The sequence below is a fragment of the Eretmochelys imbricata genome, chromosome 5 (assembly GCF_965152235.1).
Source record: "Eretmochelys imbricata isolate rEreImb1 chromosome 5, rEreImb1.hap1, whole genome shotgun sequence".
NCBI classification, from domain to species: domain Eukaryota; kingdom Metazoa; phylum Chordata; order Testudines; family Cheloniidae; genus Eretmochelys; species Eretmochelys imbricata.
Window position 1 is genome coordinate 123,917,679 of NC_135576.1, and position 288,358 is coordinate 124,206,036.

General features: G+C 48.6%; 1 protein-coding gene across 1 annotated transcript; it reads right to left on the bottom strand.

Annotated features, from left to right (window-relative positions):
• Positions 1-26,667: 26,667 nt before the first annotated feature.
• Positions 26,668-171,503, bottom strand: SHB (SH2 domain containing adaptor protein B). The gene is made up of 6 exons (XM_077817821.1): positions 170,961-171,503; positions 134,818-134,935; positions 83,407-83,622; positions 70,376-70,547; positions 65,116-65,235; positions 26,668-30,612 (listed from the first exon to the last, which is right to left on the bottom strand). Exons 1-6 carry the CDS (start codon positions 171,501-171,503, stop codon positions 30,429-30,431), a joined length of 1,353 nt encoding a protein of 450 aa, XP_077673947.1. The 3' UTR covers positions 26,668-30,428.
• Between the last annotated feature and the right edge of the window lie 116,855 nt (positions 171,504-288,358).

Sequence of the window (288,358 nt, forward strand, 5' to 3'; positions counted from 1 at the left end):
GATTTTGTCCTCTTAATAGCCTTGCATTGTTGAGGTATAGAGGCTGGTCTCATGCTCCTCCCCTGACAAAATCCAGTGTCTGCCCCTAGAAAGACCCCCCCCCCCCCGCCCCTCCCTGTGGCTGACTTAAGCGTGGAACACAATGTAAAACTATTGGCTCTTCCACAATAAATACTCATCTGCATACAGATAAGGGTCCTTGACTCATGTTTGGTTATTAATGAAACTGAGTGAGTGGCAGGCATTTCTCCTGCCAGAGAAGTATTGACTGAAGCAGGAAGTGGAACTTCAGCTGTCAAGTTCTGTAGTAAGGGGGTTATGGCTTCTCCCCTACCCAGGTGCTCGGCAGGGCATGCCCCTGGCATACACAGAGCAGAGATGGAGGCAGAACCACCATGCTGTTTAAAACCTCTCTCCTCTCATCTGCTTGCAGACTTCATTTCTGCTGCAGCACTGGTGGGAGAATTCATTCTGTGATCTGGGGGAAGCAGGTGGGTGGCAAGAATCTCTTCCCTCCAAGTAGAGAAGGAAGGCTATTGTAACCATCTTTTCTCTCTCTCTTCCCCCCCCCCAACTTCCATGGCTTGTGCCCCCTAAAAAGGGGGGAGCTGACTCAGCCAGAGCATGCAAAGTCAAATATACCCTCATATGAATATTCAAACCTGCATCTGGCTGCTGCCTTGAGGCTCTTAGTAGGCGGTACTGGGCTAGAGGCTGAGTTGCAATGAGGCTTGCCTGTAAGTGGGATGTTACAGGAATTGTTCCCATGGGTCAGCTGAACTAAAACTCTGCACTGCAGACTCTCCTACCTTAGGTACAGTGGGATACACTTCCTACACAAGCTGATGGTGTCTCTTAGAGGCACAGCTCACCAGTGTGCTGGTGAGGGCCCCAGGAACCACAGAAGCTGGAGGGACATGTGGCAGGGAGAGTGGGTCTGCAGGGGCTAGATGCTAAGACATGGGGGCGGGGGGGGTTTGCTGGCTGTAGAGGCATCTTGCATATATTTAAGGCTTGATTGCAGGAGGTACTGTTAGTGCATCAGGCCCCGCTCAGACAAGCTGCCGCAGAATCCTGCCCCCTCTAAGTCTCTTCCCAACAAACGCTTGCTACAGCTTCTGGGGCCGTTCCCTGGTGAGAAGGGCCATGCAGAGGGCCATGGGGAAGGGGCCAGCCCTCCAGCTGCTTTCAGCCCAGTAAGACTTCTGGCACACCACCCTCTTCCTCTGATCCATCAGCTGTCAATCCTTCAGTGTGAAGTGCCCAGCTCCTGCCCTTCACTGGGTCTGGCTGAGCCCTTGTGCTGCCCGGAGATGGGCTATTTACCCATACCTTCGGGCCTCAGGCAAGCTTGCTGATCATTTTCCTACCCCTGCGGTTGGAGCTTGCCCCTGGGGCAGAGTCCAAGAGACAGAAGTCAGGGTCTAGGCTGCCAAGGCAATTCAAGTTTGCAGTGTGGCTGAGCGCTGTCTCTCTCTCCCAGGGGCGTAGAGAGACCAGGTGGGTGAGGTAACATCTCTTCTTGCACCAGCTGCCGTGGGGGGTGGAGAGAGCGAGCTTGCTGCTGCTCCAAAGCTTGTTTTCAGGTGTGGGAAAGACCTGGACAGTCACTGAGTGCCTTTCCCAGCCCTGGGGAGCAAGAAGGCCTGCCTCTAACTAACGGAAGTTGGGCCAATAGGCAATGTAAGGGAACTGTTGCCCCTTACTAACATTCAATGGGGGTGTTTTGGTTGCTAGTTCTCAGTACTAAAACGGGAAGGGTTGATAGTCCCCAGGTACAAGGTGGGGGAGGCCAATGCTCCAGGTCAGCCTGAATGGCAGGCTAATCAGGGAGTCAGCAGGCCAGGGAGGTTTTGTCCTCTGCGTGAGCTGGGTTTGCCTGGGTCAGACAGAGTGGGGCCGAGCTAAAGAGAAAGCAGGGGCCCAAGCTGAGCTGTGCCAGATCCAGAGAGAGCAGACCCTGGGCTGGGAACAGAGCTGCAGCCCCCAAGCCAGAGGCACAGCCCAGAGAGAGCAGACTTGCCCTGGGAGCAGAGCTGAAGCAGCCCAGGAAGCAGGTCAGTGCTGGGAGCAGAGTCACAGGAGTAGCCTGCAGAGCAGACCTGTCCTGGGAGCAGAGCTGCAGCAACCAGAGGCAGAGGGGCCAGAGAAGCAGCCCAGGGAGCTGGAGGCAGAGCAGCGGCAGCAGCTGTGCAGAGACCGAGTGGTGGAGCTGGATGCGGTGAGCAGCTGGGGAGAGCGAGGGGGACCCTGGGCAGCAACCCAGCACAGGGAGACGCCTCAGCCAAGGGGCTCTGCAGGCCAGGCTTGGATCATAACCCCAACAGGGCGGGGTTGACACTGGGAAGAAGGGTCCTACCACTTAGAGCCTGGGAGCGTGTGGCCACCACCAGAGCGAGTGTCCAACCCACAGCATCCCTGCAGCCCAGCCAGGGCCTGAGAAGGAGGCCTGGGACTCATAAGTAACAGACTGTGAACTGCCCGGACATTCCAGAGACGCTGTTTGTGATGTTCCCTGCTCCGAGTGGGGTGATGCGTTTCCTTTAACCTTTCCCATTTTTCCTTTTTTTTTTAAATTAATTGTTGATTAAACAACTTGCATTTGCTTTAAATTGTATGTAATGAGCAGTGAGTCCAGGAAGTGCCCAGTGCAGGGAGAGTACCCTGGAGCGGGGACACCCTAGCCCCTGTCCTAGGTGACCACAGCAGGGTTGGGGGTCGAGCCCCCCCAGGAATCCTGGGCCCAGCCTTGTTGGGGTTACGAGGACTCTGCCAGACAGGAGAGTGGAAGGGGAGTCCTCAAGGGCAGGGAGGCCACTGGGTAAAGGAAGTCGGAGCGGGGACTCAGATCCTTTCGCTAGCTCACTTCACAGGGGTAGTACAGAAGTCAGGAAAGTTCCCCACGATAGCAGGACTATTCCCCCTTACAGAAAGACTAAGTTACAGTATATGCCACGTAGGAGGTCTGTGTTAGGGGTTCAAATACACAGGTCCCTGTCCACACTAAGAGGTGACTGCAGGTTAGCAATGTTCCTTTCCCAAGGTAGCCCTGCCCCTTAAAAACAAATGGTGTGAGGCATCTTTGCCTTCAAACCACCTGTCTCCTCCCTGCTTACGGGTAGAGGGCAGCATCTGCACTGGCCCTGGATGAAGAACTACATGTCACAATCATGTTAGGTGTTAGCAGGGAAAGCGCTGGGGCAGTGCATTCTCTGAACTATAACCCTGGAGGGTCTCCTGGCCTGGTGGGCAGCTTTGCCACATAGGTAACTCTCTGCCATTGCACTTTGTAGAGACAAGGCAGGCCTTGGGGCCCTCTCCCAGAGCAAAGCCCTACCATGCTAGGAGCTATGCAGACAGAAGAAAGTAGGTCCTTGCTCCAAAGCATATAGGATCTATGTATGAGACAAGTATCTGCCCACTTTCCATCCTGCCTCCTTGCTTAGTGCCCACTCCCAGCCCCTCCTGCCCTGGAATGGGAATGGGGGGACCCCCTCCAGCAAACCACCCAGCCTCTCAAAGACCAGTCACTTTTGTGGCCTGGTGTTTGCTTCCTGGCAGCACCTCCAGCTTGTGAGGCCTATGGTGTGTGGAGCTAGGTAAAGTAGAAGCAAAGAGCAGCTGGGATCTGGAGGAGGTGCCCTTTGACTGGGCACGCCCGGTACTACTAAGGCTCAGTCTGTTTAGGCCTCGCCCCTGGGCTGTGAGCACTGTGGGGCAGGGCTGGTGTCTGGCTTTTGTTTTTTTTTTTATAGAGGGTGAGGCCCGTGGGCTGTGCTGAGCAAATGATGAGCTGAGTACAGAGCTTAATTCATGCCAGGGCAGAGCTGCAGCACCTCTGGATTTCTCACAGCTGTTACAAAAGTAAAAAACTTGCCTCTTTCATTACAAATTAGGCCCTGTCGGAGCACCTGTGAGCCCCTAGTGCCACAGCTGGGGTAGGGAGGGCGCATTGCTGTGAGACAGCTCCGGGATCCTGCTAGCAAAGTGGCCAGGGATGTTTGCATCTAGCTGATCCCACAATTAGGGGCGAGGGGAAAAGCTGTGCAGAGAGCATTCTGAGTGGGGAAACCCTGGGGGCCTATTCACGGTGTGTCCCCAGCACCCCCGGGAGGAGGCTGGGCACCTCGCCCCCACCAGGGACATGCCTCAGTAACCTGCATGCCCCAAGCAGCCCAGCGAGTCTGTCAAACACACTCACTGGCCGGCTGCTTCGGGGTGGGTGAGGTTTCAAGCAAGGAAGTGAGCCGCAATGCACAGGTGAACCGAGCCCCACCAAGGCTGCTTCCTCACCTGCTGGAAACCGCTGGGCCTCGCCCGGGCAGTGAAACAAAACCATGCAGTTAGCCCTGCCCAAGCAAACCAGGGCATGCCCGGCCCATGCACAGCTACCACGAGGTGGCTCGACCTCTCGGCTGCTGTAAAGGGGCTCAGCGCCATTGGAGCCACACTGATTTACCCCACCCAGGGGCTTGGCCCAGTGCTGTTTGGCACTTCCCCGATGAGGGTCATTGGCACCTTGGAGGGGATAAGCTGCACCCTCTGGTCACCCATGCCCGCTGGGGCAGCCAGGCATGCTTGGGGGAGCCATTTGCTGGCACAGGCCCAGGCTTGGCAAGAATGGGACACCACAAGCATATGGGGTTGCGTGGGTGGGTGGGTGTTTTTTCCCCCCCCGCCAGCTGCCTCTATGGAACTTCTCGGAGCCCCCCTTTGCTGTGTGCTTACAGCCATCCTGCTGCCACGCCGATGGCTCCTGTAAACAACCCAAAGCAATGGGAGCCCTGAGGAAGTGTCACCTACTGGCCAGAGCCCGAGACCAGGACTCAGGGGACCTGGGCTCTATCCCCTGCTGCTGCCAGCTGGGTGACCTTGGCTGACTCACTTCCCCGCCCTGTGTCGCTGAGAAGGCATTATCGGGGCTGGTCTGTCTGTTTCTTTTTCCCTGTAGCTTTTGGTGGGTAGAGCTCAGGGCTCCCGCCTGGGCGTCACGGAAGGGAGCTATTTGTGTTCTGACTTTGTGTCTGTCCAGGGGCCCTGCCCCTCTTCTCCGCTCACCCCGCTCTTTCTGGCCAGACAGGAGAGCAACTCTCTCTGGGGTGCCCTGCCATCAGCAGGGGCTGAGCAACACTCCCCAGACCTAGGGTTCCTATGCCCCATTTTTGGAAGTGACTGGCTCTAACGTTTGAGCAAGCAGAGTTTTCCAGCCCTGAAAGAGAGTGGCTGGTTTAACTGAGCTGAGCAGGACCCTAGTTCTGATGCCAATTGACAGTAGCAACGCAGGAGATATGAGTCTTGCACAAGGGAAAACACCTGATTCTGTCTCGGAAGAGCTGCCCTAGGGGGTGGTCTCCTGGTGGCCAGCTGGTGCTGCTGCTAAGCTTGTCCTGCTGAACTGATGCTCCCCCTTCTCTCCCACCCCGCATCCACTCACTACCTTGTCAAGTCACACCGCTTTGGAGTTGGTGTCAAAGAACCAGCCCCAACCTCTTCCTGTGGGTGGTTTCTGGCTTCAAGGAGCTCGTGCCTGCCAGCCACCAAAGATGGACTTAGCAGCAAACCATCAGCATAGCAAAGGATGCAGCGACTGGCAAAGTGATTGGAATAGGGAGGCTGCCCCAACCAGACCAACCTGCCAGTGAGCAAAGGCTAAGCTAAATGCCTGTCACAAATCCTCCCAGTGCCACTCACTCTCTCTACTCAGATACCATCCCCACTCTTCCTCATGCTTAACGTGCTCCTGGGCCCAGGGCAAACTAGTCTCCCCTCTGTACCAGAGACGTTACAGCGCTTCTTGTTACATCTGTCACATTTCAAATGATTTTGTCATTTTCTTTCCAGGGCAGGACAGCTGCATCCCTGAGTGACTATGGGCTACAGGGGACTCATGGAACTGCTTGCAGGAGGGTTAGGTCATCAGTTCTAATTTGATGGCCTTGGAATAAAATGCTTGGCAGACTACAGAGATGAGCTTTTGTGTCTTCAGCAGAGGGCGCTGAATCATGCCCAGAACAACAACACAGTTGTTTGGTTTTCAAAGCTGCATCCTTACCAAGTCAGTATTTATACCTCCCTAGCTATGGGTGCGTGAAACTAACCTGACACAGCTGTACATGCAGAATATTTGCACACACACATTCGGCATGCAGACCTAGGCAGACAATCGCTGGGAAGACTTCATTTACCATGTATGATGCAGAAGCCTTGAAAACTCTCAACTAAGGTGGTGCCTTATAGTAGATGACAGGCCCTGCCCCAAAGGGCTTAGCCCCAAATCCTCAAAACTACTTGGGGGCCTCCCTCTAGTGCTGAAACACCGCTCAGGAGCTGGGCCTTACAGGTTTAAGAAAGACGCCCTTAACTTTATTTGGTTTAACTGACGGCCATCTGGCCCTAGTCGTTACAAGAAAATCTTGGCTCATGACTGGCTGAAAAGCGCCACGGGAATCATTGTGTTATTGTTACAACAGCGTGATACTGGTCCATGGGAACGCAGAGCAGCATCTGGCCCAGCAGCTGGGACACAGAGCAGCATTAGCTTCTATTCCGTCTCGCATCACGATGAAGAGAAAGGGGCCAAGAAGTACTGTCAACCTCAGCCTACCGGCTAAAAGGGAACGCAGTGCAGAAATCACTATTCTCAGCCAAAGTACAAACTGAAGCCTGAATCATAGAATCATAGACTATCAGGGTTGGAAGGGACCTCAGGAGGTCATCCAGTCCAACCCCCTGCTCAAAGCAGGACCGATCCCCAGTTAAATCATCCCAGCCAGGGCGTTGTCAAGCCTGACCTTAAAAACTTCTAAGGAAGGAGATTCCACCACCTCCCTAGGTAACGCATTCCAGTGTTTCAGCACCCTCCTAGTGAAAAAGTTTTTCCTAATATCCAACCTAAATCTCCCCCACTGCAACTTGAGACCATTACTCCTTGTTCTGTCATCTGCTACCACTGAGAACAGTCTAGAGCCATCCTCTTTGGAACCCCCTTTCAGGTAGTTGAAAGCAGCTATCAAATCGCCCCTCGTTCTTCTCTTCCGTAGACTAAACATCCCCAGTTCCCTCAGCCTCTCCTCATAACTCATGTGTTCTAGTCCCCTAATCATTTTTGTTGCCCTCCGCTGGACTCTGTCCAGTTTTTCCACATCCTTCTTGTAGTGTGGGGCCCAAAACTGGACACAGTACTCCAGATGAGGCCTGCCCTATAGAACGGGGGCGGGCCAGTCTTTGTGTTCTGTTTGTACAGCACCTGGCACAATGGAGGGCACAGCGAGGGCTCCTCGGTGCTACAAATAATAACGTAATAAACATGTATGGCACAAACTCATCCTATTCCGGAGAGAGCCAGCTGTGATGGAAAACAAAAACAAAACAAACTGGTGATGTTTTCAATAAACAATTAGACCCTAATTTCCCGCACCTGAGTATGGGTCCAGTTCACATACTTTCACGTGACTCAGCATGAACATTTATAGCTATAGACACCCTGGGTTAACCTTGACCAACTACTTCAAGGTTAAAAGCTACAGAGTCTTGTCTCCATTAGGATTTTACATTCGAGATCATTATTGTGCCTTATCAATCTCAGTGCAGAACCACAGCGCCCTCTGCAGTGACCAGTGAGCTGTAGCTCACGAAAGCTCATGCTCAAATAAATTGGTTAGTCTCTAAGGTGCCACAAGTACTCCTTTTCTTTTTGCGAATACAGACTAACACGGCTGTTACTCTGAAACCACAAAACCAATGTGATCAAACAGCAGGGAAAAGGCCTCGGCCGGCAAGACAGATGGGCTGGGCAAGGGCCAGAAAAAGAAAGGGGAAAGCGTGTGGGTGCAAGGGGACACCCAGGGAGAGAAGTGGATGAAAGTAAGTCAACAGCAAGGGAGTGAATGGGGTAGGCGGAGCGAAACAGAGATTCAGACACAGAAAATCAAGGAGCAACATAACAATGAAGGGCGCAGAGCAGCGGCTGTTTATCATTCGGGACCGAGGGATTTCCCCACGCCTCATTACCCCTCATAATGGTGCACTTGGGCAATGTGATCATCACACAGCTGACTGCCTCTGGAATAATAATGACCAGCGAGGCTAGTTTATGGGGGGAAAGCAGAGTATGGGCAGGCCGCCACTCACACAGGTCACTGCACCCAATTATCGCTGTGTACACAGCTAATAAAGAGAAAAGCACTGTCACCAGGCACGTGGGCTTTGACAGCAAACACTGTGTGTGACAGAGACAGCGGGAGGGCAGGAGAACAAGGATGGGGAGCTCAGCCTGATACGGACCTGTAGGAATTTAGAGTTTGAAGGGCTAAAATCACACTTAGGAACAGAGGAACTGCCAAATGGGCTCAGCCCGCCGGCCCTCTTGATGTGACAATGGCTCGCACCAGCCGCTTCAAAGCAAGGTGCAGAAAATCCTGCAGTATGTAGCTCTGGGCTAATCTATCACAGGGCGAGCCTCTTCCTAACCCTGCGTAGGTCGGCTCATGCCCTGAAGCGGGGGGCGGGAAGAGCAGTTAGGTCCCTGCTAAAGCTCTTGGTTATTTTTCAGTATGGCTATTGTAACTCCGGATAGTTTTGTCCAATCATTTTATGAAATTCGCTCAGGTCTTGGCCTCAATGACCTCCTAGAATCATAGAAGATGAGGGTTGGAAGGGTCCTCAGGAGGTCATCTAGTCCAACCCCCTGCTTAAAGCAGGACCAATCCCCAATTAAATCATCCCTGCCAGGGCTTTGTCAAGCAGGGCCTTAAAAACCTCTAAGGATGGAGATTCCACCACTTCCCTAGGGAACCCATTCCAGTGCTTCACCACCCTCCTCGTGAAACAAGAAAAAGACGCTGTGTAGCTGAGGGCTATAACAACTCATGCCCTCTGTACTGATCCACAGAGGAGAACCTCAAGTGACAATGAGTTCCACTGGTCAATTGTGAGTTGCATGGGAAAGTTTTGCCTGGTATCAGCTGTATATTGGCTGCCAAGCCATGTCACTGAATGTCCCCTTGCTTGCAAATTGTGCCAGAGGGCAAATAGAAATGCCCCTTCTACTCTCTCTAAACCATTCGGATGGAGCCTGTAAAATGCTGGAATTGTACCTGTCTGTTGCTGAGGCAGGATAGTTGATAGCAAAAACCTCACTGGGCCTTTGGTTTCGCTGCTGTGTTAAACAACATGCTCATGTAGCACATACCGTCCTGTGATCAAAGCCCTGCGTCCATGTCACCCTTCCCTGCCCTCTCCAGGCTCAGAGCTGGAATTCAATTCTCTTAATAGCCAAGGAACCAAAGTGCTCTGATGGCTTACCGACCAGACACCGGGGCCTGGCTCTCCTCACCCTCCAACGCCCCAGGATGAACTCAAGTCCGTGAGTCACGGTGTCATTCCTGTCCTGCTGTGTGCAGAGCTGGGGGCTGACGACATGGCACGTGACATCACTTGCAAATAACGTCAGCTCCATGGCAATGGCACTCAGTCAAAGCCTTCAGTCTCCCCAGGAGAAATTCGGAGCATGGTGCTGGCTCGTCTGCGGGTAGGAAAGGTGCTTGCTTTTATCCCTCATTCCTAGCTGTCCAGTCTTCTTCTGCCTTGCACTCTGCCTGCCTCTTTTGCTTTCCCTGGGACATGCAATGTCTCTCTCTCTCTCCTGACTCAGCCCACCTCTGCCCTAACACATCCCACGTGCTTCTCACTCCAGTCCTCCCTTCCCTGCAAAGGACCCGGGGAGCAGCTGCCTCTGTTGGGCCTTACAGCAGCTACCCCATGGCCTGCTCCAGCCTCCTCTGCCCATGGCTGCTAGGCTTGCTGTGAGCCTGAATGGCTGTTTGTGCTCAAAAAGAAAAGGAGTACTTATGGCACCTTAGAGACTAACCAATTTATTTCAGCATAAGCTTTCGTGAGCGACAGCTCACTTCATCAAATGCATACTGTGGAAACTGCAGAAGACATTATATACACAGAGACCATGAAACAATACCTCCTCCCATCCCACTCTCCTGCTGGTAATAGCTTATCTAAAGTGACCACTCTCTTTACAATGTGTATGATAATCAAGGTGGGCCATTTCCAGCACAAATCCAGGTTTTCTCACCACCACCCCACACACAAACTCACTCTCCTGCTGGCAATAGCTCATCCAAATTGACCACTCTCCTTACAATGTGTATGATTATCAAGGTGGGCCATTTCCAGCATAAATACAAGTTTAACCAGAACGTCGGGGGGCGGGGCGGGGTGTAGGAAAAAACAAGGGGAAATAGGCTACCTTGCATGATGACTTGTGCTCAGTGCATCCGCCCTGCCCTGTCCTCCTTGGGGGGGTCACTGGCCAAAGCACTCTGTGTTTTAAGCGGAGCAGGAACAGGACCTTTGTCTCACCGGGTTTGCATCTCTTATGCACCCGACACCCCACCAGTGCATTTTGCCGGGCTCTCTGGGGCAACGGCTGTGTGAGCACTGCCCCAGCTCAGTGCTGGGCACATCGTCACCTGGCATTTTCTGTGTGGGACGGATGATTTTAACAGACAAGGGGGCCTTGTGCTCCCCTGTTTATTCCCTGGTGTGCACCCAGCTCCAAAGCTAATGCCAGTGGCCCCCCCTCCTCAGGGAGGGTTAACTGGTGGACTCCTGATCCCACTAAGCCAAACCTTTGTGAGCCTCCATGGGCTGAAGCTGCCAAGTAGGATCCCATCAGCAACAAAACAGGGCAAGTCCCCATCCTCCAGCATAACTCAGTTCGAGGGAAGGGGCAGAAGACTCTGGCTGGCAGAGTCAGTTTCAAGGGGATGGAACAGCTGGATTCTTGCACTTATACTAAGGCTGAGAGCGGGTTTTTGCCATCTGTTTGCAGGAGAGGGCAGTGCTGCATTCATCAGTGAAATAAAGCGAGCCTGGAGTGGGATGAAGCGGCAGACTGCAGTTTTCTAAAAGTGCAGCACTCCACTCATTGCTCCACTCATTGCTCACACTGGGCTTTGCCTGGGACAGCCAGGTTAATGCCCTCGCCACACCTCACTGCAGCCATGGGGTCACTTTTAGAGCTAGGTCCAGCCCTAGTTAGTGCCTAAGATTGGCATCCCCTGCCCTTCCTCCACCAGGGATAAGAAATCACCTCTCACCAGGCACCTGGTGAGAGGTGATGACCCTCACGTGCTCCTCCCCAGCTCACGTGGACTTTTCCTTTTCTTTGGCATGTTGCATGTTACAAATCCCTGCAGTCTCTAGCCCAGGCTGAAAGCTCAGTGCCATCAATCGCTGCACTGGCCACGGGCAGATCTGCAATGCTTCAGTGCTGCACCCAATCCTCTTCCTGGCTGATTGCTTTCCAGGGCTGCTGAGGCATGTCCAGCCACTGTTAAGCAGAGCAGAGTTTAATTAGTGGTTCTAGATTGGATTTCAGACCCTCTCCAATGCAGACTGACAGGCAGATACCTGCACTGCACTGCTCCCCGATGCACCCTTTCCACCCTGCCTGCTCTTGCCGGGCGGCAGTCGTGGTATTCGCCCCAGTAGTCTTTCTCCCACAACTGGTGGCCCTCTGGTCATGTGTGGGATATGCCTGTGCATACCATGTAAAATGGTCAGTCACGACTAAAATGTTCCCAACATTCCTCCTGTCCACTTCTAAAGACAAGAAATCAATGCCTAGCAGCTCCAGAGGTTTCCTGCTGGTGATATTCTTCAGATGTGCAGCTCTAGTGGGCAGAGTTTTTCTTTGAACACACCGAGCACATTTCTTGCATACATCGTTGGCCATCCGGGGCCAGCAGAACCTACTATGCATAAGTTCCAGGGTTCTCTCAATTCCCAAATGTCCAAAGCCATCCTGCAGGGCCCTCATGGCCAGGGCTCTGTACTCTTTTGGTAGCACGCGTTGTGTTTGTTGCTTTTGAAAAGGATCTAATGTGATCTGGTGCAGCACTCCCTGTATCAGTTTTAGCTTGCTTCATTCTCTCAATAGTAGTCTACCCTCGGGGGTACATGGAATAATTGCAGCAGGGTTTCGCCCCTCTCTTTTTGCAAGTCGTGTGTCACGAATGTCAGTATCTTGCAGTTGGGCTTTTTCACAGTCAGGAGCATTGAGCACGGACAAGGGAGATTGGTCCAACACAATATAGTTCACGGAGGCAGATGACATGCTTTCAGGGGGCAGACCCAGAGTTCCTGCAACACAACCATGAAGACTCTCGCGGGCCTCTGACTCTTGATCACTCCCATTGCAAATAACTCTCACTCCATCCATAAGAATCACAGCAATTTCCAATGGCTGCAGATGCCGGGTCAGTGCATCTGCATCTACATTGCTTCTCCTTGATCGGTACTGAATGCTGAACTCATAGCTCACCAAGGTGGCCACCCATCTCTGCCCTGTAGCATCCAGCTTAGCACTTGTCAACACTGTAAGTCAGCGGATTGCTGTCTGTCCACACTTGAAACCTAGCACCATACAAGTAGTCACAAAACTTCTCAGTGATGGCCCATTTCAAGGCCAAGAAAAGACAGTTACCTTTTCCGTAACTGGTGTTCTTCGAGTTGTCCATTCCACAATAGGTGTGCGTGCTCGCCATGTTCACCAGTGCCGGAAGTTTTTCCCCTAGCAGTACCCAAAGGGGGGTGTGCCCCAGCGATCCCTGGAGTGGTGCCTGCATGGCGTGGTATAAGGGGAGCTGTGCGCTCCCCCCACCCTCAGTTCCTTCTTGCTGGACAACTCCGACAGAGGAGAAGGAGGGCAGGGTGTGGAGTAGACATGAGCAACACATCTCGAAGAACACCAGTTATGGAAAAGGGAACGGTCTTTTCTTCTTCGAGGGATTGCTCATGTGCATTCCACAATAGGTGATTCCAAGCTATATCCGTTGGAGGTGGGTAGGAGTCCACAGACACTCGGGACAGAGTACAGCCCTGCCAAATCTGGCATCCTCCCTGGTTTGGGAGACGATCACATAATGTGAGGTGAACATGTGAACCGATGACTATGTGGCAGGCCTACAGATGTCCGGAGTAGGGACATGGGCCAGAAAGGCAGCCGACGAGGTTTGTGCCCTGGTTGAGTGTGCCCTCACAATTGACGGCAGGGGGACTCCCGCCAGGTCGTAACAAGTACGGATACACGAGGTGGTCCAGTTGGAGAGCTGCTGAGTGGAGATCGGCTGACCTCTCATGCATTCGGCCGAGGCGATGAACAGCTGCAAGGACTTCCTGAATGGCTTTGTACATTTCAGGTAAACAGCCAGAGCCCGTCTCACATCCAGCATATGGAGGCAGCACTCCTCACTGGACTTGTGGGGTTTGGGACAGAGCAATGGCAGGAAAATGTCCTGACCCATATGGTAGGCAGAGACCACCTTGGGAAGGAATGAAGGATGTGGTCAGAGCTGGACTTTATCCTTATGGCACACCATGTACGGGGGTTCGGAGGTCAGGGCCCGGCCCGCCGAGACCCGTCTAGCAGACGTGATCACCACCAGGAAGGCTACCTTCCACAAGAGGTGCGACCAGGAGCATGTAGCTAGCGGTTCAAATGGAGGTCCAGTTAACCTAGCCAGCACCAAGTTCAAGTCCCACTGTGGGACCGGGGGCCTAACACACGGGAAGAGGCATCCAAGCCCTTAAGGAATCGGCCAGTCATGGCATGAGAGAATATCGTGTGACCCTGCACTGGTGGGTGGAAGGCCGATATGGCGCCAAGTGCACCTTGACGGACGAGGGAGCTAGGCCCTGGGCTCTAAGATGAAGGAGGTAGTCTAATATAAGCTGGATCGGAGCAGCCACAGGCGAGACGCCCTGACTAGCAGCCTACCGGGAAAACCAAGACCATTTTGCCAGGTAGGCCTGACGCGCGGAGGGTCCCTTGCTCTCAGGAGGAAGCACTGAACCCCTTCCCAGGAAGTCCTCTCCTCCCGACCTAACGATTGAGCAGCCACGCTGTGAGGTGAAGTGCCGCTAGGTTGGGGTGGAGGAGACGACCTTGGTCCTGGGAGAGCAGGTCTGGGCGGGACGGCAACAGCCACGGTGGGGTGACTGCCAAGCTCGTGAAAGTCCCGTACCAATGTTGCCTGGGCCATGCTGGGGCGATCAGGAGGACCCAGGCCCTGTCTGTTTTTATCTTTTCCAAGACCTTGCCGATCAGTGGAATCGGGGGAAAGGCATAGAGAAGTTGGCCTGACCAGGGCAGAAGGAAGGCGTCGGAGATCACGCCCATGCCCAGCCCTCCCCTTGAGCAGAAGCGGGGACACCGGCAGTTCTGCCGGGTCACGAACAGGTCCACTTGGGGAGTGCCCCAGGTTTGGAAAATCCTGTGCACCACCTCTGGGTGCAGTGACCACTCGTGCTGAGAGGAGAAGTCCCGGCTCAGCCGGTCCGCCCAAGAGTTCTGGATGCCCAGTAAGTGAAGGGCTTCCAGGTAAATGTTGTGGGCTATGCAGGGCTTCCTGGCAGAGGACTGAGGAATGGGCCCCGCCTTGCCTGTTGATGTAGAACATCGAGGCCATGTTGTCCATGAGAACCCTGCCTGCCAGGTGCGAGCGGAAGGCCCTGCATGCCAGACTGACCTCCCTGAGCTACTTGACATTTATGTGCAGGGCAAAGTCCTGTGCAGACCACAGACTTTGGGTCTGGAGGTTTCCCACATGGCCTACCCACCACGCGTCCAATGCATCGGACACCAATTCCACAGACGGGGGTCAGCCCCTGAATGGGACCCCTTGGAGCATGTTTCCCAGGGAGGACCACCATTGTAGAGAGGCAATCACTGGTTCGGGCACAGTGAGGACTTTGTCCATCCTGTCTCTGGACTGGGAGAACACCGAGGCCTACCAGAGCTGGAGGGACCACATCCTGAGTCTGACGTGACGAACCACACATGTGCACGCTGACATAGGACCCAGGAGTTGGAGACACGCTCTGGCTGTGGTCACGGGGAACCTCGTGACTGAGCTGCTGAGCTCCTTTAGGGTTTCGAATCTGTCCGGTAGGAGGGAGGCTCTGGCTGATGTCGCGTCCAGAATCGCCCCAAAGAACTCTATGCACTGCACCGGAACTAATGTGGACTTGGTGTCGTTTACCAACAGGCCCCGTGTGGTGCGTGTGGACAGGAGGAGTGATACGTGATCCTGTATCTGCGACCTGGACCTTGACCAGCCAGTCATCGAGGTAGGGAAAGATCTGGACCCCCTTACGTCTGAGGTAGGCCGCCACCACAGACATACACTTTGTGAATACCCTGGGAGCCGTGGACAAGCCAAATGGGGGGACAGTGCTCCTGCCCAACTGTGAAATGGAGGAAACGTTTGTGTCCCTCAAATATATGAAGGTGGAAGTACGCGTCCTGCAGATCGAGGGCGGCATACCAGTCCCCAGGATCCAGGGAGGGGATGATGGAGACCAGAGAGACCATGCGAAACTTGAGCTTTGCCATGTACTGGTTCAGGTCTTGTGGGTCCAGGATGGGCCTGAGCCCCCCTTTGGCCTTCGGGATAAGGAAATATCGGGAGTAGAACCCCTTGTATCTGAACTTGGCCAGCACCACCTCCACTGCTCCTAAGCCACCGCCTCACCTCCTGCTCGAGCCGGCTCTCGTGAGAGGGGTCCCTGAAGAGGGACGGGATGGAGGGTAGGTGGGTGGGGTAGAGGTAAACTGGCGGGTGTAGCCCTGGGAGACGGTGTTGAGGACCCATCGATCCAAGGTCAGCCACGACCACTACGCGAGAAAAGCACACAACCAGTTGGAGAAGGGAAGTTTTATTGTGGGTGGAACTGGTAAGTCGCCCCCGGGCATCCTGTCAAAACTGGCGCTTTCCCACCTGTTTGCCCTTAGAGGGCCCAGGCTGGGCCGCAGGCTGGGATTGCCTCTGCAGGCGCTTTTGATACTCCCTTGACTTTTTATAAGGGGGCTCGTATCTGGAGTGGGTGGCCTGACTGGGAGCCTGGTACGGTTTGAACTTGGTCCTGGCCGGGACATAGAGGCCAAGGGTCTTTAAAGTCGTGCAGGAGTCCTTCAGACAGTGTAACTTCACATCCATTTGTTCCACAAACAGGGCCTTGCCGTCAAATGGAAGGTCCTGTCAGGAGGTCTGTACTTCGCTGGACAACCCAGACAGCAGGAGCCATGACGCTCTCCTCATGAACACCACGGAGGCCATAGACCTTGCAGCAGTACTCACGGCATCCAAGGCTGCCTGCAGGGCCGCCCTGGTGGCAGCCATGCTCTCCTCAACCAGAGCCTTGAACTCTTTCTTATCACACTCCTGGAGAGAGTCTGCAAATTTGGGCAGGGAGCCCCAAAAATTGCAATCCTATCTGCCCAGCAGGACTTGGTGATTCACCATCTTCAGATGGAAGCTTGAGGATGAATAAACCTTTCTCCCAAATAGATCTAGTCTCCTTGAGTCCTTATTCTTAGGAGTAGGAGCTGGTTGGCCTTGCCTCTCCCTGTGGTTGACCAACTCGACCACTAGGGAGTTGGGGGCAGGGTGGGTGTACAGGTATTCATGCCCCTTGGCAGGCATGAAATACTTCTGTTCAGCCCTCTTAGAGATGAGGGCAGGGAAACCAGGGTTTGCCACAAGGCATTCGGGATCTTTGCCACCCCTTCATGGAGTGGGAGAGCCACCCTGGCCAGTGCCAAAGCCGAGAGGACATTGAAGAGGGAGTCCAAGGGTTCCTCCACCTCCTTGGCTTGTAGGTTGAGGCTTGATGCCACCCTTTTCAACAGCTCTTGGTGGGCGTTCATGTCCTCTTGCGGGACAGAAGGAGGAGGGGCTGTGAGGATGGGGGTGGGGTACTCTGCGTTCCCACCAGAGCTGCAGGCCCCACCACTTGATCCCCTTCTGAGCGCGGGACCGGAGACGAATTCTCCACTGACTCCTTTCTGGGAGGCCAAGAAAGGGAGGCCAGCGGTCTCTCCAAGGCTCCGGCCACCGAGCGAGCCACCACTGGGGGCTGCTTCGGGGGCCACGGGGCCCATTGGTACCCTGGTGCCAGCCAAGGGGTCCAGTGCCACTGTGCCTGCTGTGACACCCGCGAAGCGAGCTGTCCAGCCTGACTTGCCTGGCCCATCGACTGGCGACTTCGAAGGGAGGCCGGGCTGGCATACAATCAGCCGCCATCCCGGGACTGGGATGGATGGCGGTGTTAGGAGCAGTGCCGACCGCGAGACCGTGGTCCCGGGGCGGAGGAGCGGGAGTACCGCCGGAGGCGGCTGCTCCACAACCGGCTCCGACGGGCGGATCCGCGACGGTGGGGTGCCGGCGATCGACGCCTGGGGCTGCGGAAGCGGTGCCATGGCAGGGACCTTGAGCGAGACGAAGAAGAACGGGAACGGCGTCGATGCCCGTACTGCAAGGGGCTACGGTAGCTTCTCGGAGACAACAACCTCCGGTGCCATCCGTCCTGGTCTCGACAGGACACGCTCTCCTCGCGAGGTCTACGGTCCCTGGAGGCGGAGCAGTGCCTGGAACCCCTGCCAGTCTGTACTCAGCCAGACAACCTGGTGGGGTCGACGGGGACTGGCGTGGACTGCTCACGGGGTGGTTGCTGAGCGGGGAACGGTGTTGGGAACCTTCTCTCGACCGGGAGCGGTACCGTCCAGGCGGCGACTGCAGGGGTCCAAGCTTGTCTCTGGACTGGGGAGCTGACGACGGCCGTGCTACTGGTCCTGGCAGAGACATAACGTCTCAAGCCGCCTGCAGAGTCTCCAGTGTGGAGGGCACCCAAATGTGGCCACTGGCGTCCGGGGAGGCTGGCTCGGAGCGGGCCGGGCTACTCCGCTCAACTTGAGTCAGAGGCCGCGAGGCCGATGGGGACCGAGAGCTGCCCAACACGGGTCTAGACTCTCCCCCAGTCTTGCTCCAGTGCCTTGGCAGAGAAGACCTCTTCTTCGCCTTTCTGGAGTGTCCTGTGGACGGGGAGCGGTGCCGACTGGGGGAGGACACCGTTGGGTCGCCGCGCACTGATGCTCCGGTGCTCGGTGCCGACTCGCAGCAGTGAAGTGGCGTCGGGGTTAGGGCCGACTCCATCAAAATGGCTCGGAGCCAAATGTCCCACTCCTCCTCGGTCTGAGGTGTGCAGGGTCTGGAAATCTTGCAGTGATCGCTGAGATGGGTTTCCCCTCAGACAGCATAAACAGTCCGCGTGCGGATCACTCATGGGCATAGGCCATTTGCAAGTGTCGCATGTCTTAAAGCCCGGGGCATGCCCTGACCCGGGCGCACTTAACTAAATCTAACTAAAGCTACTTTTTACTTCTTCTCTCCCCACCCCCCCTGCTTTTTTTGTAGACTACAAGCACTGCTAACTGTGAACTAACAGAGTCCAAGAGGGAAGCTACAGCAGGGCTGGAGCAGAGCCGTCCCGAAGCACCTTCACTGGCGGCAAGAAGAAACTGGGGGGGGGGAAGGGGGAGCGTGCAGCGCCCCTTATACTGCGTGCAGCGCCCCTTATACTGCAGCAATCCCTTCTGGGTACTGCTAAGGGGAAAACCTCCAGCACCAGTGCACGTGGCGAGCACGCACCCCTATTGTGGAATGCACACGAGCAATCACTCGCAGAAGAACTCCAGCTTGTGGATGGGGTCGGGAGTTTCCCTAGCAGACAGCCCTTGGCTGGCAAAGGCCATAGGTTTACATTTGCCTTCAACCTCCTGGCATAGGACCGCTCCTAAACCCTCCAAACTGGCATCTGTATGCAGGGATGAGCTGCCAAAATCTGAAGAACTGGTTCCTTCAGTTGCTCCGGGTCTTTAGCGGCACGTTCTTCACTCGCTCTGGGTCTTCGGCGGCACTGAGGGACTGGCTGCCGAAGTGCTGCCGAAGACCCGGAGCGAGTGAAGGACGTGCCGCCGAAGACCCAGAGCGCCGCCGGGTGAGTAAAAAGGGATTCTCAAGGGAAGCCTCCCCAGCCGGGAGCTCAATGGTCCTGCGGGCCAGATGTGGCTCGCGGGCCGGAGTTTGCCCAACCCTTCAACAGCCGGTTCTAAACCGGCTTCTGAATTTAACAACCGGTTCACGCGAACCGGTGCGAACCAGCTCCAGCTCACCACTGTCTGTATGTAGGATCAATGGCACCTGGTAGCTTGGGGGTTTGGGTTCAGCACACAGCTTCAGGCCAGCGCAGAGGAAAAGCAAATAGCAGGGATTTCTGTGCACAGTTTGGCCTCAGCCTCGGGCTGCAGAGACCCTTTGCTGTGATCTGGAATTCCCCCACGTGGTGGCAGCAATGGCCCACCATTGCTCGCCTGCCACCTCCAATGGCAGCTGACCCTTGGCTCTCCCTTGTGCTTCTCACCCATCCCCAGGAGCGGTTCTGGCTGAACTCAGGGGCATTTTTGCTGCCCCTAGCCCTCCTGCTCACTGCTGACCGTTCTCTTAGGAGCCAACACTCCACAGCCGTGCACAGGGCTGGGCCACGCATCAGGGCTCCTTGCCCAGATCACACAGCAGCAGGGTGAGGCCTGGGGCAGAGCCGAGGGTTAAAGGCATCCCAGGGGATTTGGGAGCCCAGTTCCCAGGGAAGCTGCGTTGGCTGTGACTACCCGGGACTGGCCAGACCGGCCGCGGATCTCCGGTATAAATCTGGACCATCTCCACTGGGCTCAAGGGGGTTAGCTGAGTGGAAACCGGTGACGGATCATCTGGCCTCACAGCGGGGAGAGGTACGGGTACGCGGGGGGCAGAGCTTGAAATGTCTGAGACCTGAGAGCGGCCGCCGTCTCCCCCTTCAGGAACGCTTCCATGAAATCAGCCAGACACAGACCTCAGTGTGGGGTGGTACCTGCAGCTCCGAGACAGCGCCCGGGAACTGCAGTGCTCATTGCGAGACCCCCTGAGCCTACCCCAACTTGGGGTGCAAGCAGAGAGACCTTGGGGGGACAGGGAGTGCCCCCAGCTCCCTTCAGCTCCACCTGGGGAGATCGGTACTGCGGCTGCTCAGCCCTGGGCCCTTTGGGAGTGTACTAGCCAGCGAGTTAGCATTAGCAACGTGCCCAATCCCAAACAGGCAGCTGGGTGGCGTCCTTAAAAGAGCTGGAAGAAAACACCACAGCAAGCTCCATGGGAGGGCAGGAGACCCTGGCAGAGCGGTGTAGACTTGTTCCTGGACAGAACAGCAGCAGATGCTTTAATAACTCCTATGACAATGAGTTACTGTCAGGAATGCCTTGGGCGTGGGTGTCAGCTGTTGTCCACCCAGGCACGTGGCTTGTGATTCTGGATGGTTATTTCCCCATGACAGGAACAGCTGACAAATTCTCCAGTCCTAGTTCCTGCCCACCTAGGAGTGCTACCCGGTAGGACTGCCCAAGCGGCCCCCAGGAGAAACTTGACCCTTAATTTCTGGGTCCGTAACTAATAATGCCGGGGTTGAGAAATTGATCCTGGAGTGAAAGTCAGTACAGACAATATCACTGACCCACCCCTTCAGCAACAGGGTTAACTTCCAACCCACGAGCCGCAAGGCACATCAGCTGTTGGACACATCAGTGCACCTTGGGAAGCCGCTGGGCAGAGCCCTGTGCCAGGGAGAGCAGCGCTGCGTTCACACCCCGTTTATAGAGTAACCAGCCTGGGGCGTGACACCTGTTCCTGAACACAGCCCTCCAGTGAGCACCCTGCAACTGTGGGCGTGACATGGGCAGGGGGTGCAGATGGGGATACAGGAGAACTGAAGGGTTATGGCCCAGATCCTCAAAGGTATATAGGCACCTAACCCCCAGGGGGCCTATCTGCCTCCCATTTCTTGTGTTCAGGGGAAGGTGACCGAACAGATCCCAAACCACTCCCCATCCGGGGAATTTAGATTATTTCCTTGTTACAAGGGATCATAACACTGCAGTGAGTAAGTTTCATTTCCAATCTCCTCAGCTGACCGCAGATGCTGTAAGTCAGTGGTTCTCAAGGTGGGGCCCAGGGCCCCTTCGTGGGGTGGCGAGCAGGTTTCAGAGGATCCGCCAAAATCCACTAGCTGTGCAGAAAACCAGTTGTTGGGGCACAGATGGGCCGTAGAGTTTTTATAGCATGGGGTGAGGGGGAAGAGAAGGGAGGCTAAGAAAGAAGAAGGTTGAGAACCTCTGTGGTAAGCGACACAAGTACAAATTAAACACCGGAAATTTCATATCATGAATATTACTAGTTTCAGGTAACACGCATCACAGCCCTGCACTGGGTCTCTCGGGTGTGACTCCAGGAGAACGTTCCATGTGTGAAAAACAATGTTCTCTAAATCCAGCAGAAGATAAACCAGCGCATCTGATTTAACTCTGCGAGGGCAGCACGTGCTGGGACCCAGTCACCAGTGGGGTAAGGCTGGCCCACTCCATTGCAATCAATAGCATTGCGTCTACGTAGGACAGCTATGAAATTGGCCCCTTCCGCCACCTGTGTATATGTCATGTGACTCTGATCCCAGTTTGTGAAGAGCCCAGAGGGCCTCCACCGATCCTGATAGGCTGCGCTAATTGAAAAGCTAGCAGTGTTTAACCCTGTGTTTTGGGGCTGTACTAAAAGCCGAAGGAAGAGCCCCAGGTGTGGACACACACATGGATTGATTTGGGTATGCAGACACAGAAGCCAGCATCTGAAAATCTGCGGTTATATGTACAGAGACCAGGCACTTAAAATAATCTCTGTCTTTCTATTGGTAACTAGAACTCAAAGGCTTTGTCTAAACAATGGGTCCAATTAAACCCAGGCAAACAGGTGCATCTTTGGTGTGTGGATCTCTGTTGGTTTAAGGCTGGTCATAGCTGTTTCGCTTGTGCCTGTGAGCTTGGAGGTAAGTTAAACCAGAATAACCTGCTTTAAACCGATCAGACCTTCAGTGACAGGACCTTCAGGCCACTCTGTGGGCAGACGAGGCCTTAATAAAATGTTCGTGGATTGTCAGTTGTCTTAATAGACTTTTAAGGCCAGAAGGGACCATTGCGATCATCTGTCTCACCTCCTGTACAGCAGAGGCCAGGGACCTCACCCAGGGATTCCTGCTTCCGGCCCAGAACGTCTGGGTGCGCTACAGCTGATCCCTTAGAAAGAAAGAACCAATCTGGAGTTCAAATGATGATTCTTCCACTGGCCCCTTCCCTTCCCTCTTACAAATCTGCCCCCATCTCCAGTCCAAATGAGAACTGTGCTCTCCTTTGCTTTTTCATCTCCCCCCCGCCTCCCAAACTCATTGCAAACATTTCACTTTCAATAGACAGCAGCCCCCAGCCGAACCCTCAGGACCCGCTTTCCTTCTAGCCGGTGTCCAGCCCTGCATGCTCATGCTTCGGGAAGGCTCCCAGCTGAAAAGCAGGTGCACTAAGCAGAGGTGTTTCCCCACACTCGGGGCGGTGAGTGGGCCAGCTCTGGGTATACCAGCCGCAGGGCTCACGGAGCGCAGGTGCTAAAGATCTCCAGCGCCGGGTAGATTTCACAGCCATTTCCAGGGTGAATCAGCCTGCCAAGGGCAGTCGACACACATGTTGCTCAGGATCGTCACACAGTACCGCCCGGACCTCTCCCCTTTTCCGCAGGTGTGGCAGGCCCGCTCCATGGCTGATCTGCTCGGGGATGTGCCCGCTCCAGACAGCAGGGCACCACTCCACAGGGGCAGGAAAGGTCCGTGCTGGGCCAGCGTCTGAGCTGTGCCCACACCGTGCAGCATGGGAGAGTTGGGGTGGTTTTCAGGCACTTTTGCCCTCCCCCAGTTCTGGGGCTCCCCTAGGCTTCCCCGCATCAGGAGATACCGGAGCCTTTGGGATTCAGACAGCATTAACCATTAACCCCCCCCATCCTTTTCCACATCCCACACCAGCGTCTCATGAGGGGGTTACCTGCCCGCAGGTTGGCGCAGTAGTCGCAATGCTGGTACAATGTAGGGCTCCTAACTCTAGGTTGTCTGCCCTTTAAAATACAAACCGTGCAGGACAACACGAGCTCGGTGGCTGTATGGCCCTGGGAGGCTGGCTCCAATTCAGGCTGGAAGAAGTTGTTTCCATTAAAAGGTGGGTTTGAGTCCAAAAAAAAAAAAAAGTTTAATCAAAAGCAAAAGTTTGTGGGGGGGTTTTAAATAATTGGCAGCAAAGAATTTCTAATAAATTCAAAATACTTCATTTTTTAAATAGGAGAATTTGCACTTCCTCGCCGATTTTTTACTGTTCTCCCTTTCATCCTTACTAGAAAAAGATTCCCCTTCCCGCTCACTGCTCCCGCTTTACCAATGGAAACAACCAATGGTTTAAAAAACACACTTTTCTAGTGCAAGACAAAAAAGCAAGAGGGCGGGGGAGGGGGAAGTGAACAATTTTGAATGAAAACAAAACTCTTAGTCGTTCTTCTGAAAACGTTCCCACCTCCACCTCCCCAAATAATGGTCAGCCAGCCCTTGTTGCGTGAGGTCTCTCGGTCAGTTACAGACAGTGCATCATCACCGTGGTCCAGGTGTGTGTGTTATACCTGCCGCCCGGAAGAGAGGAGTGGTGCTCAGAATCCCCAGCCCTTGAACTAGTCCTGGGCCGGGAGGAGCATCCCCTGCCGGGACACCAACTGGCAAACCCGCAGCGTATCTGCCAGTCACTGATGGCCCGAGGCTGTGCACTTCCTCCAGCTCCACCCCCGACTGCCATTGCTGGGCTGATCCGCAGCGCAGGGCTCACCTGTCACTGAGCAGGGGCAGCTCCGTGGCCAAAGCAGAAGGGTGCGATCGCCGTGCGGAGAAGGCAAAGACAGGTACACACACAGCAGAGCCCAGAGCCAGGCACACACTGAGGCTCCAGTAACCCATGCTGGAGCCATGGGGTGAGGCAATGGAACCCCGCCGCTCCCCAACCCAGTGGTTAGTCGCATGCCAAGGGGCTCAGAGCTGGTGGCACTGGGTAGCCTCCTGCTGTCCATCACCAGCTGGCTGAGAACTGCCAGCTGCTGGGCGCCCTCGGGTGAGGTACCAGAGCCCCATTCCCTGCCCTAAGAGCTCCAGGCCGCCTGCGAGAAGCAAAGCGGGGATGGCCCAAGAGACAGGAGAAGGAGGAGGAGGGTAGCGAAGGTCAGGCACTCTTGTCATGTGCCCAAGGAGACTCCAGTGCCCACTGTCCCCTCCTTCCCCGTCCTGTCCCAATCCGATTGGCAGCCACAGCTCTTCCACTCAGCTCCGGGAGCTTGTCTGGGTCCTTCTCCCGCCGTTTGGTAGATGTCTTAAGCCACTAAAATCCCATACCCACCAAACTGCCTCTGCCCGCCCCAGCTGCCAGCTTGGGGGGCACTTCGCAGGCCATTCCTTCTCTCCCTCTCATTGCAGCCAAGTCCCTCCTCCTGATTTACACCCCTGTGCGAGAGAGAATGCTGGGAGTGTGAAGAACTGCCTAACCCGCACCATCGTATGCTTTAACCAGCCAATGGTGGCCTCTTTTTCTATCCTCAATCCAGAACACTCCCCTACAAGGAGCAATTCCCATCCACAGACCAGGCTCCTGACAGCGTATTCACCTATAGGAAAAAAAGTGAATTTTTAAAAGTGAAGGTGTGATATGTTAATTAGTGATAATTATGGGTGAAATCCTGGCCCGACTGAAGTCAATGGCAGAACTCCCACAGACTGTAACGCTGCCAAGAGTTTACCCCATCATCAAGCCTCATGTCCGGGATTTGATTTAGAACGTGCTAAGAAAGTTACAATTCACCGTTCTCTAATGGGACTTGCTGCCGTCAGGCCCACTCATTCTCCTCGCTGCATTAACTCCAGTTCAGACGGTGCAGACAGCCGGGATGGGCCATTTCACTTCAAGCCCATTTTCACGGTGGGTTCCCGTGCACGAAAGGAAGCTACAGTGAGGAAATGGCAGCCTGCATTAAGAACCCCTAAGATCTGCATCTTGTTTGGTGGGGCCGCGTTCCTGGCAGCAACATTGGGGCCCATGAAAGGCATCATGGGCAGCACAGAAGGGGACGACCTGATTCTCCCCCACTAGAGCCATTGTTTGTGCCTGCGTGCAGGGTCAGTCACACACCACCCACTGTGCGCTCCCTTTGCTCAGCAGTGGGCATCTGCTCCAGCCCCCGGGAAGTCAATGGAGTGGCCATTGGACCAGTCTCCAAGGCAGTAGGAATCTCTCAGTTAGCCCCTGTGAGCTTGCAGGCTGCTCGCACGGCCCTGCCATAAGCCTTGCCCCTTATTCTGCTGAGAAAGAGAAGTCGAGGTGCCGAAGCCCCGTTTCGGAACTGCTCTCTTATTTTGGGTGGCCCACTTTAAAGCATTGCCGAGTTCCCGCAGTCCCAACCACAGTCGCTGGGAGCTGGTGTGCTCAGCACCTCTGAAAGCAGCCACTCGTGGTCCAGATTGGGCAGCCAAAGTCGCAGACAATTGCTGGGAACTTGGGCCCATTCACTTTCACCTGCACCTTCTGGGACTGATTTCAGCAAAGGGGCCACGGGTACTGAGGTTCTTGGCATGGCTGGGCGGAGCCACAGTGAAAGCACCACCTCATGGGACACAAAGTCCCACTAGCCGCCAGATGGCAAGAACCTGCCTGAGTTCAGATTGAAATGAAGAACAACAAACAAGTAGGAATATTAATTGACTGAATTCAATGCAGTTTCTTTTCTTTATATCAATGCCAAAGCAGACCCCTGCTGGGTAACTGATTCTGCTTTTGGTTCCTTCCAGAGGAACAAGCCTATCCATCCTTTCGCCCCAGAGGTATCTGATAATCATTTATTTTCATTTTAATCAGCTGCAAACTAAGGCAAACGCTGCACAATGTGGAAAAACCCTCCAGGAGCAACAGACAGTGCAGGTTCTACAACCATCAACTCCATGCTAGCTGCACGACGGTCTGGAGTTCGATCACTTTTACCCTTCTGCTTTATACACCGGAGAGTAACAGTGCTGAAGGGCAGTAACACAGGGAAGACAGTGTAACGAGAGAGAAGATCGGGTCTCCCAACCACACACACACTTACAGGGCACGGGTCTCCTTGCACGTACACCACGGGGTTAAAGTGATGCCTTGAGGAATCGAAATGATGCCCTAGACTGGTGGTCCCCAAACCGTGGGGCGCAACCTCCTGGGGGGGCACGGAGGAATGTTGGAGGGGTGCATGGCAGGATCTGGGCCAGCCCCCACAGGGGGCAAGGAGGGAGCCCCAACCAGCCCCGCTTTGACTCCAGCTGCAGCTCCACTCTGCCCCCTGCTCCACCCTCCTTTCCTCTAGCCCCAGCTCGTCCCCTGCCCCAGTTCTGCTCCCAGCTCAAGCTCCTCTGCTGAGCCAACTGTGTAGTAATGGGGGAAGGGGGTCACGGGCAGATTCCACTACTGGTAAGGGGATGGGGGAGTGCACCATGAAAAGTTTGGGCACCACTACCCTAGACCTTGTGCTGTACCCTCTGCAGAGGGGGGAATTTCTGGGGGCAATGAAAGAACTGAAGGTAGTTGGCAAGGCAGAATATTGAATAGGGCTGAGATGCCTGGCAGAATGTGGACTAAATAGAATATGGCATAATAATTATTTTCACTGCACGCTGCGGCCACGCCAGCCTTACAAAACCCAAGAAACCTGAATGCAAGTGGCTTTCCAAGAGAAGAATAGCTTCCATTGTTCGCTGTTCATGAAAACCTGAATACATGCTGACAAAGAGGAAACCTCCACAATTAGAGGAAGAAAAGGGAGAGGTTTATAATTTTTTAAAATAAACTTTTAATGGACTTTACAGGCATGATTGCTACTTGTTCTCTCAGCCATAAGCAATATCACAAACTGCAACAGACCACATTTTCACTGTACGTTACAAAGGGTTTCTTTCTTTCTTTCTTTTTTTTTTTTAAACTGGAAAAATATCACACAATCACTTAAATAAACAAAGACAACATTACAGTGCAAACAAACTCCTGGTTTTATTTATGCCGCGGTTACTGAGCAATTTATTTTTTTCAAAAGTTCCCCCCCACCCCCGCCATTAGAAATCACTGGTTGGAGAGACTCTTTCCTTTCCCAAACTCAGGGCTTGTCTACACCTACATGCTCCAGGAGCACTTCAGGACAGCAATACCTATGCCAGCAGGAGGGGCTCTCCCAGCAGCGTAGGTGACCCACCTCTCAGGGCTGGCAGCGAGGTCAACCTAGCACTGCCTACATGGGGGCTAAGGTCAGCCTAACCATGCCGCTCTGGGGGGTGGTTTACTCACACCCCGGGCTGATGTAGTTAAACCGACCTAATTTTCTATGGTAGCCCAGGCCTCAGGTTGTTCCTCAGAGTTGTATTACGTGCTACACACATGGCTGTAGGGGTTTGATCTGACTGCCTTAATCACGTCGGCCCAGACCCACAGGTCATGGACGTCACTCCCACCGACGTCAATGGCATTTGGATCCGGCCCTTGTACAAAACCCTACTTGACAATTCCTCTCCCCCCACCCCCCCGGCTCACAAAAGCCTGGCTAGGCTCTCCGTTAATTGACTCCTGGTCTTTGCACTTCATTGTGGTGAAGACATAGGGATCTAAAATGATTATTCCACCGCAAAACCACAGAGAGACAAGTTACAGAATAAAAACAAAATGCACTTGAAGATGCAAAAAGGGCAGCTTGGAAGTTTGGATCACTGGGGAAGGCTAGGCTAAGGTTATGCCTTGGGGCTGGGGCAAGTGGGACTCAGACACACCCTTCCCAGGGTTCCTCCTTGCTCTGGAGGAACAGGGAGTGGGGGTTAAGAATTCACCTCTGGCCTGCTCCAGGGAGGAAGGAAGTGTCCTTATTTATATGCGCTGGGACCCATGTAGCCCAAGTCACAAACTCTCTCCACTCCTATCTGCCCCAATGTTAAACCAAAAGTGGCCCCCACATCCCCGTATCTGAGAAGTAACATCTGGAATCCCACTGCCTGCCTATGTCCTGGGGGAGTCACTGAGGAGCAGATAAACAGGGAACCTGTAGGGTAAGTTCAGCCATTTGTAAAGACCACCACACAACCCTCACTTCAAGGGTAAGGAAACCATAGCCACCCTCCTGCAATGCAGATTCAGTTGGAACGTCCATGAGCTGACCACGGTATTATACAGAGCTATCCTTGGTATTAACAACCAGCTCACAGACTTGTTCGAACTAATGCTGGAATTCCCTATACCCAATTCACATCTGGAACAGACAGGGTTAAAAAAAACCAGGCAGCGAAATGCATACTATCAATCTGGAAACATCATTATGGAACATCCTGGAGGTTCTTTTCACATTATACAGTACAATGAAGCAGTATTTTACAGGCATTAGAGTAATGATTATCCCATTACTCTTCTCAATCAGCACTTATTTCAAAGCATGTATGAGGGGGAGAGAGGTGGAGAGAAAGGTGAATTAAATAACAGACATTTTCACAGCCTTATTGCAGTCTGTAAAGTCTGTAAACTGCAAGTAACCAAATCTCTGCTCCAGTCACTGACGTATAAATACACAGTGTTCTAGACGGCGAGGTGATGACAGACCAGGATCAGGACTACCTGGCTACTGGATTTCACCAGTTCCAGCATTCACGTGCAAACACAGTTTGTCAGTTATCCTATTCAGCAGGCGTACAAAGAGCGTGCCAGCCATCTCTTGAGTTGGGGAGGCCGCTGCGTTTGCACTGTGGAGGTAGTACATCTTCTGCATCTGACAGTAATGAGATACAGCTACGCACAGATGGGGTAGGACAGTGTTGCTTGTGATGGCAGAGGTCAGGGCTCAACAGCCCTTGGGCTCACTTCCATCTTATGTCCCTAAAGCTCATGCTTCAGGGCTTCAGCTGGCCACCTGCAGCGGTCAGGAAGGGATTCCTCCCCCCACAGTGTATTCGGGATTGGGGAAGGTTTTTGGATCTCCTTCCTCTGAAGCATCAAGGATGGCCACGGCTGGAGATGGGACACTGGGCGGGGTGGACCAGGCTTGGAGGTGGCATCGAGCAATCTCTCTCTCAGGAGCTCAGCTGGCTGGTTCTTGCCCATGTGCTCAAGGTCTAACTGATCACCATGTGGGAACTCAGGCAGGAATTTCCCCCAGGTCAGATTGGCAGTGACCTTGGGGGGATTTTGCTTTCCTCTGCAGCGCGTGGGTGGGGGTCATGCGCCAGGCTTGTTTGGGTATCTCTCACTTAATAATTTCCCTGCCAGGAAACCGGTGCCCCTTGGTCCCTCCTGCACTGTGCCTGCAGCATGTAATAGTCTCATTTCCGGGGGGGCTGCAAGACCTTGGTCTCATTTCCATCTCTGGGTTTAGGGTGTAGGCGACCTGTGATGTACAGAAGCTTAGACAGGATGATCTGGTGGTCGCTTCTGGCCTCATACTCCATGACTCTGGATATTCTGCTGGGGGAGGAAATACCAGTGACCATAATATTTTCAGATGCAGGGGCACCAGGCTCTTCGCATGAAAGTTTCGAGAATTCCCTGTAACATGCAGTGCCGCATTCTCCTACCCTGTGCTTCTCTCTTGGAGAGCTGGAAAATCCATTTATCACATGCTCTTCCATGCCGGAGGTGGAAAGGATGTTGGATGCCGTGGGTCAGTTGCCCCAGTGGGACTATTATTTGCCCAGATAAAATGGACACAAGAAGCGTGGCCTCTGACAGCCTTTTAAGGTCTGAAACCCAGCACATGGGCACATTCAGATGACGTTCTCCCACGGCTGATACATCACCGCACGCTGCACTGGCAGAGCGGACAATGCGGATCAACTGCCTGCCTTGATCTCGGAATGACACTTGCAAAATGAACACAGTAACCCTCAGAGATTTATTAATGTACCAAAAAAGGATAAAAAATATATATTAAACCACTATTTTAATTACATACCCTATTCATAAATAATCAAGCACATTTTGCTATTGTAAAATTACTCATTAAGATCTCCTAGTCACACTGTGCGAGACAAAAGACTCCTGTGTTTGGATCATCCTGACAGACAGTGCATGAAGAGAGACACTAACATGGGGTGAGTGGGCAGAGCTATAAGGACTTGCATGTTAAGCCAGTCATGTGCTGATTTCTCCTTGAGCCCGGAAACAATCTGCATCCATTTCAGTGTCTGTTAAGGACAGCATGTCACCAGTGGAAGATTATTTGATCATACACCGGTATTAAGTCAGGAGAGTGAAAGAACAAATATCCTTGGAGTTTCCTGATCGAAGGAAGAGGTTTGCTTTATTTACCCTTGACAGCAGTTCTTTGGATTTGGAAACAATTTTTCATTCACAGAAACATCCCCCAGGAAGGCTCTCTGTTCTCCTCACATGGAAATAGAAACACAGTAGTGCAAGAGTACCATACACACAGGACTGTCTAACAGTTTTCAGACAGCCAGCACACATCAGAAATGAAAGGCAGGACATCTCCATTTCAACCTCGAGTTTCTGAGTTCTGGTCATCGACGCAGCAGTAATTCCTGCTTCGTTGCTTGCCCGTCACCTCCCATCCACAGGAAGGAGTGAGATTGGAGTGTTATAGGGTCCGGACAGCTACAGGGTAAAGCAGGGACAAGTGTTCTGCGCCCTTGATGGGCAGTTTTTTGGTGGTATAGTAGTGGATGACTTCCGGAACGCTGTCAAACGGGGGGCTGTTCTGACCCAGGATGTATTTCTCTTTGGTTTTTGTCAGTTTCATGTGCATAAAGCCTTGACTGCTCCTGTGAAGGAAGCAAAGGAGAGGGTGTTAGTACCTGCACACGCCCCCTGCCCCCCCCCCAGACACAATTAAAGGGTCGGCATCCAAATGCGGCTCCTCTTCGCTGGCGACATGCCGCTGGCTGCGTAAGAACAGCGAGACAAAAGCCCACCCGCGCAGACCGCTCAGGCCAGCCTTTTGTCCTGAGCTAGCAGCTCACGGCGGCGAGCGAGGTCTTCCCTGCACCAGCACAGACAGCCGGTCCATGCCAGCGGGGACCCCTAGCTCTGGGCTGACGCTCGCCCACATGGAGCAGTGCCCGGCAGGCCCCAGAGATAACGGGCCCTTTCAATGGCTTTGAGCCTTCGTTCCCAGAAACTTCTGGGGTTTCAGCCCTATCCTTCCCCAGGGATCCCAGCAAGGCCATGGTCTGGTCTTTGGGGTGCCAAAGCTGCACTGGGGTGGGGCAGCCCGAGAACAGCTGGTGGCCCCTTCCAGGACAGCTAAACATTGCCAGCTCCCTGCTGCGACTAGCTAGGGACTCAGGCCGGGAAAAGCCAAGGGCCCTGGCCTGGAGAAGTGACACATTTCAGCCTTTTAAATGAACGCGAGGCCCTGCTCAGTCAGCCCCTGCAAGAGGGCTGGGGAGGTCGCTGAACTCTCCCTGGGGCAGTACCCGGGGGTCTCAGGTGCTGCAGAGGAGTCGGGCTGCAGCTTTCCGGCTCCCAACCCCATGCAGCCCCCACCCCCACCAGCAGGTAACAGGCACCTGTGCAAAACCCCTTCCCAGAGGGGTCCAGCAATATCCTTCGAATCAGCAGGCGGCTGGATTCCTGCTGCCGAGGGCCCCAAGCCCCGCGGAGTCCAACCCTCGGAGCACCCGCACAGAGAGCAAGCCCCTCCGCTCCTGAGCCCAGCCGGATCCTCCCAGCACAGCAGGGCCCCGCCTTTCCCTCAGCCTTGACAAGGACAGAGGCGAGTTACGGGCTGGACCAGGGCTTTCCGGCCACAGCCCTGCAGAGCGGGTGGTGTGGGACTGCCCTACCCCACCAGGCGACTGTGTCTCCGGCAGCTAATGTGGCGAGCGGGGTAGGACAAGGAGCCAGAATTCTGCCAGTGCAGCCCCTTGGGCGCGGTCGAGGGATGGGAACAGCACCCCCACTCGTGTGCCAGCCAGGATAGGGCGGTGCCGCTGTGGCCCTCCCTCTCCTGGCCCTCTCTTCACAGCTGGCTCCTGGGAGGGGCAGCAGCGAGTCCTGGCAGCGGTGCATGGGCAGGCCGCTTCTCCTGTGCCCCCCGCGCTCCTGCCCAAAGCCATCTCGCCGCCCGGCCCTGAGCGAGCCCAAGGAGTGCAGGGATTTGCTTTGGAGATGCCGTATAAAGTGTTTTCTGGCCCTGGGTTCCTGCTCGGGCTCCCAGCTGTATCGATGAGCCTTAATTTCCCCTTCTTGAGGGGATGGGCACAGTGGGGGGAGGAATCAAACTGCAACATCCCCTCTGGTGAATAGCGAGGGGGGCACATCTCAGAGCTGCCCTGGCTAGTCTGCCTGGCGCATTGTCCCAGAAGGGCAGGCGTGGCCTAACTGCACAGGACACAGTGGCTGTATGTAGTGAGCCGCGTCCCTCGTTTCCACGGGCATCAAACTACAGGCAAATGCAATGACCCGGAGGCTGTCCATGCAAGAGGCAAGTCAGTTCCACAGCAACTGCTCGAGCTGCTAAGCATCAAGAGCAGCCGCCCGCCCATACCCCACCCGCCTGGCGCAGAGCTGCCGTGCTAGGGACACAAAACCTAGAGGGGCCACCCCTGGACTCCAGGCCCTGGGCACCACAGGGCTCTGTTCTGCTCTGTACAGCAGCAAGGGCAGGACAGGGCCACAGGCCTCACCACCTGGCACACAGGGCAGCGGCTGTCATCACCACCTGTGGACTCCAGGACTGAGAACGAAGCACGGCACACGCCCACTCAGCGAATCTTGGATCCCTGCGGGGAGTGGGGGTCGGGGACGACATAAAAACAACAGGCCCTGGCTGCTAGACGTGGTGCAAAAGGAATCAAGGGGTGGCGTGGCTAGCATTGCTTCCTTGGGACCATCTTGCCACAGCGGCTTCCACTAGGATGCAGCATCACTTTACCAGCAAGCTCAATGTTTAATTTATAGCAAAAAACAACCTGTCACCCTTCTGTGAAAACAGCGTTTGGAAAAGCTCTCTCCTTCCATGTGCTAGAAACAGCATCTCCTAGGGAAGAGACGAAAGCTCAGCTTTTCCAGATTTGTTGAGGCAATTCTCTGATTAAATGACCCTTCTCTGTTGAGCAGAAATCACTGCAGGCCCTGTAATTACAGCTTTGCAAGCTTTAAATCTTGATTTAAATTTCAATTTCTTATAGGAATGATTCTCTTTTGAAACTTAATTGCTCTCTAAATGATTTCCTGCAAGCCAAGGGTAACATCTCTAAATACGTTCTTATGAGGAGATATATTGTTCCCATCCCTTCAGCTCATTGTGGATTTCCTTTGCTGGTAAATGGCTTACGAGTCCGCCATTAAATTAGCAGGATCAGAGAAATTGGTGCATATGAATTTAAAGAATCTGGCCTGAACTGGAGAGCAGGCTGTTAAAGGTCTTCAGGTCTATTGCTCAGGTAAGAAGAGTGGAGTGATGTGCTACTTTTAATAATATTAAGGAAGAAAGAGGTGTTAACATTATTCTTCTTCATGTTCCCAGCAGAATGCTCAATACTATGAAGTCACCCCAGAACAGTTAGTGTCTTCAAAGCAACCAACTGACCCTATTCACAAGACAATTTGCTTCTGCCCTAGGACAACACATTACCGCATTTTCAAAATCCCAGGCTGGGACACTTCTGGGGGACCTTTTTCAGATTAGCAGGGTACTGCTAAGACAGCCAATAATTGTTCTCTTTCCCAGCGTGCTGGTGTCTGCAGCCGGCATCTGGCTCACAGGGACATGGCTGGACTGCTTGGAGCGAAGGGTTTATCCAGTCCCTTAGCGCCTGCATGAGTCGATGGTGACACACTGAACAAGCGTCCTTAACATTTGCTCAGAGCAAAGGAGCGGCCCAACAGCGACACTCCTTTCCTCTCCACGCCCTGCCCAGTGCTCACTCCACGGGACGCTGAGCAAGTGCCATGCCACACAGCAATGCACTGGGGATAAGGCAGATAAACAGGCAGAGAGCTCTCCACACCCACCCCACGGGAGAGGGAGCAGCGGGGAAAGCGCTGTCCTCCCTCCCCATTTTCTTGACATTTCACCTTGAATGAACACGGTCGTTATAACGGACCCAATGCTGCGACTGGTGAAACAAAGCCAGGTCCTTTCAGAGAGCCCGAGAGATGGGAGACGCCGAGGCTGTACGGAACACGCTGGCTAGACAATTCACTGCCCAGCTCCAAGCACCCAGCCACGCATTTGGCATGACGGAGCCTGCTCTCTGGCGCGTATACACTCTTCTCCGTGCCCTGCTCCAGCGGCACGAGCCTGCCCGAGCCAGTTCAGACCAGGGGCCAGAAAGTCACAAAGGGAGTGTAATGAACCAAGGAGCTCAATGGAGCTGGCTGCCAGATTGCTAACTGGCAGCACTAGCCTCCATTAAACCGGAACCTGCATACCTGCACCCAGCTCCGGCACCACACGCAGCGACGGGAGGGCAATGGCCCTGCAGATCCATTCAGGGAGGGCGACGCTGGGCAGGGGGCAGCGCAGGGACCTCTGCAGGTTGAGGGTCTGGGGCGCGTGTCCCCGGTGAACTGGAGATGGGGGTTATGCAATGGGATACTGTGGCAGGAGCAGAGCTGGGAAAGCCTTAAAAGCCAGAACAAAGACTGGGTGTGAGGTACTGAGCTAATGGAGGGCTTCCAAGAGGAGCTTACGTGGTCAGAGCATCCCTAAGAGTGGCATTTAAAGTGGAGCGGAGAGGGGGCCTGCCATGGCAGAGGGGGTACGAACCGGCCAGCAGTAAATACAGGCTGGAAACGAGAAGCAGGTGTCTAACCACCAGAGCGGCGAAGCTCCGGAACGATGGAGGGCAGGCAATCTCTCTAGCTTTAAGGTGGAGCTGGATATATTTGTTGTGGGGATTATATGAGGGGCTGCCTGCGATAGCAGGGATTGGACCGATGACCCAGGAGATCTTGTCCAGTCCTATGTCCCTATAGAGTCGGTGGGAGATGGGAAGACCCTGGATGCATGTGAACTCTCGCATTGTGGGGAGGCAGCAGCAGTGGGTTTGAGTTGTGTGGGTTGAGGGAGGAGACAGGCCCCAGCCTGTGCATGTCCGTGACAGGGCGGCTCTGGAGGAGGACGGAGAACAGAAAGGGCTGGGCCAAGCACACATGACAGGTGTCGGCCAAGTGGCCATGCGATAGCCACAGGGGTCAGGAAATACAGGACTCAGATTGACAACTTCCCTTACTGCTTCCACATCCAGCAGGGTCTGGCTGGCTGGGGAACATGACAGAAAGCTGGGAGAGGGCTACCAGGCAGACGGCAGCAGAGGTGAGCTGTGCCTCGGGCTATGGCGTCAGAAAGATTTACTTCTGACTGGCACCTGCTGCCAATCTTTTGTTCAGAAGGAGACCAATTGCGGTATAATGGTGGCATTCTCCGGTACCACCCTACATACCAGGGACCCTCACTTGAGGGCAAAGTCAGATTTCTGCAGCTGGTTTTTCCCTTGATTACAAACCCACGGAAACGTAGCTTCAGTTAACAGCACTGTAATGACACCATCAGTTTACAACAATGCTAAAGAAGCCAGAAACAGCAACCCTGTTTCTCCAAAAGAGCAGAGTGCTTAGGTCATTTTCTTCTTCTTTGATAAAACAAGCTGAGGGAGCAAGCCACAAATACACAGCCCTCCCAGCAGGTGACTTGCCTAATTAATGCACCAAAGCTTTCAAATAATACAGAACGCCATTCATATCTATGCTAACACTGTTCATTAGCATAACAAAAAGCAATTTCGGATCTAGAGGATTATTAAATACTATTGCCTAGACAGACCCTAATAATAGGAACAGTCCCCCTCCTAATAATCAAGGTATTTAATAATACATTACACGTCTTTGCAGCTGCTGGGACACATTGCCTGCAGCAAGTATGCCTGCCCTATCCCTCTTCCTTTCAGCTGTAATTGCTTAATGCATATTTCATGAAGAATGCAGAGTAACTTATGTTAAATCGCTTCTCTTCAGGATAAAATGACTTAAAAACACTTGCATACGGTACGTGTGTGATTGCAGGCGGAGCGGCTGCCCGCGTGTGCTGGTGATTGTGACCCTATTACGGGAATCCCGGCACTGTCAGCCTCTGCTCCTCTGACCGGGAGAACACGGAGAATCAGCACCACCCCAAGCCAAGTGGAATAGAACAGATTTCCGCATCAAATCATGGCTCCAGGCCTCTGCTGAACATACGCCTTTCCTCAGTTTGTACCGTAATTCTGAGCAGCCTGGTCCTGCACTCAGTGACAGACCTTACCGACAGCAGGATCGGGCCCTGAAGGCTCAATCATTGCCATCATCACATCCTCACTGGATGGCCCCTCCTCCTTGCAACAGGTAGCATGGACAAATCCGTTCTAGTGGGAGGGAAACGCAGCCCATGCTCACCACTGGCTCCATCAAACTGCCCACAGACGGCTGCTTGCGTGAGACTAATGCACAGTTTGTGAATGCTTGACTCCACCATGCCTAGCAAATTACAACCAGTCCTGAAATTCCTAACAGCATTGTCCACAGAGCACCCCATGTTACTAGGCAGAGAGCCAGAACCAAAAGACTTTCATTACCAACAGGCTACCCAGGTGAGAAATTGCTTCCGGGCCACCTTTGCTCTCACTGGTATCAGCGTGATTGTTCTGAGACACCCCATCACCAGAACATCTGGCTACCTTCACAATAGACAATAGACTTCAAAACAATAGACTTCCATCTTGGGAAAAGTGCTGGAAATCAGCAACTCTCCTAACCCATTTCCCACTTATCTCCACGTTGACACTTCCATCTCCTCAATCCATTTATTACCCTGAATTTACATTTCTTCAGCAACGCTGTGCTTAGCATAAGGACACAGCGAAGGCCCTGAAAAGAACGGCCTTCAATTAGCTGAAAGAAGAGAGACAGTCCTGACTTTAAATGTGCTATCATTTGTTTTACCGCTGGTTTATGAAGAGTATCGGAGCAGAGTGGTGGGAGATACACTTCATCACACAGCTCCGCCAGTGACCCTCAACCCTGGTCTGCAACCCCCCCGCCCCCCCCGCCATGTCTGTCCCCAGTCTCCTGTGAAGATCCTGCCACGCGTACAAAGCTGCATGGTGATATACAACATGGAGACAAAAAGAAAAGGAGTACTTGTGGCACCTTAGAGACTAACCAATTTATTTGAGCATGAGCTTTCGTGAGCTACAGCTCAAGTGAGCTGTAGCTCACGAAAGCTCATGCTCAAATAAATTGGTTAGTCTCTAAGGTGCCACAAGTACTCCTTTTCTTTTTGCGAATACAGACTAACACGGCTGTAACTCTGAAACATGGAGACAGATTCACTAGGAACTCTGATGAAATTGCTAAACACCCACTCCACCTGAGAGCCCAAGTTGTAACTTAAATCCAGGTCTTTGTAGCTGGAAGGCGACTACATTAACTCATTGCGCCACTGAGCAACTGCTGGGGAATATTTAAAATTAAGAGCGGGCATCACTTTGTTAGTTCCATTTCACTGCCTATTTGTAGCCAAGTGCAGTGACCGCATCCTTACGGCTGGGTTCAACATTCCATTCCAGCCCACTTTTTTCACTTGTTCATAATTCTCTCCAATTTTTTGGGTCTGGACGTTGTTCTGGGCTGAAATGCAGCCGCAAGGCAAAAGGTTTTGGAAAGCGGGAGATAAGCTGGCTGAAGCATTTTTTCCCTGTAACGTCAGCACGAGAGCCTGACTCCTCCCCCACCCCTTCCCACTTTGCCTGTGCTCCAGTCACAATAACGGTGCTCACGCTGGCTGCAGCTAGAAATACGGGATGACGTTTTTCACCATCCTGCATAAGGGTGAGAAAACAATCAATCAGTGTGGTACAGGGAATGGCGATCTTTGGCACGCGGCCCGCCAGGGTAAGCCCCCTGGCGGGCCGGGCCACTTTGTTTACCTGCTGTGTCCGCAGGTTCGGCTGATCGCAGCTCCCACTGGCTGCGGTTTGCCGCTCCAGGCCAATGGGGGCTGCAGGAAGCGGCGCGGGCCGAGGGACGTGCTGACTGCCGGGGGGCTTACCCTGGTAGGCAGCGTGCCAAAGATTGCCAATCCCTGGTATAGTACTTCGAAAGCTATGGCTGTTTAAATGCAGCACCCTCAAACATGTTTGATGGGAGTTTGTTCCCCTTCCCAGCCCCATAATGTTCAGGGCCTCGACACATTTGTTACCGAGGTCTTTGCTAAGTAGCTACAGATCCCGAGCCTGCTCCTGCCAGGCCACGTGGTTTTACAGTCACTTTTTAAGTTTCTCTCCCCCATGTTGCTGTGCCCAAAAATCAAAGAGGGGCAAGTGACTAAGACCCAGATCCTCAACAGGTTTTCAGGCACTTAGCTCCCAACGAAATCAGTGACAATTAGGCAGATAACAACAGAGGTGGGCAGAATGCATGTAGTCAATTGTGCACAGTGCTGTTATCCGTTGCCAGCAGATCGAGGGACGTGATCATTCCCCTCTATTCAGCATTGGCGAGGCCTCATCTGGAGTATTATGTTCAGTTTTGGGTCCCACACCATAGGAAGGATGTGGAAAAATTGGAGAGAGTCCAGCAGAGGCAACAAAAATGATTAGGGGCTGGAGCACATGACTTATGAGGAGAGGCTGAGGGAACTGGGATTATTTAGTCTGCAGAAGAGAAGAGTGAGTGGGGATTTGATAGCAGCCTTCGACTACCTGAAATGGGGTTCCAAAGAGGATGGATCTTGACTGTTCTCAGTGGTGGCAGATGACAGAACAAGGAGCAATGGTCTCAAGTTGCAGTGGGGGAGGTCTAGATGTATTTCACGAGGAGGGTGGTGAAGCACTGGAATGGGTTACCTAGGGAGGTGGTGGAATCTCCATCCTTAGAGGTTTTTAAAGCCCGGCTTGACCAAGCCCTGGCTGGGATGATTTAGTTGGGGTTGGTCCTGCTCTGAGCAGGGGGTTGGACTAGATGACCTGGGGGGGGGGGAAGGGGCAGCATGCCCAGAGTAGAGCGCGGGGTGCAGCCCACGCAACCCCACCACGGCTGCTGCTTCAGGAGCAGCTACAGCTCACAGCGGCACAGCTCACAGCCAGTGGATCGTATGCTACGGTTCACAGTGTGTATGTGCATGGCCTCTCTGCCCCATGCCCACCCGCCACAGCAATGGTATCATTACATAGGCGTCCTCATGCTGGTCTTGCACTCATGGAGCATTCGTAGAGTACATACAGGCTACATAATGTGGCTGCAATAACCTGGGCCCCACGTCCTGCTTTGGGTTACTCAGATGCCATTGGACCAAACAGGAATTCATAGATGACAAGGCCAGAAGGGACTATTGTGACCATCTAGTTTGATCTCCTGCATTGCACAGGCCAGAGACCTGCCCCAATAACTCCTAGAGCAGAGCTTTTAGAAAAACATCCCACCTTGATTTAAAAACCGTCAGGGATGGAGAATCTGCCACAACCCTTGGTAAATTGTTCCAGTGGTTAATTACCCTCATTCCTAAAAAATGATGCCTTATTTCCATTCTGAATTTGTCAAGCTTCAACTTCCAGCCATTGGTTCGTGTTAGACCTTTCTCTGCCAGATTGAAGAGTCCAGCTTGATGATGATTCCCCTTTTACAGTTACATTTCAAGACCTATCAGCTAGCCAGTTTTTAATCCATTTAATGTGTGCCATGGTAATTTTACATTGTTCTAGCTTTTTTTTTTAAATTCAAAATGTTGTGCAGTACCAAATCAAATGCCTTCCACAAGTCTAAGTATATTACAGAGGTGGCCAAACTTACTGACCCTCTGAGCTGCATACAATAATCTTAAGAAGTTTGAGAGCCACAAGACACAAACAACCTTTACACATGCATCTTTAAAAATATTAACATCCTACTTACTGTATCATGGCTAATTACTGCTAGAGCTAGAGGCTTTGCGGGTCTCCATCCTGGTCATAAATCTTTGGAAATCTGGTTGATATGTTGTCAAGGCAGTATGGAGGAGTTCAGTCAGATATTGATTTGAAAGGACTGCACGATGTTTCGATTTTACAAATTTTATCATGGACTACAGTGATTCACAGCAGTATGTTGTGCCAAAAATTGAAATGAGTCGCATGCTAGTCTTTTTGAGTTGAGGATACTTCATTCCTGGCATTTGCTTCCAGAACTCGCTTATAGACTGATTTATGCATCATCTTTAGAGCCTGATCCTCCTGGAGTTCCAATAGTTCCATTTCTACAGTAGAAGTTTCTGTACCCACAGTTTTGGGAATTGGACAGCCATCACTGGTCACATCAACTATGAATGGGTTTACAAGAAAGTGAAGGAGGATCTCAGCTTCTACAAGTCTTCAAACCTGGCCTGAAAGTCATCCATCAGTCCTTATAATTTACCTCTGTATTCTTCAAGTTAGTGATCTTCTACTTAGATTTCAGGGAAATGTGTTTACCCTACTCTTGAGATAAAAGTGGCTGAAGTCTCTTGACACAATGCCTCTTTGCAGAAGCTTTAACTTGTTCTGGAAGCTGAAGGCTATCTGAGTAAGGTCAGAAATAATCTTACCTTGGAGTGCCAAGTTGAGAGTTTGCAGACGCTGCATAAGATCAGTGAAAAACGTCAGATCCAGCATCCATTGCTCATTTTTCAGTTGTGGATAGGACTTTTCCTTTTCTTCAAGGAAAGCATTGATAGGCTCCAACAGTTCCACAAACCTACTTAAGACATTGCTGGTTGAGAACTGCCTCACAATACAATAGAAAGAGATGTTGTTACATTTGGCTTCAAGATCCAGCTCTTCAATGAAACTTCTGAACTATTGATGAGTCTTCCTATTCAAGCGGATGAAATTAACAATTTCCAGGACTGTTTTCGTATCATTTTCCATACTTGAAGTATCTGCCTGTGAGATACTCACGATGGATGATGCAGTGAACAGGGAGAAACTCCAGAAATTTGGGATCGCTTTTCAAAAATTCGATAAGGCCTACTTTCCCCCTCACCATTGCAGGTGCTCCATCCGTTGCAACACTGACAAGTTTATCCATTGATACATCGGCATTTGTCAATGCTTTGTCAAGTGTGTTCTTCATGTCAACATCGCGGGTTGTTTTTTTTAGTGCCACTAAGTCCAACATTTCTTCTTTCACAATTACAGCCACAGACACATAGCAAACAAATATTGCTAGTTGTGGCTTATCTTGTATATCTGTGGATTTGTTGACAGCTTAAGCTGAAAGCTAGAGAATTCTCTAGATAATTTTGCATCTTTCTTGCAACATCAGCACTGATCAGCCAAATCTGACTCGCTGTAGTGTGGCGTGAAATTAGAATTTTCTATATTAGTTTTTGAAATTTTGTGTTATTTGGATCTAAAATGGCAACCACTTCTGCAATATTCTTCTTAACAAATTCACCATCACAATATGGACATTTTGCATGAGCGATATTCCATGCCATAAAAAACTAGCTTCAGTTGTTGTATCAGCTTCCTTACTGAACACCAAAAGTACTGTCTGTTGACTGTTGAGGTGTAATTTTAATGTGGTTAGCTTGCTTTTCCTTAATTCTGATGCAGGAGGGTACTGTAGCAGGGCAATGCCAGATGGCTTTAGTAAAGTAATGGGAGACAGATATATTAGCCACAGGCTAAACAAATCCCTGTTACCAGAATAAGCAAATGGCAGCTGCTCCAGGTCAATTAAGACTTTTGGGCCAAGTAAGATCTTTCCAGAAGGCAGGGAGGATGCTAGGTTGATTGGAACACCTGAAGCCAATCAGGGGCTGGCTGAAACTAGTTAAAAGCCTCCCAGTTAGTCAGGTGGGTGCGCGCATGTCAGGAGCTGTAGGAGGAAGCTGTGCTGTTGGAGAGACTGAGCAGTACACACCATATTAGGCACAAGGAAAGAGGCCCTGAGGTAAGGGTAAAGTGGAGGGCTGCTGTGGGGAAGTAGCCCAGGGAATTGTACACATCCTGTTTCTAAAAAGTCAGCTACCATAGCTGATACTATTAGGGTCCCTGGGCTGGAGCCCAGACTAGAGGGTGGGCCTGGGCTCCTCCCTCCCCCCCGATTAATCACTGAGACTGGGAGACAACAGAGACTGTGCAAGGGAGGATAGCTTTTCCTCACCTCCCTCGCTGTCTTAAGATGAAAATGGTTCAGTAGGCGGTGACCCTTGCCTCTAGAGAGAGAAGGGCTACGTGGAGGATCACAGTGAGCCTCTGAGGCTAGCAAAATCTGCCAGGAAATGCGGAACCCACGGAGACAAGGACAGGGCTTTGTCACAGTATGTAGAGGAAAAGTTACTGTGATTCGTTTTGTAGTGACGTTTCAAGTTGCTTGCTTTGTAGTGAGAGTGTGATGCATTGCAGATAAGGCACAGGGGTTTGCCATCTTTACTAGTGAATGTAAAATCTTCCTCCCATTCTGGCTGAAAACTTCAAGAAGATGTAAGAAACGCAAGTATGAAGAAGAAAACTGAAGATGTCACTGTCATCCACAAAATTAATGTAGGGTTAACATTTAAATCTAAAACTATTCAAGGGTGACTTATGAACAGTAAACACCACCTGTAGTGTGCAGCATGCAAGGAGATCACAGCACTAAAGTGACTCAATTTCCTATTATAACGAGGATGTGCCGCTGAAGCCCCAAGCACTGGCTCACCCTCTCCTGTGGGGGTGAAGCAGTGAGCCATGGCGCCCCTCTGTGGGGCTGGAGCCGTGACTGCCAGCTCACTTCCTCTCTCCCACCCCCGGGGTGAAATCCCAAGCTCCGCAAGCAGCAATTGACCCCTTGAAGAGCCGCATGTGACTCGCAAGCTGCAGCTCGGCCCCGCCTGGTATATTACATCAATACTATTACCTTTATCAACCAACCTTGCAATCACATAAAAAAAAATTATCGAGTTAGTTTGACTTGCAAAAGCAAGAGCAGAATTTATCCCTAAGTTTTAGTATGTTTTTAGTATTTTTAATATTTCTGGATTTTTCGTTCCCAGTATTGCTACTTGCCAAGTTGACATCCGCTATACCTAAGAAATTCAAAAACAGGGCCAGGGTCTAGGCATAACCTCTTAAAACCACACTTTTGAAAATCAGACCATCTGCCTAAGTGTTGAACACCCAGCAATGCCTACTGATAACCACAGAAGTTGCTGGGTCTTTGTGAAAATCTTAGCCTATGTACAATAAGGGACTTCTAAAAATACAATCACATTTTGCTGACTGTCTATTAGCACAATTATTCTTCGCCAAGGTCCTGTTTTACTGAAGCAAACCAAAAGCTTCACTGAATACAGCATTTACCTCTTTTTCCTTTTCTTACTTCATTCGTCTCCCTGGGCTTTGAATGCAGAGCGTGAATATTTGTAGACACTAACCATTGCCGTAAATGCCTTTTAAACACTTTCAGACCCAAACTGTTTACATTGATGTAATGGTTTTTGTGACACAGTTACGCTGCACTGAGGGAAATATGTTGCAGCAAAACTACTGTCATGAAACTGAACCTTTGAATTAAAAAAGTTTCCTAGGCATTTTTCTTAGACTGAGTTAACTAATTGTGGCGAGAGGATGCCTGTGTGTGTGGCAGTGGTTGGGGGGAGGATTCTTTATAGGCAACTTCTCAAACTACACTTCATCTTACTTTGCTTTGGCATTGCTCAAAGTGGCAGCACGTGACAGATGTCAGAGTTGTTTTTCTCTCTCTCTTTTTCTCTCTTATTTTTTTTAAAAAAAGGAAAAAATAATTTAAAAAATTCTGATTCAAGTTATGGTGACTGGTCAAAAGAGCTGGTCAAAAATTCTGTCCATTTATTTTTAAATCAGAAGATACCATTTAATCAAAATTGGAACTTTCCATGGGATGTGCTGATTTTGATGAAGTCTCGTTTAAAAAATGAAGTGTTCAATTATGTCAAAACATTCCATTTCAGCATTTAAGGACTACTTCCATTTTTCATTTTGAAAAAAACTTTCTGCATATTATACAGACAACTGAAACAAAACTTTTTTTTTTTTTAACCACTTTGTTTCACGGGAAATTTCAAAATTGCAGAATTTCCTGAGAAACTGAAATTCCAGTCCACGGATGGTTCTAGCAACTGATGTGCCGAATCCTCAAATAGAAGCGTATAGAAATCAACCTTCTGGTATGTGGGGTGTTTTTTTTTTTTTTTGTTTTTGGCTCAGCTGTATTCTCCAAGAAGAGACGACACAGTGATAGATCATTCTGTACCTGACAGTGACTATCTCCACAGAGCAATTAACAGCATCTCTTCTAGCACTGGCTGATAACATGTCCCTCAGCAACATTATCGAACAGGTGGGAAAGCTATAGCAGTGTCAGCCTCGGTTCTCCATAAAGGATTTCCATTAGCTGCTTTGAAAGAGGGGCCAGATTGTTAGCCTGTTGGATAACTTCAAATGACAGGGTACTCTGAGGAAAGCCAGTCTGCAAACAGCAGGGGCCCTGTCACTTCTGTTTAGATCGTAAGTGGAGTAGGAACACATTAAGAAACCACTTTGGATAAAATGTTTATTTGAAGAACCATAAAAAATGCCCTAGCTCTTCCCAAAATGTACAGGGAAAAGGAACTAAGATTTTCTTTTGCTATCCGAGTTACATTGCAAGGGCTTAGGAAATGTTTTAACAAGATTTAAGATTTCCAAAACCCAGCTCTGGTCTCACTGCTTTCACAGATACACATAAGGTTTCTGGATTCCAAAAATCTGGGCTCTTCTATCCTACAAGCCGAGTCCTGAAAACCCTTAAGCATGTGTGTAACTCAGATCACATTGATCGTCTCAGCCTACTCGCGCCCGGGGAGTTACATGCATGCTTCTGAGAGTGCACGATCAGGCCCTCAGTAAATATTTTTCTGCATGTTGGTAGAAGATGCCAGAGGTATCTTCTGTTCTCACCCAGACTTACACGGATGTGACTCATGACTTCAAGTGGAATTACTCCCTGTGTACACCAGTCAGAGCAGTCTGGCCCTGGTTTGACACATTTTTGCAATGTTTAGACGACTTGTAAACTAATCTCCAGCTAAAATAAGCGCATTGCTATAAGCTTGAAATCCAAACGAGCCAGGAAGCTTGGGGCAAAGGCTGACTTCTCCATGCTTGTCCGAGACCAGTGTAGTGTCTCAGGGAGGGTGGGAGGTGGGGAGGCTCCAACTGCAACTGCTTGAAAGGCATATCAGCCTAAACCCTGAATAACCTGGCTTCTGACAGGTTATCAAAGCTTATACTGACTCCATGGTGAATATAGATTAAGGGCTGGGTGTTACCAAGGGACTCCCACTCCCAAGACTGTCAGAAACAGACCACCGAGCAAGCAAGGAATATAGATACAATAGTTATGGATCTGAATATGGACTTTTAGATCAAGCTGAAGATTGGAGAAGCAAGTGCGCAGACGAGGTTAAGACCTGGTTGGGCTGCCACTCTCTTCTGGGCGTCAGGCTGGAAACCTGTAGAACGCTAGATGAGCATATGTTCTGGCATGGTACTAATTCTGAAAATACCTCCCATCCACCCCAGGGACGTGGAGCCATCTATCAAGCAAGCATATACTTTAGGCACTTGCACAAGAGATTTTCTTTTTTACAGACTTACTGAGCATCTTGATATGTGAGTCTGAGTTCATGAATTAGCACCCCGCTAGATGGTAGTTGCTCCCATCATGTAAACCTGACTGCTGCTCACACACACACTAAATTCCACGGGCTGAAGGACTTTGCATTAGAGTCTGTACATATGGACAGATAACTGTGGCTCTTACTAAAATAGAACTTGTACGCTGGTTGTTAAGAGATCTCCTATGCCCTCCGAATAGTCACTTCTCATCTGTATTGTGGACTAAACCGCCTGAACGGATTTCTTTGAAGTTCATACCCGTTGCGGGCCAGGTCCTCTCTTGGAAATCGTACTTAAGTGTTACCACCACGCTACCAAAACATAACAGTATTCAACAGAGTTTTAAAGGCTTATTCTCTAATGAGAGGTGTGGTATTGCTCTCCTCCTTCAGCCACAACTTTATGACTTGGCTCAAATGTAAATATAGATCATTCATCGAGATGCTGTTCTGCTACTGGATTCGGGAGATGGACCCCAGATGAGCCAGATGCATAAAGAAGGCAAACCTAAGCAACTTCACCCCCTATTATCTCGATATATTTCATAAACCTGTGTGTTAATAAATGAAAGACCCTGTCACAAGGGGCTTACAATCGAGCTGTATGTACAGCACCTTGCATGGTGCGGCCCTAGCCTGGTAGGTGCTATCACAGTGTAACGAACTGGAGCGTGGGTCCCCCCTGACCTCATGGAGTCTGCAATCTGTGCTTCAGGAGGGAGTGCAACAGGTGTTCTCCCTGCATTATTCCCTCCCACCACCCTACCAGGAGCCTGCTGCCGAGTGCCAAGCGCTGGAGGTGTTACCAACCGGGGAGTGGAGCCCCCTTTCACTGCTGGCCCCAGCAGCATCAGTGGGGCCAGAGCTGGACGAGTGGGCCCTGGGGCTGCTTGAGAAGCGCTGACAGCTCTGGCAGATCCCCTGAGATGTCTGTCCTGGGGGGTGGTTCCTTTGAATTCCTCCCCCCTCCAAACACTGGTGAGAGCTTCAAAGGGATTCCTCGGCTTTGCTACCCCCCTGGCCCCTGCGTGCCAGCAGGACCGGCCCATCTAGCCTTGTGCATTTGTCACTGACCAGACCAGTTCTTGTTCCAAATGGGTCAGTCAATAAATATCAAAGCGCTTGCATGAGAGCGGAGACCCTTGCTCAAGCGTCAGCCTACAGTGAACTGAAAGTGCAAATCATGCTGGAGATCACAGGGCTGACCTGATTATGTGTAGCTGCCTTGCCATGTCCTTGCACCTGGAGAAGGTGAGCTTTACGGTGCTGCCCTGTGCAAGGGCCCTAGTCCTGTCTGTGTCTGAATGAGTGTTCTTGGCTGCCCTGTCGAGCTTCACTTGATGCTGTAGATGTGGAGAGAAGGAAGCCAGGACAGCGACACGATTCTGCTTTATTTCACTCTGCTGAGGAAAACCCAGAAGGGCGGGTTCTCTGCTGTATCCCCGGGGGTAAGGACAGATGTTGGGGAGCTGGTGTCTAGGGAGCTCTAATGCACACCCGCTGGCTATGGCTCCCAAAGAGCCAACCACCATTCAGGGACCTGCAGTGCATTCCAGGCCCAGCCCCCACTGGGCTGGGAGCTGCTGGCAGCATGGTGAAGGAGCTGGCTCAAAACTTGCTACGGACTCCTCCCCCAAGAGGGAGGACAATAAAAAGTCCAAATCCCCCCCAACACTGGCTAAATATCCTCCCCCACTGCAAACCGATTGGACATGGACGGCTTTCCTGTGGCACAAAAGAGAGACACTGGGGGTGGGGGGGCAGTTTATGGTGTCATTACTCAATGACATTTGAGTGAAGTTAGGATGACAAGACTGGTTTTCATCACATTTCATGTTCACTTGGCAACGACAGGGAGAGTAGTTTGCAGATTGTTCTTGCCAAATATGGAAACATTATTGGAACTTGTAGGCATAGAGCCAGAGTCTCCCGGTACAGTGCACCCAATGCAATTTTAAAATTCAATAAATAAAAACGAGATGTTGTGAAATAAACAAAATCACCAAGCGATGCCACACACAACTCACCACACACAACTAGCTTCAGAACCCCGTGTCAATGTTTAATTAAAAAACCCAACCCGACATTAGCCCTTTAAAAAAGCAGCCACGTGACATTAAAGAATAGACCTTTCAATCCTAGACACCTAATCTTGATGTATAATCTGGGTGTCATTTTTCCTTTCTCCTGGAATCTGAACACAGTGCACCAAACAGAGAAAATAAATGCAAGCACATTGGGGAAGGTCTCAGAATGGCACAAACGCACAATTTAAAACCCCGCCAAGCCTCACAGACAGTGGTGCATGTTTCATTGAATAGGAAATGCTCAGGAATCTACGCAACATTCAGATGAAAATGAACACCGGTTTTAAATGCATACGGTTGCGCAATTACTAACTGTTATTTCACCTTCAGAATTCCCCTTGCCCCTTTGAGAGTTCCAACTCCAGGATGACCTAAAGTTCAGCATTTCTCCCTTCCGTAACTATGTATGAGACATTTGTGCCAAAGCAATATAAATGCTAGTCACAAACAGTGTGATGTAACAGCTGGGGACAAAAGCAACTCATTACACTTCAATCCCAATTGAAACAGACAGAAGAAGCACCATTTTAATGAACAAAAATGGGAAAGGTAGCACTCCTAAATGTATTAATATGCAAAGCACCTTCAGCTTCAACAACACTTAAGAAGACTTGGAAATGCAATTTAGAAAGGTCAGTTTCATCTCTTTGTAATTTGGACTTTGGATAGCAAATCCACTCCTGGCTGGTATTCTATCAATTTCTTGACAACCTATTTCCACAGGGTGAAAAATTTTCTCTAAATTAAATCTCCATCTCTGTGCCCTCTAATGCAATTGATTTATGCACTGATACACAACAAAGATTTGGTTTTATTCTTTGGCCCAGAATGTGCCTATGTTAATTACAGGGTTTTGCAGCATGACTGCTAGTAATACAGTTCCAAAAATTTACTTAATCTCAGAGCTGATTGCCTTTTTTTTTTTTTTAATTCAACACACACATACATCAACACAAATCATCAACATTTATAGAGAGAGTTCATTCACTAGAGTGCATTTGTGAGGAGCTGAATTTTTTAAACTGTGCAATACCTATGAAACTGGAGGGGGAGGGATACGGTGGGGTAAAATCCAATTTTATGAAGATTATCTGCCTTTGGATGCCACGGCTTTCCCAGTATCTCCTCTACAGGTTTTGTACCACAATGCAGTCACATCCATAACTACAACAATGTACTGCTGGAACCCTTCAAATCAGCCATTAGCTGACAACTGCCCCTGGAAGAGCTGAAGGAAACAGCTGCTCCTAGGAGTTCTGGGCAGGAGGCCTGCCAAGTCAGTGGGCAACAGTCTCCTGCTCTTAAGACACTCACTGGGTCCGCCCCCCACCCTCAGGTCCTGCAAACATTATGCTCTTTGGAGCCACTAGTATGGATCTCAGGTGTTCCTCACTGCCCCTAAGCCCCCCTCCCACTGGCTTTAGCAGACTTCTCAGCCCCTGATCAGCCAGAACAGGCAGCTGGAGGCCAACAAGCCTTCTACGGTTGCAGGAGGTCATGGGTGACCCTTAATGAGCCTTTCTGGCTCAGGGGCTGTCAATTTCTGTAGTGGCCAGAGTGTAGTCTAGCGTCCAGGACACGAGATTGCAGGTCAGAACGCCTGGATTCTATTCCTGACCCACTGTGTGACCTCCCGCAGCTCACGTGCGTAAAAAGCCATCTCCTTTGTACAGAGCTCCGGGATGGCTGCAGGAAAGCGCTGAGCATTAGGATGGCTACCACATCAGACGGACAGATCAAAAGGAGCCATGGGAAATCCACTACTGAGTTTGGAAAAGGGACACTTCTAAAAAATCCTCCTTCCATTAATAAATAAAAGATGAACCCTCCTAGTGAGGAGTGTGTCCATTAATGGCCTGAAAAGTGTAAATATTAATTACAGTCCAAACTGGCTATAATTACACAAGTGAATTAAATATGTATATTATGGCAATACCCAGGGGCGTAGAGCAGGTTTTCGGACACACCGGGTGAGCGTAAGATAACCCGCATCAGGCGTTTGCCAGACTCCTCTATGTTCAACGGGATCACGGTAGGAGGAAAATGCTACCGATAAACAGCTTAGTGCTGTACAGAGCATAGTAATTAAAAAATGAAAAGGAATTGCAGTAATTTAAAAGCCGTTTCGTTAACAGCATCTCCATACAGCTGCGTTTATTACGGATATTTCTATCTGGAGAAGTAATCACGTCTCAAATCTATTACACTTAGAAGAAATAACAGCGAAGTGTGACACGCAATTAGATAACAGAGAAGAAATTCAATAACTGCCCCCTTGAGAGCTTATTCTAACGCACTGACAGAGAGAGCCTGTCTGGGCTGTGACTGTAGCCTGGCCTCAAGGGACTTCAGCCCTGGGTTACTTTTAGAATCACAAGGATACTCTGAAGTTGCATCAAAGGCGTGCAGTCACTGATCTTAGGGCATACAAATCTGAAAAGAGATGGCAGAACGCTGCTAATGACTCAGCGTTAGCATCAAGAGGATAATTAACCAAAGAGGAAACGGAATAACCACAAATGTCGGCTCTGGAAGAGACGTTCTTGTTAGCTTGGAGCCAAACTGCAACTGGGCCTTGGGGAGTGCGCAGGGGGGATGCTAGTAGCCTTTCAGAGCCCGCTGTGCTTTGGGGAGCTGTAATCTCTTTTGGGGGCTGGCTTACTGCTTCACGCCCTCCCAAGCACGCAAGGCACTATCTAAAGAGAGGCCGAGCTACCTCCTCAGCTTGCCTGGAAATTCGGCTGCGGCACCCAGAACCAGGGCTCCGCTCTCAGGGCGACGATCCAGCCTGTTTGTTTTAATCTCAGGCTGACCTAGCAGCCTGTATGTGACCACACCGTCTACATTCTTATGGACAGATTCCATCACTTGTGCATGGACTATTAGCAGAAACCACCACTTAGTGATGCTGCACCTGGCTGTTTATGCACATCAGTGGCCCTTGGTGCTTCCCATCTTTATAGTTTCAGTACTGACTACTAGTTGCAGACTTTGTCTAAAAATAATGGAGGAACAAGAAAGAACAAGCTATATACAGCAGCTAAAGCTGCTACCTTAGAACAAAGGCCTATGAAGATGAGATGTAAGGCCAGAAATATTCGTGGGATGTTATGTTACAAAGACTGAGCGGATCTTTCCATCTCAGCTCTCACCTTGGAAAATATTCACTTGTGCATTCTCTTATTCCATTGCAGGAATGCGGTGAGGAACCGTACGCCTACTCATCGAGGGTGATTTACGAGTCATGGAGGTTTCCTTGCCTCGAGAGCCTGGACGGGCCGTCTTACCTCAAGGCTGCAGTGGAACAGCAGCAGCACTAAATCACAGCCATTTCCTCCTGCTTTAAATGGAAGTTGGCAAAAGACTCTGGATCTGCAGGGTTTTTTATTTTACTTTTAACTATTAAAATCTCAAGCCGTGGCTGAACATGCACGGTTCAGTATCCATTACCATCTTAGTTACCTTCACCAGGGGCTCCCGGCACCCTGATAAATGGCCCGGCAGACTGATGGCCTGGACTGGTGTCTCTGCCAGTGCCTTTGGGGAAGTGTTGTTTTGTAACTCTGTATAGCAAACCTGGGGAGGAATAAATATCCCTCTGCTTCTCCCGGCCTGCTGGGTTCTAGAGCAGTGGGCGTAGGTCTCTGCATTCCCCATTCACCCGCTCCTCTTCTCTGAGCTGGCTCCCCCTGGGCCAGGCGGGGAAACGGGCTAGAGAGAGCGGCTGGGCTCCCGCTCTCAGACGCGGCAAGTGGGTGTATGCACCAGCTGTTACTGCCGATGACCCCATGTCCACGTTACACACCCTTGTCAATGCGACACAGCCCTTTGTGCTAACTGCTCCAGGGCTTGGCGTGCCCACGGCCACCAAGCCAGGTCGGTGGCTAGTGCCGTGGTGCTGCAGTTCACAGACAGCAGCTTCCGGAGGCGTTTTGCCTGCAGGACCCCTCAGGCAGACAAAGGCAGCACGACGCCTGCTAACCCCCAGCCCCGGAGAGAGCGCAGAACAGGGCCAGTCTGATGGCTGGCGTGGAGGGGGAGCATGGAACACCCCTTCCTAAGGGGGTGCTAGTGATCATAGATGGCAGGCGTGGCTGGCCCCGGCGTGAGGGAAGCCGATTTCGCACCCTGACCCTGCAGTGAGAATGAGCTGTGCTGACTCAGAGCTCCCTTTCTAACGAAGATCACACAACACAGCAACTTCACCACGTTGGCGGGGTCTATTCTGTAAAGCAAAACGTTGCATTCTCCATGTCCTGGAAATGGGACTCGACACTAGCCGTGGGACAGCAATCTGCACCTGAGAGCCAACATTCCCCAAGAGGTGCTCTGACCATCTGAAGCTGGGATGGGACGACAGGAGATGGATCACTCAGTAATTGCCCTGTTCTGTTCATTCCCTCTGAAGCACCTGGCATTGGCCACTGTCGGCAGATAGGACACTAGGCTGGATGGACCATTAGTCTGACGCAGTGTGGCTGTTCTTATGTTATGTGCTTGGTCTGTAAGAAGAATCAATACCTTATGCAGTGGGGCACAGTTCCCAGAGTGTCTGTGTGCACTGTAAGTTACCAAAAGGGTTTCTGTTGCTGCCCAACTGGAGCATGGGAGGGAAGCACACTCCCCGCTGTGAAAGTACACGGGAATCAGCCAGCACAGAATTACAGCCACTCTGACGCTAGCTACCCCGTCTCCAGGAGAGGAGAGGACATGTTTCTGCAGCCGACCCCGTTTTCTGACATGAACACCAGTGCCTGGCAGGGAACATTGTGGCCCGACACAGTGCTGGAGTCTCTCACCGGTCTGTGATTGCCTATCAACTTTGCTGCCCCATATTCATGCAGCTGGGACACTCACTCAGAGCGTGTTGGCACTGGACAGCTTCCCTGGCCTCTCTCCCCCAGCTGACAAACACAGGCTATTTGCATCATAGAAACAAACCCAGAGGCGTTCAACACGGCCTGCTGCTGTGGCAATCAGGCAGAGCAGCTCTCCGCACAGCTCCTCCCCCATCTTCACTGTGCCCCACTCATTGGGGACAGTGATCATAAGCCCCACTGTTTATGCTCAGGCCAGCACCTAGAGGTTCTGTCCCGACACCCCTGGACAAGTCAGCCAACAGTGATTAGCCTCAAGCCAAGCTGTCCGTCATGGAAGCAGGTCTGAGTGACAAATCACAGCACTAAGACAAGAACTGATGAAACACCCATTCTCTGGGTCAAGTCGGAGAGCCAGCTTTGCTAGGGAAGCCTAAGTATTAATAATATTCCTCAGAGCTCTTACATGACAGGAAAAAGCCCTTCCCTCCCCCAGCCTGTCAGCCACGCAGCCCTCCCAGAGGCATCCGGGTTAGGCCCTAGAGAGCACCCCCTTCCCCGAGGTGTGGAGAGAAGGCTTCGCAGCTCACTGCACCGAAGTGGGATGACACCATAGAGTGACCTAGGAACAATGATACCATGCGTTTCTTTCTGGCACACAGCTACCTGGCTGAGATTGGCTTTCCTAGCTCTATGGAAATGGATTTTCTTCCTTACCGCTTATTGGTTTAACGTCAAATTCTCACCACTCTTTGTTTTAGGTGTTAAATACCCAAAATCCCATTGGTTTCATTGCTCAGCGCCTCTGACAATCAGGTCCTACCCCTTTCCATGCTATTAGTGAATTCTGGATTGCATTTAAATGCATAGAAGTGTTTCCCTGACTTTCAGCATATCGTTTGATCACAGGATGCGTTCATTTGCAGGATGTTTGCATTTACTCATTAGCCCTGTCAACAGCTTCGGAGACATTACCATGCTAACTGGTTTCAGAGTAACAGCCGTGTTAGTCTGTATCAGCAAAAAGAAAAGGAGGACTTGTGGCACCTTAGAGATTAACAAATTTGAGCATAAGCTTTCGTGGGCTAAAACCCACTTCATCGGATGCATGCAGTGGAAAATACAGTAGGAAAATTATATATATATATATACACACACACACATATACACACACACACACACACACACAGAGAGAACACATGAAAAAATGGGTGTTGCCATACACAGTATAACGAGAGTGACCAATTTAAGGTGAGCGATCATCAGCAGGAGAAAAAAACCTTTTTTTCTAACTGAGAAATTGCCTTCACGGGTAGCCTCCAGCAACATCCGTTCCACGAAGCCCATCCGGGGAGCACCACGGTGAAGGTGGCCCGTATCATCACAGCAGGTACAAACCCGGTCAGACCGGCTGGTGACACTGTCACAGATGCAGTACGATACATCAGTGATACAGTGTTAACATCATACTAACGATGGAGCATATTTATGAATCAGCACTTGACTTAGCTGCTCTCATGGCTCATGCTTTACTGGAAAGGGCGAACACCCAACCAACCCGCAGGCTGCAACAGGAGGATGTTCTGGAACACCCCAGCCAGTGGAACAGCTGTTGCCCCCCTCAGCACTGGGGGAAGGAAACCCCAGCACTGGGCTGCTGAGAGCGGAAGAGCTCAGGGTCTGCTCTCCTACTGCAGTCACTGGTAGGTAAAAGGAGGAAACAGAGGGCGGGGAGCAGAGCACCTAGCGGCAAGGAGGCAGACAGTATGCTGTGGGAAAGGGAGCTGGGGGAACAAGAACCTGCAGTTGAGGCAGGGAGAGAGCCCCCAGGGGAACAAGGAACTGCACCGAGAAGAGGTGAAAGCTGGGAATGATCACAGGAAGTTCGTACCACGGTATCCCATCTCCTTTCTTATAGCAACTGCTGTGTGCATGCGTAGACTGAGCTACTGCGGAGCTGCCTATGGGGAAGGCAGAAAGTGTCATCCTGCTCCCACAGGAATCGGGGGCAGAATCATCTGTGCCACCAGCTCGCTGAATGAGACATTGCGACAGGTGCAAACACCCCACCCCACCCGAGAACATAAATACAGCCACATTCCCAGCACCAGGGTAGCGGGCGCAGGCATGCGGTCTGGCTGGAAACAGTTTTCCCCTAACTTTCACAACTTCGGACAATGCTCTGGAATCAGCCAGTGTGGACGTGTCGCACGCTAGCATCCTGAGCTGCATATCTCAGCAAATACTTGGTAACACCATCGAAGGACGCTGTCATCTGCATTGCTCTTTTCATTCTGTTTAGAAGAGTTAATCCTTTCAGCCTTGGAGATGTATACACATTTTCAAGCTAATCTTTGTGGTTATGTACTGAATTATGGCTTATTTCCAAATCTACTGTGAACATGTTCCCCCTCCGCACGCTGAACAAAACAGCAGAGAGTCTTAACAGAGCCATCTTTGTATCAACACCCAAACTGAACTGTTTCAGCAAGCAAGCGTGCTAGAATAAGGGAGGGCTCTTCACACGCACAGCAAAGGCACCATTTTTGTCTTCACGACTCCGTGTAAAATGGCGTTGGTCTAACACTGAATTTGGTTTCACCCCCATTGCACGCCTATGTCAGACTGCAAAGAGAGAAGTCCCAGTGGAAGCACTGTCTCCCACTGTGAACTCTAGAAGATGTTTTAAAACCCTGCCACTAAGCCACAGACAACAGATCCTCGGGGGGATTTCCTGCCCCTGGGATTCCAAAGACACCACCATGTGCCTGTTCCCACTAAGGGACCCCTAGAGCAAGTAATGGGGAGACCGGGCCTGGTATGCTGCCCTGGCCGAGGAGCGCACCGTTCCTTCCCCGCTCATAGGCTGACTACCAACAGCCCAGTGTAACAGCTAGTGAACAGCAGAGGGCAGAGAAGCCTTGGGCATGACCCCTCTCCCCTCCTGTGCCCCCTGCTGGCAGCAGAAAGAGGTGCACATGTGGAGTTCCATGGTACTTCCTTTGATCACTCCACATTTAGGTGACCCTCCTGCGCCTGGATACAGGGGTGCAGAGCAGTGGCAAATGATACCAGCTGTAATATTAATTCTCAGGCGCTGTTCCAAGGGGACCTCTTGCTCTGGGTGCTCCTCCTTGTGCCCGCCTGACTTTCAGAAGGGCTGCCCGCCTGCCCCTCCCCCCCCCCGCAGCTCCTCCTGAAGTAAGTGGGAGCTTTGGGACTGGGGTGCCCCAAGTTATGCAACAATTAAAGCACCGAAGCCAATGGCCACTTCTGCAAACACTGACCAGAGCCCTTGGATCCAGGCGTCCCCCAATCGCTACAACAGGATATTGCATTTCTACAGGGTCACGGCGGGAAGATTTAGAAATCCCCATATGGAGACTGGGTAAATAACAGCAACCTGACATGAGTCAAGTGCTTTTCCCAAGTTGCGAGCAGCTCTGGGGGCATTTAGGGAAGGGTACCATGCTGACTTGCTATATAGCCTCCAGCTTCACACTAGCACTAGACTGGTTCACCCGGAGACCGTTTAAAACCACGATTTACCCCCCTCCCCCATTTTATGAGACGAGACCCGTGCCAGGTTTTCTCAAAGCATCAGATACCACCTTGTAATACCTGGTACTTGCACAGCACCTTCCGTCAGACGGTCTCAAAGCACTTTGCCAACATTAACGGAGTAAGCCTCACAGTAGCTCCAGGAGATAGCAATGTATCAATGTCCCATTTTACAGATGGGGAAACTGAAGCAAGAAGAAGTTATGTGCGTTGCCCAAGGTCACACAAAAGTTTGTAGCAGAACCAGAAATAAACATTTATCACCTGATTCCCAGTCGTGTAGTTGGAAATACAAGACTGTCATTGTCCTCTTAACAAAAGTGTCCATTTTTCCACAATCTCACAGAACCCTGTCAAACACTCTCCCTAGTTGGGCACAGCTGCCTTCTCAAGTCGTTTTCCAACAATTTACTCTTATTCCTGACCACCACCTAGCCACTGGCTCTCACTGCACGTGAGTAAGACAAGCGATGCAGACGGGCAGAGGGAAGCACTTGGAAGAGTTCGCAGCCACGGTGCAGTCTCCTGTCACACCCACTATTGGTCAATTCAGGCCCCTGGCTCAGGAGAGCTGCTCATGGATTCGTCACTGACCCTGCGCTCTCACATAGCAGCATCTGTGAGCAACGCTTTCTATCATCTCTGCTTGGCCAGGAGAGATTGTCCCATCCTGGCACACAACGACCTGGCCTGTTATTCTTGGCTGGATTACAGCAATGGGCACGAAGCTTTCAGAGGAAACTCCACCTAGTACAGAATGCGGCACTGCATCTCCTCAGCAGCATAGACTACCACGAGCACATCCTCCCCTACACACTGACCTCCCAATCTAGCTCCAAGCCTCAGTCCTTATCTAAAAGGCGCGCCAGGGCCTGGGCCCAGGGCACGTCAAACAGCTTAAGGCTCTGGGATGAAGACCATGGTCAACAACTCTGGTCTCATGGCACAACGGCACTCTCGCTAATAGGGGCAAAGCTCATCTGTGCAGGATATGGGACTTTCTCAGGGCTGGTCTGAGACTCTGGAACGAATCCCCCAGAAGGAACGACCATCACAAATCTCCCCATGTTTCCACTCCAAGGGGTGGACACATTTCTTTGATCTGCCTTCTTTAATATAAATACAGAGCTAAATACGTATTAAAAACCACACTCCAAAAGCAAGACACTCAACTGCACCTACTTCTCTTCTGTGGGAGAGGAGGAGAGAATTAATACCACGTGGCAGATGTTACTTATATTGCTTAATGCACTACTGGAAGGAGCTCAGATATTACAGCAATGAGCACAGAAAAAGAACCTAGAGAGAATAGACTTGAAGAATAAAACAACTCATGCTTCCTCAGATCCCTAGGTCTGTCCAAAACAAAACAGAAGAACATTTTTCTGCCTTGCTCCAGCCGTAGTTATATACAGACCAACATCCATCGTTAGCCTCTATGCGCAAACCTTTCGATACAAAACCAACTACACACTGCAGTTGTTCAAGTTCACATGCTATCTAAAGGGGTGTCAGAAAACTGAAAGCATCTATTTAATATAGCGCAAAAGAAGTGAGACCTGGAAATGGCTCTCTGATCCCACGTTTATTAACAAGGACAAGGTTTATTCTGTAAAACAAATAAAGGGCTACCGGGTTTTTACCAAGAAACTCTTGTTTCTTGCGCTCAAGAGGCCAGTAGCTACAAACCAAGAGTTATAGCTGACTGTCCATAACTGAATGGAACATGCCTACTGTACCCCTTGGAAAATTGTCTGGTCACCGCATAAATCAATGAGGAAGCCATTGCTGGACTACCTTTGAATTCCTGTTGTTGCTCCTTTCTCCCTGAAGCCATACAGCAAATTAGTGAACAGTAGTTTGGGTAGGGATGGGTGGGAAAGGTATCCGAAGATGTCCTTCTAGCATTCCATTGCAATTAAATTGTGAGGTATCAGTAATGAAAAGCACACCTAAGACTGACCAGTCTGAAAACCGTTGTGCCTTGAAAGAGATTTTTTTTTTTTTAAATCTTATTTGAAAGGAGTCAGGCCATATTCTTTGTCAAAGTGGAGTATTTCTTGGGGCCAGTATTTTAAGCCAATAACACCAAAGGCAAAACTAGCTCCTTGAGATTAAAGAGATATGTGACTAATTGGCAATGAAACTATGATGGAGATGTTTGTTTACTGTCAGTTTCACAGTTTGTTACCAATTTAGTACAAAATGAAGCTCAGGACTGACAGATGCACACCAAGTCTGCTTTCTTTGATCCTTCCAGGCCAGTAAAATCACTCCCCCTGTAATTCCTGTTCTTTCGCAGTGAGAATCAGACTCTTACTAGCTATTCTGTGAACTAACAGACAAGAACTTCACTCCACCTCTGAAAGCAGATGGGTGGCCAAGTGTGAATCTGTAACGGTCTACTCTCTGAAGGCAAAAAAAAACCCCAAAAAACCCCAACAACACGGGCTCCAGACAGCTCAAAGGAGGTCTTTGTAAAATAACGTTTAAATTCACCAACCAATACTTTGCAAGCAGAGCTATGACGTGTCTCAGGAGACCTTCCCAAGGACATCCTGATAAGAATTACATGTGCAACATGTGCCAAAGCAGTGGGCAGGGATGGGTCTCAATTTAGCTGGAAGGCAGAATACAGTCTTAAAACAGAGACTCTGAGCGCAGGTACACTCTAATTACTCTGACAGTAAGCTGCTCCCTGATCAGAGTCTCTCTCTTTCCCAGCTAACTATGACCTACTGCAGAGTTGGGCAAACTACGGCCCGCAGGCCACATCCGGCCCACAGGACCGTCCTACCCGGCCCTTGAGCTCCGTGCCAGGGAGGTTAGACCCTGGATCCTCCCCTGAAGTCCCCCCTCCCTCGCAGCCTCACCTCGCTGCTCCTCCCGGGCAGCGCGGCAGGCTCCGGCTGGGCGGCAGGGCTGTGAGCTCCTGCTGTTCTGAGCAGCATGGTAAGGGGGCGGGGAGCGAGGGGTTGGATAAGGAGCAGGGAGTCCCGGGAGGCAGTCGGGGACAGGAAGCAGGGGGCAGTTGGATGGGGCGGATGGATAGGCATGGGAGTCCTGCGGGGGCCTGTCAGGGAGCGGGGGTGTGGGGCGGGCAGTCAGGGGACAGGAAGCAGGGGAGGTTGGATATCGGGTGGAGTCCGGGGGTGGGGTGGAAGGGCACAAGGAGCGGGGAGGGGGGGGAAGGGGCGGTTGGATGGATTGGGGTTCTGAGGGGGCAGAGGCCAGGCTGTTTGGGGAGGCACAGCCTTCAGTACCCACCCCTCCATACAGTTTCAAACCCCGATGTGGCCCTCGGGCCAAAAAGTTTGCCCACCCCTGACCTACCAGGTCAACAAACACGGAGCAAGGGCTACACTCGGATGCAACTGATGTACAGAAGAGCTTTTTATTATTAATTATTAATAATAATAATAACAACAACTATTTTGGAGGGAACATCTCACTAATGACAGCAATAAACTAGGCATGTCTTTCGGAAACTAATAATGTACACTGAAGTTGTTTTTCATAAATGGAATATCATCACTAATTACCATGTTTGTTTATACTAGGCTACCAAATGCACTAAAACAAACACGGTAGTAGCTGACAGTTCCTAATTTACATCTTTATAATTGCAACATTAAAATAATGTACGAAGTGGAGAGGCTCAGCACTGAATCTTATTTGTATATTGTACACATTTAACATTTATTTTACAGTAGCATTCAAGAGCCTCGAACACTATATTCTGTTTTATCTTATTTTACAACCCCCCACCCCACACACCTCCAAGAATGCCTGTGTCTGTCTAGCAGGGGGAAACTGAGCATCCTTCTGAATCCAGGGCTGGTTTCTGCAACGGTTGTCCTTACGCTGTAACTGTTGATTGCTCTCCTGTGGGTCAGCGGGGTGTTGAAGTTGTGCAGTGAAGCACTCTGAAACTTTCGGTTTGTATGTGTGGGGTGGGGTGGAGGGGAATGAGCAGCAGGCTGAACTTTATGAAGAAAGGTCTGGCTCAGCTGGGGTCAGGGAATGTCCATACGGAGGGTCACTGTGACCACCATCCAGGAGCCAGATGGCTGCACTTCATTTACTTGTCTTAGAAAAGGAAGGGGAGAGAAAACTCTGATATGATCTTGGTCTTTTATGGTCTCTGACTGAGAAAACAGCTTGTTGATGGTGCTAAGGGCGGTCCCTTCCAGACCAGCTGTCAATTAGTTCTGAACTCACCGCAGGCCCCAATCTACAAATATTTCTACATGTGACTAACTTTACTCACAGGAGTAACCCTCCTTGGGACCATAACTGCGAATTACAGTACTTGCATGTGTAAGGATATGCAGGATTGGGGCCCACACCGTTCAAGGGAGAAGGTGGCTGGCACTGGGTTTTAGCAGCCTAGCTCTTTCACCCTTCTTTGAACACCCCGGTATAAAATGTTAGAACCTATAAAAGAGATAACAAGGGAGGAAAATCAATGGGGTCTAGTATTTCATCTTCTTTACATCAGTCTCAGGATCCAGATAATTGCACTAAGAGCCACACAGGTGGGCCCCTGCACTCATGCAGTGCCCCACTGAAGTCAAAGGGGCTCTAGGTGAGTGCATGGGTGGGGTCATGTGGTTCGCAATACTGGATCAGGGTCTAAGAGTAACAGCAGAAGTCTACTGGCGGGCATTGGAAAAGGAAGGCAAGGCAGTTACGCTAGATGCATGCTACACATCAAACCCATGTGAAAAACAACAACCTACGCCAGGAACACAGAGCAACAAAGTCGTCAGGACTCTCACTCCCCAGGGATTCTAAACTACTCAGATATTTATTGGAAAGTAGGAACTGGAAGGCACACAGGACAGCCACACCAAGATTACACAACCAGAACTACAATAGATGAGCGTGCAATTGCAGTGAAGCCTGGTAGGAGTAAAACTGAAAGAAAGCTGCCAAATGAAGCTAAAAATGACCAAACTAAAAGCACAGAATTAGTGTGAGGTTTTAAAACCTGCATCAGGGACAGCAACAAATACTAAAGGGAAATACAGAGCTACTACCAAATACAGAGGAAGTTCAATAATACAGATGGAAAAGGGCAAAATACTCAGAACACATGCACTTTGTTTCATTCTCCAACAAAAAGAATGAAGGAAGTAGGCGGCACCACAAGATAAACGGTAATGAGGATCTGGGAAGGAGCAGCAGTGAAGTCAATGAGGCAGGTCGGAGATTACTCACTGAACTTGAAACGAGTGGGCTGCCGAGGTGTAAGCGATCATGATGACCTGGTTACATTTGTTTCGGGCACGCAGAATTAAACCAAACAGCCATATATGTTTGGCCCCTGAAAAGGGCCAATTTCCAAAAGCTAAAAATAATTATGGGAAAAAACTCAATGGGAGGAAATAATTCAACAGAGACAGGTAACTAATGCCTGGGAACGGTCCAGAAGAACATCTTACTTCAGGCCCAAAGAGAGACAGTTCCTCAGCAGCCAAAGGGCTATTAGGGAGGTAGGGATAGCTCAGTGGTTTGAGCATTAGCCTGCTAAACCCAGGGTTGTGAGTTCAATCCTTGAGGGGGCCATTTAGGGATCTGGGGCAAAAATTGGGGATCGATCCTGCTTTGAGCAGGGGGTTGGACTAGATGACCTCCTGAGGTCCCTTCCAACCCTGATATTCTATGAGTCTATGATTTTGTTAAACAGCCCTCTTCATTAGGAGGGGATATGAAAGCAGCAATGCAATGCAATGAAAGAACACATTAATACATGGAAAACCAGGGAGGCAGCTGGCAGCGAATAGGAATCCGATGTTAAAGAAATGCAGGCGATTTATTTCAGAAGCTAAAAGGTATCAAACTTTTCCATGGCTAACAGGGCTAAGGACAAAAAGAAGGAATGTTTCTAAATACAGTATGTCAGGAACAAAAGGAACCCATTCAAACGTATAGGTCCCCTCCTCGATGGAGATGTGAAAAGTGACAACAATGAGGATAAGGCAGAAGCAGCGTTCAATAAGGATTTCTGTTCTGTATTTGGGAAGAAGCTGGATGATGCAGTCTCACCATATAACGATGATGAAATACTTTCCAGTCCAACAGTAGCCAAGGAGGATGTTAAAACCTTGTTTGCTAATGACAAACATTTTTAAAACCAGTTTTTTGCACCCAAGAATTTTAAAGGAGCATTCCAGAGCACTGATGTTAATCTTGGAGAACTGGAGATATTCCAAAGGCCTGGAAGAACGTTGGTGCTTTGCCAATATTTAGAAAGGGCAATTGGTATGAACCAGGTAACCTCTGGTATGCTTACGTTGCATTTAGACACCCGCGGCTGGCCCCTGGCAGCTGACTGGGGCTCACAGGGCTGTTTAATTGCAGTGTAGACATTTGGGCTTGGGGCAGCACAAGCTCTGGGACCCTCCTACCTTGCAGGATCATAGAGCCAGCGCTCCAGCCCGAGCCTGAATGTCTATACTGCAATTAAACAGCCCCTTAGCCTGAGCCCTGCCAGCCACGGGTTTTCAATTGCTGTGTAGACATAACCTAAAGGCCTGTTTGCCCAGGATCCAATATCAGGCTAAGTCATGGAATGGCAGCTACAGGATCACCATGGAAGAGTTGAAAGGATGATAATACAATTAACCACCACCAATGTGGGTTCCTGGAAAAAACAGTTCTGTGAAAGAATGTTATTATTCTCTGACATGAGTACAAGTGTGGCTGACAACAGGACCCGTGCTGAGGGAATATCCTGGGACAGCTGACTTAGCACCACGCAACATTCTCCTTGAAAAGGGAGAACTATCTAAAAATCAGCGCAACTCAGATTAAAGGGATTTACAAGGGTTAACGGATCAGCCTCAAACCGCAGTTGTTAATGGGGAACTATGTCTAGAGGGGGCCAATTCTCAGCCTAACGCTATTGTGAAGGACTAGGGAGGTGGTATTACCTTGCTAAAGTGTATATTGCGCTAGTGAGACCATTGCTGTATTCCCATGTTGGGAAGGGTTTGGAGAATAGCTACAAAAATGACCCATGGTCTGGAAAACTTACTTTATCATGACAGATTAAAGGAACTCGAGCTATTTAGTTTATCAAAGAGTAGGTTACGGGGTGATTTAAAACACAGACTAAATACCCACACAGGGAGTTACTCATAGCAGACAGCTCACTAATGTAGCAAACGAAGGCATAACAAGATCCAACGACTGGAAGTTCAGTCAGCAAAATTCAAACTGGAAATAAAAATGCAAAATTTAACAGCGAGGGTAATTAATCTGTGCAACAGTTTCCCAGTGGACATGGTGGATTCTCCATCATCTGGAGGCTACCACGGGATTAGTTGTCTTTCTAAAAGCTATGCTCTAGTTTGACCACAAATCGTTGGGCTGAAATTCTCTGTCCTGTGTCATACAGAAAAACAGACTAGATGATCCTGGTGTTCCCTTCTAGCCTTAAAATCTATTAAATGTATAATTTAAACATACTTAAATCAGCAGAGCCAGGTGTCATTCATTCCAAGGTTCTCAGAGAACCAGAGGAATCGTTATAGCTGACAACCCACAGAAGACAAGTGAGGATCAGAGAAGGACATCATCTACACAGAAACTGCATTCCAGCTATTCTGGGTGGGTCTCTGCACACGACAGCACGAAGCCACAGTGGAAGCCTGTGTGTGACAGGAGTGTTGACACACATACAAAGAGGAATTTGGATTTTAATATTCTTGTACAGCATATTTTTAACCTGTAGGGCAGACCCTCAGCCTGTGCACATTGGCACACATCTGCTGAAGGCAACGGAAGTATAAACCCAAATCTAAGAACATGAAGTCAATGGACTTTGCTGAGTATTTGGCCTGTAGCTTTAAGGGTAGGAGGTTTGAAACGGGCTAACTGCTAGAGTTATGTATAAGTGTGGAGTCCTTGTGACACTTTAGGTGCCCCTCCCCCCCAATGGAGTAGGAATGGGCCTACTGCACCATCCCAGAACTTGCCCTAGGAAGCATCACAAATCGGGGTATGCCTACACTACAGTTAAACCCCTGAGGCTGACACGGGCTTGTGGAGCTCGGGCTAAGGGACTGTTTGAGGCTAGAGACTGGGTCGGGCTAAAGCCTGGGCTCTGGGACTTTGCAAGGTGGGAGAATCCCAAAGCCCAGGCTGCAGCCAGAACCTGAACACCTAGAGCACAGTCAAACAGCCCCTCGCCCGAGCGCCGTGAGCCTGAGTCAGTTGGCACAGGCCAACCGCGGGGGTCCCACTGCAGTGCTGACGTATCCTCCGACAGAGGCATAGCCGTTTACAACCTGCCCATATCACAGACCTGTTTCCCACCGCACCCGTCCCAGGGAGGGTGTAAATAAGCCTCCTTACGCCTGCGTGCCCAGACCCAAGGGCTGAGTAGCCCATGCAGGGGCTTCTTCCTGCCGTACGCAGGCAAAGAGGGTTTGGTTGTGACTTTGGTTAACACAGCATTTCCTTAGCTGCTGGAACAGTGACATGAACACTCAAACCAGTTGAGCCTATGATGAGTGGATACGCACAACGTGAGCATGCTCTGAAGGAGCCAAGCCAGGAAGGGAAGAATTGTTAAGTGGAAGCATGGAAGAGACCAGCACAAAAGATAATTACTTAATCTGGGAGTTCCATGGGCCTTAAGTGTGACCCTTTAGCTGTTAGGAATCTCCTCCCATCTCTCACTCAGCACTGCAATCTACACACCAGCTTCCCCCAACTGTACATTTCACAAGAACATAAGACTGGCCCTACTAGGTCAGGCCAAAGGTCCATCTAGCCCAGTATCCTGTCTGCCAACTGTGGCCAGTGTCCTTCCATCCAGAAAGACAGTCTTTGTGAAAACGGAAAACAAGCAAGAAATGGGTGTCTATTAAAAAGCTGAAACAAAACAGAAAGACCATGAATGTTTTAATCAGAAGCTGGAAAAGATCAAGTGTATTTTGTTAAGAGCACGCCAAGCAAAGACTAAAAATCCCTTAACACCCCAGAAGCGCAATGCCAAATCTAGGAACTGTCACCAGACACAACACAAGCTGACAGTCAGCATTCTACAGTGCCTTTGGGTACATTATCCAGCCTCACTAGCGCCACAAAAGTGACTGAATTCTGTCGTACCAAAGGAAGCCCTGTTTATAAGTTTGTGCCCACCACGTTTTACGGAACTGTACTTACTTTAAGGAAAGAGAATAGTCATGCTTGCTTGTTTGACTATTCCTTACAAGGTAGCTACATTCTTTACACAATCGTAACAGGTTTTCTGCATCTGTCCGACTGATTGCGCCATGATACCATCTAGGAAAAAGGAAAAGCAATGAAGACATAAGTAAACAAATATTCAACTAACAGAACATTTAGCCACATAAGTGCTTTAATTTGAATCAGTGGTTAACAGCTTGAGGATCACTCCAATAAAATACATTGGTTATGTTCTAGAAGGCTGTCATTACAATTTGAGAGAGACAGGGGGAGTGAAGTCATATCTTTTATTGGACCAGCTTCTGTCGGTGAAAAGGACAGAGTTCCCTGTCAGCCTGAAAGCCGGTCTCTCACCAACAGAAGTTGGTCCAATAAAAGGTGTTACCTTACCCACCCTGTCTCTCCATTATTCTGGGATCAAGCTGGCCAAAACAACACTGCAAGTTACAATTTAAGATGATGATTCCTGGGAGCGTCCGAGAAGGCTGAAACGTAAATCAGGATGTATATACCAACAGAGTCTATATGAACCTTTTCATGCAATGTTTGGTAACAATCTGAGGACATTGTAAGAAAATGATGGCACAATCTGAGGACATGGTAAGAAAATGATGGCCACAATCCTAGGATAGGAGAGAAGTGAAAATCTCTGGTCTCCAACCCACACAAGCTTCCTGCCGCCCACAGAAGGGAGCATATCGGTAGTTTAAATAATTGAAATTATCCAATTGTATAAATCTAACTGGGGGGTAAAAACTGAACAAAAACGGAACATCAGGATTGCTATATAATAGAAATGCTATATATGAAATATGAGAAAACATGAAAGAGAAATGAGAAATAGGTGTGCCCGTTTCCTTAACAGACGCGCTAAACCAAAGGTACTCTTTCTAAATGCACCTGTGAACAATGCGGAATGTTTTTATTCAACCCCCTGGATAAGTCTATTGGGCTAGTTCGTTTAAGGAGAGATTGAATAGTCAGGCATTCTGAAAGTTCGTTAATTACATCATGAAGGCGGGGGAGGGAGAAATTAACCCTTCCTCATCTGCAAGCATGTCTGCAAACTAAAGGTTGTGGGGGCATGGTTTCCCTAGGATTTGCCATAGAGGATCAGGTTGCACTAGTCCCATAATGCACAAGCTAAGGCGTTAGAGGAAAGCAGACCTCCCCGCTTGCACCAGACACATGATATGCCTGGTCAGTGGTTCAATGATGTGCATGCGCGGGGAGAATCTCTTCCTTACTTCTGCAGTGCGCAGCTGACACCCTGATGCAGAAAATTTGATCCCTCCCTCCCTCCCTCCCCCCACCTTATCAAGCATAACTACAAAATATTACTGGCCTTGAACACCATGAATTGCTGCGTGCTGTGTGAAAAAGCATTTCCTCTTATTTGTTTTAAATTTACTACCCCAATAACTTCCTCGGAGAAGGGAGCGGCACTCACTACCACTGAACAAAGTCATTGCCGGAGAGATTCCCTGGAGGGCAATCCGTTATGCTCCTCAACATCTGTGTGGTAACGTTAGCCCTATGAAAAATCCTGCTAGCGAAATCTGGTGTAAGGCACTAAACTGAGCTTGGTGCTAGTATTAAATAGTCATCACGTCACCCTCTCTTGTTACACCCAGAGTCTCCACCAGAAATGAAATATCTCAACCGATGGAGGGATTAGGACAGAGAGCAGAGTAAAGACCCTGAATAGCCTATACTAACCATGAAATGAAGTCACAAGAAGTATTGAGAAAGGAGGATGAAAATGAGCAGAAAAGGCTTTTCCCCATCAGATATTTACATGTAGGGGATATTTCTCAGTAAGAATTTTAGAGGTTATCCTGATAGGGTTCTGAGAACTGAAATTGAAAGAAGTGTTATCAAATGGATGAGGTGATCTGAGCCCAGAAGAAAACACAAACATTATCAGATTTCACAAAGCGACAGAACAATGGAATTGGGAAGGGTGCTCTGAAAAAATATCATTGCTATTCATCAAAAAAAATTAATAATCCTCAAACAAAACAAAACAAAACAAAACAAAACATCTAAGCCAACAACAGGACAATGCCCATTAAGATGAGATTGAAATCTACACACTTCAGCTATAGCCATAGGGCTTAATGCATACCTCCCGGCCCAGGGCAGCTGCATTAGACGTGTGTGAATGTGCAAGCCAGAGTGTGCACGCAAGCGAGCAAGGTTTGTGCAACGGCTTCATGTGTGGGTTGCAACAGAGAATTTGGGCTTTATAATGTGATGGGAGAAAACAGCAGCCTGATCCGACATGGGGCAACTGCTGATGGCGATTATGTTTCTGTATCAGAGATAAATATTGCTAATGGGGCTTTGGGGAGTCAGTGTATTACTTTGCATAGCATAGCCATATAAACTAGACACCCAATACCGCAGAGATTTCCAAAGCCAACTACAGGTTAGGCTTTAGCATGGCAGTGTGTCCTTAGGCAGCATTAGAATCTCAATGGATAGGTTTATTTTGTTTGCACTGGGGTTGTCTATTCTTCAAATGTCTAAAACACCCCGTCCCCCAACCCCCTCACACATGTCAAGACTCAGCTGCTAATGACATGACCAAGAAGCAGTGAAATAGCCCCAGCAAGTATGCTTGCATCAACACCTAAAACAGAAGAAGCTCTAGAGTTCCAAGTCTCATAAGGATGCGAATAAGAGACCCAGCAAAAAAGTATGGCAAAAACACTAAAACTTGTCCGCATCATTCAAATGTGATCATGTATTTCTACCCGAGTAGGGCCTGTTCCGGCTCCCAGTGAAGTCAATAGAGAGACTCCCGTTGATTGCAAAGTGTAGTAGATCAGGCCTTTAATGCTGTGCCTTTTCACTTTGCACAATTGAATCTTCATGTCATTGAATGGCATGGTTCCGGATTAACGTAGCTAAACGGCTATTAGCTAAACAGGATCAAGGAACTCTAGATCTGGAATAACAGCATCCAGCCATGGAGTTAATCGGGAACACCACCATATGTAAACATGCCCATAGAGTGAGGGCCAAATTCAGTCCTGGTGTAAGCAGCTATAACACCACTGAAGCCCAGGTAGTTGCATCACTTACTCATCCTGCCATGCCCACGTATTGCAGCTCACCTGCTATGCAGCATTACATTCCTCACAGTTCTGAGCTGGGCACTGGAGGACTAGAGTAGCCGCAATGGACCTTATTTACGGGGTGGGGAGGGAGGAAGGAAGGAAGATCTCATCTCCAGTGAGAGGCAGGAAGTACAGAAGAGACATCATCATCTTCACTGTCTCGTTTTTTGCCTCGTATATGGGAGAAGCGGAGCAGTTCCACTCAATTTCTTCAGGTCTCTGACTTGCCAGGTACATGTGCTTAGAGGTTTGTTTTTCCCTTAACCCCAGGCATCTAAAAGTAATTTCCTGATTCTTAGCTGGATCGGACATTTGTGTCTTGCCAACATACCCTGCACTAATCCACTCACTTTATAATCTGCGTGTGCGTGCACACACACCCCCGTCTCTCTCCACTTCTCAGCAAAGATTTAGTAGCAGATGCTGCAGAAAGGTGTCATATTTACTAAGACTCAATTTAAACCAATCATTTACGCTTGCATTTCAAGATGTACTGCAGCATATTTTGTAAAAACAAAAAACAAAAAAAAACAAACTACCTGCTCACCTATTTTGTGATACGTTACTGTAGCTTTTAAAAAATGATTTGTTCATTTCAGGCTTGATCCTGGAGATGCAGTTATGGGAACTGAGGTTTCTCAGCATCTCACAGCTTCAGTCCTTTACATTTGCCAATTCACAAAATCCAGAAAGTTGCAAAGGGTCTCCCAGTTATTGGTGCAAATTAGCAAGGTGCTAATATATATATATTCCCAAAGTCAGAAGCTGCTCCTTTGCAGGGATTCAATCTTGGATTTCACGTCAAGCTGATGAACCAGGAGTCTGGTGTAAATATCTGGCCATCACCCAATGAACTGAAGACAGAAGTACAGCCAGATCTCTGGTTTTTACTTTCTATTTTAACACAGTTGTTGCATTTCAGATTATCCACTAAATCTTGACCTCAAATCATGTCCTGTTTTACTCGCCCACCAAATGTTCCAAGTTACACTACCATCCCCACCCTACTAAACTTCGTGTTCTTTAAAGAGTCCAAACTACTTAACTGATTCTTATCTAACTTTGTCATATGAAATTGATGGTAGTTTCTTGGCTAAAACCATTTAGATCCCAGAGGGAATTTTTATAGCCAAAGTTATAGTCCTGTAAAAGCCAGGGGTTTATAGCAGAGGTGTTGACTGACCATTGACGGTTGCAGTTTCCTAGATTAGAGATTTCTGCATTTTCAATGTGTAGCCACTTGAAAGCTTTGGGTGATGCCAAAGGGGTAACACAACTGTGCGGATGGGTTGGAGAACCTGAGATGCAAATCCCACTTGCAGAACGTGCTGCCACATGGCTGAGCAGTATCTGGAGCAATACGTATGGTACCAGATCACTCTACCACTCATAACCACACATGCAGCTCTGCTCAGTCATCCGCTGGGTGACATGGAAGCACAGGGAACACAAGAGGCACCCCTGTAGTGGGAAGAGAGAGAGAGAGAGATTCTGGAGACTCTTCCCAGAGTGCCTTAGGAGCAGGTGTGGAGTTAATAAACCCATAGCTGATTATCACCATTGCTCTGATGACCTCTCCTTATCCTGGTATTGTAACAGGTCCAGCCAGGTTAACCCAGAGACTGCTCTCACCGATAGGTGGAAGGGGACGAATATCGGAAACAGTATGACTACTTTCTATATAAACAAGATCTTCTATTAGAGAGACTTTAAAGCAGGGCTTTTATTATTGTATTTCAAGCCTATCAGTATGATTGATACGGATAAAAATTTAAACACAAAAATGAGCCACTCACAATTCACACAGGTCATGAAGATTACAGCTCCAGAGCATCATTCAGACAGACTTCTATTGTTTCCCCCCTGGCACCTATCAGCATAATATATACACATTGTATAACAATTAGAGATAACCTGAAGTGAACCCTCAGTGGTGGTGACATTCTTGTTCCTTGTGTGCATGCTTAGGGGTTTGTAACAGCATGAAACACCGGGAAGTACAGGGGACAACAGGACCGGAATGCTAACAGGCCTCATTCCCTCCAGCCACCTGCCACTCACTTAGGCAGATACAGAGCTGTGTACACACAGTGTTTTCCATGTTAACTCACATTTGTTTTTCCAGTGGCACAGCTGGATCTACTCTCTCTCCCAGGATCCCACAGAATTCTGGGCTGCCATGCTTGATGGGTTTGAAGCCACCTCCTGGAGCTCGGAGCTGTCGACGCCTGTCACTTGAAGGTGAAGGAGAAGACTGCCTTTTCTCATTCCCGTTAAACTGGGCTGCAAGAGATTTGTAAGAGACAACAGTTACCTCTCCAGAATCTACTGACAAAAGAATTCTAACAATGGAGACCAGAACTGCAGCATTTTAGAGGGCTTTATGCTTTAGAAGGAGGATAAATATACATCTCTGACATGGGACTTAGTGGTTTACCCAAGATGCTTAACTTAATATGGAGCCTTTCTGATAGTTCACATTACATTCCTAAAATACTGCATCAGATAACTTAGTGCAGTTGTTAGACAACCATCAACAGTGCTTGTTTTCAACATTTGACTTGCACCTCCATCACAACATTGAACTGCTCAGCGTCGAGCAATTTGCATTATACTGAAGAGACTTAATTTTGCTTGTTTTAGGGATGTGATTCAAACAGAAATCAGGTTAGAGAAGATGCAAGAACCCAGTTCCTCTGAAGGTATATGGAATTCCTTGGACAATGATCCAGGCGAAAACATGGACAGTACATAGTTATATGAATATATCAAATGCATTGACCGATCAGCAATTATTTAAAAACGCAGCCAGCCAGGCAATGTTTGGCAAGACTGTCTTGAAATAATGGGGTAAAATGAGTGACAAAACCAAAAACGTTATCTGCCAGTCTCTCCAGCCAAAGCAGAGCGTCAGTTCTGGAAACCTGTGATTTCTCACGGCACTGGAACATCAGTAACAGAAACCAAACTGAAATAAGTGCTCATAAAAATGACACTTAAGAGGCTTATTAGGGAGCACCATACCGTCATAATTTTTATCCAACCCCATGTCTTGATAGCTGTGGTCCTCCAAGGAAGAGGGCACAGATGTGGTCACAGAGGTTTTAATATCTACATTCCCTGCTCTAAGTTCCTGGGTCACTTTCCCTGGGTCATTCATCTTCCCCATAAAAAAGGAGAGCGCGGACTCTGCTGCTCCAGAGAGATTTCTCGAACAGCAGCAGCAGCCGCATGAAGCTGACATGTTTCACTGCCGCCAACAGCTTTCTGAATAGCAGCTGCAAAATGGTCCAGTCTTGACAGGCTCATGCTGCTGTTGCTGGACAACAGGCTGAGCAGCAGCAGAGGCACTGGAGCTGCCTGGCTCCAGATTCAGGATGACCGCACTGCACTGGTTTACAAGTCAGCTCACATTTTTTGATTTTCTCCTGGCAACAAAATGGGTTAAAAAGCTTAGTTAAAAAGCACACCTCAAGTGCAATAGAAATTGATGTCATAGGGCCCCATGTTTGCCAGAGAGCTGCCCACTCACCTCTGGAAGAGGATTTTTCCTTCTCTACTGAAGATCATGAATTATTGATTCTCAGCAGATCTGTGGATCCAGTGCAACACAAACCAGTCTTTCCAAGGGTTTGGAATAGGCAACCATTGTAAATTAAGAGGCAAGGATTGCAAACGAAGATCAATGGTTACCTGCTGAGAATTTCAACAGCAACCATAGGGAAACCGTCATATCAAGAATGTTCCTGGACATGCTTGGTCAGTGCCAGATGCTAAACACCCATCTAGTGCTCCAGGGCAATGGTATTACCATGGCATAAGTTTGCAGTGACTAACAGAGAGTTTGGAATGGTTTGTACACACCCTGCAGCTTTGCATCCAGGACACTTTGTTAAAGCCAGCCTGGATGACCAGCCTAGTCACCATTTAATTGACAGGACAGGAATCAGCATGACCCAGCACAGCCAGAATTCAGCTCACTAGGATACACAGCATGCCAGACATATATTTGGTACAAATCACAATTGCTGATCTGAGCCAAACTATTTACATATTCCGTGCTTAGGGGCTCTAGCCAAAGCGTCCTAGGTGTTATGCAAATCCCAAAAGATTGCACTTAACGAAACACAGTGAATGTGGGGAAAGGGAAACGACATTTTTTTTTTCATTTAATTTGCAATTTTAAAAGGTTTGTCTTAAGGTTTACAGTTGTAAGATCAATTCCCAAGTGCCCCTCTACCTCAGCATTATAAATTAGGGGCAGAAGTGGGTCAAACATAGCCATACATATTCCATGACCTATACAACAGGAAGATCTATTTCCTTCTCACACTGGAAAACGTACCATAGTTACTGAAGAATGAGTTACTCTCCAAATCAAGATGAAATAGCGTGTGTGCATATGCCACAGAGCGCCAACACATAATCAGTTATTATTTCCACTAGGAAAGAAACAAAACACACGAAGCTGCGGTAAAATGGATATTTTCTCTCTACTGGGACTCTGTGAATGATAACGAACAAGTTTTATGCCTCCAGCCAACGAGAAATATCCTTAAATAAATATTTTATTTATCCTAGCCAAAAAGAGAGACAACCTACCACTAAACGGTAATATTGTTATAGCAATGCGGTATTTAAAATCAGTGTCTAACATTCCTTGTGCAAAAATTCCGTTTAAATTTCAGAGGAACTTGCAGATTCTGTTTCTGGCTGGAGGCCTTAGGCATCTGATTCGGGCACCTGGCCAGCGTGTGTCTGTGTGCATGGAGGCAGTACAAGCTTCCCAGCTAGCGGGGCTTGAAAGTTTTAATTTCTGTTTCGCAGGAAATTTGGGGGGTGGAGGGGAAGGAGAGCTTTAATGGATGTGTTATTAATAAGTAAGAATATTCTAACCTATACAGTATGTGTAGATTCATAGATATTAAGGTCAGAAGGGACCATTATGATCATCTAGTCTGACCTCCTGCACAACGCAGGCCGCAGAATCTCACCCACCCACTCCTGCGAAAAACCTCTCACCCATGTCTGAGCTATTGAAGTCCTCAAATCGTGGTTTAAAAAGACTTCAAGGAGCAGAGAATCCTCCAGCAAGTGACCCGTGCCCCATGCTACAGAGGAAGGCGAAAAACCTCCAGGGCCTCTTCCAATCTGCCCTGGAGGAAAAGACGTATCTGGATGAGGAAATAAGATTTGCGCATGGAAGTTTGGGCACCGATATAAATACTCAGGATAGTGCCATGACCCTATAAGAGGGCGAACCACCATGTGGAGAGGATTCTTTTTCCTTTTCTTTACCCTTAAGGACTCTCTTGTTTTGGCGATCAGCTCAGCTTTTGCAATACAGTTTAACGACTAAACACCCACCCTGATCGCCACCATCTCAGGAGTGGAGGAACCTGGACCATCAAACGCATTGGGCATGCCAGAGACCAGGCTGGTCCTGTCTCCCACTACCAGGTCCCCAAGGAAGGGCGTGAGTATACTAGTTTAAGTGGCTTTGTAAAGGGATGATATCACAAGGATCGATAGTACTTTACTACTACTATGTGGCTCTGTGGTTTGGGGTGTTGATAACTCTTTCCTTTATTTTCATAAAAATCTCTAAAGCCCTGGCTTTGGCCACAGTCTGATGTCTTTGCCACATACCCCGATGTCTTTGCCACTTACCCCGAGGGTCCGGACAAAGTATTGAACTCTTCACATTCTCTCATTCTGTATCATGATTTTGGGACAAGAACCTAAGTCTTCTGGTCAGATCATTGGCAAGCCTATAATAAATCAGTCCTACAAAAAATCAGGTAAACAACGGATAGCTAGGCTTCTAGGCTCCTCGCTTTCTGCTAAGGCTGATGGGGCGCAGGACCAGAGATTGAGCCGGGAGCCTCGGAGCTTGGACTTCCAGGCTCAAGTTCATTTTAAATGTTAAAAGTGAAACATTTTGATTATTTCAAACTATTTTCTCCCTCGTCTCTGCTGGGGTAGGGAACAAGAGAGGAGGCTGGATGGTTTTGCTTCCTAGTAGCTCCTTCTCCCCTCTCCTTCACAAATAGAAGGGAGACAACAGAGGTCAGTTTAAAGTGAGCTGCACAGGAAGACGAGTTGAGCTTGAAACCTTTTTGCAGTTTTTCGAAGTATCAGGCTAGTAAACCAAACATTTCCTTAAAAACACATCTGGCTTCGTTTTCAAATTTCAAAATGTTGTTGATGTTTTGAAAGTTTCAGCCAGTTCTGTTGCTGACACTTAAGATGAAGAGAATACTCACCTAAGCATTCTTTGTGCAGCAGAGGGCAGCAATAAAAGGGCAGCAATATATTTTTAAAAAATCATTTGCAAGTCACTGTCCCAGGCTCGCTGCACCTGTCGCCTCTCTGGTTTGTCTGAGCACACCCTCGGGTACTGGGGCTCACGCTCCCCCCTCTTCTATAGATTGTGTGTGTGTGTGTGTGTGTGTGTGTGAATTCTCCACTCTTAGAGCTCTATTTACCGCTTAGGAAACTAACCACTGCTTAAAATGAAACAAAATCCCACGTACCATTCAATAACCGCGCAGGCTTCGGTTACTGACAAAGTGCTCTAGTTCAAACAGGAATTCATTGGGGCGAGTCCTATCGTCTGCGTTCTGCAGGAGGGCAGACTATTTGTATTATTTATACGATCATAGAGCCTAGACACCCCAAACATGGACCGGGCCCCAACAGTGCTGGGTGCTGCCCCCCTGCGGAACAAAAAGATGGACCCCAGCCCCAAAGGGCCACAGTCTAAGCAGATGATCACAATGCCCCCTCTGGGCTTACCCTCTATGAATGAGTGCTTGAAGGAGATTTTCTATCCCAGGGAAGTGGACAAAACAGTTGCCCCATGGGCCATCTCTACAGAGTTACGGTTGAGAGCTCCCGTTTTTAGTTCACCGATATAAATATTTATTCTTCACAGGAACTAAATGTGGTACACTATAAGGAAAGCCTGTTAGACAACAGCTTGACGCTACGCTCAATGACAATACTGACATGTTCACTTGCAACAAATAATCATACCCATATATTTTAAAGACAGCAAGTGGCAGGGACTGACAAGTATAATCACAGAAATCTCAACCACCTAAATAAAAGAACTGCCATTCATAACACTATAATCCAGAAGTAAAAATGCTGATAGGGACCAACAAAAAATTCAAATGTATTGTAATACTTTTTAATTAAATTCCTTTTTTGTAGTATGTAATTTTAAGCTGGCAATATTTTTAATTTAGTGGGTCTTCATAAAAGATAACTGCTGTAATCCCTTAAAAGAATATTTACATTTAGACAAATCGTAAAACCAAACAGTAGTGACTGAATGTAATTAATTTACAGCCACATGCAGCAAATTAAAAATTAATCTTAATCTAACACATTACAGAACAAAGAAATAATTGGTGCAAAATAAAAGCTGTGGTTTTTTAAAAAAAAAATTTATTCAAGGTTCAAACAGTTAATACAATATCAGAGAGCACTAAAGAGTGCATTAAAAACATCAATATTACTCAAGAACCAGTCTTCCCATGAGTGTGCGAGGGGCCTGAGGGGAAAGAGGTAATATGTTAAAGAGACCAACTATTTGTTGTTTTTGGTCAAATACAAGTCATTCATTTTATACTATATGCATAGAATATAAAGAGCATTGTCTAGTTTGACACACACGTGCACAAACACACGTAAACTCAAGATTAGTTTTGAATAAAGCCAGGAAGATTGTATTTTCTAGGTATTTTGTAGTCCTAGTTCAAAAAGGTTTCAGTTTGTCCAAGTGTACTCAGGTGTGACCTCACTTTACGTGGAAGTGGTGCGGTACTGTACACTCACACAGTAAGTATTTGATTTGCATTCTCAGTGTTGGACAAACAATGAAGTCTCTGTTTTAACATTTCACAGACTGCCTCAAAGGAAAACCGTGTTTGGACAGCACACAAACAGCACCCTAGTGGGGGAAGCTCACAATAACTGAGATTATTCTTTGTGGTTGGAAAATGATCAAAACTACTATGCGAGGAATGACAAGAACTTAACTCCCAATGAGAAACGTGTGCACTACGCTGCACAAGGACTACAGAAAAGCTGGAAAGGGATAAGTGTCCCCAAAGAATCCAGTCTTTAAACATTTGTTATGTAAGTGTATCTGTCATTGACTTGACACTAACACCATCTTTTCACACCGTCATAGCATTTCCTTTGTTTAGAAAGGACTTTAGCACAAACAACACATCACGCAGGCAGAGGGGCATGTCCAGCCCTGCCTATGGCTTGGGTACAGCAGAAGGTCTGACCGGATGATTACATTTGGCCTTAAAAATTTATGTCCATGGAATTTTGCGACGCAGCTCTCATCTCTGCTAAGCTCCTGTGTGGCCCTGCAGAACTTCATCCGAAGTCTCCTAGCTAAATGAACGCTAACGCTCGAAAATGGGTCACCCTCGTGATCCTCGCTCAGCTGACTCCTCTATACTCCAGTTCTTGCTCACCCCTGGATTAACTGCCACTGATGTAACCCAGGGCACAAGCGGGTCAAGTCTGCCAAGAGAAGGGCTGCAGCAGCTCCAGGCTCCTGGAACACTTTCTCCACTTTCCCTACACAGCAGGCCAGCACCGACCCAAGCGTGGGCATGGCTGGAATGGCTGGGCAATATGCCAAGGCATGGCCCTCCAGGAGCACTGAGGAGAGACTCCCAAATGAGAATTAGAACTGCCCTCGCTACGCAGCCAGACCCCTACGGTTGGGGTCTATGGTGCAAATGCCACCAACCTTTTGCACCAGCAGGAGTGGATCAAACCCCACTAGTGCTGGCAGTGTTGGGTGAACTGACCCACAAGCTCAGTGGGGCAATACTGCTCCAACTCCCTGACACTCCCCCACGGAGGGGGTATGTCTGGGTAACTGGTTGGAACTAACTGAGGGCTTGTCTACACTTACATTTTATAGCGCTCTAACTTGCTGGCTCGGGGGGGTGAAAAATCACACACACACACACCCCCGAGCACAGCAAGTCTGAGCGCTTTAAAGCGCTAGTGTGGACAGGCTCAAGTCTTTGGAAGGTGGCGGATGCATTCTGCAGCCCAAAAGGGAGCACATTAAATTCATACAGCCCAACATGGGTGGTGAAGGCTGACCTTTCCTTGGCGGATTCATCTAGTGGTACCTGCCAGTACCCCTTGGTTAAGTCCAAGGTAGAGATGAACTGGGGGGGCCCGTCCCACTTTCTCCAATAGTTCGTCTGTGCGTGGCATCGGATAGTTGTCTGGGCGAGTTACAGCATTTAGCTGACGGTAGTCCACACAAAAACGTATCTCCCCATCTGGTTTGGGAACTAGAACCACTGGAGATGCCCATGCACTGCCAGAGGGGCGGATTACACCCATCTGTAGCATATCCTGGATCTCCTGCTCTATAGCAGTTTTAGCTTGAGGAGACACCCGGTAAGGTTGGGCTCCAATTGGGTGAGCATTCCCTGTGTCAGTGGAGTGGTATGTGGAGGTGGATTACCAGGAGCGCTGGGAGAGCTCTCTCCCCGCGCTCACACGTGACCACACTCACACTTCAAAGGGCTGCCGTGGGAGCATTCCCGCGGCAGTGCTGTGAAGTTTCTAGGGTAGACGTAGCCTTACTGCTCACAACGTGCACAGGAGTAACAGCAGAACAATGAGTCTCTAGAGCGTCAGGAAGCTGCATGATTTACTGGTTTGCGGTCTCCTTCTTCCTAGTTAATCTTTAACACCTCTTAAGTCTGTTATGGAAATGTGCCACCTTGCCTACAGTGCAATAAAACCAATAAACCTGCCATTCAGTAATGCATGGCAGAGAGTCCAGATCCCAGCAAGGATCCTGAAGCCAGCCGCTCTGTTGGCATCACAAAATCCTGCAACTGTTCTATCAGGCCAAGGGAAAACAACCCTTCTGATCTTCTAGCATGAACGACAGCCTGCTTAAAACATTAGCAAAGCAAAACCAGTACCTAGGTCCCGCCTAATCAAAGACCTGCTGAAGCAGACACTGTAAATTACAGCCATTTGGTAGACTCTACGTAAGCCTGTTTGTTGCGTTCGATATTTTAATCCATATATTATCTTAGAACGAGACTGTAAGCTCCTGGGGCAGGGACCATCTGTGTGTTCTTTGTTCATACAGCGCCTGGCAGAAACGGGTCCATTACCTGGGCTCTACACGCTACCGCAATACAAATAAATGACAAAAGTAGAGTTCAATGAAACCAGGGTAGGGTGACCAGATGTCCCGATTTTATAGGGACAGTCCCGATATTCGGGGCTTTTTCTTATATAGGCACCTATTACCCACCACACACTGTCCCGATTTTTCATACTTGCTGTCTGGTCACCCTAAACCAGGGCCTAAGCCACATCCCACTGAAGTCAATGGAAAGACTCCTCGAGATTTCAAAGGGCTTTGGATCAGGCCCTAAATAAAAAGCTTGCCCTAGTCCAGGACGTTCCTTAAAGTGGAATAATGAAGAAGCCACTATAAACAACCAGGCAACTCCCTGGCTACTTATTTATTTGCTCTCAATGACTCCGATCTAATTTAGTCTATTGACAAGTTAAAAAATTCCCAATCCCACCCCAGCAACGCACAATCTGGCCTGTACAAATCAGGAGCTGTTCATGCCTCTTATCTCACCCCTGAGATAGAGCCTGCCGTCAGAACTGTTCTGACAGTTCTATTAATAGCATACGCACCAGAACACAACCCGGCTTGCTCTCCAACAGCCACGCTGACTCCACACTGCTAACGAGGGGGAAACAGTAGTTCCTCTCCTCCCCGCTCTGTGCGGCAGAAGAACAAATGCACTGGAGGAGCAGCTTGGTTTTTAAAGCCATCTTTGTGTTTGTGCGAGCCAGACAGACGGATACACACACGTTTCCGAGGTTGTACACTACCACTGAGGGTGTACATTACAGCCAGTCATTAGGCTTGAAAAACACAGATCAGACAGAAAAACAACTAAGTACAGAAAAGCGGCAAAGAGGCAGAAGCGCGGTGTCTGCTCACCGAACCTGGCGCTGACAGTCCCAGACAGCCAAACAGCACCATGCTATGGCGCAGGACAGCTCATGCCGTGTGCTTCTCCACGTATTCATTACAATGCAAGTGTGACGTCTGACGTACTCTTCCACCATCCTGTTACATGCAGAAGAGGGGCAGTCATGATCTTTTTAGGGAAAGGTACTGAAGTAACAGCCCCTGGAGGCTGAATGTCTATTAAGCCACAGAAAAACTTCCCCAAGATTGAGACACTTGGTGGAGGTGATGTGGGGGATTGTCAGTTGCTTCTTTAAAATTCATCTAGCCTTTACTAGTGCCCAGCCGAATGGTCTTCCTCCTCCTCCAGAGCACAGGATGGTTCTCACAGGTCGAACTGCATTCCACGCCTTGGCTGGCTCTGCAATGTGAATAGCAAGCACATTGCAGAACTCACCTGGTGATGCAAGTCTGGACAGACCGTACCTTTCACTACCTCGACTTTGTGAGTTTTACAGTCTGGTAGGAATGGATGTGGAAATGGCTGACATGCAAGACCCCTGCTGATTGGAGCCAAGGTGGCCCGTAAGGCTGATTAAACCCACAACAGCCTTCTGTTCCTATTGCGATGCTATGTCATTTCACTTCACAAACGGCGCAGGCTGCAGCTCTGTGAAATCAGACCCTTAGGGTCTCTCTCTGTTCCTGATACTCGCCAAAAGCCAAATGCTCCTAATCTTTTATGGCATCCTGGGAATTTAAACAAGTGACTGCACTCGCATAGCCATCCAGGGAATTACACTGATGGCCAAGGTTACTGGAGAGACTGGAGAGCCTGTTCACAAACCCAACACCCTCCTGCTCAGCCGCCAAATGAACAGCATGTCAAAAGAAAAGGAGTGAGTCAGCACACCAAGCGTACCACTGAGCAGCCACACAAAGTGACATAAATAGCACAGATTGCAGGGAATGTCAATTATATGTTTAGATCCTGAAAGCACCTATTGCCACGTACTGTGCAACTGAAGATAACGGAGCTACACCTGGTCAGAAGCATTAACCCCTAGAGCGTTGGCAGAATATTGCCCTTAATTTGGAAAGCTATGTCAATGTATTCTTAACGAAGCAGGTCATATAAAGCGAAGATTCCCTTACAGAGGCCAGAAGGTTCATTCCGGAGCCTTAGTACAGTGTTACTCTAGCAATGCATCTGATTAACAAGGAACTTTCTGGATGAACTCCTGTTGCCAGGTACTTCGAAAGCTTTCCCAAAGTAGAGCTCTTTGGTCTTCCCCCTCTCAGGATTGTTCCCAGCTCAGAGGGAACTTTGATTTGGGAAGCTGAATAAAGTTCCCCTTGGGATGTGTTACTCAAACATGAAATAAAAATGGAGACACTTGCACCCTGGTAACACCAATGCTTGATCATGTGAGTTTGCATTCACACGTATGCGTCAGTTTGACACAAGAGGGAAGCTGAACGCAAACTTTCTTGTATGTTTAAGTGTCAACAGAGCCAGAGAACAAGTCGTCATTTCCCCACTAGCTTTTACATTTTTCAGCTCCTAGTATACAATAGACATGGTCTAGGAAGAGCATGCGCAGAGCTGACGCGCAATCCCAGAGCGATCATCATACATGATACAGATAAAAACTACACTTTAAAGAGCTGAAACACAGCGTCCGCTAGTCAACAGTGGTCTCTGGTTTGGCAGAGCAGCTGTCACTCCTACACTCCTGCCACTGCGATGCCTAGCGCAATCTGACCTGCGAGTACATAACTCACATAACTACACTTACAAAAACTGACCTGCCGGGCAGTCTCTAGGGCCCCCAACAGACTCTTTCCAGGTACATATAAAGGGGACTCCAAGCGACCATCCAAACACACTTCTTTGAACTTCAGACTTGTCCTGGCTTAAAACCCCAGTGGGGGCCAGCAGTGCCTTTGACAGCTTGGACAATATTGGGCTGGGAAATAACGAGGTGACGGTCCTTTGCCAATGAAGATAAGCTGCTCCCGTATTGGGCAGTGCGCTCACTGCCCATCTCCTTCATGCTTTGCCCGCTTTGTAATGGCCTGAAAAGAAAAAGGTCATCAAGAGCTCTCTCCCATCCCTGAGGGCTGGCTAGAAGCTACACAGTGATGATGCACTGAACCCTATGGAAGGATTCAAAGACCCTGGCTGTGGGGGACACCTCCATAGATAAACAGGTATGCCAGATGCCAATATTTCAAATGCCCCATTGGGCAAAGCACCAAGTCTCTCGTTGATGGTCCCTCAGTGCATTTTCAGTTCCATTTCAGAAAGATGGAAAACCTTTGGGACAGGTCACAACCATGGGGCTAAGTGAGTAAATTCACCGCTAGAAAGGAAGAGAGGACGGAGCCGTGCGTGTGTGTACTAGGTCTTGATCTGCTCACCCGCCTTTCCAAATGGCTGATGCAAGGATCATGGGACTGAAGTAGTGAATTGTACACAGTCACAGAAAGAGGGAACCAATGCTCCTTGCGCCTCCTTTGTTTTAAAAAAATCATATTTGTTTATGTATAAGATGTGTGAGAAGTGGTTCTCTCTTTTCGTACATTAAAGCAACTATTAACAAATTTAGCTCAATATCACCTCCTCCCGCCCCATATGCTGCTATTAGCTTAGTTAAATAGCAGAACAATAGTTTTCTCACTGCATATTTCAACTCCTACCCTAAGCTAGAATATTGTTGCCACTCTGCTGAGCAGAGTTTGGTGTTTTGCAGGGGTGTTTCCCATCGGAGGAAAAGTCACTGATGGGGAGGAGGTTTTTTTAAGTGTAACTTGTTTTATTTTCACCCCTCTTCTCAAAGAGAGGTAGTCACAAACAGCAAGCAGGCAAGTCCCTCTTCTCAGAAATCTCAGCCCCAGCACCAATGGTGAGTCCTCAGGAAGCCGCTCTGTCTCAAGAATGGGCACTCATTAGAGGGATTAAAGCAAAGAGCAAAAATTCTCCATGTTTGCAACAGCTCTCCCAAAAAGAAACAACATCACAAAACACACAGCATTTATTCAAAGACTGTACCCTGCCTACACGAGAAAAGAGATGAATGACTAAGTAGCAGAGTCACCTGATAATCTCACTACAGTACGTACAGCCGTAAAAAATCACTACCTTGTCAACCCCCAATTCCTATTCCAGCTCCACTGTGGCCATTTAACCTCAACAGAAAACATTGGATTTTTGTGGCTATATATTATTCTAGAGAATCAGCAAGGCTATAGCCGGTATTACAATACTCAAAACGGGTGCTGGAAACTCACCTTACTCCAGAACAGTAAGAGCTTCCTTCAATGAGTCAGATCTTTGAGCGTTAATTTCTCCCCGACTCAGAACCCTCCACCACCTTTCCGTTTGGATGTGGAGGCTCAAGAGACCTCAGCATAGAGGATTAAAGCATCATTGTGGCCCATCCCCGACCCTGTGAGCAGTGAGACGGGGGCAGTTAGCCTGTCTGAAGCAGAATACTGCCACTGGCTCTGGGTGGACACCAAGCCTGGAGCACTGGAAATGGATGTACAGGCATGACTGTCTGGATACAACGTTTTAGTGAACAGTGAGTTTTGAGGTGGGCTAATTTAATAGTGCAAGGGGGTGAATTTAAGACCAACTATGCAGGTTACTCATGTGTGTATCAACAGGCTTGACTCAAATAAACACATTTATTCACTGTAACAACTACTGAAAAGTTGTTTTAATACAATGTATTAGGGAAGGCATGAGCTTTTCCGCTTGTCATGCACATCTAAGTAGCTACCTTTATGGAGCTATCCGAAGGGTATCTTAAGGAACGCTATTTCTCAGCAGTTCTAGTGCTGCAACATGTTATTCACCTCAAGCATCTGAGATGATTAGTATACCAGAGACTGGACCCATCGTGCAGTTTCTTTGCAAGATCTACGCTGGAATACTGACAAGTCAGATATTGTTTCTTATACTGATGGAAGGAAAAATCTCAAAATGACTTAATTTTTTCTTTAAAAAGCCCTCAAAAATGGACAAAGCTCAGGGCACTGAGCCCTCCTCACTCTGGGCATGAGCGCTGGTGTGGACCAGACCAATGGTGCACCAATGGTGTGGACCAGACCCAGGATTCCTACCTGCCAAGGCTGGGATTGTGACTTTGTTCCACTCCCAGGGCTGATCGTATTCATCTGCGGGCCTGTCGTCATCCTGTGGCAGCTTGCTCTCTCGCAAGCGCTGGCTCACCAAGCTGTCAGTGTCTGATTCCACACCATTGCCTTCTGGTTCATAGGGAGTGTCATAGAGCTGAATGCCTTTCTGCTGGGACTTCACGCTTTCTTGCCTTTGAAATTCTGTAGCAAAGAGAGAAAATAATTGTGTTAGGCTGACCACTGACTATACCTATATATTGAACAATTCTATAGCATTAAACACAGGTGAAAACGTGGCTGCAGACAGCAAGCTGTTTAAAAGCTTCCAAATTTATTTCTCTATTAGGTAACTGACATGAAACAGACTCAGGTCTCTGTCAATAATATTTTGCAGGAACTAAAGATAGCCACAATGTGAATGATTTCTCCTATTGCCCAGATGATGATAAAAATACTGGAGGGGAGAGAAGTGGCGACTAGATCACAGGAACCGTGCAGCACTTTGATGAGTAGCACTTCAAATGGGTCTGGTTGTATCAGCACATTTGAGCTCGCCATTATTCCCCATGTCATTTTGATACATGGCAGCACCCATAAGCAGTCACAGAAACAGAGAGAGGTCTTCATGATCACAGAAAGATGTACAGAGAGGCATTTGGGAGGCTACGTCGGATGGATGCTAATGTGTCTGTTTTATTCGTTGGATCACTACCAAAAAAAGAAACATGCTGATACTACACAGAAAAATAGTCATGCTGATATAAATAGTGGGCCTGGGTCTCTACTGCGCCAGTCCAGTTTCAGCAGGGTATAATCCAGGCGTTAACACCGCGATGGACCTGGAGTAACAGTGGTGAATCACACCCCTAATGTTATAATACCTCGCTCCCACCTTGCACTTTCCATCAGTAGGTCTCCAAGCACTCTACAAAGGAGATCACGTATCATTAACTCCATTTTACAGCTGGGGAAATGGAAGGCCAGGAAAGGAAAGTGTCTTGTCCTGGGCCCCTCCGCAGCAGCAGAGCCAGGGTCAGAACCCAGTCCAGGTTCTCTCCGTTGGGCCACATTGCCAAGATACGGCCTACAAGTTACAGACATTACTACTTAGCAGCAGCATTACAATAGTATTTCTTTAAAGGAGGAAACATCAATTGAAGGACTCAAATACACAAGGCCCATCCCTGCCTATTACTCTATAGAACATTCCCAGACGAAATTGATGGCTGCTGTTTTCCATCAGTGCCTCCACTATAGTCAAGAGATGAAATCCGGGACAGACCAGGATGGCTACACTATTTCCGCTCTCTGAGGAAAAAGCATATCAACCCCATGCAGCAGTGGTTCAAAGGGAGAGCTTTGAAGGCTCCAATGGGAATTTGGCACCTTACTCCCCTGGAAAGCCAATGAGAGTTGGACACATGACACCCATTTCTGCCTGTCAATGTCTCTCCCGAAGTCCTTCTGTGAGATTCATTTTAGAGGGAAAAAAACCTCTCCAGAGAAGTCTGACTAGGGCAAACAGCGCTGTCAATTACAGTGCATGGCTTACAGCAGAAAGCAGCGCGGGCGGAGGGACGTGCTGGCTGCCCTTCCCGCAGCCCCCACTGGCCTGGAGCGGCGATCTGCGGGCAGCGGGAGCCGCAATCGGCCGCACCTGCGGACATGGCAGGTAAACAAACCGGCCCAGCCCGCCAGGGGCTTTCCCTGCCCAAGCGGCGCAGAACCCACTGGCTCGGCTTCTTGCAAAGGGCACCCCTGGGCCACCTGAGCATTCTCAGTATGGGCTGTGGGAGCATGCAGTGTGCCTCAGATCTTCCAAATGTAAGATAACTGACAGTCTTTACATTTGGCTTTTCCTGTAGTACACGGACAACAACAGTCAGCTCTACTGCAGTGAAAAGAAAGGGCACATTGGGAAACAGTTTTTGGAAATGGAAAGACCAATCTCACACCGAAATCCTCTCCTGCCTGAGTACAAAGACGGCTCGTAGGGGAAGTATTCTGATCTGGGTATTTTATTGCACATACCCTTTAAAATGTCCATATGGCCACCAACACATCTGGCTCCCAGCTTGCCAAGGCTCTGATCTAAAGCTATGTGTACTGCAGGGAGAGCAGGGTCCTGCACCGAGGCAAGGAGGGGTCTCCTCTGCCCTGCCTGGGATTCAAGAGTTTAACTGCAGCTGTGGGCCCCATCTCTGCTGGGCCAGACATCATTGAAAAAGGGAAAGGTCAGACCGGAGGCCCCAAGAAGCTCTGCAGAGCCAGCTCCTGTACAGCAGCAGTAGCCATCAGGTTCAAAGCCGGACATTCACTTTCCTACTAGACCACACAGACCTAAAGTACTTGGTAAAGGCCACAATACCCTGAGCAGGAATCACAACGAGCAAACACGGCAACTAACAGAAGAGCCCTGTAGAGTTACTCATTTGGAAAAGGTTACTCTGGCCTCTCCAAGAGAGCCTAACAGTGAGAGGAATTAACTGCTGAAACAATTTACCCAAGGTGATGGTAAATTCTCCATGACTGGCAAGTTGTAAATCGCGGTGGGATGTTTTTCTAAGAGCTCTGTGCTGGGAACGATTGTGGGGCAGGTCTCTGGCCTGTGCTATACAGGAGGTCAGGCTAACTCAGGGGCTCTTAACCTTTTACTTTGAGGGTCCCTCTCCCCCCCCCCCCCCGCAACACGCTACAACTCCTCCACGGCCCACCCGTGCCACAACAACTGGTTTTCTGCATATAAAAGCCAGGGCCGGCATTAGGGGGTAGCAAGCAGGGCATTTGCCTGGGGCCCCATACCACAGGGGTCTCCACAAAGCTAAGTCGCTTAGGCTTCGACTTCAGTCTCAGGTGGCAGGGTTCGGAGCCCCGGGCTTCAGCTTTCTGCCCTGGGCCCCAGTGAGTCCAACACTGGCCCTGCTTGGCAGACCCGCGAAACCTGCTTGTGGCCTCCCAGGGGCCCTGGACCCCTGGTTGAGAACCACTGAACTAGCTGATCACAATGGTGCCTTCTGGCCTTGGAATCCAGGGACATGTAAAACACAATCATGAGCCCACATTAATCACAATCCGGCGTCACAGAATTCCATTTTTATTTATTATCTGTAAAAATCTACATATAATGGATGCTTATTTCAAAGCATTTTTCTCAGTTGCAGAACAACACAGGGGCAGGGCTGGTCAGACAATTATTTAATGACAGGGGATGCTGAGATTCAAAAAAGTTAAAGCTTTCTAATTGTAAAACACAAGTTATTAACATTGGCTCAAAATAGAGAGCATAAATATCCTTACATCAAACTCCCAAACAGCAGTTTTCTGACTTTGCCTATCTGTAAATTATAATGGTTATTCATGGCAGTGTGTGCACGCGTGCGGTGAAATCAATGCTTATCAACATTAACTGATAAAAATTTCCTCCTCCAAGGCCCCGTCATAATTTTGGACTTCACTACTGAAAAGTGATTATTTTTAATAGATCAACAAAGACTTGCAAATATCACCACCCCAACTGCATAATCCAACTTTCCAACATACAAAAAGAAAACTGATTAAGAGTTTATTGTTAAAAACAATACTTCAAAATAAATCATCACAACTACTTATGGAAGAACAACTTCACTGCTGGGCAGAAGCATTTCCAATGTTAACTCATACAGTCAAGATGCAAATAAGCGTGAAGGAAATCATACTGAAACCCAGTGATGCATCTAAACTACACAGCTCCAGATAATGCACAGCCGTGGATTTCAGACTACACTCCCACCTTTGTAACAGTAACAAAGCCGAGAAAACAGTTATCTGACTAGTTCTTCTACAGCATCTTAAGTGTATGAGAAAAGTGTCGTTCCACATCATTAGCACTTTTACATAGTGAAATACAGTGACTCTTCAGTGCCTATATTGAAAGTGTGTCTTTGTAAAAGACTTTTGCTCAAGGGCAGAATTCTACATTAAGAAAACTCTCCCTGTCAAAGATCACATAGGCTGCACTCAGCTATACACTATTAATACACTCCTGACCCTTGCTGGATCAGAACCACAAGCGTCTCACCCCCTTTAAAATCACAGCCATATTTAGCGTCTCTGGCAGTTTACTAAAATGTGAAATGTGTTTTGTATTCAAAGACTACAAAGGACAATCTTCCTAAAACCAAGAGTCCAGAGAGAACAATGATCTGTACCTGCATTTGTGCTGCAGACACCATTAACCCCATAGGAACCCATGAAAGGCAGTAGCCAGCAGTCATATGTTTTAAGTCAAAAGTTATTTTTACAAAGCACCAGCAAATTCATAGAAAAATGACCTTATTAAAGGATTTGGCAGGTTGCTATTTCATGCCTTCTACTCAGAGAACACGAGTATTAAACAGACATGTGTCTGAACCCTGACGCAGAAAGTTTTTCCACTTGAAGCCAGGCACTAATGCAAGCAGAGAAATATTAAGACCCCTTTAATTTGTTTGAATTTCAGTCTTCATTAACATGTCAAATGACTATTTACACAAGAATGTGATTTGTCCCAAAGTTAAATCACACGCACTTTCCCTGTCAGCAGCAAGCTGAACGGAGAAGCTGCTGCAAAAGCAGTGACAGTGTGATGCACGCTGACAGCGCAGCCAGGACTGGAATACTTAAGTATTCGCTATTTGTAGGAGGCAGAACATTTGTGCTGGGGCACTTTTTATGGATTTTCATGAAAGCTGTAATCACTACAGCTCTAAGCACTAAAATAATTCTTGGAATGACCAAGGAATCTGAAAGTGTGTTAATTCCGCTTTTTCGAAGTCTGGCTTTGAGGATTACAAGGCCACGGATCTTTTCATTCAAATAGAAGCAAGAGCAATCAAGAATGCATTGAACAAAAGGCTGTTAAAGCTCTATATAGATTATTTTCTGCTTTCTTTGAAGAACAAATTTTAATGCCCTGATTTTCTCATTTATTAATTTTACCCTTTGATCTCAATACTGAAGTGCACTTTTCTAGAATTATGCTTATTAAGCTAATAAAATTCAACAGCAGTATAGGGAATTGAAGTTACAATGGAAGAAACTTACTGTCACTTTTGTTGCTAGCAGGTTGAAAGTCACCACAATGGGAAGAATAAACTTACCTGCAATTCTTATTCTCTGCAGTTAGTGGTTCTAGCAGAGCCATGCTCCAGGTTTTCAGGCTCCTGTGTGAAATTCAGAGGCTGACTAGCAAGCTAAAAGAATTCAGAACTTTCAGGAGTGTCAGATTATGTGACCTACAGGCTGAGCTAAAATGGTTATGGCTTCCAACTGCCAAACTCCTCTTTGACAAAGAAACATACATACAATATAGAGAGCTACGACTATCAACAGGAAGCAGATAACTGCTGTAGCAGATACACTAGCACTAAAGTTGCTCTTAAACTTTTCAGTAGCCTAAATTACTAAACAATTTAAGTATTTGCAGCATTCCCATGGTACCCTCTTACTTGAGGGAATACTTTTGGAGTTAAATAGGGAAGCAGCAAAAACCCTGCAAACAGAGAAGTAACATTATCTAAAGAAAACTGGAAAGTGTTCTTTGTTTTGGAGACCGGCACTGTGCGTTCCGAGAACAAGACTGATTGACTAACATTTTCTCCTCCTCCAAAGTAAATGGAGTAGATAACAAAGCTATTTTTCCGGAATCTATACAGCTCCTTACTCACGCTGAAAATAAGAGATCAGGAAACTGAAAGTGAGCAGATCAAAAAAATGTAGCCCCGTCCCTAACCCTAAACATATTCGTTTCCGGTTGGGGGAGAAGGGAAGTTGTTTCCTCTATCCATGAGCCAAATATTTCCATAATGTAACTACTAAATAGTTATAGCTCAATCTAGCCTGATACACTGCTGCAAAACATTAATTAAAACCCTTGGAAATATTCCAAGTTTACGTCTGATTGAAACAAGTCCAGGAAACTTTTCATTTTATATTTCTAACACAATGAAATACAGATTAAGGCACAATTCAGTATTTTATGTAAATATTTGTACTAGGCACAGTATTGAAGGTACCCTGAAGTCAAGGAAATGCTTATCAGCATTTAATTGGCAAAAGAAGAACAGCTGTCTCCAAGTACCAGCATCTGCACTGAGTGGTACTATGCAATAAACATCCTGTCGTATCTTTAACGAATCTTGATGCCTTAAAAATATCACATCTGGACTACGGTTGCAGCAAAGGATGGACCTGCCAGGACTGCGAACTGTCTGATCCGTGTTGCACACTGTGCCACATTTAGACTGAAGCCGTGTCTCCATGCACAACGTGTTGGTGTCCTGATGATACGACACCTATGCCACAAAGGCCTGTTATACTGGTGCTTCAGTGTTATTCCCATTGGTCACAACAGACATTGACAGCATTCTGACATCACCCTGAAGGCCCCAAAGTGAAACTGATGTTATAGTCAGTCTGGCAGGTCCAGTACTGTGATGTGTGTTTCATAGGGAACACACTTATCCATAGGGGTGGGGAGGGGGAAGGGAATGTACGCATACCCAATTGGGGGGGTGGGGAGAAGAGGGGAGGGGGAAACAAAACAAAACAACAACAACAAGTAGTGGTTAGGTGTCTTGCCACCTTTGGCACAGCTGACTAATGGGGAACATGCAAAACCCACCAAGCATTTCTGCTACCAAACAGCATGAGCAGCCGGTCCGCCAGCCCCACAGTGAGATACAGCCACAACAGCACCGTCAACCAAAGAGCTGCATCAAAGACCAAATTTGGACCTCTGAACCGCCGAGGCAGCTGCTCTCTTCTGGGCCCATGCAAATCCTACAACCCCGAGCGAAGCGTGGAAGAGCTGGGGACAAAAAGGCATTCTCAGCCAAGAGGATCCCAGACTAGAACAAGCTTCCAGAGGAGATAAAAGGCAGACTCTGGCTGCCCCTAGGAAACACTGCAGATCTTTCCTCTTCGCAAAGGCCTTTCCAAACTAGGAAAAGCACAGAGTTACACGGGCTCTCCTTCTGCCCAAAAAGCCCAGCCAACCTAGCCTTCAGAATAAGTCAACCCCAAAAGCTCAACATAATCAAATACAATTTAAAGAAAACCGCGCACACCCTATCCCAAGTAGAGATTTACTGCAAAAAGGGAGAAGTGCCAGACACTCCATGGAGTCCACTAGGGACTTCGCTATTGCTCCTGATTTTACACAGAAGGGGCTTAGATACCGTGGTGATGGGCAGCAGCAGCAAACCCCTTGGCCGGTTATAAACATTCTCCAGCTCAGACAGGGCTACTCAGATACCTACCGGGCTACCCCAAATGCCGCGCTCTCCCCCTGTCCCTGCCTCCCGTGTGCTTACATTACAGCCTTTCAGCCAGCTCAGGACAGGAGTAAGCCTGCTGGTGCTGTGCCCGTTAGCTAAAGGCTTTGCATAGCTCTTTTCCAGTTTGTGTGAAAAGAGACCAAGGCCCAGAGGTGGAACCCTCCCTCCGATCTTACTTACACTGCCCAGCAGGCTCGCAGGCCCTGCCAGAGGGAGTGGGGGGGAACATCTAATATATTTAAGCAGACACTTGGTCGTGCCATCTAAGGAGGCTACAAACTAATGTACTGGTTTGAGATGCTTCTATTTCCTCAAGAAAATGCTTTCACTGGAGCACAGTACCACATTGGCGAGTGCTCCACAATGTTAGCTGGTCAGCCAAGCGCTCCTCAGTGAAAGCTTCAACACACATATTCCATGACACTAAATGTTTATTTAAGAGAGAGGCTAATTGCTCCATCAAAGCTGTTAGGGTTTGTGAGGTAAAAAACTCTTCCCCCTCTCCGTGTATTTATTTTGCCGCGATCATTACAAGAAAAGAAGATAAGACACTTCAGGCAAAAGCTGTGTTATATCCAACAGCAAGCAAAGGGGCAGTCTTTACAAGGGGTGTGGCAAGGCATGGGGGCTGCAGAGCCTACTGGGCTCTATTCTACCTTCAGTGCCCGTGCATCACATCAACAACAGTAGAGGGCCCATGCACAGTGCAGGAGGAAAGACACCAGAGCGTTTCGCTTCAAATGCCAAACGTTGGAAAGTGCAACACGGCGAATTCAAATATATTTAAATAATCACCAAACCACAAGTGCAAGTGGCTAGACTTCAGGCTAAAGAATGCTCTGGAACTTTGCATCCAGAATTCTCCCCAGGGCCAAGATTTCCATGGGGAAAAGGCGGGGGGGAGGGGGCAGGAGGTGACGGCAGACTGCCAAAGAGCCAGTGATGCCTCCCTGACGGTCTGGGTCAATCTATACCAGGCCTGACAGCTGACTCCAGGGGAGTGCTGGAGTGTGCCAGGCTCCAGCCATGGCACATTTCTAAACTGGAGGTGCTGGTGGTGGGGTGGGGAATGTCTGCTGTGGCAGTTTAAACCTGCCAGGGACTCCTACATACACGGGGCAATGATGCTTCTCACTCCCTTTGCACTGTAGGTGCCCCAGAGTTTGTCTGTGTATTTCCAGAGCTGTTGGAGCTGTGTTGGTCCCAGGATATTAGAGGGACAAAGTGGGTGAGGGAATGCCTTATATTGGACCAACTTCTGCTGGTGAAAGAGACAAGCTTTCAGGCCACACACACAGCTCTTCTTCAGCTCCTACAGGTCCAGGCTTCTGCCATAGCCTCAGCGTTAAGTATGTTTGTAATCTGTGTAAAAAAGTAATCAATCATGTGGCTAGCTCTAGTCCTGCTACCCCACGTTGCTATAATGTGTTTTTCAACATTTTATATGCTGAGACTCCCCAACATCCCTGATGGAAATGCCTGCCTAAGACACTGCTTTATCAATTAGACAGCACACAGTCACTTTTGCATGCATCACTGAGAAATTAGAGATAGAGGGTAATGAAACACAGACACATTAACCAGCAGACTAATCAGCTGTGGCATGACAAATCTGCTCTGACTCAACAGTTGTGTCAGATTCTAAAGTGTACTGACCCAAATAGATCAGCTGTAAGTAAGACAAATAGACCCATTCATTTCCTGCCACAGATTCCCACATTAGTGCATAGTTTAAAGCCCAACCTTATCTGTTCTATTGCAATTATTCAGCTGGTTTCCCAAAAACCCTGGTTAGCCAGCTTTTGTTCAACTAGATCAGACAGTGCAGATAACACATTGGAAATGAAACTGCTACAAAGTACAAGTTCCTGAACAGCTAACCTCGGAAATAATTTCCTAAATAACGCAGGGCTGACTGCTATTCATGGCTTTAGTGCTACTAATAAACAAGAGAAACAAAAGCTCTAGATGAGTATGAAAAATGCACATCAAGAATTACATTACGAGGATCAAATCGAATACTGCTTTATAAATATTAGTTGTCCCCATGAATGGCAATGAACTACCACGTAAGTGACAGGTTCATGGCCTGAGCATTTTGTGAGGTGGCTGGAGTGAAGCAGTTAGTTTAAACTAACCACACCCTGTTTACTGAGCTGCTTGCTGAAAATACTTTGCAATGATTTTATGGTTCTTTCACGTGAAGACTGCTACCAGTGCCTCTTAAGCGAGAGCGAAGGGCTGGATCCAGCGAAGTACTTATACATGTGCCTAACTTTAAGCACCTGAACAGACCTCACGAGGGGACTGCAACGGAAGTATTTGCCATACGCCTGACTAAAAGCACTCTGCTGGATCAGTCCCACAGAGAGCAGCGATTAGAAATCAGGAAGTCTTGTCTCTCAGTTCCGAGTTCAGAGTACACCACTCCTCTTAGACTGTGGACCTATATGAAGAACGAAGAGAAAGGAAGGCGGTCCTGGGGAGAACTGAAGGCCACTTACCAAAACACTATCCTTTACAGAATTTCCTCCCAGGAGAGCTGGATCGAGCTTTTTAGCCTCCTGGGTATTTATTAGTAGAAAGAGGGAAATCTGCCTGTACCTGCTGCATAATATGTAAAATCTTATCCATCTGAGACTGAATACCAATGTAATACTGTCCTCACCAGTTAAACATGAATATTTAAGTACCTCTAGCTGCAGGATTCTTGGCATCAAAGACAAAGAAGACAGCTTTATCATCCAAAAGTTAGACGTATTTCTGTGAGCAAATTTTCAAAGCAGACAGATGAACTATATATAAAGATGTTTACTATTGGAAGTCTCTGAATGATTAAGGGTGAATTAAATAGGCAATGAGTGACCAATAATAAACTGCGATAGATATGAACTTGTGCTCTAGCCCTGCTGGTCATCTGGATCCACCGTCCCGTCAATAAACCCCATGTTAAAATCATGTTCCTGAACAAGGGGAGTCCCATGGCCCCCTGGAAAGCACTTGTTGGGGAAGGGGCTCATCTTCAGTAGGACATGCAGAAGAGTGCAGCTGATGCATCCATTGTGACAGTGCAGCTTTTGAAATGTGCATTCACATTTCAAATGAATAAGCCCCAGAAGAAGAGTCTAAACAGCAGCAGACACTGGACAAGATGTTGCTCCACTAAAGCAACACAGTGACAAAGAACAGTGCGGCCTCTGCCTCTACTTCGATTTTGTGTTGGTCCGTCTCAACTCTCTTGAGCCCCACCTACCAGAGACAAGTCTCCCAACGGCAGCTGGGATCATGATCCTTTTTCAGAAAGGTGGTTGCTCAGATAATTGAGGACGCCCACTTACAGACAAGGGGTCAATTCAGTTCTCACTGAAAGACTCAATGGGGGACAGCGGGAGCTGGATCAGGCCTGGGAAGAGGGGTTCTTTGCTCCTGTGGACTCAGGCCTTGTCTACCTGGGGAATCTGCCCAGACTCAGCAGCCAATGACAAGCCACTGATAAAGCTGCACTGGCATGGACAAAGAAAGCCAAGATTTACACCCCTGTTTGTAACCAGATTCTGGCACACTGGTGCAAGTCACAGCATTTCTTGTATATGCTTGAGATTTGGCAACTTCCGTGACCAGCCACCAACTCCTGGAACTGGTGCAGTTTCCCACTCCTGAGAGCAGAGACTGTTGCTGTTTTTTGTACACTTCCATGCACATTCATGAAACTTACGCCCAACCCGGACTAGATTTAAACCAGTAACTTAGAGGTGAAACTTTCTGTGTCACATCACTCGTCACTTGAGCCTTACAGCCCAACCTCACATATAAAAACCTATTTCTAACCGCATATATAAAAGCTTGCTTCACTGGTGTGCTGCGGCCATCTGCTCAGTGGATGGACAGACGGACGCATTTCCAAAATACAGACTGCAATGGAGAGCTCTAACGAATAGGTAGCTTTTAATCTAAGCAAAGCAAATTGCTTTCCAATCCATGCAGAATGCCTAGGACTGGAGGGAAAGACACATGGGAATGCAGCCCCTCTTCCTTCTTATTAGTGAGTCTTATTCCGAAAGAGAAAGCACTGAGAAGCATAACGAAGTTCTGAAGGGATGATCGGTGGATGCTTCAGGATTTAACAGGAAGCCCAACTAAAAATAAACCACCAAACCAACCTACAACACTCTACCAAAGCATACCCAGACCCCAACAGTGTCTTTACAGCCCCCCAAAGAGGGAGGAAAAGCCAGAGGCTTCATGTGACTTTGTTACTGCTATTGATTTTTCATGGAAGGCACTCAGATACTGTGATGATGGTAAGCATCATAAAACCCTATGAGATAAGAACATAAGAATGACCACAGTGGGTCAGACAATTGATCCATCTAGCCCAGTAACCAGTCTTCCGACAGTGGCCAATGCCAGGCGTTTCAAAGGGAACAGAACAGGGCAATTATCAAGTGACCAATCCCATCATCCAGTCCCAGCATTTGGCAGTCTGAAGCTCAGGCACATCCAGAGCATGGAGTTGTGTCCCTGACCATTTTGGCTAATACTCATTGATGGACCTATCCTCCAGGAACTTCTCTCATTCTTTTCTGAACCCAGCTATCCTTTTGGCCTTCAGAACATCCCCCGGCAACAAGTTCCACAGATTGACTGTGTGATGTGTGAAGAAATACTTCCTTTTGTTTGTTTTAAACCTTCAGCCTATTAATGTCATTGGGTGACCCCGTAGTTCTTGTGTGATATGAAGGGGGTAAATAACACTTCCCTCTTCACTTTCTCCACACCAGGCATGTCCCCCCTTCGTCGTCTCTTTTCCAAGCTGAACAGTCCTGATGTGCATTATTTGGCATTTATCAATATTGAATTTCATCTGCCATTTTGTTGCCCAGTCCCCATTTTGTGAGATGCCTTTGAAACTCAAGTATCTTGAGTAATTTTGTCATATCTGCAAACTTGGCCACCTCAGAGTCTACTCCTTTCCCCAGATCACGTATGACTATGTTGAACAGCACTGGGCCCAATACAAACCCCTAGGGAAACCTGTTATTTACCTTCTCTCCACTGTAAAAGCTGACCATTTATTCCTATCCCTTGGTTCCTATCTTTTAACCAGTTACTGATCCATGAGAGGACCTTCCTTCTTACTCCAGGACAGCTTACTTTGCTTAAGAGCCTTCAGTGAGGACCTTGTCAAAGACCTCCTGAAGGTCCAAGTACACTTTACCCACTGGATCATTGTTATACATGTTTGCTGATTCCCTCAAATAATTTAACAGATTAGTAAGGCATGATTTCCCTTTACAAAAGCCACATTGATTCTTCTCCAACAAATCGTGTTCATCTGTGTTTCCCGCACCTCGGTCTGGGACAGTTCCTCAGATTGGTCACCTAAAAAGAATGGCTCAGGTTTGGGAATCTCCCTCACATCCCTGCAGCGTAGACTGATGCAAAGGATTAGTTTAGCTTTTTCGCAATGGTTTTGTCTTCCTTGAGCGCTCCTTTAGCACTTCAATCGTCCAGTGGCCCCACTGGTTGATTAGCAGGCTTCCTGCTTCTGATGCACTTAAAATAATTTTTCTATTAATTTTTGAGTCTTTGGCTAGTAGTTCTTCAAATTATTTTTTGGCCTAATTATAGTTTTACATTTGACTTGCCAGAATGTATGTTCCTTTCTTTTTTCCTCACTAAGGGTTGACTTCCAATTTTTAAAGAATGCCTTTGTCTCTATCTGCCTCTTTTACTCTGTTGGTTAGCCATGGAGGAATTTTTTTGGTCCTTTTTTTTTTTTTTTATTTTGGGGTATACATATAGTTTGATCCTCTATTATGATGGTTTTAAAAAGTTTCCATGCAGTTGGCAGGCATTTCGTTTGTAACTGTTCCTTTTAATTTCTGTTTAACTAGCCTTCTCATTTTTGTGTAGTTCCTCTTTCTGAAGTTAAATGCTACTGTGGTGGGCATCTTCAGTATTTCCCACCCCCCTCATCTCCAGGATGTTAAACTTAATTATATTATGGTTGCTATTACTGAGTGGTTCAGCTATATTCACCTCTTGGACCAGACCCTGTGCTCCGCTGAGAATTAAATCAAGAATTGCCTCCCCTTGTGGGTTCCAGGACTAGCTGCTCCACAAAGCAGTCATTAATGGTGTCTAGATTACTTGGGGGAAGCTGAAAGCACTGAGGAAAGAGGATATTTTCAAAGCACAAAGGGCAGCTAGAATTGGGGAATCTAACTCCCATTTGTGCCTTTGAGAGCCTCCCCGAAACCTACTAGTGCGTGGGCAATCACGGACTGTCAGCAACTGCAGTGAAGCCCATGGGTCCTGTCCAGATTTTCTTTCTTTATCTGTATGCCAGTTGTCACTGATTCTTCTATAAAATCTTTCAATTATGAGCCTCTCTCTTAGTACAGTCTTCTCCCATCCCCCTCCTCTTTCTTTACTGCAACATCACATTGACAAGACCCTCCTCCCCCCGCACTGCTTCAGGAGTTGATTCGCACCAGAGTCAAAGGAACAGGAGAGAGCACAGACATCCGGAAGGCTCAGCTGGCCTCAGCCCTTTTCGGTAGGCCTGCACAACCACTGTCCCCTGCCCTGCTCACCCTCAAGTGCAATTCCTGACTCTTATCACCCCAATGCGCAGGGCCAACCTATGGGCGTAGAGAAGGTTAAGAGGAGGATTCTTTAGGAGACACCCCAAATATAAAGAGTTAGGGTCCAGGGAAGGGAAGTGTTTAGGTCTCTCCTGCTGGAGAAGGGGAACGTAACTGCTTGTTTCTCCCAAACTTAGCCTGGAAAGGAGCCTTAGGACTATCTTCACAAGATGAAGGGTTAGCCACTCTGCCGGGACCAAAGACCAGGTTCTGCTCCAAGTGGCATCACTCATTCTAACTCAGCCCACCCAGCTGAGCTGCTTCCTGCTCTGGTATTGGCTTGAGCCAGCCATCTGTGTCTGCTGTGAAGCGTGTGTCAAGACAGCACAACACTCAGGCAAAGTGCTCAGAGTGGAGTGATGGTGATGCCCAGGACTGCGACCCAGGAGAATTCCTTTCACTGGGGGGGGACGGGGGGGACAGGGGGGAGGAAGCTGGGGGCAGAGGATTTTTTACTGAATTCTTTTGCCTCCCACACTCCTAGTTTTGAAAGCAAAATGGGCATTCCTTTAGTTTTTGCAGTGATCTGAAGGCAGACATTTATTCCATATTCTCCCTTTCCCCCCAATATCCTCTTTTCCATTAGATGAGTGCTGGATCAGACGTTTTAATTGCCACCATAAAACTGGTATAATCTCTGCAGACTTCCGCTCTTCAGAATAAATTAATGCCAGTCACTTAGGCAGCTACTCCAGATAGGTCCCCTATCCATTCCCTGAGTGAGGAAAGGGAGAGGAGCAGGAATCCTTCCTTCATGTGAAGTGTCTGGTTTAAGAACGTCTGGTGATGCTTGGCCAGCGAGCAGTTCTCTGGACTCTGTGGTAGCCTGTTGCATCAGTACAGTACCAAACCCAGTTTGTCCCTAGACTCGCTTGTACTTTATTGTCTGGAGCCATGCAAGATAATAAACTAATGCTTCCCCTGGATACCCCACATCAGGGATAGGATGATGCAGTAATTCCACTGACAATGTCATGCAACCAACACTGAGTACATCTATCTACACTACAAATAAAAACACAACAAAACCAAAACCATGGCAGCAAATCTCAGAGCCCAGGTCAAGAGACTCAGACTCACTCCATGGGGCTAAAAATAGCAGCACAGATGTTCCCGCCTGGGCTGGTGCCCAGGCTCTGAAACCCGGTGAGAGAGTAGGTCTCAGAGCTGGAGCAGAACATCTACTCTGCTATTTTTAGCTGCATAACACATGCCCCAGTCAATTGGGCTCAGACTTGTCACCACTGGGGGTTTTGGTTTTTTCCCCCCCTTGCAGCATAGACCTACCCTGTAAAGACCCAGGGTCAATCTACACTTTGGTTTCCATTCCCAAACTCAAGTCTAGTTTATTGAAAAGCCCAGCCTCTGCAAAACTCATTCTTTACCAGATCAGAGGAGCAGCAACCCGGGTGTTGGATCAAAGCTTGTGTCTCCCATGATGTGGGTGATGGAATTAATTTTTGATTTACTGAAGGTGTTTTCAGATACCTGCTAATAGTTTAACATTTCATGTACATCTCCATAACCCATCCTGGAGCTGAGCTCTGTGTGTCCTTTTAAGCAATGAATTTTGTTCCAGAAACTCCTCTAGGATGGGCACAGTCAGGCATCAAGACTAAAATTGGGCCTTCTTTAAAACAGGTGTTGAAAAATGCAAAGAAATTGAGAAGTGTGTGGTGTATGCAGGAGCTACTCAAACCTAACCATTTGCCTTCCTCTGCTTTCCCCTACAGCAGCAATTAGTCAAAATACTGAGAGCCGCACGAATACTGATTGCATATAAACAAAAAAGAAAAGCCATGTTTTCTCATTAGGCCTCCTTAGGAACACAGGACAACACCTTTGCCAAATGGACATAATATCAAACGGAAACAGAAAGAGGAGCAGTAAGGAGGATTCCATATATCAAGCAAAAGGAGATTTTGAAAACAAATGCAGTTTTGTCTGTTCATGTGAGGGACATTATTTTGTTTAGCCCTGTTTACTTTTCAGTGTCTTGTGCCTTTTTTCCCCATTTTTAGTCAAAAGCTTCGCACAAATCCAGGACAGACTGCCCACATACCTATTTTAAAGAACAAGTCAAAATAATTGTCTACCTACCCATGTCCATATGAATAAAGGCAGGGCAAGAAACAGCTGAATATGAGTGATGATCATTTTACAACAATCCGGAAAGAGGGCTATATCATTTTTCACTAGAGCCAGGGTTTGTCTTCTGTAGGAATTACTGAGGAGAAAACGCTAATCCTCCTTTAGTCGCAAGGAAGCTGCCCTTTGAACAATCTGTACAAGGCGTGCTGGTGGTCACAGTACTTCGGCGGTCATGGTAACATTGACAACTGTGTTATAACAATTCCCATCTCGAGTTTAACAAGCTAGAGTGTGAGATGAACTCTTATGTCATGATTCTATACAGCATTCACAGAGGAAGAGACTTTGGTAGTCAAGAGACAGGTGCTGCTCAAGAATATTTTCAAGTGTCTCTTTCCTGTAAACACCATTAATGAGCTGCAGTCCATGACAACATACCAATGTGAATAAGGGTTTAGAAGGAAACGTCCAGCGAAGCAACGTATGATAAAAATGTCTTCAAATATGAACTTCCAGTGGGGTAACAACTACAGGGAGACTCTGCCCAGTTGAACAGCCCTGAATGTCACTTCTCCTCTATCCCTCAATTAAAGAAAAACCCATTATGTATAATTTCTTTAATTACTTGATCTCAGAAAAAATTACTATGTACTTATCAAATTAATGGAAAATCAGATCAATCTGTGTCACCGCTTTGGAATTCACCATTTTAATTAAGTCCACATCAAAGCCAGGATACAATTGACAAGAAGTTTCTCTCTGAGCACCACATTCTTCCTCCTTCAGGGATCCCTTTTGCTTTATTTACAAGGCCTAATGCAAAAAGCAGCCATATCTGAATGCACGCTCACAGCTTAGTGGACACTTGAGTTTCTTGTTAAGAGGTGCCGACCAAGTGTCAGAGCATGCGGGTTCAAATCGCTGAAGAAGTTTTCCTGGAAAGCCTCAAGGCCATGTACCAGATGGGGTGGGTATAGGGTCACTTTCAGCTCTCTGGGTTTATCCATTTACTGTATTTTTAAACTTTGTTCATGTCCCTGGAAGCAAACAGAAACTCCCCCTTCCTGCCCCCCTCACATTTGTGTGTCAGTACAAGGAATGCAACAAACCAACAGGCCAAACTCTCTTCAGGTCAGGGAGCTCTTGCACTTTGGGCTCCTGGCATATGAAGAGCTGAGGAACAGAGGGCTTTTTAATTTCCAAAAAACCTTGGCTGGAAAATGAACCCAGACAAATTCCAATTAGAAATTAGACACACGTTTTCAACCGGGAGGGTGATTAACCTCTGAACAAACTACCAAACGGTGGTGGAGGGCCTCCATCTCTCGTCTTCAAATCAAGAGCAGTTGTCTCTCTGGAAGATCTCCTTTAGCCACACACACAAGTGAGCCCGATACAAGGGTAACAGGGTAAAATTCTACCGCCTGCATTCCACAGGAGGCCAGACTACAGGTGCACGCTGGTCCCTCCTAGCTTTAAAAACCCATGGCCCTTATATAGACTGCTTGGAACCAGGTGCACCGAGCTTGTCGAGCTGGGGTCCTTGAGGAAAGTTGACTTGTTTATAACTTTTCCACCCTGGGATTCTGAGGCTGTTGTCCAAATCCAGGCCCCTTGTGCGGTGAAGCAGCCGCTGCAAAAAGTGAAACCTCCCCCAGGAGCAAGTGCTGAGATACCAGCTATAGCACGGTGGCTCTCCAACTTTTTTGGACCAGGACCCATTTGTAAACATCGACGGCCAGTCCCGACCCGGAAAATAGCTGAAGTGAAAACACACAAAGTATTTTGGTCCCAAAATACTTATTAGCCACCATGCAGCACCATCACCCCCCTTGTGCCCGCAGGCGTGGCCCTGTCACGGACCCTGCCAGCGTTGTAGCCTCCCCATTTACTTCCTCACCCACCGCTTGGCGCTCCGTGCAGCCTCCCCAGGAGCGTGGTACCAGCACGCAGTGGGGCACAGTCCCAGAGCATCTGCCTTTGCCCCCTATCACCCCCGCGCTCTGCAGGGCACTGCGCACGGCTGCCCAGCTCTGCCAACTTCCCAGGAAATGCCAAACGTGCATGCCCGGCCCCTGGCACTGAAGCGAGCCCTGTGGCACTACCAGCAGGGATGGCAGGGCCACAGTGTGTACAGCCAGCCCCGGCCCCACCACGAGCGCCCAGAATGCCGGGCGAAGCATGGACACATGCAGGGCTCTGTTAGGCCCAGCTGCTTGTGGAGCGCCAGGTGCATTGGCTGAAAAGCTGCCCCACAGGGACTCCATCCCCTGCGATTCTGGTATCCCCCACTGCTTTGCGAGGCAGGAATAATCCCCCTTCCTGCCCCCCAGTGCTCACCAGCTGTGCCGGGTCAGAAGGGGCTGCTACAGCCCAAGGCAGGGTGCTGAAAGTTGCCCAGTTTTCACCCAGGGACTGTGCTGGGGCTGGGTGGGAGACCCAGGCAGCTCCCTTCTGCTGGGCTGCACTTGCTTTCTTCTTCTACTCTCTCAACCTGCCTCCCCCTCCCAGAGCTGCCACATGTCCGCCAAGCAGCGCGGTGGGCCGCTTGCGAGGCAGCTGGGCGCCAGCAGAGGCTGCCACACGGGAGGCAGAAATAGGCAGGTGGGCCAATAGGCCCCATCACGTCCCTTCCCGAGGCAGCCAGCGGGGGGGGGGCTGGGACACGAGACCCCCACGCCCCAGAGCAGTCTTTCCCATAACGCTTTGCGCGTTGCATTAAATTGGTTAATCGGTGGCACCTACTTGTTGGAACAGCTTTATGGGTATGCAAAAGGTGTTAACACACAGGGAAGCACAAGTGGCATCTATTTAAACCCACTTTTTGGTTGCGACCCCAGGGCTGAAACGCTGCCCGAGCAGACTCGCTGTACAGCCCAGACTGTCCTGCACATGGATGTGGTTAGGGTAATTAATGCCAGCTTCCTCCCTCCCGCTCAGTACGGGAATACTGGAGCGAGCTACTTTGTTTTGACCACCCAGATGGTCTGCAGGGAGAATTCCCTCAAACCTAGCCAATGACAGTAAGGAGAAGGACTTTGACACAATCTCTACTTGACCCTTCCACAGCTCTCGCGAGGGAATTGTCTGTCTGGCAGAAGGTGGTTGTCCTCTTGTGGAAGACAGGCTATGATTTCAGTAATGGGAAAGCGTTCCCATCCATCCCCAGCCTATGGGGGTTCCTGTTCACTTGGGGAGCTTGGCAGAGAATCCATTGGTGTGGAGGGTTGGCATGCCGAATCTCAGAAAACACCATTTGCAAGGGGTCAAAACAAGAGTTACTCTGCAAACCTGAAGTTTAAACATTCCGTACGGCATTGTTTACAAGGCTTTTTTGTCATCTGTCTGCACATCCGAACTTCATGGGTTTCTTACTTTAAAGCCCAGCTTCAATTCAAGACCATTTCAGTGACTGCCTGACTGCTGTTGGCTCAAGTACAGCAGCACTTAATAATAATGTGGCTATTCGCAACATATTGGGCTATTTAGACAGGTGTACTACTCACTTCTATACAGAATATTTGTCAACATCAAGCAAGATTTGAATACAAGTATTTTTTTGTTTTTAATATTCTTGAGTAAAACTAATTCCGATCGTTTCCGTATTTAACGTGACAATCAACCAAGCTCTTGCTTTTTGTCCTTCAGAGAACAACCGCATTAGAACAAAAGCCAATGACAATTCAACATCCATAATAGTTCAAGGCTATAAAACAGATTTGCCTCTTTCAAAGCCCTTCTTTTAATAGCCATATTTTCTTAGATATTGTTTGTGGGTTAAACGTGGATATTTTTCCTTTATGACATGACCTATCTGACTGGCATAAAAGATTAATTCCGGTCAGGATCTTGCTGAGTCAGCACTTCCTGACAGCATTTCCAGACAGCACCTTTGTTTTCCAATTCCCTCCTCTCAAACCTCCAGAGCAGAGGGATCAGAACCATTTTCACAGCATGAACCACATCTAAAAGGTGATTGCAAGAGAGTTTTTATTTTCTTTGGCATATCTACAGGGGGCCTGAAAGGGGCGGGTGACCGGGTGGTTTCTTGCTTTATTTCAGTTTGTTTTATCTGCTCTTGTTTTGTACGTTCCAGTTCTCAGGCACATCAAGTGGGGTTTGCCCAGGTTTTGTGGGAAGACTCCTGGGAGGAGCTCAGGAAGGTTGACTGAGATCCCCAATATATTAGCTGAAGTACTGAAGCTTTAATGGAGGCATTTTTCTCCGAAGTGTCGGACAGACGTTTGTTCTTGTAAACTAAAAAACAGTTACACATTCCGAGTAAAAACCCTCCCACCCTCTGTGAGTTCAATCCTTCAGAGGGCCATTTAGGGATCTGGGGCAAAAATTGGGGATTGGTCCTGCTTTGAGCAGGGAGTTGGACTAGATGACCTCCTGAGGTCCCTTCCAACCCTGATATTCTAATTTTCTATGAAATAAGGGGAAGGCGCAAGTCCCACCATCGCGGCTGCCACCCTCAGCATTTCCTGCCAGCCAGGATTTACTGTAGCACCATTGGGCCTTCCCTGAAAGATGTCCAGATCAGACTTGGCCAGAGAGAGGGACCCAGCTGGCTCCGCCACCTCCACTGACTTCAGCTAACTCCCAACCACCACCTGGGATGTGAGACTTTGCCTACTCTGCCATCAACCCTGTGTGTCCTTTTCCTTCCTTCACCTTCTTTCTTTGCTGTCTCTCTTCTTTTGCCTAGTAAGAGTTTGGCTTAGCCAGCCAACACTTCTATTTCACAACCAGGCTGTAAGCCTGCGGCCAGGAAGAGGCAGCTGAAAGCAATGCCCTAAACAGCCTGGCGCTGGTACAAAAGTTTGCCCGGTCTCAGAGCAGCTAATAAGAGCACTTGCTGAGCCTGTGTCTATCCAGCAATGAGGCTGAAAGTCAAAGTCAACATCAGAGACCGAAGGTACATTTTCTCCCTTTGCTGTTCTTCGCTCTCCCCTCGTGTGTCTGTCTTTGTTGTGTCCGTTAGGAAACGGAACTGGACGTCAACAGGTCCAGCCCATCTCAGCAAACTTCTTCTCTTTTTTCTGTATACCAAACCATGTTTAACACTGTGAGGTTGGACAGTTTCAGGGTCATGGTAACACCTTTGACCCTCTGGACCCGTATATTCCATTTCAATTCACAAGTCTCCTCCCGCCCCCCAAAAACAGCTACTTCAAGCAGCTTTTTTTGAGCCATCCTAGCCAGAGACAAGTGAAAGGCATGAGAGTGCATGGTGATCCTGTTTTGCTAGGTGGGAGATGCTCAGATAATATGGTGATGAGAGCTCAAGATTGAAAACCCGAAGGCTGGCAGAAGTGAGGAGTAAGCTGGACATTGAGGCAGACGGTCTGACTAAGACACTGCTGCTGCTTCCCATTTCCAGGAAGGGGACGTGAAATGTAGCCACCAACCTTTCAGAGTTGGTTTTTTTAAGTACAGTACAAAAAATGTTGGTTTTAGGCTATTCCATAGATCCAGAAGTTAAATGAACTGATGCTGGTTGACAGCTCAGCCAGTATCTCTAGGACAGCTCACTGGTTCCAAAAAAAAAAAAAAACCAACCAGGGAGCAGCAGCTGTCAAATTACAGCTGATATAAAAAAAACACGAGGCATTTGCTTCAGATTTCACTCCCGACTCCCTGCCAGAGGCTTCTGGCGTTTGGATGCAAAACGAAAGGAAATATTAACCACTTTCACCGTCAACTCAGCATGACAAAGATGGCTTAACAACTAATACAAAGATCTTTTTACCTCTATGCAACATTTTTAGTTTGTTTTATCACAACAAACTAATATTTAGTGTGACTGTTTGATACTTTGAACAATATATTGGATCACTTAAATAAACCAATTCTAAGCAGCAGTTTAATTATTCTATACCCACAGCATACATATTTCATTCTGTTAAATGGTGGCAGAATTTTTAATGAACTAATCATCGTATTTGATTTCGAGTCTCCTTGAAAGCCTTCTGTGCTCAGTTACCTAAAGGTGTGGCTTTTTCCAGATTTGTCTAGATCTATTTTAGAGACAGAATTCAAATAATGCAATATTAATGAGAGAAAGAGCAATCATAAGATTACAATAGATAAATAAAGGTAAGCCATATCATAGAATATCAGGGTTGGAAGGAACCTCAGGAGGTCATCTAGTCCAACCCCCTGCTCAAAAGCAGGACCCATCCCCAATTAAATCATCCCAGCCACGGCTTTGTCAAGCCTGACCTTAAAAACTTCTAAGGAAGGAGATTCCACCACCTCCCTAGGCAACGCATTCCAGTGTTTCACCATCCTCCTAGTGAAGAAGTTTTTCCTAATATCCAACCTAAACCTCCCCCACTGCAACTTGAGACCATTACTCCTTGTCCTGTCCTCTTCCACCACTGAGAATAGTCTAGAACCATCCTCTCTGGAACCACCTCTCAGGTAGTTGAAAGCAGCTATCAAATACCCCCTCATTCTTCTCTTCTGCAGACTAAACAATCGCAGCTCCCTCAGCCTCTCCTCATAAGTCATGTGTTCCAGACCCCTAATCATTTTTGTTGCCCTTCGCTGGACTCTCTCCAATTTATCCACATCCTTCTTGTAGTGTGGGGCCCAAAACTGGACACAGTACTCCAGATGAGGCCTCACCAATGTCGAATAGAGGGGGACGATCACGTCCCTCGATCTGCTCGCTATGCCCCTACTTATACATCCCAAAATGCCATTGGCCTTCTTGGCAACAAGGGCACACTGCTGACTCATATCCAGCTTCTCGTCCACTGTCACCCCTAGGTCATTTTCCGCAGAACTGCTGCCTAGCCATTCCGTCCCTAGTCTGTAGCTGTGCATTGGGTTCTTCCATCCTAAGTGCAGGACCCTGCACTTATCCTTATTGAACCTCATCAGATTTCTTTTGGCCCAATCCTCCAATTTGTCTAGGGCCCTCTCTATCCTATCCCTGCCCTCCAGCGTGTCTACCACTCCTCCCAGTTTAGTATCATCCGCAAATTTGCTGAGAGTGCAATCCACACCATCCTCCAGATCATTTATGAAGATATTGAACAAAACCGGCCCCAGGACCGACCCCTGAGGCACTCCACTTGACACCGGCTGCCAACTAGACATGGAGCCATTGATCACTACCCGTTGAGCCCGACAATCTAGCCAACTTTCTACCCACCTTATAGTGCATTCATCCAGCCTGCACTTCTTTAAGTTGCTGACAAGAATACTGTGGGAGACAGTGTCAAAAGCTTTGCTAAAGTCAAGATACAATACATCCACTCTTCATCCGCAGAACCAGTAATCTCATTATAGAAGGTGATTAGATTAGTCAGGCATGACCTTCCCTTGGTGAATCCATGCTGACTGTTCCTGATCACTTTCCTCTCATGTAAGTGCTTCAGGATTGATTCTTTGAGGACCTGCTCCATGATTTTTCCGGGGACTGAAGTGAGGCTGACTGGCCTATAGTTCCCAGGATCCTCCATCTTCCCTTTTTTAAAGATTGGCACTACATTAGCCTTTTTCCAGTCATCCGGGACATATGTCCACATGGAGGTGGTTAAGAGGAATTGCCATTGGATAACTGGTAACCTGCTATAAAATATTTTAATCTTAACTTCAGTTGGATGGAGGAGGAAGAGAGTTGAATCTGGTTTCATGATAGGAGGCATTATATTCGGTCATTTATGACCATGTTGGACTGGAATATATTTTGGAAAGAGGGATGTTTAAAAATTATAGAGCAGTACATGTTTATGCAACCAGCCAGCAGCAAAAAGTTAAAGTTGACCTAAAATGTTTGAAAGCAGTATTTTAGTTAATGCTTCACAGATCAGGATGTTACCAGATTTCCCTTTGTTGAAAGCCCTCGCCTAAAGGAGTAAAAAAGCAAGGATGAGTAAGAAGAACACAAAACTAATCTGAGGGATGGGAGATGGATAGAACAACACATAGGGAGATAAAACAGCAGGAGTGATGGGGCAGAGTCAGGGAGGAAAGCTACATACTGAAAACTTTAAAGGCTTTTTAGCACCGCAGTACAGAGTAATTTTTCCTCTCCCCACCAGCTACCAGTACCTTGGGCTGCGAGCCTCAGATCCCATTAGAACTCACCAGTGGAGCAGGCTGGGGCTGGTTAGTTCTTGGAAAGGAGACTGAGCACTTTGGGTGAAATACCATCTTTTTTGTTCTGAATCCGAACAGCATCCATCTGCACAGGTGTTTGTGCCATTATTTTAACCGACTGAATCATTACAGTCGCCTTACATTTTCCCTGAAATTTCAGCTGAACAGTATCATTCGTCACTTCCTGTCCCAAACTGCTATGCACGACTCAGCTGCTCCTGCCTTCATCACAGAAGTCCTTCCATTTCAGAGTGGCCAAATTCTGACCTCATTTACAACTGTGCAACCCTTAAAGAAAAAGGCCATTTGACATCCTTGGAAGAGGCCTTTAAATACACACTCCATTATGCCCACGTGCACGGTTCGCATGACTGAAACTGCCTGAAATATTAATGTTAATTTAAAACAATACATTTCAAATGTTAACTTTTTAAAAAAACCTAAGTGTGAAAGAAGGTTGAACCAACAGACAATGCAGGAGATCTACCTTCCCATGCCAGAGTCTTAAATGGCTGACAGCGTCCCCTCAGATCAACAGAGATGGGAGTAATTTCTCACTATCTACAATGCTGATTACTTCTCTTAACAGTGCGAAGCTCTCAATACCAAGCACTCTTGAATGTATTGTGGTTTTGGAATATTCGAGATCTCCTTGCGCACAAGTTTATTTTTAAGGGCACCTCTCTCAGCAGGACAGCCATGCACACCTACCAGTGAGATTTCTGTATGTGCCTGTAAGTACAATGTGGTTTTGGTACCTCTCACTGAGAAAGCTGAAGTTTACTCGTTTGCATAACACACGGTGGGGGGCATGAAGTGGGGAAGGAGACACAAACCACACCCCGGTTACCTGATTTTGCCTGGAATTCAGTGATAAAAGTAACATTCTTTCTTGTGCTTCTTCGCTGTGTTGCTCCAAGAAAGATATGAAGTAGAGCAGAAATGATTCGTTGCATTATCCACGTACTCCAGTTATTTGGAGTCACTCAAAGCTCGTCTGTACTAGGGACCAGCTCCGATTCAGCTGCTGGGGTAGCTACCCAGTGCAAGCCCCAGGTGAAGACAAGGAAAGCTGCAATTTGCACATGTGAGGCTTTTTCTGGGTTCAGGTAGGACAAACTGTCTTCCTTGTCCATACTTGGGGCAGAGCTGCTACTGCCAGTGCCTGGCCACCGATGGGTGAATACCCAAGGTCTACAGTAGAATCAAAGATGACTCATGCATCTGGAAATTCAGTGAATAAGCTGAATATCTAGAATAATGTTCTCTCCCCTGGATGGCATCCCATGTCAACCCAGAGATCTCTGCCCCAACTCTCAGCACCCTCAAGGGCATCACATTGGGCATCCCTTCAGATGCCATACAGTCAGCGGGCAGCTACATAGCAATGCAAGCTGCTCTCCCCTTCCCCTCTGGGTCATACTTTCAGCCTCTGCTAACTGAAAAACAAGAGACGAAGTTGAAGATCTACTCCAGAACCTTGGGGATTTCGAAAGGACAAGCAGATACGCCTTAGCTAATTCTAGAAACAAATCCATTTAATCAACTATCAGCTATATAGAAAAATCAAACCTAGAGCATGTTAGAACTCAAGGGCTACACATTGTTATAAGTATTGAAACCAACATTCCTCAGCTTCTGATTTTAGCATGTATGTTTCTTTCAACAGAGGTGTAAGAAAATCCCTCTCTCTCTGTCCCCAGTGTTTCTGTGGCCCGCTGCCTGAAAAGTGTCCTACTCGCTTCAGTTCCTGATAGGTCTGCAGCCTTCCCGACACATGGTCTCTGAATGAGGGGAGTGCTGTATTTGCTAAGGCAATTGCGACAGCTAGCAACCTACACACCTTGTGCTCCAACCTCATGTGGTCCCTTCCTCCTCTACTTCTTTCTTGATCTTGCTATAAATTCAGAGTTATTTTAACTTCTTTAAACAGAGGCATCAATTGAAGAAAGTGACTTTGGAGAACAAATTGTGGCTTGTGTCTAAAGAAAAAAATACATTGAGTGCTTTACAGAAGATGTGAAATTGTGGGAATTTGCACTACTGCAGCTCACATGGGAAGGTCACCTTAACATACTCCACTAAATGCTTTTTAGGCCACAATTTACCAAAGCACTTAAGAGCTAATAATCTATAGCTCTTATCCAGGACTTTTTAATCAGCAGATTTGAAAGCACTTTACAAAGAAGGTGAGTATCATTATCCCCATTGTACAGATGGGGAAACTGAGGCACAGGGAGGGGAAGTCACTTGCTCAAGGTTCCCCAATAGGTCAGTGGCAGAGACGGGGATAGACCCCAGGTCTGTTGAGTCTCACACCAGTGCCCTATCCATGAGGCCAGCCAGGGGCTTTAGAGGAACTGGTCACAAGTTTAAGCATTTGTTCCATTGTACCAATTGCGTCCGTATGTCTGTTGCAGCTGATACATTGTTAGCATCTATACAATTTCTTCTCTTACTTGAAGATATTGTTCGATTCTTGGAAGTAGCCTGTACTCTTAGAAACACAGGTAAAGTGACCTTGGATGGGCGCTGGCCAGTTTTTTAATCCCCCAAGACGCAAGCATCAGAACAGGAAACTAAGCAGCTATTTCGTCTCTGCCTCTGAAGATTTTCAAGATCCACAGCTACAGTGCATTACACTCCTCCTGCTGTAGAGCTGGCAGATAAATCTGACTTCCCAGTGCCTAGCACGGAAGCATCAAAGGGCCAGATTCTGTTCTACTACAAGGGTCTGTACAACAAGTGACTGTAGTACGACCTCACACGGCCACCAGCAAGGTCCCTGTTCTAGGAAATAAACGGAAAGAGGGGGCACAACAAAAGGATTGTTACACTATTGTTTAGGAGAAGCCAAATGGAAAGTGCAATTCTTTTTTTCAGTGTAAATAAAAATCAAATCAGCTGTCACAGACCTGAACAGATACCAAATTAAAGAAATGTTACTTAAAGTAAGGTACAAAAATAAAGAAACAGTAAACTCACAGCACTATGCTTGACCAGCCAACACTCTACAATAAGTAGGGTTTGGTTTTTTTATTATTTTATTTTAATATTTTGTTTTGCACTATTATTTCAATAGAAAAGTGATTTAGTGTTAAAGGTTTTTAAATCTGCCTCATGTAAGACTCTCCCAGTCAAAGGTTATTTTAACTACATGCATATTGAGCTGTACAATATTACATAGTGATTCAAGAATACATATATTTCCTACTCCTTTTCAAGATGTTGTATGAACATTGGGCCAGATGCTGCAGACACCAACAGTCTACTAACTCTGCTCACAGGAGTTGAGTTATCTGCATGTGTATTTGCAGGACTGGCCCTATTAAGGCCCCAATCTGCACATGCTGGGTGGCATTTTTCAAAGTTCTGGATACCCTGTTCCTATTCATAGAATCATAGAATATCAGGATTGGAAGGGACCTCAGGAGGTCATCTAGTCCAACCCCCTGCTCAAAAGCAGGACCAATCCCCAATTAAATCATCCCAGCCACGGCTTTGTCAAGCCTGACCTTAAAAACTTCTAAGGAAGGAGATTCCACCACCTCCCTAGGCAACGCATTCCAGTGTTTCACCATCCTCCTAGTGAAGAAGTTTTTCCTAATATCCAACCTAAACCTCCCCCACTGCAACTTGAGACCATTACTCCTTGTCCTGTCCTCTTCCACCACTGAGAATAGTCTAGAACCATCCTCTCTGGAACCACCTCTCAGGTAGTTGAAAGCAGCTATCAAATACCCCCTCATTCTTCTCTTCTGCAGACTAAACAATCCCAGCTCCCTCAGCCTCTCCTCATAAGTCATGTGTTCCAGACCCCTAATCATTTTTGTTGCCCTTTGCTGGATTCTTTCCAATTTATTCACATCCTTCTTGTAGTGTGGGGCCCAAAACTGGACACAGTACTCCAGATGAGGCTTCACCAATGTCGAATAGAGGGGAACGATCACATCCCTCGATCTGCTCGCTATGCCCCTACTTATACATCCCAAAATGCCATTGACCTTCTTGGCAACAAGGGCACACTGCTGACTCATATCCAGCTTCTCGTCCACTGTCACCCCTAGGTCCTTCTCCGCAGAACTGCTGCCTAGCCATTCCGTCCCTAGTCTGTAGCTGTGCATTGGGTTCTTCCGTCCTAAGTGCAGGACCTTGCACTTATCCTTATTGAACCTCATCAGATTTCTTTTGGCCCAATCCTCCAATTTGTCTAGGTCCCTCTCAATCCTATCCCTGCCCTCCAGTGTATCTACCACTCCTCCCAGTTTAGTATCATCCGCAAATTTGCTGAGAGTGCAATCCACACCATCCTCCAGATCATTTATGAAGATATTGAACAAAACCGGCCCCAGGACCGACCCCTGGGGCACTCCACTTGACACTGGCTGCCAACTAGACATGGAGCCATTGATCACTACCCGTTGAGCCTGACAATCTAGCCAACTTTCTACCCACCTTATAGTGCATTCATCCAGCCCATACTTCTTTAACTTGTTGACAAGAATATTGTGGGAGACCGTGTCAAAAGCTTTGCTAAAGTCAAGAAACAATACATCCACTGCTTTCCCTTCATCCATAGAACCAGTAATCTCATCATCATTTGAATGAGAACAGTTTCCAGATCCCTTAGGCGGCTTTGAAAAATCTCAGCAATTACGGAGATCCTCAATTTAAAGCGCAGTCACACTGAGGTCAACAAGACTGCTCAGATGCTTAAAGTGCTTACAAGAATCATTGTGCTTTGTTATTTAAGTTTGGTTTGACTGCTGAATCAGGGCCTAAAGGGCAAGGAAAAAAAGTTTTGAACCAAGTGATACGTGAGACACAAAGGACCACTGGTGGTTCACTACTCTGCCTCATCAACTTTTGTCAGGCCTGGCACACTCACTACACCTAGCGCTGTCAATCTGTATCTGTATGGTGTCATGCAAGCTATTATACTATCTGGTAATATGCTGGTTCTGAAAATCATCATGTAGTATACGTGCAGGGTGTACAGGAAGAATTACAAATGTGTGCTACAATTATGTTCTTAAAATGGGGTTTGGCAATGCATGAGCCAGTCTGCCCTAGACAAAGGAATGTGTATTTACTTGTCTGACCAGCCTGGTCATCAGGCAGAGACAATGAAGATACATTTACATGCAAGGTAAACAAAGCCATCAGGAGAGCAAGGGAGGAAAGATGATCAATCCACGGAGAGATGGAGACTGTGCCCCAGGAAGCCTTCCTGCCTCTTGAAGCAGGGTCAATGCACTTTTTGGGAAGATACAAGGAGAGAGGAAAAAGCCATTTTGGCATCTTTCACCTGAAAAGGACAAAGGAACGGAGCACTTTGAGATCAGTGAAGGGTCCTGGCCAGACAGTCTGGTCAGCCAGGCTGGAAAAGAAACATGCTGAGAAACCCTTCTTTGAAGAAGAAACTCTCGTTTGTTAAATCATCAGGTTTTAGCTTTAGAAGCATATTTTTACTTTTGTTTGCTCCTTTCCATCTTTACTCCTTATCCTCGGTATCACTTACTCCTATGTACTTTTGTTTTACTTTTACTATGAACCAGTTCAGTGCACTGATTGAAGGGAAGGAGGTGTTAACCCCAGTTAAGCTAACAGGCTGCCACGTATTGTCTCTTTAAAGGAGCAACAAGCTTAATAACGTCTTTAAGTGTTCAGTGATAGGGCTAAACACTGCAGGTAGACGGGGAACTTGGGCGTTGGGGTTCACGGTTACCTGCAAGGCAAGGATTGGACTGGGAGAGTCCTGAAGAGTTTGCTGGCCAGGCAGACAGGCTGGTGTGTCAAGGGATTATCACACACAGTTTAGCACAGTAAAACTCATTTGCTGCGGCTGAGAGGGGTTACACAGTAACTCGCAATTCTGGGAACCCCAGCAGATTGTCACAACATCAAACTATGCCAAAATATTTTGTAAACTACAATTAGCTACCCAAAAGTGGGTTTATTTTAGGACCCTGGAACAAGTGTAATATGATCAAGGATCTGAGTGTATCTTCTCTCAAGTTTAATTTATGGCCTCATTTCAGCAAACTGACAAAACATGTGTTTAAGTCCCACTGACTTCAGAGTTGAGTACACATAAAAGTGCTTTGCTAAATCGGGTTTATCAGGCCATGATTTAAAAAGCAGAGCAGGGCATATAGGAAAGCTTTCACTGGAGCAAGAGACTTGGTTTTTAAACAAACCTTCGCAAAAATGAAAGTTAATTCCAAGCTTCTAGAGCAAATAGACAAACTGCATTCTTAAAATAAAAACCATTTTTAACCTCTAGTGAGCTGTATGGACGGAATTACGAAAATAAAAAGATACAGCACTGAAACCATTTTATCTAAAATTAATAAACTGGCAAGTGTCAACCAAAGCAGCAGCAGTATCTGAAAGCATTAGAAGAGAAAGTTCCTGACCTGTAACTGAAGCTTCTTCATTGGTGTGGCCCTTCTCTGTATCCCACGGGGGATTCTGCATACGCACCATGTGCTCAAAGCAGGAAAATTTGAAAGTAGCGTCTTGTTGATCTGCACCCATGCCCTGACTGACTCATGCCTCCATCCAAGGGGATACAGGGCAGGGTGGACTGACCATCTTTCCAGTTCTTTCTCCACTGCGAATCAGAGATGCTCCAAAGGCAAAAGAGTGCGGGTAGCAGAATACAGAGAGGGACCACGCTGCTCAGAGAGCCTCCAGTTACAGGTCAATAACCTCGTTTTCTTCTCCAAGAGATAGTCCCTATTGTATTCCTGTGGGTGACTAACAAGTAGCACTGAAGTAAGAGGCAGGTGCGAGGATTTAGAGTCGAGCGGAAGCACCATCAGAGGAGTCCTGTACCTAAGCTTCCTGCCTCACAAAAGTGTGAGGAACTCCACATGGACTCTTTACAGATACCCAGGAGGGGCAGCTCCTGAACTGATGCCATATTTCTCACGCTCTTGTGGAATGAGCTCTCACTCCATAGGAGGGTGGCAGGGTTGGGTTCAATAGTTGATAAAGTAGAATGCACCCAGAGACTCATTTGGAGATTCTCTGAGTGGAGATAGCATGCCCCCTAATTCTTTCTGCTACAGCAACCAGTGGTCTCAGAGATTTCTTGACCGATTTTGTTCTTTGCAGGTAAAGGGACAAGGCCTGTCAAACATAAAGGAAGAGGAGTCTTCTTTCTCCTGCAGAAGTGTGAGGTTTTGGGAAGAACACAGGTAAGTGAATCGATTGGTTATGGTGAAATTCTGAAACTACTCTGGGGGTGAATTTGAGGTGTAGACACAAAGAAATCATATCCTCATGGAATATAGAATAAGAAGAATCTGCCATAATCGTTCCATGCTCGCCAACCCATCTAGCTGAAGCGATGGCTATGAGAAAAGTTACCTTCATTGGGGGGGGGGGGGGAGAGAAAAGACATGGAGCAAGAAACTAAAGGTTCAAAGGGGGGGGGCATTGTGAGCACTGAGAAAACAAGGTTCAGGCCCCACTGGGGAGTACCGGGAAGGCTTTCCAGAATCGGATTCTCAGTGGATGCATGAAAACCGAGTAGCCCTGAGAAGGTGGATGGTATGCACTGATTACCAGCAAGTGGACTAGCAAGGAGCTGATGGACAGGCTTGGATGTCTTCAGAGAGAGGATACAGTCCAACATGAAAGGAATATCTACAGTTTCTGGGAGAATGCTCCTTTGCTGTGCCTAAGAAGAAAAGCACTTCTATTTAGCTACTATTAGAAAGGATGTCTCACACGGCCCTGGAGCATGAATGCTCTAAGGACGATGCCAATCCAAATACCAAACCCTAAGGTGAAACAGATGTCTATTGGGGTGCTTGATCTTACCATTTCACTGGGTCAGGAGATCAGGAAATGTTGGGAGGATGATTGGTAGTCAGGGATATCATGCATAGGAGGTTGGGAAACCAAAATTGTCTAGGCCAGCAGAGGGTGATCAGGAGGATCGATGCCCCGTCCTGCTGGATTTTGCATAGAACTTGTGGCAGAAGTGGAGGGAAGGCATAGTTGAACTGGTCTGACCAAGGAAAAAGCAAGGTGTCACCCCAGAAATGTGACCTAAAGCTCCTCTAGAGTAACGTGGGATAAATTTCCTGTTCATTTGAGAGGTGAACAGTTCCCTGATTGAGGTTCCCCAGAGACTGAAGATATAGCGCAGTACTAAGTTGTGGAGCTCCCATGTGTGGTTGACTGTGAAATGTCTCCTGAGGAAGTCTGCAAGCACATTTTGCTTCCCCGGAAGTTAGGCTGCCAATAGGCTGTTTTGATTGCTGACACACCAGTTCCACAGGCTGACTGTTTCTGCACACAGGGAGGCAGATCTTGCTCCTCCCTGATCATTGATGTAGAAGACAGTTGTAATGTCATCCGACATTATAAGGACCTGGTGAGAAAGGCCTCGCATGTCTTCCGGACTGCTAGCAACTCCAGGATATCGATGTGCATCCTGGACTCTCAAGACATCCAGGTACCTTGTGCTGTGCGGCTGTTCACGTGGGTTCCACAACCGAATAGGTATGCTTCTGTAATAATGGTCCCATCCGGTGAGGAAGGGGATTCTATGCATACCTGACGAGGTTTTCCCTACCATAGCAGGGAACTCTTACCAGGAGGTTCACGGGACGGTGGTTTGGAGAATAGAGTGATTGCAGCCACTTTTGAAGGCAACCAAGGTGGAGTCTTGGGAGCTGGGTGATGTAGGTGTACGAAGCCCTATGACCTATGAGAGACAGCCATGTCCTGCCCTGCACTGGAGATTGTCTGTGATCAAACTACGATATTGTTCATGGCCTACATCTGCCCTTGGGTAAATATGCTCTTGTGGTGATAACATTCAAGGTGGCTTCAATGAGTCCAGAGATTGCATGGGGGTGAGAACAGATTATTTTTCAGCATTTATGCCAACTCCCAGTGAGGAGAGGAGGTGCAGCATCATAGAAGTTAACACATAGGCTCCTGGCGGGACTTGGCGACAAGAAGCCAGTCACTGAGGTAGGGAAAGACAATGAGGCTGCGACATCTGATGTGAGCGCTACTACCAGGAATACGTTGGTAAAGACCTTGGGGGCAGTCACTATGCCAGAAGGGATCACCCTGTACTGAAAACAGTCGGAGCCCACCGTGAATCTGAGGAAGCATCTGTGACTGGGATTAATGTCTAGGTAAAAGTAGGCCCCCTTCATATCAAGGGCCATAAACCATGAGCCCTTTTCTAAAGATGGGATTATGGATGTCCATGAGAAATCTGAGCTTGCGAGGGAAGCAGTTGAGATGGTGGAGGTCGAAGATTAGTCTTCCAGCACTCTTCTTTTTGGGTACCAGAAAGTCGAATAAAACCTGCTCCCCTGGTATTGAGAGGGGGACGTGTTCTATCACTCCTTACTCCAATAGGGAGTCCACCTCTTGTCTGAGACACTCATTTTTTGGAAGAAATAGGGATGCAATCTCTGTCATGCGGACAGGTGGATGACATTCAGTACCCACTTGTCCATTGTTATTGCACTCCAGGTGTGGAAGGAGTGCTCAGTGACCCCCAAACAGTGTGTGGGAGTTAGGAGAGGTTGGGCTAATTAATTTTTCATGAGCGCTTGAGAGCCGCAAATAACATCAAGCCAGGAACTGAGATGCAGAGCCCGTTGCAGAGGGTGTGAGGAAGAGGGTCTTTGAATCCTCTGCTTCTTGCAGGGTGCTTCATAGGGCCTCTGGTGGAAAAGCTGCTGAGCCATTCGTCTAGGTCTAAACAATGGGGAGTTCAACATTCTCTTAGGCGCAGGCGTGTATATCCCCAGTGAGCGGAGGGTAGCCATAGAGTCGTCCAGGGTAAGGAGGGACTCGTCTGTCTTTTTGTTGAAGAGCTGCGATTCACGCAAGGGGAGGTCCTCAATGATATACTGGACCTCACTAGGGATCCCTGACGCATGGAGCCAGGACTCCCCCGCACACGATGACTGCAGTAGCCATAGCTCTAGAGAAGGTATCAGTGGCATCCACCACAGATTGGAGAGGGATCTTGGCCATCAGTCTGCCTTCATCTACCAGAGCTTGGAAACTAGCTCTGCCCTGTTGTGGAAGGCTGTCAGTAAACTCCACAAACCTGGCATAATTCAGGAAGTCTTATTTAACCAGGAGTGTCTGATAACTAGGTATCCTGAACTGGAGACTATATGATGAAAAGATCTTTCTCCCCACAGGTCCAGGCATTTGCCCTCTTTATTGACAGAAGCAGACCGGGGATGTTGCTATCAAGCCCTTTAAGATGCAGCCTCAACCACCAGCGAGTTGGGAGTGAGGTGTTCCCCTGCTTGGGTCTGATGAGGCCTCATGGACGTCTCCATGAGGAATTTGCACAAAATTCCCACCCTTCTTGGTGTGGCTGGGGAATGATTGGCAGATACCGCACCTCGCCTTGCTGTGGGCTTCCCCAAGGCAGTACAGCCAGTGCTGAGGGTTCTGCTGATTGAGAAGCATGGTGGGCAGGAAGCACAGGTTTTGAAGCCCAGAGTCCTGAGCACAGTCCGGTACCTAAACAGGGTTTCGGGGGAAGCCCTAGGGCTTTCCCCGAAAAGACTAAATCTAAACACTAAGATCTATAAAGCACTAAATTGTAAAAACTGCTAGAACTATTTACAAAGCGAAATCTAATTCTTATTTTGTAGGCCGAAGCTGAAGCTATAGACCACCGGACCAGGGGGATGAGGTGGATGAGGCTTTCTTCCGGCAGCTCGCGGAAGCTACTAGATCGCACGCCCTGGTTCTCATGGGTGACTTTAATTTTCCTGATATCTGCTGGGAGAGCAATACTGCGGTGCATAGACAATCCAGGAAGTTTTTGGAAAGCGTAGGGGACAATTTCCTGGTTCAAGTGCTAGAGGAGCCAACTAGGGGGGGAGCTTTTCTTGACCTGCTGCTCACAAACCGGGAAGAATTAGTAGGGGAAGCAAAAGTGGATGGGAATCTGGGAGGCAGTGACCATGAGTTGGTTGAGTTCAGGATCCTGACACAGGGAAGAAAGGTAAGCAGCAGGATATGGACCCTGGACTTCAGGAAAGCAGACTTCGACTCCCTCAGGGAACGGATGGGTAGGATCCCCTGGGGGACTAAAATGAAGGGGAAAGGAGTCCAGGAGAGCTGGCTGTATTTCAAGGAATCCCTGTTGAGGTTACAGGGACAAACCATCCCGATGTGTCGAAAGAATAGTAAATATGGCAGGCGACCAGCTTGGCTTAACGGTGAAATCCTTGCAGATCTTATACATAAAAAAGAAGCTTACAAGAAGTGGAAGGTTGTACACATGACCAGGGAAGAGTATAAAAATATTGCTCGGGCATGTAGGAATGAAATCAGGAGGGCCAAATCGCACCTGGAGCTGCAGCTAGCGAGAGATGTTAAGAGTAACAAGAAGGGTTTCTTCAGGTATGTTGGCAACAAGAAGAAAGCCAAGGAAAGTGTGGGCCCCTTACTGAATGAGGGAGGCAACCTAGTGACAGAGGATGTGGAAAAAGCTAATGTACTCAATGCTTTTTTTGCCTCGGTCTTCACGAACAAGGTCAGCTCCCAGACTGCTGCGCTGGGCATCACAACATGGGGAATAGATGGCCAGCCCTCTGTGGAGAAAGAGGTGGTTAGGGACTATTTAGAAAAGCTGGACGTGCACAAGTCCATGGGGCTGGATGAGTTGCATCCGAGAGTGCTAAAGGAACTGGCGGCTGTGATTGCAGAGCCATTGGCCATTATCTTTGAAAACTCGTGGCGAACGGGGGAAGTCCCGGATGACTGGAAAAGGGATAATGTAGTGCCAATCTTTAAAAAAGGGAAGAAGGAAGATCCTGGCAACTACAGGCCAGTCAGCCTCACTTCAGTCCCTGGAAATATCGTGGAGCAGGTCCTCAAAGAATCAATCCTGAAGCACTTACATGAGAGGAAAGTGATCAGGAACAGTCAGCATGGATTCACCAAGAGAAGGTCATGCCTGACTAATCTAATCACCTTCTATAATGAGATTACTGGTTCTGCGGATGAAGGGAAAGCAGTGGATGTATTGTTTCTTGACTTTAGCAAAGCTTTTGACACTGTCTCCCACAGTATTCTTGTCAGCAAGTTAAGGAAGTATGGGCTGGATGAATGCACTATAAGGTGGGTAGAAAGTTGGCTAGATTGTCAGGCTCAACGGGTAGTGCTCAATGGCTCCATGTCTAGTTGGCAGCCGGTGTCAAGTGGAGTGCCCCAGGGGTCGGTCCTGGGGCCGGTTTTGTTCAATATCTTCATAAATGATCTGGAGGATGGTGTGGATTGCACTCTCAGCAAATTTGCGGATGATACTAAACTGGGAGGAGTGATAGATACGCTGGAGGGCAGGGATAGGATACAGAGGGACGTAGACAAATTGGAGGATTGGGCCAAAAGAAATCTGATGAGGTTCAATAAGGATAAGTGCAGGGTCCTGCACTTAGGATGGAAGAACCCAATGCACAGCTACAGACTAGGGACCGAATGGCTAGGCAGCAGTTCTGCGGAAAAGGACCTAGGGGTGACAGTGGACGAGAAGCTGGATATGAGTCAGCAGTGTGCCCTTGTTGCCAAGAAGGTCAATGGCATTTTGGGATGTATAAATAGGGGCATAGCGAGCAGATCGAGGGACGTGATCGTCCCCCTCTATTCGACATTGGTGAGGCCTCATCTGGAGTACTGTATCCAGTTTTGGGCCCCGCACTACAAGAAGGATGTGGATAAATTGGAAAGAATCCAGCGAAGGGCAACAAAAATGATTAGGGGTCTGGAACACATGACTTATGAGGAGAGGCTGAGGGAACTGGGATTGTTTAGTCTGCAGAAGAGAAGAATGAGGGGGTATTTGATAGCTGCTTTCAACTACCTGAGAGGTGGTTCCAGAGAGGATGGTTCTAGACTATTCTCAGTGGTGGAAGAGAACAGGACAAGGAGTAATGGTCTCAAGTTGCAGTGGGGGAGGTTTAGGTTGGATATTAGGAAAAACTTTTTCGCTAGGAGGGTGGTGAAACACTGGAATGCATTGCTTAGGGAGGTGGTGGAATCTCCTTCCTTAGACGTTTTTAAGGTCAGGCTTGACAAAGCCCTGGCTGGGATGATTTAATTGGGGATGGGTCCTGCTTTTGAGCAGGGGGTTGGACTAGATGACCTCCTGAGGTCCCTTCCAACCCTGATATTCTATGATTCTATGACCTGGACCCTGTGGCGGTGAGAAGGAACTGGAGACACCATCAGTCTGCCCTACACCTTCCCCCCCCTCCCCCCCATACAGAGGCACGAGGAGAGCCCGGACACATGTCCGTATCAACAGACACTAGTTTCAATTTCTCTGGCTCCAGGGGCGTGATTTCTCTGGCTCCAGGCGCGTACATGGGGGGGGGGGGGGATAGCTCAGTGGTTTGAGCACTGGCCTGCTAAACCCAGGGTTGTGAGTTCAATCCTTGAGGGGGCCATTTAGGGATCGGGGCAAAAATTGGGGATTGGTCATGCTTTGAGCGGGGGGTTGGACTAGATGACCTCCTGAGGGTCCCTTCCAACCCTGATATTCTATGATTCTATGAGCATGCATAACCCACAGTGGAATACAGTAGGAATCATCACCTGAAGAAGAAAAGCACAGTATAATCGTATAGAAAAAACAGTGCAAATTGCTGACTGAAACACTCAACCTTCTACAAAAATTATAAAGCGTTTCATCATCTGTGTTTTGAGTGACACTTGCCACAACTAAGCATCAGTAAAGTGCTGTCTGATATGCTCTATTTTGTTGATACGAGTATGAAGAGTATGCTCACCCCTCATTTTGACCCTGCCTACACGGGAAAGTTATAGGGTTAGAACTCATGTTAACTCACATGATGTTAAGCACTCAGCATGGACAAAGGCACCATTTAGTCAGCTGCCTGTAATTTCACATCAGACACAAGGTCTTTGTAGCTATAGTGAAAGAGAAGGCCAGGGTTTCTTTCGATACAGCCCTGGAATCCTTTCAGTCATGTCTTACCTTGCATGCATACAAGGTAATAAAAAGGAAGGGATCCTGTTTTGTTAGACTTCTCTTTCTATTTCACAACAGCGGGGGAATAGTGTAGTAAGGCCTGATTTCTCCAGCACACTTTTTTCCCCTTTTTCAAACCATTTCCAAATGAAAGCTGTAGCCAGATTTCTAAAATGGAGCAAGGACCAACAAAAAAGCAGAGTCAGAAGGACTTTGTCCAATAGTTTTGAGCTGCTGTCTCTCCTCCGTCAATCCAAGTCCCCAAACATGTAACTGCTGAACGTGTGCATCAGAGCGGACATCTCCGCCGACATCTTTGAATGGCTTTCCAGACCTCACGTAGCCAGCGTGACTACTATACAGCCTATTTACATTGGCTATGTAATTGCTGTCCTATAGGCAATTCATGCTAGTCAGGAATATTAGATATCCAAATGTCACACGTCACCATTATCTCCCAGGACTTGATCCTTCCCATTGATTTCTGTGGGCTCTGGATCTGGCCCTGAAATGCTCTTTAAATCTGGCCTCTATTCTAAAGGCTAGCATCTGAATTGAAGAAGTTTGAAATGTGCCCCAAAATTTTGCTGCTTCTTCCCACAATAAAGGGTCAATCCTGCAGTCCTTACTCAGGACAGAGTCCCACTGGACTGATTAGCCCAAGTAAGGATTACAAGATTGGGCCAAAAATGTTTAAAAGGTAGTGCCTGCTATCCAAACTTTAAGGGGCAACGTGGCTGTTCATTCTCCACCCCGGGCAGCTATTTCCCTCTTCTCAGAGAAGTTTCTGCTAGCAAGCATACCTCAAACGGATCGACTTCCAGCCACAGATAGCTGCTAATGTGAAGTGTCTATAGATTACAGATTTGTTTTGCTAGGTCCACTATCCTCATTTCTGAATGTGTCTTCATGAAACAGACCTGGGTCACAAACTACCACCAGTAAGGACTGAGACCTAATAAATAGGAAAGCAATTACACCCCATCATTTCTTCTTTACCAGCAGCAGCAGAGATGTGCCAGAAACCACCTGCCTAAAAGGATTAAGTATTTTGCAAGAACTGACTCACCGTGATCTGAAATGCCTACAGTCGCTGCACGGCATGAAGTTACATGCTCAAACAAAAAACGTCCTCTAGAGTTACAAGGGGAACTGGCGTCCAGGGGTTGGTTTCCAGCAGGTACAGGTCCATGGGAATGCTGCTTTCCCAGCACTTTCAAGCTAATCTTGCAGAGTGATGCGGCTAGTACTCCTCCATAGGGAGAGGGGACAACAGCAACACCAGTCCAAAACCACTGTAATCTCAGTTAGCTTCATGATGTTGCCCCTGGTAGGTGGATGGCGGGGCATTTGGTGCTAGTGTGACATGCAAGCAGTCTGCTTCTGCAGATAATACAAGGGAGCGGGGAAGGGCAAAGGGAAGTGCAGTCGAACCTTGGAGTTACGAACAATTCGGGAACAGGGCTGTTCATAACTCTGAACAAAAACATTGCAGTTGTTCTTTAAAGGTTTACAACTAAACGTTGGCTTAATACAACTCTGAAACTCGACTATGCGGAAGAAAAATGCTGCTTTTAACCTTCTTAATTTAAATGAAAAAGTTTCCTTACATTGTCAAATCTTTATCTGTCCCTATATTTTTGAGTAGTTTATGTTTAACACAGTATTGTACTGTATTTGCTTTTTTTGGTCTCTGCTGCTGCCTGCTTGCATACTTCCAGTTCCAAATGAGGTGTGGGGTTCACCGGTCAGTTCGTAACTCCGGTGTTCATAATTCTGAGGTTCTACAGTAGGGAAAAAAAAAAAAAAAAAAAAGACAACCCCACCTTCTGCTCCTGGACACACAACTTCCCGCAGTCCAGCCACCAAGATTGGAGCTGAACAATCCCCCCCAGAACTGAGCTACTTTAACTCTCCTACTGCTCTCCTTGCTCAGGGAAGCAGCGGGTACAGGGCTAGGGGGAAGAGGACCAGACTGCGAAGGAAAGGAGAAATGCACACAGAAGGGAGAGAGAAAGGATAACTGAGGAAACATGGAGGGAGTTTCATAGCTGACCAGGAGGCAGGACATTGGTTGGGAATCAGATTTGCTCGGTGGGGGGGGAACAGAAGGTTGCAGTCTGCACTGCGGTGGGGGGAGGCAGCGCTGCACACCGCTCCTTAGGGACTCCCTCTGGACAGTGAATTCACAGCAAGCACTGGCTGTGAAGGGAGTCGCACTCCACCACCTGCAGCCAGAGGGGACGAGAAGGAGGCATGAGAGAGCCGAGGATCCTGGGAGAAAACCCCCTACCACAACAAGAAGCGAGGTCTCACACAGACCTACCTACAGGACAAACACAGACAAAGGGAACAGCAACTGTGAGAGCGGGGGGGGGGGGGGGGGGAGAGGCAGCACAAGTGGCAAGCAGGAGGATGCGAACGAAACCCATCGAAGGGGAGGTCCAGGAAAGGAAGAAATGAAAGGGAATGGCTTCATGTTAGTAAGCCTAGGGGAGCAGTTCTTGGAGGGCGGTTTTAGCTCTGAGACTAATTCTTAGGAACCAAAAGGCACTCCGCAATCCCTTCGAAGTATCTTTGTGATGGGGAGCAGGGGAGGGAGAGAAGGCAAACCACACCCTACACAGCAATTACATTCTCCACTCCATTACACAAAGCCACAAAGTGCTTAAAATATTACATACCAAAATCACTCCACCCTCCAAACAGCAGCCTTGAGTGAGGTGTGCCAGCCCGTCTGCACCAGCCACACCGGGCAGGGCAAAAGCAGAACAACATATGGCAACAAAGCCAGCGGTGGGAAGAAAATACTAATTTCCTACGGTTTCGTTGAGGCCGGTCACTTGGGCTAAGCTTTCCCACTATCCCAAACAGCCCCCTGGATGCCAAGTACCCCCCAAGTGCTCAGGACTGCATTCAGCGAGCCCCAGGGCCCTGCTGGGGCACCCCGTGGGTCCGGACTCAGAGGAAAGCGTGCCTCCAGCTGAATCAGCCCTTCTTTCTGCAGACGCTGCAGAGACCCAACCCTGCTTAGCTAGGAGATCCAAGAAGAGCCAAGCGCAAGGAGCTGACTTTGGGCACCCTGCTTGACTGATGTGTTGGGAGGTAGATTTGGACACTGGATGGACTTCCTGCCTTGCTGAACTTTGACTCCCTGCCTAACCCGGTCCTCCCAGAGCTGATCCTCGGCTAGCAAGCTTCTCACTGGCAACAGGTCCAAGCCTTTCCTGAGCTGAAGAGAGACATACGGTAGATGTTGTACTAGGACATCTATTTTGAGTCGCCTAAGCTGGAAGTGCCTGTCGCAATACTGCACTTCCCAATCCAGGCAAATAATATGACAGGCCACAGCATGGGAAGACATTGGCTATGCCGAGGCTCTCCCATCCACAAGGAATTTTGCAGAAGGCTGAAACAAAGGAATCGCTTTTCTAGAAGCCCAATCTGTGTTGTGGCCGTGTTTAGGAGCTCTGGTCATGGACCAGGACCCACCACGCTAGGAGCTGTACAAACCTGGCAGCAGCACAGATCACAGAATGCTAGATGTGCATCCAGAGCACCGTGCAATGCAAAACCCGCCAGCATTAGCTTCCCTGTCCAGACAGTCACTGGCCATTCTATGCCCACTGTACTAATGGCAAACCTCTCTTTCCCGGTGGCAAGGGTGGCCCCCAGGACTAGCACCGTCCTGCCCCTGCTCGGACTTTAACGCCCTGAATTCCAGGGAGAAACAGAAGCTCCCCAGGAGGCAGCTCTCTGTTCATACGTCTTCCAATTTCTAGTTTGGAGGAGAAAATTAGCGGAAAGGCTAAATGAAAAGCTGCCAGCCCTCAGGACGAACAGCAATTCAAACCAGCACCCTGAATCGCTGCTTCACATCTCCTCCGTGCGCCCAGGCTCCTGCTTTGCCAATCTTCCCCAGCAACACCTACCTGAAGGGAATGCTGGCTGCCCAGCCAGATGGGCCCCTGGCTGATCACACAAACAGCTAGGGTGGACACATCGGAGAAGTGTGGCGCATATGAAGGGAATCCCTGGCTGTCAGAGTTTTGAAGGAGATGACAGAGTGGGTACTGAATGGAAAAGGTTCAGGTCTGGCCTGACAGGTGAGGGCAAAGCCCAGCATGTCCTGCTGCAGGAGAGGGGTGGGTTGCAGAACCGCCATAGCGAAACACAATGTGTTTCACAGTGTTGCAGGAGGGGACAGTCGGAACAGTACTCGACGGACTGGCAAATGGGAAGTCAGCAACCTGCCAAAGGGTTTATTGAGCTCTTTGGGGCAGAGAGTGTCCCTTTGCTCGGTGTCTAAGCTCCTGGCACAGTGGGGCCCAGGCCGATGACCGGGGCTCCGCAGCAGGTGACAAAAGTATCACGCTTCCTGAGTACTGGGGAGGAGGGTGGGAACAGCATGGAAGGGATCCTGTTGTACCTCAAAGGGTTAATCCTCCCTCCCCTCCCCCCCCGCTCTTCCATTGAGGGCATGCGTCTGCGGGAGAGAAGAACGATTACCTGATCTGTCCCCACGCCTCGCCCCGTCACACACCACAATCCCACACAATGTCCCCATTGCTCAGCTCCCCTGTGGCCCAGGCTTTGGAAGAGACGAATGCGTGGACATGGGTGTAAGTTTAGTACTAAGAGACGTCCTTTGCTTATTAAACAATCCTAGATCTTAAGGCAAGAGGGACCATCAGGATCACCTAGTCTGACTTCTGGAATAGCACAGGCCAGCCGCCAGAGAAATTCCCCGCATGCTTCCTGCATCAGGCCCAGAACGTCAGGCTGTGCTAGCTCTTCTCTTTCAGCAAGTCGTCCACTTCTGGTGTAAAGGCTCCTCGGTGCTGGAGAACTCACCCCATGACCTGGGAAACCATGTCGATGGTTAATTACCATCTCACAGATTAAACAAATTGCATCTTAGTTCCAGTTTGAATTAGTCAAGCAAACAGATGACACATGGAAAAAGTGCGATACATTCTGGGTACAGCGCACACCACGCTCATTAGCGTTCCAAGGGCTGACAGAACACGCTTTGGAAATGAAGTAACATCAGAAAGAGATCTGTGTGTAGTTAAAACAACCGTATTTTTATTAATTATGGTTTTGCATATTCTTAAAGATAGACCACAGCTGTATTAAGAGATATTGAGAGGAATGGGAAAGTATATGGTTTAACTAGGAAAGGCTGAACGGTAGAGTGAAACCTACACAGAAGCAGACTGAAACCTTTCTAGGAACACGGCTGGGCACAGGACAGGGCTGCATTTTACATACAGCCAAATGGCATTTTTTTTTAAACACATGCAGTACGTGAAAAATGATCGCAACTTGGCCTCTGTGCAACCTTCAAACAACAGACACGCATTCTGCGTATTGGAATCATTCTGCAATTTGAAAGACACACGGACTATATTAATGGCATAGCAGAGAGCTCAGCTTGTGTAATGTGAAATGGGCTTTGGGGGAGGTGGAGAATACCCTTCCCACAGACCTGTTTGAAAATAGTCAACTCCCGGCACAATCTGATCCATTCCAAAGGCCAAAACGTTTGCTTTTCAGCACTAGATTCTGGGGATAAGTCATCTCTGGCAGGGATGTTGATTACCCAGCCTCTGGAGAGGGGGGGGAAGTACACTGCAGACAGAAGTCACCCCAAGCCTTCCTTCACTTGGCAGGCTGAATTTTAACAAGGAGACCAGGACAGCGCTGGATCAGACACAGAGCTGAGGGAGGGTGCGATGTGCAAACACCAGCTATGGCACACATGCCCAATAGTGCACTGTCCAGGGACAGAGAAGACTCAAGCCCCAGCACCCTCTGCTTTGCCAGCTGATGTTTGGAGGGATGGGGATTCATTTTTGTTCTTTCAGGAGAGCATGAATTTTACAGACATTTTGCAGTGTAGTTCGGTTTGGGACATAAAATTAGACCCAATCAAAGATTACATCATCTTTCAAACTGATCTTTGTTTAATCAATTGTTGTGTCATCTTGAGTCCCTGCTAACTGAAATCAGAAGTTGAAATAGAGACTAATTCAATTTGGTGCTCAAAAAAAATACTGTCACAACAGAGGTAACTGGACAGAGTCTCAGAGTGGATTAGATTAACGTTGTAATTAGTGTTCATTTATCCCTCTGATAAAGTGACACACACACACACACGCTCCTCTGCATGCTGTCCTTGTATAACTGCATTCGCAAGCTGTCCGAGTCATGGTCCACACTTGGATCCTCTCCGCTGGGCTCTGTAAGGTTCCTGCTTTGTCGAGCGTAGTGAGCAGTCTGCTGAGTACATTGTTTCACTCAGCTGCTAGAGATGGGTCACCGCACCCAAGGGCTCAGCTCACTGCTCCCGAGGGCCCAGCTGCACAGAAGGAGATGCACGGCACTGCTCAGGTGCCTCTGAAGCACTGGGGAGGAGGAGGACGACGACAGCACAGAATGGGCCTTGCTGCAGTTTTCAGAAAAAGCATGGTCCTGCCAAGCACAGCCATCCCCAGCTGCAGGGGGACAGCAGCCCCCCCAAACCCTTCCCCACCTCCCACCCGGTCCAGAGCACCCGCCCCAAGTGGGGTGATACTCAGTGCAGACACCAGGTGTACAGTTATAAAAGCATGTTAGCACCCGATCTCATAGGTCTCTTCAACAACGATACCCAGGCCCGACAGATCTATTCAGCCATTTGCCCCTACAAGGGCACACAGGCCTCAGCCACCAATTCCTGCCGCCGGGTAGCCCTTCAGGAGAGGCACAGAACCTGGTGGATGAGATGCCAGGCCGCCCTCAGCGCAGATCAGTGAAACCACCAAAACGGGGGCGAGTCCCTCTGCGGCTACCCAGACCGACAGCAACCATGTCCGTTTCATTCTGCTGCCTCTTGGCAAAGCTCTGAGCAGCAGCACGCACTGGGCCGACGCGTGGGAGAAGAGCGAGGCTGGGAGAGGTAAAGCAGTAGAGATGGCCCACTCGCAACAGCTAGAAGAACAGGCCAGGGGCCCCGCAGCAGGGAGGGCCCCTTTCCGTGCCAAGAAGAGCACAGATCCTTCCCCCCCCTCCACCTCTCCCCAGCCAGAAAGAAGGTCCTTAGATGGTTGTGGGGTGAGGGAGGACAGAGGTGGCGTTCTGCCTTCTAGCAGCCAGTGATTACACAGGGACTGTGGGGGAAGCTTCAGCACGCACCGGACATCTACTACCCAGAATCGGACATGACCCATGGAGCCCCTGAGCAGCACCTGGGGACAGCAGCCTAGCAGCAATCCCAGTAGTTGCCTCTTTTCCAAACAGCAGGGGCCAGACACCAGGTTTCTCACTCGCATTCCTCCCCTGAGTCCTTCCGACCAGGCTCTGGCTAGGGAGTGTCCTGCAGCCATGACAACACCGTGATACTGAACTCTCCTTTATAAAGCTGCATTCCAGCCCTCTGCTAAGGACCGAACGGGACACGCTGACCGAGCAACTTTTACCAACGTGTTCTGCCAGAAACTGGATCCCCCCTCTTCTTTAACTAATTGCTTAGCCCTGATCCTGCAAAATCTGATGCGCCCAGCAGGGTCATGGCTCCAAGCAAGTCACTGGCAGGATTTGAGCCTTTCAACATTTTATTGCATTGTGAAGTTTTCCATTTTGAGCCATTAACAGTCCTATCCAAGTTCAGACCCAGACTGGGCCCAGCCCTTATACAGGAGCACAGGGAACTCCCCTGTTACACCCCATCCCTTGCATGCCCTGCTAAGAGTCAGGCACAACTGCAGTCCCTACTCAAGAGAGTGCAAGGGCTGGTCCCTGTGTACTGGTATGAGGATGCCCAGCACCTCAAAAAGGGGTCGAGAGGCAGCCATCCTTCTACCTTTCCCTCCCTCCATCTTTCTTCCCACCAGCCCGAAGGGCAGATCTGCCCCTGGAAGAGTGCGCTGTACCCCAGGAAGGAATGTAGAGCAGATGCACTCCCTCCTATACATCAAAGAGCTTCATAGAGCAGACCAGATCCCACTGCTCCTCTGGACTGCTGCACCTCACAGTGATCCCAGCACACAGCTGGCTGGCCCTTGGTTTCTGAGGGCTGCATTGTGCCTTTATGGATCTTCTCTTTAGAAACTGTCCACCGACACTAATACGCACTCCAAACGCCAACCACTAACAACAGACATTATAATCGGACGTCTGGACTTTTAGTAACTGCATTGTAATTCTTCCCTTTTATGAAGCTATCTTCCCCAAAGTATTTGACAGAGATCCCATGACACTCCCTGACCCAACATCTTATTATGAGTGTCCATGAAATGCATTAGAAGGGTCTTCAAAGTAAAGCACTGTATCCATTAAACTGCACATCCCTGGGGAAGTGAAAGCAAATCTAAAGTAAGTGAAGGGCATAAATGCAGAACAAGCAGGATCACTGAATGCATTTAGGGCTTTGCTGCCCAAGAAGGTCTTTGTTCAGTCTTAACCACAGATCTGACCATAAGACAACAAATGAAGAATCAATTATATAGTTCTGTCCTGCTGTTTAACACGTTAAATGATGCTATCAAGGCTATTGCCTACCCACTTGTGACTTAATTAAAACAGCAGGCTCATTCCACAAGAATAAAGGAAGACAATGTTGGGGTTTTATTAAACCTTGTTTTTATCCCTGGCAATGGAAAGGAATACAATTATGCCTTGGATAACAAATCTAGCCAATTTGTTCATCCAAAACATGCAGTGCCCACAGCTTCAACGGCTAAAGGCTGAATTTTTGGTTGAAATCTCAGGAGAACATTGACATGAAATGTTTTTCAAATAGAGCCAGAATTAATCATGTGACACTAACAGAGAAAACAGTGATTTGCCACGAGCACGTCCCCAGCTAACCTTTGCACGGCTCAGGACAGCAATTCTGAACAATGGCAGGACCTCAGTTTCCTTTTAAAGTCTGACAAGTGGCTTATGTTCAAGGTATTATCAGAAAGAGAATAGTAGTTTGGAGTGGAAGAACCACGGTGGTGTAGCTATAGGAAGCCCAAACTCCAAGGCAAGCCAGGCAATACTTCAGCAAGGGAATATTTTTAAAAGCTTTCCTCTCTAAAAACTAGTAAATATTTTTCATGGAAAATATCAGTTATCCTTTTTGCCAAATTTTGACACTAAATTCAGTCACTGACGTGTGAAAACAGGGATCTCAATGCAACTGGAACTGCGGAATCACCTCCAACACCTCACAAAGCTTATTATTCATTTTACAGTGGTTCCGGGAGGCCCCAGTCAGGACCAGCACCTCCTAGTGCTAGGTGCTGAAAGAAACCTCTTCTAAAATAAAGATTAGCTAGGCCAGCACAAGGAACGGAGTCCAAAAAGTGGCTTAGGTTTCCTGAGGAACTGGGTAGCCAAGGTCCCACCCTAGAACATGGAAGAGAGCCCACGATTAGACGGAGAGAGAGTTCACAGGACCCCGAGTCAGAAGAACATTCACTGAAGACAGCCCATAACCATTTCTCTCCGATCCGAGTGGCTGGGAACTAACATCAGTTGCTGCCAGGAGAACAAGCAAATTTGCTCCGTAACAGGAACATTTTGTTTTCCGCAGCATCAGTCTTAAAACTCGTGCCACGAAGGGATTTTTTCCCCATTTACAGACGTTAGCACGAAGACTGAGCTAAACAACAAGCCTGGCAAAGAACGTGCTTTTTGGGACGCTATCTGGAAAGCAAATGTTGAACCAGATGAGAGCTGCGTCTACCACTGGACAGCGCGTTGGATCGAGCAAACTAGTGACGGCTAAGGTTCACTGTCTTATCTCGCTGCTGTTGCAGACTAAGTGCTTGGAGGACTACGCGGTACTGTAAGGAAAATTCGCTTGTTTACAACCAAACTCTGTTTGTCAGGTACATGATCAAAGTTATTGTCACTAAAGAACATAATCATTCTCCTGCTTGAGCTCTGGCGCTACTTAATACAATTAAAGCAGTTAGCTTATTTCTGACAGAAGGCTGGGACTCTGGGGGAAAACTTATTTCTCCAGATAATCTGTCTTTCTTTCAGTCTATTTAAGAACTGGGGCTCCATTCTGAGAAGCTAAGGTTACAAGAAGTCTCTGCTCATTACTAACCCACGTGTCTTCTCTTCCCTATCTTGAGCAGCATGAAACCCAAAGATTTTAGGTCCCTGCCTGGCAAGGTGCTCTGCTTGGATAGACCTGTGCCCACAAAGAGCCTTCCTTAACTACAGCCAGGGTCCATGCAGGTCTGGTACCTTGGTTAACAGTAGTTAGATACACTCGGTTGGTCACACATCTATCACTCATGGACATGGGAAACACACAGAACGTTAAGATTTCCATTTCATCTGTTTTACATTGTTCAGAATCTTTTTATCCATGAATTTCCATCTTTTGTTTGTGGTTTTTTTAAGCAAGTAGCTCTGAAATATCTTTAAAGCCTGGGAAGGTAACTCGGATACTTGGGAGAAGTCGATGGATGTGTTTGGGACAGGTAAAGGAAATAAATGGCAGGTTTTGCCTCAGTTTGCAGACTTCTGCGATCTGGGATCAAGCAGTGCTTGAAACAAATCAGAGTACTTTTTGTTTTAAGCCAGTTCTCTGTATCAGCTGAAATCTCATTCATCTCTGTCAATTGTAACATGCTCTTTCACCTGTCAGTCACCACAGCCAACCTAACAACTTCACGGAGGAATTCAGCACTGAACATTTCACAAACAACAACAAAGACTGGAGTAAGAATGTGCTCTTTAACACGATACATTACAGCAGTTGCATAGTATCAGTAACAGATCCTTGCATGCTGACACAGGACTCCAAAGCGAAATCTTTGAAAGCTTCCAACAAATAAGCCTTCTGGTTTTCCTCTAGGAATAAAGCATCAAAAAGCACAATGCTTAGATATTAAAGGGACATAATCCAACTGCAGTCAAAAGTCAGCGGTAAAGCTCCCACTGGCTTTCACAGGAGTTGAACCATTCCCTTAGGTAGCAGACAACAAATCAATGGTCCAATCCTGAAAGGTGCTGGGCAAGTCCTAAGAGATGCTGAGCATCTGCTACTCCCACTGAATTTAATGGGAGCAGAGAGCTCAGCATTCACTTTGCTTGATTGGACTCCTGATTTGCAAGTATTTTTAACATCCTTGCAGTGTTCTAAACATCAACCTTATATACATCTCTACCCCGATATAACGAGGGTTCGCATACAACGTGGTAAAGCTCTGATACACTGCTCTCAGGGCCAAGGGGTTGGGTAAGGGGCAGAGGGGGCGGTCAGGGGCTCCCCCCAGGATCTGGGAGGCAGCAGATGTGGGGGGGCACTTTTGGAGGCCCTTCAGTCCCAGAGTGGGCCAGGGGATTAGCGGGGGGCCAGGAGCAGCCCGCTCTGCTTCCTCGCCCCGGCCCCAGCCGTGTCGCTCATGGGAGGGGGTTTGGGGGAAGGGGTCCCCCGCGCACTCACTGGTGGCGGGAAGCGGAGCGCTGCGACTGGGAGGTGGCGGAGTGGAGCAGGCTGGGGCTTCCACGTTGCTCCGCTTCCCACCGCGGCCGGTGAGTGCCTTTCAGGGGGCGGGGGGTGTGGATAGGGGGCGGGGCAGTCAGGGTACAGGGAGCCTCTGGAGGGGGCGGTCAGGGAACAAGGAGGGCCAAAGCAAGTTCAATATAACGCTGTCTCACCTACAATGCGGTGAGATTTTGTGTCTCCCGAGGACCCCGTTATATCAGGGTAGAGGGATATATGAACAGAATTGGCCTGCCAGTGCATCCACTACGGCAAACACTATTTGGACCAAGACTACTGTAAAACACACTCTCTCTCTCAAGAATTAGTAGCACATCCACACAAACTCATCGCCTGTTATCTCAGCTAATGCGCTCTGCAACACTGATGTAACAGTCTTGTCTTTTTCATGGATTATTTAAAACACAAAAAGTTTCTGTGTAGGGCAACCATTTATATTTGTGAAGAAGTGAAAGCACTGTAAACATGAAAGGGGGAAAAAAAACGTACAAAACCCCCATGACATTTACACTGAAACTAAATGACCATTTATTCAATAGCAGTGAAAGCAAGAATGCATTCTACCCAATTCATCTAGAAAGCCTCCTAAGAAGATGGCTGAATAGATTTACAACAAAAACAAGAAGGGCCCATGACACCTTGACAGGACACTGAAAGCATTCTGCTTATAAACAATGCAATCACGGGTGATTTTCTGCACCTCTCTTCAAGTGTGCTATTTAAAAAACAGGAATATGGCCATTTATACGAAAACAAGATGGCTGCTTCATATGGCTTTGGCTTCTCCTGCTGCTTCATTTCCCCAGGTGTTATAATCCTGCTTGGACTGCATCCAATGCCCACTGTGGAAATGAGAAGATCCCCATTGATTGCACTGGCATTGGATAGGGCCCTTTGTGACATTTGTTTAATGTACCGGTGAACTTACTGTACAAGACAGCATCTTAGCAACATGCCATAGGTCTCCATGCAAAAAGCCACTGAGATCAGAATTAAAGCTTCACCAGCCGGAGCCCAAGGATTGTCCGTCTGTCTGTGCTTTTATACTAAACTTGTTGCCATGGTATCATGGTGGTATCTCAACACCCACAAGGCATACGGGCCACCCACCAAAGTCTCAGACAGACAGCAGATTGTGAATTCAGGTGGTCATTTATCTGTGCGTGCTTCAGATTATCCAAATATCCCAGGAGACAAGGATTTTATTCAGATAATCAGGAATTTAGGTAATCTAGAGGCACCAAGCAGCAGCGTGCCTCCCCTCCCTCGCAGTGGCCAGGGCTTTCCTATATGCAGAATTTGCACTCGTTAACCTAAAGTCGCTTTAGTTAAACAAGTTATGAAACTTGTGCGATTTCATATCGTGATAGTTAGACCAAGACAACCTTGTGTGTGGACACTTACCTGTAAGTCTACTGATCCAAGCCAACCTGATCTAAGCCCATTTTAAACCACCACAAGAGCGCCCCACACAAAGTTGCATTGGCCTTGTCTGAGTTCTCTCCTGCAGAAAGCGCTGCAAGTTGCAACCTTCCTTCACTCACTTTATTCCTGAAGGTCTTAAATGTAGTTTCAAATACCTACGCAAGACTCAGTTTGATCTTCATACTTGCTTCAATGTGTTACGCAGCTGAAGGACCTTGGCTCAGCTAGGTTGAAGACCAGAGTAGTCATGTGTCAGACACCCCATATCAAATATCGATCTCATTGACACCTGCCTAGTGCCCATGTTCTTACCACTCATTATCCTCTGGGCTTCGTAAGGTTCCATATAGCCAGTGTTTTCTCCTTTCACCGCTTTGTTCAGCTCGCTCTTGGCATCAAACGGATCCGAGTAGTCATCTGCTATCAAGACCTGAAATCAAGAAAATTATACTTTTATTGGAGAAGGGACTTTTTTGGTTTTGTTTTGTTTTTTAATCTGGGACTCACAAGCTGAAACTAAATCAGCAACAAGTGCTGGAAAGGATGACATCTGCCGAGTGAAAGTGAGCACATAAGCTTCACAAGAAGCCTTAGCCAACCCCTTTTAGCATTGGAAGTAAGGCCCCGATTCAACGAAGCTCTTAAACATCTGGTTAACAGAAAGCACTTGCTTTAAGTGCTCTCCTCAAATCAAGGGGTCAGCGCTTGTATCTCTTCATTCAACCACGGACCTCTCACAAAAGCGGCTCTCCTCAGAGGAGTCTGACTCTCAGACCACCACACAAGGAATAATGGGACAGTAGCAAATTAATTAGATCTGAATGCTTAACACAATTGAATCTACCACGGGGCTCCAATTTATCACAATACCTTCTCGGATTCTCCAGAATGCCTCTCTCCTTGTCACACATTTTCAGTACTTAAGATCATTTTTAAGTGCTTTGTTAACTCTTGTGTTTATTTACTCAGCTGTAAACCACAAAACTGGTAAGGTACCTTATAATACCATCAAGCTACTTCCTAGGAAAAACACACACATCTTCTTCATCACATTGAATAAAACCTAAGCATGGTCCAGGCTTCGTTTCTAATTTGCCATTTAAAAAAAAAAAAAGACCGTGAGGCCAAGCCCCTTCCTTGAGGCGGAGTTTCTCCACCTGACCCATAATTTTTATTCTTTATAAATACTGTAGAAGGCCACTCAATTTCCTGTCATAAATGCATGCGAAATTAGATGGCAAGAAAGTAAACTGAAATTAAGCAAATGCAAGCATCACCTCTTTCTTCCTTGATGGATGGGCGCAGGTGTAATTGGGTACTGTGTTACCTAGGTCCTGCTGCCTTTCCACCCATTCCCACCCCTTGCTGGCTGGCCTCCAACATAGCCACCTGTTAAATGGGGGCTGGAGGCCACAGCAGCCATTCAGCGGCGGGCAGCTGGTGGCCACAGGGCGAGGGCAGGAGCCCACGGATGAATTAAAAAAATCTACAGTGCTGTAACTTTGCACAGCGCTTTACAGAGACAAGGGAAAAGGCCCACGCTGCCCCAAAGAGCTTCCCATCTACATCAGCCTGATGCTGAAAAGGGAGGGAGTGGACAAGGCAGGCATAGGGAAGAAGGAAAGACCAAGGAAGAAGAACTAAAGAGAAGGCAAGCTGCATTGTAACGCAGACACACTTGCATTCCCCAGTAGCTTGGACACTGGGAACAGGGCGGGGCGGAGCAGACAGGGCGTAGAAAAGCAGTAGAGATTGAAGTGAGGATGAAGCCAGCGATGAGTGGAAATGAATGCGTCTGGCACCAGGTGAGCTGGATTTAAAGTTCCAGGCTTCAGACGCCACCTGGCTGAAACCACCCAGGCAAGGGCGGAGTCAGAGACAGCAGTCACCACAGCGAGGGGACTGATGGGCAGGGACTGAGCCACACGCAGGCCCAGAGGGTGAGGGTGAGGAGGCTGAAGGGAGGGAGTGTGGGACATGGCAAAAAGACCAATTTTAGTTCGCAGGGACTGAGGAGGAGATGGTTACAGACAGTACTCTACGCAAGAGCGCCACTGCGAATGGCTGCGTGAACTTCCCCATTTAACGTAAGGAGCCCCATTATGGCCAACGGGGCACCTCATCTGCTTAAACACTTTGCCAGATTAGGATCCGTGCATGAATCCAGCACAAGCACCCACACTCCCGTCCCCCCGTGTGAGAGGTGGCCGATGGCAACTGGGTCGCCATCGTTTTTTCCAGGTAGTCTTTGAGCATATGAGGGCAGGATTCAACAAGCTTGAGGAACCCCAAAGCATCCTCTGACAAATCCTACCAAAAGCCCTACAGCCTAGCAATCGTATGGGTTTGTTTTGTGTGTGTCTGTGCGCACACGCAGGGGGGATTCACAATGCATTAACGCATAGCACTCCCATGGTCAAGAATCATGGCCTGAGTCCCTGCACGTCACACGGGAGAGAGAGAGTCGCTTACAATAAAGGAGAGGAGTCGCTGTCTGACAGCACACACTATAAGCCAGGGTATTTGTAACTCGTACTTTTTAAAAAAGAGCTTTTGCCTGGTGTCATCCCTCCAGGCACAAAGTTAATTATTGCAATTCTAAATTACTTCTCTTGGCTGTTTTAAGTATAACCCTACGGTGCCCGCTTTCCACCTATAAATTAAAGATATTTGAGGGTCTGGGTAAACTGAAAACCATTAAGATGACAAGGCAAATCAGGAGGGAGAAAGAGCAATCTTTTGTTTCGCCTAACAATGAAATGAACGGCTTGTTATTGCAGATACAGTTAACTCAATGAAAAATGCGACATCTTCAGTAATGTATGCATGAGCTGTAATCAGCAGGGCTGTCAGAGCAGTGTCAGCGGCTGTGTGCGCTCAACACAAAGACAACAATGTGCATCATGCAGCAGTAATTCCTCCCAGTAACAAGGGCATATTTATCTGTAAAAGCCCTACAGCTGAAACACCATCCATTTACTTTCCCTGACACCACTTTGTCAAGAGCTGATGGATAGTATCTCGGGTTCCCTGCTGTCCCCCTATTCCAGATACTGACACTGTAATAGCTGCCTTTCTTTAAAATAACTGAACTAAAATGACATGAAACAGAAAAATAGCCTCACAAGGACAATGTGCTTTATTTGCTATTTCTTCTTCTCTATTTGCCGAAAAGCATTAAGGGAAAAATTAGACATATAATGCTGTCCAGCAGGAGAATGTCAAATGTTGATTTGGTTTAAAAGCACGACGGTAACATATTCAAGTGCTCCAGGTACCAGACACCACCACAGGGACTGAAATGATGAACCTGCTTTATAGGACGAGACCTAATCAAAGATGCAGCAAACAGATCTGAATGTACAGAGCCTTATTCCCATGTGTATCCTTGTAGAGATTCACACAGGCACATGGTATGTGGATTTGTCCGCAGGATCAAGCTCATGATTTGTTAACAGTTCTGTCTCCAGCATTCTGCAAGCAGGGGAAAACCCTGTAAGAGATCCGTGGACTTTTCCCCCTCAAGCGGAAAAATGATTATGTCGTCTAGATGGTGGAAGTGCTGGGCTATTCATCATAATCTAGAAATCAATATGTGAAATAAAACATGGCGTATAAAATGCGTAAACACAGAGGGCTGCAGAAGTAACAAGATAATGCAGTGTTCACTTGGACAAGACACAGGGACCAGCTCTTTCTAAAACACTATCTGTATTTTCTTATTAAAATTAGATCTCTAGCTCCGTGCTGTCAGAGAGCCCCCAGCTGCCTGCATTACTATTTCAGTTTAAATTAGAATTTACAAATTCTCAGCCTAGATAAAGCAGCTGGCCTATGCTGACATATGGTTTCTTTTATACTTGCTGACAGTTGCAAATCCTCACAGTTTCTAAGAAGTTTGGAGATTTTTTTTAAAGCAGTTTGTTAAAGCCCTACGTTGCTTTTATTTGGAACCTTTTTCCAGATTAAGGCCAAAAGGAGAAGAATTCTCTAACGCTTCCAAATGCTTAATTATTTTTGCATAAATGCATTTAAGTAATTTACATAGCACACCTATCAGACCCATCCCCCAGTGCCACTGTAATGGAAATAACTTCAACAACAGGAGCGGTTTGCATTGGGATAGCATCCAGCAGCCCCAGCCAGTTGCCTGCCCCCCACCGTGCTAGCCACTGTGCACACAATGGCCACTGTCAAAAGACAGGATACTGCGCTAGATAGACCTTTGGTCTGGCCCAATGTGGCTGTTCTTATGATCTAAAAAATGCTTCTTGCCGCAGGCAGTGTAAGTAACTTTCCCTCCCTGCCCATCACACGCCTGGATTGTGATGGGCAATCTTCCAGGAATATATTCTTTTCCATCTTCAGTTCCTCAGTAAGAGGTTAGCTAGGGACTGGCCTAGGGCAGCTGGCCTAGGGCAGCAGTTCACAATCTGTGGGTTGAGAACCACTGGTGGTTAATGAATCGCTTGCTTATGGGCCTGCAGAGAACTGGCTGGTTCCATGTTTCAAGCTATTACATTACAGTAAAAAGACAGCTAAATTCACACTAACACCTTCCATATTAGCAATGGGAGAATGTTGTCCACATGACTGGGGAATGAGAGAATAGAGGTGCCTCATGAGACAATCCCTCTGTTAACAGAGGGACGGTTGACTCCACACTACAAAAAGTTGAAAGCCCCTGGTCTAAATAAACTAGCACTGTTTAGTGCTCCATTCTGCGTGTGTCCAACCATTTGCTATGTGTAACCATCAAGAAGGGATTCAGCAAGGGAGAATAACTGTACCATAGACAGTGCTGTGTTCAACATGCTCACTGAAGAAAACGATTTTCTGCTCTCCATGCATCTAGTGATGCTAGCCAGAAAATAAATCAGGAGGGAGCACACTCAAAAGAAACATAGTCAGGTCTCAATGCATAAAAGGCTGCAAAAGGATCGTCAAAGACGCCAACAACATAAAGGGATCATGAAGTTTAATTAGCTCTCCCAGCAGAACTCCGACCACTCAACCTACCAAGAACATCAGTTGCCCTATGGGTCGGTCAATTGATTGTCACCATCTCAGTTTCAGACAGCATCAGCTTAAGAGCAACTCACAGAGGTAAGTAACTTTACCAGCATGTGCCAGATGCTCCTCATAACCTGGGACAATGCTGGTGACATCACAGCTTCCATGGAACCCCAAGGGAGCTGGCCTAGAGGGTTCTAGTACGTGTCTTAATATGACGTACTCTTCCCACCCAGTTTTTCTATTTTTTGAAGAACTCAGAGGCAGCTTACAGAATTTTTGGGGAGGAAAGGGATGATGGGCCAGTAGCTGGAGCACTAGCCTAGGCTCTAAGAGACCCTGGTTCAATTCCTGCTCTGCTACAAACACCCTTTGTGACTGTCTCTCTCTGGGCTCAGTTCCCTTTATCTATAAAATGGCCACAACAGCTCTTCCCTCCCTCCCTGGGGCCTTATGAAAGTAAATGCATTAAAGATTGTGAAGCACTCACACACTAGAGTGAGTGGGTCAGAGAAGTACCTGAGACAGACATTTTACACGGTTACAGAATAGTTCTGAGCACAAAGAAAGCAGCTTGAGACCAGAGATTTCCGCAATGCTACGAAAACAAAGAGATGTAAACGTATGTCCCCTGCACACTAAGGACAAGTCATCCTCACTCTACGAAAGCGTGGCTAACACGGGTATTTCCACTGTTTCTCGTTGCTGAATTTTCTTTCCAAGGATTTAATTTCAGTGGGGTGATCAGCATTTCATGCACATTAATTGGAGTCTTTCTGCATTTCAAGCAGTGCCTATTTCATATAAAAGCCTTGTAGGCGTGAATGCTCTCCTGTGCTATATGGCAAAAACTCCACACATGCCCCATCATGTTATCTACTTATGGAATAACATACCCAATCACTTTGTTTGGGTGGGGGAGGATAGCTACTATCATGTTTTCCAGGTGCGTCGCCTAGTCAAGAGAAGCAAGACTCTCATTCTGAGGGCCTCCAAGAGTTCTGAGAGCCAGACTGGACCTGAGACATTTTCTGAAGTTCCACAAAATACCTTTTCTCTTTAAAACGCTAGCAGGAGATCATCTGCATGTTACAGAGCTCGCTACCCAATGCCTCCCTCTCCTCCTCTCCCCCTCCCCACAGACACGTATGTGTCCACACACACACACACGTATGTGTTTAACTTCTAACAGATGCTTGCTTTATTCTGGTGCTCTCAGTAAGACAGCAGGGCCTCAGTTTCCACAAACTGGTAAAATGTATCCTTTTCCCCCCTTCCAAATAGCTGAATTTTGTTGATTACACTAATATCCCCAACTTTACTGAGAACCCACTTTAAATGGTTTTACAGGCATTTTTGTGAGGAATATAAGTAAACACCTAAAAATATCTGAAAAAAATATGTAGGCCACTGAGCAATTTAGAAGAGTCGAATATAGATTTCTAATTTTAAAGCAATTTACTGTACTATACATTTTAGAAAAATATGAAACTTGTAGTAAGTGTTTATATTTTGGATAATATAGTTTGAGAGAGGTTTCAGAGTAGCAAAAAGAAAAGGAGTACTTGTGGCACCTTAGAGACTAACAAATTTATTTGAGTATAAGCTTTCCACTTCATCAGATGCAGCAAATCAATTTCTATCATGTGTGAAATTCAGCCAATCTGCCTCCAATTAACAGCATTTACACCGAAAAACAATACACTCATTACACTTACATAGAAGTTAAAAAATGCCAAATTTTGTTTTGCTTTCATTTGAAAACACTGAGTTGGCAGCAGAAGCTTTTGTGGGCTTTTTTTGTTTGTTTGTTTGGCAAGGCCTTCAGAGTCAAAACCAAAATTAAACCCAGTTGTTTCCAGCTGTGTTTCAACTGCTTCTTCAGCCACTGCAAAAAAGAGCATGTTCCTAACACAGCTTCTCACTGAAAGTCAAGATGTCCAAGGTAAGTCCAGCTGCAGTGGACAACTGCAGTAGCTACGGTACCCTGCACGGTACTCGGCAGTGAAGCAAGAAACTGCATGGGCGTTTAGATGGTCATATATTTAAGCATGACGCATAAGGAGCATTGACACCTCTCTGCTCTCAGTTTGGCTGGCTGCAAACTCAACAGGACAGAAGTACATTGGACTATCACTGCCATCTTCATTGCCAGAAGAGCTAGAAATTTTAGAATGTATGCGTGCATGCAACAGAGATTACAGCAAACTCAGCAGGATGAACCCAATCCTGTGGGTTCTTTGAAAGTTTTATGCTTGTGGATTCCTCTTCTCTGGCAGAGAGGGAACTAACCAGAGGTCTGAGAGAAGGGGAGGGGAGTTTGAAATTGTCAGTCGGGTGGCTTATCCCCACAGCAGCTACCAATATTACCACCAGATATTCTGCTTTCTAACCAGCAGTTGTTTACACCCACTTTCCATGCAACTTCTTTGGTCCTGTCCACATGAGCCCTGCCTTTGTTCAGAAATAGATTTTAAAGCTAGTTTTTAAATGGTTTCTGTAAACACGGTTATGCTAGCCAGTGCCGATGGGGATCTCATCAAAATTAATTTTTAGGAACTGTTCCAGGCTAGGTCACTATCTAGCCTTGAGAATGGATTTTTCAAGCATTATGCCCCAAGCAAACCAGACCAGCATCACGAGAGCTTGCAGAAATCGTTTTTAAGAGCTATGATTAAAAGTTTGCAAACGCAGGGGGAAACTGCAACATAATAAGACAAGCCTTGTTTTCTTCCGAGAATATACTGAATCCATTTTGTACAGAATTGTATTTCTTTTTACACTACCTTTTCTTTACGGCGGTTTGTTTTATTGATAAATTTTTTTTTGCTATCAGAAGCCATGGCACACTTGTTTCATCAGGTGATGTTTATTCAAATGACTGACAAATACAAAAGACCTTGCTTGAAGTCGATTAGTGAAAAAACTGATGACTGATTGCTGTGTGGCTAATACAGGCTTTAATCCAGACGCCGCCGAGAAAGTACATTTAACTTAAAGGGAACAGGCTCTCTGACTGTATACTAGCCTTCCCCCGTCTTCAAATTCTTGTTTACTAATACTCCAGTTGTAACTTTTGTAAACTAGGGATGGGGCCAATTCTCTTTATACTTTCAATTGTAAAGGGAACAATAAAAATGGTTAATTTGAAAAGAAGGAGGAGGAGAAAATAATAATGGCTACTAAAACGCAAACAAACATGGCCCAACATTCAAAGCAAGATGCCTTCAACTATTTACAGTCTTTTGATTAGCAAAGCAAACATCCCACCCAATCTATATGAATAAGTCTGGCCTCACATTTACTGCTTAATGGAAAGAAGCTGAATTTGCAAACCATCACAGAAGTTGGAGTACTAGACAATGAAAGTTTAAAGGCTGATTTAATTCTGCAGAATTCATTTAAATTTAGTTTATATATAAACGATTCACCTTCTCTTTTAACTATTAATCTTGTCATCTGCCAGAGGTAGTTTTAACAAGAAGCTCCTGGGTCTTAGTGCTAATCATGAAAGAATCTGAAAGATTCAATATAGTCAATATCAGTAAGGAATAGGGTGACCAGATGTCCCGATTTTATAGGGACAGTCCCAATATTTGAGACTTTCTTTTATGTAGGTACCTATTACCCCCCACCCTCTGTCCCGATTTTTCCACACTTTCTATCCGGTCACCCTAGTAAGGAAGCAATTCCGCATCCTTCTCGCCCAGTATAGCCAGTGCGGGAACTTCTACCTCTTTCTCACTGCAACGGGAGACTTTGATGAGACGTGCAAAATAATTACTGGGCTGTTGACTCGTGCTGACCTAGTTTTTCCAATTCAAAACCTTCATCTTATATTTTCTTAAATTAACGTATTTACTAGTCTAGTTTGCCGTTAAAGGCAAGCCAAATATAGTACTAATGGAGTGGGATTTGGCCCAGTGCTGGGGAAAGTATACCAGACCTTTTTCATAAACTGAGGTTACAATGCTTAATAAGGCAGCAGTCCATGAGCAACAGCAACTCTACATCTTTGCATTATTATTTATCGGGCCTAATCCTGCAACCGCTGAAATCAGTGGCAAAATTCCCAGTCACTTCTATGGTGCAGGATCAGTGCTTTAGTGAGGTTCAAGTTGACAGACAAACAAGAGGATACAATGCATAACAATTTGAATGCAAGTCTAAAATTATGGATCTAATAGTCAGTGCTCCATTAACGTGGAGCTCTCTTACTGGTAAGCGGGGAAGGATTTTTCTCAAAGGCCCATTATGACCACTTATAAAAAAAACAACACATTATACAATCTGTAGGACGACCAAAATGGAAAATTATTCTAGGAGTTCTTAACAAGTGGGTCTTATTCTAAAATTATCCATTTTTTCTGAAAGCCACAAAATCCAAAACTATCCATTTGGCTCGCTAAGGTTTCATCCAGCATATTTTATTAAGGAAAGAGCACAAAACATTCAGCCCTTCAAGTGTATCTAATTGCTTTGCAATGAGGAAATTTACAAGAGGTGCAGCAAGTAGCATCCTAACAATAACAGGAATTGTTTACAGCGGCTCTAATGCACAGCTGAGCTTTTCCTTTTTCTGAATCCAAAGACCATCAAGGTCAGAAACCTGGAGGAGTTTCCTACCGATGCAGTTTCCTCGAACTGAAGTTTATCACAGTGCCCTGCATAAAAAAGGCATGTCACATGCAATGCCAGCTTCTGCCCCAGTCACAGAAGTACAAACAGGGCAGCGAAAGAGGGTGTGGCTGTGGATTTTGCTGCATTCTGCAGAATCTAATTATTATTTTTAAAGAGATGTTTGTAGCCATATTATGGAAATGAAAAAAAGCAATGAAGTGTTTTGTTGCCTTCACAGAGGCTAAGAGACCCACCAAGATCCATGTGGCACTTAGTGCAGAGTCCTACAGATCACAGCCTGTCCTGCAGACAACTTCCCGGAGAAGCTGTGCTGCCGACAGCTCTCCTCCCTTCGCCATCCCTGGTGAAGGCGGCAGAGGAAGAAGCAGAGAAGTTACTACTGTTCCATGCACCAGTAACTCCAAAAGGAATTGCCACTGGAAATCCAAGCTGCTTGAAGAGGTGGCCTGGGGAAAACCCTGTTTTCCCATCTCAAGAGTCTCTGAATCCCAATGTATCTTCTCAAGAGGACTCTCTCTAGGAGACCCACTGAAAATACCTCTTCATCCTTCTCAGAAGCAAAGGCAAACAGCCAGATGAGATCCCAACCTTTCAGAAGACAGAAAAATCTAACTGCTTAGCAAGAAGAATAGAGAAGAAGGTACTTGCTCCCATCTCTGAAAGCTTTGCCTTCCTAGGGTCTCCAAACACAATTTCTGTTGCCTTGTATTTAAATGAATCCATGCACACAGGGAAGGACAGTGCCAACTCAGCATGACTCTGCCTTAGAACTGGTGTTCCTTGTCGATGGCATATTGGTACACAGCAATCCGGGCAGAACCATTTTTTATTTTGGCGAGTCACCCCAAGAGCAGCCCATTTTAAGGAAGGGTGTGAGGTGTTCCCAGCAAAGCACTAGCTTCTTACTTCAATGGAACAACCCATGTGCTCAAAGTTAAGTATGCCTGCAAGTGTTTTATTGGACCAGGGCCTCGAGGCCAATGAGAAATGGAAAACAGAAAAACAACTGAAGCAAACAATCACCCCAGGTCTGTCCCTTCACTGCAGCCCAAGGGGAACTTCCTCTCCAAGCGTTCTCAAGAGAGGAACCACCAAATTCTGATTCCAGCTTTACTGTCCATCACGTTACCTTGGAATTTCTCTGTCTCCACAAGTTGCCCTCATCTATGAAATAGGAACAAGGCTTGCTTTGCCTCCTTACAGGGGGGCTGAGAGAGTCTGATATAGGGTGCGGGGCATTCTCCTGCTGCTAGGTCTGGTTCTGCCCCCAAGTTACAAGCAGGCTAACATACCCACTGTAACTGATCTTTTGACGTTAGCAAGCGGAGGACAAGTCACATTAGTCACATGAATGAACACTCAGATTCTTTCCTTACAAAACCTGGGGGAGCTTTCCATTCTAGATTACAGCAAGTGGATTAGTTTTAGCATGTAAGTCATTTAGACCAGTGTTTCAGATATCCTATCAGATTAGATCTGGAATAATCCTATCATCATTAATTACTGGATATCAGGTGGATTACAAAGGTTTATTACAGACTACGCTTCACATAATCCACCCTTCTGGTAAACTATGCCAAAAAAAGGTATTTGCTTTTAATCATTCACATAGAGTATTTTTTCCACTAAATACTCTTCCCATGTAACCTATCTAAATGCATTTATTCACTTGCAATAAAGCTCCCTTTTCAGGAGTCTATAAACAAAATCAATTAGTCTTGGCTGTAGCAGAATAGCACATGGAAAAAACCCACTGAATATGAGGTTTAAAAAAGTGAAACCACCCATAAATTCATCAACCAGTTTTGACTCAATAGTAGTTCGCTACTATGATTTAATGTTCTCTTTACAGTAATTTTAAGCGATATTCATATGTTGAAAGTATTTCTACAAAAAATCATAATTTCTGTTACTACATAGGTAACATGCATACTACCTAGGCTCAAATAAATTGGTTAGTCTCCAAGGTGCCACAAGTCCTCCTGTTCTTTTTGCGGATACAGACTAACACGGCTGCTACTCTGAAACCTGTCATTATGCAAGGCACTGAATTTAGCCGTATGGAGTGGAAATCATCAACTTCATGAAAAAACTCGTACAGACACAGACAGACATCATCTTCCTTTCCAAATGCAAGCAGATGGACATCGTACCAAAAGGACTGAAGGTAAAAAATCCATTACAATCTACATACAACACAGACTATGCTGACAGCTTGTGCCACACGCTCTCAAAGAAACTGCGGAACCACCTGATCAACATCCTCTACAGCAAACAGGGAAAGATTAAGAATGAGCTCTCAAAACTGGATACTCTCATAAAAAAAAAAAACAACCTTCCACACAAACTTCCTCGTGGCTGGACTTTACAAAAACTAGACAAACCATTTACAACACACTTTGCTTCTCTACAAAAGAAAAAGGACACTAAACTATCTAAACTACTACATGCCACAAGGGGTCACAACAGTGGTTCCCTTAACCCACCCAGCAATATTGTTAATCTATCTAGCTATACTCTTAGCCCAGCAGAAGAATCTGTCCTATCTCGGGGCCTCTCCTTCTGCCCCTCCACCCCCACGAATATGATACAGTTCTGTGGTGATCTAGAATCCTGTTTTCGACCTCTCCGACTCAAGGAATATTTCCAACACACCTCTGAACAGCATACTAACCCACAGAGACCTTCCTACCAACACTAGAAAAAAAAGGATTCTGGGTGGACTCCTCCTGAAGGTTGAAACAGACTGGACTTCTACATAGCCTGTGCACGTCGGCGGAAGCACTGTGAAATTGTGGAAAAGCAGCATCACTTGCTCCATAACCTCAGCCGTGCAGAACACAATGCCATCCACAGCCTCAGAAACAACTCTGACATCATAATCAAAAAGGCTGACAAAGGAGGTGCTGTCGTCGTCATAAATAGGTCGGAATACGAACAAGAGGCTGCTAGGCAGCTCTCCAACACCACTTTCTACAAGCCATTACTCTCTGATCCCACTGAGGGTTACCAAAAGAAACTACACCATCTGCTCAAGAAACTCCCTAAAAAAGCACAAGAACAAATCCACACAGACACACCTCTAGAACTCTGAGCAGGGGTATTCTATCTGCTACCCAAGATCCATAAACCTGGAAATCCTGGGCACCCCATCATCTCAGGCATTAGCACCCTGACAGCAGGATTGTCTGGCTATGTAGACTTCCTCCTCAGGCCCTACGCTACCAGCGCTCCCAGCTATCTTCGAGACACCATTGACTTCCTGAGGCAACCACAATCCAGAGGTGATCTTCCTGAAAACACCATCCTGGCCACTATGGATGTAGAAGCCCTCTACACCACATTCCACATAAAGATGGACTACAAGCCATCAGGAACAGTATCCTCGATAATGTCACAGCAACCCTGGTGGCTGAACTTTGCGACTTTGTCCTCACTCATAACTACTTCACATTTAGGGACAATGTATACCTTCAAATCAGCGGCACTGCTATGGGTACCCGCATGGTCCCACAATATGCCAACATTTTTGTGGCTGACTTAGAACAACGCTTCCTCAGCTCTTGTCCCCTAATGTCCCTACTCTACATTGATGACATCATCTGGACCCATGGAAAAGAAGCCTTGAGGAATTTCACCATGATTTCAACAATTTCCATCCCACCACAACCTCAGCCGGGACCAGTTAACAAAAGAGATCCACTTCCTGGACACTACAGTACTAATAAGCAATGGTCACATAAACACCACTATACCAGAAACCTACTGACCGCTAGTCCTACCTACATGCCTCCAGCTTTCATCCAGACCACACCACATGATCCATTGTCTACAGCCAAACCCTACAATACAACCAACCCCTCAGACAGAGACAAACACCTACAAGATCTCTAGCAAGCATTCTTACAACTACAGTACCCACCTGCTGAAGTGAAGAAACAGTTTGACAGAGCCAGAAGAGTACCCAGAAGTCACCTACTACAGGACAGGCCCAACAAAGAAAGTAACAGAATGCCACTAGCCATCACCTTCAGCCCTCAACTAAAACCTCTCCAACGCATCATCAAGGATCTACAACCTATCCTGAAGGACGACCCATCATTCTCACAGATCTTGGGAAACAGGCCAGTCCTTGCTTACAGACAGCCCCCCAACCTGAAGAAAATACTCACCAGCAACCACACAACAAAAACACTAACCCAGGAACCGATCATTGCAACAAAGCCCATTGCCAACTGTGCCCACATATCTATTCAGGGGACACCTTCACAGGGCCTAATAACATCAGCCACACTATCAGAGGCTCGTTCACCTGCGCATCTACCAATGTGATATATGCCATCATGTGCCAGCAATGCCCCTCTGCCATGTACATTGGTCAAACTGGACAGTCTCTACGTAAAAGAATAAATGGACACAAATCAGACGTCAAGAATTATAACATTCAAAAACGAGTCAGAGAACACTTCAATCTCTTTGGTCACTCGATTACAGACCTAAAAGTCGCAATTCTTCAACAAAAAAACTTCAGAAACAGACTCCAACGAGAGACTGCTGAACTGGAATTAATTTGCAAACTGGACATCATTAAATTAGGCTTGAATAAAGACTGGGAGTGGATGGGTCATTACACAAAGTAAAACCATTTCCCCATGTTTATTTTTCCCCCCTACTGTTCCTCACACATTCTTGTCAACTGCTGGAAATAGCCCACCTTGATTATCACTACAAAAGGTTTTTTTCCCCTCTCCTGCTGGTAATGGCTCATCTTACCTGATCACTCTGGTTACAGTGTGTATGGTAACACCCATTGTTTCATGTTCTGTGTATATAAAATCATCCTACTGTATTTTCCACTGCATGCATCCGATGAAGTGAGCTGTAGCCCATGAAAGCTTACGCTCAAATAAATTTGTTAGTCTCCAAGGTGCCACAAGTCCTCCTGTTCTTTTTATTAAAAGCTAAGACTGACTACAAGGGGGGAAATTTTCAGCATATCTAGAGCAGAGTAACTAATGTGCTATAGTGAAGATAGAGACAGGAACAACTCTGCCTGGAGCGGCGCTTACGAGATGGCAGAGAGGCAAGCGAAGGTGTCAAACCCTCTGACGTCACTGAAGATGCATAAGGCACGTCAGTGGCACCCTTATACAATTCCGCTCCGTAACAGTAAAGCGGCAGGTAGGGCTCAGTGAAGGCAGAGGAGAGATTCTTCTTTTAAAAAGGAGAAATACATGAACTTAAGCTAGCTTTGAAGAAGTGCGTGTTAAACAAACTCTGATTTTCCACAACGTAATGTGAATTCCTCATTTTTCCAGACGTGTACGCTTACAAGGAAGCAGTCACAAGTCACAACGGAAATAAGTGTTTGTAAAATGCCCATCTATGCACCAACATTTATTGCCTACTTTTTACAATGATGCAGAATTTCAACAAGTACCAAATTTCCCTCCTCAGCACCCAAGGGGTCTTCCTGTCTCGCTTCCCAAACAAACCTACAGGCAGCTGTTTCCTTTAAAACAGCCTGTCAATGTAACGCCATTAGCCCAGCTGCCTATGTAAAAATGCATCAGAAAGGTCTCCAGAATACAAGCACCGTTTTTCCAGCTTATAAAGGGGGCGTCAAGTTTTTAATTTAGGTGCTAAACTCAAAACCCTCATTTAGGCCAACCACCACATTGCCCCAGGTAGTGTTTTTCAAACCAGTACTTCCCCCAACTGCGAGACAGGAGACAAAAAGTGGATTCTAGATCTCAAAAACCAAAGCAATGGGCCAATACAACCCCCATTCAATCCAATGGAAAGACTCCCATTAAGGGCGGTGGGACTGTGACTGGGCCCTCTGATTGCAGATGCAGGTTATTTGGTTAAAGAATCATACATGGGCCAAATGTTGCAAGCACTCTACATTGGCAGATCCAAATGGAGGCTCCAAACTGAGCCCAAGCGATGAGCCCCCGTTTCATGGGGGCTACATGGGTTCTGCCAGAGCAGTGCTGCTGGCAGGGTTGAAAACACTGTTGTTTGTAAGGGGCAGGAGATAGTTTCCATTTGCTAGGCCATGTGAGATAGAAGCACCTTGAGGGAATGTGGAAATTAAACTCCCCATGAAAAATTCTTCTTGGGGTTCTTCAGCAGCCTCTGAAGCTTGCGACGCAGCTGCTGATTGACAGAGCCACAGTCGTAGCAGTTTCACTGTAGGGCAGTGAAGTGGGAGCACTGAAGAAGGTTGAAGAATATCAGATTTTCGATCATCAGCTGCTCCATAATAAGTGGCAGGACAAGACCAACAGGGAGGATATTCACAGCCAAACTCAGCAGCCACTTCCATGAGCAATGGTATTATTAGCGTGGAAGACCAACCACCTATGAAATGTGTCTAATAAGGAATGCCACTACATGACTGGGGGGGTGACATGGTCGCCAAAAGCTTTGGTGGCCAATCAGATCACCAGTGATGGACAAACTGAATATCCAGCCAAGCCACCCTTAATGCCACAGCTAGAAATTGATCCAGATGGGGCTCTGTCTCCAAGGAGACTACATCCCTTTGACATTTGCACTGATTATTTTTATAATCATCAAGTACAGAGATTTAAATGATAGTAGGGGTTTGGGATAGGAAATCTTGATGGGAAACTTATAACAATAACTTTACTCTAAACTTAAGAATTTCAGAGACTGTCTGCTGGACAAGCTTTAATTCTAAAGGAAGAGCTGGATTCATGTTTGTAGACTCCCAAGATTTAAGTGAACCCAACAGGTTATATTAATTTTACCACCCAGAATAGTAGACTCACCCAACTCTATTTTATATTATATATCCTTATATTCCCTGCTTTACAATACGATGCCTGCCACCACCCTACTGTCTGTAGAGGCCACATCATATGTAAGTTTCCATGGTCTGGATCACTGGAGTTTATTTTATGAAATTTATGGAAACCGTGATTTGGCCCCAATGCTTTGGAGTGTATTCTTCTTCTTCCTATTCTACCACCAAAATGTGTCTCTTGATACCAGGTTCTGCAGCTCCAGCTGTCAGCTTTATGCTACCCTGGTCAATTACACACGTAACTGGCATCAGGTTGATAGCCAAGGTCCCATATTTCAAAAGCTGAACAAATACCCACATATAATTGCCAAAAACTGACAGAATGTGGAACTGCAGCATTGGTTTGTCTAGAGAAGAAAAAACAAAACTGAAGCCAGAAAGCCCAAGAAAAGTAGAGAGTGAAACAAAGTGAAAGTTAGCTCATCTATTCATTCCCTTTAAGATGTGCAAATCTTTTGGTTGCAATTTAAATGAACTTGTTGCAAAAGAAATAGGTTAATAAAGTGTTATTAAAACTTCAACAAGTCTGGCAACTATGGGTTTGATCCTCTGAGATGCCAGGCACCCTCCACTCCTGTTAATTCCAGAGGAAGCGGAGACCACTCAGGACCATTGTCCTTTATCAGGTGTGATGCCCTTTTGTTTAGGCAAGCAGCTGACTAAATTTTAGTAACCTTACAGAATGGGATGCTTTAGTGAGCAGGAGGCTTTCATTTTAATTTGCAATTAACCTCTTGTTGATGTCAGGCTCCCAGCTGCTTTGGCAATGTTCACCAACAACCATTTCTAGCACAAGTCCGTATTGCGTGTGACAATGTGCTATAGTCAATGTGCATTTTAGTGCATTGTGTAGTATAGCCAAGTTACAGCTATTACGGGGATAATCATTTAAAATATTCTGAAATGAGAAAACGGAAAAAGGAATCTGGATGCTAACAAAGAAAGGAGATATACAAGCCAAGTACTGTTCCCAGCATCCCAACAATTAAGTGTCAACATCCTTTACACCTCCATTCCCATCTGAACTAACTACGCCAAACAACGCAGGCAATCAATAACCAAGGAAAAACACCGGTGTGAACAGCGCTTTGTCGGTGGGAGAGTTCTCCCACTGACAAAGCTGTCGCCGCTTGTGTGTGTGGGGGGGGAGTTTGGTCAACAGGAGAGCTCTCTCCCGCCAACAAAGAGCAGCTACACTGCACACCTCTTAGCGGCACGTCGTAGTGGCACAACTGTGTCGCTAAAAGGTGCGTAGTGTAGACATAGCCTAAATAAAATCCCTCTCCATACACTACTGTCAGCTCTGCAAACTCAGCCTGGATGCTGCAAAAATCAAGCCGGGCTCTTTTCTGTTTGATCACAAAACGCCAGTATTAGAGGGTCTGCAGCCCAAGTCAGACCCACAACACCACATGTACAGTCCCACTTCCTTCAGGGGATTTCCACAACTGGAACTTAGTGAGTAAATCTGCTGATGCTGCACACACGAGTCAAAAAATCCCACTCACTCCCTCTCAAACCTGCAGAGCAACAGAGCTAAAAGAGTGTAAAAAGCAATTGACATTTTATTTTTGTCACTGAAGTCAGATGATGTGGCTCTAAATGCATGAAGCAAGAAGATCCAGGGATACACTGAAAAAACAGTAGATGAGAACTGCACTTCAAAGGATTGTAGGTACAATCCCAAATGACAATGCCTTAACTCTGTCCTGAACTTTCCGTCAAGCCCACTGGTAACGTCAATGCTTCTTGTTAGCTGCAAGACAGGAGAAAAGAGTTCAGAAGCTACACTGATCTACACTGAAGCATCATAAATAAAAACATTATATAATGCTGTGTGTGCGGAAGTTATTTCAGTAAGACTTCAATGTCATCGGTAATAGGAAATAACCCTAGAATTTAGCAACTACAGCACCAATTACACTGTAGCCATGGGATAATATGTAGCAATATTCTTAAAGACCAAAAGCCATCAAAGAGTCATCCTTTCTAGAAGTCTGGCTACACAAGGCGCATGATGTGAAAACACACACACAAACTTGCTTTCTTTGCAATACTTTTTACTCTCAAATAGCTTGATCAAGTGCACCTGAAGGCCTAAATTTCCAACGTAAGAGCGATTACATTTCTTATTTCAACATGCTCCTCTCTGTGATGCCTATTACATTAAACAAGGGAAGTGCAGTCACTCCTGTGCTTCCTTCTTAGACAGGGCACAGTGCAAGTTAGTGAACACAAAATGCGTCTAATGGTTTTTAATAGCGTTTGGACTTTTCTCCAGCTACAACATATGAAGCCAAGCACACCCCATTTTTGCCTCAACCTGTTTTTGCACATTCCCTGGGAAAATTTCAGCATTTAATTTACTTCACCTGGATCCCCGTTTGCTCGAACTTCTGAACTCCGTAACAAGTGTTTCTAACTGCACGCACACAGCACTATTGCCATTTGGACTGAAATGCTGTCATTTCTCTCTCTCTCAATTTTCTTCATGCCTGAGCTGGCTTATGAAGTTAAATAGACGGGTTGGCCCCACACAAAGCAGCATGGCATAAAGTCTTTAAGCCATGGAGACACATCTCTGTATTATTAGACATTCTTTAAAATATCCCTGGCGAGCTTACAGCTGTCCCTCAGTGCAGGCTCTGCCCCAGGCTTCCAGCGTCAGTGACGGTTAAATGACCGGGGAATGAGCCAGCAGGGATTATGGCTGTGGTGTGCAGAACGCTTTTCCTGTGCGAGGCTAGCGAGCGAAACAGGGCCAGAGCCAGCACCACTGGGTCAGTGTAACATAGCACAGCGGCCGATTTCACTCCCTCCTCTCCTTGCTGGACGCTCCTCTTGGAGGATTCCTGGAGTGAGAAACTGAACATTACAAAGCAGAGACAAAGGTCAGGACAAAAACCAAGGGTGTGTACAACACCAGTAACGAGCGCTCCAGTAAGCAGCCATCCTGAGGTGCCAGCAGCAAGGCAGCTGGCCGGCAGAAGCCATCCCAGCACCACAAGCCAGGCTGTCACAGCCCGCATGCCCTGGGTTCAAGGAGTGGCATTGAGAATTACTGAGCTAACAGCATAGCTTATAGCACTGTCGAGATCATCCCAGTCCTGAGCAGTTCTACATCTACTGGGGGCTTCGGCAAGGGAAAGTAACAGTGGGGCTCTGGGGGGCAGAGCTTCTCTAGTGCTGCCTGCACAAAGGTGAACGGGTTCCTGGTTCTCTTCGGGGCTGGAGGAACATAGGCTAACAGGTGTTGTGTAAGGACCGAGCCTCCCTGCCAGCCCAGAACACACCAGCCTTCCAGCCACACTCCCAGTTCCCTGGCCCGAGGACCCTGGTGTCCTGCAGGCTGAGCTCTGTGCCTCAGCATCAGCCCCAAGCACCAATCAATTAATGCCCCACTGCTCTCCTCCCTACATGCCCACCCGGGCCGCCGCCCTCCACACCCAGATAGCTGGCCCTACACACAGGCCTCTGCAGGGAAGATGGAGCGCTCCCTTTTTCTGGGGCCGACCCCAGCCCTCCCAGAAAACAGGGAGCAGCCTGCTGAGGAGCTGTGGGGCCCCAGCCAGCTGGAAGACCAGCACCAGCAGCCCCGTGTCACCCTAGCTGAGGGCCCACATATGGGGGTCTCCCCTGCTGACATAACCCAAGCACGTAGAGATCCTCTTACAAGGCTGAGAGGGCCCAGTGTGCGGTGCCCCTCCTGCCACCTTACCAAAGGGCTGTGGGAGAGGAAGGGAGCGGCACCATGATCCCACTGCCCTGTCAGGGGCTCTCACACCCTTCCCCCAGAGTCAGGATGGCAACCCACTCGGGCACCCTAACAGCACCAGGCTCGTTCTCACCTCACAGCAGCAGCTGCTCTGCCCCACCCCACCGGGCAGTGGTTCTGCTCCAGTCACACATCACAGCGGCCACAGGTGGAAGGCCAGTTTCACAACCTAGAGATTTCACAAAAGCCCTGTATCAGAGGGGTAGCCGTGTTAGTCTGTTTTCACAGAAACAACGAGGAGTCCGGTGGAACCTTAAAGAGTTACAGATTGATTGGGTCATAAGCTTTCGTGGGTTAAAAAAAAAAAAACCACTTCATCAGATGCATAGAGTGAAAATTACAGATACAGGCATAAATATCCTGGCACATGAAGAGAAGGGAATTACCTCACAAGTGGAGAGCCAGTGTTGACAGGGCCAATTCAGTAAGGGTGGATGTGGTCCACTCCCAATAATTGGGGAGGAGGTGTCAATAAGAAGAGAGGGAAAATTGCTTTTGTAGTGAGCCAGCTACTCCCAGTCCCTATTCAAGCCCAAATTAATGGTGTGAAGTTTGCAAATGAATTGTAGCTCTGCAGTTTCTCTTTGAGGTCTGTTTTTGACTTTTTTTTGTTCCAGGACGGCTACTTTTAAATCTGTTACTGAATGTCCAGGGAGATTGAAGTGTTCTCCCACTGGCTTTTGTATGTTACCGTTCCTGATGTCTGATTTGTGACCATTTATTCTTTTACGTAGAGACTGTCCGGTTTGGCCAATGTACTTGGCAGAGAGGCATTGCTGGCACATGATGGCATATATCACATGGGTAGATGTGCAGGTGAACGAGCCCCTGATGGTGTGGCTGATGTGGTTGGGATCTATAATGGTGTCGCTAGAGTAGATATGGGGACAGAGTAGGCAACGGGGTTTGTTGCAAGGATAGGTTCCTGGGTTAGTGTTTCTGTGGTGTGTAGTTGCTGGTGAGTATTTGCTTCAGGTTGCGGGGTTGTCTGTAAGCGAGGCCTGTCCTACCTCCCAAGGTCTGTGAGAGTGAGGGATCATTTTCCAGGATACGTTTAGATCGTTGATGATGTGCTGGAGAGGTTTTAGCTGGGGGCTGTATGTGATGGCCAGTGTTGTTCTGTTATTTTCCTTGTTGGGCCTGTCCTGGACTAGGTGACTTCTGGGTACCCGTCTCACTCTGTCAATCTGTTTCCTCAATTCCCCAGGTGGGTAATGTAGTTTTAAGAATGCTTGATAAAGACCTTGTAGGGGTCTGTATTTGTCTGAGGGACTGGAGCAAATGCGGTTGTATCTTAGGGCTTGGCTGTAGACAATGGATCGTGTGATGTGTCCTGGATGGAAGCTGGAGGCATGTAGGTAAGTAGAGCGGTCAGTAGGTTTCCGGTATAGGGTGGTGTTCATGTCACCATCACTTATTAGCACTGTCGTGTCCAGGAAGCGGATCTCTTGTGTGGATTGGTCCAGGCTGAAGTTGATGGTGGGGTGGAAATTGTTGAAATCAAAAGCCTTGATTCTCCAGAAGCTCGGGGTAAGTCCCTCCCCACCCCCCTTAGTTATCTCCCACACTTCTGCCCCCTTCACACAGTTGCAGCTCTTGCTACCCCAGAAGGAGCAGCTCCTGGAACAGCTGACTCAGGCAGATTGATTATTTCTTTAGGAGAGCACACCAGGCCTAGGTCAGGCTTGGGACAGCGAAACTGACTAACAGTGCTAGCAGGAGCAGATCCTGGGCGAACTTCCCCACGCAGCTCAGACCAGGAACTTGGGTTCTGACCCGCAATACCCTGCTGTTTCAGTCCATGGCCCCTGGAGCAGGCACTGGCAAGCACATGAAGTTGCGTGGCAGTTTCCCAGCGTATGAGCAAAGGTTTGCTAGGGAATAAGACTAGAGCACCTACCTCATTTTCACGGGTGAGCCAAGGAAGAATTTGTACCGAGGTCTCCTAAAGTGCAGTGGCAGCACCTAGTCCCTGTGCAACTTTGCCTCCGGCAACATCTTAACGAGCAAACTGTCTCTTACAGATTCATTTTCAACTCCCACCCTTAAGGAAGTCAAGTCAGGACACTTCACTGTATTGCTCAGCCTCGGCAGCTCAGAGCTTAGCTCACTGTTCTGGCTTAGTGGAAAGGCTCCACTAGGACTCCCCAGCTAGACTCTTCACCCGAAACCCACTCCTGCACCCTGCTAACAGGCATGGGTGGCAGGTAGCGTAGCCTGGGGGAGGCTGTGCCTCCCCAAACAGCCTGGCATGGCCCTGTCCATGCTCCACCCCCAGAACCCCTCCTGCAGTTCCCTGCGCTCTGCCCTGGCGCAGGCTGGTTGGGGCTGGTCTCCTGCAGGGACTCGGGGTGGATGGTGCTGGGGCCGCGATGGAGGTGCTCTGGGCTCCTGCGCGGGAGGGGGATGGGAGGCGACAGGGGCTAGTCTCCCACCCAACGGCCGGATCACTAGCTGCCCATGCTAACAGGGGATTTCTTTCCACTGTGCTGGGCCAGATGGGACTCTCTGGAGCCCTGGAACCAGTAGTTTTAGTTTTTGGGGAGGTGGGGGTGGGAAGTCACAAGATGGCCTCATCCCGTGCTAACCCAGGTCCCTCAGCAAAGAGCTTGGGACCCAAATTCAGATCACACACACCTTCATTTCTTAATTGCTCATGGTGGCCCTAGCCTCTGTTTGCCAGAAGCTAGGAATGGGCCACAGGGAATGGATCATTTGATGATTGCCTGTTCTGTTCATTCCCGCTGGGGCACCTGGCATTGGCCACTGTTGGAAGACAGGACACTGGGCTAGATGGGCCTTTGGTCTGATCCAGTATGGCCATTCTTAGGTTCTTATGGATGGACCAGTGGTCAGGGCACTAGCCTAGACTTAGAAGGCCTGGATCCAAGTCCCTGCTCTGCCACTGACTTCCAGTGTCACCCTGGGCAAGTCGCTTGGCCTCTCTATGCCTCGGGTCCCAGCTGTCCAATGTAGATGTCGGCCCTGCCCTGCCCCTAGGGTGCTGCGAGGAGAAATACAATAAAGATCCTGAGGCTCCGTGACACTGCAGTGACTGGGGGGCAGATGAGTACTGGAGATAAACAGATCTCTTCCTGAAGTAGAGCTCTGCAGGCCCAGAGCCAGTCTTAGAAACTTTTTGCTAAGATGCCAAAGGAGAATAGTCTCCAGCAGGTTCCAGTCACTAATTCAGATCCTTCATTTCATCTTCTCCACTGAGAAGAATCAGTCTCAGTTATTTGAACTTCACATACTTTTTAAAGCCGTTTCCTTTGGCAGTTCTGGGGAGAAGGGATTAGAAAGGCCTGCAAGGTTCCGTTAACTTATTTTCTTTGTTACTATTGAGAACTCACTAAACCTAGCGGTTCATACATAGCTGCCAGCTGCAGCAAATCCTCACAGAGGAGATTTAGGATTTAAACTGCCTGCAAAGTGACTATTTCTTAGAGACCTGCTGCAGGAGATCTCTGGCTCGACTCCAGCTCATCCGCCCAGCATCAGCTATAGCCAAGTCCCTCCTTTGCAGGGGGGCTTGGAAAGGAGATAGGTGCACAGAGGGTGTTGGCAAACTTTCACTTACCATCCCCTCTTCGCTGTATCTGATCTCTGGTTGCCTCCCAATGGCACAGAGGATTTACTGAGTAGCCACAAGGTGTGAAAGCCATGTGAGCACACCAAGGTGCCCTCACCACACCGCATGCTAGAGTGGGGCAAGCAGACCCACTTTCACAAACACTTCTCCCCGTGACACAGAGATTCTTGTTCAGAAGGCAGCGTTTTCAAAAAGCAAACATTGATTTCCCACCAGTGCACATTGCACTGGGAGTCTCAGAGCAGATGTGGGCAGAAGAACTTCAACTGGAATTTCTTTCCTATACCTGTAGAAAGTAGAGACAGGCTAATTAACAAATGTGCATGCTTGGAGGGTATGCATTCCTTTAAAGTGCTCTCTGAACATTGTTGTGCCAGGATCAATTGAGATGCTTTGCAAGAGAAGTTACATTTTCACCTACAGCCATGCCACCGCGGGCTGTGATCTTCTCAGATCTCACAAGCTTGGCAAGGTCAGGCCTGGTTAGTCCTCAGATCGGAGAATTGCTGCAGTAGCATTGTAAGCTCACTAGCGAGCGCTCTTCCTGCCGAGCGAGAGTTACACACCAGTACCTCCAGCATGCCTGGGGTGTGTTAGGCTTTGGGTTATTGGTAGTACTGTATTTTCAATGAGAATCAGAGCTTAGTTCCTGTCTATACAAGATCTTAATACATCAGGGCACTTCTTGTAAGAGCAAGCAGTTACCTATTTTGAACCCGAATAATATATTATGTCTACACACATTCTCTCTTCACTTTTCCCCATCAGGAACTCCGTCATGGTGCTGTGAGCGGTTACACATCATACATCAGAGGTGATGGAATACAGCAGGGGGCAACATGACCCCTGTATACGTAGTTAGTGACATGCTTTGCATCCTTAAGTTTAGAAGCACCATATGAAAAGGCAAGCGACTAAAGTCACCCTGACGAAATTTCAGAGTGCAAGTGAACGCAACTTAGAGACACAAGGAAAATGCATCTGAAAGCAAGAGAAGTCTCAGAGCTGAAAACCTGTTGTCACCAACCAAACGCTGCACTTCCTGACAGCTATATCAAAGGGACAATGGTTTACTGTTATTTCTGACTACAAATATTCAGAAAAACCCAAGAGTGACTCACAATAGTAATTTAAAAAGAAATTAAGATGAAAATCCACAAAAACCATTTGAAGCACTCAGAGCCCAACCGTGGCTCTTGGCAATTTAATTGTTGGGTAATAGTGGTTTGTTGGCTTTCCAGCTAAAATTTAAAGGGCTATTCTAAAAACCTGCCGTCAGCAAGCTCCCTGTTGTGGAGGCTAAACCGCTGGCTGCAGTTTTCATCATTACTGAATTCCTTTGAGGACTCTTTCAGAATGTGGCTCTGTTAGAGGTAGAAGGAAAGAAACAAAAGCCAGTCGTAACTAGGCCAAATTGATTTTGCTCCAAACCTATATCTGAAGCCTGCTTAGGGCATAAGATACATTGAGCATTTAACACAGTCAGAGGCTGCTGAAAACACAAGTTACTGAATAACGTAGGCACAGAACACTGCATATTAAAGAAAGCGTTAATGTATCTACAAGTAGAACTGCAGCCGCATAAGAATTTTAGTATTGCTGTCCGGGAAGAAGCACCAGGAATGAAAATGGGGTAGATTATGTCCTTCCTCCCCAACCTCAAACAATGTTGTCACCTGCACCCATCAGCCTGAGAGTGCAGAATTTCATCAGGACTTACCCATTAACACGGTAGAGCGCACCTCTGCATTCATCCTTTACTCCCGAGAGAATGGGTACTACCTAGCACAAATCCATCCGAGAGCGAGCAAGAAGTGCCCAAGTAGTCAGAGTGCACAAACTGAGCTGCAAGTAGCAATAAGGAGCTATTTGTTCTCTGCAGTCAGAGCCTGCTCGTTAACCCATTGCTGGCTAATGAATTTCAGCTGTGCTACCAAACAGACAAATCCTAGGGCAGAGCAAAGGTTGTGTGGAGGAGACTGAACGAGAACGAGGTTACAAAGAAATGGTAGCCGATACCCGATATTACAGAGCACGCTCATCTGGGCCAGTAAGTTTGGTTCCTTAATGCTAGGTAAATAGGCAGAAGAGCACATTACTAGCCTTTCCTTGTGACAATTCCCTGGGAAGGAGAGTCATTAAAGATAGAAGTTTATCATTAGCTGGGGTATTCAGAACCCCCCTCCCGGACCTCGGATCTGAGAAGCTAGAAGCAAAGCTTAGACAGTTTTGGAAGAATTCTAGACCAGTCTATGCCTGTAGAGGCAGGACCACAGGCTGCTGCATTCTCCCTAGCAGCCCAATGCTCTGCTAAGCCACCGCTGGGATCCCTGGTCACAGAGAGGGGCAACTGCATAGCCTGATCCACACAGTGGTTTAGTGGGCAAGCACAAGAGAGATCCAAGCCATTATCAAATAAATCAGTTAAAACAATAACTAGGGCAGGCTACGCACACATTCACTGTGTGATAGGGACAGGCCAACACAGCTTCCAGGGGCAAACTGACCCGCTGCAACCCATTCCAATGGAGGGAGGTCCTCAGCGAGAAGGATCCAGGAGACCGACCCAGCAGATAGTTATAAGCACCACACATCTACTCTTGGCTGAACAGTGTCATCCCAAGAGCTCTGAAGGACTTACACCCTGCTCCTGAAGTACGGCATTTGTGGGGAAACCTTACTGCCGTACCAGGGGAGCAGTCTGGCAGCAGGAACAGGAGACACAGTGTCACATACGGTACCCTTATTACAACAGCTAGCATCCACAAGCAAGGCACTCACACCAGACCCTTAAGAGAGAATCACACAAAAGGGGCTAGTCACAGACTGGTTTGCAGTACATAAGATAGCATTAAAAGCCATGGGTCAAGCAATCTCCAGCAACATGTACGCTCCGTGAGCAGAAGTCTAAATGATCTCCTCCAATGGCCCACAACATCACCATTCAGATTGCAGCCAGATCACCACCATGTGACCCAACATTCCCCCTCTGCCCCCATTGCATTCTTTAATCTCATGTCACAAAAATGATTTTGGGCTGCTTCATCCTTTTCACTTGTGACAAAACATCACCCATGAAAGACAAAGCACTGCCTCGCCGTTTGGAGATGGAACCCGGTCACGTTCTCTGCAAACACAGATTAGTTCACACACACCCACACCAAAAGGTCCTTTTCTCCTCCACAAGCTGAAGCTCAGACTTACTGGTTGTTCTGAATCCATCAGACATAGCTTAGGGCACAAACAAGGCTCCACCAATGCTGTCTGGCCTGTGTCACTCTCTGTGTTGTTGAAGCCCAAAACTTTTCCCTCTCTAAATACTGTTTGGTGGAGAGATTATTTTGGTAGGCCCCTTGTCCATGTTTCTCCAGCTGCCCAATGGCATGCCTGCTATAGCAGATGCTTGGGCCTCATTCTTAACACCTGTCTTCATCTTCTTTTCTGCATAGCATTTAACAACTACTTATCTCCAAAGTTAACAAATCTCAGTATCGGTTACAAATTCATTCCATTTAATAGCTACCATTTTACATAATTTTACAAAGCAAACAACTAACAGTCCAGCCAGCTGCTCAGCCAGTTCTTTTAAAAATCTTGGCTGCATGTTATCTGTACTTGCTCATTTAAAAATATTGAAGTTTTGTAGCTACTGTTTAACATCCTCCTGACACAATACTAAAATAGCAGATTGTCTGTACACCCAATCTTGTGTAAGCTGGGGAATGCAGTTGCCAAGTTGCCAATTCATGACATTATTCCCTTCCAGATATTCCCATTGGCTTACACTTTACTGCCAAGGTACATGAAGATTCCTCTCTACTATTCCTTTGCCTTCTCAAGTAAAGCTTGAATGGGGAGTTGCTGGGGTTCTCATTAGATATATTTTTTCATAACGAATTAACCCCATTGTTTTTGCGATGCAGCATGCACAGAAAGTACACGCAGGCTTGAGGAAATGGTTCACCCTAGACACTGGTGCCAAACTAGAATATAATCTCACCTCTCCTGTTCGACATCGCCACTGACTTCATCATGAGAAAAAGCAGATAGATACAACACAGGAATTGTACAGCTCAACAAGAGAGCACTGGAAGATCTAGATTTTGCTCACCACATTGCTCTAAGTGACAACTCAACCAACTGTGGTTGAATCAAGTTTATTTTCTGGAGGTTTTTCTGTAACACTTATCACTACACGATCAGAGCACGTCACAGACATTAATGCATTACGCTCCCCACTACGGGCTGTTGTGCACTACAGACGTATGTCGGTACAACTACATCACTCAGCAGTATGAAAAAATCCACATCCCTGAGCAATGTCATTATACCAACCTAGCCCCCGCGTAGACAGCGCTATGTTGAAGGGAGAGCTTCTCCCATCCAGACAGCTACCGCCTCTCAGGGAGGTGGATTAACTGTGGCTACGGGACAGCTCTCTCCCGTCGGTGTCGAGCATCTTCATTAAAGCGCTGGAGCTGTGCCAATGCAGTGTTTTAAGTGTAAACGTGCCCTAAGTAGTGAACAAAAAATAGAATCACCCTTGTTATGGGGGTTTAGGAGGTTGGCCGGTGTCTTACTGCCAGGGAAGGGTGGACACACCTAGGTTCAGCTCAGTCTTTTTGATAGAAAAAGCACCACCTTCAGAACATAAACTTGACCTTACAATAGGGTGACCAGATAGCAACTGTGAAAAAAACGGGACCTGAGGTAAGGACTAATAGGCGCCTATATAAGAAAAAGTCCCAAAAAAGGGGACTGTCCCTTTAAAAACAGGACATCTGGTCACCTGACCTTATAAGAACACTGGTGCCCAAAAAGCAAGAAGCACTCAGGAGAAGTTGGGCCTCTTCCCAATCTGACCCTGACTTCTTCTGACCTCTCTGCAGCTCTGTTCCCAGCCTGGAAAAATAGAGATAATATTCCCATACCACACAGGTTGTCGTGAGATGCTCAGATACTGCGGTGATGAAATGTGCAATGCTCAAGCCACAAACTTTCCAGTTTTACCCTTCACTGCTAAGGAAACTGCTTCAGACCTAACAGCTGTTCTGGTTTTAAAACAGCAGTCAAGAGACTGTCAAAAGTTATTTCCAAAAAAAACAGCTTTATGATGACCCAGAGCGCGAGAGCTCTTGATCAAAAGAGCCAAGCAACTGGCTTTCAGGTCATGCTCACCGATGGGGAAGTCACCATTTCTTGAGACAAAATAGGTGCAGACAGAATGAGGGACCGGAAAGAGGAAAAGATGCATGATGTGAAATAATCTATTCTTACAATTATTAAGGAAGGCAGGCAGGCGGGGGAAGGAAATCAGTATCACAAGACATCAAATACAAGCAGTTAGAAGTAATTAACAGGCCTGGTGGTCAGGGACACTGAAGATGCACTATCCATGGCATTTATTACTCTAACTTCTCAAGTAATTCATTTGATTCTCAGGTTACCGGTACCCTCAATTATTTATGGAAGAGAGTTTGCTCATGTGCACAGGGCTATATTGAAGATATCTGACTGGAAAGTTTCCATGAGTAGTGAGTGCTTACAACATGGTATTTCGTAATCGGAGAAAAACAGAGGATACTGGAATGCTGAAGGAAAACGGATGCATACCAACCTACAAATTCTCCTCTTCCTTTCCTATGCTAGCCTCCCCTGACTACTGTCCACCAACCTTACCCTCCTGGCTGTAATCTGAACAGATCTCACAAGCCAAGCAGTCAGGGTGGGCCAATGCTTGGAGGGGAGATCTCAGAGGACTAGCTAGATGATGGTTATTTCATGGGTGGCATTTTACTGAGTCAGCATTGAACAGGGGTTCCATGATGGTCCAGCGTGCAGTCTGTCAATAGGAATGTACAGTATAACCCCTCAACATATCATCCTATGGCATGGCACTTCTTCCCAGGGTGAGTCCACGGCAGATACTTACATTCTGCCTATGGATAGCCCCTTACCATTCTAAGTGGAGATACTTCTCACTTGGACTGTGGCAGGATTGCTGACCAATGCTAGACAGTTGCTGTACTTGGCCTGCCACTAGAATAATCACACCTGTGTGTGTACACATGCTCAAACAAGTGTTACAATTCAACATTTGTGAAGTACTTACAGATCTTCAGATAAGAGGCACCGTAGAAGAACACACTCTTATTTTGTCCTTCAAAATCTACATGCCTCTTGTGCACAGCAATCCTACAACTTTCAAGCCTGTTTAAATACTAGTATCAATTACACCACTTCATCACCATGTACAGTAGACCCATTTTTGGTTGTTTTAATTTCTTACGTGCAATGAGTCCACAAAAGACAGATTGATACTTTACACAGCAAGGAAGAAACCGGAAATATTTAAGAATGTGTCAAAGAAATCTCATTTAAAAAAATATTTTAAAAACATTTAAAAAAAATCTCATTTAAAAAAATATCACCACTCTGAACAGGAATGTTATATTAGGATCACTAATTCCAGATTAAAGGCTCAGACAGAATATCCCCATCTTGCTTGAAATATATGAAACTGTCCTGGTCAAAACAACAAAGCCATCTTGCACATAACTTTTAGCCTGTGCGTCCGGTGTTCTTTAGAACGAAATAAAACGTTTTTCTTCATGCTGCAATATGTTGTTGGCCACATGAAGCAGCATGGGTGCAAATGAACAGAGAGACATACCTTCCTCAAAACTTGGGAGAGAATGCAGCCAACTGTGCCAGCGAGGCTCTGGCATTCAGATACAGAGCCCTGCCACCCAGCAGCTGCCATGTGGCGTTTGTGCGCCCCGCCTGCATTTCTGCTCTGCCCCCTCAGACTAAGAGTATTTATTATGCCATCAAATACACCCACTTCTTTGGCAGCAAGTCTTGCACCTGCTATGTGTCACTGCATTCCATGGCTAATGCAGAGGAGACTGTGCAGGAAGTTATTTGTTACGAAACGAGAACAGTGATTAAAACAAACACTTTTTCCACAGTCTGAAACCTGAGATGATCTTAGGGAGGAAAACCACTCAGACCTTTAAAAGGAAGAGGAGCGCTTTTGGCTTAGTCGCTTTAAACAATCTGTACTCAAAGTTTAATTAATGCAACCAAACGTAAGCTTTTAACAAAAGCATGCCTTAAATAGAAGCGGACATTCTGGGCCAGATTCTCTCCTGCATGGTACCTTGCGTTGTCCTTCACACCTGTGGAAGAGGGTGAAGGCGACGGTGTGTGAAAGTTCCCACCAGGGGAGGATGCTACTGATATGCTTCATCCCCATTTTGCACACACCTACCTGAAGACACAAAGTTCAAGATAGAGATGAATCAGGCCCTCTCAATTCCACCTCAAAGAGTTCTAGGAAATAAGTACCATGGCAACTACTGCTTTGAGCAAAAAAGCCCAGTACGTACACTAAGCTCTTTGGGCCCAGTTTTGTCCTGAAATACCCAGATGGAATTCCCACAGAACTAACTAGATGTGAGAGTCTCTGGAGCATGCAGGTTTGCATACCCACAATGCATTTACTAGATATTTTAACAGTTGATTCCCACGGTTTCACTTCCATGATGTTTTTCCTTGTAAGACTCTTTCCCCAAATTCACCAGCTTTGATTCTTCAGATACCTCTGAGTCACAGACTGTCTCCAGTCACAACATCAAACATGTGCATGCAACTTTGACAGCCAGTGAGGGATCAGCTTGATTTTGTGTTAACTAAATCGTGTCAGATATTCCTGCAGGAACTAATTTTTTGACTGCATCAGCACCTAATGGATTTGCTTTTACGAGCTTTATGTAGGGGAGGAGTCTCAAGTTCAAAAAGAAAAAACCCACCACTATTTCCAAAAGTTACAGTCACAGCCTAGTAACCTTCTTAGGTTCGTTCCTAAGTACCTCTCCATCTGCAGTGCAAGACAGATACTAAACAGTTACAAAGCAAACAAGGCACTTCACAGCACAAGAGGCTCCAGCTGACAACAGTATTTAGGTTTCATTTTTGCCCCACCGTTGCTCTGGGCCAGATCAGCGGGTTTTCCATTGGTTTAAACATATTTCATAAGGCTCACGAACAGGCCATCACACAGTAAGCTTTGCCACATGCTGTCAGGGCCAGGACTCCACAATGGCACTGGGTTCCTGGGGTGCGTTTACATTCATTTTAAAGCTCTGTTCTATACCCACTGCACAGCTCAATTACTGACGTCTAATGTATGAGACAGTAACACATGAGCAGATTTATGACACTTTGTGTTACTGTTAAAGCAAAAAGCGTAAAGTAAAGCCATATGTTTGGTTGGAGCTATGCAGAATGCCGCTTTTTCTTGGTTATCTGGGAATATTGCAAGTTTGTTGGGGCAGAGAATCATGTCTCCTGAGTGCTTGTCCTTTAGTGCTTAGCAAATTATTTGTATTACAGTAGCGCTTAGAGGCCTCAGCCAAGATCAGAGCCCCATTGTGCTAGCTGCTGTAAACACATAACGAGAGGCAGTTCCTGCCCCAAAGAGCTGACAATCTAAACAGACAAGACAGACAGAGCAGGCAAGGAAACAGTGGCCCAGAGAGGTGAACTAACCAGCCCATGGTCCCACAACACATCAGTGCCAGAGCTGGAAAGAGAACCTAGGTTCCCCAACTCCCATGGCCCAGTGCCTTACTCACTGAGTAGATCACACTGTCACCCATGGGGCCCCAGCACCGACTGGGATCTTTAGACACTGAAACATAAATATTAGTAAAAAGTCAACCAATACCTGTGAGAATCTTGTGCTGAACTTAAGATTCTAAAGAGTATTTCATAGAAAGAGTGACTCCCTGTCTTTTGGGCCAACTTTCCAGGCCCTTCCACTGCTTGTCAGAGTAATGGAAAAGCCAGAGTTTTCTCATTTCCACAACTGAGGGGAAGCAAATAATTCAGCTGGAAAGTTATGTAGTTCCTCTTTGTTCTATAGCTGAGAAAGTCAGTGTTCAGGAAATTAACGCCTCCCACGAAAGTTAACAGAAATATCATCTGATGTTACCAAACAGGAAAGCTTCATTGTTTGGGTTGAGTCCACAGTCTATAGCTGGATTTCTTGGAACACTGAAAAGTCAGTAATAACCTCCAAATCCTATTATGTGGAATATTCGCCTGGTACCATGTATGTGTATATACCGTCTGAGCACACACTTATTCAGAGGAAGTCGGACAACTTATATCTGGCACTTTTCTTTCCCCCCCCACGTGAGACCAGGTACATTACTGTTCATGACTGAGATGAGCCATCACAGCAGGAAACAAGACCAACACTACTCAGGCAAAAATAGTCAAGTATATATGGCTTTCACACCACAGCCATGGTCTGGTTCCAGTTTTGTTTTTCAAAATGCTAAGTAGAGTTTGTGTTCTCTGTCTCTCTCTCTCACACTTATATAAAGCAGAAAAGAGATAACGGAGATTTGGGAAGAGTCCATCCAACAATCAAGTCACTTTTGGCATTATGCTACTTTAAGAGCCTTTAACTGCTTATCCAAACTATTTTTAACCAACGATGGTTGGGTTTTTGTTTTGTTTAACAAAGCATGTAGCCTCAAAACAAGTAGAGACCTGAAAAGAGCAGTTCCCTGAGTTGTTCCAATCTAATGGGTAAATACTGTACATGTTTTCTAACAGGCTGCCATGGCTGCAGATTTAGAAGCTGCTATTTAAAAAAAAAAAAATTTGCTCCAGTAGGGTTTAAAATTGAGTAAAATGATTTTGCTTGTGACGGTCACGTGATTTTTATAAATTCATGCCCAATGAGCAACTATTATGCATTGCATATGCCCTCTAGGCAGGTACTTTCTGAATATACATGCCCCAGAGGAGGAGATGCCTGGGGCATGCCACTTTCAAATACACATCTCAAGCCATGCGGCCTATGGAGAAGTGAAATAAGAATTAATAACTTTAAATCACTCACTTCCTTGAAAAGAAGTGTTTCCAGTCAGTGACTACATATGACTGACAATACAATAAATATCTTGGAGTTTTAATCTTATTTTATCCTGACAACTTGATTTATTTGGAATTAGGTTAGGACAGAATATCATTTATTCATTTAAATCTTCATGGCAATGTGTTACTATTCAATTCAACCAGGTCATATGCCTAAACATGCACACACTTACCCAATTTAAATTGATAATATCCAGCAAATATTTAGATTATATGAACCTACTGTTACATTAATCTCTCCTGTACGCTCCAGAGTATGCTACCGTTGAATTAAAAAACTAGTCACTGCGCTAAGGGAAAACTAGACTATGGTTATCAGGATAATAAAAGCAGGGATACCTGCTTCACTTTTAAATGATTTATACTACTTCCCTGTACAAAGGCCACCATGATTTCTCCATAGATAGTCTAGTGTTTGCAGTGCTTGGTACGTACCTGTAGAGCAGTGGGTCCAAAACTGGGGTTCGTGAAATGTTACAGGGGGTTCTCGGGGGAAAAATTCCCTAATGATGGACAGAGCTTTCCCTAGGGACGGGCAGCCCGGAGCCCCTGGATTGCCAAGAGCTAAGCAGATCAAAGCAAGCCTATCTATCACACTGAGGAGATTTAAACTTCAAGATTCCTTATAAGAAATGGAAAGGGAGGTGGATATGTTTTGCTGTTTTTAAAATTAAATAGGCAGCTATTATTGTTTTTAAAATTATTATGAAGAACAAGTTTAAGCTTTGTTGTAACGTGCGTTGTTTGCCTGGACTGCTCAAGACCTGAATGCTTGTGTGGGAGGAACTCATTGAGTTGGCTTCTTAAATACCTTAATGCTGTTTTACACCTGATACTCCTTGATGAAACATAGGAGCCTTGTCTTATAAACAGGCTTAACTCAAAATGATACAAACTACGAAAGTGAGATCTTGGAAGAGTGTTGCCATTTTCACAATGTAATAAAAATACTGTAATGATAAATAATAAATAGTGTGTAATAAGCATGTCAAAAACAAATTTTATATTTCCAAGATCACTGCTTTTATCATTTATACACAGGTAAAAGAGAAAATCCCTAGAAATATTCATTTTTAGGAGGGGGTTCACGAGACTTGACATTTTAGTGAAAGGAGTTCAGAGGTTGTCAAAGTTTGGGAACCACTGCTGTGAGAAGAAAGCAAACTATTTACAGTTGAGCCTCAAGCACTGAAGTCTGTTTCAGTATTGTGCCGTCTCTTGCACAAACCACCAAAAGATATGGCGTAATCAATGGGACTTTACTCAACCTTAATCTCTGCTTCACCTTTGCCACTGAACTTCCCCTCCCATTCATTTACTGGCACTTCTATGGTGCTCATCACCATAGAGTGTCTATTTACATTTTGACATAAGTGACTAAAAGCAGCCCTTCCATAAAATTCATCGCAGTCAGTGACAGACATATGGAGTGAACCTCATGTGCTGAATCACATCTTGGTCAGGTATTCTTATATTCTAGCACCCACGCCAGAAGTCAGTAGTGACCAGCAAAATAATTCAGTTGTATGGAAGAGAATGTATATTTTTAAAAAGCCTCTCCAAACACTGGGCACAAGTTTCCCTTAAATAAACAGTCTCAAAAGCAATCTCACTACCATTTGCCTTACTCTTAAAATCAACTTTTGTAATTTGTTCAGTACGACTGCCTACAGAAATATCAGCAATACATGCAGAAGGAAGCAGGTGATGTACACTGCTTTCCCTATGAACAGATGCCAAAAAGTTACATCGTCAGCACCCATAACTTAAATCACAAAATCATTTCCAGAGAGCATCTTCAGGGAAAATGCAAATGAGCGAACCCAAGAAATCTCCTGCTTCTAGCACATAAATCACTTTTCATATCTGAAGACAAAATAATGAGATGGATTGAATATCAGGAAAAGTAGGTCACAGCCAAACCTGTAAAAAGCTTCACTAGCTTTCTGATGTTTGATGCATTGGTGACATAAAATCACAGACAGTAACAGAACAGGTGGGGATGTACCCTCAGCATTCCTAGCAACCTGGCTAACACCTGCCAGCTCCCAGTGCCAACACCAAGTCGCTGGTGTTACACTCCTTTGACTACTCTGGTTATTGGAGTGCCTGACCCACAGTTCTTTTTCTCTTTTCCAAATCTTATTCCCTGCAATACTGAGATTAAAAGTCTCTCCCCCTTTACTGACCTGGACACCTCTCCTTCCTCTTTTCCTTCCCCCGTCTGACACATGATGGCATCAGATCTTGTTCTTTGATTTGGTTAGAGAAAGCAGCTGAGCCACCCTCTGCACGCACCAAGTCGGAGCCTAGCGGTGCCCAGGGAGGCCAGGCCCCTGACCAAGAAACAACCTGCCCCCCTAGCTGGTCTCCCCTCAAGCACTTCGCACCTTGCGTCTCCAAGATGCCCGGCAGGTGTGTGCAGAACCGGGGTCACTCCGGCTCCCGCAGACAGGGCAGCTGGGTGCCCGCTGCACACTGCCCAGCACCGGCGCGGGTCCCAGCCCTGCCAAGCCTCGGGCTTCGGGGACCGCTGGCCTTTCCGCCCCGAGACCCAGCACGTCCGCAGGCCGCCGGGTCCCTTAGGCGCTGTCCCGCCCGCCCTGGGTTGCTAACTCCCCGCCCACGCCCAGCGGCTCGCTCACCTTCTCCGGCTTGGCGGAGGGCGCGCTGCTCTCCGGCGGCTCCGGGCACTTGCCCCCCTTCTTGGCGGCGCCGCCGGGCGGGCTCCAGGTGATGGCCGCGGCCGTGCCGCCCTCGCAGCCGCTGTCGATCTTGATGAGCCGGTGCTTGGGGGAGAGGTAGCGGCCGTCGGGCGGGGTGGGCGGCCGGCGCTCGCTCTGGCTGCGGAAGAGGTGCGGCGAGCCGGCGGCCGAGGGGGGCTTGGCGGCCGGCTCCTCGGGCGCGCAGGGCTCCGGGCGGCACAGGGCGCGCAGCTTGCGCAGGGACGAGCCGGGCCCGCTGTAGGGGTCCTCGAAGTCGCGCTCCTTCTGGGCGCGGTAGGCGCGCAGCAGCTCGCCGGGGTCGTCGCACAGGTGGCGGGGCGCCAGGCGGGGCGAGGTGTGGCGGTGCGCGGCCAGCAGCTCTGCCCCGGGGCGCCGGTCCCGGTAGTCGGGCCGCGGCGGCTGCGGGGGGCTCTTGGCCTTGTTGTTGCCCAGGCTGAAGTACTTGGTCAGCCACTTGGCCATGGTCCGGCGCTAGGGCGCAGCGCCCATGGGGAGGGCGCACGGGGGGCCGGGCCGGGGCGCTGCCCGGCGCTCAGGGGTGCTGCCCACCGCCGCGCCCGGCCCGCGGCAGCCCCTGCCCCGCCATGGGGGCCGCCTCCTGCCCCGCGCGCAACTTTCCCGGAGCCGGGGGCTCCCCGCGGGCACCGCCGCGCAGCGCCGCTTCCCCGGCTCCCGCTCCGGGCAGCGAGCGAGCGAGCGAGCCTCCTGCTCCGCTCCGGCTGCTGCCCCACTGCCAGCCGCCCCAGCCCGGCTCTGCTGCGCCGCGCTCCCCGCCCGGCCTGACCTCAGCACGCACCGGGGAGGCGGGGACGCGGCTGTTCGGAGACTCCCCCGCCCCCGGCAAGGGGGCCCCTGCCTATCCCGGGCCGGGGGAGGGGCCGGCCCAGGTGCCGGGGAGGCGGGGAACTTGCTCCGTGGCCCGGCCCTGGCTCGGCCCGGGGACTAGCTGCGCCTCCTGCCCCAGCCACTCGCCGAGCGCCCTGCGCTCCTGCCGCTCAGCCTCCCCGCGGCGCCGGCTCTCCCCCAGCCCTCACCGGCTCCCGGGCTCCGCTCGCCGAGCCTGGGCGCTCCGGTGGCGGGACGGGTCCTGGTGCTTCCCGCTGGGGAAAGGCTGTGACGGCTCTGATCTACCCCAGCCGCAGCGCACCTCGCCGAGCCCATGGACAATGCGCCCGGCTGCCGCAGGGAGGGCTCCCTGCTTCAACACGTGTCCCAGCGCCTCCGACACGCACCATTGAACGCGTGTCCCGCTTACACGTGCTCGGCGCTTTCCTTACAATTCGGGCTGGTCTGTAGGGCTAAGGTCACCCAGGCGCCACTTTCCTACACGCCCCGGACTCTCACGGGCCTCTCCTCCCGGGGAGTGTGCGGAGAAGGACCCGGGGAATCCGCTCCCGGTGAAATAAAGACAGTGCCGGGGAGAGCTTTTTATGTATTGAGCTCTGATTGCGCCAAACTGTGCCAAACATAAAGGCAGACAGCGACCCTGCCCTCAATGCACTCGCAGGCCAAACTCAGACACAAGCAAACAATTTGGGCACCAAACATGGGCTGAAGCAAAATGATGAAAACCAGGAGGAGAGAGCAGTGAGCTCTATGGAATAGATCTCCTGAGGGAAACAGTAAGAAGCCACCTTACGTTGGGACGTTTAAAGCAAGACTGGGAAAGGTTCTTCAAAGCGTGCTGTGGGGAGAAAGCTTGCCCTGGCCGGGTGGACGGATGAGCCTCTTCCCTCCCTCTAGCCTGTTGGTTGTGTTACTCTGACACTGACAGATGTAGCTTAAGCAATGCAGTGTTCAGGCTGGCCACTGGGCGGGAGCAGATGGCACATTTGGCTCTGCGGGCACTGTCTTGGCAGAGCCAGTTAGTTCTGTTCCTTTCGGGCCCTGTAAGAATTGAACTGATTGTAGATTTGTTTTAAAATGAGAGTCTGTCTTGGGGAAGCATATTTCTAGGGATGTCTTTTAACTGTGTCCCTAGCGATCTGCTGCTTTGTAAAGATCCGTCCTCAGCAAGAAATGGCAGACAATGTCAACAGAATGTGTTTGCAACACCCTGTTGGTGTGGAGGAGGATTTGGAGACAGTCCCTAAAATCTCTAAGGTCACTGGAGGAGAGGCAACCACACAGGCCCAAAAGGCCTGTTGCATGGCGGGTTTTGCCTTTGGGAGAGCCACCTTGAACCTATTACAGTAGGGAGCCAGTGCAGAGCACTGGGGTGTTGTGTTCGTGGTGACCTGTGTTGCTAAGCAGACAGGATATTGTGTTTTGTATCAGTTGAAGTTTTTTCAGGGCATGTGGCTTCATTTATAGATAACAACCGCAATAACTCAGACGTGGAGGGGAGATTTGTGTGAATCAACGCGGTTGCAGCTGTCCCTGTGAGGAGGGTGAGCAGTCTTTGGTCTCTGGCCGTTCGGACTGGGCAGGTTTGGGTGTCATTGCTGTTTGGGACCCCAGCAGCACTGAGGAGCCCGAAAGATCCCCCTGGTTTCTGAGAGGACAGGCCCTCACTAGGGAAGGTTGTGGTTCTATAGGAGGCCAGTTCTTCAGAGTGCTTCCTGCCGGTCTCACCTCAGTCTTACTAGCAGTTCTTCAGCCAGGTGCTGATTTAGGGTTGGCAGGGAGAAAGCTGGGAGATGCCATTACTTATGTGTGATGGAAAGGAGATGTGCATCTGGGTGTCATTGGCATATTGCTGGCAGCAGTCTGTATGGTCTCCCCAGTTCTCCCAACTATATATCACCCTCACTGAATAGAGGAGAGGAGTGAGCTCTGTAGGACTGCAGAGGTGGGAGACGCAGAGGTGGAGAGACAATAGCCTATAGTGACTCTCTCGGTTTGATCTCAGAGGAAGGACATGAAGAGTCGTGGTGTTTTTGTTCACCCCTGCAGCAGGTTGGTTAAAATTATCTGGCAATGAAGGAATCAACACCCTCCCTTCCATTAAGGACTGAGAGCACTCCCAATTCACATCTGTGGGTCCCTTAGGAAGAGCTCTGCAATGAACCAGGAAAGGCTAGACTTGATGTGTGAAGCTCTGCCCTGTTGAAATCAATGACAAAATGCCCATTGACTTCAGTGGGGCCAGGATTTCACCCCAAAACTGATATTTCTAATGTTAAAAAAAGCAGACTTAACCCTCCCCCCTGCCCAAACTTTTGGGCATCTTTCCATCCTATAGACACACAAACAATACAGTCCATCTTTTTTGTCTCCCCCTGCAGGTCACCTTTTCTAAGAGAAAACGCTTCTATTCAGATCAGTTAAAATATGACCAGGAAGGTTTTATATCCCTGCTGATTATTGCCCTTATTGTTTTCATTTTAAATCCCTGAACGTTAACAGCTGGATGATATTTTCATCAGTAAGCTCTTTGGGACAGGAGGTGTCTTATTTTGTGTTGGTACAACCCTTGCCACCTGGAGTCCCAGTCCTGGTTGGGGCTTCGGGTGCTAATGTGATACAAATAATAACTACAGAGAGATGAAGAGCCTAGGAAACTCATCAAGGGCAAAGTTGGGCTGAAAGAACAACTGATACTCAACTACTTCATTAAAGCTCGGCAAGTGATAAAGATGCCAAGAGCTAATCACTGTGTGCACTGTGATTTTTAATCTCTGTTCAGAAAAGGGGGGAAAGCCGTATCTATACGTCCATTATATGCACACGCTTTGGGGGGTCTTTTGTGATGCACAAGTTGGTACTTAATTTATATCCTGAGGTCACTACCACCCCACCACAGTGAAACGCACACTGTAACTGTCATCCCTTCTTGTGCTCTTCCATCTGGAACCATGTTCTCCTTTAAAAGTTAATTACAGATGTGTTATCTTTTTGTATGAAGTCTGCTGCCTGTACAGATAAACTTGGCCTGGCTTTTGGTCACACCTTTTCTCTGGAAAATCATGGATAGGACGCGGTAGGAAAGGTGGTTTTTGTTTTGTTTTTTGTTTTTTTTTCGGTTGTGCAACTGGCACAAGCTGAACCCTTCTTTATGTTGCAGTGACCTCATCAGAGCACAGCCTCTCCCTTGTGACCATAGGGTTCAATTATCATTCCTTCCCAAGACAACTTCCTCTGGTGTTCCTTCATCTCTTGTCATCTAGGTAGCACGAAGTGGAATGCTTGCATTTCTGGTTTGAGCAACTGTAGCCAGGTTATATCCATCCTGGAGTCTCTGCACTGTCTGCCAAATACAGATCAAGATTCTGCCCCCTTATGCATGCTAGCAGCCTCCATTGTCTCCAATCTCAAGATAACCTTCTGAGGAGCAATGCAATTGCCAAAGTGGATCAGCCGTGGGGTCCATGTAGTCCAGGTTCCTGTCTCAAGAATGGCCAGGGACAGATGCTTTAAAGGAAGATGCAAGGCTCCCAGCACCAGCAGCAGCAGCTATGAGATAACCTTCTCCCAGGGAGAGTCTTCTCCTCACTCCCATAGCCAGAGGTTTGTTTATGCCCTAGAACAGGAGAGTTTAGCTTCTTCCAAAGCTCTGGGGACTTCACTGTTATTGTAGCTCCCGTGTTCAGCCTTGGCTCCAATCTGTTCCTTCTCAGAACCTGCCCCATTCTCAGCCTTCCACCTCCACATTGGCCTGTTGCCAGCTGGGGGAGGTGAGGCAGTGGGGGTGGGGGGGGAACTAAGTTTTGTGCCCACAGGCCTGTGAGCTGAGTAACAGGGTTGCCATGAGTTTCACGGGAGATGCTGGAGGCTTGGCAGCTTTGATCCCACCAGCATATCACAGCTGATAGCATTAGAGGTGTTTTCCAAAGATTCATTTAATCCACACAGTTAGTAATTTCAAGGGTCAATGGTTTGGCTGTAGCTAAAGCTTGGTGGTAGATTGGGAGGGGTTGGGGACCGTTTGGGGATTTTTCTATAACCCTAGGAAAAAATCCTTGACTCTTGTGAATGCACAGTGGCAGAAGTAATGACTCTTTAAAAATGGGTTGGGAAATAGTGAACAATCTTCTCCTCCTATAACGCAATGACCTGAAAAGCAAGGTCTCTGCACGCCTCCTGCAATAGTCAGTCATATTTGGACAGGGTTTGCAACTTGTTAAAACTTAGATAATACATGATGCAAAAAATATTTTATCTGCACTAAGGACAGATAATAGCTGGCAATTGATGTGTTTCTTAACACACTTGACTACTTGTTGGGTTGTGCTGACTAAGAGTATGCACAAGTAATTATATCATTAAATTTAATTAAATAGAAAAGTTACATAGCATCTTTTGAGTTTGTGGGACATTGTTTCCTCTTGTAGTTCTGGTTTGCATGCTTAATAAGTCTTGCAATAAATTTTAATGGCATTTATAATTAAGATAATAAGAAAAAGAGTAGATGATATTCCATGGAGACAGTGCTATGGATTGATAGGCAGGGATGCCCTCATTTCCAAACCTGGAGTTGGTCTATTGTATCAGACTGGGGGCTGGGAGGAGGACAGACCTGTTGGTTAATATGGCCCTGGGCAGGCTGAGCAAAGGATCGTATACATTCTGCATATTAAGAACTGCCATAGACAAATGTTCTACCTTTTCTGATCCCCACTCTAAGAGTGGCTAATGTCAAGTAAGGCAGAGGGAGGTGTATAATATCCAAATGCCCTTAGTTTCATCCTATGGTGGCGTATGAAATCATTTTCTGATCCCAGGTAGTCACCAGTCTGTGACAGTCGGTTTTCTGTGTGTGACTGCAGGTGTTATCGCTAGCAATACGAATCACTAAGCACCCAGGTGGCATCCCACTTCGCTAATTGTACCTTGTGTAAAAAAAAAAAAAAAAGTCATTTCTGGTATCCATTTGGCATCCTTCTGTGTTCTCCTAGTATGGGGAAAGGTGCACAGGTGTCTTCACACTCTGCCTTGTATGTAAACCTCTTTCTCCTCTCATGTCGGCCGCTGCCCCGCCATCGAGTGCTGCTAGTCAGGTTTGCCACCTTTCTGAGGTGTTGGTCTATTGTTGCTGTATTGGCTTGAACAGCAAGGATCAGATTTCTAAAGGTATTTAGGTGCCTGAAGGGGCAGGCTGGCAGCCGGTAGGATTTTCAAGGCACCTAATTCTCACTGAAGTCAGTAGGAGCTCAGAGCCTAGGCGCTTTTGGACTGTTCACTTGATGCCTGTCTGAACCTTCAGGTGTCTTGTAAAAAACAAGCCCCAAGTGCCCAAACAGGTCTCAGCCTTGGCTGTACCCAAGCCTGGGCAGCATGCCACTGCCTTGCCCCAAGAGCAGACCAAAAGGCAGAGCGGCTCTGAGTCATGCTCTGCCTCTGGGGTTTCCCCTGCTCTGTGTGAGCACACGCCTGGTAGAGCAGACTGCCCCCCACCACACTGGCACCACTAGGCTCCCCCACTCCCATCCCATTCTGCACCTAAGGGCACGAGTGGGGGACAGAGCTCCTCCATGGAGGCTGCTCTCCTCTCTGCGCTGCTATCCACAGTCTGGACAGGGGGTGCAAGGCAGTCAGGCACAATGTACACCTCCTACTTCCTTGCTCTGTTCTGCAAACCGGGCCGTCCTCTGCCCCAGAGTGCTCTGCTGGCCAACCATCAAACACACCAGTCCCCCAGCTGGACCTGGAGCTCCGCATGGCTCTGCCTGCTCCTAGCCAGTTACAGGATGTGTAATGGGGTTATCACATTGTCCAATTCTCTGTCCTTTTCTTAACGTAGCTTTGTTCCTTATTCACCTAGCCCCTTGTTTGCAGGGTTGACTGCACTTCACATTAAGCAGATGCCTTCGCTGAGCTGCCGGTGCTGTTGCCAAGATCTTTTCTTGAGACGTTACTATTCATTCTAAACCCTGTGGCATTGATCTAGTTCAAATTGTCTTTCCTTTATATATTATGTTTTGTGTGTGTGTGAATTTCTTTTGTCAGTGTCGCCTGCTTACCTAGTTTTCTTAGATTCTCTGGAGAGATCCTCAAAATCTTCCCTAGTTTTAACGAACCTAAATAATTTTCTGTCATCAGCATATTTTGCTGGCTCTCTCTTCATCCTGTCTTCCAGGTAATTATTACTGAACATCAGCAATCCTAGTACTGATCCCACAGGCATCTCATTATAAACCTCTTTCCAGGCTCAGAATTGGCCATTTAGTCCTTCCCTTTGCTTCCAATCTCTTAACCAGTTTAAATCAGTTTTAATCCCTCATAGGACTTCAACTCCCACTCCTTAGTTACCTCATTTCCTTAATAGCCTCTTGTGAGGAACTTTATCAAAAGCCTTTTGAAAGTCTAAATAAATTATATCCACCAGTTATTTTTATCGACTGCTTTAACTCTTTCAAAGAATTCTGACCGTCAGAGAAGCATGGTTTGCCCTTACAGAAGCTATGCAGATTTATCCTGATCATTGGCTTCATCCAGGTGCTCTGTAAACATTTACATTCTATTATATTATTCAATACTTTACATCTCAAAGTGTAACTTAAAACCATGCTGTTTAGTGGAAGAGACGTGACTGAATCACTAAGGGTGTGTCTAAATTGCAATTAAACACCCGCGGCTGGCCCGTGCCAGCTGACTCTGGCGAGAGGCTGTTTAACTGAGATGTAGATGTTTGACCTCCGGCTGCAGCCCAAGCCCAGATGTCTGCATTGCAGTTAAACAGCCTCTTACCCTGAGCCCCGAGAGCCCGAATCTGTGGCTGGCTTCTGTCAGCTGGTCTCTAATTGCAGTATAGACATAGCCTAAGGGTCTGCTGCACTGTCTGTGGAATCTGAGTGCATATGTCTATACGGCAGTGTAAGCCCAGGGGTAGTAGAACTCAGTTAGCAGACCCTGGGTTTGTTAACCTAGGGCTTGAGTGTCTACACTTATTTGTAAACCCAGGTTAGGAACTGTTGAACACTGGCTCTAGCGGGTTGGAACTACACTGCATTATATGGGCCCACGTCCAACTACCCATATCCCAGACTTCCTAGCCCCCTCCCAAAATGTGGCTGTTCTAGCCCTCTGTTTGTGGTGCAGTGTGGGAAAATGTGGCTGTCTGCCAAACTTCATTGTCCAGAGGACAAAGAAAGTTGGCCTGGGGGATACTTTTGGCGGATTCCCAGAGCACGAGTCTGGTGGGGCTGTGTTTACACTACAAAGCAACAGGGCTTGAATCCGACTCGGACCCTTGACCCCTGTGGGGTCCTGGGACCCTGGGTCTGAGTCCGAAGGTAGCGTGATTTGTGTGTAGACAGAAGGAGGGTGAGGCTTGAGCCTGAGTTCAAACCCTTGTCTTACATTGCAGGGCAGACATACCCAGTGACAACTGATCTCACATTGCCACTAGCCAAACAGTGTGATGCCAAGGGAGCTAAAAAGAAAAGAAATACATTGAGAATAATATACGGAGTGCCCCTCTCTCTCACACTCCAGGGAGCATGCAGCACAGATCTACAGGGTTAATGCCTCCCAAAACTTAGCAGTCACCTTTAAAGAGAACTCTGGTTTATGTAACGTTTGGGGGAGTTTATACAGAAAATATTTTCATTTGACAGATTAATTCCTTTGACAGGTCATTACTCTTGTGTACTTTGCCTTTTGGTGCACTGGGAGTTTATTCTTTTAATGGGATTTTCTCTGTAATATAAAATACATGTCGCAATACTGTAACAAATTCCACTCATGAAGGATAGGTCCATCAATGGCTATTAGCCAAGATGGTCAGGGATGTAACTCCATGTTCTGGGTGTCCCTAGCCTCTGACTGCCAGATGCTGGGAATGGGAGACGGGATGGGTCACTCGATAATTACCTGTTCTGTTTATTCACTCTGAAGCAGCTGGCATTGGGCCCTGTCAGAAGACAGGATACTGGGCTAGATGGACCATTAGTCTGGCACCGTATAGCCAGGGTGTCACTGAGTACTGAGCTACCCCAGGCCCTCCCTCCTCCATATCTGGGAGCATGCTCTGGCTATTGCAGACTTGGAGGCGCGTGCTCGCTGCTGCTGACTAGCTCCTGGTGGGCTGTCATTGGTACTCTGAGCGAAGGAGGACCCTTTACTAGGCAGACAGAAAATGAGAGTTCAGGTACCCTGATGCTATTGTAACACTTGATCAATCCTGTGCTTCCTAACTCTTCCCCGCGGGAATAAAGATGAGCAAAGGAATTTCACCTCCTGGGGCCTCTCAGGCCTAGATCTTCTTCAGGTCCATTCCTGTACTGGAGCGCCAGGGAGCACTGATCTGTAGGGCCCTCTGACCAGAGAACCGCGTCCCACTGCAGTGGTGATAGGGGGTTACTCTGCATTTTCCTTTTGTCCTCCAGCTCCAGCGGTTGTTTCGATTCCCTGCTTGCAGGCTGCTCCCCCTGCATCCTGCTGCCGCTGCTGTGAAAGACACACACCGTATTTTTGGGGACCATATCGTATTCAATTTATTTCTGGCTGTTCTGTGGATTGTTACGGCCTACGGATTGGGTTCTGCTCCATGGGGGAAGGTGACCACAGCTCCTCCAGGAATTGCAAACAGTGGGGTGCGACTATGGCCATCCCTGGGCCTGTAAACCCCTCCAGAGAAGTACCACCCCGGGGGTGGCTCACATAGACTGGTTCAGGCAAGTACCGGAGTTCCTAGGAGACAAAGAAAGGGCTTTGGGTATAAAATGCTGAGCTTAACCTGACAGAGGGGCCTTCTTTTTGATTCAACAGATGGACATGAGCTTTGGTCCAAGGGCACACCCCACTCTGGGGGAGGCTTGGAAGCACAGTATCCATTGTGCGGGTAATGGGCGACTTCGGGGGTGGTTAGTATGCGTTTGGACCTTTTTATTGTTCAGTGTGTTTTCCATAAATCGGCATACTCTGCTTTGGAAGAGCTGTTTGGTTCCTGGAAAATCAGAGCCAACATTGTCCCTGGAGAGAGAGCAAAGCACAGGGGCTGGACGTGAGTCAGGCCTGCTTGGGATACTCACAGCGGGTTGCAGGGGAGCTGTAGCGTGGCTAGAAGCCTGAGTGGGCATTCCTGGAGCAGACCCTGGAGGGGGGCTAAAGGGGCAGTTACCCTGGGACTGTCATAGCCTGTTTCCCAGCTTCTCCATCAGTCTCCTAGCCCCAGCTCTCAAGTCTGCCTTCTGCCTGGCCTTCCTTTCACAGCCAGCTCCCAGGCTATGGCTCCCAGGCTGCCTCCAGCCCCAGCATCTCCCCTGCTCTTTACCTGTGACAATTCCTTGGCAAGTGCAGAATCGGTACCTGGGTCTTTCCTCCCTGCAGTCACCTACAGCTGCTGGCTGCTTCTCAGAGCTCCTCTCTCTCACGGGGCTGAGCCTGGGCCCACCACTGCCCCCATTGCCAACCAGGCTGCAGGGCTATTGTCACAGGCACAGCACTAGAAGGGTTACAGGCCCTGGGATTGACTAGCACCCTTCTTCCCTGGAGCCCCATCCTTCTGAAGAATCAATGGCCTTTGGAGAGCCCCGGGCCAGGCCCGTGTTGGTCCGGAGAGAAGTGTGGGAGCAGGGAAGGGCAGCGTGGTTGGTCTGCTCGTTCCCACGTTCTCCAGGAGAACCCTTGGTGAGTGGGGAATGCAGAGGGGGTTAGCCCTGGGCAGTTTTCTAGCTAGGCTCAACCCCAGGCCTCCAGGAGAACAACGTTGTTATGATTTATTTTCATATTTAAAGTGTGCTCAGCCTGAGGACACGTACCAATGTTATAATTATAGAACGACTCATCCCTAGTCCCTCCGTAGCCCCTACAAACTTTGTCCCGCCCAACTGCTTGTCTCCCTCAACTCTCTCCCACCCCTCCAGGAAAAAAAAAAAGAGCTGAGAGGGGACAAAACCTGAGATTTTCAATTGGCCCATGGATAAGGCAGAGAAAAGGAGGGAAGTGTTTGTGATCGTTCCCCTCTATTCGACATTGGTGAGGCCTCATCTGGAGTACTGTGTCCAGTTTTGGGCCCCACACTACAAGAAGGATGTGGAAAAATTGGAAAGAGTCTAGCGGAGGGCAACAAAAATGATTAGGGGACTGGAACATATGACTTATGAGGAGAGGCTGAGGGAACTGGGATTGTTTAGTCTGCGGAAGAGAAGAAGGAGGGGGAATTTGATAGCTGCTTTCAACTACCTGAAAGAGGGTTCCAAAGAGGATGGATCTAGACTGTTCTCAGCGATAGCAGATGACAGAACAAGGAGTAATGGTCTCAAGTTGCAGTGGGGGAGGTTTAGGTTGGATATTAGGAAAAACTTTTTCACTAGGAGCGTGGTGAAACACTGGAATGCGTTACCTAGGGAGGTGGTGGAATCTCCTTCCTTAGATATTTTTAAGGTCAGGCTTGACAAAGCCCCCATGATTTAGTTGGGGATTGGTCCTGCTTTGAGCAGGGGGTTGGACTAGATGACCTCCTGAGGTCCCTTCCAACCCTGATATTCTAGGATTCTATGATTCTAAGTGAATTCTACATCCCAGGACCCCGCACTGAGAAAACCCTGGCCAGAGCCCCGCCACAGTGAAATGATGGGAGCAGCAGGGATAAGTGTTAGCTAGGACACCTCGGGATATGTCCACTGGCATGGTATCACGCAGAGGGGGGGCAACCCTAGGGAAGCAGTACCCTAATAATGCAATTTGTCGTCATTTTCATGGCATTAAATTCTTTCTTGGCGACAGGTGTTACTAATGGAAATGGATTATTTTATTTCTCTGTAATTTATATTCATTATTACGCCAGTCCAATCTCGGCTCTGTCAGAAAAAATATATATATATAATTTTATGAAGTTGGTGAATTTGCATATTCCTGCGTTCAGTTTAATGAATAGCGCTGGCTTGTGACCTCTGGTTTCTGGTGCTTGCAGCTAGTATAGAATTAATATCCAGAGTTGGGTGACATTTTGTCAGCCCCTGAAGGAGAGGAGAAGGGTGTCTGCATTGTTGGTGTAAAGCCACGCTGTCAAACCTATGGCTCACCGGCTAGATTCAGCCCTTGGAATAGTTTCATCCGGCTAACAGACTTCCCATAAATATCTAGGCTTGTCCACATGACCCTGCAGTCTGCACTACGGGGGTGTGAACTGTATGGCAGACCAGCATGCTGGACTCTAACTTCCCCATCTGGAGTGCTTTGAAGTATTCTGTGTCAAACAGGACTAGATCGGTGCACACTAAGAACAGTCAGTGCATTCCTGCAGGGTCCACACTGGTGAGTTAGAGAGCAGCATGCTGATGAGCTCTCCAGATCGCAGCCCTGCAGGCCGGATTCCAATGCAGCAATCCCTCATGTACAGGTGTAGAACTGTTTGGCCATGTTCACGAGGCGCTGGAGTGGCAAAGTCTGGTGGAAGCTGGCACATGTCCAGGTGAGGGGAAAGGGCACTGAAGGGTGCTAAGAGAAGCTAGGTACTGAGGAACGTAGGTAGCAGTCACTAAAATCAAAAGTAAATGAGTCTAATTACCAGCCTGGTTTAACTTTAGTTATTTCTATTTTAAGGACTTTTGCTGAACTTCATGGCCCAGGCGAAATGGCTGGGTATTGGCTCAGGGCTGCCCGATGAAATGACTTTGACACCCCTGCTCAAAAGCACCAGGAGGTGAATAATCCAGCAGGTGAATGAGAGCACCGAAAGGGATCCAGCAGAAGAAACAGGCCAGAAATCCTGGTAGGTGGCTCAAGAAGCTGGTCCAGCTAAAGAAAGCAAGACATCATGCTGCTTCCGCTCAGTGCCAGGGCAAAGCAAAGCACAAGAACAGGGCTGGGAATCCTGACGCATGCCTGGGAATTCCCATGGACTGCAGCTCATGGGGGCAGGGGAGAGCCAGTACTGACAGGGAGATTCAATATAATTGACAATTTCGGATAATGGAGCCGAGAACAGGTGCTCGTCTCTGGAGCCATAGTACAAGGTGGTCATAATAACAACCCCGGCTACTATATCACAAATGGGGAAACTGAGGCACAGATAGGGACAGTGACTTGCCCAAGGTCACCCAACCCTCCTGAGTCCCAGTCCAAGACCATACTGCCTCCTTGAATAAGTGTTTACACATATAGAAAGGCTAAAAGAAGTACAAGCGAGACTGCAGACCCCTGAATGAATTAAATGAGGCAAATAAATTAATTACTTGACTGTCAGAGATTCAACCTCTTTTAAAAATCTGTCTATAAGGTTAAGCAAAAAGGAAAGAAGTCTGGACAATGAGGAAGTCAAGAAGCCTTGTAACAACAGCTACTGTAGCGACAAGAGCAGGGAGGGATATGTGAAAAACCTGCATGGATAGGGCCAAATGCATTGCTGGTGTAACTCCATTGAAGTCAATGATCCAACTTCCATTGAAATCAATGGGGTTACACAGGGACAAGAAATCTCTCCTACAGGGTTTAGTACAATTGCTGAAGTGAAGGGGAGTCTTTCCATGGACCAGGATCTGGCCCGTGCCAATCAGGGAAGGGAGGCAGATGATTCCGTGTTTGCAGGAGTGGGGCCCAATACCATCCTTGGGAGGAAAAATATTCAGAGCCCGATGTTCAGTGCCTGCTGGGAAGCAGGAATGCAGGAAGAGGCTTTGGGGAGGCAGAGGGCAGCAAGCTAGACATGAGTCTGCAATGCTGTCTTCAAAGGCAGGCTGAGCTGTGCTATTGTGGTCGTTCTTTGGTGCAAACACCAATGGCACACTGTGGTCCATTCTCGTGCACCATGCTGACAACTCATGCGATGTTGGGGTTGAAATCTGGCTCCATTGAAGTCAATGGGGTTTTGCAATTGTTGCCTGGGGATGGGGAGTGGGTGGCATTATGACTAGACGTCTTCCAGGGGAGATCTGGCCTTGTGGTAGGAGCTGGGCTGAAAGTCAGGTGGCTCTGGTCCCTTGTGAGGCACCGCTCCTGTCTCCAGTCAGATGTGAACAGCTGCTCCAGCATGGGTGGGTCGGGGAAGAGCTGGAGAAGTAAGTGGCAGAAAGCAGAGGTGAGTAACCTGGGCAGGGGGGAGCCTCGAGTTAATAGTGTGTTAACCTACTGCTTATTTTTGGGGGGGTGGGACAGGAGACTCTGCCTGTGCTAGGGGAACCATCTGACCAATGTCTGGCCACCCTGCTAATGACAGAAGGGGTAAGTGAAAACTCCACGAGCCCCCAACTCACCAGGGTAGCACGCCTGGCCGGGCTCATCTGCGGCTATGGTGTACATCTCGTCCAGGGCAGGGCCTGAACCGGGATCAGCAGTCAGCAAAAAAGCATAAATTAGAATCTGAACCTAAACCTCATGAATACTGCGGAGGGAAGGAGCCTGTGCGACAGGCTGTCTTCACCTGGAAATGAAGCTGTCAGCTACGATTAACTGCGTCGGAGTGGAAAGCTGGTGAACCCAGCCTAAAAGAGGCCTGTCCAGCTACTAGCACTCCCCTGCCTCGGGACGTCCCCTCCTCCCCGCTTTAGCAGTGGACCCTGTCCAGCATTGCACAAGGTGGAATGTAAACATGGCCCTTTCTGGCTCAGCAGCTCTGCTCTGGGTGGGTGTGTTCAGGGCTGTCTCTGCTGAGGTTAGTGTCTGCAATAAAGCCGGACTGCTACTGGCCTCCTGCTAGCCTTGCACAGTGGAGAGAGGGAGCAGGGCTCTGTTTCTCCCAGACCAACCGAGCTGAGGCAATGGAATTGCCTAGGTGTGACTGAGAGCATCATTTGAAGATAATGGGGCTGTAGCTGAGGCTAATTTGAAGTGCAGACGTTTAATTCGTGGGGATAATATACGAGAAGGAAGAAATTCAGCTCAACTCTCGCAGTCCTGGAAGTGTTTGCAGGGCAGGCAGTTAGCAAAACTCCCATTAATTTCAGTGGGGCCAGAATTTCACCCACTGTGATTTTACGTGTAAATTGAGCAGAATTGATAGAGCCGCGTGTGAAGGATGCCCATGATGCCATTTTTAGGGTCGTTCTCCAGAGCAGGGCCAGGAAAATGGATTCTTTTTAAAATAACGTGTCATGTAAAACAATTGGGTCTCTCTCTTCCCTTTCCCCACCTGGTCTGATCCTTGGAGCACACTCCTTCCTTCCCACAGTCAAGTGCTGTCTTCATTGCAAGTGGTACGTTGTCAACATTTTGGAAATACAGCCATTTTGGGTGGGAGTGGGGCAGTGACTTGTATTGTGTTTCACTACATTTCCCAGGCCTGGGCGTTTGCTCAGAGGCTGGGCTGGGAAGAGAAGGGGCCAGAGATCTAGGTCACGTGCACAGTCTTGGGTTTGTTCATTTTGATACGGATCACAGTCTCCTTTATTAAAGCCACTAAAGGTTTAATACCCTCATTTTTCCCCTGTGAGATTTGTTAAAAGTGTGTCTACAAAGCATTAATATCATTCACAGCTGCAAATAGAAAAGGGCTAATAAATTATCTGAAGACTCCAGAGTTTGCAACGAAACAGAACGTGCACCCCATCAATACAGACTTCCAGCTATTATAGCCTCGTCTTTCTTTGAGACAACAATTTGATTTTCTTTGTGGCTTGCATGCAGATGTAGCCCTTGGAAACAGAAAGGCTCACATCTGAATAGGAAGATAAAGTGTGAAGTTAGCCATGTGCAAAACAAGATGCTGAATGAGCTATTTTTAAAATTATAGCCCCCCAAAAAGAGACTGCCTCAGACCCCCACAGCTCATCAGTAAAACATGGGCTCGCTACTGTAAGTTGTTTTCCAGCTCAGCATTTCCAGAGGAGCAAGGTAGCTGTGATGTAGTCCTCTTTTTGAAAAATGCATATTTAAAAGAATTACCTGCCACAGGAAGCATGCTAGAGCTAGATATTGCCCTCTGTGAAACACTGCGATTAAATCTCTGGAAATAAGAAACAAAATGTCTGGCTTAATTACTGGGTTAGTTTTAGCTGAAGGGAGGGAAATATAGGCATGCGCTCTTTACAGAAGGGGAGGGCTCCAGCCCCGTGGAGGAGCCATCTGGACTACAATTACATTCTTTGGCCTGTGCTAGGCAAGAGGTGAGACAAGATACTCATAATGGTCCTGTCTGGTCCTGCAATCTGTGAATGAAATGGGGCTACATGTGGGTATATGGGTCTGCGTATGCAAAGCAGCTTGCAGGACTGGGTCACGTTTAAATCCTATTGAAGTAAATGGGATCTGTCTACTGTGTTACATAGTACGTACTAGATCTGGGCCTAGCTCGCGGGAAACTTTGGACCTCAATTTTTGCCTTTATCATTGAGTATAATAATTGTATTGATTAAAAAAGTCCCTAGTTCCCAACCAACCTTGTCCCCACTGACCCAAAAGGTTCCAAATACGGAGTTATATTCGCGGAGCCAAGGTTTTAGATGTTTAAAAAGTGTGGAGGGGAGGGGCTGAGAGAAATGTCAAGGGGAAGTGAGTGACATAGCTGGCCAATGGCCACAAATTCTGAATGGCCTGTGGCCTCAGACAGAAAAGTGGCATCCCTGAGAGGTGTAAAAGATTGCCACTGGGGCTGGTCAAAAACTTTCCACAAAAACTGTTTTTTGAGAGAAAATTGGGTTTTCAATTAAACTCTTTTCCCCCAGAAAAGTCTCCTCCTTCCTCAGAAAATTTTGACTTTTTGTCGAAAAACCAAACACCAAATTTGATTTATAAATACTGGATTACATCCCCCATGGGATGCACCACCTCAATCCATGGGACCCTCAGGATGCACCGCCTCAATCCATGGGACTCTCGGGCTGCCCTGAGGTGGCTCAGCAGGAGGGGAGATCCTGGTGTCTCATGGGAGATGTAGGCCAGTCGGGCGAGGAGAATGGGGAGAGTGAGGGGAGTACAAGGTACTACAACTACAACTGCCATGATGCACTGTGGTAGCGTTTCTGAATCAAAAGTTTTCACCTGAAAATTTTCAAGTTTTCACAGTTAAGTTGCAAATTTCCATGGAAAATGTGGATGGAAATGTTTTGTTCTGTTTATTGTTGTGGAGATTTTCCACCAGACCCTTCTCCCCATTTTCTGACCACCCGATTGGGAGATCTGAGCTCTGGACGCTACCCCGTTCAGGACAAAGCTCAAGAAGATGATTTCATGAAGCCACGGCCTACACCCTTCAACATTTTAAAGCCCATCAGGGACCGGTTAAAGTCATGACAACCCATGTAAGGAATGCAGAGTACATGTAATATGAGCACAGTGGCTCAAAGCACTGAGCAAAGGGGGCCATTGCATTCTGAACAAGACGCTAGCAATAAAGAATTCGTGCTGAAAGGTCTGCTAGCTGGAGGTGCAGTAAACAACCTTCATGGTCTCAGGGACATGTGTTGCTGTCGTGAGGGTGTCAGAAGACACACAAAGACTCAGCCTGAAAAAAATTGTACCACAAAAAATAAGCCCCTGCTCTTTTCACGTGATAAGTGGCTTTCTGCAGGGGAAAGCATAGTCGCAAATGATTACAGCTTGCTGAAAATTCGGAATTTCTGTCCCATGGGAAATTCCAATATTTTGACATCTTTTTTCCCCTAAAGTTGGGAGGAAAAGTTGAAATAGCTAAAGTTTTCCAGAACCCCTGAAAGTTCCAAAACACGTCCGTTCGGAAACATCGAAACATTGAATTTTACCTCAGTTCAGACTTGAGCTACATCTGTCTGCGCTCTGTTTTCCCTGATGCACGGTGGCAGTTCAGCCAGAGGGGACACCATGGTGCTTCATGGGAGATGTAGTCCAGCCACGGACCCCAGCCCAGGGAGGAGAATGGTTGCACTGATTTTGCAGAAACTGCATTTTTGTTGAAAAATCATTTGGATGGAAAATTCCCAGCTAGCTCTACAAACGACACCAAGGATCTGAGCCAGACTCCCTCCCTCTGTTCACCTCCCCTACAGCCTGTTAGTGAGCACGCAGAGCAAGAGGGAATCTCCTCTTACCAGTGGACTGCTATGAGATTTCTGTTCTGCTGTGCCCAAAGTAGCTGCTATTCATCCAGCTGGCCATGGCATCCCACATTCTTCCAGGTCCAAGACCAAACTTGCAGGATCACAGTCCAAGAGGTGTAATTGTAAAAGCATTACAATGAAATCTCTGAGGTGTCTGACAACAATAAAGGAACGAAAAAAACATTCCCCTTGTTCTCATCCTATTTCCAAGTTTTTATGGAACAAACAGCCTGGTTAATGAGGAAACACCGTGGGAAGTAAGGGCCTTATTTTCAGACCTGCAGTCCTTGGGGGCTGAGGTTGCTCAGCCTCAGAGAACCAGGTCCAAATTCTGTCCCTAGCAGCACTGAATCCCCGCGGTGTGAACCTTTTCTTCTGAAGGGGGAGTGACGTGGAGCCAGGCCAGGTGATTGCCACAAGGCTCCAATAAGCATAAGCCTCCCTGCCCTGCCCTGCCCTGCAATCCCTGCCGCTCATGGAGCTCAGTCTGTCTGCAGCATCGGAGAACCACTGCGCTCACCCTGCAAGCAGGCACACCCCATTCCTCCCCCTGGTGAGTCTCTCTGAGCTTCCCACTGGTGGAGTTTTCCGAGCTGACTTTACCCACACACGAGGGACACGATCTAGCCTTTGGTCTATACTCCAGCTCCAACATAATGAGACTGGTCTGTCTTAAAGTTTCAGCTCTCTGGGGAAGGGGCTGCTCTTTTTAGTCTGCGTTCGTACAGCACCTAGCACAGTGGAGCCCTGCTCCATGACTGCAGCTCCTCAGCACGGCCACAATAAAATAAATCCTGCAAACAGAGAAAGAGGCACCTGCACGTGGGCACTGTCCCGTCTGCACAGAGTATAACTGAAGAGTCACTGTGTCCAGCCACAGTGTTTCGAAGCCGAAATCGTCTGACAACCTTGTTCATTTAGAACAACGGGAATTAAAGAAAACCAGATTGCTTCTCTTTTTTAATCCCTTAAAAATCACAGTTTAATTCCAGCTCACCAGCCAGCAGATGGGCCTGCAACTGTTTCCCACAAGTACCGTGAAAGCTGCAATTGTGTTAGTCTCACAGGAACACCTCCTGCTTACGAAGGCTGGTGTCCCTGCATAGCTAACTTGAATCGAATTGAAAACCTCATTCGGCAGCATGGGTGCTTGGAGATGAATCATGGTTAGTCACATATTTCCAGCAAAGACATGTTTTGGTTTGTTGCGACCTGAGAAAACTGGTTATTTCCAAGGTAAATGCTGATATTTAATTTTGCCGTATACCATGCCGTGCAGCACACATCAAAATCGTTCCTCCAACGCGCTCCCTACTAAACAGCAAGCCTGAGTCAGTCGTCTGGCTTTGGCTACTGCCTCAATTCCTAGTTTGGTTTAGTTTTAAGAAGCCTGTCAACACGGTGGCCGTTTGCTTTGCCCACTAGGAGATGGTAAGGACCCAATTCTGTCTCACTCCAAGCTAATGACTCCGTGTAAACTTGGACAAGTCATCTGCCTCTGCGTGCTGCAGACCTTCCGACCGTTAAATAAAACAAAGGCAGGTCTCCTCTGGAAACCACACGCTGCAGCAGGCCTGACCTTGCTTAGGTATATAAATTGCAGATTGGGAAATGTAAATGCCTGATGATTTACACCTGTACAGCTTCCATTGATTTCAGCATGAGGTGATGTCTGCACAGGGTAGCTCGCTGTAGAAGGCAATTCTGGGGGAAGAGTACTGCAGCCAGGAACTGGGGCTTCCAGGAACCCTGCCTCTACCCTTACCACAACGAGGGCAGGTGTTCTCCGGCGTGGGAATGCTACCGATCAGGTAAGTTCTTCAGAGTGCTCTCCCTTGCCGAACTGCATCGCCTCGGTCTTTGTGGGCTCAGCTCTAGCCAGCTGTTCTCCATCCGGGTGCTGCTCTCCGCCGGGCACTGAGCCAGCGGGGAGGTGGTGCTGTTTTGTGTTTGAGGGAAAGGGGCTGCTGTTATCTGTGTGCGGCGGGCGTGGCAGCCCAGGTCTTCTCACCAGCTTCCTACAGACGGGTGAACAACACTGGGAGAGGACTGAGCCTTGTGGGCTGCGTAGCAGAAGACGCAGTTACCCAGAGGGTCATTCTAGGACTGGCCTGAGAAGAAGGAGCTGAGCAATGCCAGGATCTTTCCGTTCACCTCCACAGCTCCAGGGAGGCATCTGCCGCGTGGGTTTCCTTCGCCGCTCCTCTCCCAGTGGAGAAATTCAATCCAGGCTTTTAAAACTCCCCGTTTGTGAAGTGCCCTGTGCAGCGGAGGCAGGTGGAAGGAGTGTACCCTGCTCCGGGAATGGGCACGGGGCTGGTCTGCGGCGGCTCGGACAGCCTGTGGGGGTTCCCCAGAGAGAGCTCTGTGTGCTGCACCCAGCCGCCTCACCCCTGGATTAGACTGTGGATTTGGTGGCAGCTGTCATGGCTCTGAGCGTGAGGCAAACCCAGGTCCAAGTCCAGGCTGAGATCTTGAACTTCATGTGGTATCCTGGGGGGGCGGGAGCCGGGGGGTGTCGTTAGCAGAAGCCAGGTCTGATGTGCTTGCAGTCATAGGTGAGGTTTTTCCCAGGAGTGGGTGGGTGAGATTCTGTGGCCTGCGTTGTGCAGGAGGTCAGACTAGATGATCGTAATGGTCCCTTCTGACCTTAGTATCTATGAATCTATAGGCCGAGGAGCCAGGGATGGGGGGGCACCAGGCCATGGCCCAACCACTATAACTAGCAACCGTGCGCATCACAGCTGGGAGCCTGTCATGGCTGGCACCCAGGTCCCGCTCTGCGGGCGCACATTGCAGCGTGCTGGGTCCTCACCTGCCGGCTGCTGAAACCGCGGTGGCTCCTCCAGCACTGGGGACCAGCCAGGAAGTGGGACAGACCCATCAGCTGAGGGCAAGTCTTGCTAGCAGGGAGGGGTGAGGGAAGGAGTGTGGTGAGGAGGCACCTGGGAAGGGTGGTAGGGGTCCCTCCAGAGCTGAGGCTCCAGGGATGAGGCGGGTGTAGGGGCCCATGGGTCAGGCTGCTGGTATGTGAGGGCACCTGAGAGGGGACGAGGAGGACCCTGAAGTGGCCACTTCCTCCTCAGCTCACCTTGGTTCTCGGCTGGGCTGGGCCAGAGAAAGCAGGCAGGAAAGAAATGGGAGCACTGGTGTGGGAGAGCACCCTGCTACAGACAGACTCGGCTTTCTCTCCCGTCTCGTTCCGCATCTACGCGTGCAGCCACTCCCCGCCTCCAGTGCGGTTTGCACTCCGTGTCCAGGGCTCGGTCTGGATTGTGTGTGCGTGTGTGTGGCGGGGGGGTGTCTCGCCTGTTGCCTTCAGCTAGATGACCCCGACACGCTTCTGACCGTCCTTGCTCAGGAGCAGCAGGTTTGATACTGGGCAGTAGTTCGTAGGTTCTGTGCTCCAGGAGCGGTTTCTTCAGAGCTGGCAGGACAACTGCTTTTTCTATGGAGAGAGGTAGTGATCAAAGTTGCATTCCGCCCTCTTTCATCGGCACAAAGAAAAGTCAGTGACAAAAAAATCGGGTTGGTAAGTGGCTGGGGCTGAGTGCATTGCTACTCTCTGACCCCCACCGCTGGTCTCCAACCAAGCCACCATTCAGACCGGTCCAACGCTCACTGAAATCAATGGCAAAGCTCTCATTAGCTTCGATGGCAGCAGGAAAGGGCCCACTGTAGAACCTCAGGCAGGGGAACAGAGCTTACTGAAACCAGTTGGAAAACTGGTCATGAAGATTCAGAGATGCACAGAATTTAAGGCCAGAGGGGGCCATTATGATTGTCTAGTCTGACCTTCTGCATAGCACAGGGAATAAAATTTCACCAAGCAATTCCTGCATCAAGCCCATATCTTATGGATGAGCTAGAGCATATAGTTTAGAAACAGATACCCATCTTGATTTAAAGACTCCAAGTGATCAAGAATCTACCACATCCCTAGGTAAGTTGTTCCTGTGGTTAATTCCCCTGATTGTTAAAAATGTCCACCATATTTCTAGTCTGAAACTCGTCTAGCTTCCAATTCCAGCCACAGGATTTTGTTCTGCCTTTATTTGCTAGATTAAAGAACCCTCTTCTCCCAAAACTCTTCCCCATGTAGGTACTGTAGGCTGATCCAGCCACCCGTAATTCTTCTCTTGGATAAACAAATAGATTGAGCTTCTTTAGTCTCTTGCTGTAAGGCAGCTTTTCCAGAACTCAGCTTATTCCTGTTGCTCTTCTCCGAACCCTACCCAATGTGTCACCCTCTTTTCTGAAGAGTGGATACCATAGCTGGACACAGTATCTAGCAGTGGTCTCTCCAGTGCTCACCTAAGTAGGATCTCTTGAATAGCCCAATGCTAGAAGTAATTTGATCTTCCTTGGGCAAACAGACTGCCAAACAAGTGAAGAGGAAAGAGAAAACCAGGGGACAGAACATCACAAAGTACTGGGATGTGGGGAAGGTCCATATACAGGCAGCAAAGTGATTCCAGAGCCCTTCTCCACCCTACTAGGAGAGACGATGGGGCCCCTGCTCAGGCCCCTTTGGGCTGATCCGCACAGCAGGGATGGGAACTGCCCTCCAAGGGCGTATGACGCCAGCATACCCAGCTCTAAGCCGGGCCCACGCTCACTGTGTGAGAAGGCAGAGCCAGACCACACGGTATTCCAGCTAGTCCCTGCCAGTGGAGCCGAGCCAAGGAGACTGTGCTAGCTGGTGTCACTTAGCGCTGCCCTTAGGCACGGCCCCAGTGCGGCTGAGGCTCAGAGCCACCTTTCCCATGCTCCAAATGCAGCTGGGCTGGCCCCAGGGATCTGGGCCAATTTGTCAAGTGGCGTCTAATCTGAGCATTAGGTAGGAAGAAACTATCAGTTTTCATATGGAAATAGGAAAATTCTTGACAAGCCTGGTCCCATGCATGCCGCGAGGCATAGGCAGATAGCATCAGTGCATTCTGCAGGACGCCAGTGCCCGGGCGAGGGCAGCATTCCACACCTCTTTGCGCTGGGAAAACAAGCCCAGGGTTGAAAGCAGAGCGTGGGGGTGGAAGGGATGGGGAGAATGCGAGCCCCCATAACTTCACCTTCCCCTGAGCCCGTCAGTACACCCAAGCCCTCCCCCTCCTCCTGGGAGTTCCAGACCACTGTTCTCCATCAAACAGGCCCTGCGCCACACCCCTTCTCCCACAATTCACAGGGAAAGCCTCGGGAAAGGGAGCCACAGTCAGCAAATACATATAAACCCCAGGACAGTTTCCTCCTTGGTTCAGCAGACTTCCCTATTGCATGGCCAGACATGGAAACCCCGGAATGAGGGAATAAGAAGGAAACTAAATGGTGAAGAAAAATGGACCATAGCCAGGCTGCGTCCACCAGAGTCCAAAGATGAAATAAATGGATCCTCAGCTGTATATTGGTGTGCTCCACTGATTTCAATGGAGCGAGAGCCAATTTACACCCGCTGGGGATCTGGCCCCACAGACTGCAATGGAGAGAGGTAGATTTACACCCGCTGGGGATCTGGCCCCACAGACTGCAATGGAGAGAGGTGGATTTACACCCGCTGCAGATCTGGCCCTGTGTTTCTATATAACCACAAATCAAAAAGGCTCCACTGGGAGTAAAACAGAGCCATGTCTCTGGGCTTTCCTCCTGCCCCCGGTGCACTGGCTCACTGCTGTTCTTTGTTGTCTCCCATGCTATACCAGGGAGCTCCTTCAGTGCACATGCTGATTGAACCCTGCAGCTTCTGCTTGGACGCTCTTTAGCAGGGTGTTAAGGTGTTGCTTGCTGATGCTAGTGTGGGTTTCTTCTCCCACCACAGTAAGAGCCATTTGGCATTTGCTTACCCTTACCAGGAAATGTCTAATATGCAGTACACACGGCAGAAGAAGTGTATGCCTCCAAAGAGTGGAAAGAGATTTCACCCACAGGCATCAATGGGCCCCTGGCAAAGAAGCAGAGGTGACGGACAGTGTGGATCCAGAAATTCTAGACACCAGGGGAGAAAGAGACACACCAGAAGTCTGTGTGATTTGGTCTGCTGAGGAATTCACAATCCTAGTTTTGTTTATCGGCCATCAGCCTGACACTGAAGTTGCTTCTTGTCCTTAATTAGGCCATTAATATGTCTTGAGACAAAGGTGTACTTTCTGAGTGGACCTTGCTATCAGATGTTTCATTCCATCCGTGTCAATGAGAGGTTCATTGCTCCCCATTTAGGCAAAGTCCACCAGCATTTAGCAATCGTATCTTTTCATTGTGGCATGTCCGAACCTGGTCACGTTGGGAGGATTTTGCAATGGGCTGGCCACTATCTTTAGCCTAGGTCCAGGGAAGTTTAAGTGAACCTTGACTAGAGGGGATCTAGGTTTGCACATGCTTGGAGCTGATTATAAGCACAGAAGGAACGTATAAACTCAAAACTTGGTGAAAAGGCCAACTTCTCCGGAATGAGATGAAAAGTGTGCAACAGATCTGGAAGCCCTGGGTCCCAAGCCCGCAAACACTCACGTGCTTAATTTGCATAGTACCACTGGAACAACTCACGGATGTAAAGTGAATCCTGGGTGTAATGAATCTTTGATGCATCAGAGCGTTAGTGAATCAGCTTCCGTAAAACAAAGCAGTTTAAGATTTGATCTCCCAGTACAACATACTTGACGCATTCAAACAGAAGATGGGTTGGCCTGTTAACATATAATAGAACTGTCATAATCCCCAGGACCAGCCTTGACGGTGAATATTAACAGAGAGAGATGAAAGCAAGTCTTTGTGAGATAGAGATATTTAAGAAGGTCATGTATTTTTCCCAGGAAAATGTAAATGCTATCTTTACACAGTACTTTGTTCTTTATCTCAAGTCAGCCTGAGTGATGGATCCTGTAATTGACCAAGGCAACAAAGATGTTACTGCCAAGTCTCTTGAGAAGATTTGTATAATGATGCATTAAATATCCTACTCACTTATATTAAAAAATTGCCTAATGAATAATCATTGAAGGTCTAATTTTTCTTTGATAACTTTTGTGATCCAGCTGCACCCCTATCCAAATTCCAGCTGCATGTACTAATACTGTACTCTGCTCAGACATGACAGGCCTCACTGTAGTTTGCTTAAAAGGAAAGTTAAAGCATATGCAGATGGGGCATGTTTTTCCCCCGGTTTGGATGCCCAGATGCTGCAATGGCAACTTCATGAGAGGTTAGGAATATTTACTGCCCAACGACAGGAAGCATACTGGTTCTGTTTTTCATCTTTAATTCTTTGCGCCTAGACACCACCTTCACACTCAAAGTGCTTTGCAGCACATTAAAGGCTTCAGGCTCCCACTGGGGAGACGGTAAGTATAGGCTCTGATTTTCAGAGGTGCTGTATGCCTGCCACTCCCCTTGCCTTCTAGGCACCGAACAGTGGGAACTCCTGGGTACTGAGTGCTTTTGAAAATCTGGCCCTACCTAGATGTCAAAAGTTGGATGTTCCCAATGGAGGTACCCAAAGTTAATGGACACTTTTAAAAATTCTGTCTTAATTTCCCAGGTCACACAAGAAATGTCTGGACTAGCCAGGAACAGGACATGGGTCTCCTGATGCCCAGGCCTGGGCCAAAACCATAGGACTGCCCTTCAGTATCTTTACCAGCTTTGTCATGAAAATCAAGGAAGTGGTTACCAATATTATACTACACTAAACTCTTCATGAAAAGCTGCTAGTCTACAAATGGACAGTAACTTAGCCATATTAATCGGCAATAATCTGCCAACTTTTAAGGGACAAATCCACCTCTCTTTGCAGGAAACTCGGGGTTGGATCACAAACTCTCCCCAGATCGACTCTGTTAGTGAGTGCTGTGAATGAGGCAGGGCCACACATTGAACAGAGCGGATAACAAAGAAATAATGAACTACTGCCTTGTTCCCTGAGCACCGTACAGGCTGCACCCTGAGTGAGGCAGGATGTGATGGGGCAGCTGCCCCTTACTGGTTGGCAAAAGATTAATAGCAGCCATTAGAGTGGCTATGCAGACCACAGCCAATCAGAGAGAGACTTAGAAGCAGCCAATCAGGGCCAGGCTGGGCCTATAAGAAGGGCTGCAGGGCAGAGAGGAGCATAGTCTCTCCATAGAGCTTGAGAGAGAAGTATCTGGGGGCTTGATTCAGGGGCTAAGTAGGTGCTGGGGCTACAGGGAAGTGGCTCAGGGAAAGCAGGTAGGAGCAGAGGGGAAGGAGAGGCTGCCAGCTATAGGGTCCCTGGGTTGGGGTTCAGAGTAGTGGGTGGGCCTTGGCCCCGCACTGGTTGCCGAGGGAAGTGGCCAGCCAAAGGGCTGCCGTTTGCCCCTGAGTGAAGGGCTGGACTAGGGGCTGCAGTTTGCCACTGCAGCGAGAGGCTGGGCGAAGGACTGCCAGTTCCCCCAGAAGGGGGGAGACAACTGAGTTGGGGCACAGCTGGAGGGCCATGCCCTGAAGAGGATGCCGTGGTCTGGGAGCAATGCAGGTCTCCGGAGATGGTGGAGAAATAGTGATGGAGAGTGAGACACCACAAGAGGGGGGTGCCCGGCTGATGGACAGAGCTAATTCCCAGAGCAACCAGCAGGAGGCGCCACAGTGGTGCACACCACCTGTTACACAGGGGTTCTGTGGAAAAAATACCATGTGATCATCTTTAAAAAGCTGCATTGTAAGGCAGGATCACAAGGGGGCTGACTGAGAGTTTTCCAAGCATTTTCTAAGTTTTTAGTGCTTCACGGAGCAAGCGTAACATTTATTTAAGGTGGGGAGTTTTCATAGGGGATTTCCTTCACAAATGGATAAAACAAAGACATTTCAGACGCTCTGCCCTGTAAAATGGGGGCACACTTTGATGCACGTGCCTGTCTCGCTGAGTGCACAAAGATCATCAGAGTTTCCTCCAGAAACTGAGAAAGCAGGAAACTCCAAGTACATTAAAAATAGAGTTTGATGCTGTGGAAATGCCTCAGTTTATGAATAGAGCTACAGTTTTGGAGTGGAGGTCACGGTGTTCAGTCATCTTGAATCTGAATAAAGTCCAGGACCCCTGCAGTGGTGGTTCCTTTCCGCTGTGGGCATTACGACCTGGCTCATGATCTCCCCTTGGTTTTGGCATGTCTCTGCCCCCATCTGTGGCGGGGTGGATGCTCCAAACCTGAGCAGCACTGCGACCAGGTGGGCTAGGTCACAAGGCAGGGAGCCGGGCTGAGCCCTGCAGGACAGCAACTGCTGCTGTGGGGTGAGGGTAGATTGGGCTGGCTCTCCAGTGGACAGGCTCCTCAGCCCCTTGCTGGCCCCCTTTGTGTGACATAGCCTTGTTTTCCCACACCTCTGCTCTGAAATGGAGGACGAGTTTTCAGGAAAAAACCTGCAGCCGTGTTGATGAAGCCCAGACTGTGGTTTATTCCAGAGCCCAAAGGGAGTAACCGCATCTGATGATTCTTGCGATGCTGTATGGGCGCCCGCCCTTTCACCCCAGGCTCACCCTAGTTGCTATAAATCCCCTGCGCTCTCTTTGTTACTGAATGTAGCACTTCCAGTCACAATGAACAGAACACCCAGGGCTCCCTCCCTGCACTGTCCCCTCACCTAACCCTTCTCATGGCTCTTCCTGGCCATTGCTTGGAGCCGGCAATGTCGGCCCTCGGTCAGCGCAGAGGGGGTGTGCAGTGACTGGGAAATACGCCTACGTTGTCTATGGCTATTAAAGGGCAGGGATTTGCAAAAGAGACAAAAGTGGCCAAAGATGGCCCAGCATTCCCCGGCTGCCATTGGCCAGGGCAATTCCATTTCACTTGAATAGGAGATGAATCTAGCAAGCGCCATCTCTGAGTACAACCGGCCCTTGGCAGCTTCAGCAATCTTAAGGGAGCTGAGTCCTAAAGGAAGAGGAAGGCCCCAGGAAAGAGCAGAGTTAATCTTCCTCTTTTCCTTTGTGTGAGCCCCCTCCGAGCTTTACATTCTCCTCTCTGATCTTTGCCAGAAGCTGAGTAACTGACGCAGATCCCAGAAAACATAACGTCTCATTTTTGCTCATCCCTTCCCCTAGTTTGGAACAACTCAGGAAAGCTGCCTTCCCTCCCTCATCTCCACAGCATTTTGCTCGATGGGCAAAAGGTTCTTTCTTCCCTGTTGAAGAGCAAAGATTGTGGTTTTCCTGCCTGTTTGCTTTCCGGGCTTGGGTCTCTCACAGCTCCTGTACACCACTTCCAGATCCCTGAGAGTTGTGAGTCTTTAATGTTTTCCCAGGCACAAAGTGTCATCCCCAACACTTAGATCTGACAGTTTGACAAGTAAAGTTTCCACAAGTTCAAAACTATCCATCTCTCTCCCCAGCGTAACCCCAGCAAACTCTTTTGTTGCCATCGGATTGGTTTCTGGAGGAATACTGCGCCCCAGGGGGAGGGTTGTGTTGGAATGGTTCCCTTTCTTGCCTGGGAAGAGAGGGAAGGTGACCTCAGGGTGAAAGCGCTGCAGTGGGATCTAGGAGTCCTGGGTTCAGTTCCCGGCTCCATCACAGACCCCCTGGGTGAGCTTGGCCGTGTCAGTAAGGGCCAGATTTTCACCGGTTTGTAGCTGCCCAAAGAGGCAGACAGGCACCTCGTGGGATTTACAAAGTGCCTGAGCAGGGTGGGTTTGCTCACGTAGGCACCGCTGAAAATTCCCCTGGGTGAAGCTGGTGGCAGCTGTGGCTGGAGAAGCTGGGGCCTGTGCACGTAAGCGCATCGGAGGTGCCCCAGGCCAGCATAAGACAATCCAGGCCGCTTGGGGCCTGCTGCAAAACTCCCATTGGCTTTGGCTTGGGGCCTGGAGCCCTGTATACCTGGGCTGTGCAGCGAACCAGGGGTGGCCCTCAGAAGAGCAGCACAGCCGTGGAAGGACTAGCCATGCCCCCCTTGCATAGCTGGGGTGGCCACTGGTCCCCCTACCGCCCCCAGCGGACAGTGGGTCTAGGACTGCTATCACTGTATAGAAGGCAGGCTGCATTGTGGCCTCACACCCGCACAGCATGGACTGGACCTCCCCAGCCAAGCTGTGACTATCCTGCACAGAGCTGTTTATCTCTCACAAAGGGAGAGAAGGGGATTTCCCCTTTGCTCCTGCACGTCATCCATAAAGCAGAGTGTATCTGAATCGATTGGCTGTGCTACAGAAAGCCTCTCGCCATCACTGCAAGGTGCTTTGTTGGTCACACAGACAACATCTGGCTTGGCACAGCCCCACTAGTCCGCCTGGCAAGCAGAGGCGCCCATGGCTGTGTTGCTGTTACCTCGGCTGGCTGCAGGGGGGAGGCCTGGGAAAGCACAGATTACTGTGGCAACAACCAGGAATCACAATGCAAGAAAGGGGAACTGAATGTAGGGGGTTGGGAGGGATTCGTTCCCCTAATGGTGAGAGAATATAGCAGGAAACAGCCCAGGGATTATAATAATAAACCCTAGCTCTTGTATAGCACTTTCTAGCTATTGATTTCAAAGTGTGTCACAAAGGCAGTCAGTATCATAGCCCAGTTTTACAGATGGGGAAACTGAGGCACGGAGTGGCAGAGTGACTTGCCTAAGGTCACCTGGGAGGCCAGTGGCAGTGGCTAGGACCCAGGTCTCCTGAAACCCAGTCCAGTGCACTATCCACTAGGCCCCGCTGCTTTCAAGGTGTATAACATGGTAACAGTACTGGGGCAAACCCCGATGGAGCTTGTGGGTGAGTGAGCACTGCAGGCTCTGTCCCTTTGGCACACAGCACCACGCATAGGTTCCTATTGCTGCCGGCTGCTTTTATCTGGCATTGCGGTCAGACATTTGCCTACAAAGCAACAAGTGTTTGGTTCACATGGCAGCCATGCTTCTTCCCGGGAGGATGTGGTGTGAATTCAGATGCGGTCCACATGCTGCAGTCAATGTGCCAATGAACGAGGCATAAAAGGCTCCTCACCACCCTAACGACAATCAAAACCATCCTCGGTCGCGAGTGGTGGAACATGAACAACTCCTTGTGATCCAGCCCCTTGAGCTGGCAGGGTGAGTTGACAATCTTTTTTCTCCCCAGAGGGCTGATCCAAAACAGACTCAGACCCTAAGGACACCTGGCGGTGTACGTTTGAACTTCTAGCTCAAGGACGCATCCTAGCGCCATCGGAAGTGTAGCCCAGCGGGAGGGGTTAGCCACCCCAAGTGTGATGCTAGGCACGTCTTTTAGTGGCGAGCTTCTCCCTCTGCGCGTGCCACTGTGGCTGCCTTGCTATTTTTAGTGTGCTGGCTTGACCCGGGTTGTGACGATTCTCAGGGCACCCAGGCCTGTGAGTCACCTCCAGCCAGAGGGAAGTAGATAAAGACGTTTAAAAAACCCATGTGGGGACATAATGGGGCTGTGCTGGCTTGCACCATCTAGGGATCTGACCCAGGATTTTTAACTAATCATTAATCTTGCTGAGGTTTTAGAATTCAGCCAGTTTATATATAAGCTACTCTTTCTTTATTGTATTTCAGTGTGGGCTGACAAGGTAATGCAGTTTCCCTGACTGCTAACATAGACGTGCATAACAAAGATTAAATTGCGTAACAAGTCGTTAACTAAGTTGTCAATATAATTTCATCTATAAGGAATTATCACAAATCTTCTTGTAAATTGATTCAAGGGCCCCGGGAGGTCCAGGGGTTTTTTACTTCTTTCCCAGAGTGGAAATGACAAAACATCGGTGGGAAATTCTTTCTCATTCCATTGGACTGGATTATACGTCATGTGTCAGTAAATCAGGTTAAGACAGAATAGTTCTTATTAGGAGCCCATGACGAAGCCCCCTGCATCCCCCAGGTTAGAGATGTGGGGCTGCCAACCACTGTCCCCACGTGTCAGAGATGACGCTGCTCGCTGACACTACGTCCATTTACTGACTCTTTCTTTAATTTACGGTAAAGAGTTTTCTTTCTTCCCTCTTCATCTGAGCAGTTTTGCTTTGTCTGGATTTTTCTTGGAAATGGCCTGGACCATCGAGTGGCATTTTAGGAGTAAGTCAATTATGAAGCGGCCCTAAAGGAATGTGCTTCCTGGCCTTTGGGTCTCCTGACCTATTGCATTGAAAGGGAAATGTGCCACTATGTTTTCCTGCACGTTTCGGCGGCATATACCTTCAATCGGTCTCAGGAGGCTGAATGCAAATGCTCCCATCACAGAGTGAAGAGGCAACTCTGTGAACCACCCACAGGAGGCAAAGCCGGAGGGCCCGGTAAGGTGGAGCGATGCCCTGACCCAGTGACTTCAGGGGTGTCCCCCAATAATGGGCTTTGTGCTGGGCCCCTTGGCAAGGGGAAGGAATCCTGCCCCGCTCCGCAAGCTGCAGCTCACCAGTGGAGTCACTCCAGTGTGCAGCCACTCCCCCACTAGAAGTAAGGGAACGGATCTGCATTGCAGCAGTTCTGCTGCCCTGTCTCTGTGCCCCCCCTCCCGCTACCTACACCAGTGCCCTGGCACGCATGGCAGCCCACAGGTCTGAGCTCTGCACTGCTGGGCATGAATACCCTCTCTGCAGTCATTCTGCATCCAGTCCCACCTCCCAGCCACACATTGGAACTGCTCTGGCTCTGTCTCCCTGGCTAGGGACTGGGTTTTCCCCAAGGGCGCTTCCACTGAACACAGGGGAAAACTCACATTGACGTCATAATGGGAGCAGGATCGAGGCCCTAATGGCTTGGTCCTGCACTCCCATTCACGTCAGTGTCCAACGATCCCTCCCTCTGTGTCCAGTCTCCTAACACAGGTAGGCAGATCTCAGAACCAGACCAAGAGTCTCAAGAAGGATCAGCGTTCCCGGCTTGGAAGCAGGTTCCCATAGGAGGGTAGGCACCCTGTGGGACCCAGCAGAAGACCATTATCCCAGCGGTTGGGGCCCAGCATTCCTGTGAACTGCTGATTCTAGTCCCTAGTCTCTGGCCTGAGAATTACAGCTCATGTCCTCTCTAACATTTCTCCCTGAGAAGCATGTTCCATGAAGCTACTTGAATCAAAGTATGGAGTGAGCTGTAGCTCACGAAAGCTTATGCTCATGTAAATTGGTTAGTCTCTAAGGTGCCACAAGTCCTCCTTTTCTTTTTGCGAATACAGACTAACACGGCTGTTACTCTGAAAAGTATGGAGCTGTCATTATGATGCTTAACTAGCATTGATTTTTCACCAATAACACTGGTGACCAAATATTTATGCTCACATAGAATGCCAATAGCCAGGAGACAATTCTGTCTCTCTCATCAGTTCAGACATGCAGCTGCAGCTTTCCTACCATGAATTATTGACATCCAAAAAGGAAGCGCTCTCTCCAGGGAAGTCTTAGATTATGAGATTTTTTTCTTTCACAGGAAATTCAGGTATTTCAAAATTACTTTCTGCTCCAAATCATAGTGAACAGTCAAAATATTCCAAGAAGTTTTGAACCGGAATAGAAAATGTCAACATTGTTTGAATGGAACTGAAAGGATTCAAAAGGTCAAAATGAACTTTCTGCTCTTAAATGATCAATTTGAAATGAAATCTTTTGTTTTGAAGTGCCAAGCCAAGCCAAAAATTGATATTCTCCCAATCAGAAAATAAATAAATAAAAAGTTGGTCTAAATCAACATTTTCCCATGAAAGGTTTCTATTTCAAAACAATCACATTTTCTGATGGGAAATTTTTTTTAGTCAAGAAATTTCTCTCAGCTTTGAAAAGTACAGGTAATCTCTTTTGATATGTTTCAGAGAAGCAGCCGTGTTAGTCTGTATTCGCAAAAAGAAAAGGAGGACTTGTGGCATCTTAAAGACTAACACATTTATTTGAGCATAAGCTTTCGTGAGCTACAGCTTATCCGATGAAGTGAGCTGTAGCTCACGAAAGCTTATGCTCAAATAAATTGGTTAGTCTCTAAGGTGCCACAAGTCCTCCTGTTCTTTTTGCGGATACAGACTAACACGGCTGCTACTCTGAAATATATCCTTTCTGAGTCCTCTGTGAGCAGAACTGCATTTAGGTGTGTGGCCTCCAGTAGAACTCCGGACTAAGCAATATGGGAAGGATTGAAACCTCTTCTGACACTTATTTAAGCTAAAAGCCCCTACAAATAGAAAAAGTGACGAAAGGTTTTTTACCCCAGGTATTAAAGCACAAGAAAGCAGGAGGAGAAGATGCTGATTCATGAGACCTTGTGAAAACTAGATAAGATGGTGAGAAGATGGTGTTGACCAAAGACATGAAAGAGGCATGAGTCACAGAAGAGGTGAGAAGCTGTTTGAGTTATACACCCTGCTCCTCCATTGCCAAAGATAACAGCGGGGTTTGTTAATAAAGCTGATTTATTAGAGATCAGGTCATTTCTTCCCCTCTGCCTCACTGAGATCCATGCCAAGGCTGGGGGTGAAGATTTATGGGTAGTATTTGCAGTCTGGTTATATGACCGTCTTTCTCCCGCACTCTATTTATTGCACCTATTTGTCCATCTTGCTAGCTGAAGGACACTCCTGCCAGAAGTGATGGCCAGCCACAACTTTCAAAGTTACACAGGGGGTATCTAAAGTCGCTCATAAGGGGTGGGTGTTGGAATACAAAGAAAAAACCTGCAGAATGGGAGAAACCCCTACTAGAATCAGAGTGAGGTAGGTTTAGCTTATGGAAATCTTTCCTTCGTGGCCCATAGAGAGTGGCCATGTGGTGCATTCCTCTAAATCCGTGGCTATCCTGTGACCCACAACGGTCTCTGATTATCCACAGACACAGGAGCCTAGATTCATACAGTTCACACTGAAGTCCCAGTTTTAGGCTCCACTGTGACTCACAAAACAGCCCCTGAATCTTGCTGGTGCCTAAACTCCTGCGGCTCTGACGTTTTTGCAGTAAAATTCCCCAGGTGTCTGTGTTTTTTTGCCTCTGGGCATGTGCACCACTGCCTTCCTCTGGGGGCCTGGGTTCCGCTCCCCCACCTGAGGGCCGGGACGAGGTATGATCCGGGGAGGATAGGCCAATGGCACTCGTGTGCGGGGCACAATCCAGTAGGCGTGCTCAGATAGGACCTGCACGTCAGCTCACCCCAAACAGCTGGGGGAGGAGCTCCCTCATAACTTTTAGCCCAGTGGTAGCCCCCCTTGGGAGGTGGGAGACTCTTGGTTCAAGTCCCCCCTCCTCCTGATGGGAAGGGGATTGAACAGGGATCTGGTCCCTCCCAGGTGAGTGCCTGAGCCATGGTGCTAGGCCAGAGATAGTCTGCTGGGGGACTCCTTCAGTCTCTCTTGCTGAAGCTGCTGGACGAGGGCTATAGAATTTAAGAGTTAGTGGTGCAGAGGGACTGAATCCTGTGTCTGCCAGGTGAGTTCTTTAACCAGCGGGCTACAGAGTCCCTCTCCCCCCCCAGTCACTCTTTCGACAATTAGTAACAGGGGCACAGCTTCACCAGGAGAGACTGAGGGGCCCCTGCTCACCAGAATGTCCCACTGCCCAACGGTTAGAGTGCTCACTAGCGAGGTGGAAGACGCTCTAGTCAAATCCCTTTTCCCCCTCAGGTGGGGCTCTTAAACCAGAGGGCTCTCAAGTAAGTACCCTGACCAGTGGACTGAAAGTGAGGAGGGAAGTCCTCCTCTGCCTCCCACTCCTCCTCAGGTGCCGAGCTGCCACGAGCAGTCACGGCTAAACATCGCCATCAGAGAAAGGCACCGACCTCTGTGAGAGGCATAGGTGCTGGACCCTGGGGTGCTGGAGTGCTGCAGGACCCTCTGGCTTGAGGTGGTTTCCATCCTGTAGAATCATAGAAGATTAAGGTTGGAAGAAACCTCAGGAGGTCGCCTAGTCCAACCCCCTGCTCAAAGCAGGACCAACCCCAACTAAATCATCCCAGCTAGGGCTTGGTCAAGCCAGGCCTTAAAAACCTCTAAGGATGGAGATTCCACCACCTCCCTAGGTAACCCATTCCAGCGCTTCACCACCCTCCTAGTGAAACAGTTTTTCCTAATATCCAACCTAGACCTCCCCCACTGCAACTTGAGACCATTACTCCTTGTTCTGTCATCTGCCACCACTGAGAACAGTCAAGCTCCATCCTCTTTGGAATCCCCCTTCAGGTAGTTGAAGGCTGCTATCAAATTCGCCCCCTCACTCTTCTCTTCTGCAGACTAAATAATCCCAGTTCCCTCAGCCTCTCCTCATAAGCCATGTGCCCCAGCCCCCTAATCATTTTCATTGCCCTCTACTGGACTCTCTCCAATTTGTCCAAATCCTTTCTGTAGTGGGGGCCCCAAAACTGGACACAATACTCCAGATGTGGCCTCACCAGTGCCGAATAGAGGGGAATAATCACTTCCCTCGATCTACTGGCAGTGCTCTTACTAATGCAGCCCAATATGCCATTGGCCTTCTTGGCAACAAGGGCACACTGCTGACTCATATCCAGCTTCTCGTCCACTTTAATCTCCAGGTCCTTTTCTGCAGAACTGCTGCTTAGCCAGTCGGTCCCCAGCCTGTAGCGGTGCATGGGATTCTTCCGTCCTAAGTGCAGGACTCTGCACTTGTCCTTGTTGAACCTCATCAGATTTCTTTTGGTCTAATCCTCCAATTTGTCTAGGTCACTCTGGACCCTATCCCTACCCTCCCACGTATCTACCTCTCCTCGCAGCTTAGTGTTGTCCGCGAACTTGCTGAGGGTGCAAACCATCCCATTATTCACATCATTAATGAAGATGTTGAACAAAACCGTCTCCAGGACCAAGCCCCTGGGGCACTCCGCTTGATACAGGCTGCCAACTAGACGTTGAGCCATTGATCAACAGCTGGCTTATAGTCCACTTCCCCACTTACCTCAGGGCTTAGGTCTTCATCCCCCAGCAAACCTAGTTTAAAGCCCTCCTCACTAGATTAGCAAGCCTGCCTGTGAAGATGCACTTCCCTGTCTTTGTTAGGTGGATCCCATCTCTTGCTAGCAATCCTTCTTCCTGGAACAACATCCCATGGTCGAAGAATCCAAAGCCCTCTCTCTGACACCACCTGTGCAACCACGCATTTACCTCCACAATTCGATGATCCCTACCTGGGCCTTTTCCTTCAATGGGGAGGATGGACGAGAACATGACTTGTGCCTCAAACTCCTTTATCCTTCTTCCCAGAGCCTCGTAGTCTGCAGTGACCCGCTCAGGGTCATTCTTGGCAGTATCATGGTGCCCACGTGGGGAAGTAGGCAGGGGTAGTGGTCTGAGGGCTTGATCAGTCTCGGCAGACACTCCATCACATCCTGAATTCTAGCTCCTGGCAAGCAGCACACTTTTCGAGTTACCCGGTCTGGTCTGCAGATGGATGACTGTGTCCCCCTGAGGAGGGAGTCCCCGACCACCACCCCCCATCTCCTCCTCTTGGGAGTGGTATCGTGGAACCCCCATCCCTAGGACAATGCATCCCAGGCCTTCCGATTGATGGGGTCTCCCTCTGATTCCTTCCCTCAGATAACGCTTCCAAACCATTCTCCACCATAGTACCTGTGCAGAGAGCCCAAAATCGGTTTCTTACCTCTATGTGCATTGGGGGTACATGGGCTCTCCTCTTTCTTCTTCTGGAGGTCACATGCTGCCAGTTTTCTTCCCCGTTCTGTACTGCCCTCTCTGATTCTTCAGCATGCTGTGCTTGCAGTACCAAATGCTGGCTTCTGTCCAGAAAGAATTCATTTTCTCTGATGCAGCACAGGGTTGATACTTGGGTCTCTAGTCCTTTAAGCTTCTCTTCCAATATGGAGACCAGTTTGCACTTACAGGGTTTACAGTTTGGTTCAATGACTCTCAGCACCCCTACTACACAGATTGTTCCAGCACCCCTGGTGGGCTCCCACGTGAGGGCCAGAAGCGGGACCCCGAATGAGGGGTCGGGAGCAGAGCCGGAGCAGCAGCCAGACCCTGCATGTGGTGCCGGGAGCAGAACCCAGGGCACCCCATGTGCTCCCTGCTGTTTCATGTGCTCCCTGCTGTTACATACCCCCATGCCACCCTCAAAGACGGGAATTCCACTGGGATCAGCACAATCTGTCGTGGGCAAGCCTGGCTGCATTGGTGTAGGCCTATCCCAGCCTCGGGCCACCTCCTTCTCTGTCCAAGGAGCCCATATCCCATGAGACTGCTGCACTATTGGAGGAGCTGGTGAGAAGAAGGTTGGAAGCTCAGAGACCAGTCGGATTCCCTCTCTCTGACAGAGGGAGCTGCTGGGACAGAGAGGTTCTGGAGGGGAAATGCATAGGAAAAACCCTGACTGGCATGCAAGCTGTGTTTAGCTGGGTTTGAGTTACCAGTAAAGCCAGACCCCAGGAAGAGGGGAAGGCAGGTCTCCACAGAAAGTGAACATCGTTTATTAGGAGCAGCTATAAAACACTGGCCCCAACAAAGCAAGTTCATTTGTTTCAGCTAACAAATCAGATCTTTTAGTTAGAGGAGCCCAGCCCTTACTTCAGATGAGCTCACAGTGCGAGGGGTGGATATTTGGACTGGACAGCTTCACGATTGCTCATGTGAGCTGCCTTTTGCATTATACCACCAGTGTGGCTTTTCTTTGCATTAATGCAATTGATATGTCTAAGCATGCAGACAAGCTTTTGAGTTATTAAAGAATGTGGCTTCCAGAACGCCCTGAGTAATTGGAGCGGTGAATTATTGGAGTTACTGGATAGGCAAATCCCCCTGTGTTGCATCTCAGGGAATTCTTTTAAATGTTAATCTGCACCTGCTGCGGGCAGAGGGAAGAGAGGTGATGGATATGCGTGGGAAGAGAATCGATAGGCCATGGGGACCTAGGCAAGAGGCATATTCTGGTTTCATGTCTGTGTGAACCAGGAGCAGCCCCACTAGATCCAACGGACTAATGCTGGTGTATGCGAGAAGAAAATCAAGCCCCTAGTGACATTTCCGTCTAATCCCGCTAGATATTTATTCCATGTTCATTGCCATGGTATCTAAGCCCCTGTGCAGTACGTGAGTTTGAGGATCCCTTAGGCTGCGTCCTTGTCAGATTGGAGCTGACTTGGCCCATGCGTGTGAGATTGAGTTCTTCAGATATGTTGGAGAATAACACATACAGTATGGACACAGGGTTGCTCATACATTTCCCTTCAGATTCCCAGAGCTGGTTCATTTCTTGCTCAGGATATGAGAGAACTCAGGACTGTTCATTTGTCTCTTCGCCCCAGTGACGTGTCTGCACAGTAGCACGAAGAGACCTTGCTTTGCAGTTTTGGAGCTCGCGCGCAAACGCTGTGTTCCAGCTTTAGAACAAAACCACAAGAATTTGAGGCGTGGAAAAATGTGAGCTGCGATTTCCTTCCCATTGATGTCACTGCGAAGAGAGTGGAGCCCACATTTTGAAACTGTATTTCTGTTGAGAAAGAGAAGGGTTTAATTAAGGGGAAAGATTGAAAATAACAAGCATAACCCAAACTACGTGTTAGAGACGTCCCAGAGCAAAGCACCCCAACAGGGTTCCATGCCTGAGCGAAGCACTTGCACCCCAGTAGTATGTAGCATTTGGGTTCAAGTAGCCCCCAGAGACACCAGCAGAGATCAGAGCCTCACTGGAACAGCAGGAGGCTGGAGCCATTGCAGCTCTGGACTGCATAGGGCGTCATCCCCCACCAGCCAGCCACAGTGGCATGGAACTTTTGCTGGGGTCTGTGTGCAGGGTTTTTCTCCATTAGGTTGATTTTTCCATGGGGGCCCAACAGGGAGTCTCTGCACCCCCTCTTGGCTGGGTGTGGCCTAGCAGCTTTCCTCCTCTTTTGGCAATGGCCCATGCTAGCCATGCAGTGGTCTGCCTCTTCCTAAGACTCGGCCCTCTGGCCAGGTCACTTTTAGTCCAGCCCCTTCTGGGGACAACTGAGTTCCCATTGGTCTGGCAGTTCCCACTGAGTTCCCACTGGTCTGGCAGTGTCACGCCAGAGCTTAGGCCCAACTTCAGGCTTTTGGACCTGCCAGTCCTTGGCCCTGGGGCCTTCACGCCCTGCCATAGGTGGGCCGGTGGGTTCCAGCCCAGGTACCCTCTGTGGAATATATGAGAGACCTTCTGTTGTATCCCCAAGCTGCTTCCTACTGGGCCCTCAGAGGCTGTCCCCCGGCTGCCTGTCTGGAGGGCCCCCAAAAGAGGAACCAAATTAGTTATGCGAGGCAAAAGAGAAAAGACACAAGCAGATCCCGCACCAGGCCCATGTGCTCAAAGTGGGTTATGACATCTAGGAGTCTCTGCTTAGGTCCTGTCCCCAGCTGGGCCTTCTTTCACAGTGCTGAGCTGGGCTTTCCCTCTTCTAACCCCCCTTCCAGGCGTGGCTCCTCTCCCAGGTGGGATGACTGGGCCCACAGGCGCTCGTTAGCCCCTTCCTGGCCAGGGTGGGGTCTGTGCAGCCCACCACAGACACCTCACTGTCATGGCCAGGTCAGGAGGAGCCTTCGGCTTGGATGCAGGCCCGGAGCCTGTGAGCGATGCCGATGTCCCCGCAGGCATTGGTGCCATCTGGAAGCTGGCACCGGGGGCTAAATGGCGTATCTTGCTGTGGTGCTTGGAACCCGCACTGCTGCCTCTGGGTTTCCAGGGGGAGTGTGAGGAGCTGGGTTTGCCCTTTCAAGCTCTCGGTGGCTTTGGCCCTGCATACCTGCGAGGTGCCTCTCTCCCCAGGGACAAGCCACAGCTGGGATCAGCAGGGGGGCTGCGGCGGGAGCTGCACCGGCAGAATGCGAGGGGGTTGGGGGCTGGCTGGGAGGGCCCTGTGGGGTGGGACTTCACTCCCAGCCCCAATCTGAAATATCCCTGGTCCGACACCCATTGGGGCTCACTGCCACATTCCTCTTTCCCGCAGCCCTTTGGAAATGGAGGATCATGGGAGGGGGCAGCTGAGGCTCACTGGTGGGGGTCCCACGGCTGCTGCGCTGTAGTTATGTCAGGGTGTTTGTGAGGTATTGGTTGGTTATGTGCACGGCACCTGGCTAGCTGCTCGCTGTCAGTGTGTCTACACATCTCGGGTAAACACATCGGAGAGACACTGTGCTGGGAATGTCCAAACGCAGCTGGCAGCCAGTCAGTCCCTGCCCCAAAGAGCATGCAGTCTGGGACCTCTGACCCTGCCATGGCACCCAATGGGAGGGGACCTAGACAGCAGCAAGGCACTATCTCAGAGTCACTGCACTGCTGGGTCAGTGTGCATGGCACACTGGGGTGGGTCCTGGCGGGTGTGGCTCTGCCCAGACAGGAAGGAGGCAGGAAATTCCCCTGAGAGGAGGATCAGGGTGGGAGTGTGCTGGCAGGGGAGGGCAGGTGAAAGCACCTTGAAGTCAGCAGTATCAAAGGCAGGACGGGAGCTTCCTATGTCCCCTCTTCCAGTGATTAACACCTGTTCTGTTGCGTACCGAGCTCTGTGTCACTCTGTGTCGTCACTCTGGGGATGCTGCCTGCTTGTGCTGACCCACCAAGAAGTAGCACACAAGGCCACGTAACCGGACAGTGGGTGGGTGTAGGGCACAACAGCATGGGGTAAGGGGGAACACGGGGTCAGGTCTAGGAACATGCAGTTGCTATATTACCTACTTGTAAAATTTAGAGGCCTCCTGGCTTTGTGAGGCCAGTCAATGCTATTAGAGATGGTATTTGTTTTTGAGGACAGGTTACTTTGGATGTACACGGCCCCCAAAGGTTTTGTACTTCGCTCTCTGGGAAAGCACCTTCATCGCTCCATTGTGTCTAAGGCCCAAAGGGACCACAAGATCATTGAGTTTGACCTCCTCTATAGCACAGGCCAGAGAACCTTACCCGCTTAGCCCTGTGATGCCCTCATATCCTCTGGCTTAAAGGGTATCTTACAGAAAGGGAGCCAGACTTGAGTTGCTGACACCAAGAGATGGGGAGTCCACCACTTCCCTTGGTGACTTCTCACTGTGAGCAACACTAGCAAAGTGGTGGTGAGCAGAAGCACCCTCGCTATTGTAGCACACCCATCACCCAATATCGAGCACCCAGCACAAATACATACAGACGGAGAATTGAAAAGGAAAGTGGCTGTTGGCAAGGTATTTCCTGTGAGAGATCCTCAGCTTTGGAGCTCACTTCACCCCTGGGTCTGCTAGAGCTTGTTCACCTTCTGGGCAGGCTATGCCTACCTTTGTATTTCAGGTGTGCAGGGAGGAAGGTGGGCAGAAAGGGATGTAAACGATCAAACGTGGGGCTGTTATTATGGTGAGCAAGTATTAATGTCCTGTGGGTGAGCACCTCGACGTGGAACTTGTGTAATGTGTAGTTTAATTATTATACAGCCTGAAGGGCAGGATAAGTGCAAAAGAGAGCAGGAGGAGGAGAAGAGGAAGAAGAAGAAGAAACAAATTAAAGGAAACTATGTATTTTCCCAACAACTCTACGGGCTTCTGCTTGGCAACCCAGTGAAGCCAGCTCCAGGTGGTGTCTGAGCGATAGCTCTGACTGTATTTACAGAGCCTCATCATATACATTCTGTACATGAACCTCTCCCATCTTCTGCGTAGGGCCAGAGCTTCTGTGGCCTCCAGAGCTATTTTAGAAGTCAGCGATGGAAGAGCGCTCATTGATTCTCCCGGCCCATTTCCTGCCAGTGCAGAATGGCCATTCCCAGGATATTGTCTAGGGTTTGGTTTGTTCTAATGTAAAGTCACCAAGCCATGGGCCTGCCACGACTTCCCTAAGGGAGAGTCTTTCTTTTTGGGAAGAAGAAATCTTTTTGGGATTTGCAGCAGCAGTGCACAGAACCTCAGACAAGCACCACTTCCACTTCTGTACAATTCCAAAGAACATAACTAATTTTGCTACCAGGACATGGTCATAGAATCATAGAATACCAGGGTTGGAAGGGACCTCAGGAGGTCATCTAGTCCAACCCCCAGCTCAAAGCAGGACCAACCCCAACTAAATCATCCCAGCCAGGGCTTTGTCAAGCCTGACCTTAAAAACGTCTAAGGAAGGAGATTCCACCATCTCCCTAGGTAACCCATTCCAGTGCTTCACCACCCTCTGATACTCTGTCTTTATTTCCCCATCTTAGTTCCATCCCATTTGTTCTAGTTATTACCCAAGTAGCACACTAATTAAGTAATTAGTCAAGTTTGTCACTGCAGTGCCTAAGGGCCACTCAAGAATGGAGTCCCATGGTGCTAGGGGTGGTACAGACCAGACTGACACAGGGTCGGGGAAGGGCTGGGACACACAAGCAGAGTGAATAGTGTGACAGTGGCAAATGGCACGTTAGTGCCAGCATTTTGTTTTGTTTTGGTTGGGTTTAGTTCTGTGGGGATCAGCTCAATAGAAAGGGAAGGGACGGGGCATGAGGGGTATAGGGCAGGGGGGAGGAGAGGCAGGTGTGGAGTGAAGAGACTGACAGGGAGTGGGAAGGCTCAAGGTTGGAGCAAACAACTAATCAGCAGCGGGCAGAGAAAGTCCAGTCAAAACTGTAAGAAGTTCTCTGAAAGTCTAGAGAAGGGAAGGATCCATGGGGGGTCCCAGTGCCCCCAGGGTGTGCATGGGGTCTTCCTTGCTGTCCTCCTTGGCTGTTAACATCCTTCAAATACCGGTACCATGTGGTTGTATGCCCACCCACACACACACACACACCATTGCTCAGCCAAGCTATGCATATTTAGGTGAAAATGAATGAAATCCAGGAGCACAAAGGGCTTTCGCAATCACAGCCACACACTGCTACCCCCAACACAATTATCATTGTTAGGATCCACCCATCTCATGAACTGTGCACATTTCTTCTCAGTGGAACCCACACTTCTCTGTGAGACATCAATGGCCTAGTGAGCTGCAGTCCTGATGCCCTCTTGGAGTTACCTGTGAGCTGTATCACTGCAGGAGGCCATCAGCTGGGGGAGTTCTTGGCAATGAAGGTACTTAACAGACTCACATGTAGAGTGGGCCCCCACCCGTGCTGCTCATTCATGAATTTCCTTGCGTGGTATGTTTAGCTCACCTTGAATTTTAAGCTCCTAACTCCTTGCATATAAATAAGGGTCCTTTCTTTCTGCTGCACAAACGCTACCTACACTGGAAAATAGAGATGGGTTTGAGGATATCCTTGCTTGTCCATTAAGTTTTAATGAAATCTGAAGTATGAGCATGTTTAACCCAACAGGAGAACTATTATGACATCATCTCCAGTGCATTTGGTTAGCTTCTGTTACATGTGGGCCAACAGGGCCAACGGCCACGTTTCATTAAACGTTGGCATACTATATTCTGAGTGGGTTCAACAGTCACGTTTTTTCAAAGGGAGGCCCTATGTCAAAATGAAACACAGTTCCATCGGAACCGCCATGAATCACTGAATCTCCTAGCAGACTCCAGTGCCCTCTTTGCACGGCATCCATTCTGGTTAGCCAAGAGCTGGAAGCCTGGAATGAGAAACCTGGCGGGGCTAGAGAAAAATTAGCCTGTTCTGGCATGAAGTGATGTGGCTAAACTGTCCAAGGATGTTACACAAAGGCGATGTAACCAAAGTGCAGCTAGGCAGGCACTTGGAGGACACTAAAAGTATCTGCAATTGCTTTGTTCTCTACGTGTTGGCGCTTCTCAGATGGTGGTTGTATATGTGCTATTATTGTATTAACTGGCACTCTCTCAGAAAAAACCACAACACAACCCTATTGGAATTAGACGTGGTTACTCATAAACAAGCAGGGTCCAATGTCCTCTTTGCAGACGGAATGAGTTGCACCCTTTGCTAAATCCACCTTGTCTTTCCCCCCACGTCATGTTCTTTCTCATCTAAAGGTGTTTACTGCTGGTTGGAGACAAGAGGAGCAGTCTGTCCACCAGGACCTCACAGGCCGTTTGCACCCCTGCCAAGTGCACACACAGAGTTCTAGTCCAGAAGAGACATTTCAGAACTAGCATCTTCGGATTCATTTCCACAAGTGGGCTTTTCAGGCGGAGACTCAGGGAGTTGCTAATTGGATACCCTGCTGCCTCATGATTTCATTGCAAGTTGGATGCTTTTTCTGAAGCTCCAGCTCCTGGAGGCGGGAGATTAGGTAAGGGGCCTAGATTTTGTTTTAAAAAGGAACTTTCTAGCCCACGTGGTTGCAGAGAAACATTTGAAAATGCGACTCAAGTGTACCCGAAAGACTCAGAAACCAGAAGGCAAATATAAAGCACACCAAGTATATTACTTTTTTAAAGATTGCATGATTTTTAAACCCCCTCATGATTTTGCTGAGGCCTGATTCACGAGCTTTGAGCTCCTGGTATTGGTGACACTGCCAAGGCTTTCCCCTCCACGCTGCCAGTCCCAATCCATCTCAGGCTGGATGTCCGTGCTCGACCGGGTCGAACATTTTTTGTGGAAAAAAACTCACAATTTTTCACTGCAAAAATGATCTGCATTCAAACAGTTAGCTCTGTCCTGCCAGCACATTTTAAACATGGCAGTCCCTGTCCACACTAAGAACACAGTCGAGCTTAGCATCATGCAAGTTACAACATGGTACTAACATCGTTTGTCCCATGACGCACTTCCTGGCGTCACTCAGAATGTTGGTGGATGGAGGCAAATGGGGGAGAACCCCTTGTTCTGTAAATCACTGGAGACCTTCTAGGTTCTGAGCCATCAGTCTGGTGCCAAAACCACAGCAAGAATTCAAAAAGAAAGAAGTGGGATTTTATAAGAATGAACGGATAATGTTGGAACAGTTGGATCAGCCTCTCTGTGCTGGAGCTGTCCTTCACACAGAGCCGAGTGGATTAGGAAGGAAGTAACTAGCTCTCTCAGACTGTCCTGCTCTACCAGGCTGCTTGGCAAATAACAGCTCTCATAGCCTGGTCAAGGGAAAAACACCTGCTAAAGATCACAGCCTTGCAGAATACAATAAATAAGTAGCTGTTCCCAGGAGATAAGTGCCTAGAAGATGTCAGAGTGAGGGATCTGACCCCTGTCATCTTATGTTTCTCTGTCATGGACTATACCAAAACAATTATTTTTCCTGGAATGTTACAAAAATTGCATGCACAGATTTTAATTGTAGTCACCTGTGCATTATAGAGACAACTGTGCTCAATAAAGTTTAAATGTCTAGTGCATTAGTTTAGAGACCATTTGTTTGGCTGCTGTTGGAGCTCACATAACTTCCTTTTATACAACTTGAAAGATTTAGGAAGAAACCTGGCAATGGCGTCAAATTAAGCAAAGGGGCTAATAAGTATGTGTGTGTTTGCTAGTGGGATTGAGGTACCCATGGAGTGCTTGACATAAGCAAGCAGGTGATGTTATTAACACATGATTGAGCTTCCACAATTCTAGTGTCTGGCCAGTGTATTTTATGATGCCTGTTTGTATCTGTCTGACCATACAGAAGAAGACTATTCAGACAGCGGATGGTGCTAATGTTGTCTTTGAATGGGGCAGAGGAAGTTGCTGTCAGCTGTAGCTTACTGTATAATCAAAGTGAGATACTGTATGTTTTAAAATAGTGTACGAAAGACAACGTATAATATGATCCCAAAGAAAATAATGACTCCCACTCTCTAGCAGCTGGCTCTTCTCTATTTCATCCCCAGCTTTGATGACACCCAGAAGTATATTTTGTTAACGTTCAAAGTAATCAAAATAATTTCTAATATGAAAATCATTATCCAGAATTGCTGCTACCCTTAATTGCCCAATATGCTGTATAACTCTACCTCCGTCTAATGTGTGAGATGTTCTTGTCTGTCAAATCTCAAAATACGAAATTCAAAACAAGAACTCCCTTGACAAAAGCAGTGCAGAACATTCGACTTCCATCCACCCTTTGTATTCTCTGCAGCTCGGCCCCCACCATCTGCTTTATGAATGTGCATGACTCTGGTGACGGTTTCTCAGTATGTAGATGAAGGAACAGAGGATTTTACATTCAAATAATGGAAGGTGGTCTCATTTAAACTCAGAGAAACAAAGCAATCAGTCCATCTGTACACTACCCTGTCGCATAACTCAGTGTTCTCCTTCATTGCTTTGAATACCTTGCTGTCCACCCGATCCACTGTTATTGGCCCCAGCTGAAATCAGGGCCTCACTGGGTTATGCACATAAATAATAAGAGCTTAACCCCGCCCCAAAGAGCTTATGATCTACACAGACAAGACAGACGAGTGTAGGGAAAGGGAAAATCATAATTCACTTTGTATGGATGGGGGAAGGAGAGATCAAGTGGTTTGCCCAAGGTCACACAAGAAGTCACAAGACTGGGAACTGGCCCCAGGTCTCCTGATTCCTGGCCCAGTGCCTTCATGACAAGAGTTTTTCATGTGTTTTTCTGCCCACAGCCTCGTCACTCATGGATAAGGCTGCGAGTCTGTCATGGAGGTTGCGGAACTCACGGAGTCCGTGACTTTCCGCGACTTCCGTGACTTCTGCAGCAGCCAGTGCGGCTGACACCAGGGCCGCCTAACCAGATGGCCCCGAGACCACCTGCACCGTCCGCTGCTGGAGTGGCCCCAGAGCCAGCTGCACTAGGCACGGCTCGGTGGCCCCCCAGCTGTTGTCCACAGGGACCGCCCGAGCAGCAGCTGGTGCTGCTGGCTGCACAGATGGCCCAAACAGCGGCTAGTGCTGCTGGCCCCGTGGACGGCCTGAGCAGCAGCCAGAGGGGCTGTTCCTTGGGGCCTCCCAGAGCAGTGGCGCCCTGGAGATCCCCCCCAACTAAGATTTAGTCAGGGATATTTATAGTAAAGGTCATGGACAGGTCACGGGCCATGAACTTTTGTTTATTGCTCGTGACTTGTCCATGACTTTTACTAAAAATACCCATGACTAAATTCTAGCCTTAGTCATGGATTGATCTATACCAGAGTGATCTTCAATCTAGCAAAGAGATAACTGTATCCAAGGGCTGGAAGCTCAAGTAAAAAGAATTCAAAATGAGATCAAATGTCTACCAATGAGGGCGATCAATTGGAGCAGATTCCTGAGGCATGTGGTGCATTCTCCATCATTTGCAGCTTTAAATCGAGACTTGGAGTCTTTCTGAACAACCTGCTCTGTCATGACCATTAGTTTTGGCTCTGATGCCAGACTCACTGGGTAAAAATCTCTGGCCTGTGCTATGCAGGAGGTCAGACTAGATGATCACAGTAGTCCCTTCTGGCCTTAAAATCTATGCATACATGTAAGTCAGGTATGCTTCTAATATTCCACTAGAATGAATATTCCATATGTGTCAGCAGCTGCCATTTCTTCTGTCAAGTGTCTGGAGTGGTTCATGACCATGAGTGCTCAGGGCAGACTGTCAAGAAGCAGGCAGAGACCCCAAATTCATGGTATGCTCTATGATTAGATTTCACCAACCCAATACCAAATGTAAACTCCTAAAGAACTATAACAGTCTTACCATGGAGTCCCAGGCAGCCCCTCTGGGCATTCCAGTCTGTCTTGCCACCCAAGCAAGCTGGTCTTAGTGACAGTTGGTTGCTATACAGCAAAGACCACAAAATATTCAGGTTGCTTCCAGTCCCAAGAGACCAGTCACTTAACCCAGATCAATGTATACCTTAGGTCTCTCGCCCAAGACAATGCTCATAGCCAATCCTGTAATAAACTAACTAAAGGTTTATTAACTAGGAAAAAGAAATGAGAGTTATTCCAAGGTTAAAGTAGGCATACACACAAATGAGTTGCAGTGTATAGTTTTAAAAGGTGACAAAGCTGTAGCAATCTGTCAGCTCTGAATGTCTTTGAGGGCTAACCCAGGTTGACCCTGGGGATCTCTGCTTCTGGTTCGTAGCTCTGGCCCTGTGAGAGTCCAAACAGCAAAAGAGGTTTGTTTGGTTTTTTTTGCTCAGCTATCTTTAGTTCCTTCTTCCAGAATTCAAGCTGATGGGATGAGCCCTTTGCACGTAGCCTCTTCATGGGTGCAGGGGGGCAATTAGCAATGTCTTTGTATTGTGAAGTCCCACAACAGCCCATTTAATTTTGATGGGCTTCTTGATGGGCAGGAGATGATCCCTCCTGACTGGGTTCACAGTTTCAGAGCAAACACTTTCTACAATCTTCAATATAACTTTATAGCCTGTGATACAAATGCTATAAGCAAGATTAATGCATGCAGTGACTTACAAGCATTTCATAAAGTCTAAACACTAAACACACTGTTACAAGTTCAATACCCATCTTAGCCAGACTAACACACAGGGGACACAGACTAGACCAGCAATCAATTTGGCCAGAGTTGGTACCTGATCTGCCGGCATCATACCTTCCTTTTAGATTGCACTTCTAACCTGAAAAGTGACCTAGTATCAATAGAATAACATGGTCCATATTAACTGAGTCAAATTCACTGAGTGAGAAAGTGAGCAGATACATTTTCCTAGCTGTCAGTCCTGTAAAGTCATGCACACTGGCCAGCCAAGCTGGGTTCTTCTCATCTCACAAGGCCTAACCAGCGCTAACGTTTCTACAGGCCAAATTATGCTCTGGGCGACACCTAAACTACCCACCCCCATCTTCCAATAATGTCTTCAGTGATGCCTATGAAATGCCCGGGTTACATATGTGAAGGCTAATGAGGGTAGCACCGGTGTCAGTGCGGACATAACATGGCCTGGAGAACCTTTATTGCCAGTTAAGATGCGTGAGGTGGGATGAACCAGCTGGACTGTCCGAGCCCAGGGTGAGCTCCTCAGAATAACATCAGGCGCAGCAGTTCACGGACCTTCCCCTCCCGGCCCACACCCTGTCGGTCTGTTTCAGCCACGAGGAGCAGCCTGCCCTCATTCTAGACTGGGAGCTCTCTGTGGCAGGGGCCTTCCCTGGTGTGCACAGTGCCCAGCACAACGCGGGCCGGATCCACGACAGGACCTCTTGGCGCTACTACAATACACATGGTAGATAACAGCCAGAAAGCGATGCTCTGATACTTGAAAGCCTGATGCAGCAGGTATTTCAGGGATATCGATTTAACCTCATCCTAGCAAAATCTCTGGGTGTACAACTACCTATAGGCCCCAAGTTCCTCTTGCTGGGATGTGGGAATGTTCTGATTTATAGCAATTAAAGAACCTGGATTAGGGCCTGTGTGGCTTGCAGCCAGGAATGACTTTTAGCCCTACAGCTGCAAAGCCAAATATTTTTCTATTTTAAAGGAAGCTGTTGATCCCAAGCTCTGGTATAAACACGGATAACTCAGTTTTATCACCTAACTGCCAGAGGACAAGGCCTTCCATTAGAACAGCCACACAAAATATATTCTGCTCATAAACCCCCAATGGCCCAGTGCTTCAGAGCATGGCATTTTAGTGTGGAAGAGGGAGATACGTTATTAAGACCGTTACCCACCTGGCGAGGACTCTTATAAATTCAGCTGATGCTAGAAGTATTATCGCAGGACTCTGCTGGCTTCTGCTTTCTAACCAGAGCCGTCACTCTCCTGTTTTCAGCCCAGCAAAACACTTAGGGTGAAATGCTGGCACAAGCAAAGTCAATGACAAAACTCCCAGCGACGTCAATAGGAGCAGGATTTCAGCCGTAGGGGCTGACCCGGCACGCTGGGCTGTCTGTAGAAATTTGACCACTGCCATCTCTCCCTTGTCTGTTTTCATGTATCCACTTCAATCACATCTACATGAAAGAAGGGAAGTGGGTTTCTGCCTTGACTCTGAATGTTCCTGATGCTGGAGTTTTAAATTCGATGCTTAACAATACTAGCTGGTCGGAAGGCTGAAGTCAGGGATTTCAGCCCAGGTGTGGAAGATGTAGAGTCCTTAGAAAAACAGCTTCCAATCCCTGGAGTGGTTTGTCAGCTCTTTTCAGGAGGGAGGATACAGTGAGGGTTGTGCACCTTAGCATGAGGAGCTCTCTTTTATAAGCTTCTGCAAAACTCTTAAAGATGCCCTGGCATTTTTTGCTAAATTAAGGCATTTGACCCAACATACTTTGCCAACTCCTCACCCCTCCAGTCCAGTGGGGATTAGATATTGCAAGTTGAGATTGTGTCCTCTCAAAGAACTCCCTGGTTTCTACAGTCACAGGCAGTTTGGGTGGAATCTGAGTGATTTTCTCCACAACACACCTAGAAATTTTCTCTCAATAGGAGGAATTCTAATCAACTATCAAGTGGAGACAGTTGGATTAATCTGGCTGTCCACCACCCAGAACAAATCCGCTGATTTCAGATTGCATGGATGATGTGGCAAGCCAGAGACCCTCCTTTTTGTCTCCCGCAAATCGCAGCATAGGAGCTCAGAAACAGAAGTGACCAACTGCAGGTGGAGACTTGCACCCCACATGCTCCAGCTATCTCCTCTCTCACATCACCCATCACACGTCACCTGGCAACCAATCCCAGGAATGGGACTTCTGGTATCTATAAGAAAGAACAAAGGACTGTGGTAAAAACCTTCTGAACTACGGACCGACTGGCCTCCCAGAGTAAGAGTCCTCTCCCTCAGAAACATTCCCGTTCTCCTAGACAGATCATGCAAGAAGGAAAGGTTTGCCTGACCTCCATCCACAGGAGGGAACACCCAGATATCCAGCTCATACAATGGCCTACTTGCCCCTCTACCAGCTCCATCTCAAATGCTAGATCAACAGTATGGCCAACTGCATCTGTTCAGCGTCATAGACTGTGAGGCCAGAAGGGACCATTCTGACCTCCTACATAACACAGCCCAGAGAACCTCACCAGATTCTTGAGTCAAACTCACTGCTTCTTGCTGAGCTGGTGCAGATCTTCAATACCAGTAGCCAGTGGTCCCACGGCAGCCATGAAATCCTGAACTAACTTAGAAGAGTTGTCATCAATATGCAGGTTTTAGTCACCAAGTACTATCAGCCTCAACTCTCCAACTTCATCAACCGAGCCGGGACATTGCAGTGCTTCAGTGCAACTTTATCCACTCTGAGCAGTCCCATATTCACTCTATATGGGACTTACACAGACACACGGTATTCAGTCCAGTTTTGAGATGAGAAACTACAGGAGAACAGCTAAAGAAGAGAGACAACCAAACAATCAAACACAGAAAAACAGGAAGTTGTCTTTGGGAGGTCTGGAAGTGAAACTTCTGGCCATATGCTGTGGAAAATGTGCTTGGTGAAATACATTTGAACAAAGATCCAGGGAGTATGAGAAGATTTTCACAGTTTGAAAGAGAGACAATGACCAGCCGTTCGTATTTGCAGGGTGGGTGGGTTGAGAGAAGAACCAAGCTGCAGAATCCTCTTTCCTGTTCCATGCTGGGAACTTTGCAAAACACCAGCAGGCTTTGTGGGAGTAGAGTGAGCTCTGAGCAGTTTCTCCCCTGACACTCAGAATGGGTGTTCACTGAATGATTTACGGAAGCTGACAGCACAATGCTGCAGGACTTCTTGGCTGTAGAACTTCTGAAGGTGATTAAACTCTCACCTTCAGACAAGCAAGCCTGGTTTAGTACAATTGTGATAAGCAGAACACGGTGTAATTTGATTCATCTCACTTCTGATTATATGAGTTTCTGCTTAAGTGACTAATGAACATCGATAGCACAGGGGGAGATGTATTAAATGACAGACTCCTAGTCAATCAGAGAGGAAGAATGGCCTTGTGCTTAATCACGGAACCAAAAAAATGTAGGGCTGGAAGGGACCTTGAGAAGTCATCAAGTCCAGCCCCTGCACGGAGGCAGCAACAAGTAACCCTAGACCATCCCTGACAAGGATTTGCCCAATTTGTTTTTAAAAGCGTCCAGTGATGGGGACTCCACAACTGCCCCTGGAAGCCTGTTCCAGAGCTTAACTCCCCTGAGAGATAGAAAGTTTTCCTAATATCTAACCTAAATCTTCCTGCTGCCGATTAAGCCCGTGACTTTTTGTGCTACCTTCAGTGGACACAGAGAACAGTTGATCACAGTTCTCTTTCGAACAGCCCTGAACATATTGGAAGACTGTTGTCAGGTCCCCTCTCAATCTTCTTTTCTCAGGATAAAACCGGCCCAGTTTTTTACCCTTCCCTTGTAGGTTAGGCTTTCTAAACTTTTGATAATTTTTGCTGCTTGCCTCTGCACTCTCCAATGTATCTACATCTTTCCTCAAGTGTGGTGCCCAGGATTGGACACAGTACTCCAAATCCATCTTGCCCATCTTTAAAGAAGGGAAGAAGGAGAATCCGGGGAACTACAGACCGGTCAGCTTCACCTTAGTCCCTAGGAAAAGCATGGAGCAGTCCTCAAGGAATCCATTTTGAAGCACTTGGAGGAGAGGAAGGTGATCAGGAACCGTCAACATGGATTCACCAAGGGCAAGTCATGCCTGACCAACCTGATCGCCTTCTATGACGAGATAACTGGCTCTGCGGATGTGGAGAAAGCAGTGGACGCGATATATCTTGACTTTAGCCAGGGGTGAAAGTAAGTCAAGTGACTTACCAGTACGCTGGGGCAGCTCTGGCCCCCGGAAGGGGCGGGGCTAGTGCGGAAGGGGCGGGGCTGAGGGGGTCAGAGCCAGCCCCAGCCCACCCTGTAAGGTAAGTGGCCCCCCCTTCTCCTCCGGAGTAGCAGCAGCAGCCCAGGGCTCCGGGGGCTATTTAAAGGGCCTGGGGCTCCCCTGCTTCTACTGCCCCGGTCCTTTAATTAGCCTCTGGAGCCCTGGAGAAGGGGCGGGGCTCCAATGGCTATTTAAAGGACCAGGGCGGTAGAGGCAGCTGGAGCCCCGGCTCTTTAAATAGCCCCCGCAGCCCCCGCTACCCCAGGGCTCCAGCAGCGGGGCTCTGGAGGCAATTTAAAGGGCCTGGGGTTCCAGCCACTGCTGGGAGCCCCAGGCCCTTTAAATTGCCCCCTGGGGAAGCCGGGCTGCCCCAGTACAGTGCACCGGCTCTTGCCGGTAGGCCGTACCAGGGCGTACCGGCTTACTTTCACCTCTGACTTTAGCAAAGCTTTAATACCGTCTCCCACAGTATTCTTGCCAGCAAGTTAAAAAATTGGATTGGATGAATGGACTATAAGGTGGATAGAAAGCTGGCTAGACCAGTTCTCCAATTCGTCAAGGTCATTTTGAATTTGAAACCTGCCCTCCCAAGTGCTTGCAACCCTTCCCAGGTTGGTGTCATCCACACATTTTATTAGCGTTCTCGCCATTCCATTATCCAAGTCATTAATGAAAATATTGAATAGTATTGAATGTTCTAAACTGGAACTAACGAGACCTGGGTGCCGTGCCTGGCTCTGGTACAGATTCCCCAAATGACCTTAGTCAAGTCATTTAATCTCTGTGGGCCTCAGTTTGCCATCTATAAAATGGAGATAATAATACTTTGTCAGTTCACAACTGTGCAACACGAGCTCTTGAAGGCCAGGGCTTCAATGGGGCCATGCTCTTGATTGGAGCCTGCAGGTGCTACTGTCATATCAATAATCATAAATAATCATAAATCCAGGGCTTTTCATGAAGTAGGCAAAAAAAGAATAGTGGGGAAGGAGCCTGTCCCTTTTTGCAGGGATAGTAAACCTCCTGCTTCAGGGTTCAACCCAATCTCTAACTATTAGAGACTAGGATGAGACCTAATGTGCAGGCAGATTATCCACATGTGTGTTATAGAGTTCTTATACCTTTCTCTGAACCATCTGGCACTGGCCACTGCCAGAGACAGCCCTGGCTCTGATCCTCTCTAGTGACTCCTATGTGCCCAATTGCTTTCATATAAAAAACTCATCTCAGCTAGATTACACCAATTCGCCCCCCAACGGTAACAGACTTCGGTCTCAGTTTTATAGTCCTTACTTTGGGCAATATTCCCATTTGAAATCAACTGGAGATTTACCTGAGTAAGAATTGCAAGAACGGGTCTATGGTCTGACTCACAGTTTTAAACAACTTTGAACCAATGTTTATAATCATGTAACAGAAGAACAGAACAGAAGAATGGCCCTACTGGGTCAGACCAAAGATCCACCTAGCCCAGTATCCTATCTTCTGACAGTGGCCAGTGCCAGGTGCCCCAGAGGGAATGAACAGAACAGGGAATCATCAAGTGATCCATTCCCTGTGGCCCATTCCTAGCTTCTGGCAAACAGAGGCTAGAGACACCATCCCTGCCCATCCTGTCTAATAGCCATTGATGGACCTAGCCTCCATGAATTTATCCAGTTCTTTTTTGAACTCTGTTATGGTCTTGGCTTTCACAACATCTTCTGGCAAGGAGTTCCACAGGCTGACTGTGCGTTGTGTGAAGAAATACTTCCTTTTGTTTGTTTTAAATCTGCTGCCTATTAATTTCATTTGGTGACCCCTGGTTCTTGTGTTATGAGAAGTAGTAAACAACACTTCCTTATCTACTTTCTCTACACCAGTCATGTAGAAAAGGAACGCTGTATCACTGGCTAAGATAAGGAATTGCCAAAACAAAGCAAACCAGCTAGTCTAGCATCCCATCTCTGACACTAGCCCCACATCCATCAGAGGAATGTGAAAAATCCCCTGCACCTGGACAATTGTGCAATTCTGTCCCACCCGGTATACTTCTCCTTCGCCTCAGCTGGCAAAGACATTGTGCCCTGAGGCAGGAAGTCTCATCATATTTATTACTACTCTTTTAACTACTGCCATATAAGACTATCTTTTGACTACAGTGGAGAAAAATCTAACCCATTAGGCATTGCAGCAGGGTATTTTACAATGTCGTCTGGGCTTGGAATAATGCATACAATGGGAACTGGTAGAGGGCTCACTGAGGCCCTGTAAAATACGGTTCCTGTATATTCCATACAAGTATTGTTTTAGTATTCAAATCTCATTTTACATGAGATTAAAAGTATAATTCTAAAAAAATGTAATAAACCCCTCTGAGGTTCAGTGGAGAACAGAACTACAAGAAGGGATGAAATAAAGCTTTTTCTTAGCAGGGTTATGAACATTCCTTGAAAAAATAGTGTTAATTCTTTCCATTGTAAGCTCCTCAGGGCAGTGAACTTATCTGCCAATGTATTTGTATAGCACCTACCACTGCGGGGCCCTGATCCTGAATTGGGTGCTTCCACACTGCGGATAACAAATAATGAATACAATAGTAAGTTTTGCAAAATCAGGCTCTACCATGATAGAACTAAGGATGAAAGCTCAACCGTCAATCTCCTCCTTTCTGCAAATGCCTTAAAATGTCTCTCTTTATAAGATGTCAGTAAGTAATAGAATACAAACAGGAATTTCTTATACAGCCTTCCACACAGCAAGTTACTGTACGCGATGTACTGTAAGAGCTCAGTGAGATCGTGACTGCACCTTTGCATCTGTGTTGCACTGCTAGGTATGTGCATGCCCTGGCATTGCACGTGCACAAGGCTAGCTAGACAGGTGCCGACAGCCCTTCTCAAAGTCAGGCCACAGACCGGACTCGCCATCCCATTGCCAAGTAAAGCCAAGTCTGATGAAAAGCCACTGAACCATTTTAAAGGTACAAGCTGCAAAAGCTGAAGAGGCCCGTGCTGGAGAATAGATCTCCAGGTCAGCATGAGCTCTGCGCAATCTGGGACGCCCCGGCGGCTGGGACGGCACATCATCCTCAGCCACGGGGGCTCTGAACCCATCTCACAAAGAGGCGGAAAGTTTCCACGTGCAGTCAAAGGTTTGCTTGGTTATAACTATGGACCCAATTGCCTTAGAGCCCGTAGTGCTGCCCAGCGCCAGGGCCGGTGTGTAGCTAAACTGCTACAGAAGGAGCGTGGCTTAGAGAGGCACAGCTCCTGTCCTGCTACCCTCTCATCCCGGGGCCAGTCATTTCCTGCAGCCCTGAAAGGGGGCCGGCTTATCACCCTTTTTGTGCCCAGCCTGCTGCACTGGGGGGGAGCTGCCTGCTCTGGGGATGGGGCCCTGGCTCCTCTCACACCCTCGCTCAGGAGACCCAGAGCTGGACTGTAATGGCTCCAATGGGGCAGGGCCTTACCTCCCTTCACAGATGTCAGTGCTGGAGACAATCCCGCCAGTAGCTGGGAGAGGTGCCTTAACATGGAGGTGTCCCCCGAGGCATTGCAAGCACTTCCCAGTATAGTGACTCGAGATGGACCATATTCCCATGAGCTAGGTAAGGATGAGCCCCCCTCCTTTACAGATGGCAGAACTGAGTCACAGATGGGTCAAGTGACTTGACTGAGGCCCTGTAGACAAGCTTGTGCCAGCCCCAGGATCAGAACCCTAGTTCTGCGCATTAACCACAATCTCGTTCTTAGCCGCCACAGAAAGAAGGCCAATCTCTAGCTACTCCAGCCATGCTGCTTCCCAGCCTGCCCCCCTCACCTTTCAGGAATCCCATGCAGGCCCACAGCTCACACTGAACAACCTGCCTTCTGTGCATGCTTGGCCCATCTTTCCGTTTATCAATACGAGCTGTAAGAATCTGGGTTATGTTCACCTTGCAAAGGGACACCGCTTGCATCTTACAGGCTGCTAAGAGCGAGGGCCTTGAAGAAATGACTTCTGAAAGCATATTCCCAGGAGGCCCCTTCCCCCCCCCCGCATTGAATAGAAAGAATGTTTGTTTGTTTGTTTTCCCCCTCTTCTGTATCAAAGGCACCTATGCCCTGAACAGGATCCCTGCAAGGCAGACACACGTCTCCATTAAACAACTCAGACAGTATAAAGTCACCTGCTTTCTTATTATGGAAAGTGTTGGAAAGCTGAACACCTCACAAGCAAGGGTGTGAGCACTTGAAATGTTATCCACTGAGGCCATAGGTCAGCCAGGAATCCCGGGGTCTCAGTAACTGGAGTATGCTTCAGGCTCAGGGTTTTTACTTATAAAAGCATAATCACCCTCTCTCTTCTTTCAGGCTGGTATTTCCATCTTCAAAAGGCATGTAACGGGCACTGAGGTCTGGATGGGCTAGGGATAGCCAGAGAAAAGGGGACAGGATCTTCCTTACTGAAAGCCCTTTTCTTTTTAAAAAGAAAAGGAGTCCTTGTGGCACCTTAGAGACTAACCAATTTATTTGAGCATGAGCTTTCGTGAGCTACAGCTCACTTCATCAGATGCATACCGTGGAAACTGCAGTTTCCACGGTATGCATCTGATGAAGTGAGCTGTAGCTCACGAAAGCTCATGCTCAAATAAATTGGTTAGTCTCTAAGGTGCCACAAGGACTCCTTTTCTTTTTGCGAATACAGACTAACACGGCTGTTACTCTGAAACTTTTCTTTTTAGTGTCGTTAGTTCCCCTGCAAGGACTGGGTAGCTAAATGGCCAGATTTCTCCCCTTTCCTGGGATTACAGCTGGGGAAAAAAGAAAACGGATTATTTGGTTCATTGACAACTTTGAAAAGTTGGAAAAACAATTATTTCGTATCGGCCAAAAAATGAAAAGGCTCGACATTTCTGGTTGCTCAAAAACTGGAAAGAAAAGCTGGGTTGGGCTGAATGAAATGTTTCATTTTGACAAGACCATTTCGAGATTGAGCATTTTGAAACCTCTTTGGATTTAAAAAATAAATAAATAAAAGGAGAGGAAATGTTGAAACAAAAAGTTGTTTCATACCGAAAACTAAATGTTTCGTTTCAAAAATGTAGAAACCATCCATTTGGAATTGTTCAGGGTTTTGTGTGTGTGTGTGTGGGGGGGGGGGGGGTAAGTTTTTTTCCTAACTGAAAAATTTGCAAAATTGACACATATTGTTAAAGCATTTTTGTGTCACTAAATTTGCACTTTTTTTGTGTGAAGAATTTCAGCCAGACCTCCTTGGGAGACCACTGACCTCTGCTCTTCCTCTGGCCTTCCCTATGTTCACACTGGCCCCTCAGAGAGTCATAAAGTATCAGGGTTGGAAGGGACCTCAGGAGGTCACCTAGTCCAACGCCCTGCTCAAAGCAGGACCCATCCCCAATGTTTGCCCCAGATCCCTAAACGGCCCCCTCAAGGATTAAACTCACAACCCTGGGTTTAGCAGGCCAATGCGCAAACCACTGAATGATCCCTCCCCCGCAAGAGTCTTTCCTCTTGTCTGGGGAGAACACACACAAAGGGACAAGCTGCATGTCCCTGGTGAATATGTGGCCTGTGTAGAGCCCCACTCAACAGCTCTCTGTGGTAGATTGACTGGGAATGAGAATGTCTCTGCAGGTGGGATGAGCAGTGTTCTTGCAGGGAATGCTCTTCCAGGCTCTTCCAGAACAGAGCTGGCCTCTGAGCTGGGGGACATTCTGAGCTAGCTGGGCCTATTGTATGAGCCCTGACTCCTTCTCTGTGGTGGAAATTTGCTCCTATGTGGAGCCAGCACAAAGCCTAGAACCACTGAAGTACTATTTCAGTGACAGCTCATGCTGACCCTCCTCATAGGGCCGGTATGCTTTGCAATTGAATACTACCAGACCCCACCCTCAATCTGAGTCTCTCTCAGCATTTGGCAGTAATTCTGCTAGGGGGTTGGAGTCCCAGAATATGAACTGTTGAATTCAAAATTTCACTGGCAACAATAAAGGCCCATCCTTGTATCTGCATCCCTCTTGGAGAAATCTTGTTTCACTGCCCAGAAAGCCTGTCTCTCTGTGCTTGTTTATTAGGGCCAGAATAGGGAACTGTACAGTGTAAACTTATGAAATTCGCCCCCTCCCTCAATGTGGAGAGGAATATGCAACAGCCTTTTGCCCCTAAGCTGAGATTCCCACACACTTCATTTGAACTCGCTGGTTTAGATAAAGCAAAAACAAGTTTATTAACTACAGAAAGATAGATTTTAAGTGATTATAAGTGATAGCAAACAGAACAAAGCGGATTACCTAGCAAATAAACAAAAAATGCAAACTAAGCATAATATACTAAATAAATTGCATATGAATTAGCATATTCTCACCCTAAGAGATGATACAAACAGGCTGCAGATTCTTAAGGGGCAAGCTGCATTTGCTTTACACCAGGGCCTGATGAAATGCATCCTAGAATACTCAAGGAGCTGACTGAGGAGATATCTGAGCCATTAGCAATTATCTTTGAAAAGTCATGGAAGACTGGAGACATTCCAGAAGACTGGAAAAGGGCAAATATAGTGCCCATCTATAAAAAGGGAAATAAGGACAACCTGTGGAATTACAGACCAGTCAGCTTAGCTGGATAATCATATTCAGCAAATCATAACTTTCCCATGACACCTCACGTGACTTATCTTGCATAAAATACATCATAATTGTGTCAATCATATCATAATAACATCACTGTGAAGAATATGGGGTCCGGTGTCACACACTTCCTGTGCCACATACATTTTTTCACCTGGTTCCCGTAATGCTGTATGTAGCTGCATCAGCAGGAATGCAAACTTTTTTTGCAGTGTTTGCATGGCCTGGGTTCCGACTGCATCTCTGCAAGTACATTTTACTTACCGACAGAATTGTTTTTATCACTGACAGAATTGCTGGCAGTTCAATTTATTTTCTGGCCTGGGTATTAAAAGATAGTGATAGATATAAAAGATCAGGAATAGCTACTGCGGAATGCAGGCTATGAATTAAGGCGAATTTGCATATTGCTATTACAGTAAGTTATAGCAACGATTTTATTTAATCATTTCATCTCATTCGACCCATCTTTCCTCAACTAGTGCAGCTGTTAATCCAGCACATTAGGTCATTTCATTTCCCTGCCTGCTTTTATTCTAGGTAACTATATTTTTATGGCTGGTATTTGTTTTTGCAGCCTTCCTGATGAAACCCAGGCCTTGACAGCAGGCTCAGTGATTCAAAGCAGGATTCGATATTTGTCTAATTGCGGCAGAGGGAAAAGGGAAGTCTTGTTTGCTTTTGCCAACAACGGTTGAGAAGATGAAGATACAATATCTTATACTCACCCTCGGGTGGCAAAGCTCTACAAATGCTGAGAGACAACACAGCAGTGCAGCTCTGGTGGAGAACCAGCTGTCTCTGCCAAGCAGGTAGATCTGACTGGTCATTACATTAGAGGCAACGAGAAGAGAGTGAAATTAACTGTGTGGGTGACTGCAGGCTGGCTTAGCACGGTGCTTAGGGCAGCTCTGATCTCCGAGCCAGACCTGAGAACAGGGCTTTGTCCCTCAGGCACCCTCCCCCTGCACTCCTCCTTTAGCACATTTAATAAAGCTGTCACTCAACACTGGCTCCAGCAACTTCCCTTCCTCGAAGAGAGAGCCAAGGTCACATCTTCATTTAAACAGGCTGCACGGCTGACCAGAGGGGACTGCTCAGGCAGGGGGACGCCCCATGATCAGTCAATGAACACTTCAGCCGCACCTCTGCTCTGCAGAGCTGTTCAGGGCATGTTTCATGCTCAGCTTCGGCCTTGGGGAAGTAGCCTTCCCTCCATCAGTAGAGGTGTCTTACCATCTACTGTGCAGGAATCAGAGGAACTGCCATTCTGGATCAGCGGCACAGTCCATCCAGCTCAGTGCCCTGTCACAGACAGCTGCGGTACCAGCTGCTGCAGAGAAAAGTGCAAGGAGTCCTGCAGCAGGCATTTATGGCTTAATCTGCCCATATGGGAACTTTCTTCCTATTCTCCTTTGTAAGGACATGAAACTGGAAGACAGGAGACTTGTGTTCTCAGGACAGCTGTGCCACTGACCCACTGTGCTACTTTAGTCAAGTTACTTACTGCTCCCTGCCTCACTTTCCCCACCTGTGAAATGGGGATAACAACACTCACCTATTTTTACTGAGTGCTTTGAGACCTGTGGGTGAAAAAGACTAAATATGCTGGACTATTTCTTCCATTGTTCCTCCCTGTAGCACAGTAAAGCCATACATAGGCCACTCCCTCTCCAGGGTGTCTTTCAAAGAAAAGAACGACAGACGCTTTCCCTTCCCTCCTGGGAATTTTAGCTGCTTCCCCTGGCATAAATATTTACACACATTGGCAAGGGAAGCCTGAATGCCTTTCTTCATAGATTCTAAGGCCAGAAGGGACTGTTGTGACCATCTAGTCTGATCTCTTATACAACACAGTCCAGAAAACTGCCCCAAAATAATTCCTACAGCAGATCTCTTAGAAAAACTTCCAATCTTGATTTTAAAATTGTCACTCATGGAGAACCCACCATGACCCTTGGTAAGTTGTTCCTATGGTTAATTACACTCACTGTTAAAAATGTATACCTTATTTCTGGTCTCACTTTGTCTAGCTTCAACTTCCAGCCTTTGGATCGTGTTAGACCTTTCTCTGCTAGAATGAAGAGCCCATGATTAAATAATTGTTCCCCATGAAGGTAATTATACCCCATGAAGGTAATTATAGACTGTGATCAAGTCACCCCTTAAACTTCTCTTTGTTAAGCTAAATAGATTGAGCTCCATGCGTCTCTCACTGTAAGACGGGTCTTCTAATCCTTTAATCATTCTCATGGCTCTTCTCTGACCCCTCTCCAATTTATCAGCAACCTTCTTGAATCATGGGCACCAGAACTGAATGCAGGATTCCAGCAGCGGTCACACCAGGGCCAAATACAGAGGTAAAATAACCTTTCTGCTTCTACTCGTGATTCCTCTGTTGATTCATTCAAAGATCGCATTACCCGTTTTGGCCACAGCGTCCTACTAGGAGCTCATGTTCAACTGATTATGCACCACAACCCCCAAATCTTTTTCAGAGTCACTGCTTCCCAGGACGGACTTTCCCCCAGCCTGTAATTACGGCCTGCATTCTTTGTTCCTAGAGGTGCACATTGACATTTAACCTTATTAAAATACATATTGTTTGCTGGTACCAACTTCCCATGTGACCCAGATTGCTCTATATCAGTGATTTGTGCTTTCCATTATTTACCCCTCACCCACTTTTTGAGTCATCTGAAAATTTCATCAGTGGTGATTTTATGTTTTCTTCCAGGTCTTTGATAAAAATATAAAATAGTGTAGGGCCAAGAGCTGATGAGAAACACATCTGTTCAATGAGGGTTCCTCATTTAGTTACATTTTGACGATTATCAGCTTTTAATTCATTTAATGTGTGCTATCTTAATTTTATATTGTTCTATTTTTTAAATCAAAATGTCACATGGTAATTCAGCCAAACCAAATGGTACAGAAGTCTAAATATATTACATCAACTCTATTACCTTTATCAACCAAACTTGTAAACTCAACAAAAAAAGATATCATGCTGGTTTGACAGGGCCTACATTCTATAAATCCATGTTGATTGGTAGTAAGTGTATTACCCTCTTTTAATTCTTTATTAACTGAGTCCTGTATCAGCCACATTGTTATCTTGCCCAGGCCTATTTCTACCTGGGTAATCCACTTATCCTTTTTGAATATTGGCCCAACATTAGCTTTCAGCCAGTCTTCTGGAACTTCCCCACTGTTTCAAGACTTAGTGAGAATCAACAATAATGGGCCAGTGAGCTTCTCAGCCAGCTCCTTTAAAACTCTTGGTTGCACATTATCTTCCTCACTTGGGTGTTGGAGCTGAGGCCTCAGTGAATGCAGAGCAGGCCCATCTCAGCTCCCTTTGTAGTGTCTGGGCTTGTGCTTTCTCTTCCCGAAGCGAAAACGAATAAGCAAAAATGTAATGGCCCTTTTCCCCTCGAGCTGCTGGGGCTTCCCTAGATAACCCAGGCCTTGGCTAGAGTGACCCAATGGTCCCATACTCCTTCAGCAATTGTTGATAGTTGGTGGGAACATTTCTCTGTTTCTTAGACCCATTACCTATTAAACACAGGCTGGAGCAGTGTCCAAATGATTTGGGGATGAGTGAGAGGAGCAGAAAGGAGGTGACACAGGTTGAGACACAGGAATAGTCCAACGCTTTGTTTCCTTGGACATAGATCATGGATGTGCCGACTGGCCTCAGCAGCCCCTAAGGAACCGTAGGGGAGTTGCTGAGCTGATGCTGAAGTGCAATTACTGGGGACATTAATGGGAGGTGTTCGTTTTCAGAGTCACATCACAGGCCAAATTCAGCCCTGATGCAATGAGGGAGGACTCCACGGAAGTCAGTGGACCTGAGCTGCTTAAACCAGGGCTAAATTTGTCCCAGTGCCTTTAAAGGCTGCCTATGGGTGCCTTCTAGGTCCTGAACTATGGAGCTGGGACAGGCCGCCGAGCCAGAAGGAACATGGATGAGCTACGTGCATCATTTAAGCTGAGGAGAGAACCGACACTAAAAGCTCGTTAAAGACAGAAACCCTGGGTGCAGCAGAACCCAGAAGTCACTTAATGATACATGAGTGACAGGAAGAGCCAGAGAGGGTGGAGAGCTGAACACTTGTTTTTCAGAAGCTTGGCTTAGGTCCCTGTTATAATTCTTTCTCCCTGAAAACCAGCTCCATCGATAGCTTGTCATGTACCTTTGGACAGGCACCAAAGACACGTCCACACTCCCCCTGTAATCAAGGGATGCTACTATTTTCCCCCTCTCGCCTTCTGCATACACTACACAAACCAGCTTCTCCTGAGCTTGGCTGCAGGGCAGCTGACAGCCAGGGATTCCCGGCCCAGCCCACTCCACAAATCACCTGGATTTCTATTACCCTGCTATTAGGCACAGATTCAGGAGCATGTCACACAGTGAATGGCACCAGGCAGGGGAGAATCAGCGGTGCACAGAATGGGGTGTGGGACGGAAGCAGAGTGAAGGGTGCCTAGCAAACTTTAGTTCTGCATTTTCACACTTGCATAGATGTAGGGATTTTAAGTGCCCTGAGCTTGGCATTCCCTGGCCAGCATTTGGTGGTGTACCTGCACACTGAGCCTGGAAAGGAGCCAGATCCTGAGGGTGCTGTGTACACGGGGGTGGGGTACCTGAGACTTGCCGGAGCTCTGCACCTCCCACATTAGGCCCAAGCACTCACTTCCATGTAAATTACAGATCAGGCTCATAACCTTAACTCCTTCTTCCTGGTGCTTTTTGTCCGCAGGCATTGCTGCGTGCAGGAGGTGCATCGCAGGAGATAAGGCCCCGGAGAAACTAAACACAATACAGGAGTGTTTGGGCTGCCTCTGGCACATACAGCAAAAACGATCAATATCATTTCACGGCAGCAATTTCACATCAAATAGCCTATTGACAGCTCAGAGGAAGCCGGGAGAAAAATGAATCCATAAAATTGCCCCATCCCCTGTCTTGCTCCTGGGACAGATTTCCCCTTGAACACATTTATTCAGGTGGAGGAAATTCCATTTTGATGATCAGAGGGTGATTGGAAGGACAGCCTCTGAAAAGCAATGCCTCTGCATGGCTTTCGCATCAGGAGTTACTTATGTTTGGAGGGTAGCCACACCAGACTGCCCCCCTCTGCAATCCACACTCCGATCGCCCCTATTCATTCTTACTCTCCTGCTCTGTCAGGCAGAGAGGGGGCTCTGTGGGATGGATTCAGACACTTGAACTTCGGCACCGCATTCAAAACACCGGCGGTATTTAGACAGCCAGCCAGCCGAGGACTTTGGGTGTGGGAAGGAGGTGCACAAAAGCTGCAACAGGCAGACTAGCGTTGCTCAAGCAATGTTCCACAGCTGGTTCGGTTGTGCTTTCGAATGGGTTTTGACAGTTTAATAAATAAACAGCACCAGTGACACATAAGCAGATGTGTTGTCTGGCCTCTCCGGTGTTGGCACAGGTAATAGGCCAGAAAGAAATCAATATGCATCAGATGAAAAAAACCACAACAACAGCTCATGGCAAATGTTGCAGATGTTCAATTATTTTGAGGGAGCTCAGGCAGGGCGCACTGCGTTCCGAGCTGGCAAATGGGACAGCTCCGGCGGCAAATAACAGCAACAGGAACGCCCAGCAGAGATGGGCACACAGCACCCCATGCTACCAGAGAGAGACCAGGAGGCTGCACATACAGGGTCTCCTGAGTGAGTACCCCCAGGGGGCTCTTTGCTGAAGAAAGTGCCCCTCTGTGTGAGTCAGGGCATGGCAGGCTGGGGGATTTGCTGTCTTGCGATTTTGAGAGGGCTCAGCAGTCTAACACAACTGTTCCTGTCATCACCCTGGCCCGCTTGGCTTTGCACTAAGACAGTAGCTGAGACACTGATCCTGGAGGGTGCGTTATTGCAGCTGTTCCAATGAACTAGGCTGTGCTGAAGAACGGGGGTTTGTCACCAACATTCCTTTGGCTCTTTAAGAACGGCCATACTGGGTCAGACCAATGGTCCATCTAGCCCGGTATCCTGTCTGCCAACAGTGGCCAATGCCAGGTGCCCCAGAGGGAATGAACAGAACAGGGCAATTATCAAGTGATCCATCCCCTGTCGCCCATTCCCAGCTTCTGGAAGTCAGAGGGTTAGGGACACCCAGAGCATGAGGCTGCATCCCCAATCATCTTGGCTAATAGCCATTGAAGGACGTGTCTGCCACAAATGTAGGGTTTCTTTTCATTGTTACTGGAGTCTTATTCAAGATCAAAAGTTAGCAGAGAAAAGGCCTGATCCAAAGCCCAGAAAAGTCAATGGAAGAACGCCCACTGTCTTTCATGGGCTCGACACAACCCTTTGGTTAGAGGGTGAATTCCCAGAGCCTCTGATTGTGGGGCATTGTTAGTAGAGTTTTGTTGTGGAAGGACTGGGGAGACTGTGAATTGGGGTTTAGTTAACTGTTTACTTTCAACTGTATTAGTAAGTATCTCTGACCAGGGCTGCTTGAAAGCTGTGGAAAAGTTGACTACATTCTGCTGAATTTTTCTTCTCTCATTGTGGGAAGTCAGATGGGAGGGGGTGGGGAGGTCTAGGCAGAAGCTCTACAGTGAAGCAGTGTGTTCGCGCGTGGGAGAAAGTAGTTCCAGGGACAGTACTTTTTCCTTATTCTAATAAAGTTCCTTGTTCAGCGTTAGAGGGAGTGACTATTTCTGTGATTCTGTGCATGACAGTGACACTGTACAAAACTTTCTCAGGAATTTTATTTAAAGCAAATTCACCCTGAATACAAACATGCATAAACTGGGCTCCGTTCTGCAACCCTTACTCATATGGCTAATCCATAGCCCCATTAGTAGATTAATAACCTTTAAGGTCAGAAGGGACCATTCTGACCATCTAGCCTGACCGCCTGTATAACACAGGCCAGGGAATTCCATCCAGTGAATCTGATCTTCTACCTGAGCTAGAGCGCATCTGTTAGAGACGGCCAGTCTTGGTTCAAAGACTTTTCTGGATAGAGAATCCACCTCATCCCTTGGTGAGTAGTTTCAATGATTAATTCCTTTCACTGTTAAAAATGTGCACCTTTATTCTAGTCTGAATAGTCTAGCTTCAGCTTCCAGCCTTTGGGCCTGCTTCTGCCTTTTTCTGCTAGATAAAACAGCCCTCTGCTATCAGAAACCTATTCCTGTGTAGGTACTTATAGACCATGATCAAGCCACTTCTTAACTTCTCTTGGCTAAACAAATAGATTGAGTTCCTAAACTTTCTCACCAGAAGGCAGGTTTTCCAGACCTCGAATCATTGTTGTAGCTGCTCCCTGAACCCTTTTCCAATTTGTCAACATCCTTTTTGAAGTGTGGACACTTACAGCTGGGCACAGAAGCCATCAATGTCTCACTGATGCTATATACAGAGGTGATATTCTACTTGATATTCCCCTATTTATACACCCAAGGATCCCATTAGCTCTCTTAGCCATTGCATTGCCTTGGATAGTTATGGTTAGTGCTGGTGAAATGTTTCACGTCAATATTCGCCAAAAAATGCAGCGATCGGGTCAATTTATGACTTTGGGTTGATTTTGGCAAATGGTTTCAGTCATTAAGAACCTAAAAACTAAACAAAACATGCATTCCATCGGAAACGGAATGTTCTGTCCTTTTTTGTTTCACTGAGAAATGTTCGTTTCTGGCTCAATCCAAAATGTATTTTTTATTTAATTTTTTGGTTTGTTGGCTGAACTGAAAAACCAGTGACTCACCAGCTCTGTTCGCATTCAGCTGATTGCCCTGTGACCACTCGTGCTTGGTTGTGGGGAAGGGCCCTAGTACAGTAAGGGCACATCTACCCTGGCAGAGTTACAGCACCGACAGCTACAGCGCTGCTCAGAGAGCGCTGATGGAAACCCACTGTTGTGTGTTCACACTGTCAGCTGCCTGCACAATAGCGTGTTCACACTTGCAGCGCTATCCGGAGCGGTGCACTCTGGGCAGCTATCCCACAGAGCACCTCTTTCTCTTTTGCTGCTAAGACTTGTGGGAAGGCGGAGAGGGTCGCGGGGCATCCTGGGTCCTGTCCCAATGCCCCCTGATGCATTGCTTCGCATCCCAGCAGTCCCTGTGTTTCTGTCCGCATTTGGCGCCATCTCTCAACGGTTTGTTACTGTACGGCCTGCCTCTTTCGGGCTGCAGGAATGGATCCGAGCTGCTGACCAGTCTGCTGCTCGCTCTCACTAACACGTCACGAGTGGCTGTGGAGTTATTCTTGAAACTACAAAGGCAAGAGGAGTGCGACATTGATCTCGCCATGCATAGTAGCTACGACACGAGATTGCTTGTGCCGTTCATGGAGGTGCTGACCACAGTGGAACGCCGCTTTTGAGCTCGGGAAACAAGCACTGAGTGGTGGGATCACATCGTGATGCACGTCTGGGATGAGGAGCAATGGCTGCAGAATTTTCACATGAGGAAAGCTACTTTCATGGGACTGTGTGAGGAGCTCACCCCAGCCCTGCGGTGCAAGGACACGAGAATGAGAGCTGCCCTGTCGCTGGAGACGTGCATGGCGATTGCATTGTGGAAGCTGGCTACTCCAGACGGCTACCGAGCTGTCGCTAACCAGTTCGGAGTGGGAAAGTCAACCATTGGAGTCGTGTTGATGGACGTGTGCAGGGCCATTAATCGCATCCTGCTTCGAAAGACTGTGACTCTTGGCAACGTGCATGACATTGTGGATGGCTTTGCACAAATGGGCTTCCCTAACTGCGGAGGGGCGATATATGACACGCACATTCCAATTCTGGCACCAGACCACCTAGCCACCGAGTACATTAATCGGAAGGGGTATTTCTCAATGGTTCTCCAGGCACTTGTGGATCACCGTGGGTGTTTCAGACATTAACGCAGGCTGGTCTGGAAAGGTGCATGACACACACACCTTTCGGAACACTGGCCTGTTCAAGAAGCTGCAAGCAGGGACTTTCTTCCTGGCACAGAAGATCACTGTAGGGGAAGTTGAAATACCCATCATGATCCTGGGAGACCCCACCTACCCCTTAATGCCGTGGCTTATGAAGCCATACATGGGGCAACTCGACAGCAGCAAGAAGCGGTTCAACAACAGGCTGAGCAAGTGCAGAATGACTGTGGAGTGTTGGCTGTTTAAAAGCCTGCTGGTGATGCCTGTATGGGAAGCTGGACATGGTCGATGACAATATTCCTATTCTTATAGCCGCGTGCTGTATGCTCCATAATATTTGTGAAGGGAAGGGAGAAAGCTTCACTCAGGGCTGGACCGCTGAGGCTCAGCGCCTGGAGGCTGAGTTTGAACAGCCAGACACCAGGACTATTAGTGGGGCACAGCATGGGGCCATCAGGATCAGGGATGCCTTGAGGAGGCAATTTGAAGCTGAAAGCCACTAATATTTGTTGCTATGCTCGGGAGTGCAGTGCTTGTAATGCTAGGAGATGATGCAAGAAGGGGCCTTAACATAATTGTATGTTGCCTTTGCAGGGCTCTTTTTGCTTTCACTTACTAGAATAAAGATTGCTGTCAAACAAACACAATTCTTTTATTAAAAGACAACACCAGAGAAGAGAGTCAAATGAAAAAATTCATCAGCAGGGAGGGAGATCGGGGGTGGGGGAAAGGAAGGTCTCAAGAGGAGGAGGGGTCCCGGGATGGCTATGGATTTGTGTATGTCCAGGGATCATACCCAAGCTCCTCCTCTGGAGTACGATGCAGAGGGCGCTGTACTTCAGCAGGGCCAAACTGCAGAGGGACGGGTGTTGAGTGCAGTGGGTAGTGGGGGTACAGACTGGAGCCAGGAGGTTGATAACAGTGTGTTGGTTGTGTTGGGAGGGGCACATGGGAAAGAGTTTTGTGACAGCGGCTGCAGGGGAAGGCGGGCGTGGAGCTGCTCGGTTTGCAGAGCTAGTATCACCTGGAGCGTGTCCACCTGGCACTCCATAATGTTTAAGAGCCGCTCCATGGCTTCTTTCTGGTGTGCCACGTTCTCCTTTCCGTCCTTCTTCTCGCTGTCCCGCCACTCCTTCAATTCCTGTTTCTTGGCGGTGGGGTGCATCATAACCTCACAGAGAAAGTCCTCCTCAGTTCTTCGTGGCCGCTTTCTAATTCTGTGCAGCTGTTCTGCCACCAATAACAAAGAGGGAGGCTGGGCTCCCAAGGCATCTCTGTGAAGTTTAAAAGCAACATTTTACAGAAGCAGTATTATTTGCAACACAGACAACACTGATCAGTGCTTTAAAACAGAGCCAGTACTCACATACCTGTCACTAACTGGCTGACCCCAGGCAAGCACACACGAGTCACAAGACCCCCCAGATGGTGAATAGCCACAGGGGCAGGGTAAATCACTCTTCCCGGACCCTGCTGTACACTGGGCACGTGGCTCTTGGGGAGAGCCAGCACTGTAGGATGGGCCTGATAATCATTCCTGTCCCCATGCTTTCCACAGGAGGTGATCATTATGGAAGACATCTCACTGCTGAGGGTGGGCAGGGAATCAAGGGAGGTTCTTCTCCAAGCCTGCGGCTTCCGCCTTAGCCCCTGTGCGGCTTCCTGTGTGCAGCATTGCCTCCCCCCGGCCCCATGACAGCAATGTGGCATGGGAAAGTTACTGTTAATGGGGCAAGAAACGAAGCAGCTCTGCCGAGGAATCTGCGGGAGCAGATTGCCCAGTATCTCCACAAGAGTTTCCTGGAGATCTCTAAGGGAGATTCCAGTGAAGTGAGGGAGTCAATCAACAGACTGTTCCACTGCTCAGACTAGGCATGTGCTGGGAGACAAGCCTGCTTTCTGCAACCCTCCTACCCCCAACAGCTCACTTCAGCAATTCCCAAAATCAGATCCACTTACCAGGAGCCTGCTCTCCTGTTTGCGCTTCGCCAAGATCCGACTGCTGTCACCGGCTAGGCACCTCCATGATAGAAAAGAGCTCCTGGCTGCATGCATCTCTGACCTCCAAGTCATCCCCTGCCTCTGGGTCCCCCCTCCCAATCTTCATCCAAGATTTCCTCCTCCTGGCTCGGTCCACTCTTGACTGGCATGCGAGCCAACGCAGTATCCACAGGGGCCTTCGCAGCGGAGGTGGGGTCGCCGCCAAGCATCGTGTCCAGCTCGTTGTAGAACCGGCAGCTCATGGGCACAGCACCAGAGCGGCGGTTTGCCTCCCGCGCCATGTGGTAGGCGTTCTGCAGCTCCTTCACGTTGACCCTGCACTGCAGTGTGTCCCAGTCATGGCCCCTTTCTGTCATGCATTGTGAAATCTGTCTGTAGGTATCATAATTCCTATGGCTGGAGCGCAGCTGGGACTGGACAGCCTCCTCTCCCCAGACGCCGATGAGGTCCAGCAGCTCGGCATTGCTCCAAGCGGGGGATCGCCGGGTGAATGGAGCGGCATGGCCACCTGGAGAGACGCACTGAGACCACTGCACGCGTCACCGAGCAAACAGGAAGGGGACTTCCAAAATTCCAAAGGAATTTACGGGGTGGGGCTCATGGTTGGTCACCTGAGGGCAGGGCAGTAGAGTTCAACCCGATGGCCGGAGAGGCGAGAACAGGCATTGTGGGACACCTCCCGGAGGCCAGTCGCAGCCCTGTAATCGACTAGGGTGTCTACACTGGCACCGCGGCACTGTATCCCCGGCGCAGAAAGCTCCTGGCCTCTCGTCGGGGTGGGTTGTTTACAGCACTGCAACGGCTCAGTTTCTGCGCCCTAAGTGGCTTGGCCGCGTGTGCGCCTCGGGAGTTACCGCGCAGAAAGCTGCTTTACTGCGCAGAAACTTGCCAGTGTAGTCAGGGCCTCACTCTAACACCCAGGGGAAGTTAGTTTTCACTCAAATTCTCATCGGATTTCACCCAGTCTTGTTTTAAAAGACACCATCGGCAACTCCCTGGGACCTTAATGTCCTCTCTTCAGATCTTCATCCCCACACCTCCCCAGACTCGTCTCCTCCCCCTCCCCCCGCACTGCCCAGCACTCTTACAATTTCCTTGAGCGCTCTTGCCCTCCCGCCTCCAGCGTTCTGGGATAAGGGCGGAATACCAATGCAATGGGATAGCTCCTAGCTTTAACCCTGGCAGCCTCGTCCCCTTTTGCTCCGGAGGCCCGGCCCTATGCGGGAGCCCAAGCAAATGGGATAAAACTGGCCGTTTTTGCTAAGCCCAGTAATGGCGGGAAAAGTTACAAATACGGAAACGATTATTATTGGGTTTCCCAAGTCACCACCACAAAGGGCCGCATTCGACCTCTGGCTGCGCTGTCCCACAGGGAGCTTGGAAAATGCGCATGCCCCAAGGAGGCATAATCCCTCCTTGGGAGGCATAATCCCTCCTTGGGAGGCTCAGGTGGATGGGGACTGCACAGGTGGTGGTGCGCTGGTTGATTGGCAGGTAGGGCATCTCTGACATGGCTGCCCTGCTCCGTGAGCCAGGGCCATGGGACTTCCTCCTCCCACCCCCTTGGTGGCCCCATTCGCAGAACAGGCTGCTCCATGTGAGTCCATGTCATAGCCCAGCCCTGCCCGGGGCAGTTTCTGTCGCTCAGGGCACCGGCCCACAGACTCAGGCAGGCAGCCTTGCTCAGATTCCCAGGCCCCAGGAGGAGTGTGACGTTGCTTCTTTAAAGGGAAGGACCTATGAAAGCAGCCAAACGCCATGCTCTAATATGGCATCTCTGCTGCGTGAGGTCACAGTGGCCCCTCTTTTAGGGCTGCATCTCACTCCTAGGGAGCCAATTGAGTTTTGCCCCAGACTTTAACTGGGGCAGAAGTGAGGCCTGGTTGGAAGACAGGACAGCATGCCCAGGCAATTAACTTCCTCACAACCACATGGGCCAGATGGCAAGCCAATGGACTGGCATTGCCCATGCTGTCACCCTGGCATGCTCCTTCACAGGGCCTCTGAGCCTGCTTGGACTTGAGTCGCTCCTCATTGGGTTGTTGGGTTTCACGGTCCCCCGGGCAGACCCCACGAGCCAAGGTGAGTGCAGTGCATGATGGGGGATCCCTGGAGGGCTAACTTCTCACAACACTTCTCCCAAAGCAAGCCGAGGTGGGATCCTTGCCACACACCCCCGGGAGGGAAGGGGCAGTGGGTACCTTTCAGTGCAGGCAGATGCTCAGTGGGGATACAAAGGAAGCTGTTTCTTTTTTAAACAGCCCCGGTGTTCTGCCGGGGCAGGTGATGGCTCACTAGTTGATTGGCAGGTAGGACATCTTCTTCCCTGCAGGCCCCACAGCCTGAGTCTTTGTTCAAATCATTTTTTCAAGTTGCCTTGATTTTTCCCGGAGGTAGGAAGCACTTGGATCACTTACAGCTGCTGCATTTCACGGTCTGCTCCTTGTGCCAACTCTGACAAGGACTGGCCTGTGGGTGGGTGTTAGCAAAACCTGGCTTCTATCCCTGTATCCCTGCTTAGCGCTTTCCCACCAGCTATTTGCTTCTCTCTGTTAACTTGTTTCTCCTCCTCCGCCAAGACAGAAGATGAGATCTCTAGCCAGGGAAAGGACTGCAGTCAGATCCTGCAAGCCTGAAAAGAGGCTGAAATGCAACAATTGGCCAGAGTGCAACAAGCTGCTATGCAAATTACTGGCTGGAAATCATTTGAATGATTTGTTTCATTTCTGTGAATTGGAATGGATGGGCGGGTGTTTCCTTCAGTGTTACGGTTCCAGCCCTGGACGGGATTCTCAAACCGACAGACCCCAGGGCACCGTGGCTCCACCAGTGACCAGGGTTTATGAATGGTCCCTGGAAGCCAGAGTCCCCTCCTCGGACACAGCAGTAACTGATACTAGCCATGGAAAGACCAGCAGCCCCTTCAGCCTCTCTTTCCTTTGCTGGACAGGCACCACTGTGCAACTGGACAGCCTCCCTTGAACCCAAAGAGCCTCTTCCTGAGTCCAATAATGTGCCCAAGGCAGCCTAGACCTCACCATCAGAGCAGGGGTTTCCTTTGCGTTTTTCCCTGTTTCTCAAGACCAGACCCTCCTCTCCCCCCCCCCCCCCCCGAACTAACGTGATTGATTTTAAAAACAGGATCCAATTCCCAAGGACTGGGGCTGCCGAGAATCTCTGAGCAGGTCTCAACACACCGGTCTCCCTCACACCTCACAGCAGGGCACGAAGGGAAAAACCCAGCCACTCCTGTTAGTGAGCCCGAGTCTCCTCTTCCACTACAGGGACTACGTTCTCTGGCAGAGCATCTCGTCTCCTAGGCGCGTGGAAAGCCCAGAACTGTAATAGCCAAAGGGGAAGGGCGAGCTGTGTGAGGGGAGCCCAGGGTGGGACTATTGGATAGAGGTGTGGGGGAGGGCTGCAGGTCAGGAGTGAGGGGCCCCAGCAGAGCTGGGAGCAGGGAGCCCAGGACTGAACTAGCAGTGGGCACTGTGGTTCAGTATTAAGGGGCATCAACAGAGATTTGTGCTGGGTTCCCGGGGCTGGAATAGCAAGGAGGGATGCTGGTGTGCGAGGGGACCCAGAACTGCAATGGGAGCGGCGACTGTGGGCCAGCACTGAGAGACAGCAGCAGGGTTTGGAGCAGAGGGCTAAGGAGTGAAGTAGTGGGAGGGTAGGGGGCTATCGGCCAGGATTGAGGTGCAGCAGGAGGATAGTGGTGGGGAGGCAGGACTGGAATAGTAATTTTCAGATCTAGGGCTTGCTTCTGCTCTCTCTGAAGAATGGTGTGAATTACATGGGCCATTCCACTGAAATAAATGCAGTTACACCACTTTACAACTAGTGAAAAATAGGCCAGAATCATGCCCTCAGCATCAGGATTAGCTTCCTACAGCGACACAGTTAACCTAGCCCTGGTCTACACTAGGACTTTAGGTCAAATTTAGCAGTGTTAAATCGATGTAAACCTGCACCCGTCCACACGATGAAGCCCTTTATTTCGACTTAAAGGGCTCTTAAAATCTATTTCCTTACTCCACCTCTGACAAGTGGATTAGCGCTTAAATCAGCCTTGCCGGCTCAAATTTGGGGTACAGTGGACACAATTCGACGGTATTGGCCTCCGGGAGCTATCCCAGAGTGCTCCATTGTGACCGCTCTGGACAGCACTCTCAACTCAGATGCACTGGCCAGGTAGACAGGAAAAGAACCGCGAACTTTTAAATCTCATTTCCTGTTTGACCAGCGTGGCAAGCTGCAGGTGACCATCCAGAGCTCATCAGCAGAGGTGACCATGATGGAGTCCCAGAATCGCAAAAAAGCTCCCGCATGGACTGAACGGGAGGTACGGGATCTGATCGCTGTTTGGGGAGAGGAATCCGTGCTATCAGAACTCCGTTTCAGTTTTCGAAATGCCAAAACCTTTGTCAAAATCTCCCAGGGCATGAAGGACAGAGGCCATAATAGGGACCCGAAGCAGTGCTACATGAAACTGAAGGAGCTGAGGCAAGCCTACCAGAAAACCAGAGAGACGAACGGCCGCTCTGGGTCAGAGCCCCAAACATGCCGCTTCTATGATGAGCTGCATGCCATTTTAGGGGGTTCAGTCACCACTACCCCAGCCGTGTTATTTGACTCCTTCAATGGAGATGGAGGCAACACGGAAGCAGGTTTTGGGGACGAAGAAGAAGATGATGATGAGGAGGAGGAGGTTGTACATAGCTCACAGCAAGCAAGCGGAGAAACCGGTTTTCCCGACAGCCAGGAACTGTTTCTCACCCTGGACCTGGAGCCAGTACCCCCTGAACCCACCCAAGGCTGCTTCCTGGACCCGGCAGGCGGAGAAGGGACCTCCGGTGAGTGTGCCTTTTAAAATACTATGGTTTAAAAGCAAGCATGTGAAAGGATTACTTTGCCCTGGCATTCGCGGCTCTCCTGGATGTACTCCCAAAGCCTTTGCAAAAGGTTTCTGGGGAGGGCAGCCTTATTGCGTCCTTCATGGTAGGACACTTTACCACTCCAGGCCAGTAACACGTACTCGGGAATCATTGTACAACAAAGCATTGCAGTGTATGTTTGCTGGCGTTCAAACAACATCTGTTCTTTATCTCTCTGTGTTATCCTCAGAAGAGTGAGATATAATTCATGGTCACCTGGTTGAAATAGAGTGCTTTTCTTCAGGGGACACTCAGAGGAGCCCGTTCCTGCTGGGCTGTTTGCCTGTGGCTAAACAGAAATGTTCCCCGCTGTTAGCCACAGGGAGGTGGGAGGGTTGAGGGGGTAGCCACGCAGTGGGGGGAGGCAAAATGAGACCTTGTAACGAAAGCACATGTGCTATGTATGTAATGTTAACAGCAAGGTATACCCTGAAAGAGTGTAGCCACTGTTTTATAAAATGTGTCTTTTTAAATACCGCTGTCCCTTTTTTTTCTCCACCAGCTGCATGTGTTTCAATGATCACAGATCTTCTCCTTCCCAGAGGCTAGTGAAGATTAGAAAGAAAAAAAAAACGCACTCGAGCTGAAATGTTCTCCGAGCTCATGCTGTCCTCCCACACTGACAGAGCACAGACGAATGCGTGGAGGCAAATAATGTCAGAGTACAGGAAAGCACAAAATGACCGGGAGGAGAGGTGGCGGGCTGAAGAGAGTAAGTGGCGGGCTGAAAACAGGGCTGAAGCTCAAATGTGGTGGGATCGTGATGAGAGGAGGCAGGATTCAATGCTGAGGCTTCTGGAGGACCAAACCAGTATGCTCCAGTGTATGGTTGAGCTGCAGCAAAGGCAGCTGGAGCACAGACTGCCACTGCAGCCTCTGTGTAACCAACCGCCCTCCTCCCCAAGTTCCATAGCCTCCACACCCAGACGCCCAAGAACGCGGTGGGGAGGCCACCGGCCAACCAGCCACTCCGCCACAGAGGATTGCCCCCAAAAAAGAAGGCTGGCATTCAATAAATTTTAAAGTTGTAAACTTTTAAAGTGCTGTGTGGCATTTTCCTTCCCTCCTCCACCACCCCTCCTGGGCTACCTTGGTAGTCATCCCCCTATTTGTGTGATGAATGAATAAAGAATGCATGAATGTGAAGCAACAATGACTTTATTGCCTCTGCAAACAGTGATCGAAGGGAGGAGGGGAGGGTGGTTAGCTTACAGGGAAGTAGAGTGAACCAAGGGGCGGGGGGTTTCATCAAGGAGAAACAAACAGAAGTTCACACCGTAGCCTGGACAGTCATGAAACTGGTTTGCAAAGCTTCTCTGATGCGTACCGCGCCCTCCTGTGCTCTTCTAACCACCCTGGTGTCTGGCTGCGCGTAACCAGCAGCCAGGCGATTTGCCTCAACCTCCCACCCCACCATAAACGTCTCCCCCTTACTCTCACAGATATTGTGGAGCACACAGCAAGCAGTAATAACAGTGGGAATATTGGTTTCGCTGAGGTCTAAGCGAGTCAGTAAACTGCACCAGCGCGCCTTTAAATGTCCAAATGCACATTCTACCACCATTCTGCACTTGCTCAGCCTGTAGTTGAACAGCTCCTGACTACTGTCCAGGCTGCCTGTGTACGGCTTCATGAGCCATGGCATTAAGGGGTAGGCTGGGTCCCCAAGGATACATATAGGCATTTCAACATCCCCAACAGTTATTTTCTGGTCTGAGAAAGTCCCTTCCTGCAGCTTTTGAAACAGACCAGAGTTCCTGAAGATGCGAGCGTCATGTACCTTTCCCGGCCATCCCACGTTGATGTTGGTGAAACGTCCCTTGTGATCCACCAGAGCTTGCAGCATTATTGAAAAGTACCCCTTGTGGTTTATGTACTCGGCGGCTTGGTGCTCCGATGCCAAGATAGGGATATGGGTTCCGTCTATGGCCCCACCACAGTTAGGGAATCCCATTGCAGCAAAGCCATCCACTATGACCTGCACATTTCCCAGGGTCACTACCCTTGATATCAGCAGATCTTTGATTGCGTGGGCTACTTGCATCACAGCAGCCCCAACAGTAGATTTGAAAAAAGCACAGAAAAAAGGTGCGGAACGATTGTCTGCCGTTGCTCTGACGGAGGGAGGGGCGACTGACAACATGGCTTACAGGGTTGGCATCAGGGAGCTAAAATCAACAAAGGGGGTGGCTTTACATCAAGGAGTATTTCAGGCAGGACTTCACGGAGGGTTCCAATAAGAAATGGTGCACCTAAGTTATTGTTCTTATTGGAACAAGGAGGTTAGTCTGGCCTCTGATTGATACATGGCTAGATTTACCTCGCTGCACCTTCTCTGTGAGTGACTACAGTGTGACCTAGAGGAATGAGTCCCCTAGACAGGGGAGGGGGGGAAGCAAACGAGTACAAAACAAATCTGGTCTATTTCTTGTTTTGATCCACTCCATCTATCTTTTACATCTTTGGCTGGCAGCAGACGGTGCAGAAGGACTGCACGCCATCCACATCTCATGGCTGCTCGGCAGAAGATAGTACAGTACGACTGCTAGCCATCCTCATCTCTTGCCTGCCCGGCAGAAGATGGTACAATACGACTGCTAGCCATCCTCATCTCTTGCCTGCCTGGCAGAAGATGGTACAGTACGACTGCTAGCAATCCGTATCACCTGCCTGCTCACCATAAGACGGTTCAATAGGACTGACTGCAGGACTAAAGAGAATGACCTGGTCAAGTCACTCCAAATTTAGTCCCTGCGCCCATGTCTGCCCAGGCGCTCCCAGCCGACGTGGCCAGGAGTACCTCGGACATGACGATGACGGCTACCAGTCGTATTGCACCATCTGCTGCCACAAGGCAAGGGGTTGCTGCTTCTGTGTAGCAATGCCGTACCGCGTCTGCCAGCACCCAGGAGACATACGGTGATGGTTACCTGAGCGGGCTCCATGCTTGCCGTGGTATGGCGTCTGCACAGGTAACTCAGGAAAAAAGGCGCGAAACGATTGTCTGCCCTTGGTTTCACGGAGGGAGGGAGGGAACGGGGGCCTGACGATATGTACCCAGAACCACCCGCGACAATGTTTTAGCCCCATCAGGCATTGGGATCTCAACCCAGAATTCCAATGGGCAGCGGAGACTGCGGGAACTGTGGGATAGCTATCCACAGTGCAACGCTCCACAACACTGTGGAAGCACTCCGCCGAGTTAATGCACTTAATGCACTTAGAGCATTTTCTGTGGGGACACACACACTCGAATATATAAAACCGATTTCTAAAAAAACGACTTCTATAAATTCGACCTTATTCCGTAGTGTAGACATACCCCTAGGAACTCAGCTCCCAACGTAGTTCCACAGGAGAGTAGGTTTACTTTCAAGATCAGGTTTCTCCTAAAATCTCAGGAAGTTTTGTCTTTCGGCAGATACCCCCACCCCATGCCACCCTCGTCTGCATTCACCATCCATAAAATAGAGTTGTTCAAAGGTACCCAGGGCTCAATCCCCACCCTGGGCCAGATCATCACAGTGGCTGGAAGATGCCTAGTGACTCTGGTGGAGTTTGATCAGGATCCAAGTTACAGTTGAATCACTCCCTTCCCCCCGCAGTGTGTGGAGACCTGAATTCCATCCACCAGCATCGTTCATGAAAGCTGCAAGCCCGACAGCCTGAGTGGCTGATTTCATACCTCCATGGGGCCTCAATTCTCTCTCCTAATGGCACCAGAGCTATTGTTCTGATGGTCCCATGGACAACACGGCCGGGGTGCTGGTCATCTCACCAAGCGGGGAGGCTATGGCAAGCCTGGATTATCTTGAGTGGAGGATTACTCACCTGGAGATGATCATTCCACACCTGAGCCATGTGGTAACCAAGCACACCTAACAGAGTGCATAGCAGATGCCACAGAAACAGGGCTTGGGAAGATGCAAATAACGGGCCCAGTTGCTCCTTGGTGAACTCTGCTGCCATCAGTGGCCTTACACCAGGGGTTTCTGTGTCCCATGAAGCAAGTGACTAGTTTAGCTTTCTGCAGGTAATACCCATAGGCGACTCGGCAGCCTCATCAGAAGGGAATCCTTCCACCAAGCAACTGGGCTGGATGATGAAAACAGCCTTATCCACCTCTGCCCTCTGTAGCCTTCAATACCTCTGTTCAAGAGCTGGCAAAGCCTGTTAGCCATGGTTGCTTCTGTGTATGTGCTCTCCAAGGGCACCGGGCTGGCTGGCTGCCGTGGGTTTAATTAACCCCCAGAATGACGCAAGAGCCTCAGCACAGATGGTTTTTAATATTTGTATTGCTGCTCAAAGTAGGCGAGAGACCAGCGGTTCTAGCTGGAGCCAGGCCAGTGCAGGAAGGTGGTGGGCAAGCTTCCCCACACAGCCTGGCCAATGCTCCCTACCAGGGAGCTGCAAAGGGGTGTGCCCAGGGCTTGATTCCTTCTTATGTAAACAAATCACAAGCTAGGAAGCAGAACTGGTCCGGAACAAAGCCCTGCTGGATTCCTGCCAGCTCAGCTTGAGAGCTGCTGGGCTTTCAGTGCGTGTGGCTGCCATGTGGTCTGCCTCAGGGCCAGGGCACCCAGAGCGTCTACCCTCCTCGCTGTACAGCTAGGAGTTGGGAGCTCCAGCTGGGCCCTCAGGACTTCCAGACTCTCTGCCATGAGAGTTGGGAGCCAGGAAGTCCTGGCCCCAGGGTCCACAGCTCTGGGGCAGTCCCACCATGCAGACTGCCGTGGGTTGGAGATCTCACCACCCCAAGGGTCCCTGGGCCACCCAGCTCCCACAACCCAGGAATTTTGCGTTTCAGCCAGCTCTGCTGCGTTACTGTATTACAGCCAGTGAGAGAAATGGCACCATCTCTCCCTAGGACGTCCCGCACAAGAAGAATGAATTGCTCTCGACGGCGAATGAATAGTTACCATTTTTCCACCAACGCGGCATGTGACAGAGCAAATAGATGAGGTGCTCAGAGCGTCAGTGATTGCCAGTGGTCACCCAGCAAGCAAATGATCAATCTGTTAGACCTGTGACTCCCAGGGCCTTGCACTAACCCCTAGGCCTTGCTGTCTGCACTATCACCTGTAAAGCTGGGCTAGGTCTATCAGAACTCAGTGACAAAGAAGCAAGCCAACGAAACTGAAATCACATGAAGTGAGCTGTAGCTCACGAAAGCTTACGCTCAAATAAATTGGTTAGTCTCTAAGGTGCCACACGTCCTCCTTTTCTTTTTGCGAATACAGACTAACACGGCTGCTACTCTGAAAGGTTTCTTGTGTGCCTTTCACAGCTTTCCAACCTCTCCTGACCCACCATCCCTTGGCAAGTGATTGCTCTGGATGGGATTGTACCATCTCTTTGGGGTGTTTGGTATCATTTATCATCATTCAGAGGGGCAGCCGTGTTAGTCTGGATCTGTAAAAGCGGCAAAGAGTCCTGTGGCACTTTATAGACTAACAGACGTATCGGAGCATGAGCTTTTGTGGGTGAATACCCACTTCGTCAGATGCGTCCACGAAAGCTCACACTCCAATACGTCTGTTAGTCTATAAGGTACCACAGGACTCTTTGCCGCTTTATCATCATCATTATGGTCATGGCAAAGGATGGATGAGTAGAATTGCATGCCTGGGCTGGTGCATTTTCATGACATTTGTGCATGGGCACAGGGTCAATTCTTGTCACAAGCTCAAGGGCCGTTCTCAGCTCCAGAAACTTGGATTAGGATCAAATCCTCCCCTGTCTGAAGTCAATGAGAATGTCGAGCTGTAGCTCACGAAAGCTTACGCTCAAATAAATTGGATAGTCTCTAAAGAGCCACAAGTCCTCCTGTTCTTTTTGCGAACACAGACTAACACGGCTGCTACTCTGAAACCTGCCATTGACTTTAGGGAACCAGGACCTGGCTCCTTCGACTGGATAGCTGGTGGCACAAACACAGACCTGAAGAGAAAACTCTGGCATGGCGTTGGATCACCCAGATCTCCTTGCTTCTGCCTGCGCAGCCCAACACATCTCAGTAAAATGCAACACAGCAAAGAGATAACCAATTCCTGAACGACAGTCTATCCCAGCAGCGCCTGCCCAAAGACACAGGCATAAGGTGTGCTTTCCAGCTTTGCTGTGTTGCATCCTGATTCAAACACAAGACACATATTCAAAGGGTCAGAGCCGTCTATTTTTGAGGCACAAGGAGAGGATTTGTAGAAACATCCTGAACAATTTCACCTTTCTGAGGCTAGACTAAAATGGCTACTGGCTAATTACAGCTGCAGTTTGGCAGATGCTTTCAAGGGACTGGAACCCTTTACCTAAAAAAAGGTTACAGCGACTTAAAGAGTCAAGAGACACTGCTTTCAGCAGCTAAATCAGATGAAAATTAGCCTTGGAGCTACCCCCTGGCCACGTGTGGGATGCAGTGTGTAGAAAACAAGCTCCTAGTATGGAGATTTTATTATTTGACTATAGGTAGGGTGACCAGAGAGCAACTGTGAAAAAACGGGACGGGGGTGGGGGGTAATAGGCCCCTATATAAGAAAAAGTCCCCCAAACTGGGACTGTCCCTTTAAAAATGGGACATCTAGTCACCCCAGCTATAGGTAGGCTGTGTGTTTGGTGCTGCATGAGGCACATGACAATCACTGGTGCAGGCGGCAGCCCAAATGGAAAAGGGAATGGAAAATAGATTGCATTTCTTTAAGTGCAGATAATATTTTTGATAACTTCAATGTCATGTCTCTGCTTTGCATTTCTGCGGTGAGTTATTTGCACGAATAAAAAATAGAAAAATCCCTAGCTCTGAGATGGTCCTTTCCATCAGTAGGTCTCAAAGCACTTTACAAAGTAAGTCAAGATCATTATTTCCATTTTACAGACGGGGAAACTGAGGTACAGAGCAGTGACGTGACCTGCCCATGGTCACAGATCCCTAGTGCTCTAACCACTAAGCCACATTACCTCCCTAGTGAAAGAATAGTGAGCAAGTGCCAGATTTCCATAGGACACAGGTGCAGCTCCAATGATGCCGATGGGGCTATGCGGAGTTACAGCACATGAGGGGCTGGCCCCATAGATGAGTGTAGCCATAGGTCTTGGCGCCTGGCCCTCAAACCTGCTCAGCTATTGTGTGACTAGCGCTGCAGAACCCTACTAGACCAGGGCAGCAGCCACCTCCCCTGCCTCTGCTGTGCCAGGGACCCCCCTCTGGAGAGTTCTCTTCAGAGCGCTGGTTTGCTCCCGGGCTCTGCCAGCTGAACCCCGCCCTGTCCCGAGTGCTAACAGCCGTGGTTACAGTCAGCCAGGGGACAGAGCGAGGCAGCGTTAGACAAACTGCTCCCGTTGTCTGACCTGGTCCCTTCAGGAACTGGATCTAGCTCCATGTGGCTGTGTGCTGCCTGGGTGTGTCTCTAGACCCCATCCAGCATCCCCAGCCATTGCTTACCCATGCTGGCACCAGCAGCCTTCAGCTTTTAACCCCTTCCCATAATTCTGGAGCTTGCAACCAGTGTCTTCCCTGGCAAGTGAGTGCCCTGTCGGTTCAGCTGTCATACCTGCCATGCCCGGTCTCCATAGGCCGCCTCACTCACCATCCCCAGAATGAAGGTCTGAAATATGCAGGTATGAGTCTACAGGGACCCTTAACCTGCTCCCTTCCCAGGAACGATGATGCCGTCACAGAACTGAGAGCAGTGTATTACGGACCTGTAGTGCAGGACTCAGCCATTCCTTCTGTCTCCTGGGCTCTCTTCCCTCACGGCTCAGTCCCGCCAAGGAATCAGCAATAGCTGCATATGGCCATGCAGCTGGGAAAGCCACTGCTAGCTTGTCTGTGCACGGCCATGCGAATGCACCATTTGCTTCCAGCACCTTCTAGTTTTACGCACCAAAGGCAAAGCAGTTGCGTGGTTTTCAGGCAGCCAGGCTGCACCGCCGTGCAGACCGGGGGTGCCGCGAAGCCAGTGAGATTTCGCAGATGCTCATTTACGAGCCATCTGCTTCGCTTCCCGTCTGCAGAGCCAGACTGCGTTGCACAATGAGAGTCACATTTCAGACGAGGAGAGAGCAGTTTTCCAGCACCATTCAAAGGCTCCGTAGATTCTGCTGTGTTCAGCCTGCTCTGGGGATGAGCGGCAAGCGCTGAGTCCCAGGGGGCAGAACCATGCACTGAGATGCTAGAAAGCCTGAGTAAAGTGACAGTGCCTCTCCTCCTGACTGCCCTCAGCACCACTGGCTCATTGCGAGCACCCACCTTTTGGAAGGGCACACTTCATAGCACCCAAGGCCATACGTGCTGTATTGGAAAGGGAACCTCTGCTCAGCACATGCGTTCTTGTCCCCCACGGAGAGGCAAGCGGGACTGTTGCCCTGGGCTGTGCCCCCCCCCTCCCCCCCACCCAGCAGTCCTTGTTTCCCCTTTACTTGTATTCCACAGAGGAGATGATCCCTTTTGGGCGAGGTGCAGAGCGTTCCCAGAGAGAGACGGGCCCAGAAGAGATTCTCAGTTAAATGGACAAGCCAGAGGACACTTTATTATCCTCATTTTGCAGATGGAATCGGAGCGACTCAGGCCCAGATCCCAACAGCCACTTCAGGCTCCTAAGTCCACCGTTTGGGGGCCAGGGACATTTTCAAAACAGCCGCTCGGCTGCTGCCTAGCCCCGGAGGTACCTAAGTCCCCGCTGGGCAGCATTTGCACTGTCCTCGCTCAGTCCCCAAGGCTGGATTCTCAAACTCTGCTGGATGATACCTATCTCGCCAGCGGGGCCTGATCCTGTCGGCAGGCTCTGGGCACAGCTCACCCCTGGCAGCTGTCAGGCAGGCCTCCAGTGGGGGGGGGGGGCACAGCCCAGGGCAACAGGGCAAGCAGCCAGGCACGAGTTAGCCAGCTGCTGACCTGGCTCAGGCGCCTAACTCCAGGAGAGGGTCTGTGGCTGCAGATCGCAAGCAGAGGGAGGCACGTATCCAGCCAGTGCACTGGGGTGCCTAAGCCCTGCTCGGCTCCTCGCCATTCCGCTCCTGGCTGGCTCCCTGCTCAGCTTGCTGGCCACGGCGCATGCATTGTGTGGGGGAGCCGGGGCGCCTCGCTCCCAGCTGGGGATCCCATGAGGCCTGGGATCACTGGCCAGCCTGAGTCTCCCCAAAGCAATGCACGGCGCTAGCCTAGCCTAGGACTCTTGTAACCTGTGCCCTGGCACTGAATTCTTTGCAGCTGGGAGCGGGGATTTCCCCAGCCGCTGGGGCAGTGCAGAAGACACCTCCTCCTCACGCGTGGCCGGCTGCGGCTTGCCCAGGATAGAAGGAGCTGCTGGGAGCGAGCAGAATCCTGCTGGTGGTTTGGAGCAACTTCCAGCAGGCTGGGGGCTCTTTGTCGGTTGCCTAACTAGAAAATGTCAGGAGCAACTCAGAAGAAGCTTGTTCATCAGAGTCGAATTCTTTGGCAGAGGCCTGCCTGCTGGTCTAATTAGGACACTTCAGTTGTTGTTACATGTTCCCTCTATCTCATCTCACTGCCTGGAGACGCTCAGTTCTCCTTGGAGCAGGATCCTCCAGCCCCTCGATTAGGACATAAACAATGACTGCTTCCCTCCCCCTCTGCACCGAGCCTCCTCCTCCGCTGGCTCTGGTTGTTCCAGGGTGCTGGTAGCTAGCTTGTGCAAGGCAGGAAGCCAGGGAACTGTTTAGAGACACCGAGGAGGCAATGCCCATCCGCCCTGCAGCTTTCTCCCGAGTCTGTAGCCAGGGTACGATGCGATTGGCTCCTGCCCTGGCGCAGCCCCAGATCTGAGCTCTGCAGAAGGGAGCCCCTGCGCTGAACCCTGGGGGCAGGGGCGGGGGGACCCAGGTGATGTAGTGTGTTTCAAGACTGCTTGTGAGCAGTATGCCAGCCAGGGTACAGGGGCTCCAGCTCACACCCCTCTGGTCACTCACCAGGAGTCACGGTAGGATGGGATGGCTGCAAGGTGGCACTGGTGAAACCAGACCCCTTCCCATGCCCAGGGCCCGAGAAGCTGCATGGGTGACTGTGTTAGAGGTGTTGGGAGATTTGTTCTGATATTCAGCCTCACGTTCACTATAGCAGGGTCTAGAGACCTGGGTTCTGTCCCTAGCTCTGCCGGAGACCTTGGCAAGTCTCTTCATCTTTGTGCCTCAGTTTCCACGCTGAGGATAGGAGCTCTCTTCTCACTTGCTGTGTAAACAGTTCCCAGCACAATGGGGCACAGATCTCAGTGGGGCCTCTAGGTTCCACTATAATATAAATGATCAAATACCGATGGCCCTGGGCTTGATTCAGATGGATCACTCATGTAAACAAGTAGCCAGCAGCTTTCCTCATTCCTCAGACATCAATTAGCCAAATTCATTCCTGGTGTAATTCCTCATAAACCAATGGAGCTACCCCTAGAGAAGGATCTGGCCCAGTATCTACAGTCCTTTAATAATTGCTGGCTTTCTCCCTAAATTTCTTCAGTGCCTTAACCCAAGTAACAACTGGCACCTCAGGCTTGGAGGAGGTGAAAACAACACCTGACAATTAATCCTGAGAGAAAAACCATTGTCCCTTAGAAAATCTATTCCCATACAGTACGTACAGTGTGAGTACACACACATCCCACTAACATGTTCTCTTTTCTGGTAATTTCGGCTGCAAGAGATCGTGGCCCATCATGTTCAGAAGTGAGTCGTGTTGGGGTGCTGGCCTTCGACAGGCCTGGCTTTTGGAGAGTGAGCCCTCAGAGAAGACTTGCCCTTCTAGGTGTCTCAAATTGGGTTTCCAGAAATCACTGGTCACCCTTGAAAAATCTTTGCCATGCTGATTAAAAAGTTCCCACTTGGAGGCAGAAAGCCTGATTGCGTAACCCAGCGGTGTATGAGTTTTAGAGGGTCTCCCTCTGTACTTGAGGCCAAAGGACACAAATCTATTACACTCCTAACTGCAAAAAGAAAAGGAGTACTTGTGGCACCTTAGAGACTAACCAATTTATCTGAGCATAAGCTTTCGTGAGCTACAGCTCACTTCATCGGATGCATACTGTGGAAAACCTAACTCTTAACTGCAGTAGCTCATGCTTTAACTCCGGAGGTCCCCAAGTCAGTCAAGACAGCAGCCAGCCCAATTGCTTGTCCTCCCTCTCTCTTTTCAGGCTGTTCTGGTTCTGATCCCAGCCTGAGATGTGGAACGGCTTTTATAGTAGCAGTAAAACGTTATTGCATCACTGCTGAGAGACACTGACTGACAAGTTGGTGCGATGTATTCTAAACATTTAAGAGCAAACGGTAACACCCATTGTTTCATGTTCTCTGTGTATATAAAATCTCCCCACTGTATTTTCCACAGTGTGCATCCGATGAAGTGAGCTGTAGCTCACGAAAGCTTATGCTCAAATCAATTGGTTAGTCTCTAAGGTGCCACAAGTCCTCCTTTTCTTTTTGCGGATACAGACTAACACGGCTGCTACTCTGAAAAAAGATCCCTGAGGTGATTTTCAGATCCTTTGAAAAGGCCAGATAAACCTCCTTGTGATAAAAACCCTCCAAGGTGTTTGCCTGGCTCTCCTCGCTCCTAGCTGGAGGATGGTTTGCCATGAGAACATCTTGTGTAGAGAAGCTGCAAAGTGTGATTTGCATTTATTGACCAAATTGCATACCACACATTTCACAGGCAGTTAAAAACAATTATTTGCCTCTTCATAAATTAGCCTTTATCAAGAGTGTCAGGAGTTAAGTGAATTACCATGTTCCTTTCACTGAATTACATGGCGTTTCTTCTTATCTTGAATTGCTCTGATAATGGCATCAATTTTGTTGTTTCTCTTCACCTAAATTGATACAAGCCCTGGTGAAGTACCAGAGACATTCAATTAAATGCTGCACAATAGATTACATTACCTGAAGGTTATAGGTCCTTCTTTGCCAAAGAGGAGACATGAACTTTGGTCACCTTTAAATGAAGGAGGTCACCCATTCATCCCCTGCTGAAAACAGGTCTTGGCCCACTGTTCAATCCTTGCTGTTGAAATGCTTGTGCCAGAGACAAAAAGTCACTGACCTTTGCAAAAGTTTTCATAAGCTCCTGGACAAGTTACAGTCAATTTGCATTGAGCCATCAACAATTGCCTGTGGGTTTAAGCAAATAAAGACTTTCTCCAAATACGACAGAGGTCAGTCGTTTGCTTCCTGGCTCTCAGGAGGGTTATTCTGCAGTTGTTTGTCTAGTTAACATTCAATGTCACCCTTTTATTTTTAATGTGATTTTACCAAATGACACTTTTGGTTTTAAAACATTCATGATTCATTTGAAATTAAAAAAGCATGTAGAGAGGAGAAAGAAACTTATGAAAGTTATCCCCCCCTTTTCATTGTTTTTTAAAAAGTGAATTTTAGCACATAAGTAGGGAGTCCACTGGCTGGGTGCGGGAGATTTAAGTCCTGTATTGGAAAGGAGGGAGTGTGGTCTAGTGGTTAGAATGAGCCCTTGGAATCAAGTCTCCTGGTTTCTGTTCACCATATTTGCTACTAAATTATGTGCTCTGGGGCAAGCTCTCTAACTTCTCTTTGTTTCAGTTTACTCAGCTGTAAAAGGGGTTATCTTTTCTCACAAAAGCATTGTGTGGCTTACAGTCCTGATCCTACAAACGCTTATGCATGATCTGTAGCAATCAAACTACCATTGTCTATCACCATTGAACTGTAACACTTGAGTTAGTGCAGCCCAGTGGACAGAGAACTGGGCTGAGTCCCACTGGCCTGTGCGGTGATCCTGGGTAAGTCATATCACTGCTCTGTGCTCAGTTTCCCCATCTGTGAAATGGGGATAAGAAGACCTCCTTTGTAAAGTGAATTGAGATCTACTGATGAGAAGTGCTACATAGGAGCTAGGGATTAGTACTCAGAGGATTCTGTATTCCAAATCTGAGCTTCTTTAGTGGGACACACAGGCCCTGTGGCTTCCTGCTCCAATGAGCCTCATCTTGTAATCAGGCATCTGGCGCAATTACAAAGCTGACCTTTGCTTTCCATGCAACGTCCAGATATGTCTCTCTCTTGTAGGGCTGGTCTTCACTAGTGAATTATAGCTCAAAGGCTCTCTCAGCCCCCCCTCCAGACACAACCACCCCATCCTGCATGTGCAGGGGGGCCAGTCCTGGGAGTTGGCTGCTACTGCTGGGGGGAAAGGGCAGAGCTGCTTTACTCGAGCCGTGTGGAAGCTGGCTTAGCGCTGAGATAACCGCCTGCAAGGAGTGACTGGCAGTGCGCCGTAGCACCGCCCTGGAGCAGCTGGGCTCTGGGGAGAGAGTAAATTGTGCCAGGCCTATGCCCAGTACAGCTGCATGGGCTAGTGCAACCTGTACAGGGAGGGAGCAGCTGCAATGCAGAGTCTGCTTCCACTCCTGCCCTGCAAAATGCATCACAAATAGCCAGAGCAGATGCTTATGGGGGGCACCATGCATGCCCCTACTCCCCTGTGCCCCCACACTCCCTGGCCCTTACTGCCTGGAATCTCTTTTGCTACTATCTCTGTGGGATGCATCTGAGCTCAGCCAAAGGATTTAAAGAGCAGAAAGAATACGCGTGGGCGATTGGTTCCACATTCAAGCAGATCTAGTATTTGAGTCCATTGCCCTACCGTAGTGGTTAGTTACGATGCGGCAAGCAAACATCACACTGTGTAATTCTACCCTACAGAGCCGCCCGGGACCCACCCACAGAGAAGCGCTAAAGGACTGTAGCTGCCCAGCCTTTCAGCTGCAACTAAAGCCAGTCATTCTGGATGCTCTTGGGGTTTTTTGGGTTTTTTTTTCCTTTTCTTTTCGCAGTTTGGCTTTTCTCCTGTCACACTCTGCAGATTTGACCCAGAGTCCCTGTTAGATTTCAACACCAAGTCCTCTGCCTCTGTTTGTACTGGCCTTTCCTTAATCTGTCCTGATCTGTGAAGCACTCAGAGATACCACGTCAGGCCTGGGGCCGACAGAAATGCCAGGGACTGAGCAATGAATTGCCTCAATGACGACTCTCACCCTCATTGGTGTGTTCTCTGGAGGAGTTCGCCTCTCTAGAATCATGTCCTTGCTTTGCATAGCTGGTGCAAGGGAGATACAGTATAGAATGATAGTGTAAAAGCCATGCAATTGCTTCCCGTTCACCCCTTCCTTCAAACACCCTGCGTCTTTAAATGTGTTATGCAACCAAGTGTCCATATTGCACCGGGTCAGATCAGTTACTTTGTCAGGTTTACATATTCTTGGTCACATGAGGCAGCCTACGCTGCTCAGCACGGTGAGTCATGCTGCATCAGAATGAAAGGAAATGAAAGCAGATCCAAGTATATGATTAACTGGGAAAATAAATATTTTGTCATTGCCTATTCCCCGAGATATAAACATTGAGTAACCAGGAATTTCATTTATATTCTAGCAGCCTCAGCGGCTACAGCACTCATGTTCCCCTCCACTCACCCCCAAGCACCTATCTGTACATTGCCCCCAGCTGTACGTAACCCCCAGCTGTTCACCCTTTGGCTGGCTTCCCGCAAAGGCTCCTGTAGTTTGTATTTGGTAAGATCTCTTCTCCCACCCCTCCCCCAGCCACTCCAAAGTTTTCCCAGTGCCCCCTCACCCCACGTTTGGTGGCCCGTGACTCCCCCAGAAGTAAAAGCCAGTTGTGTTAGGTCCTGGCTCAACAAGGGACTTAAGCAAGTGCCTAACCGTAAGCTTTTGCGGAAGCCCCACTGAAGACACGCACACACTTAAGTACCTTGCTGAACTGGGGCCTGGGAGAACAGAAGGCCCAGAGGGCAGGAGACAGGTGTTGCAAAAGCCTGCAGGACACCAGTGTTAGAAAGGTAGTGGGGCTCTGCCAGCTAACAGCCAATCCCTGGATTGCACCATGTCCGAGTTGTACCAGTGCTCCCAATCCAGCTCACCTCTCTGGAGCACAGCACGGTTCCTAGTCACCAGTGGATACAGAAGTACATAAAGAGGGCGAGATCAGCATAGCCACTGGCCCTTGGAGCTGTGTGGTAACTTAACCGAGGGCAATTTCACTGTTTGGAGCCTCCGAGGAGAAGGCAAAGCACAGATCATAGAATCATAGAAGCTTAGGGTTGGAAGGGACCTCAGGAGGTCACCTAGTCCAATCCCCTGCTTAAAGCAGGACCAACACCAACTAAATCATCCCAGGCAGGGCTTTGTCAAGCCAGGGCTTAAAAACCTCGAAGAATGGAGATTCCACCACCTCCCTAGGGAACCCATTCCAGTGCTTCACCACCTCCTCGTGAAATAGGAGGGTGGCCTGTTTAGGAGTCTGGCTTGCTGGGGATATCACAGTGCAGACAGGGAACTGCGCAGCCTGGAAATACCCTGGTGAAGAAGGAAAGAGTTGTCAGTCTCCATGACTGAGGTGACAACTGAGGAAACTGGACCCATGGTGTGGGCACCCTGCCTCAGTCGACTGTAGAGGGGGACTACAGCTGAACCTTGACCAGGGCCACCAGCCGGGGCCGGTTGTGGGCCCTGGGCCAGGGAGTTGTGTCTGCTAGGATCTGCATTGAGCCCAGCACACGTTTTAATGGGAAGAACTGAACCATCAGCACTGCCAAGTCCTGCTGGGGCTGGAGTTGCACCAGGCACTGGGGACACATTGTGCACCAGACTCACCAGCGTGGAGCACTCCCCTCCCAGCCCGACCCAGAACGGCAGCCCTTCTGCTGCCGTTTCCCCACAATGAGCTGGAGATTGCTCTCACCGGAGTGGGGGATTGGGCCCTCTGGCCAAGCCACTGTAAAGCCCTCACCCCTTCCAGGAAAAGCACAACCACAGGAATCGTCACCCCAGCTGGGCCCAGCATCCAGCCCCCGTCCTTCCAGGCAGGGCCCAGCTGCAATGGCCTGCCTCAGCACCCACTGACAGGTACCTGGGCTCTGCTCAGCCCAGTGAGCCAGTCTAGACCCACCCTCCTCCAGGGGGCTCTGGCCAGGCTTCCTGCCCCAGGTGGAAGCAGCCTGTCTGCTTTCCCTCCCCAGCAGGCCTTTCCTCTTCAGTGCCAAGTTCCAGCCCAGCCCCAGCCTGTACATGTCTCACCAGCTTCCCCCTGAGCCAGGCACCCCAGTGTCTGGCTTTAGCCCCCCTGCACCTTCCTGACCTACAGTAGAACTCTCATTTCCCTCCCCTATCAGCCCTGCAGGGCTGAGCTTTCCTCCTTTTACGTCCTACACCCTGCACAGGTGTCACAGGGTGGGGCTAATTGAATAGGGCAGACTGGCCATTAAGGGGCAGACCACAGACCACCCTATTACAGATTTACACTGGCTGATGGGGTGAGCGGTGTCTCTGCAAATCCACCACCTTCCATTGCTTCCTGAGACCTGTAAACTCTTTCCTCCCACTAGCTCCTTCCTCGCATGCCTTGAGGCTGGATCAGCAGGGGCTCCTTGAACCACAGTGGCCGCACCAGAAGGCTCCCTCTCCCTAAACCCTCGTTCCCAGCTCTCTAGCTCACTCACCTGCACTTACAGGGTGAATTTCCAGGAGACATTAGCATAGCTGACGCTGGAGGGACGGGGTCTTTCAGGACTGGCAGCTGCCGGGACTAATTATGAGAGTTTTGAGGGTATTTGGGAGCCAAAGGGTGTAGATGGGAGCTTAGGAGGATTTTCCAAAGCACACAGGGCCTCTTAGCACATGTGAGATCCCCCTAGGCACCAGGGCTGGGAAACCAGATTTTCAGTTTGTGGAAAACGTCCAGGGTTCAGCATTTGTTTTTGTTCTGATGCAGAAGAAACCCAGGGCCCTTTGAGATTGGCTGTGAAAAAGCCCCAGGGACCCTGCTGGTGTTGAGGGCTGCCAGTAAGCCAGGTTCAAACCCTGGCTTTCCCTGAGTCAGATCGGAGACTTGAACCTGGATCTGCTAGCTGCTCACAAAGGGTTCTGCACACCAGGCTTAGGGCTCTCACTCTGACCTGTTAGACCTGGTTCCATGGGCCTGAGAAAAACTCTATAGCAGTGGTTAGGACACTCTGCTGGGATGTGGTTCGAGTCCCTTGTCTGAGCCAAGCAGAGCAGGGATTTAGATATGGTTCTTTCCCATCCCAGTTGAGTCCCTAAGCAGTGAACTGGGCTGGGGACTACTGCCTTCATTCGGATGAAATCAGCGACACAGAGGACACCATTGTAACAATCGGGGCCTAGCTAGATAGTCCAGCCTGGACTGGAGAAACCCACTTCAAAAGTTCTCAGCAGCTCTACACAATGACTACCTGGGGTGCAGTACATCCATCTGAACCGTAACCCAGAGCAAATGGGACAGGCCCAGTGAAATGGTACGAAGCTCTGTGATTCCCCCTTCCCATTGTGAGCTTTTTCCCCTGGAAGAGCTTCTCACTTGTACAAAGCTGTGGCACACACACACACATTGCACTGACTCAGTGATGCAAGAGGAAAGTGAATGCTTTAAAGGGTTCCTTTCCCTCCCTCGTGCGTTGCACACAAGTTATCTCGCTTACACCAGGAGAGAGAAGCGTCATTTGTTCATCCGTTTTTAGCATCAGGATAAAACCTCATGTTTCCCCCTTCACATCTTTTGCTAATCACTGAAGCTGTGAGCAACCGCGGCTCAGCTCCTCATGCCGTGTGTGACGGTTTCTGAAATGGAGATAACCCTTTGCTGGCTCTTGCAGTGGAAGTCAATCACCAGGGAGCAAAAGGGCCCACAAGCATTAGAAATCGATGCCCAGCTGATGGATGTGTTTTCTGGAGGAACATTATTAATAGAGCACTGGGAGGTTTGACTTGTAATAACTCTCACAGTCTGAGATACTTTATCACCTGGGTCATACTCCTTTCCCAAAGACCTAGCGCAGCACTGGTCATGGGTATCCTGGAGTAGGTTATTTATATATCATGTAACTAAAACTTTCAGTGTTGATTTTATTCTCCTTTCCTGTTTAGAGTTAAATCGCTTTTAAGAGGTAGATACGGAAAGCAGATTCACTACCCCTTGAATGGGGCCTTTCCTCCTCTGGGTTGGTAGCAAATCCATGCAGCAATAGTGTGAGAGGAATTGGTCAGGAATTTTCAATTAGACATTTTTTCCACCAGATATGCTGACTCGTTGAAACTGAAACTCTTTGAAGGAGCAGGTCAGGTTTGGTGAATTTCTTGACTTTAGAAAACTGTTGGGAAAAAAAAATCTTGAAATTGTCTAAAGCTCCTGTTCTGACCTTTTCAAGGTGAAAAGCTTCAGGTTTTTTTTTCCTAAATGTAACTTAACTGATATTTAAAAAAAGATAAAGGGGGGGGGGGAAGAGATCAAAATCAAAGATAAATGTTTTGAAATGATCAAAACATCATGTTTTGATTGACCTGAACCATGTTTTTGTTCCTCCCCAGTCTGTTGGTTTGTGAAAATTTTCAAGATTTTGACGTTTTGTCCCCATTCAGGACAGGAAATTGTTTTGAAACCTCAAAAATGCTTGTGGGAGGTGAAAACCGTTTCCGACCCAGCCCGAAGTGTGAGTGCACACTGGGACCATCACACAATGAGGAAACGAGTGGGAGCCGCACCCTGTGGGCTAGGGTCACTGGAAAAGTCAGCAGGAAAAAGCTTTCAACTTAAGCAAAGTTAAAGCGAGCAGGAGGTGCAGCACAGGAAGGAAAATGACGGCTCATTTCTAATCAACTCTATGGATGAAATATAGCCTTGGGGCCTGATCCTCAGCTGATGTAAATCCGCTTGACTTCAACAGAGAGACATTGATTTACACCAGCTGAGAATCTGGCCCTTGCCATCTACGTTCCCAAATCTTTAAAAAGAAACCTTTAAAATGGTGTTCTCAGCCCAAGAAATAACCTACCAATACACAGAACCACAGGATAGGAAAGTGCGCATAGACCAACAAGAGGGGCAGAGACTGGGCAAAGCAAGGGATATAAAGGGAGAAAGTATGAAAACAGCCCAGAGTGACAGCAGACCTGAAGCCGTGGTATAATGTTGTTCTTGGAGCACCTATACCCCCCAGAGCCACGGCATTTTTATGGTCCCTTCCTGTTTGGTGAAGTACTTGGAAACTATAGGGCTACAAGGAAACGTACCATTGCATGATCCTAGGGTTGGTTTCTTTCCTTAAGTTCAGCCAATGGAGGGTTGTGTGGTCTATTACTAAAAGGAAAGGATTCCCCAACAAATAATATCATAAGGCGGCCATGGCCCAGTTCGCAGCCAGGGCCTCCTTCTCAATGACTGAGTAGGGCATTTCCCAGGGAAAAACAGCTTCCTGCTAAGGTACAGGATGGGGTATTCATCCCCTTTAAAGTCCTATGAAAGTACTACTCCAAGACCTACATCTGAGGCATCAGTGTGCAATATGACTCATCTAGAAAAGTCTGGGTGTGAGGGAACTGGTTTCTGACTTAGCTGTTCGATTAGTGTCTTGAATGCCTTGTTGCAGGGTGTAACGGTGCGAGACTCACCCCTGCAGCACCTCCTGCTGGTCTCTCAGGGATTTAGCTCTTCCAGCCTCTAGAGCACCCTTTGCAGGCCAGTGTCTCCCTTGCCGCTGGCCCCTGTGTCCCTCCCAGACCCCAGTGCCCCTTTTACCCAGAGTGCTGCCCCTTGGCAGTACCCCCATAGTCTCTGGGTCTCCCCTCCCCAGGGAACCCCCAAACCCCTATCCCCACTTTGCCTCAGTCTTTGGCTACTGCCAGTCACCATTGAGCCCCCACACACTGGGGCAGACTGCAGTGTACAAGCGACTCATCACAGGCAAGGAGGGTTTGGACCTGCTGCCTTTGCCTACCCATGGGCTGCCCCCTGCAACCCCAGTACCTATCTGGCCCTACACTAGGCCTGCATCCTTGGGGGGTTTCCAGGCCGGAGCTCCCTTGGCCTTCCCCCAGCCCTGCTCCACCTCAGGTACTCTGGTGCACTCCCCAGCAGCCAGGCCCATCTCCCTCCCCAGCTAGAGGAGACTGTCTGCTCCTGGCCCACCACCCTCTTATAAGGGCCAGCTGAGCCCTGATTGGGGCGAGGCCACAGCTGAGCCTGCTTCCCCCAGTCAGCCTGGGAACTGCTTGCTCCCAGCCACAGCCCTCTCCCAGGGCTGATTTCAATCCCTTCAGGGCAGGAGCGGTGGCCACCCTACTACAAGGCATCATAGAATCATAGAATATTAGGGCTAGAAGAGACCTCAGGAGGTCATCTAGTCCAATCCCCTTCTCAAAGCAGGACCAACACCAACTAAATCATCCCAGCCAGGACTTTGTCAAGCCTGACCTTAAAAGTCTGTACAGATGGAGATTCCACCACCTCCCTAGGTAACTCATTCCAGTGCTTCACCACCCTCCTAGTGAAATAGTGTTTCCTTCGGACCACTGAATTCTTGTCGGGCTTGTGTCATTTATCAGATCTGTTGGGGGGCTGCAACGGTGGTGAAACTTGGTACAAAGTGTCTATCTATCATAGCCAGCATGGCCCAGGAAACAACATACTTGGTTTTATTGTGGTTGGCATGGGGCATTGCTCCAAGGCATGTAGTCTACCAATCAGCATCTTCAGACGCCTGCCCCCAACCCTATAGTCGAGGTAAGTCGCCTCCTGGCTGGCCAGCCTACATTTGGCTGTTAGTCCTGCCTCCTGGAGGGCTTGCAGTACTGCGGTGATGTGTCTCCTATCTATAGATGACATTATTGTAGATGTATGGTGAGGCATAATGTCCATGGGGTTGAAGTACACAGTCCATCAGGCATTGGAAGGTGGCTGTGGCTGGGTGAAGGCCGAATGGCATGGTCTTGAATTGGTAGAGACAGACTGGGGTGGAGAATGCGGTCTTCTCTCGTAATTTGGTTCTCAAAGGAATCTGCCAATAACCCTTTGTTAGGTCAAGAGTGGATATATACCTGGTGGCCCCAGTTGGTCCAGCAACTCATCTACTCTAGACGTAGGATATGCTTAAATTACAATGTTGCATTCAGTCTCTGGAAATCAATGCAGAAGTGGGTTGACTTGTAGAGTTTTGACACAGGTACAATGGGCTTCCTCCATTCACAGTGGGACTCCTCAACCACCACTAAGTCCATCATGACCCGCAGTTCTTGGCGACTGTCTCCCACATTTTCCATGGAAGAGGTCATAGGCTTTCTCAGACCTTTTTTTCCTCGTTCAGTGTCTATATGATGGTAGGCCAGGTGAGTGTGTCCTGGCAGTGCTGAGAATACTGAGGGAAAGCCTCCAATGAGCGGTAATAATTCTTGTTTTTGTTCACACAAGCGTTCTTCCCCCATGGGTAATGGCCCTGCATCGTGGCCTAAGGGTGCCTGTTGGCCATGCTTGTGTTTAGGGAGAGAAGGCACTATGAGGAGGCCTTCTTGGTCCCTCCAAGCCTTTAGCAGGTTCATGTGTTTCTTTTCTCTTTTCTGGCTGGCAGATTTCATAACTGACTGTCCCCACCCTTCTTACCACCTTGAACAGACCCTGCCACCTGGCCAGAAGCTTTGACTCTGAGGTCAGTAGCAACAATAATACCCTGCCCCTGGGCCCAAATTCTCAAATCCTGGCTCCTTGGCTGTAGGTCTCCTCCTGGTTCTGTTGAGACTTCAGCAGATTTTCTTTAGTAAAAGCTCCCAGTGTCTCCAAATTCTCCCTCAGGCAGATCACACACAGTACCATATTTAGGACTGGGCTCCTCCTACGTCTTGCGGAGGAGGTTTAGGTTGCCTCCCATATAGTAGTTTGAATTGTGAGAACCCTGTCGATGCCCATGGCACCTCCCAGATGGCAAAAAGAAAGGGCAGGACTAACCGATCCCAACTACTGGGGTCCAAGGTCACAAACTTCCCAAGCATCCCTTTCAGTGTTTCATTGAAGTGTTCCGCCAGCCAGTCCGTCTGAGGGGGGTAGATTGACATCTTTAAGGCCTTGATTTTCAAGAGGTCACACGATTCCCCCATTAATGTGAATGTAAAATTGGCCCCCGGTCAGTCAGTATCTCTTTTGGTGTCCCTACTTATGCAAAAACCTTCATCACTTCAGTTGTCATGGTTGCTGCAGTGGTCAAGCGAAGGGGGAAGGCCTCTGGGCACAGCATGGCATAGCTCATTATCACCAGAATATACTTGTACCTGGACACATGCTTTTCCAGTGGCATCACCAGGTCCATACCGATCTTCTAAAAGGGCACTCTGACCACCAGGAAGGGGACTAGTGGAGCTTTTGGGGTCTATCTGGGTCCTGTTCCTTGGCACACCAGGCATGACACGCAATAGGCTTTGACCTCACTATGCACCTGCAGCCAATAAACTCGAAGGGTTACCCTTTCGAGGGTCTTGTCTCACCCTAAGTGTCCCCCACAGGCTACTGCATGTGCCAACTGTAATACTGGCTGGCAGAATTTCTTCGGGACCAGAAGTTGTACCCTTACTTCTCTAGCTTGGGGGTCTTTTGCCACCCAGGATAGTCTCTCCTCTCTGAGTCCGAGCTGGGGTCACTGCTTCATCAGTTGCGGCCTGGCTGGTTTATTTATGGATTTGCCAATTGCCAGAAAAACAATTTAATCTGCTGGGTTTTTTTACGTGGGTCTAAAGATTTGCATTATTCTCCCAATACATTGGGATGGCGAATGGTGAAGGTTTCTGTGTCCAGCTAGAGATGCTGCAGTATTGCCTCTTCCACAGGTTAAGCGACAACAGATCAGAACTTGAAAATACAGAGCTGTCTGCTCCCAACACGCCCCTGCGCACGTGTGAGAGAGAGAGGGCTTGAGTCACGTGACAGTGAGGAGCCGGATGATGTTATCCATCTCATCTGTCTGGGTTCTCTCTCTCCAGGTCCTATCAGTGGCTGTCGCAGGGGAGGGGGGTTGTGGAGTTGCCTTCCGGTTGGGGTTGCGGCAGCCTTGCCTTGTAGGGGGTGAGGGTGCAGGCTTTTGGGCATTTCCAAGGGGGTAACCCTAGGCAGGAGGTGCCCAGGAGCAGGGCTCAGCGGGCCCACTCTGAGCTCAGCAGGGTTGTTGTAAAAGGTGAAGGAGGCTGGCAGTGGGGTGGAGCCTTAGCAGACATAGTAAGGGCGGCCACCGTGCTGCTCCCTGTGAGCCTCAGGGTCCATGTCCCCTTCCCTGCTGCTCCTCCCCTCAGGCCTGGCCTGTCCCCACCCCTGCACCACAAGAGGTGAGCACCGGAGCAGACCCACTGGAGAGGGATCCTGGGGAGAGCAGAGGAGGCAGCCGAGTGGGGATTCATTCACCCCCCTCAATGAACAGATGGATCCAACACACGAATTGTCTCTCCATTTCCAGGCTCTTCTAAATTACTGCCAAAGGCCAGAGGTTGGTACATCTGCCAGGGATGGCCAGGGCAGGGGATGGGGGGTACATCCACAGCCTGTTTCCCCTGGCGACTCCCTTTGCACCTGGCAGGCCAGCTCGGAGCCATCAGACAGTCACCCTGTCCCGGGACGATCCTCCCTGGGGCCAATGACAGGGTGGGGCAAAGTGGCTGCCAGGCAGCCCTGGGTCAGGGTCAGTGAGTCAGATCCCTGAGCTGGAGACAGGCATCACTGCCACTCTGATCTGCAGTCAGCGTCATCTATTATTATCCAGAGTAACAGCTCTTTGTAACCCCAGTTTGCAACTGCTAAGTTACTGCTACGAGACCTCTGCCAGTGATGACAGGAGTCCAAATTAACGCTGTTTGCCCATTCCCTAAGGCAAGGATCTTGCTCAGCAAATGTTTCCCAGCGCCTAATTCAGTGTGATCACTGCAGTAAAGAACTGCCAGAACTGACGCATGCAAGGCCAAACGCATGGCATGTCAAACAGCTCCCAGGGATAAAGTTTCTCAGTGTCAAACGAAGGCAGAACCATTCCATGTCCGTAGCTTCAAAATTCATCATCTTTCCAGGTGACAACAGCTTTGGAAAACGACTGCAGTGACTTTAATAAATAATGCTTTCGGCGCAACCACTACGTTCTTCAAGTAGATGACGGCTGCCTCCCAAGTGACTTTAAAATCTAGCTGGAAATTCTGTCTTGGATCGCAACACTTTAGCAACCTATTTCCCAATGAATAGAATTAAGATTTTGGTTTTCCAGAGACAAAGTAGCACCACCAGAAAAATCACACATGCTAAGTGCTTTGTGCTACTGTCTAATGTTAACCCAACACAGGAGTGATCACACGATATATTTTTTAAAAAATTGTTTGTTTGTTACAGTGGACTATAGCTCTTTTGTTAGATTAGGATGGTACTGGAGAATGTCAACCTTAATTAATAGTGTAAGAGTTATACAGTAAAATGCAACAGAAAGATCATTGGTCCTCATGAAGTAATATCCCAATATGTAATATACTAGCAATAAATCAGTGATTTTATGCCAGCCACAGCTAGGAAAGGAATGGAACAAAAACCTGTACAAATAAGGGGTTTGAATGAAAAATTAAAACACTAAAATTTGGGCAGATGAGTGGTTTGGACAACACTTAATAGCAATGAGGCCTAGCCTTTATCTAGTGCTGTTCACCCATAGATCTCTAAGTGCTTTACAAAGGAAATCAGTATCACTACCCCCACTTTACAGATGGGGAAACTGAGGCACAGAGTGGGATGTGACTTGTCCAAGGTCACCCAACAGGACAGTGGCAGAGCCAGGAATTGAAGCCAGGTCTCCTGAGTCCCAGTCCAGTGCGCTAGCCTGTAGTTTCAGTTTAAAGTCAAATGGGCCACATTCTCCTGGCAGTTACACCACTGCAATCTCGGTGAAGTCGCTGATCAGACTAGCCCCAGTGCGTCTCGAAGGGGCTCAGTTTTGCTCTACGGCTGTGATCCTCCAAACACAGGTTGGACTTGACTCACATGAGCAGTCGTACGGACATTAATATGTGATGTTCTCAGTGTGCTGATTGCTCTGAACAGCTCAGTCTAGTTTTGGGGTCTAAGACTGATCACACAGGCCCCTTCCCGCACTCGGGAAAGTGGTGCCACTGAAGACCTGTGTGAAGGGCACAGGTTCAGTTCCTGCCCCCAGTGAGTGGAAATGCAAAGAACAGTTTAGTGAAGTCATTGTTGAGAGGGCCAGGAAGCCATGCGGGAGTCCCTGGGAAAAACTGCACCAATACGACTTGCATTGCACATACAGCAGGCCAGCTGAGCCCGTGCTTTGTGTCTTGTAGTTCCCAGGGAGACCCTGGCTTCTCTCAGTTCTGAGCGAGATGAGTGTGTAAGGTCAGCCAGCCGCACCTGGCTGTCCCCATAACATCCATCGCCCGTTTGGTTCTGAATCGTGGAGAGAGAGGTCTCCAGCTGTACATTGCTCTCACGCCCTTTTCATGGGAGTCCCTGCGGGCGTACGGAGTGGGAGGGGTTTCGTCTGGCCCATCTTCCTGATCCGATGCATGAAAAAACACAGCTGAGTGAAAAATATTTCCCCAAAGCATCAGAACAAAGTGACAATGGGCTCCAAAGGCTGGGGCGCACACTCACAGAATCTAAGGCCAGAAGGAGCCATTCTGACCATCTAGGCTGATGTCCTGCATTTCTCTCACTGTAAACATAACACGTTATTTAGTCACCGTTCCTGCAAAGACTTATGCATATGCTTCGCTATATGCATCCGAGCCATCCCATTGAACTCACAGGCCTACGAGGAGTGGACTTGGAGAAAGAGGGTCAGGTTTCCTAATGGACCTCGTTTGGTGTGACACAAGGGGCTTGTTTGGTGTGACACTGGAGCTAGGCAGCTCCTAGATAAACACCGACCTCTCAGCATGCTCAATAGAGATCCTCTTCCTGCCAGCTGCATCCCTGCTTGCTAATTAAACAGTCATGGTGTATAACATTAAACACGGGCATCTGTCCTTGAAGGATCAAAGCCTCAAAGCCTTAGATTATAAATTCTACTTGGATTGTAATCTTTTGGGACGGGGCATCCTGCCATTAAGTGTATGTACAGTGCCTAGCACAATGGGGTTCTGATTTACAGCTACTGACAATAATAATAATGAGGCCAAATCCTACTTTGAGTTACCCTAGTCCAGTCCCATGGACATCCATGGGGTGAGGGCACCAGTGCCACAGAGAGAAGAATTTGCCCCCTGATATATAAACCCAAACCATTAACTATAGTTGAGGGATTTTTTGCGCCTAGGACAACACTAACGAACACCAAATGAAAAAACAAAGGCAAGACATTTGCAGCCGCGAGGCTTTCGCTAGCAGCCCTAGAGGTTCGGTCTCTCCTGCTGTTTGTCAAGCAGAAACACAAAACTATTTTGGTGTGAATTAGCTAGTTCTAGCTCAACCAGAATTGATGGGCTTGGAGCAGAAATCATGGGGTGAAATTCTGTGGCCTGTGATTCGCAGGAGGTCTGACTGGAGGATCATAACGGTCCCTTCTGGCCTAGGAATGTGCGACTCTGTGCAACAATCTATGTGTGAACTACATGAAGCAGAAAGCGTGAATAATTTATTGCTCTGTTTTCACACCTGTCCCACCACAATGTGACTGGCTGCGATACGTAACAGGCCCAATCCTGCAACCATTGGTCACATGATCACTCCTGATTGACCCAGGCCCATGGATGTGCCCTGGCATGAGAATGGCTGATGTGCAGGTTGCAGGACTGGGACGCCAAACACTAGAAAAGGAGTGTAACTAGTGTTCACTAGTTGGACTGTAATTTACTAAACAGGAGTATAACTGTAGTATTCCCCCCACACATACACACACCTCCCCAAAGCTGAGTGACCCAATTCTCTGTGTCCTGAAGGATAACAACCAGAGGGGAAGACGACCATGACATTCAAATCTAAACTGCCACAGTTGGCCTCCCTGGTAGCTAGGAATCACGCTGTTCAGTGCTTTAAAGAGCAAACCCAGCATCCATACATTAACTGGTGTTCTTTATATTGTTGGGGAGGGAGAATGAAAAATTTCAATTCAGAAATGTTGAAACGTTGAGTTGAGAGTCAGTTTCATATTAAACTGCGCCTGCCTATGGTGTTGCAATACCTCATGCCTTCACTCTTCTCTGGAGCCTGGGGTTCCTGGCCAGACTACATCTTCCATGATGCATTGCAATCAAATGCCAGACTGTGGTGCATCATGGGAGATGAAGCCTGGTCAAGGCATCTGGCCCACAAGGGAAAGAAGAGCATGAACCACCTGAACTACAACTCCCATGAAGCACTGCAGCACCCGAGGCAGATGCGGATTAACATCAAACTGACTCAAAACATTTCCATCCAGTTCGTCAAACTGAAACGTTTTTAGTCGGTCAGCCCGACCTGAAATTAAATATTTTATTTTAGTTTGCCTGAACTGAAAAATGGAAACATTTTGATTGTGCAGAAACTGCATTTTTCATTAAAAAATCATTTCGATGGAAAATTCCAATCAACTCTACCTTAAATTAATAAACCAGTGCTGTTCCCATACCATGGCGAGACCTGAAACCCAACTGACAGCAAGCTTGAGGAGTTCAGATGGACCCACAGCTGCCCTCGTACAACCTTCTCAACAGCTTTTCCCAAAGGAGATGATTTGGGTAGGGTGATAATTGGAGAAATCATTAACTTTAAGCCAAATTTTCCTGAGCAAAGGCCTAATGATTGTTTGTTTCTGGGTGTGTGGGGAGTTTTGGTATCTTGTCCTTTGGTGTCTACAGAGACACTCAAGAATGAGGCCAAGAGTTTTCACCAGCCAGGAAGGGCCATACCCCTCAGCACCCTCAGTGACTCCAGCACCCATCCACTGGCAATCAGGTGTCACTGCCTGTCCGGCCACAGAGCTCTGGCAGAACAGGAGTGTCTCCAGGTTTAGTTCTTTGGGGCCGCACCATGTCCTCTTTCACACTGTGAGACGCCAACACACATCAGGGGATGTAAAACAAGAACAAGTAGTAGTAGATTATGTTAACTAGTTGCTCAAAGAACCCTCCAGCTGTCAGTGGTTTAATCTCTCACAGTTATCAACTCTGCTGGCCTCCAGATCAGAAGAAGTAGGGACATAGCAGGGACTCTCACTCGGGCTAGTAACTTGTCCATTGACAGTCCTCCAGTGCCTTCCCACAATGCCCCCTCTGTGGCCAGAAGGACAGACAAATTCTCCCACAATTCACTGGGAAAGACTCATAGCACAGCACAGCTTAGGGCAGCGCTGAGAACCATGGGATGTGCCCCCAGAACTTCTAGTGACACACAGGTGAGTAAAGCATCAATGACGACACAGTACCTCGGGCAGGGCTTTGCAGTGTGGCTGCTCGCACCTGGCGCCCATCACCTGAGTTAGCTCCGCTGTGACAACATGCCCTTAGACTTTTGCTTAGATACCAGGCTGACGGGTGCAATTAAAGTGCCTAGGTAGACAAACAGGATACGTTTGCTGGTCAGTACAATTTTAGGGCCCAAGAAAACCGGTTACCTACGTGGGTAATCCTAATTTACACAAATAATGCCATTAACTGCTGGAGGACTATGGCCGGAGTGAGGCCTGTTTATGTAGGTATGCGGTTGCTGGATCCAGTCCTCAGTATGGGCTTTGGAAGAGTGTGTGGCTAACGCACTGATGGTCAGGAAACCTGCCTTCTTTTCCCAGCTGTGCCACAGATTGCGGTCCCGCTGGGCAACTCGCTCCATTGCTCTGTGGCTCAGTTTCCCAGCTGTAAAATGCGGTAAGAATCCTTCCCTGCCTCACTGGAGTGTTGTGAGGATAAATCAGTTAATGTGTGTGCAGGGCTCATATGCTGTCGTGACGTGGGCTGTATCCATTCCTAGACACTCTTAGCATTACTATTTCAATGTAGGTGTAAGACGCTTGGATGTTTACTTTCTTATTTCAAATAAAAGCATCCATTTCCCACGATCTGGCCCAGAAATGTTCAAAATAATGCACGGCTATATTTACACAAAGCGGCTATGGTTACAAATACAACAGAATTACCAAATGCCATCAAAACTGTTCCCATTAGGTTGTTCTGGCGCTTAGCTTCTTGTTTTCACAGAGAATGAGTAAATAAGGTTTTCATTTCTAGTAATTTTCTTATGAAGATCGTGGGTGTGATTGCCTATATTGTCATCACAGGGGTGTAATATACAATGATACTTCGCTATGCATTTATAGGAAAACGTGATTATCTTTGAATGTATCATCAATCAGCATATTAAAAAAAAAGACACAGGATTTGTCTTTTCCCCCCACTGCCTAGTTTAAGAAATGGAAATTTAAATATCTTAAATACACTGGGTTACCTGTGGAACATTCCATAGTTTGGACATTTATTTACCTTGATTTTCTTGCACATTCTTGCACTGCTAGTCATGCTGTGGGCTAAAATTGCCATGCCCAAAGGAGAGTAAAATTCAAAGGCATCATTTTTTTATACCTGCCTCTGGAAATTTCCACTACATGCATCTGACGAAGTGGGTATTCATCCACGAAAGCTCACGCTCCAATACGTCTGTTAGTCTATAGGGTGCCACAGGACTGTTTGCCGCTTTTACACATTGAAACAGACATTGCCAAGAGTAGAAGTCACATATTTAAACGAATCTCTCTCCAGTTAAAAATAGCCCCTTGGAATATAGAAATGGAGCCAGATTTGTCAATGAAATTTACCTTGGAGTGGAGCGGGGTGAACCTCTGCTCTTTGGTTCACTGGAAACTCGGGGGCGGGGAGGGGAGAGAGGGAGGAATTGTTTCGGGTCAACTCCAAACGCATTCCCCCCCCCATTCTTAACACATTTAAAAAGTCAAAAAAAAAGTCATCTGGGCGGTTGAATGAAACATTTTGTTCATCCTGAAACGAAACATTTTGTTCAGATTTCAAGAATTTTCAAAGATTTTTTCAAAATGTGAATAAAATTCAAGGAACTTTCAAAACAAAAAGTTGTTTCGAATTCAAAAGTTGAAAACCTTTGTGTAGAAAATGTCGGAATGAAAGATCTCGGCTTCTTTAAGGATCAACATTGTCTTCACGAACAATTCAGCAAAACCAGCATGAACTCACAGTGACGCCAAATCCGTATTTTTGGCCAAAAAGAGTTTGGGCTGAAAAATGTCACCCAGCTCTACTCTGGACTATGTGTGCTGTTTGCAGACTTGCTATCCCCAGCCATTCAAAAATCATGAGTCAGCCCCCTACCCTCACCCAGTCGCTTTCCAAAATGGGACTTAGGGTCCTAAGTCACTTAGGTGCTGTTGAGATTTTGACACCACGTCACTTCCACTCTAGGCCTGGTTTGGAGTGATGCCTGTGCGTGTGCATGGTGCTGGCTCCCTGGGCAGAGGGAGGTGGATTTCACCCATCGGGGATGAATCCGAATCAACAGCACATTGGTTTGGTGTAAATGGTCTGTGCATTCACGTCTGCTGCTGTGTGTGAACCACCATTAATCTCAGTGCTCTCCATTTCCTGTGTGTGTTGCCATGTCCCTAGCGAGCACAATGCTGTCTGGGGGCTATTCATCTGACACCTTGGATCTGCCCTGTACGAAGGCAGCTGCCAGGCCTGGATGGCAGGAACAGCCTTCATCCAGGGATTAACCTTTACTGCAGACCCTGGACCTAGGACATGCTGTACTGGATCAAACTAGGTCCAGCTAGTCTGGTATTCTGCTGTGGCAGCAGCCAATTCCAGCTACTTCAGAGATATGTGAAAGCCACCCAGAATGCCCCTGGCCACTTGTGCAATGCTCTGCGGAATTCCGCTTTGACCCAGCACTCCGTGTCTCCTATCCCGAAGCGGGGGCTTTGGTTGCTCTTATCATCCCCTTAGCGTGCACAGCTCCACTTCGGGGTCATAAAATTATCCAGCCTGCTTTACCTCCCTTCACCATTCTGTACCCAGGGCTGTGATCTGCATAGGCTCTGCAGACGGGGGGCAAGCCAGTCAGGGGCTTTGCACTCCCCCCACTGCACAGCTGCACAAGGCAGTCCAGGATAGCAGCCCCTGGGCTCCTCCTGGTGTAGGCAGTGTGGGGTGTCCTCTTCCCCACGCCCCCAGCCCCCGCCAGAAGGGAGGGGAGGGGTTGAGAGGCATGGGCATAGCGCTGCCCACCCCTGTGCAGACTGCGGCTAGCGCACCAGGGAGGGCCAGCGATGTTGCCGTGTGCTCACCGCAGAGAGCGGGGTGCTGGCTCGGAGCTAGGATCCAGCCCTGTGTGGAGCAGATCATCCCTTTGCTCTAAACCCATTGCACTTTCATTCCTCTCGTGGTGTTCCCGTCTCCTCCCCTGCTGGGGCAGGCCCCGTCCATTCGCTCTCTGCCTTTCAGTGCTGGGGGGCCCAGTCTGTGTCGCTATCCCGCAGTCAGCACCCCTGTGCTGATCTGCACCAGCGGAGGAGTTGGCCCCAGACCTCTGATCCCTGAGTGCCAGGAACACATCCCGGCTGAATGCACATTGATTTGCTCTCACAGGATGCGCGCCGGGCTTGCGGTTGTTCGGCAGATGCCTGGCCTGTGTTTTACCCTACACCAGGAGCACAATGGCCATCCCCACAGCCCTCGTGGAGTCGGGGTCGGGACAAGAATCAAGGGGCCCCGTTTTATCCCCATAGCCAGAGGGCAGCGCGTCCCCCAGTCATGCAGGAAGCTGCTCCCTCCACTCCTGCCTCCATTGTGCGCCATGAGGCTCACAGATACAGGCCTGGCCTCTCTCTCGGGGCTAGTCGGACCCTAGTGTTGATTTGGGAAAGGGAGACTGCTGGAGAGGGGCTGGCAGTGTGGGGAGAGTGAGGTGCAGACTGGAGAGGCTGAAGGGGAAGCTGGGGGACCTGGTTTGATGGGGGAGAGGACCAGGGAGAGACTGACAGCAAAGGCTACGCAGGGATACAGGAAAAAAGCCCAGGGAGGGCAGAGACAGAGGAGAAGGGGTCAGGAGAAGGGAACCAGGGAACAGGGTACACGGGATAGTGAAGGGCTGGGAAAAGCCCGACTCTTGTCTCCCTTGGAGTCTGGTCGGCTAATCTAGGGGGTCAGTAGTTGTGCTTGGGAGCCTGTCCCCAGATGTCTCTGTCTCTTGGCTTTAGCTGGGTTGTTTAGCAAGGCAAAGACAGAGGGGGAGGAGAGGGGTGACTAAGCAGCCATTGCAAAACCCCGACCTTTACACTGGAAAACAAGTGCTTATCTCTGCTGGAAGTGGTGCATTTTTGGAGAATGATGCTTCAGCTACCCCCCCATCTGAGGCAAAGCCACAGCTGCTTCACATTCCCTCCCAAGCGCTCCTGTGCAGCGCTGACGATTTAAACCAGGGGTAGGCAACCTATGGCCCGCGTGCCAAAGGCGGCCCGCGAGCTGGTTTTCAGTGGCACTCACGCTGCCCGGGTCCTGGCCACCAGTCCGGGGGGGCTCTGCATTTTAATTTAATTTGAAATGAAGCTTCTTAAACATTTTAAAAAACTTATTTACATTACGTACGACAATAGTTCAGTTATATATTATAGACTTATAGAAAGAGACCTTCTAAAAATGTATGACTGGCACGTGAAACCTTAAATTAGAGTGAATAAATGAAGGCTTGATACACCACTTCTGAAAGGTTGCCGACCTCTGATTTAAACCCTCCCTCTCCACCCCAAGGCACAGTGCTGGGCTCCAGGGAACCTAGCGCTTGCCTTCAGCTGAAACGCTGAGCTCTGCTCATGACATTGCTAATGACTCCAGCTAGTGTGGTGCTGTGGTGAGCTGGACTTTGCTGCCCCCATAAATTGTATCCCGCGCTGAGGCCCCAGCCTAACCCCTGGAACCAAATGCCCCAGAACTCTGGGGAAATGGGCTCTAGATTCAGAGCCAGAGTTCAGAGCAGCCGCTGGGGCTCAGTGGGGTTGAGCCATACGCCCACATGCAGACACCTTGCAGAAGGTTTGGGTCTGGTCCTGATGCTGATTCTGTGTGAGATCCAGCTCTAATTCTCACTCTCACAACCGGGGAGCAAAACTTTCTCCCTGGTGGCCCGCTGGGCCAGGTCAGGTGGGAGAGGCAGTCCTTGCCCCAAGAGCTGGCAATCGGAAGAGAAAAGGCAGACGGAGGAAGTATTGTCATCCCTATTGAACAGAGGGGGTCTGTGATCAAGCTGAGCCCCTGGACTGGTCTACAACTAAAACGCAGGTTGACACAGCTACGTCACTGGGGGAGGAGTCACACCCCTGAGAGACATAGTTAAGCTGACCTAAGCCCCAGTGTGGGCACTGTCAGGTCGCCATAAGGATTCTTCCATTGACCTAGCTGCTGCCTCTCGGAGAGGTGGATCACCTGCATTGATGGGAAAACCCTTCCGGCACTGTAGCGACCGTCGTGCCGACATAGCCCAGGCTAGTGCATCCACCGCAAGATCTTCCTCTCCCCAGCTTCCATCCCCCCCTCCAAATCCACTGCTGGCTAGTCCCAGAAACATATTGCCTGGATTACTTTGGGGCTTCAGTTAAAATGATGGCAGCTGTTTATACTGCCATGGCCCCTGGGGCCGTCCCCGGCCCCCCTCCCACGCCAGTCCCCTGCTCCAGGGAGAGTGCTGCCCGGTGCGATGGCAGGGGTGAAGGGAGGCTGAGGAGGCCTGCAAGGAGCCCTCCCATAGCAGTGAGGTGCGGGAGGCAGGCTTCTGCAGTCTGGGACGTGAGGAGGAGACTAATTAGTAATGCCGCAGCCCTGGGCCGGAGCCGAGGGGATGCCTGAGGCTCCCGGGGGGCGTTGTGCGGCTGGTGGATAGCTGCGCTGCACAGAACCTGTTGACCCGCCGAGAAGGCTTCAACTAAACAGATAATCAGATGTGACAAATGATCTCTGCTCTCTCCAGAGCTGGGCCTTCAGAGGAATGGGAACGAGAGGTACTGCCGGAGAGGGGTGCCTTGGAAGAGCTCGGCGGTGATATATTTTTAGCCTTGTGCCTGCTCTGGTGGCAGGGCTATCAGGATAACAAATGGGATGAATAACTTATTCAACCCTGCTCCATATGCCAGGACCTTCAAGTAGTTAATCAACTCTTCATTACCTCCAGCGGGGAGCACGGCCTCTGTAAGCACCAACAATGGTGACAAATTACAGATAATTGCAGGATCCATCATTGGCTTTTTAAACAGCTACATTACTCGGGCCGTAATAACTGCATAATTGAGAGCGCAGTCGGAGGGGTGAACGGCTCGTGGGCTGCAGAAGTCTGTGCACAGGAGGAGTCTTGCTTGCTTGTCTCTGTCAAGTGCCCGTTCCCTGCAGGAGACCTCACTGACCAGGCCTCTGGGATTATGAACGGAAACCGACAGGAATCTGGTTGCGCCGTGTGAGGAGATGGGGCTGCTTCTTTCAATCTGTGGCAGGAAGCCAGCCTGCAGTGGGGCTGCGACAGATTTGGGGCAGAAGCTCTACAGGGAAGCAGAGCGAGAAAGACAGAGCAGCCTTAGGGATGAGTCTGTCACCCTTATTCTCACCAAGTTCCTTGTTCAGCGTTAGAAGAAAGCGAATCTTTACCATTGTCACACGACAGTGTTTGTACAGAATAACGGGCAACGGTCAGACAACACATGTACAACCAGATTCACCCTGAGTTTGTGCCAGCTACCCCTGGCAGAGGGCCCTGGCACAGGGCCCTCCATGGGAAAGTACACGGGGGCAAAGGCTAAGGTGGCATGAAGCCGTCACACGTTCCCCGCAGCCTAGGGGCAGGAGTGAGCTAGCACACCCAGAGGTGTGGAAAGGCACTGGTGGGCAGGGCTCATTGATGCATGGATTCATCACAACAGCAGCCCAGCTGACAACACCTCGACAAAGCCTCATCTGCAAAGTGAAGAACCTCCTCCCCACAGCAACCAGCCCCAAGCATTCCAGATACGGAAAATCAGGAAACTAGCTTAAAAATCACGAGATTTTAAAGCAATAATATATGCTGGGGTTCTTTTTCATCCCTTTAACCCTTCTGGGTGGTGAGCTTTTAGGATACACTCTGTGTTTCCTAGCTTTTATCTGCAACCACAAGGTCTAGAAATTTTCTTTAAATGAAAGCTGAGACTCTGATGTATTTCTGGGCCGTTAAAAGTCCGGTCGCCGGTGCTGCAGAGCTAAGACAGGCTAGTGCCTACCTGTCCTAGCTCTGCGCTGCGTTCCGGAAGCGGCCAGCAGGTCCGGCTCCCAGGTGTGGGGGCCACGGGGCTCTGCGCGGGAACCATGGCCAATGGGAGCTGCGGGGGCGGTGCCTGTGGACAAGAGCAGTGCGCAGAGCTGCCTGCCGTGCGTCCCCTTAGAAGCCAGACCTGCTACTGTCTGCTTCCGGGGTGCATCGCAGAGACAGGACAGGCAGGAAGTCTGCCTTAGAGCCCCCCCCCCCCCCCCGACTGCACTGCTGACCGGGAGACACCAGAGGTAAGCTCGCACTCCAACCCCCTGCCCCAGCCCTGAGCCCCCCCCCAACCCAGAGCCCCCTCCTGCACTCCAGACCCATCACCCCCAGTTCCCTGTGCTGACGGACTGACCACCACACCAGTTGCCCTGGGTTCTGGCTTACCTCCCAGTGACAGTCTGGGACATCATCTGGCAGGTCTGGTCTCCCTTTTTCACCTGTCTCTCTCAGGCTGGACAGAGGTGGATGGGCCGTCTTGTTTCACTGTGCTAGTGAAACAAGCTGATCTCACATGGAAAGCTGAGAGAGAGAGAACAGGGTGAAGAATAGGAGGTGACAGAAAGGAACACACAAGGGAAAGGAAGATAAAGCAGCGTCTCTAGGTGGAGTCTCCACAGTGGGGTAGCGATGGCTGGGTGTCCCTGCTGATGTGTTGAGGTCTGGGTTCATGATCGTGTGATGACTTTTAAGATCCACGGGCAGAGGACAAAGTCTCTGGAGTGGAGCGGAGGCCTGCCGGCCTGCCCTCTCCTCCAGGAATCCCTCCATTGGCCACCCTTCTCCTCTCCAATGCCCCTTTTTAAGGCCCCCAAAAGAGGGGAGATGGAGAAGGTAGTCCGTCCTCTCATTATCTTGCCCACCAGTTAGGCCTAACTTCCAACATGGCAAGTTGGGTCCATTAACTTCCAGTGCCACACTCTTTGTGTTCCAGGTAAGGGCTGAGCACCGTTACTGAGTTATAGCAGGAGAACTTTTTGTTTGGACCAAGTCTTTCTATTTTTCACTTTTACTGACTTTTAGAAACAATTTTACGTAACAGGCCGAGTTGCACTTTTGTTACCATTTCCTATCAACATTTGGGATTATAGGTAACGGGACCATTTTGCAATGCCCACCCTTCGCACAGTTCGGCCTACAGCTGGGACACCGCTCCAGGGTCCTCTCTGGACCTGAGACTCCAGGCAACGCTCCCGCTGCACTGTGCCCCACATTCAAGACTCGGGAAGCAGCGCCGAAGGGGTTAAAGGCAGTTTGGAAGTGGGCTGAGTGCATTGCAGCATGTCAGGTTCTGCATGCTTTATAGCCATGTGCATGAAAGATGCTTTTAACACTTTGAAATAACCGACGATTCCAAACTGGCCAGGCTCACCCTCTGCAGCTGAGAGACAGGCCTGGCTGATGGGCTTGATGGCTGGATGGAGAATCAACAGCTCCGGCCCCTGCACATGGCCCTGATTCACTCTTTCTCTGAGTAGAACGGAGATAACGGTACTTAGGAGCTTTGCCAACCTGGGGTTTTAATCTCCCCTCCCTGCACGGCTGGGGTGAGCAGTCATTATCATTAGTTACATTATATTGCACTCATGACCTCCACAGGCCTCAGTGGACATCTGGGCCCTATCGTGCTTAGGGCTGTACATACAAGGAAGAGACGATCCCTGCCCCAAAGAGTCGACAGTCTAACCAAAGAAGGGTGGGGAGAGGATGGATTATTATCCCCATTTTAAAGGTGGGGAAACTGAGGCACCGAGAGATTAAATGACCTGACTAAGGTCATATGTGTGGCAAAGCCAGGATTTGAATCCAGATCACCTGAGTCCCCACCTACTGGGCATCCTTCTGTGGTTTGGTAATGTCTGTAAAGTACTTTGAGCAGAAGTGTTTAGCATTATCAAACCTAGTAAATACAGTTATTCTATTTGAAAAGGGATATGTATGTGTGGAAATCATGTTTTCAGTAAGAATATATGTAAGAATAGCTATTATAGATAAGCGCCACTAATTCTAAACGGAACATGATCCACCTGAGTGAGGTTAAATTTAAACTAACTAAAGATGGCAATTAAAACATGTCCTTCAAAGAAAAGACTAGCCTGCCTTAGCTCCGCAGGACTTTCAACGGCAGTGCTCACCAGAGCCGCCAGGGTCCCTTTTCGACTGGGTGTTCCGGTCGAAAACCGGACACCTGGTCACCCTGAGCCCAAAGCATCTGTCTGTGACTGTCCTGCTGGCGGGAACCCTGAGAACGTCAACCAAAGCCATATTTCCCCTTTACTGTCCAGTCTCTTCTCTCCCTCCTGTTTGTCAAAAGCAGGAGAGTGACCATCTAACTAACCCTTTCCTTCCCACCTAGAAAGGCTGCTCAATGAAATAAAAAGAAAAGGAGTACTTGTGGCACCTTAGAGACTAACCAATTTATTTGAGCATAAGCTTTCGTGAGCTACAGCTCACTTCATCGGGCTCACGAAAGCTTATGCTCAAATAAATTGGTTAGTCTCTAAGGTGCCACAAGTACTCCTTTTCTTTTTGCAAATACAGACTAACACGGCTGTTACTCTGAAACCTGTCAATGAAATAAGAGACGAGCTGATAGCCTCTCTTTCAAAAGCCACTTTGATAGGGCTGGGTTAGGTTTGTTTTATAAAATCGTTTCAGTTCAGGTTTAAGGTGCTATCTAACTTGTTTTTGCTCCTTTTCTCTGGTGTATCCTAACCAATAAATGTCCAGACTTTGGCCTAAGCTTCTTCGTGTGTTTGCCATGAAGCTTAGCAAACCAAGGTGTCCCTGTGTACCAAGCCCCACGCCTGGTATTTTCTGTTGGACAGTGACAGGCCTTTGACTCTTTGGGCCCCTGGAACACAAAGAGTGTGGCACTGGAAGTTAATGGACCCAATTTGCCATGTTGGAAGTTAGGCCTAACTGGTGGGCAAGATAATGAGAGGACGGACTACCTTCTCCATCACCCCTCTTTTGGGGGCCTTAAAAAGGGACATTGGAGAGGAGAAGGGTGGCCAATGGAGGGATTCCTGGAGGAGAGGGCAGGCCGGCCGGCCTCCGCTCCACTCCAGAGACTTTGTCCTCTGCCCGTGGATCTCAAAATTCATCACACGATCATGAACCCAGACCTCAACCCATCAGCAGGGACACCCAGCGAAATAAATACAGCTCGCCCATGAATGGGAGCTCTCCAAAGTCACAGGCATTCAACGGTGTCCCATTGTTGTTATTCTGTTGAATGAATTTGGTGCTATTGAAAGGAGCTGGCTTGGCAGAGCTCATTCCCCTGTTTATCCAGAGCGCGAGGACCCCGCGGACAGTGGCAGTGACTGCTTGCTTCCCTGTGCTGCCCCCATGGGCGGAGATTGGAGGGAGGCATGGGGGAGCGTGGCCCCCGTAAAATGTGTCCCTTGACAGTGTGTGTGTGGGGGGGGACAATTTAAATGTTGTTGGGGGGCACGTGACAGCCCCGTGTGTGGCTCTGGCTCTACGGAGGTTTTCAAACAGAGAGGCTTGGAGGAACGTTTGTGGGGGCGAGCAGCGATGCCAGGCAGCTTGGGCCTGCCTGCCCTGCATGGCAGGGCTCGGGGAGGGACTGCCACCTCCATCCCCGACTTGCTCATTAAGTACACTGTACTTTAAGTACCACTAACCATCGGTAAATCCGGAAGTTAGACCTACACCTATTATCAACAGTATTAAGCCTCCTGCCCCCCTCTCCCAATATAGAAGTCAAACTAGGCCTATGGCTGTGCCACAGACCAGAACTGCAGGGGAATAGCAAGATAGTTTAGCCTCTGAGGCTCATTGGAGCTGCCTGTCCAGTCATAGAGTTTAAGGCCAGAAGGGATTATCAGATCATCTAGCCCAACGTCCTGCATAACACGGGCCACAGCATTTCACCCAGCTACCCCTGTACTGAGCCGAGTGACTTGTGTTTGGCTCGAGCATCTTCCTGAAGGCGTCCAGCCTTGATTAGAAGACAGCAAGAGATGGAGAATCCACCACTTCTCTTGGCAGTTAGTTCCAGTGCTTGATCACCCTCACTGTTAAAAAAGTGCCTATTTCTCCTTTGAATTTGTCTGGCGTTCAGCTTTCGGATACAATGTTTTTTGTTATGCCTTTCTTCAAAATGTTAAAGAGCCTTTTAGTACCCAGCATTTTCTCAAGCTTCTTTGTGATAAACTAAACAGTCAGAGCTCTTCAAGTCTCTCATTGTAAGGGCTTGTTTGAAATAGCCCTGCATTAAAGCACACTAGGGACCCTTTAGTGCACACCAGCAGGATCTCCCTGGACCAAATAATATGCAACACATTTGTGCGCTTTAGAATCACAGCCCCATCGGAGACCTTCCCACAAGGCTGGTGGCAGCTGCTGGCCAGGGACAGCAAGCTGGCTGGAGGTTTCTTGACCAGGGTCTCTGTTCATTTGCACTGGAAGTGCAGCAGCAACGGAGCAGGCAAATGTGAGGTTTAAACACGGTGCAGAAGAAAGTACAGCCCCGGTGGAATTGTGGGCTAGGACGGAAGGGCACCTGAGGTTATTAGCCTGTCTTTTCCCTGCAGTGTATGCGGGTTGTCAGCCTGGGCTAATGCAAAACCTGAGCTACCAGCTAAAGCACCCACAAATCTGAGCTGGAGGCTCTCCTGTGTGAGGGAGGAGGGGTGTTAGGGGCCATGCACAGGATTCACCAGAGGCAGGTTAGAACCTCTAATTCTCCAAACCCCGTTCTTGCCGAGTTTGGTATCTTTCAAGAGGCAGAAAAGGAGGAAGTTTGTAGGCTGGCAGTGAGTGAAAACATCTCTGTGGGCTAAATTGTAGCATCCTCAGTCACACTGAGCAATACTTTCCACCAGGCTAATAGTTCTGTTTCAGCAGTACTTCTGGCAGGGCCAGGTGACTAATGATGGCAATGCAGCCATTCATTAGCAGTAGTAATTAGCAAAGCACAATGAATCATTACTCATCACTCATACTGTATTGCAGTAACACCAAGAGACCCACTCACAGACCAAGGCCCCCGTGCTTGGCCTTGTATGAACACGCAACAAAAAGACAACCCCTCTGGACTCCCACAATGCCCTGTGTTAGGGGAGAACGGTCCCCTAGCCAAAGTTATCAGTATTTATGCAGTTAAGAATTTGTGCTGTGGTAGCACCTAGGAGCCTCAGTCATGGACCAGAACCCTATTGCGCTAGGCACTGGCCAGATACAGAAAAAAGAGCTGCCAATCTCTGTTGCAGCATTTGTGTCTTCAGCCTTTGTTGCAGTTTTGAACTTTTTGCATGCAGCCTGATTGTCCTGGTTCTTACCCTGCTTTCCGTCCCGAACCTGAAATGACTTTTTGAGCTCCTCCAGGCTGGGTTTGTAACAGTGCCAGGGAGAGACTGAATCGCAGTCGGTCGCCCTTAGTGTAGTGTGCGGATTTAGGCAATTTTCAGAGCAGCCCAGTGTAGTCGCCAAAAGGTTGCAAACGCAGGAGCTGTGAGGGGGAGCACTTTAAAGCACCTGGGAAATTATCCCGAACACCATAAAGCAACAGGATTGTCTGGAGACCTGTCATGAGAAACGCCACCTGGTTTGTGTTGCCTTTCACATTCACAGTGCTTGTTTTCACATCCTACTGTTAGAATGCAGTGCCTCCCGGTTACTGCCATGGCACACAGCTGGTTTATGGCCCAGATTTGCATTAGAAAGGGGACCCTGGGCAGTTAAATCTCCAGTATCTGCGGGAATTGCTTTGGGCTTTTCAGATGCAAACAGCATTTTCTTGATTAGCTGCTGGTGATTGTTGGGTTAAATTCCTGGAGAATCTTGTCTCCCCTAAACAAGCAGCCCTCTCCAATAGCTATGCAGGAATGGATACAAGAGCAGTCGGGAGAGTTCCAGGAATGCTTGTAGCACTGAAGTTTAAGTGGGGGGCTGCACATTTCTGCAGCCCAGTATTCAGCTAAGCATCCCCAGCCACAGTCACCTGCTCTTAGTACAGGACCAGCACAAGGCGACCTCATTATTCCTGCGGCTCCTGTTATCTACCGTACTGTTTTTAGCACACTAGCTCAGTGGGAGCTGGCCTAAGTATGCCTGTGCAAGCTGGAAACCACACTCCTAGCACAGCCCCAGGGTGCGAGGGCTCAGACCCTATGCCGATGGGGCCACAGAGAGATTATTGGTCAGTAACCCACCCCCACCCGGGAAGGCAGGCAGGAGTCTCCTCTGCAGCAGACAGCAGGAATGGAGCCTGAATGCTGCTAATAATAATTCATGAATGTGACAGTCCCTTTAAATGACACAAGCCCTTTAAAGGCGTGGTGCCATTTTCAGTTTCTTACCCTTGTTTTAAAACAATCTCACACCATGGGGATCGCTCTCGGCTTTGGTTTACACTGAAACCCCCCATTCATTATTATGAAATTGGGCCCTCCTGAGGTAGGCAATCTGCCCTTGGAGCAGAACGGTCCTAACTGTCCCACGTATTGCAGCTGGGGTTCTAGACCAGGCTCTCTTCCCCAGTGCTGGCAGGGGGCTGGGTTGAGAATTGTGTGATAATAAAACAGGGCTATGGGGCTAGCTGGAGGGGAGGGGCATAGCCTAAAGCCTAGGTTAACTAGCTACCTTTTCTGAGGACAATATCCCAGACTACACAGAGCCCAGCTACCAACAACTGTACTGGTCGTGTGCGCATAGCTAGCATGGTTCTGACCCTAATGTGGACAGGGCTGGTGTGTGCTCATAGCTAGCATGGTTCTGAATCCAATGTGGACAGGGCTGGTGTGTGCTCATAGCTAGCATGGTTCTGAATCCAATGTGGACAGGGCTGGTGCTGTGTGACTTAACTACCATCTGTAAAGCACTGGAGATGCTTGGGTGAAAATGCCAGGTAAGTCACATTATTTGTACCCCCAAACAGGAGGTTCGAGCGGCACATACTCAGCATTGCACTCACAGTTACAAACCTGTGAAAAATAGACCTGTAGAAAAGGAGCCTTTTCTTTTGAGTCATCAATCCCTAGGGTTTAAGACCAGAAGGGACCATTTGATCATCTAGTCGGACCTGCTGTATAAGAAAGGACATAGAATTTCACCCAATTACCCTTGTATTGAGCCCAGTAACTTGTGTTCGGCTAAAGTGTCTGTTTCAGAATAGCATCCAGTCTTGGTCTGAAGACAACAAGAGATGGAGAACCCCCCAATTCCCCTGGTGGAGAAACGTCCTGTGTGTTTTCAGTTTGGTGTCGCAGCATGTCGAGTCAAGATTTCCACAAGTGACGAGTGATTTGGGGTGTCTGTTTCTGCAGACCCAATTTAAAACAGCTTAGATGATCCTTTAGAAAGTGTTGAGCACCTGCCCTTGAAAAATCAGGACCCTTTGAGGAATCACTCATCACTTTTGAAACTCTTGGCTTATAGTTACCAGAGCGTTCAAATGAACCAAACCAATAGATATCTACAAGTACGCCCAAGCCAGGCAATTCAAATATCTAAAATAGGTAGATCAGCTAATCTCAAAAAAGTCGTATAC

What these genes read in the sequence shown, in the direction of transcription:
- SHB (XM_077817821.1), bottom strand. Translation starts at nt 171,503, where the DNA reads ATGGCCAAGTGGCTGACCAAGTACTTCAGCCTGGGCAACAACAAGGCC. An exon ending in CACAATCCCAGCCTTGGCAG is followed by an intron (nt 70,548 to 83,406) that starts GTAGGAATCCTG and finishes AATCTCTTGCAG; the next exon opens with CCCAGTTTAACGGGAATGAG. An exon ending in GTGCCACTGGAAAAACAAAT is followed by an intron (nt 65,236 to 70,375) that starts GTGAGTTAACAT and finishes CCTTTTTCCTAG; the next exon opens with ATGGTATCATGGCGCAATCA.